At 38.6% G+C, this 228265-nt stretch overlaps 3 protein-coding genes across 51 annotated transcripts in view; all 3 read right to left on the bottom strand.

Annotated features, from left to right (window-relative positions):
- mef2aa (myocyte enhancer factor 2aa) overlaps positions 1-40519 on the bottom strand; it is a 91007-nt gene extending 50488 nt beyond the window's left edge. For 15 of the 44 annotated variants that reach the window (XM_084124437.1, XM_084124477.1, XM_084124438.1 and 12 more), the window contains exons 1-3: positions 36590-36767; positions 32868-33010; positions 10353-10573 (exon numbers count right to left, since the gene is read on the bottom strand). In XM_084124437.1, coding sequence (XP_083980563.1) covers positions 10353-10406 — 54 coding nt within the window. In that variant the 5' untranslated portion in view covers positions 10407-10573; positions 32868-33010; positions 36590-36767. Of the gene's footprint in view, positions 1-10352; positions 10574-32867; positions 33011-36589; positions 36772-40228 lie in introns of those variants that run through there. The other 29 variants (XM_084124458.1, XM_084124446.1, XM_084124454.1 and 26 more) reach the window with 8 other exon arrangements.
- A 43879-nt stretch (positions 40520-84398) lies between these two features.
- On the bottom strand, positions 84399-117849 carry cbfb (core-binding factor subunit beta). Of its 5 annotated transcripts, XM_084123966.1 has the most exons (8): positions 117341-117840; positions 116534-116620; positions 114483-114599; positions 92986-93102; positions 92769-92880; positions 90744-90785; positions 90396-90443; positions 84405-86752 (listed from the first exon to the last, which is right to left on the bottom strand). In XM_084123966.1, exons 1-8 carry the CDS (start codon positions 117416-117418, stop codon positions 86505-86507), a joined length of 849 nt encoding a protein of 282 aa, XP_083980092.1. In that variant the 5' UTR covers positions 117419-117840; the 3' UTR covers positions 84405-86504. The 5 variants fall into 5 exon arrangements, with proteins under 5 accessions (XP_083980090.1, XP_083980091.1, XP_083980088.1 ...); XM_084123964.1 differs by lacking the exon at positions 90744-90785 and having other exon boundaries at positions 84399-86757; positions 92785-92880; positions 117341-117849; XM_084123965.1 differs by lacking the exon at positions 90744-90785 and having other exon boundaries at positions 84399-86752; positions 92785-92880.
- Positions 117850-129516: 11667 nt separating this feature from the next.
- On the bottom strand, positions 129517-221329 carry gnao1a (guanine nucleotide binding protein (G protein), alpha activating activity polypeptide O, a). 2 transcript variants are annotated; one of them, XM_084123854.1, is made up of 8 exons: positions 220588-221329; positions 220407-220449; positions 202035-202176; positions 158846-159006; positions 151421-151549; positions 148898-149027; positions 133268-133421; positions 129517-131870 (listed from the first exon to the last, which is right to left on the bottom strand). In XM_084123854.1, exons 1-8 carry the CDS (start codon positions 220703-220705, stop codon positions 131683-131685), a joined length of 1065 nt encoding a protein of 354 aa, XP_083979980.1. In that variant the 5' UTR covers positions 220706-221329; the 3' UTR covers positions 129517-131682. The 2 variants fall into 2 exon arrangements, with proteins under 2 accessions (XP_083979980.1, XP_083979979.1); XM_084123853.1 differs by lacking the exons at positions 129517-131870; positions 133268-133421 and adding exons at positions 137181-138078; positions 139049-139202 and having other exon boundaries at positions 220588-221327.
- Positions 221330-228265: the final 6936 nt, after the last annotated feature.

The raw sequence follows: 228265 nt of genomic DNA, 5'->3' as shown, positions 1-228265 counted from the left end.
CAGCAGCCATTACTCAGCCCTCAGTGTCAAATGATCCTTCAGAAATCATTCTAATATACTGTATATATATATATATATATATATATATATATATATATCATATATATATATATATATATATATATATACAGTATATTAGAATGATATATATATTGATCTTCCACCACATGAAGGAGAAACTGCAATTGTTCTTCAGAGTGTGTGAGATAGCCATTGTATTCTTGAATCAGAGCCACTCCTCTCTCGGCGTGATCATTGACTACTTTCATTGCATGTATGGTTGCCTGTGCCTCCTGATAATCTGCTTGATTCGGCCAAAGTTCCGGGTCAATTTCAAGGAACGTAATGTAATTTTTTAAATAAAAAAATGTGCTCTACACCCAAACAATAACCAAGGTGATCATCAATAGAAATATGTATTGATTCCACCAGGAAAGGTAAATCTGCTAAACCGGGTCATGGATGGATTAATTTGGATTTAGTTTCTACAATAAGTAAACTGAGATATGTATCTAAAATATGTATCTAAAATACATATTTAGGAATATAATGGTGCATTAGATGCTTTTATGGAGATTTTTTGGGAATTTTACTACCAATTCAAATGATCTGTTTTTACGAAAATCATCAAAATCTCAGAAAGTTTAAAGCTATTGAGCTACCAGTAATTATTATGTTACTGCCATAAAAATTGGCATGCTGTATTTTCTTATATAAAGGAACAATTTGAAGGGTTAAGAGCATGACAATTGGAGACTTTAAAAATAAGGACCACCCTAATATATATATATATGCATGCATGCATGTATGTATGAACAAATTCCTTCAGATAATTATACAAGCATACCACACTTCACAACACTGCTTAAAATTCCATGTCAGCTACCCAAGTAACTTTTGAACCAAATCAAATCTGCACAGGCCATACATAACACATTAATCTAAATCCATTCAACCTCCAATGACATGAGGCAATGACACACAGCGGCTTTCATTATCAATAAACAGGAAGCGAATGGAGTGTGCTGAGGAGCAGGACTATATACTTGAGCAGTCTAGAGAGAGTAGTAAGCTGAGCTCAGGCAGACAGCAGTGTGAATTCCCAGAGCCACAAAGAGCAACTCCCTCCAGCTGTCATTAGACTCCTCTTGCCTCTCTTGCAGAGCAAACACAGGCAAAGCAGCCTCCAAAATCTCTCTGGACAAGCCTTTTCCAGGTATATATCATTATTAAATGCTCCCTCCTACCATAAATGGCAGATTTAATTGTACAACTTAATAGTGAAAAAAAGAGATGGAACTATAGCCAAAGTAGGTGGCATAGTTCAGGTTGGAGTTGACCTCTGAGGCAGCAGAAGAAAATGTCTCCTTTAGTATGGGACAGGCCCTGCTGTATGGTGTGTTCTGTGACATTGTTCCACTCCATTGCTGTTAAGGGCATTCAGAGTAGTTTCTTGCTGACCCAGAGTAACGATTTATTCCAGCTGCAGTGCAGGACACTGTCACACACACACTCGCATAGACATGCATAAAACCATCCGCATGCAAACAAGAGCTTTTAACTCATGTTTAACTTCTTATTATAAAAAGAGCAATTATACTTTTCTCAGCCTTGGGCAGCACAATGCACGCCTGTGATGGCAGTGATGACAAACGCAGTTGTCATCTTTACGGTAAGTACAGTCAACTAGCCACAGTTTAAGAACGCCACAAATAAGCGCTCTAGCTGCAGCAAGGCCTTTTGGGTGAGTCCCCAAAAAACAACCCCAGTCTCCCGGGTCACTCCGGTGGAAAGCCATTGAGAAATCTAGGGTCATGTGGGAGGTCATTGGTGCTTTTTTCCCCACCAGCTCACAGAGAAACACACTCACACAGTAGTTGACTGATTTCAGACTGTAATTTACTGATTTAAAGTCTGAAAGTCTGCGATTTAATTAAGTACATATACACAACAAGTTTCAGAGTGAAGTGCGGCACTGTGCTTTTTTACACATAGGCAGCTCATGATCCAGTGTTTTCAATGTCAAAGAGTAGCTCGGTTCACATCAAATGCTGCTCCACACAAACTCATCTATGCATCTGCTCTGAGTTTCGGTTGTTTATAACGTGCGTTTTGGGAATGCAACATGTGCCACCATCTTCCCATTGTTGTAATGAAAAGTGCTTATAAACCAGCTGTTGTCAACAAAAGAGAAGCTTTTTGCCAAAATAAAAGCTCAATAGTTTTGCATTCAAAAATGAAGAAATGAATACAGACATATTTTTAATAATAATTAACAGAAGTTATTTTTTATTATTATAATTAATTTTTTTCTTAACTACTCCACAATTTTGAGACACAATTTTGGGCCAAACTGTGCAGACCTACAAAGAAACGCAGCAAACCTTTTATTAGAAAAATTGCAGTTAGAATTTTTCCCCATATCGAGCAACCCTAATAGTAGTCATAAATATAAATACAATATAAAGAATGTCAACACAAAAATATATTGGTAAGAATAATCCCACAAACAGATATTTGGAGCACTTCAACACAGCACCCACAGTAACTAAAGTTTGAGGAAGTAATGTTATGAGTCATGTTTTGTGCTCCAAACTTCCCTTTGTTCCCTCCAACTTGTGGCAGTCTTTGATAAGGTCATTCTATCCCAGCCATCCAGTAATTATATTAGCATTTCTCATCTAATTGTACAGCAGGAATAAGAATGCTGACCTTTTCACAACTTTTTCAGCATATCAGGTAGTTACTGGGGTACTAATTCTGCTCTGCCATCATCTCTTCCATGTTGTATCTCTTACTTTTCAGTCTGTCCTCTTTCTGCTGGCAGCGCACTGGGCTGACTTGTATACCGCTGGGTATTGTGGCTTCTTAGAATTTCAAGATACCAGTGAATCAAAGCAAATGGGGATGTGTGTAAGTAAAAATAAATCCTTGCTCCCATAAAGAGGAAATGGGCAATATGTGTGGGTGAAAAGTGTTGAGTAATGCATTTACGTGACCAGAATCTTGAGGAATTCCTTGTTGTGGATTGTGGTGAGACAAAATAGATCATGAAGAAGTGTACCCACATATTTTAAGGGTATGTGAATACATGTAAATCTGTGTGTGTGTTTCACCTCAGAAAAATGACAATGTCTGGCCTGTCAGTCAAAGGCTCCATCAAATGCTGTCCTTAGGGAGGGGAGTCAACAGGAAAAACAAGCCATGTGGGCCTGTAATGTTCTCTGGCATTGAAGGTGATGCCTCTTATATCGAATAGAGAGCATAGTTAGGGACCAGTGGTGACATATCATTGAAAGCAGCATGTCAGCTTCAATGATCTCGATAACAAATAGCAGGGGGTTTGTGTCCAGAGAGAGTCTCTGCCATAGCACCAGCTGGCAGAATGACCCAAGCCCCCTGGCTCCTGCGCTCCTGCTTCCCAGCAAAGAGCACTCAGGCCTGGGAGACAGGCAGCGGTCCCTCCCTCCTGTCCGGCTGGATCAGCTTTCACAGGACACAGAGGAAGCCCCAGGTCCACAGTTCAATGCTGGGTTCTGAGCGTTCGAGTACCCAGAGGGCAGAATCAGCCAGCTGGGGCTGAGCCGGTGTGACCTTGTAATTAGACTTATCTCTATGCATTTATCTCTCACAATCATTCACAACATGAACCTCACCTGTGATAATTGGTCTCTTATATTCTGTTCAAAAACAGCAAAGCAATTAAGGCAAAACAAGGTGGGAAAAAAAAAACTGTTTATACTTTTAAAGGAATTATTCTGATAGAATGTGATTACATAACCTAGTGAGATGCCAATGGAGACACAATTTAAAGGTATCTAAGGCACACTAATGACATTAAAGCTGGTATAATAAGTAGGCAACGTAATTATGCTGCCACATAATATACAATTTGGCCAAATTTTAAAGCAGAATTGTATTCACAAAGAAGGCAGACACAGAATGCACTACCTTCCGTGAAATTACAAGCTTGGTGAAATATACATATAAGGTGTTTATTAAATGAAATAATAATGAAGGTAATAAATATATCTATTAATATATTTATTAAATATAATTAATGCTATTGTTTAATATACTGTATATCATTTGAATAAATAAATACTGTACAACTTAATTATAAATAATATATTTATTAACACACACACATATATATTTACAGTGAGGAAAATAAGTATTTGAACACCCTGCTATTTTGCAAGTTCTCCCACTTAGAAATCATGGAGGGGTCTGAAATTGTCATCGTAGGTGCATGTCCACTGTGAGAGACATAATCTAAAAAAAAAAATCCAGAAATCACAATGCATGATTTTTTAACTATTTATTTGTATGATACAGCTGCAAATAAGTATTTGAACACCTGAGAAAATCAATGTTAATATTTGGTACAGTAGCCTTTGTTTGCAATTACAGAGGTCAAACGTTTCCTGTAGTTTTTCACCAGGTTTGCACACACTGCAGGAGGGATTTTGGCCCACTCCTCCACACAGATCTTCTCTAGATCAGTCAGGTTTCTGGGCTGTCGCTGAGAAACACAGAGTTTGAGCTCCCTCCAAAGATTCTCTATTGGGTTTAGGTCTGGAGACTGGCTAGGCCACGCCAGAACCTTGATATGCCTCTTACAGAGCCACTCCTTGGTTATCCTGGCTGTGTGCTTCGGGTCATTGTCATGTTGGAAGACCCAGCCTCGACCCATCTTCAATGCTCTAACTGAGGGAAGGAGGTTGTTCCCCAAAATCTCGCAATACATGGCCCCGGTCATCCTCTCCTTAATACAGTGCAGTCGCCCTGTCCCATGTGCAGAAAAACACCCCCAAAGCATGATGCTACCACCCCCATGCTTCACAGTAGGGATGGTGTTCTTGGGATGGTACTCATCATTCTTCTTCCTCCAAACACGTTTAGTGGAATTATGACCAAAAAGTTCTATTTTGGTCTCATCTGACCACATGACTCTCTCCCATGACTCCTCTGGATCATCCAAATGGTCATTGGCAAACTTAAGACGGGCCTTGACATGTGCTGGTTTAAGCAGCGGAACCTTCCGTGCCATGCATGATTTCAAACCATGACGTCTTAGTGTATACCAACAGTAACCTTGGAAACGGTGGTCCCAGCTCTTTTCAGGTCATTGACCAGCTCCTCCCGTGTAGTTCTGGGCTGATTTCTCACCTTTCTTAGGATCATTGAGACCCCACGAGGTGAGATCTTGCATGGAGCCCCAGTCCGAGGGAGATTGACAGTCATGTTTAGCTTCTTCCATTTTCTAATGATTGCTCCAACAGTGGACCTTTTTTCACCAAGCTGCTTGGCAATTTCCCCGTAGCCCTTTCCAGCCTTGTGGAGGTGTACAATTTTGTCTCTAGTGTCTTTGGACAGCTCTTTGGTCTTGGCCATGTTAGTAGTTGGATTCTTACTGATTATATGGGGTGGACAGGTGTCTTTATGCAGCTAACGACCTCAAACAGGTGCATCTAATTTAGGATAATAAATGGAGTGGAGGTGGACATTTTAAAGGCAGACTAACAGGTCTTTGAGGGTCAGAATTCGAGCTGATAGACAGGTGTTCAAATACTTATTTGCAGCTGTATCATACAAATAAATAGTTAAAAAATCACACATTGTGATTTCTGGATTTTTTTTTTTTAGATTATGTCTCTCACAGTGGACATGCACCTACGATGACAATTTCAGACCCCTCCATGATTTCTAAGTGGGAGAACTTGCAAAATAGCAGGGTGTTCAAATACTTATTTTCCTCACTGTATAATAAGCAAATATATTTATTTATATAAATAAATGATTACCATATGGGCAATATGCAGGTGTTGTTATATGCTAGGTGTAGGCAATATGCTAGGTGGTGTTAGAACAGAGCACTTGTTTGGTTTATTGAATGAATAATGAGGCCAACAAGCTTGACATGAAGAGAAATCAATGAACACATTCTGTTGGATATAAAGATCATGTGCATTCCTATGACTTTTCATTCTGTGTTGTGATGTTCTGCCACCACGATGAATAACTGAAGGGAGGTGGGTGGAGTTTTCATTGTTCTGAGCATTTCATTGTTGTTGTCATCAAACATGAATTACAGACAGAAAACCTCCCACACTATTTCCCCTTACAAACCTAGAGCTATACTCTAATGCAGTTAAACTAAAAACAAAACTCCCTTTGCTTTAAATAATCCACCTTAGCTGCAATTACAATCATTTAAGGACGCCTAATATCAGAAAGGGCACTTTGAGAGAACGTTATCTTTTTTTTCGTTTTTTTTTTACTGAAACCTTCTTCTTTTTTCACTCCCTGGTTTCTAAACCATTTTTATCATTAAAGAATAATGGTTTTCTCTCAGAACCTTTTAGGAGAGAGTAGAAGAGGAGTCTAATCAAATGGAAGGATGCATGTCACTTTTTTCCTGCCTAAAAAAAAAAAAACGGAGAGCAAGAGGCTCGGCACTCCTGAACGAGCGACATGCGGAAGCAAAAGTAAGCCAAAGCAAGGGCGGGTGACACTCCACCCAGCAGTGAAATCATCAAACTTTTAATGACTTGGGTAATTACCCCTAGTGAGCCTGCTTAATGGCGTACAGCGGACGTCGTTAGGCACAGAGGTCCAAACGCACACACTCGCACACAAGCGCAGCTGCGAGAGAGCATGTCGACTGTATGGAAACAAAGCCAAAAGATACCTGATGAAATTGCGAGCGACAATTTTTCTCTCTCGGCTTAACAAGGAGTTTTTCCTGTGCGTGCTTTTGCAGAACTCTTCCCTTGAGTCTTTACTCTTGTGTTCACGATAATACTTTCCATCCTCTCTGAATCAAAGAGCTGTCACAACACAATCAGAGCTACAATGGAGTGATGCTGTTTTCACAGTGACAGGTAGCTCTCATTAGGGTCCTTTGAGACCATCAACGCAATTATAAGTTTTCTACTAGGGGAGTAATTCAAAAGCATGTTACTACCACTATCGCATGCGCTGCAAATGAGACAGGTGTACGACCTTATCAGGACATATAATTACAGGTTTGAAGAGCCTTAGAGGAAATCAGAGCTTGTAATGAGTGGACGATGGACAGGTGGAGAGCGAAAGGGAGGGGGGTTCAGGATCATTCTGTCCTCCTGCGCTATTATGGCAGTCGTCCCCCTTACACAGCTTTGCAATTAGTATGTCAGCCTGAGCTGTTCAGTGAGGCTCACCAAATCCTCTCCTCTTCTCCTTTCGCTGTCACTCCTTCCTCCTCCTACAGGCCGCACTTAAGGGGCTTTTGGTGGAAAGCCCCAGAAGGACAGGGATGCATGCATGACAGGACCTCCAGCTCCTCTATATTTCATAGAGTCTGAGCGTGCTGCCGAGTAAGAACAGAGATGCTCTGCCTTCATTCTCATAAAATAATGAATTCATACCTCTTTCTTCCACTGATGGGACTCAATCAATGGTTGAATCGACATCTGTTATGCCTTCGGTCTTTTTTCCTGGTAAATTTCATGGCGAATCGATCGAAGAGCAGGATCCGACACTCACTAAGATCTTACAAACCTCTTGGGGGTGAATAATATTGCAGGATACGTGCAGGAACGGCACAATGAACGTCCCGCGGCTTGCCTCTGAACCCATTGTTTTGACAGATACTGCAATTGTGGACATCACGACCCCCGCTAAGCTCTCCTAAATAAATCCTGATAGGTCAACAGGCTTTCAAGATCCCTTCACATAATGATTCGAGATGCCCCTGCCGAAGCCTGTGCTGCGTGCAGAACCGCCACTGTATTTAATTAGGCCACTTAAGGCATTCTCTCATTCTAATGCAATGAATAAAGATAGCTCCCGGCACAGCCGCGCAGATAAGGATTTTAATTGTCTTCTTTCAATGGGCCCAGTATGCTAATGGCCATCTCCCCAGGGTGAGGAGAGCACCCTAGAGCGAGCAGTAGACCGGGTTCATGCTAGTGGGGGGTGGGGGGTGGGGGTGGGGGGGGGGACTGTGTGTGCGAATGCACGCAAAAGCTGTAATAAAAGGACTTTACGTCTTACATCTTTCTCCATTTGTCTCCAAGAACTCTCTGCTGAGCAAGTCGACCACACTCATGGCTGAGCCTGTGTGCCACTGATAACCACTCTCTCCGATGAGCACCATGAAATTCGGATTCTGACGGACAAGAGCGCAATTAATTACTGTGTGGTGTATTGTCTCTCAGGCTCTGTAATAACAGCAGGGAAAAGAAAAAGCTGTATTGTGATACGTTTAAAGTTGCAAGTCAACGCGAGTGAATGAATTCTTAAAGGGATCATCCAAATGATTTACTCACCCTCATGTCCTTCCAAAAATATATGACTTTTTTTTCTTTTGTGGAACATAATAGAAGAATTTCTAAAGAATGTGAAACTGTTTTTGTCTTTATAATGAAAGTCAATGGGGTATAAAACAACATTAGATAAAAGTGACTTTCATTGTATGGACAAAACAACACCGAGACATTTTTCAAAATACCTTTTTTGTCTTGGACATGAGAGTGAATAAACGATGACAATTTAAATTGTTGGTAGGAGATGAGTGATCCGCTTTGAATGAATGAATGAGGCATTTATAGGCTTTGAGTGATCCGATATCGCGACCTTGCTCATAGACAAAGCCTTGGTTTTCCGATTCTGTCCTCTCTTGTCCCAATAAAGACAAAAATGTCAAAAATAAACAAAAACAAAAATTTGGAGGTGACCTATCCCATTGAGATTGGTAGAATTAAATACACTGAACTAAAAAAAGTGATTTTACAGTAACTTTCTCTTTGCCCTCTCTTTTTCTTTTTCTTTTTTCTTTTCTTTTTGCTGATGTTGTAGGCTGGGGCAGATAGTGCAGATGCTGATGTTTCTAGTAGACATCTTCTCTTTGCCTGCCTTCCTATTTGGATCCCACCCAGGACCTGGTGTTATGCTGATAATTGGCCTGTCCTGTAAATTCAAGTTTCTCACTTGGCTGAACTGCTACCTCCACAGTAACTGTCAGAGAGGTGGGAGGAGAGCTGGGGGCAAGGAGGGAGGGAGGAGGGCACGGGCTGTTATGTTATCACCCTCAGGAGAGTGAGCAAAACCTCAATTAGCTTTCCGTGAGCATGGCAAGAAAGTTATTTCACCGACGAGACAGTGCAAATGATATTTTGAGCGGGTGTGAATGGGTGCATCGAGTCTAGCTGGAGAGACGTGAACTGATGCATACTTTTTTCATTATCAAATCTATAAACATGACAAATGGAGTGACTTCCTCTTTCAAATGGATATTAGTCATGCCATGTATGTTTGAGCAGAACTATACGTACCTCACATCTGTTTTCTACGTGTATTTTCCCTTTTCTAAAACGACTGGGTCAGAGAAAGCGACCAGACGGGGCTGTGTTATGTTATTTATATTTAGCGTCAGTAGACAAGGGTGAATTCCAGTCTGTCTCTGGCCAGATCATTGGCACTTTTCTGGGGAAAGGACAGGAATATATAGAGAGAGACAGAAGCAGAAATAGAGAGACGGAGAGAGAGATGGGCACAGTGTATCCCACTGTCCCTCCTTGTAATGAGAGGGTGCCGAGGTGCAGTGGCTGCTCCTAATTACTACCAAGCAGCTGCAACCGCAAAGAGCAACGGGCCCTAGCACAAGCCCACCAGTGTAAAGAGAGAGAGAGAGAGAGAGAAGGAAGGAGAGAGGAAAAAGGGAGAGGCTATAGTCGCCCCAATTCACCCCAGTCACCCCTTGCTGCGTGCCGCTGCCACACCAACTGACATGCAACAGCTCTGTCTGCCTCATCAACTTCTCCGGACCGAAATTGCAGAGTGGTGTGTGGGAGCCGCGTCTGTAAATATGGCTGGAAATGTGTCCCAGTCCCTTTTTATAGCTGTGTGTCTATCCTGGAATGCTGGGACACCGTGTTTAGCCAATGAACAGATGGCCCAAACTAAGCAATAATCAAATGGGTCTTTCAGGCCTGTTGTGTTTGCTGTGTACAAAATCATGAAGGGATTCAGATTTTTCTTCCATAACATGTAGTCCAAAAGTTTGGGGTCGGTGAGATTTTTTTGCTTGGCAAGGCTTTATTTATTTGATCATAAGTACAGTAAAAACAGTAATAGTGTGAAATATTATTACAATTTAAAATAATTTTGATTCATTGTTGAATAGAAAGTTCAAAAGAACGGCATTTATTTGAAATATAAATCTTTGTAGCTTTATAAATATCTTTGTCAATTTTGAGCAATTTCATGAGTCCTTGCTGAATAAAAGCATTGATGTCTTTGTAAAATGTTAAAATAGAAGAAATGGAGCATGCACGATAAGGATGATGTGCATAACAACTACTGACCTGCCGGTTCCTCTCATCCATGATCCGTGTGATCTGTATCTTCTTCCGTCCCATCTTGACGTCCTGCTTGGTCTCTCTGACACCCCGAGAATATCAGAAAAACACGAGAGTTTGTCTGCCTTCACTCCCCTAGCACATGGTACTCCACTCTTTCTTCTCGAGTCTTTCTCTCTCACTCTCTTTCTGTCTATATCTTTTTCCTGAGGTGTCCACACCACTATCTGTGAAACAGAATTAGAGAAGGAAAGAGAAAAAGAAAGAAGGAAGATCAGAGACAGAAAGAGAGACAAAAAAAAAAAGAGAAAACACGTTATAATGTGAAAACTCAAAAGTGGAGGTCTGATGTAGATGAAAGCGGCTGAATGCACCGTGTTCCACTGCCTGATACATGCAGGAAGGATATAAAACTGAGACACACAATGATTTCTTATCTTAACACCTGCTTTTCTTCAACAGCTGGAGATCGGCCCACACACATGATATTTATTATTAGTTTAAAAAACTAAAACACTGGATAATGGATATGTATTTGTGATGCTCATTCCCCCTACTTTAACATTATATTACCTTTGTTGACATCTAACACTGACCTAATCTTTAACCATCCTAAGGATATATTATATTATATTATATTATAAAATAATATAATAATTGTATTATGTTATAATATAATGAACACAATGTAATCCTAAAACATTATAATGTTGTGATGCCTATATTCACTTGTAGCATAAAAAAAAAAAAAGTTTACAATTAGTTTTTTGGTTTTTTCAGACCAAATATTATAGAATTTTAATATATTTGTATCTGTTATCAGCCATAACAAGAAAATTGATTATTGATTATTGGTACTGGATAGAATTTGAATATTGGCTCGAACGCTTCTTTTTGCCTCCATAAAACATCTACGCAATCCTATCTGTCAAACGCTCCATCAGAGCTTTCTCTAGTGCGTAGACGCCCTAAAACAAGCTTTACTAAGTATCATCCCTGCAGACAGCTGTTTAACAATGATTGACAACTATGTGACAGACAGTTAACAGAATGAAAGTAAGCAGACTAACAAGTAAAGACGAAAAGCATGTGGATGCTTCCTGCTGACTTAAAGAGAAGCAAGCCTTAGCAGATAAGCCAATATGACACCAATAAGCGGGTCATAAAGTCATCCGTCTGGTTTCAGAATGCACACAGTGCATAATGTCTCTTCGGTCATCTCGTCCTGTTTTCTCTCCTCATTTCCCTCCTTCCCACGCATCTCTCTGTCTGCATCTCTTTCTGACACAACCTAGGACACAAGCACACACACCCTGCCCCTGCACAGCGTCTCAGGAGACAGCAAGCAGGCCTCATTCTCCCTCTCATAACCCCGGCTGCTGCCAGCTCTCACTTCTAAGATGATTAAGAGTGCACACAGTCTCAGGCTGACATAAGTTTAAATCCTCTGGGCCAGATGAGGCAATTCACACGTGAGAGAGAGCGTGGAAGCCAAGTCAAAAAGGTTCAGAGCACAGTTTGCCCCCGGGGAGCCCGCGAGTCGCCCCCGCTCCGTCTTCTGTCCCTGTCTCCCATTGCTAACCTGCCCACAAAGAGCCGGCTAGCTCTCAGAGGAAGCATTCATCATCTCCGTCCAGCATGGACACAGATGAACACGTAAATAGAAAATGCCTATGTAACCACATCTCACATCTGAGAGACGCTGAGGGAGGGCAGAAACTCTCTCCTCCAGGGAGGCAGAAAGACCACGGCGTGCTTTGTAGCCACACGATGCCAGCAAAAAGATGTGGAAGTTGATGACCAGGAGGCTGCGAGTGACCCGCAGGAAATAAACACTATAATTACTTGCTGAACAGAAACGGGTGTTTAGGTGTCTGCAGGTCTCTATTAGGAGTGAGATCACGCTGTCTGTCCACAGAAGGAAACTCTGACAACAGGCAGGCAAAATCAGACATTTCCCTATACCACATCACGCCAGGGCTGTGAGACCGACACTGTTCTTTCTCAGTCACCATGTCCCCCAGCAGGAAGGGAAAATGGTTGGCTCTTCCTTCGGCGCTCGCCCTCACGACATGTGCATATTGTCTGTTTCGAGTGCCATTTCCAAACCCTCATTATGGAAATGCGTTTAGAAAACCTACAACAATGAGAGTTTTGCGAGATGATCTGCGTTGGGCTGAAACTATGCGGAGTGCTCAAAAATCTGGATCGACAGAGGGATTATTAATTTACAATGCGCGCGCTCTAAAATCATGTTCTATTCGCTGCCGATGAACAATTTCAAACTCCGGAGATTAAAACCAAACAGTGTCTTATTTGTTTGCTTTTTAATCAGTCAAACTGAAATGAAAACATTTGGATTAACCATTCAAAGCTTACAAGCTTCATGATTGAAAATGTACATGGTTGAAGTTGAAGGCTTTATCTGTGTTTGTGTGCACATAACAATGCTGTTCTGCTTATTCAAACACATAAATACACGCATCCAGGCTTGTTGCTCTAAATCGTATTTGTGAGCTGTCATGCACGTCTCGGAGACTGTGGGTCCAAAAGCGTAATGCATCGTGTCATGACATTTCTGTCAACTTAACAGACACAGACAAGCTACGGCCCTGAAGTGCAGACAGGCAGGCTGGGTGAAGCTCTGAATGACTTGTATCGCGCAAGCCAGAACGGGACTCTATTACCGCATGAGAGTTGTTTTGTTGATCGTGAGTCTCTGTTTATTTCCCTGAGACGGTCTGGCACACTGGTGGAGTGGTAGTGTCTTGTACAGAGATACAGAAGAAAGGATGTCATTTGGCCCTGTATCACAATGCCTGGTTTAACTCAGCTCATCCATGAGCCAAGTCAAGTCAAGTCACCTTTATTTATATAGCGCTTTATACAGTACAGATTGTTTCAAAGCAGCTTTACAGAGTTAACAGGAAAATGATGCATTTCGGTTGTTGTTAAGCTGAAGTCAGTTCGGTGTTGAATCAGTTCCGTTTTAAAGATAATCAATTATTAAATTCGTTTTTATAAAGCAGTTCTGCAAAAAATTACGTTATCGTCCAGCTCAGTTCAGTTCTCATACAAAAGCATCAGTACAGTCAGATCATAAATATTGTTGAATATTAAGCCTAGAGACATGTTCAGAAAAATTCTAAGACACTTACAATTACAGAATTCATTACAATTTATAGAATTATAGACAGATTTTTCGCGATGCCGGCTCAACATCGTGATGTCTGTCAGCCATCGCAATGGACGATGGCATCGTCTATTGGCCCAACCCTAGGACTTGATTGGATCATTATCATGCAAAAATAATGATGTGCATGGATAAATCAACTATAACAAACAGGCTACTGCAATATTACATTGAAAAAAATAAGATGGCTGGTGACTTTATAGATACTACCATGCAAAAAAATACCGATGGAAATTGTCAGGAGGCTGAAAAATGCAAACAGTGATGAATGTCTGGTGCATTCTACTTCATTATAAACACTTGTTCTCAAATTATCTCGCTGTACTGACTGTGTTGATGATATATTGTACAAAGCTTATCTGCTACAGTCACATTTAACTGAAAGCAGCTATGTGAGCGTCTCCGATAGAAACAATGTTTGTTTTACACATTTACGGTGAACTGGCATAATGTGCACGTGTGAGTAATCTCACCTCCAAGCAGCTCTTTGTGACAGATACTAGCTTTCTTGACAAAAGGTCTTGTCTTTGTGGTCTTTAATGAGTGCCAAGAGCATGATGGTTTAATGTTGTCAATCACAACGCTAATGATAAATAAACGGCTGCTTGAACCTCATTCCACTGACAACACTTCAGGCATTCCTTCTCCTCCCTCACTTCACCTTTATTCCCTATCATTAATCAGGTCCAGGAGAGTGTATTACAGCTCGAGTTAAGTCTTGTGTTCAAGCCCCTTCTTTTTATCACTAAGGGTTATTTTACCCGAAAATGAAAAAACTTGTCAATTACTCACTCTCATCCTGTATGACTAACTTTGTTTTGAAGAACACACACACACACACACACACACACACACACAAAGAATAATGTTGGGGTTCAAACAACACTGGGCCCCACTGTATATAAAAGACATTTTTCCAAATATTGTTTGTGTTCCACAGAAAACACACAAATAATTTATTAAAGTTCAATGCAGATACATTTTTTAGCAAATCTCCAAATGAATATCCATTTTCCACACTGTACATTACAATTATGTGATGCCTGAAAAAATTCACTCGCAGTATATAGAAAAAATGATGTATTCAGATTTTTATATCAGCTTATCGGTACTGGCCAGAGATTTAATATCAATGCATTCTTTAATATCAACCCTATTAAATATTACATGAAACAAAACTTTTTTGCCTTTAACAATTTAAGATTAGGGTCAGTGTGGTTTACAAAAAAGAATCTATATAAGGATTGCACAAGACTTTAATGTTTAACCAGTTATTTCTTTCTTTTTTTCTAGTGTTTACAAGCTTTTTAATTCAAAACATTTATTTAAATTAAAAATGTATTAAAACTAAATTACTTCAAACTAAATCAATAAAACAATGCCATGTATATATATATATATATATATATATATATAATGAAGTACATGACAGAACCCTTTAAGGTTCTATAATAGAGCATATTCTTCTAAAAGTAAATAATTATGAGCAAATGTACCTCAGAGCAAGAGAAAAAAAAATACTGTTCGTACTGCCCTCATAGGTAAATTCAAAAGCAAATGTCACAGCAAAATTGCAATAAGAAAAAAAAAGAGATCTCTTTGAGCTGGGTTTATAGGAAAGTAGGGTGGATGCAGTGGGGCTTGCTGGCTGTGGGAGAGATCCACTAAGAGCCTGTTGGATCACTCCAGCGCTCCAGGACATGGGCAGAAGAGCCAGCAGTCCAAAGCCACTGCCGATTACATCAGCTCTCCTAAATATTACACACTCTTTCACTGCACGTTATCAAGCCAAAAATGAACGGCAGAGAATGTAAAACTAAGTGAACATTAAGATAACTGACGTGTGATGTAATTTGTGGCAACAATACAGTTCTTGAGTAAAACATGAAATAATGTATTCACCAAAAAAAACAAATTCCTTAATGCAATGCACCTGGTCAAAAGTTTATCTTTGATTTAAACCAGTCCAGCATTTTTGAAAGCTGCTTACTAAACATTTGCAGTCACTGTGATCGATAAGCGGGGAATATGTCTCTATAGGAGCAACTGCCGGGGCCTGACATGAAAATCAATAGGAGTACATGACCCACAGAATGTGCACAGCAAAGCCGATCTCTAGTGAGACATGTCCATGTGCTCACTGCGCTGACCCTGACCCCGCTGCACAGAGGTCGTTCACTCACACACGGTCGAACACAGGTGCATATATGGGGGGCAAAACACACTCACAAAGAGAGAGAGCGTGTGCGAGAGAGAGAGAGAGAGAGAGAGAGAGAGAGAGAGAGAGAGAGAAAAATCTTCTCGTGTAACGTAATATATATTTGGTTTCCATTTGAGATATGAAACATGCATTTATCGCACACACCTCAAAATGTGAGAGGAGAGGCCCCACCTGACATGCTGACACTCCCTTGTCTTATAAACAAGTAAACTCCCATGTCCTTCACACTGCCTGGGAGGATTGTGTATTGTAACTGAGATGATCCCATGATGAGCGGGTCTATATAAATGTAAATGATTGCGCTGTGCGTGCATGTGCGAGTGGGCGTGAGCACACAAGCAGTGTGTTAGTGATAGGCCTCTCGCTCTCTCTCCCTTCGGAACGTGCCAATGTGAGAGTGTGGGAGGGCTGGTACTGGGGTCAGGCCTTTTCACACTCAATAAAACATGCCCTACTCCCACTGTAATTACCGCACACATACACACATTCGCACACTACGTTCCCTCATCTGCCCGCCAAACCTTTAACTACCTCTCTTTTAAACAAACCTGTCATTTTGAAGAGTGTTCCTCTAATCCCTTAACTGTATAAACTGAGGTTTCCTCAGCTGTATTGAAAACATATTAAGAATATAAGCGACTCCATGGACTACAAAGAGACTGTATATTTACAGGGCTCAACAAGTGTGAAAGTGTTTTACTTTGCACATTCATTTAAAAAGAAAATCTGACAAAAATCATGCTTAAAATAACTGTTTCTTTCTCAATTACTGAAATTAAAATCATAGCAAGCATATCTGCAGCAGAATATACATAAATTGACTATTTCATAACGACTTCAAATGTGACTGATCCATATTTATCTTTTGGTTAAAATAATTAAATTAATAAAAGTCACTAGATCACCATGAAAAGACACATACACACACTATATACATTATATAGTAAATATATAGTACAGTAATCTAATTGCTCATATAAATACTATTATATTTCTTTTGAGTTAGTGGTGCACTGAATTAACAACACACCATCTGTCAATATAAATGCAATATCAATATAAACGGAGTCCTCCATTCCTTACTTCAAAGATGGTATTGAAGGTGTAAAGGGAAACCTAGTGGTAGCACTTGGAAATATAGAGAGGGTCACTACTTTTCCGACTTCAGGCAGTGTCCAGAATCTCGGGCACCACCACGACAGCGCTGTTTCCTGTGCACAGCCGCCCTGAAAGCTCAACGTCCCAGAACAAGCTGTGGGCAGAACACACTCCCTACATCCTGCTCCTCAACTTCCTGTTTTTCAAACCCCTTCAGATGACCAATAGCAGCCAGCCAGAGACATTAGAGAAAGAGCTAGACAGGGTGGGAAAGAGAAAGCCAGAGACACAGAGAGAGAGAGAGAGAGAGAGAGAGAGAGAGAGAGAGAGAGAGAGAGAGAGAGAGAGAGAGAGAGAGAGAGAGAGAGAGAGAGAGAGAAGAAAGGGGGAAAAAGGAGCCATTGGGACAAGCATCTGCTCTGATCCTTCCCCTTGTTATCTTCCTGTCCGTTGGAGACTAAACAACTACACAAGTCCATCTCCTGTGTATTCTCCCAGCATGTTTATTATGTTTACAACCAGGGCCATTTCGCAGGCGACTCAAGCACGCTCTTCCAAGCTCTCGTTCACTTTCTATTCTTTCCATTCGTTTTTTATTTGTTGTTGTTTTTTTTTAAACAAGCAGCACCAGGCTTCCCTTTTTTTGGCCTCCGCTGATAAGAAGCTCAAACCTTCCCAGCTTACATAACTATGAATCACCATTCGATAACACACCAAAGAAGGACGAGGCCATAAAACGGGACAAATCTGCAGCAGGCCGTGTAGAACTTTCAAATACAAATGACCAGACCGTCGACCACAAAAGCTCAGCGTATTACAAACACAAAGGAACTGATTTGCCTCCATTTAGTGTGGTGTTGCAGTTGTGGGTCTGGCGGGGAAACTTTAAGGTTCATTTGTAGCGACGCATTGACATGAGAACAGAAGGGGAGGGTGGAGAGCCTGGGCTTTTGTTCTCTGGCTTCTAAGAGGTGGATGTGTACCTGGCCTGGATGGGGAGGAGGCGTACTGGTGTCTGCCTTTGTGAGCGTGTGCTTATCTTCCTCTCCAGCAGCCCAGGGTAAAGAGTCCGGTCCCGGCAGTTTCGTCGTAGTTAATGTCTCCCGATGCTAATCTGACAATGCCATTTTCCCCTCTTCCTCCTCACACTTTTAATTTTCTGCTGTCTTGCTTCCTTTCTGCTTTTTGCTTCCTTTCTCTCTGGCTCTCATCCTCTCATTCTTTCCCTTGTTAAGTCTCTCAGTTTCCTCTCTCCACATTCCCTCACCTCTGTTTCCAAGGCAACTAATGAGATATAATTAATAAGATCCAGCAAAGGGGAGTGCGTGAAGAAATGAGTGAAAATGAGGCTTGGAGAAGGAGAGTGTGCGAGCGCAGATGGAATAATGCTGCACGCGCTCACTCATAACAAACTTTTCACACCATGTTAACTTCCTTTTTTAAAACATGGCTTTAGGTGATGTTACGCGACAGGACAAATGAGTTTCGAAATACATTCTTCACAAGTTGAGATGATCAGGATATGAGCTCTGTTTCAGGAAAATGGTACATATGTTCATGTCAACAAAAAAAAAAGAGGCCTGGAGGGGAGACTGAAATATGAGGAATCTTACGAAGGCGTGAGATTTTCTACATTTATATTTTAGCACTTCATTATGCAAAATATAATAAGAGAACAGAATAAAAGAATAGGGCAGGGCGTGTAGATAATGCTTGAGGAGTAAAACTAAATTCTATATAAAATCTCACACACCCTCAGAGAAATAGCACTAAATTAGGCGCTATGGTATCAATCTGACATATTTCGTGGTTTATATCGGCACAATAAAAATTAGAAGGCCTATATGTCAATGAAAACATGTTGTTAAACATGTGACTAATTCTGAACTGAATTTTGTCATTCAAAACTGATGTCATGCTTAAATCTGGAAACTTGCCACTTACATCACAAAAAAATAAGGATGGGATTAAAAATAAACAAGTTTAATTTCACACATAAAGAAAGACAGAGTAGGTAAATATTTCCTTAAAGGGGACTTTATACTATACTATTTGTGAAATATGATGTCCCTAGAGGTTACTACACATGTGACTGGAGCTTAGCTGACCCATTCAAAAAGCTTTATTTGGATACTGTCAAGCACAGTTCTGAAAAACAAAAGCATGTGTTACCCCCCAAAAAAGACATTCCCAAGAAAATGACGTATAACCTTACGCAATGGATATCAAAACCCTCATTTGAACCCTCTGCCGATGTTTACCAGGTCTAAATTTGCTTTGCTTCTCATCAGTCTGATCTCTCTCATTATCTATGCATTATACTCTGAGAGCTTGGATTTAAGAGTGTGATATAGATGTTTATATACTGTTTGTTTGATGGGTAGCTCTCTGGCACTGCTGAGCAGGCAGACATTGGGTGGTTAATCTCTGATAATGACTGCATGCTCCATTCAACGACTCTCCTCTGACCGTGCTTTATTCCCTTCCCGGATCAATGCCAGCTGAGACGATCTTCCGTACTGCTCGTGTAGAACTATAACAGGCGAGAACTTGGCACCAGAGGCGGGGAGGTGAGGAAAAGAAAGCCACTTCTCACCTCCAAAATGCCATCACCACATCCAAACTCTCTCAGGCTTGAACGAAAGTAATAACAGCAGGTACGGTCCCACGAGATAAAACTTCCCAAAATACATGATTAATAAGTTTTTTAAAATATATTCTTACAATTTTCATTCATATCTTAACATAGGTGTATATACGGTCACCATCATCCATGTAATTTCAAAGCGCAAATTATCATTAAATTAAATGATTTGCGGTCGCTCTGTCTGCTTTAAACTTTCTTAACTGTTTCAAACCAATTTTGTGGCTTTAATGCATCAAAATGTACTAGACTTTGCAATTAAAGCAACAAAATATAAATTAATACCATAACCACAGAAGTTATACCATTGTGGTTATTTTATTAAAATGTATTCAATTACTTAATTCATAGATCATAAAAAAATGTAATTAATAAATAAATAAAACAATTGATTAATTAAAAAATTAACTGCGACCCAATGATGGATGGATGGATGGAAAATAAAACATTTATCAACCTTTATATTTTGCCGCGAAATATAAACCGCGTGTTTCCAACATGATTTTTCCACCCCACTGATATCACAAAATACAAAATAATACACTATATTGAATCTAAAATTACACTTGAAACCATTCTATCGTCACGAATATAATGTCCATTGCTTCAGATTATAAAAGCAATAAAGATATGCTACATTCACAGTGAGAGAATGCCGAGCGCACACTAGACGTGCCCACAATCAATCAAGGATTTAAGCAAGGTCGAGAGCTGGGAGAGAGGCAAACTACACAAGGTGACTTTGACTGAGAAGATGCCTTAGGGGCCGTGCTGAAAAAGCCATAGAGAAAACTTCAATGTGGCTCTAGTTCCCACCACTGTCCCCTCCTTGATCATCAATTACATCATTTTCTTTCAGCTTTTGCTAAATGTTTTTTTTTTTTTTATGACAAAGACATCTGAAAAAGTAAAAAGTCATGAGCAGAAAAAAATCAAAAAGAAATAGTGCAACTAGCCTCACTTAAAACTTCCCTTTGATTGCACAGTCGTTAGGTGTGACGTGCTACTGTGAAGTTCACTCTTCAGCACATGGTAAATGTCATGACTGATTGTTGTGCTCTGTCTGTGTGTGTGTGAATATGACAGGCAATAAGAAAAGGACAAAAGAGGGGAAAAAACTTGTAATGAAACAAGAGAAGTATCACTATTCTCTTCACCACCTCTCCCCCCACCCCCCTACCCTCTGGTCGTGTGCGGTAGCAGCGTTGTAACATAATTACTGCTGGGACACTCATATTCCCAGTGATCCATTTGCGTCAGTCAGGTTTCCAAGCCGAGCCGATGAATGGATTCTCAGTTTCTCAAGGATAAAGCGATGACCCTCTCTGAACAGTTAGATCTATTTCATGTGGGAAGACCACTGTGCTGGGTGAACGTTTGCGACTAATTGTGACAGGAATCAGGGATTTTGGAGTCTATAATAAAAGTGATGGAACGCCAAGCCAGTCCAGATGTCTTTTATCAACTGAATCCTTGATCCAGATGGGTTAGGGTTAGGGTTAGGGTTAGGGTTAGATGTTCAACATTTATCCGTATCGGTCAACTTCTAGCAAATAAAACTGATATGATGGTTTATTTAACATATGATACAATAAACACAACACAAAATGACACTCGCTCGACATTTAGCTTCCATTATGTGACATTTTCGAATTAACCAGAATCAGTTCAGTGGGAAATTACCAAAAACATTTTTTTAATAGAATCTTTTTTTATGTATTTTTTCACCCAAATGACCTTTGTAACATCAGCAGACAATACAATTTCAAAGTTGAAAGTTCTTACATTTTGATAGAAAATTATAAAAAACAAGTATGTTTTTACAATATTATTTTAAGATTAAAAAGTGACTGCAAACTCACATCAGTTCTGGAAAGCCAAACATTTTCTGATGCATAAAACTGTGAATGAGTTGCGAATGCAGTTTCATGTTGTCTTTAGGTATGTAACTTAAAGCACAGTTTATCACCATAATATCAGGGTTTTTGACTGATGTGTGATCGTCTTTGACATCATATCTACACCAGCTCACTCAACATCTCCATCAAAAGTGAAATCGAAAAGAAAAAACTGTGAGCTTGTCTGAAAAATAATTTCATCACCGAAATTCATTATGACAGAATGTCAATGCGCAGAGAGAATGTCTTGACACAAAAGTCAGCATAGGATTTTTTCCCCACTTGGATGAGTTCCTCAAGAGTAGTTATTATTACACTTTACAAATGACTTTTTGACTTGTTTTTTTGTTTTTTTTAAATGGCAATAGGTTGTGAAATTGCAACAATTCACAAGATGAACTTTGGCACAAAAACGTTCATATTTCACAGATCTTTGATGCTTTTTTTTTAAATGAATCTTTTGATAAATGAAACAGTTAAATTGTATGATTTTTACAAACATTTACTCTTAATTTCCTCTCTTTCTCTCACCCACTCTCACATACACTAACAGCGCTAAAACACACACACGCGCACACAGTCTGTGTGATCTCTAGATGAGATGTTTGCATGAAAGCATTCTTCCGGACTGTATGATGGCATGTGTTCCTGGCTCTCATAGCATGACTGTCCATCAGCACAGAAAGAAAGAGAGTCATCACCAGATATAACTAATCCCCCACTGATGTACATAGAAGTGTCTGCCTACCCTCAGAACTACCCCCCGTTTTACCCACAGCCACCCTGCAAGTTGTGTTAACTGGCATGGCGGTCTTTTGATGTTGCGCAGATCTCAGCTCAGAAATGATAAACAGATTTTCCTCCTCAGGGAACAGTGGCTCATGAGTATTAAAGATGCCGTGCATTAATGCATAACATGAGCACACAACTCACAGTAACATCCTCTAGACAGCTAAATCATTGAAAATTCACAATACTGTGACTGTGTTTCAAAACCTTGTGAGCTGCATTCCTAGACGATATTTTAGGGCATCACAGCCACATTCAAACCTTCAATTGTTACTTCTATCCTCTCTAATGTGGATCTATTAGTTGGGAGACTGCCACAACAAGTACCTGTAGTCCTAAGAAAATCATATAATTATGCTGGTCCACATTCAGATGCGTTTCTTAGGAGGCATTAACATAAGATAAATTCTTGAATTCAAAAACAGCTGAATGGGGCACAAAGGAATTAAACAGAATGTAGAAGTCTCTATTGAACTTGACAAATTGCAGCGCTGTTTTACTTTGTCAATACAATCATATTAAAAATACATTTGAGTGTGTTGAAAGTTAGGCTATGTTAATAACGTTACTCTCGGTGGCTGGTATGAGACACTTGTTGCACATTGCAGATTGATATTAGAATTTCATATTAATAAAAGCTGATGACTTGTGTTGTTAAAGGTCCCGTATTATGCCCCTTTTCACAAGATGTAAAATAAGTCTCTGATGTCCCCAGAGTGTGTATGTGAAGTTTCAGCTCAAAATACCCAACAGATCATTTTTTACAGCATGTTTAAATTGTCATTTTTTGGGGCACAGAAAAACGCGCTGTTTTAGTGTGTGCCCTTTAAATGCAAATAAGCTGCTGCTGGACGACCCAGGGGGCGGAGCTTCATGAGCTCGCGCTCAGTCTCTCAGGACAATTTCATCTCACGGAATGATGATAATATCAGAAACTCTCAGTAACGGTGTTCATTTCGAGTCGGACAATAATGCCTACAGAGTCAGAGTGCTGTATAGAGATGGAACAGGTATAGTTTAGTAGTTTAATTACGGTTATTATAACGTATTTGTCATCTGCTTGTATGTATCCATTTTTTATTAATAGCCTACAAGTCTGCTGTCTGAATGATGATCAAACATATACTGATGAGTTTAATAAAGTTTATTGTACATCACACAAAAGATGAAGTGTCAGTTTTACTTCAGAAAATCACCGTAAGAGCTGAGTAAACACAGTAAGTTCTAAGAAGTGCGCAAGTACGAATTTCGGTAGAGTTGAGGGAGCATTCCTGTGGGCGGAGGTTAGTCAAAAAACGGTTCTACTGACGTCATTAAAGAAGGAAGTAGAGGGATGTAGTCCAAACGGGCCGTTCGATGTAGGCGACTTCTGTTAAATAAAATATCTCACTTGGCATTGAACTTTGAGCTTTATAATTTTACAGATATTATTTATACTCTAACAACAACATTACACACTAACTAAAGTTTGAAACATGGGATCACGAAGAACGGGACCTTTAAATGGCATGCAATTAATTAAAAAATGTATTGTATGGTGGAGAAAATGCTGTATTATTGTTACAACAAATAAAGCTCATTCTGATTATGCTATGTTAGCCACAAAATAGTGTTGTCTCTGAGGCACGGTACAAATATATTTTAGATTCAAACAACATGACTGTGTTGAGCTATATAACAATGATTCGTTTTCTGTCAATAAAGACACCCAAATAGTTGCTCATCTGTCTAATAAATCATAATACATTAAAGCGTACATTGGTGCTTCCATGGTTTTTAACGGAAGTATTAGCCTACTTGGAATGCGAGGGTAATGTAGATATGACATCATTAGACAACACTGGTTAAAATGGCTGATTTATCTGGATTTAAACATTGTTGGAAACATTTCGGATAATGTCAACAAAATATATAAGTCTATATTTATAATATTTTAATCCAAAAATCTTACATATTGTTCCTGTAAAGGGGATGAAGTAAAATACAAAACCAAGAGGTTTTTACCCTGCAAATTGGCAAACGACAAAGACACGGCATGCTGTCAGTATGCCAATTAAAGCACCAGTGCTAAAAATCTAAAAATATATTAAAAAATGTATTAAAAAAATCTAGAACTCTGTAATTGACTAACTATCTACGATGACTAAGGTAATCTCTGCACCCAAATACAACAAAAAATCCTATCTTTAGCACTCCAGCTGTCACGGCAGACACTAAATGCCTTCCTCTGCCTGACCTGTGAGATACTTCAGCTTTTTACAGGAAAACTTTAGCTTTCGGCTTACACTAAATATTTGATACTATGCTCTTTCCCTATGACATTTCAATCCTCTCCAGTCCCATTGTTCTACAATACTCCATTATGTAAAAGGTTTATGCAATCCAGGCAGCATGGATGCCAATGACTCATAAAATGGGAAAGGTTGTGAACTGATGAAATGTATATATTTATATATATATACACAATAATCTCTCACATTCCATGAAAGAAAGAAGGCAGCACCAAAAAAAACCTACATGTCATTTGTTTGAAATCTAAAGCAAAAAGCTGTTCGGGATAAAAATGCTTCCCCTTGTGTGATTTTTCAAAATGACATGATGGCAACCCGACCGATAAGCTGCATCTCTCTCTGGGGCCCTTGAAGAAAAATGAAATTGAAGAGTACCCTACAATTTTGAGAGCCTGTCACAAAAAAAAAAAAAAAAACATATTTGGCAAGTCAAACTATTCTCTTAATTTCAATATGGGCTGAAACTGTAGAATCAACTTCATGTTACTTAGCTGGACTGCTGGAGTCTGTTGTTAGGTTTTGCAGAAGGTTCAAACCACTAACTCTTTGTTTTGCAGTACAAGACCGCCTGATGAGAAACGGTTTGAGAAAAGAGATGAAAAGAGAGAAAAGAATGTTGCTGTAGTATACATGCTCCAGAGAGGCTGCCGTGATGATTTTTACTTCCTCCATTCAGCACAAAAAAAAAACAATTTTAAAATATAGATATGTTTTCACAGAAACGTCTGCTTGCAGCTGCACTAGTGTTTATGCAATGTACTGTACAACGGAGGCACTTCTTTAGAAAACGCTGCTCTTTAACTAATGGACTCTAAATGCAGTCTCTCTTAACTCTACACAATGAACTAATGTTTGAAGTGCACAGATATGCATTGTCTGTTTATGTTTGCTTTTTGGTTAGCGGGAATTCTCATCTGTGTAGCATAACAAATAATGATTTCTTGTAGCAAGGCAAATTTTGCTTTATTCTAATGAGTTCTCCAATATGCAAAGAAACAAAGTGCAAATATTGGGTCAGTGAGATGATACTGTTATTCCTAAGAGTGGCTGATAAACTAATTCATCATTGAATCTGACAGGATTTACATACTGCTACTCCACATGCTACAGTGAGTGAGAGAAGGGGCCAAAGATGTGGCATATCGGTTGATGGGAAATGCAGGTTCGAATCTGACCTGCGACGTGTCCCGTTTCCATCGCCAATGTCAATAAAACTAGCCTAAACACAAAGAGAGGGTTCTAAAAATAAAATACAGAGACAAAGGGGTCTAGTGTGACATTGTGCTAGTGAGAGTGAAGCCCTGCTGTTTGCCTTCCCAGGAATCTTTTTAGCACAACTGTTCTCTGATAGCCTGTGGCCTGACTGGGTGGTTAGTGACGGCCTAGCTCTCTTCCCATGTGTGCCCTGAAGCAGGCTAGCAGCTAAGCCACCGACAGACAGACGATTGGCGAAGAGGAGGAGGGGGGGGTGGCCGAGTGAGAGATAAGACCCCGGGTGTCAGAGATGCTGGCCAAGTATGGCCACAGAGCAGCTGAGATACCAGGCCCCGAGTACTATTTCACCTGGATCAGCAGAGAGAGAGAAAGCTGGCAACAAGCAGAACTTTATGCACTTACGGGTGTAGTACAACCAAAGAGTTTGAGAACACAGTGACATGACATAGTACACTTGGCGAAATCAATCAATGTATTGTGTGACCTCAATCTCGAGCCTCTCTGACTTAAATACTCCACTAAAATTAACATTAGAACCAGAAAAATTTACATTCAACCGGTTTCAACATTAACCAGAGACCGTATTTCTAGACTGACCCATATCCCTACATTCGTAAAACACTTTACAGAGACAAAGTGACATGTACATCTTATTGTCCTGTGTACTTTGCTGAGTTTTAACTGCTCAGACTTTTACTAAGGGAGTGGCGTCATGTTTTCCCTCACTGTAAAGTGCCAGCACCAGAGGGAGGGTGATGTCATGCCTGTAAAACTGATACCTCCCTGTCCTGGCTTCCACTTCTTTCTCCTTACATGGCAGAGGTCAACTACTTCATATCAGCTCCCAAACGAATGAGCCTTTCAGCCCGAATCCATCTCGCCATGTTTTCTCTGCTTTACTACGTTATTGTGGTATCGGCACGGCAAGCCGATTGATAAATAGACAGACGCTGCTGACCTGTGAACGTTCATCTAATCAATGTGCAAAATCAATGAAAGGGAAACCTAATAAAACATGCACAAGCTACAAAGATTTATTATGGTTAACTATTCACAATATTCGGTCCATTAAGACTATGGAGAGAAGATCTCAACTAAAGCAAAAGCACATGAAGCTCTCAGATACTGCTCTAAGTCAAGTCATGACATAGTGGTTTTAAATCATTAGGATCTCCAATGAAAAGTGCAGAATTCAACTTAACTGAATGGTCCTTATGGAGAGAAAGCAGGCTGATGTTTATCTGAAGCTTGAGATTGTTTCCATCCGGCAACAGAATAAAAATCAAGATGGAAGAGGACCCTGCTATAGTCGAATTCTTCAGCTGAACACCAGTAAAATAAAAGAACCATTGAAATAGCGTTGTGTTGAATATGGATCTAAAAGCATGGGCAATTTCCCTCTCAGCACAGTTAAGACAAAGAGCTCCATTTACATCCAGGATGGAGCTTTTTACATGGACATCCTGCTATCAGTGTGCTACAGACAGTGGAAAGATGGAAAATATTCCAGGTGGCCTTGACAAATCACTGGAGTCATATATTACTGGAATTACGTCTTTGCAAATTCAGGGGATTAGGGTAATTTAAAACTCCCTCAAAGATAGATGAGACAGTGTGCCAAAAGCATATCGGCAGGGTTCACAGACAGATCGGACATGTGTTTAGGGTTAGGGAGGAATCACGGCGTACAAAAAACAGCAATTTAGCATTTTATAATCTGAACAGATCTGCCTGTCATTACAATGATATAAATGCCTAATCACCAGCATGAGTCCCTCAATGTTTTTCTTTCTTCTCACAGTAGCTCGTGGTCAGAATATGTCAGTGCTAAACTTAAGTAAAAGAGTAAACTAAAGTAAAAAACCAAAGAAGGAAAGTCAATAACCAATAAAATTTACAGTATGGCCCTCTGATTGTCATGTATCATCTTTTACAACCTTTTGCAGCCACAAACTCACTGCATCTTTCCAACAACTGGGAAAAACACGGATGAGGGCCCCTCTTCTTCCTGTTTGTAGAGCACAGCTGCATTATTTCCTACTGTGCCACAGGTTCTGACTTGACTTGAACCGCAACAATGCACATTCATGATACGCTGATACAGTATGACAAATTAAAACAACATTCTTTTGGGATGATCTTTTTCCATCAGTAATTAATCGTAGTTTTATTTCCTTCACAAGTGAATGAATTACTCTAACTAGAATTATCTTTTTATCATTCTGTAAAGTTCAAGAGAGTTTAAAGAGAGAACTGCGGTTCTAGCAATAGGGAAAGTCTTGTTAAAAAAAGACACACCCAGGACAAAGAAGATGGTTTTGCTATTATGATTTACATGCCAAACATGCTTTCAGTTCACAGTGACATAGGGTTAGGCAATTTATCGAACTTTCACAATTTATTCACAATGCTTTTCCTGGCACTATAAAATTAAGCAACATTGTAAACATTGTGATGATTTTAATGAACCTTTTTTTTAGCCTCTGATGTCAAATGCATTCGATTCGATTCAAAATTAATGTGAAATAGTCTCTGTGACTTATTTTTTAGTTTTACCAAAAAAGTATGTTGATAATTATTGTTGTTTATGATTATGTATTGTTATATTGTTGCAAAAATAATTAAATTTTTCACAATTATTGAACATTTTGGTAAATATGCCTTGTCTATATTTATCTAAATTCTATTTTTAACTATTTGTAACTAAATGTACTGAATTTGACTTTGCATTAGACATTTCAAATCTAATTTGCGACAGACAGACAGACAGACAGACAGACAGACAGATAAACAGATACTTAAGAAGCACTTGTCTCTGAGCTGAAAGCATTACAGACATTCATTGCATACAACACTCATAAATGACAGATGATGTGTCATTATTCAAAAACAGTTCCTTAAAACTACAAACACAGAGATGATAGAAAGCAATAATGTGGCATGAAAACAACATCACATTCAAAAACATCTACTATGATATAAAGAAAAACAACAAGCCAGAAGGGATGTTGGCTCAAAACGATACAAGCGCGGCATTATGGTTCCACTGAGACATGTTTCTCTCTTAAGGTGCATCCACAATAACATCCAATGCTGATATTATAAGCACAGGGAGCAACACACGGCTGCAGTCTGAAGCACATATCAGTGCCCACAGAGCAGAGTTAATGAGAGAACACAGGTGCAGACTGCGTCACTCCTCCGAGCCATCAGCAGTGCCTGTGCCTACCACACGTTCACACGAGCCCACCTCAGAAGCCACACTTGCTTACGCGCACCCTCGGTGACATCGCGTGACGCATGGAGGGCTGAGAGAGACTTTCACAAGCTTTTCTTTCCCATATGCTCAGTCTCACTTTCAGAAAGTAATTTTGCTAGAGGACATTTTACCTTAACAAAATGAGTATTAATCACGCAAAAGTGTTTCCAATGAATAATTATAATTGTGAAATTTAAAATTATCTATTCAGAGACAACTGAGACAAGTGTGGAACTTTAACTTTCTGGCCCATGCAGCAAAGGAAAAAAAAGTTGTTGAAATTTGAAATTCCACTTAACATAATTGAAAAATGATGCATACACAGAAACACACAAACATATATTTACATACTTTTGGGGCAACTTGTTTAACAAAGAATATTGCAATCATAAAAGAGTATTAACAACCCATAAACAATTTATATACACCATTCAAAAGTTTGATTTTTATTGTTTATGAATGTCTTTTATGCTCATCAAGGCTGCATTTATTTGATCAAAATACAGCAAAACAGTAATATTGTGAAATATTATTCAGAAATCATCCCAAACTTTTGAACAGTAGTGTACAAGAAATAAATCAAATACAACTGACATTTCTACAAAAATAAAAATAATTATATAATAATAACCTATTGTTTATTTTTTATAAAATATTTTGAATTGTTATGTTAAACCAAGGAAAATAGTATGGCCAAAGCCTCAAACATTTGGTTTCTTTGAAAAACCCAGGATGTGATTTTTATACACCTCACATTTAAAATATGGGTTCTCTGCGATATTCATAAAAAAATGTCCCCAACAGAGGACAAAAATGATTTGCTGGGTCCCAGGAGGATAAAGAGGCACTCTGATGACAAGTGCAACAACAGATAAAAGACATAATCCTGATCACAGTGGCACTTCAAGATAAACCGGCACTCATAGGAGTTCATAATGAAGCTTGTGTCAAGGCTAATCGCTGACCCACAAAATGAGATAATCTACGGTAAGTTACCCTCCATGGACTACACGGATTAGTGTTCAGCACTTGAAGGGTTTTGTTTTGTTTTGGTTTGGTGTTGAGTAACATGGGACTTCTGCCTATGCTGCCCTTTAAACCCTGAGAGGGCGGCGTGGTGGCAGGGTGAGGAGGCAGAGAGGAAGAGGATCAGTAGGGAAAGAGGATTAGCAGCTTTGGGCTGCTCTGGCTTCAGTCTCACACCCGTGATGCCGAGGACCCAGCCACGGCCTAGAGCGAAGGGGACACCTGAAACCAGGTGCTCTTCGGGAAGGGCGAAGGAGACAGAAAAGAGGTTGACGATCCTTAAGCCGCTCTGCACTGTTCAGCAGCACATGTGCTGAGTGGACCGTATGGCGTGGCTTAACACCAGAGGTCACAGCCAAGGGCAGGCCAGTCGAAAGGTCAATGTTAGCTGTTTCTTTAGACAACGCAGGCGTAGCCTTCCGGTCGTGCAGCACTAAAGAAGTAGATCACTCACAACAGATGGCATTTGCTTTCAAAAATGCTGTTACATGAACATGTGTGGTCAGACAACACTGGGTTCCATGGGTAAAGTTGTGTCTTTATGCAGGGAATGTCCAAATTGTAAATTACAATTTCAACCTAACAATACAATGTTCCCTGGAAACTTTGACCACTTTTTCAAATGCTTACGGTATTAAAAATTGTATTGATATTGTTTAAATAGAAATTTGATACAGTGTGGCTATGGCACTCTGAGACTACAGAGTCTCCATTAAACTTCAGATGGACAGGCTTTAAAGTTTAATACCCTTTAATGAATGTTAGAAGTTAAATGGAGATTATTGACAAATTGAATAAAGTTCTTGTACATTTACAACAGATTTAAAACTACAAAGATGGAAGAATATCATTTGTGTTCACAAACATTTTGGTTGGGTAACACTGACGACGTATCACACCATTCTCGCCTAAATTCTGTTCTTGATGACCCAGACAGACCCGAAGGCTTTTCTAGGGAGTGATAAATAGAGAAACAGGAATACATTCAGCTGACGTTCGTCTAGCCAGATAATTCTCAGTTGTAAGTCCCTCTCACATGCTCTTATTTAATTATAATTTTGTGCATGTTTTTTTTGCCCCAGCCATTCTGCAACACTGGCTATACACTTTAAATACGATTTAACCAATATTAACTCTGAAATTTTATCCACATGTCAGAAAGTGAGCTGTATTTTCATGTGGTGAGGAGGCCTGTGCCAACTTGGATGCTAATCCTCAAGCCAATGATTTGGAAATCATCATCACTAAATATTAAGAAGCTGCCTAATAAAGCTAAAACTGAGGAGTCTAAGAACCTGATAGATGGTTTTATTTGGCAAGTGAAATGGAAACCTATTTACGGCTTGCAACAGACGCAGTTGTGTGTGCATGCAAGTTAAATGAGGAGCTAATATTTTGATACACGTCTTAAATGATGGTTTTTCTGTTTGCCTAACATGTTCCCCATATCCTCTGGTAACTTATTTAGAATCAAAAGTGTGGCAATGTGGAGTGGTGGTGGGGACAGGAGGCAGCCAGAGGTTTCTGGTTTTGGAGCTGCTACTTATGGGGTGACCCCGCTGGGACATCGTACATTCCACTGGGTTAGAGAGCCGATCCAAAAACCACAGATAATAGAGAGGGAAGTCAGCGCAGACTAAAATCAACTGAATATATGCATGCGGATGCATATTCATAACTCTGCCCTTTATGGTGATAAAAGCAGCCCATTTATACGCCTTTTATTGAACAAAAAAAAATCCTCCGAGATGTTCCCAGAGGAGGGAAAAAGGTCTGCATTGCCCACACAAGCAAACTATGGCTCAAACATTATCTGCTGGGCTCAAGATTCTGCATCCTGCCTCCAGGTCTCACGGGAGAATGCTGGAATCTCCAGCTCAATGATAGGGTTCCAATAAACAATGAATCACGCTGCTCTGAGCAAGCGTGAAAGAGAGCCGTTGCACAAAAAGAAAACCGAGCGTGATTTAATGGACATGGTGCAGAAGTATGGCACATTCCATAGGCCTGATCTGAAAAATATTTAGAACAGGACTGCTAAAGAGTCTTCACACTCTAGGAAAAAGAATGGGCCTGCGACAGGAGCGTTCGAACAAGTAATGAGCAAGACGCGTAAAATGCAATGACGTCCCCTGAAAACAAGCCTGTTTCCAGTAAGTATTGCACAAATGTGTCATTAAATATGTCATTGAGTGGTTTTTGCTGTTACTTCTTTTGGTTTATATTGCGAATGGATGACAGCAAAGATTAAACATTTCACTTAAGATCCTTAAGCTCAGTTAACAATATAGTTTAAAAAGCAGTATTTTCATTTTATAAAACATACATATTTGACAGAATTCCACAATCTTGGTCTCTAAATAATAAACTGCATCACATTTTTTACAGCAGCAATTAATGAATGAACAGGCTAAAATCTCTCTTCTTATTTTTTTCAAATGTACAGACTAACAAAATTACATACCAGTGCCCTTGTTCTGAAAAGTTCCAGCCTCCGCTTGTTAAATAACATTTGTGGCTAACTTTGAGACTGAACAATGCATCCTTTGCCAGCTGCAGCTGACTCAAATAAGACACATAAGAACAGGGTGTTTCACTTTAAATTCAGCTAACTTGAAATTAACCTTCAAATTAAACACTACAACTTCTCCAATGCCAATGCTCCTATTTGAAACAAGACCAACAACTTGTTTTCAACAGAGTTTCACCATATAAATCCTATTGTGCATGTAGAGTATATGGCAGGCACTCAACATTAGATGTCAACTGACCATATGGCACTGTATCATGTTTACTTCATTAGATTTAATACATAAAAAGTGAGGCTCTGTGTAATTAAAACAGATGCAGCATTGTTTGACAGGAAGAGAAGAAGAGCTGGGCTTACCCTAACAAACGAAGCAGCACAATCCTCAGTCCTGGACCCAAAATATCCAGCTCAAGTCTTATTTACGTTCTTTCTTCCTTTGCTTTCAATGCTTCTCTCTACTTGGAGCTTCCTGGTGCTTTCTCCTCCTGGGGTAAAATGCCCTGTTCGAGGGGGAAGGGAAGAGAGGAAAAGTGTTTCGCTCAGTGATTCAGAAGCATGGTGTAAACGCCAGCCTTCTCTTTCTGACAACCAGCGTTAATTGCAGATCAGACTCGCCCACACACTCCAGACTCTCTCTATTCACTCTCTCCTGGAAGGAGCTGAGAGCAGGCTGTGAGATTGGAGTGCTATGAACAGCACAGTGGGAGATGCTCTAACCCCCACCCTGGGCAACACCAATCACCACCTCTGGAGCTCGACTTCACCACGGCTGACTTTATTTCACAAGAACAGGACAGGCATGGACTGACGCCCATGGGACGATGCATACTGACAGAAGAGGTACAAGTGCACCATATAGCACACGCTATAAATCTGATGCATTAATCCAAATGAAGTGTAAACTACAGTCTACAGCAAGCCTATGGGAGAAACATTAAGAAGTGGCCCTGAGAAAACTTCTACAGCCCAAGTGCGCTCTGATCTCAAGCTGTAAGACACAAGAAGTCACATGTCGGAATGTATTTAACCGTGGTCCAGAGCTGTTGATTCTAACCTGGAAATCATATTAGATACTGATTGCATGGACTTTATTCAACTACATTAGCATTGACCGGGGTCGAAAAGAGGAGTGATTTAAATACAATTAATATGCAAAAGAAAACAACCCAAAAAAAATATCAGAAATAGAAGCTTCATATAAAAAAATACCCCTGGTGCATCAGTATCTAGTGATAAAAAACAAACAAAACATCATAAAACAAAAGACGCTTTATTACTAGAGCACAGCAGGACACCAATTTCAAGTGTGATGTTGTGCTTTATCGGATTTGTAGAGGGGCATGTCGGGTGAACAGCATTCAGAATATTAAAAGAATTCCTTCGCTGACTAATTCATTGTCAAGTGTGTAAACAGAAAGCTATTGAATTTCAGTGTGATGTTTTCAGAGCTGAATTTGCACCCATGTTTAGTTTGGGCTTATTAAACTATAATGAAGTCGCACAGAAGGCCAGATGGAAAAAGTGCGATGGTATATTATACATTTGACTGGGATATTAAATCTTTACTATGCACCTCAGATGAAAACGAGGGCAGCAAAACACATTTATTCAAACCATATTTTAACATGGTTTGCAACAAAACTTTTTCAATGCGTGTTATCCGTACTGTTAATGGGCTAATCAAACAATAATATAGAACCATTCTAACACCAAGGCTGAAAAATCTCTGTCCGTCACAAATACATACTTCATATATACTTATAGTATTATGTCAAGCTTCTGTATGACTTTATATTAGGTGTTTTAACTAATATGTACTTACATATACTGTATATATATATATATATATATATATATATACACACACACAATACTTATTGTGTTAATTTTGTATTGCAAAAACACGTTTTTCATTCAATTGATTACAGATGTGCATGCAGTATAATATGTGTCTGTGTACAATATAAAATCACAATAACTATACACAAAAATGTATACAATACATACATATCAAATGATTAATTTAAATGTTAGTACATAGTAGTTAAAGTGACACTACTTCTTATTTACTTATGTTATACCTGGACACATCAAATAAATGTGCTCCAGCCCAAATCCAAAACATGCACTCATGCACATGAAAGACACATGTTTTGTTTTTTTTGTTTTTTTTTTGCCTTTGTTCAATTTGGGACAAACACTATTTCCTATAAGGCTATACCATCTCTCTGAGCTGCTTGAAATATTGAACTCATCAATAAATCCATAGTGTGTTGGGCATTGACCACTGAGGCTTTAAGCCTCTTAAAAGCCAAACAATCAGAGGGACAGACAAACATTCTTCCTGAGGTCATTTTCATGATGATGTACCGTAATCTGATTGCCTGCCTCGTGTGGCTCGTAATTACAATGCTTGTCAGACACAAGCATTGAGCAACCCTAGGAACACAGCCTCATTTAGCCTTTGGCATTCAGACTACAGGTCAAGACAACGTGGCTTACTTTTGTATTAGTTTGGTCAATTTTATATCTTTATCAATGTGAAATATTTATAATTGATACACCTATAACATTTGTGAAGGTCAAAATGACATGTCATCTCGTAATGTTGCGTTTAAGGTAAGTCTAAGACACTTTACTGATAACTAAATGGCAGGCTACAGGGCATGTGTAATCTTACAGGCACAAGTACTACACTCTCTGCCGGTGGATGATTTGGCTGTTCCCGCACTGTGCATATGTCAAAGTCAGCAGCTCTTGCAGAAGACACAAAACAGGCCATTTTTTATAACTAATAAAAGGAAATGACCCAATTGTCGATTAGTGGCAATACAAGCTCAAAATAAAAGAAATAAAATTGAAATTATATTTAATTGAATAACTTTCCATCAGTATGGCCTTGCAGATGAGTCACAATCATGTACCACACAATAGCTAGACCTCTCACTAGTTTGTAACAAGACATTGTGACCTCATGAATAACATTAAATCACAAGTTAAATTAATATGCTATAATAAAATAATTGATGGCATCAATTTACACTTGTCTCAGTTTATTCACTAACATACAGTATGTACAGAGAGACTCCAATACACCCTGCGACGCTTCACCAATACGACACTTCGTGCTGTTCCTAGTTTCAACTATCCAAGGCTCTGCAAGAGACCAGCACCATCTACATTTCAGACAGAAAAGTATTTGCAACGACTTCCAAAGTTATGCATAAAGAAAGATCAATAACTTTCTATTATATACTTAAAGCTGTCGGGCGTGCTTTAGAGTGCAATACGGAGGTAATGTCCTACATTTAACCCTGTTGACTCTGCGTGTTAGAATGTCTTAAAATCTAAAACAATTTAACTATCACAAATTATATTGTCTTAAGTACGACAAATTGATAAATTTATTTGTCTGTGCTAGTTTGGGTGCTTTAAACAACTTTTCCTTTCAAAAAGCCAGCTAGAATGGAATACATTGGCTATTTGAATTTAACCACAGTTAGGAGACAAACACAAAGTCAAGAAACATTATGTCGCGCGAGTTCTGAAGTTGAACTTGCCCTGTTTTGAAGTTCTGAATCTCTGCAGGTGACCCTCTTCAACCAGTGATATTCAAAAACGAAAGCTTAACGGTTTTCAAACTACAATATCCACACAAACTCTACTCTTACAGTAAAAAAAAAAACCTTACTGTCCGCTGGCTTTCCTGACTAATATCTTTCATTTGTAATCGCCCCTCCAGAAATATTTAACACCGCCCGGAAAATGATGCGAGACTAGAGCGCAACTATGCCAAGTGTCAAAGTGGACTGAACCCAAAACCACGCACGAGCTCTTCACAGAGAATTACGAGCACAAAAAATATTGTTGTCCTTCAATCAGGTGCTCGCAACTCGGCATCAAATTCTTCCAGGCGTGTTGCCGACCCCTAAACACACACATGACAAACATGTTTAGCTTCCCAAACGAATTGTAACGCGTTTAATTTGCGCTCATCCATTCTCACTCCACGACTCCCTCCTCTTTCTCTCTCGCTCTCTGACTGCTGTCTAAACATTGTTGCTATTTTTGCGACTCACCTTTTTTTCTTCGCGGTCCCCCTCGCTGTATATAGATACTGTGTATCAGTGACTCCCGTGGATACACTGTGACATAAATGTATTTTCAGTCACATTGACACACGGCTTCTATTTTCGGGAGCTGAGCTGACAAACTCAGAAGAAGCAGCAGTCGCTCTTGTCACAACACAAGCTCCTCCCCCAATATGACGAACACTAGACGGAGGCAACCTCCTACGGCAAGCCGTTTTAACATAGCCTACATTCCTTACTAAATAAACTAAATAGGTTCAATCGCCGTATTACTGTAACTTATGTTTTATTACAAGTAAGAGATGAAATAGTGAGGTTCCTATCCTTTATAGGCCCAATAGTGCTTATCAATTCTTTCTACTTAACTATCAACTTAATTCTCTCTAGCTACTTAATTCTCTCTACTTATTTATTAACAATCTCAAGTTAGAACCGATCCCAGCTCTTAGGCCTACTTAATTAGATACTACCTATTTTTGAGACATTAGTAGGTCTATACATCCCAATTGTTACTAGTCCATTTCTCCCCTCATGATTTACAATAGTATTTTACTAAGGCTATGTTTTATGTAATGACTAGTTAAACAAACTACTTTATAGCTTGATTAAAAGTCTTAAATATATTATAAATCAATCACTATTATCAGAAAATCAGGCTATTAGTGTCTAATCCATAATACTAATGTTTATTTTACTGGTACTAAGAAAATACTAGTAGGCCTATTGAAGTCCTAACTAAAATATAAGTATTAGTTCCTAAAGAAGTTACAAGTAAAACTGGAAAAGGTACCACCAATAACTTGAATACAGGCTACTAGCAAAGACTAGGCTGTAGGCCTATAGAAAGAAGGTTCACTTATAGACCTTGTGTAGTAGCAACGCCCCTTTTCAGTGCTGCGCTCATTGTGTTCTGTCTTCCGGTTTGTATTTACACCACATGAAGGTAAAATCTTATTTGTGAATGAACTGCTCATTTTAAAATCTTCCTTGTATAATTGACATATGTTATGACATCCACTTCAAATATTAGGTTACAATGCTCATGATAACTTTCGTTAACTCTACAATAAGTAGGCTAAATCCACTTCTCCAGCTAATTACTCTTCAGCAGCCATGCCAAAAAATATACAGAGCTATGCAAAAAACAGAAGTTCAAACAATATTAGAGATGGCTGCGAGCATGTTTCTCTGGCATAAGGTCTATTAGCCTACTTATGAATGGGAGAAATTGCAAAAGAGTAAAAGAGCCACTAGTAAAACTAGTCACTATTCGATTATTTTGTAGTAATTAAATATACAAGTAGCCTACAATAGATTATTGTTATTCTAAAGGAATAATTGCTACAGGGGCTTGCCATAAAACGCCGCCTCCTCATCCTCCACCTCCTACTCTACTCGTGTCTCATCTCTAGTTTAAAAACAAATATGAAAAACTCAAGAACTCCGACTTAAGCAAAATGAAAACATCACGAAAAAAGTCATACATTGTGTTTTTGTCAAAAGGAAACGGGATAAACAAGTGAGCGCGCCAGTTAAGGAGAGAAGGAGACTGCTCCCGCCACACCATGACATCACCGTGCTTAACAGTTTGAGAAAGCGAGGAAACAACCCGAATAGTATGTTCATGTCATCGAATCGAGGAAGTGATAGTTAAAGCACTGTATAAATAAACAAAAAATAAATAAAAAGTTAAAAAGTCAAAAAAGACGTCACCATTGGACCACAGCAACCATTACTGTATGCTTTCTAAAAGCCCATTATGTGCAGAGCAATGTAATATTTATTATGGTCGTCACTGGCACTACCTTAGATACGATTGACGTAAGTTCTATAAAACAACAGTAACAATAGGGTCAGTACATTTGAAGTGACACACTTCTCATCCAATCCGATCCCTCAGCGGCTTGTCACTGACCAATCAGATAAAAGAGGCTGGCTGCGTTTTACGTTGCATGTGTCAGAGTCACGTGTAGTTGTAAGATCTGTGGAAGAGGTGTGGTGCTGAACATGAGTTGTTTTTGCTGGGACTTAAAGGCAATTTGTTTTACCACCGTTTTGCCACATGTAAAATGGGACAGGCAGGATATCAAATGAATTACAACATGTTAAAACAATGAAACAACAAAAAAAGACCAATAGATAAAAATGTACCAGAATAAGTTTGGGCCCTTAATAAATGATTTACATTTATAAAACTCAGTTTGTTTTCCTGTTGAGACTTTTATAACTTTCTAATCCACAGCACAGTTTGACTTTGAGCTTCAAATTGAACCTGACAAAAAATAATGGATGTTAATAATAAGCAATCATCGTGGATTCAGATAACAATCAAAACGGCAGCTAAGTCATTATATATTTTATTATATAAATCTCTATATACTTTTTTTGCAGCTACTTTGTGTAAACAGATGTTTGCAGCATGAATATAATTTTTTAAGATAAAAAAGTATTTTCCTCGCTGAACAGATCAACCTTCTATGCTTGTTTTTTTTAAACATTGGTTATAATGTCACCATTACCATAAGTTAACCTAAAGTATGTCAATATTAATTCATATCAAATTAATTAAATTAAATTATATTTTAAAAACTACAAATTGTGCAATTTGACTTTTGCCTTAATGTCGTCATCAATTACATGCACAATGACAAAAAAATTACACCCAGCATGACAAGTTCAACAGTCTCAAGTCAGACAAACACAGATGTCAGTGTAAAAGTACTTCATTATATCAATTTCGTAAGACAAATACTTATTCCAATGCCAGTGCCATCTGAAACAACTAAGCTACCATAGAAGATATAGCAACAGAATCCACAGCAAACTCGCACGGTAGTAAGTAATCCCTTGAAAATGGCTATGGATATTGATGAAATCCCTGATTATGTGGCCTCTGTGACTTCACATTTTTTCACATTCTATTTGAAGCCCTTTAAAGCTGGAGCTGTGCATACAAAAAGTCCCATCAGGGCTAGGCGCATATTCCGGATCCCCTGTGCAAACACCCATTGGCACCAGAACCCAAACCACAATGAACACCAGCCACCTGTGATCCCGAGATTAGCTAGAAAGAAACACATTTTGTTCTTCTTACATCTAATTTAGTGTTTAATCAGCTGTAACTGAACATTTTGTATAATAACCGGTAAGTAGTGAAAAGATTATTATGAAATGCAAAAATCAATTTTTGAGTTTAAAGCAATTTAAAAAATCAGAGTTAAAAAAAATCAGTGTGGTGCAGGCAAAGCAGTAGACATTGACAAAATTGAACCAAAAATCCTCCTAGAAAACCTGTTTCCTCTGTTTACAATTTCAACTCTCTAAAACAGACTGAAATATTATTCAAATAAAATGAAAGTGGTGCAATCCTGCAAAAAAAAAAAAAAAAGTCACAACCTGCAATGATAAAGTTTGTTGAGCTTTTTTGATGACGTTGAGTTTAATCATTATGATAAGACTGAGTAAAAATAACCGAAAATATTGCAACAAGTTTAAATATAGATATAGCAGCATGATTTCTCTGCTTGCACTATCTATTACTTACCGGTCACAAGCAGTCAGGTCATGTGTTAATATTTTGTATACAATACATCTGCCCCATTGCCCCTCCCCCTCTGTGTATCTCACCTGGTTTTTTTTTTTTTAGATGATCGATTACCTTCACAGAACCTGCTGCCAAGGCCTTCCTCAGGTATCTTTCTCAGGTGTGCCACTCTTACTTTCTTAATTTCCCTTCTATTATTTAATTTTCTCTGTCTCTCTTATCTCTCTCTCTTTCCTCTTTCTCTCTTGTGCTTTCTATTTCTCTTGCTTTCCTCAAAGCCAGACCAGCTGGCTTTGGACGGCTTTCTTCTTGCCCCTGTGAGGCCTGACTTCACACTCTTGTCCCTGGGTCTTTCTGCCGGAAAGGAGCTGGGCGACAGAAGTTTGAAGGGTAGGATCCCAGATGGACGCTGACATGCTGGGCATGCGTGTATGTGACAGGGCTTGGCTCAGGGGAGTGGTGGACCAGCCGCAGCTGTCACTCACCAATACTGAGGGTGTTAGATGTGTTTTGTGTTCTTATTATTCTTAATAAAAGCGACGAGAGGACAACAATGCCTGACTGTTCACAAGAGATGGAAGATGGTTCGCTTTCGCATAATAAAGCCTTGCCAGTGCCACCACCAATATTTCCAAGTATCATTTTAATTGCCAATAGAAGTCTAAATACCAAATAGCAAAATTTCAAATGGTCATGGGTTCAACAAAATAAGCCAGCTGAAGCACTTCATATGTGCCTGCCAGGCTGCCAGCTGAAGTTAAAGTTTTGTATTGATAGGTCATAAAGACCCAAAGAATTGCACTGGGGTTTATAAAACACTCAAATAGAAGACAGCTGACATTTTCAGCATTGTACCAGACCACAAATAGCTCCAGACTGCTTAGATACTATGCCACCAATTAAATAAAGGATATTATAATATCGCTCATATAACAGACTATTAGAGCACAATGGTTAGAGTTATAAGTTCTGAACTTTCTTAGAGTCTTTTTGAACAACACTCTTTGAACTCAAACACACTGAAGGTTTGTTTTGACGCCAGATTCTTGATTAACACATCATTACAGTTAGAACTAGCCAGAACTAGACAAGCCAAACCGCTTCAAATATCTCCATATTGTCCACAGTTCCCAACTTGTGCACAGAAATTGTTCCTCAAAGGTAGAGTCTGGTATAATCTGACCTTTCAAAAATATTGAAAACAGTAAGTTATTCATGTAGAGTAAACGATGATCTCAATACAGTAGGTCAGGTAATGGTACAACTATGAACTGAACCTTATGTTTTTTTTTTGTTTTTTTTAAAGGGTTTTTTTTTGAGCATCCACTGACTTGGCGAAAATATCTTTACCACAGCAGACAGAGCCTAAAGGTAGGATGACAAAATAGAGAGAGGAACTGGAATAGCGCAAAAAGTATGGTACAGATTGAGTCTGTGCATTGGATAACTTTGCAGAGGCTCTAAAAATACCCTGTGTCTCACAGTCTGGCTCTGTTCTCTCATTACCGCACGTAATTAACACTGAGCATGCCCTGCCAGTACAGAGCAGCGCACACAACTGTCACATGCTCATGCTTCTATGAAACATATCTAATCAAAACCTCAGAAGTTTTACTTTTTCAGAAGAACAATTTTTTTTTTTTCTAATGTAACTAATTCTTTAGCTTGTAATTATGCAGCTGACATTCTCACAACGTTTTATTTTCCATGTTTTCCCCTACACCTGATAAAATCAGTACGTTATTGTATCCTTCACATTGTCTCGGTTTCAAGACTTACAGACAGCTGCTTCCAGAGACAATAAAAGCTCTTTAATTTGCCCACCATTTATTGAAGTTACTGTTACAGCACCATTTATAAGACAGAGCCATTTTGTAAGAGCCGTAGCGAGTTCATTAAAAATTGAGCAAGGTCAGAAATGAAACCGTTCCTCCCATTTTTCATTCAGTCCTTAATATCAAGAATCATTTAATTAATCTTGGAAAATGGCCTCAAATTAATTCACTTTGACACGTAGCTGTCGGGTAATGTGACTAGAGATCTACTTGATAAACAAGATTGAAACTCAAATCAACAGAACTTATCTCTTGTTAAACTACAGTAAGGTTCCAGAGATTTTTATCCCCACAATGATCTATAAAGCTCTGAAGCAAATAGCAGAAATTAGCTTAATAATGCAAAAATGTTCACTTAGTGTAGTTAAATGTAATAAAACTAAATTATAAAACCTAATAATGATATTTCTGCATAAACATGCTTTCAGGTGTTCAAACTGCTTGTTATTTTTAGATCCAATCTAAACTCAAATATACAATACATAATAAATCATTCATGTTTGCCTTGATGCAGCCTTCATGATAATGCTTTGGTCGGATGGCCTCTGCTTGTTTTCAAGTGCCCTCTATCTAATCCAGTCTTATCAACCAAAATATTGAACAACTTGATTTAAAAAGAAAAACAAAAAGGGTAATAGGAACAATCAATATTCTTGTGCACTTTACAGGTCCTTAAGTCAGGATGGTAAGGTATAGACACAAAAAAGCATTTGATCAATACGGCCAAACACAGAACTAAAACGCAGAAGCTTTTACCACTTCACAAAGACCTTGTACTAAAATCATTAACACACGACCAGAAGAGATGTTCATTGAACACCTGACACAATACTGTACATCCCTTACCGCTCAAACTCACTGCAAAAGTGTTATGGCACTAAGAATAGATACTGCCATACGGGCGAGTTTAACCAAATTATTAACAAGGTAAAATTACAGTTAAATTACCAACACCCTGCTGAGGTAACTAATAGAAGTCTGTGTTAAATGTAAAGAATTTACAAGAACCATAATGTAGTAAAATAATAACATAATTTAAAATAACAGCTTTCCATTTCTATTTTAAAATGTAATTTATTACTGTTATAGCAAAGCTAAATTTTCGGCATCATTACTCCAGCCTTCAGTTTCACATGAGCCTAATGATAATGCATTACTTTATTTGCTGCTTGGAAAATCTAATCTGATTTTGTTACCAATGTAATTTGCAATGCGTTACCCCAAACACTGTATGAATGTGTGTGCATGTATACTGTATGTATTGGTCAAAAGTTTGGAAACATTACTATTTTAATGTTTTTGAAAGAAGTCTCTTATGCTCATCAAGCCTGCATTTATGCAATAAAAAAAGAAAACAGAAAAGAAAAACAGTAATTGTCAAGCTTTGGATGGATGTAGGAGGCGAACACGAAGATGAAGAAACAAAGGTTTTAATTCTCAAATATAGCAAATACAAACAACAGGGAGCGTGCGCTCAGAGCATTGACTAACATAAACATAAACTAACATAAACATTGACCGACAGTGAAGAGTGAAAACCAGGAACTTAAATACACGCACAGATGAACACAAGACAGGTGATGCAGATGATGATGAACAGGTGGGTAATGAAGGGAGTGAGTTCAGGTGTGGAAACAAGGAGGATTCTGGGAACTGTAGTAAAGACAAAGACAGAATGATGACAGACGGTGAATGTGACATTACTCCCCCCTCCCGCTAGGCGCGACCCGCGCCGTAGGCAGCAGAACACAGGAGGGGGGGGTGGGCATCCTGGAGTCCGTGACGGGGAGGTTGACCGGGTGCAGAAGGACGGACTCCAGGATGGTAGTAGAGCAGACTGAGGAGAGGACCATGGCGGTGCAGGCTGAGCAGGAGACCATGGTGGTGCAGGCTGAGCAGGGGACCATGGTGGTGCAGGCTGAGCAGGGGACCATGGTGGTGCAGGCTGAGCAGGGGACCATGGCGGAGAAGACCCTTCGGGTGGCCATGGCGGTGAGGACCCTTCGGGTGGCCACGGCGGTGAGGACCCTTCGGGTGGCCACGGCGGTGAGGACCCTTCGGGTGGCCATGGTGGAGAAGACCCTTCGGGTGGCCATGGCGGAGAAGACCCTTCGGGTGGCCATGGCGGAGACGACTGATAGCCCCCCCAAAAAAAATTCCTTGGGGAAATATCAGGCTCTGACACTGGACTGGATGAGACAGGGGGCGAAAGCGGCTCTGGACTGGACAGGGCCAGCGGTGAAGAGGACTCTGAGCTGGGCAGCGATGAGGGCTCGGTGCTGGGCAGCGATGAGGGCTCGGTGCTGGGCAGCGATGAGGGCTCGGTGCTGGGCAGCGATGAGGGCTCGGTGCTGGGCAGCGATGAGGGCTCGGTGCTGGGCAGCGATGAGGGCTCGGTGCTGGGCAGCGATGAGGGCTCGGTGCTGGGCAGCGATGAGGGCTCGGTGCTGGGCAGCGATGAGGGCTCGGTGCTGGGCAGGACCAGCGGTGAAGGCTTTGTGCTGGGCAGGGCAGATCCAGCGATGAGGGCTTTGTGCTGGGCAGGGCAGATCCAGCGATGAGGGCTTTGTGCTGGGCAGATCCAGCGATGAGGGCTTTGTGCTGGGCAGAACCAGCGATGAGGGCAGATCCAGCGATGAGGGCTTTGTGCTGGGCAGATCCAGCGATGAGGGCTTTGTGCTGGGCAGAACCAGCGATGAGGGCTTTGTGCTGGGCAGGACCAGCGATGAGGGCTTTGTGCTGGGCAGGACCAGCGATGAGGGCTCTGTGCTGGGCAGGACCAGCGATGAGGGCTCTGTGCTGGGCAGGACCAGCGATGAGGGCTCTGTGCTGGGCAGGACCAGCGATGAGGGCTCTGTGCTGGGCAGGACCAGCGATGAGGGCTCTGTGCTGGGCAGGACCAGCGATGAGGGCTCTGTGCTGGACGGGACCAGCGATGAGGGCTCTGTGCTGGGCAGGACCAGCGATGAGGGCTCTGTGCTGGGCAGGACCAGCGGTGAAGGCTCAGTGCTGGACGGGACCAGCGGTGAAGAGGGCTCTGTGCTGGACGGGACCAGCGGTGAAGAGGGCTCTGTGCTGGACGGGACCAGCGGTGAAGAGGGCTCTGTGCTGGACGGGACCAGCGGCAAAGGCTCTGTACTGGACGGGACCAGCGGCGAAGAGGGCTTTAAACTCGATGGGATCAGCGATGAAGGGAGTTCCAAGCAAGGCGGGACCGGCGTGAAGAACCACTCTGCGGATGCAATGCTGTCAGTTTCTCGCACGGCGGGCATGCCGCTGTCGACATTGGCTTCTGCGGAACTTGCGTTAGATGCGGGCTCGGCGTGACTGGCATGCTGTGCAGAGTTGATAATGCTGGTGCTCGGGATGAAGATGGGTGGCATAGCGAAGATGGCTGATGACTGCGGTTGAGTGGTGATGTCCTCTTCTGCTTCACCTACGGTGAAGGCTGAACCACTCAACCCCAGCACATGATCCAGGTAGGCGACAAAGGTTCCCGGGAAAGTGGCTGCTGGGGCTCGCTGGTGCAGATGATCATCAAGTCCATACCAAAAGACACTCTTAAGGACATCATCTGCCCAGCTTACCCCAGCAGAGAGCTCCAAGAATTCGGCGACGTAATCCTCAATAAGGCGTCCGTCTTGGAAGGTGGTGAGGAGTGAGTGAATTGGGGTGAGCGGAGTGAGGAGAATTCCCATCTTAAAAGCTTCCTCTTACTTTTTATGGTCGGTCAATCTGTCAGGCTTTGGATGGATGATGTAGGAGGCGAACACGAAGATGAAGAAACAAAGGTTTTAATTCTCAAATATAGCAAATACAAACAACAGAGAGCGTGCGCTCAGAGCATTGACTTAAAGCATAACATAAACATTGACCAACAGTGAAGAGTGAAAACCAGGAACTTAAATACACGCACAGATGAACACAAGACAGGTGATGCAGATGATGATGAACAGGTAGGTAATGAAGGGAGTGAGTTCAGGTGTGGAAACAAGGAGGATTCTGGGAACTGTAGTGAAGACGAAGACAGAACGATGACAGATGGTGAATGTGACAGTAATATTGTGAAATATTATTACAATTGTAAATAATGATAATCATTACTCCAGTCTTCAGTATCACATGATCCTTCAGGAATCATTCTAATATGCTGATTGCTAACATGCAGGCTTGATGAGCATAAGAGAGTTCTTTCAAAAACATTAAAAATAGTAATGTTTCCAAACTATGTACGTATATGTATATATAATATAGTATATACTGTATAACACATAGCACACAAAAATACAGTTACAATGTTTCTCCCAAACTAAATTCTGAGCGCAAACAAAACCAAAGTTTCTGATTCTTGCCTGAAAGTCGTGTAAAATGCAGGGGGGTCAGATCCTCAGGGGAAACTCCCATGTGACTTTCACTAGCTCTTATAACCTGACTGTAATCACTGTGGCTTTGTCTGCGGATGGAAAGATCTGTGGAATCACTTGTCTAGTCTCCAAATGTTAAACCCAGAAGTAATACATCAAATAATCATGCAGAAAAAGTATAGAGGTATTGTAACACTTTTCCAAAGACAATACGTCAGCAGATATAACATTTTGGAGTTGCAAAAAAAAAAAAAAAAAAATACACTGTATCATATTTGTAATGATGTAAAAATGATCATTCTTCTGAATCATGACACTAAAAAATTAAATAAAAATCTAAAACCAATGCTTTCCTGTCCATTTTTTCTAATCCTTGCCACTGAACGTGCAGAATATGAATTATGATAAGCTCATAAAGCAAGTTTATATTTGTTTCTTTCCTCGTTGAGGGATTAGAGAGGTAAGCTTTTGTTTCATTAACCTCCTACATTCAAAACAGCCAGTTGCAATCAGGCAATTTGACTCATACCACAGACCATTCATCTCATTGCCAACCTAATCCATGAAAAGGACTTATGTATTCATGTCTTACAAATGTGCTTGAGTAAAATCCTTTGGCAAGAGCGAGGCGGCAGAAGAAAGCGCTCTCTGTGCTGTAATAAGCCCTTGAAATCAACCAGCCTCGTAAATGCTTTGTCTCTCATACTCAACGAACAGAAGCGAGCATCACTGCACCAAGTGTGAAGTTTTTAACTAGCAATTGCCCTCCCTCCCCATTCCCGTCCGTATTATTTTTTCTTCTCCCAGACAGACAGAAGGTGCTAGGGACACGTTGTGCATCTCACACAGGTAATAAATTTGTGTGTCAGGCCTGCGTGTCACAGATTAAGCGTGTTTTGTTTGGGAATGATTTATGAGTGTGATGCCGGTGATGCACTTGGCAGTGAGGAGCTGAGCTTCTGATGATGGTGTTGCAGGAGCAGGTGGGGTGGGGTGGAGAAAGGGGAGGGGAGCCAATGTCGGATTTGTATTACAGGAAGACTGATCTGTAGCTTCTCGGAGGATGCCTGCTGTAGCGCATACCTGTGCCATTAATCATGCCAAAGCCTCCGGGCCCTGTGTACATGTGAGCCGCCTCGGCCCGTGGTGCACCTCCTCCACCTTTTCTCCACAGGCTCATTCTACGTGTTGCCTGGAAACTGCATCAAAGTCTTCGGTCTGGTCTCGCCCTCTTTAGGTGTTTGGGAGCCCTGTGCTGCTCCCTCAGGACAGGGAGGCTCACTTTGGTTAGTATGTTCTCTTCACACACCAGGTTTGAAAGAATAACAGACATGAGGTAAGGACGCTCTTCCCTCTAAGCATTCCCCCGACTCTTCATTCTGAAGATCTGCCAGTATCGTCACCCTGCGCAAATGAATGGGAGAGTAAATTAGGCCTGAAAAGTTAATCGGCCGTGATTCGATCCAATCTCTGCAGTCTCTTAAATTCATTTTTCAAGCTGGTCGAAGACAGAGACACGTCTTCCTCCAACCTCACCATGAAAGCATTGTGTTTTCTCATCTTATCAGAACTGGATATTTCATATTGTAAACTCAAGCCTAGTTGGTCAGTATCTGGTTCCACTTTTATTTCTGGCCCGCTAGAGTGTTTTGAGATGCCCTCTTGTGTTTTCTGAGATTGCAGAGCTGGAAGGGTGTCCTTGAGGCTGCAATGTTCATGGAACCACAAAAGAGGCCAACGTCATATGACTATAATATGATGAGCATGCTTTTTAGATAATGAATGGTTTGTGTTTTAAAACGCCCAACACTTCTCTCTCTGTCTTGCATATAACTTTAAATTATTAATGTGTAAAAACTGAATTAAGCACTCAAACACCCGGGACTTAATGCTGTGTCACATGAGGTAAAGTTAACTTTCTTTTTTTTTAACGATAAGTTGTGCTGTATATATTGTGCTGACAGTTGTTTATTTTGATTTCTGTTGTGCAGAATTCAGTTTCTGTTATTGAAATCAGATTTGACAAATCATGTTTAATGGCAAATTTCCTCAAAAGATTTCAGCTTTTAAGCCATTTAAGGGCATTAGGGCAAATTTCTTGGCAAACCACTGAAGCCAGCATTTCTTTGTATTTCTCCCAACTTAACCATACAATGCAAACTATAGGAGTAATGCTGTGAAGAGTGATGACTGTCACATGATTTTGAAAGTGATAATGTTTTCACATAATTTGAAAATGATGTTAGTTGTGGTACTAACCCCCGGTTTCACAGACAAGGTTTAAGCTTAGTTCCAGACTGAAATGCATGTTTGAGGTGTTTTTACTGAAAGCACAAAGCAACTTGCACTGACATATCTTCAAATACGGCAGTGCCATTGTTTTGTCTCAAGATGCACACCAGTAGTGTTTTTATTTTATTTTTTCACTCTGTTTGTGAAACCAGGCCTAAATGTACTCCTGGTAAATCTATTATATTATATTAATATATTTTATTATAATACAATAATTATATTATATTATATATTTACCAGTAGTACATTTATTTTTTGTTTCACCTTTAAGCCATGCATGAATCTAATTAAATAATATACAGTATAGGTCTTTATTCATCCAACATCTTACCAAAAACAGCAGTTTGAATGTAAACTGCTGTGTCAGTTCACATTTCATGCCCCTCTTGCATTTCAAAAGATCCCTGTAATATATTCAGATGAAACGTGTCAGCCTGTGGCACAATGCTAAAATGTTTGTAAATGGCATTTCTGGATTTTGCAGATCTCAACGCCTGACAGAATGCTTGTTATATTTCTCCCAAAATTACACACCTACAATCCTACATAAAAATCGACATATTATTCTTTCTTTAAAATTAAAAAGGATTCTCTGATTGCAATTATGATGTGAAAAAGTACCATAGCACAAAATACTCATAACAGAGATAAAAATTTCCGCAGAACCTTGAAACTTCTAAGGATACCAAGGTCTAGATGAATTGTACCTCCTTGCTCTTGTTCTTCTTTGTCCACCGGTGAGGACAGGAATTTCATGGACATTCTGATAGCAGACCTTTGAGCAGGAGATAAATTAATATAGATAGGTAAATATGAATATGAGCAGGAAGCAAGTCTTTGACAACAGTATAGGAAACTGATTTTCTATAGGTGAAAGACTGAAAAGCCTACTAAACGCTGCAGCAGAAGTTCAAAGTCGTCAAAACATTTCTGACAAATGTTTTAGCATGACACCGTGTAAATAATTCATTTAAGGCATCTAATGCAAGAAAAATTATCAAAACATCAAGACTGGAAGAATAACCATCTGTCCAAACAAGACCAGAGAACACAAAGACACTCTTTCACAGTGGAGAGTCAGATATATGTAGTGCATAATCGCATACACTGTTGAACATTTACTTCATTTAATGTACCATTGCGGTTTGTTTGTTGAAACATCCCGAGCAAACAGATTTAATGTGTGCACGGGCAAATATTTGCAGCGCTATATCAAACTCGGAAGCTAAATTAGGACTATCACAGAGGGCAAGTGGGGTCTTGAGTTTGCCACCAGGGCTGTTTGGCTGACCGCGTTTCTGCATTTAAGACGTCCCTATTAGTGAGACTTGCATACACAATAACAGCCTTATGAGCTGTTTTCTTAATTTCTGCAACATCTCTGTAGCTTTTGCATGCGGTTTAACGCTGTATGTGTGCCACTGGAAATTGTCCTCCCCATCCGCCCCCTGTTGATTTTGAAACTGTGCAAATGTGCTGTGGTAGATGAAAACAGGCTTACATTTCTGATCAGAAGTAGAAATGTTGAGTATAATGCTCAGTAAGCTTCTGACACAAGTGTTGAGAACCGATGCGCTCCCTCTGTCTCACTCGTGCTCTCTGTAGTGAGGAGAACAGATAAGGCAAACAGGCCGCACAGAGACAGCACTAAGAAACAAGGGCAGGATCTATACGGCAAAGAATGTCACGGCTTGATGCGATTCACTTCTGCAATATAAAAGGCCTGATACGCAGCTAAATATCTATAGTTATTTTTAACAAAGAATAAATTTCTAATCTCTCCATGGAAAATATCTTCTATTATTACAACTTTTCCTTTCAGACCTCCCAGGTAACCACATTAATAAAGTATGTTGTTGCTAAATAATCAAATGACCTGTGATTGTTAATCGTGAGGAATACGAATAAAGCAAAGGAGAGCACTGTCAACAAAACACCATCATACGTACATGTGAACCACTTCAAACTGCTGCAGTCTTCAGGTTATTCCTGTAAGCTGGGAATTCCCATAACAGCTCCTGCTCTTGACCTCAAATCTATTGTATATTTGTAAGCGTGTGTGACGTTTTGAGCAGGTCTGACGGGCTGGCCTGCCATTGTTTTGTAAGAACAATCTCAATGAGGTCACACTGTTGTGTATCACTGACATCTGTGATTACAAAAGCAGGGAAATATTTGAGTCGTGTATGTGTGAGTGCATGATACAAAATGCTTTGTCAGACAGAAGTGTCATGGTGAACATGGGATTTTTTAGTCAATTCTAAGTATTACAAAAAGTGCATCTCTGGTAATTTTGCCACATGATTATGGAAGTTAAAAAGTGTTTGTCTAAAATGCAGTGGATGATATTACACATGTGTAAATTGGTTAACACAGAACGTGGGCAGTGGAATGGGGAAAAACCTCAAGGTCATGAGACGCGCCTTTTAAAAGTTATTTTAACTTGACAGCATTCTAAAAACACGGCGCTCATGCGTGAGATGCTTCAAAAGATGCAGGACGCATCTTTAAACAGTTAAAGATGTCACATGTTTACATTCATAAAGTAGCGCAGTGGAATGGAAAAACACGTTCTGTGTGAACGACCCCTATGTCGTAGACTGTGTATAATGACGTCGCAACTTAGAATTGGTCTGTTGATATACCAGTTTCTGAGCATGCTATTTCAGCAATGTAAAACAAATCAATAATAACATGTCACCATATGTCACCAATTACCATAACACAGTCACTATTTACATCTCATATCGCAGCCCGTTCTCATCCCAAGGCGTCATATACTGACGCTTTTGAAATTTCTTCAATATCCGACGCAGAGGGCACCCTTAAGCGCCAATATGAGACGCAGATAAATATGAGTCTAGGAGGCGCCTCCTAGCGGTCTAACCCTAAACCTACCCCAGACCTAAACCTACCCATAACCGGCGTCTCATATTGACGCTAAAGGGTGCCCTTTGCGTTGGATATTGAAGAAATTTCAAAAGCGTCAGTATATGACGCCCTAGGATGAGAATGCGTTGCATATCGTCAGTAAACTCTTGCTTTACCAAGGCAACGACTGACGCATTTATACTATTACATTCCAAAGAAATCTGTCCCACAATGGAAAATGAAACCATATCCGTACTAGGACTATACTGGGCCAGATCGACATGGAATGGAACGGTTAAAGGATTAGTTCACTTCAAAATGAAAATTCTGTCATCATTTATTCACCCTCAAGTTGTTTCAAACCTGTATGAATTTCTTTCTTCTGCTGAACACAAAAGAAGATATTTTGAAGAATGTCGGTAACCAGACAGTACCCCATTGACTTCCATAGTATTTGTTTTCCTACTATGGAAGTCAATGGGGTACATCAACTGTCTGGTTACCGACATTCTTCAAAATATTTGAAGAAGAAAGAAATTCATACAAGTTTGAAACAACTTGAGGGTGTGTAAATGACATAATTTTCACTTTGAAGTGAAGCAAAGAAAACCGTTTTTCCTGACAGTGGAAAGGTGGCTTCAGAGCATCAAGTCTGTTCTAGTCTACTGAAAACAAACGAATTACACCCACAGAAGAATGTTTCTTTTAGGCAACAGTTGCACAATTTCATTTTTTTGCAGTGTGTGTTGCCGTGTATGGTTGGTCAGAAGGCCATATGAACAATTAAAAGACTGTTTCTAGGTCAGCTGTGCTATACCTTTTCCAATCCAAGGTGAAATGAGGGTGAACTGGAAAGGGTGCCGAGGTATCCAGTATCTGGGCAGAGGAGTTCAACAATCGCTGCCAGCTGTCCTTCTGCAGAAGCGCTGCCAATATCTATCTGTAGATAAATGACAGGAGAAAAACAGCACAGGGCTTTTGGCTGTACAGAGCATGAAGGAAAACTACAAGCCCACACAAGACCACCACTCACCTTTGGGAACACACCATTCTCAGCTGCAATTGTGTAATGTCTCAATTTGCAGATGTTGAATTCAGAGGAAGCAAGAAATATGTAGTTCAACCAGTCTGCACACTTCAAAGAAAAAAGCCAAAGTGGGAATGGCTGAACTTGAATTTTAAAGAGCAATATTCCCTCTTTTATCTCCCTCAAACACAGATGATTAAAGATTCAATACAGCAAGAAGACTAATGACTCCATAGGGTGTGAGGCAAACTTGGGAGAAAAGAAGAGAAGAGGCCTCTGGAGAATTCTTCAGCACAGAGGAATACGCTTTAAAATATACAAATTTATTCATCTGAAAGTCTGCCGAGGCTCTGTGGCTTCAGGTAGCACGTGGGAGAGAGAGAGGAAGCGCAGAGAGGGAGAACTAACAAGCTCTTCTCACACCTCTTGAGTCAATCATGCTTATAATGATTTGTTTCCTTGTATGACACACAGTCTGAGGTAAATTGAATGATCGAAATACAAAAATGACTCAGCACTGGTAAACAACTAGTGCAAAGGCAAATGACAACTACTTAAAGCTGAAGCTTGTAATTTTTTTCAGTGATAAAATATTTTCGGTTTCACTTTATTTTGATGGTCCCTTTCACACATTCTGTTGAATTTAAGTAACATTGCACCTACTTGTCTACTAACTCTCATTAGAGTGTAGTATTAGTAGACTGGTAGGATTAGGGTTAGAATAAGTTGACATTTAGTTGCAAAGTTACTAATAGTCCATAGAATATCTGTTGGAAGACCATCACAATAAAGTTAGTAGATATTAAGCGGACAGTCTACTAATATTCTAATGAGAGTTAGTTGACATGCAGTTGCAATGTTACTTATACAGGCAGAGACAACTAAGCCACTTAGGCCAATTTCCTTGAAAAGTAGCCTATATACGCTTTTCTGTCAAAGCATTGCTGTTGATATTGCACCATTGACACAACCATTAGTGTGCTGCAGGGATGATGCATTTTTGTAGGCCAACCCGTAAGTTAACATGACCCTGGTTCCCTTAGCAAAAACTCGATAGGATTTTTCCATTGGAATTGATTTTCCACTGTGACCAACAAAAGTTTGTGATTCTTACAGGTTTTGTAACACACATTCATCAGGATAATCTTCACAAATGAATGCACCTTATGAATTTTGAAGCTTAAATACAATTGCCAGAACTGAGGTGTAAAGAGTACCTGAAAACCATACTTGAGTAAAAGTACAGATACCTTACAGCGAAAATGACTCAATTACAGTTACCAATTCCAATACAACTTGAGTAAAAGTCTTAAGAGTATCAGATTTTAACAGTATTTTGGAATTTTACTCGTACTGAATGTAGGCTCAAAGACACACTCACCATGCCAGTAGAAAACAAGAAACAGCTGATTTGTGAGGAGAGCAATCACATGTTTATTTTCTAAAATCAAAATAAAACTGAACACCTTAATATTGCAATAAATCAAGGTCGACACAACAGCCTCTTAAATGTCTACAAACACTCAAGTCTCAGTTAAGCTCAAGTGGTCAAAAAGGGCATAAGTAAAAATACATCCTTCAAAAAGGACTCTTCAATATAAGTACAAGTCAAAGCCTACTTGCATTGGACGTGCTGGTTTCGTCCTCATCTCATATACTGTATGAAACACCTGTGATTCAGCAACAGCCTGCTAATGACCGCATATCCGCGTAAACTGTTGACAAGTTTGAGTGTAAGGGCAAAACGAATACATATAGTACCTTCAATGGCATGTAGATGGCGATATCACATATTTTGCAGCAGAAATAAATTGCTGCAGAAAAAGTTAAGTGCCATGCAAAATGTAAAAAGTAAATGCATTACTCATCACAAATGTATTGGAGTAAAGAGTACATAGACTACTTATTCAATGCTAATATCTTTGATACTCAGTAAAACTACAAAGTATCCAAAAAGATACTTAAGTAAAGCCACTAATTATCATCTACTCAAATACTTTACACCTCTGCTCTGCGCCAGAAGTAAAAAGATAAACAAACACCGTGATAGTATGACATCAACGTCACCACCATTAAGCTTCTGACAACTCTTTTAAGCCCCTTTCACACAGAGATTCCGTAAAATACACGGATAATGTTAATAATCGTTTGATTTTGGTTCATTCACACTTCCAGTGATTTTCCGGAATCTGTGAGTGCGTTCACACACATCCCGTAAAGACACGTGACGTCAGGATGTGTTGTAGAAAGGCCAGTCTAATCTTCCGCTACCAGTCTTTCCACTGTAGTCGTGCACTTACTTGGTGGATTTTTTTACGCGGCGTCTTTGCGCTTTCGATCTCGAGAAACCACGCTCAAGCATTTTTTTCCAGATTCGTGTGTACCGTTCCACAAAGCTGGCGAACGATCTCAGCTTCAGCACGGATAGCAAGGAGCTCCCTGGTCTCTGCTTCATTCTATTTTGCAGACATTTTTTCGTTCTTTCTTTGTTGATGACGAACAAAAACTTTCTTCTAAGAGCAACAAAATACCCCTTACGGCATTGGTCCCGGTAATGTTACTAGGTCCCCATCCCGGCATCAATCCCGGGACGTGTTTGCGTTCACACAGAAGGCACTCTAGCAATTTTATGGCCATTTCCCGGGATCAACGTGCTGTGTGAAAGGGGCTTTAGTCTTTATTTAAAAAAAATTTCCCTGAAAGTTTGAGTTTGAATACTTTGCAACAAAACGATTAGGCTGTGATAGCAGACTAGTGAGTGGAAGAGTTTTCCTGTTTTCCTTACATCACAATGGGTTATTACTGATGTACAGTATTTATAGGCTTAGAATAAAGCATGAAAATATCCTGAGCTACAAACCTTATTTCAGGCATTTAATCAAGAACCCATTCAAAAAACCCATTGACTTCAGAACGATGGGGCTGAAAGTGCTAAAATGACAACTCGTTTCCGGGTTTTGGCCTACAAAAATATGTCATCCCTGCAGCACTCTATCGATATAGTTGTCAAGGAGGCCCCATCCACTCTCAGGGGAAAAACAAACTCATTAGTTTTGCTATTCTGATGCTAGTGGCACAAAACTTGCTTCACCTTGAATATGCTGTATCAGACAAAAATACATTGATGACTGACATTATATTTAATGACAAAGACTTTGTACCCTCATTGCAAAAAAAGAGGAATCAAGCTTTTATCTTCGCTCCAAATCACCGTACAATCCTAAGGAAGGATGGATTTTTTTTTTAATTTGCCGTCCCTGCAGTTACTGCAGCACATTCCACAGATAAATGGTCCTTGTCCTCTCCCATGTGAGAGCCATTGGGTGACAGAGTGACAAATGGAGCTGGCTCTCCTGCCCAGTGAGCAGAGATTATTGTCACTCAGTGTAGGAGACGGGATTAATGACCTGGACCCAGTGGCAAAGGCTAATCATGGGATATTAGGTGACGGAAATCCTGCAGGTATTCAAGGAACAGAAGGGGGCTCCATCAGCAGGTCTACAAGGATGTGGTATTACCTGTGGTAATGGGAGGGAGCAAAAGTTCAAAATGACTTCCACTTAATTTACTATCCTTTTTTGCTAACTAGTTTAGTAAAAAATCTTCAGATAGCAGTGATTTTGCTTTATGCTGTTGATCACATGACCTGATTTCCACTGTGGTGGATAAAAGGGGACATTAATGTTTTTTTTTTTATATCGTACAAGCTTAATGCAATCCATTGTGTGCACAAAAAAGGGAGGGAGGGTGATATTGCCCCAAGCCACCAGAGAGTTTCACCATAAAGAGGGATTTGTACATGGACCATCTCTCATCCCTTGCCAACACCTTGGGAATAGGCCTTATGAATGACCCAATTACTTGCCATTTGTTTTCGTGAAAACTTTACAGGGCACCAATACTCTGAGCATGATAAAGAACTGCGCTGAAACTGCTATGTGGCTGTTTATATTGTATGTGGTGGAACTTAGTTCACTTTGTCATTCAGACCCACCTTGACCGTATTTGTGATGATAACTGTACTTGGAAAACAAAAGTGAATAAAAAATAAAAAAAACCGAGGCTCCAATACTGTAACACTACTTATAGTTGTAATACCGATTGCTATTGCTTTTTTTTTTTTTACTCAGAAAACCAACCGTTCAGCAATCGACTGCAAACTTGACTTTGATCTGCATCTATCCAAAAAACAGCCAAAGCATATAGAACCAACATTTCAAGAATCCGTTTCGTTTGGATGTATGTGACAATACGAAAGACAAGATATGTCGCTATTTCCGTTACAGTGTGACTTTATGGTTACTACAATGAGTAACCCACATGACTGTAGCTGATTTAGAATTAATTTCATCTTCATACTAATATCTTTCTACCAACTGATCTTTTTTTTTGTACTGCGGTGGCATGTGGTGCTTGGATGCAGACTTTCTCCCAGCAGCAGCAGCTGTGACACCATCTTTGTATCTTAAGGTGCTGCCTAATCACCCTTGCAACTCTAACTACATCTCTCATGTTTTCAATCAGCAAGGCCCATAAATTATTGTCAGCAGTAATCACAGTCGTCCACTCAGGGCCCACTGAGGGGTCCTTGCCTGTCTGCGTGCATCGATTCAGTCTTTTCTGGCACTAGACTAAAACATCTGAGGGGTCTGAGCGCTCGCCAAGCCAACGTACCACTGACAGCACTGAGAGGAAGAGGTCTCTCAGAGGAGGTGGTGTTAATGAAAATGATTAACCTATCTGCACAGCGCTGGATGACAAAATCAGAGCTCATTACATCAAACCTGACAGGCTCGGCATGTGAAATTATTTAGACTGTGTGCTGTGCTGTTCGCGCCGTCCCCGTGCCCCTGACTCATCGTCTTGATCTCTGATTTTAAGTCGCCAAGGGTCAGTCCTTCGCAAGCATGTTGCTGGAAACCTTCCTCTAATTCTTTGAGGGTGAAAACAAGAAAAAATGGAAATATATGCATCTCTCTTCTTGTTTCTAATAAACTCATCCGGCGGCTTTGGCAGGCAGCCCAAGCACTCACAGCACAGCCTGCCTTTTTCACCACCGCACACTTTTCTTTCACTGTGAAAACTGCCAGCATGGGGTGGCACAGTCACTTCTGGCGAGGGGGTGCTGTCAGTCTCCATCAGTGAGAAGCAGCCTTCTATTTCAATTAACTCTCATCTGCCCTAGACAGTCACCATGATGGCCACATTAAGTCAAGGACTGGCGTTATGAAGCAGGTGGGTGGAGAAGGGAGGAGAGATGGCGTAACACGGACTCAAATACCTGTCATCACAGAGTTCTTCTGCAACGGAGAGACCGTGTGGTTCAGTTGTGGTAAACACAGCACAACACCATGCATATGTAATCTTCTGGATGTAATAGAGGGAAGAGAGGAATTTTAGTGGATGTTGAAAAAAAGCCACTTCTAATGATGTGCTTGAAGCTTAAAAATAAAATATAAATAAATGTTATTCAACAAGCACATGAAATAAAATATTTTAAAATTATTAACATTGAACAAAAATGAAATTTATAAAATATTTAATCATTGTCTTTCATTTAGTAAAAAAGACTCTACTATTCAAAAGTTTGGGGTTGGTAAGATTTTTTTAATTCTCAATTTAATTTAAAAAATGCATAGTTTCATTATTTTCATGGAAACCGTGATACAGTTATTTCAGAATATAAAAGGTTCAAATAAGTTGAAACAATATAAAATAGTCTCTACTGTCACTTTTGATCATGTATCCTTGCTGAATTAAATAATTTAGTATAACAAATTATATGAGGCATATTTGCTAAATGGAAACTATAAATGGAAGGTTCTTTTTTTATATTTTCAGTTTTGACACACTTCTTTAAAGTCTTACCAACATCCTGTTTTATCTGAATTTCGATACAAATAATTCTATCACTGCACTAGACACATATACATCCCTGTATTTAGATGTGCCCACAAGTAATGCGAGTTACGTAATCAGATTACAGATAACTAGTAAAGTAATGCATTACTTTTAATTTTACAACAAAAAATTACTTTTCAAATAAAGTTACTTTGTTGTCCCATTTCTTGACTGACAGCTCTCCTGTCTCCATGTTGAGAGAAATCAGGAGTAAGCAAATCACATTTCCTTCAGCCTGAGGCCTTTTCATTTCACTTTGGTGTGAAAGGGCCTTTACGTTTGCCAAAAATATATTTAAAAAAAATATTAAAAAACAAACAAGCCCAGCCCAGGAGATAAAAAGCAACAAAGTAAGGGAATTACCGGTAGTTACTTTTTGGGGGAGTTACGCAATTTTGTAATGCATTACTTTTAAAAGTAACTTTCCTCAACACTGTTCATTGCACACCCCTAGTTTATAATAAAGGTAAAGGTCCAATGCATCTCAGCTGAGTGGACAGATGTTCCTCTAAAATAAATAAAAATGACTACTTGAGGTGACTTCTGGAGAAATCTGGAGATGTTCTTCAGGGGAGCAGTATGAGATCTTAGTAACAGGGGACAGTCTGGGGAGAGGAGGTGCTGCCCGCAGGTTGTTTACGTGAGCTCCTGAATCAGGGGGGATTCGGTGTGCTACACCCTTGTTGGGCATGAAGCTCTCAGTGGGGAAGAGCCTGAGGTGGAGGCTGGTAAACATGGCTATCCCAGCAGACACCACAGGAGCTTCAACAGACACCTGATGATGACAGTGGATAACAATGGTGTTATTGAAAGAATCTCAACATCTATAACAGACATAAAACATGATACAGCTCAAGTTTTTTTTTATTTTTTATTAAAGAATCACTGATATGCTCCATAAAATAAGGCAGAGGAAATATTAGGGGTGTGCAGTCATTGTCTGTTTCCAGTATATATCTGAATTATTCGGATAGAATCGAATGTGGGCTTAAACAGTATGTCACTACTAAAAATACACACTAAATCCATATTAGATGTAACAATACGATATATATATTTTCAAATATGGCTTCTATTTTCAAATATGGCTTCGAATTTCATAAAATGATTGTTTCTAATTAGCACAATCATTATAAATTGTACTAATAGCATATTAGTGTAAGGGTGTATTCCTGCATTTCTTGTCTGTTCCACCAACTGCAACTTATACCAACGACGGAAATAAGCGCAGTTACAATAGCTTAATATGTGGGAGAGCGTTGCTATAAAGAGCAACGATATTGTATTGCAATAGGTAGCACTTCAAAGTCAATACCAAATCAAAACTATTTAGCACATTACTTGTGATTGAAAAAGTTTAATGACAAAATATGGTTATGGTTACACTTAAAATAGTTACAAAATAGATGTATGAGATGATGATAACTTATACCATTAATCTTACCCAGCATGTAAATGTTACCTGAGAGATAGAAAGATAGAGAGAGAGAGAGAGAGAGAGAGAGAGAGAGAGAGAGAGAGAGAGAGAGAGAGAGGGAGGAAGGAGGAGGTAAAGAGAGAGAGCCCCAAGAAAGGTACTCAGAGAAGAAGAGAGCCAGCGCATCAAAAGACAGAGCAACAGTTTCAATCTTCTTTTATCCTTTCCCTGACCATGTGACTAAAACCCAAATGTGAGACATTCAAACTGACCAATCAGATAATTACACTTCCCCCACCGTACTAAAGGTGTGACAATTCATCAACCCCCAAAGTACACACATATTGGCCTACAGGCCTAGCTCACTATCAGAAACTATGCTATAGCTTTGCTATAGAAAGAGGCTCTCTCAATCCTACATTAGTACAATTATAGCACAATCTTTAACCCTTAAATGAATGAAAGTTTCACCAATCATTATTACATATTCTAGCACGGATGAATGTCTACCTGTCGCGATAATATAAAACTCTCCTGATATTGTAAGAATTACAGAAGAGTAAAATAAAACATATTTTGTTACCTTTTTGGAGCTTGGAATGGATCAGTTTGAGCAGATGTTTTAGGGGAGCGCGGGGCACAACCTAACGCGGGGTTAAATGTAACATGGACTAACATAGTTAGGGTCAAGCAGGTTGTGTTTCCGCTTATTTTCTCTCGCTGCCAGAAGTCTCCCGCGGATTTGTGGAAAGTTTTGATACGATTTCATGAAGATTCTGGACAAAGAGTGTTTTGACACCATGCAAGTAAATTTTTCATCATAAGATTTTTTTCAGTTTCTGAGTTGGGTGTGTACGTCACCAAATATAACTTTATATTACCTTAATCACTGTCTTGGCTAAAACATAGCACCATTTTGAAACATCAGCAACTCCTAGCAAATGTTAGCTAGGCTTAAAATATTTTTTACACAGCGGGTTAGTTGTAGCACAGTGTTAACAACTAAGCCGCCAAACGAAAATGAAATGAAAACAGGGAGCCACACAACTTTTCAGGTTTGATTATTTATTTATATATTTATTTTGCCACATTTAACTTTCTTGGACTTTCACAAACAATGTTGGAATTGGAATTTTCACATTTGTTTACTATGCATTGATCACTTGTTTATTTATTAAAAATATAGCCTGTTTTCCATGCAAAAAAACCTTTAAAATGTGATTTTGAGCTCGTTTTTATTATCATTACTATTTAATTTAATACTATTTAATTTTGCATGCAGCTGCCACACACAAATATAATTCAATTGAAATTACAATATTTGATGATTTTATTTATTTATTTATTTATTGCAAAACTGTGCAGCCCTTTCCTATATCTCTATCCATGATATTGATCCATAAAAGAAGGATGATTTGATGAGGGATGGATGTATGGATATCTATCTATACAGATGTACAAACAGTATCAAACTATACAGATAAAATAGTACTGAATCATGAGTGTTACACACAAGTGTTACAAATAACCCGTCTGTCTGTTACAATTAACCCCGCATATGGGGTAAGTTGTAACATTTGAACTTCTGTCACTTTCAGTGCAACTGTGCGAAAATGGTAGGTCTAACTTAATTATTTTTTTAATAATTGAGCAAAAACCAAAATGTGTTAGGTTGTGCCCCGCTCTCCCCTATACCATCATCACTGTCCTCATCAGAGCTCATTTCCCAGTACAGTACATTCAGAATCTGGCTCACATTCGTGATCTCAAACATATTCTTAAAACTATCATTTGCAACATCTTCAAAATCAACATTTTGATCGCTGACAGCTTCTACACCAGATCCACCATCAAGTGACAGTGACACTAATATTTGATTGCGTTCAGTACTTGCTCTGCAGTAAATCGCTAAGCCATTTCAAGTTTTGCTGATACTTCCTATTCTTTTGTTTTCTGCCTAGGGGTAACTATGAGTGAAATGTCACTTCATACTTGTGTTTTAGACATTGCCACCTTGTGGAATAAAGGGGAATTGCACTTATTCAGTCATCAGAGATTTAATTATTGTTGTGCAGAAAAAATATACTTACACTGTTACACACCTCGGTTGTTAGCGACTCTATACAATTTTTATTTCTTTTTTTTTTTTATAAAAAAATGAATGGTAAACAGGCATTCTTTTATAATTTTATTATTTTGTTCTTGTTATATTGTTTATAATGCACTGATTGAGGAATACTAAGATGGTTTATGACTAACTTTAAAAAATGAATGAGGAGAAGGGTAGTGAACGACGTCCCGGGTCACTAAAGACCCGAGTTATGCATTTAAGGGTTAGAAAAGTTTTGTTTGTTCTGAAAATATAATGTGCAGCCAGCAATGTGCAATGTATATTATTATTATTATTATTTTTATAAAAAAAAAATGTTGATGCATGTAAACCTGTTATAGGAGAGCTCGAAAGCAAAATTAGGAACCTTATAGTACAATATGGCAACTTTAAAACTTTTACCACAAAGACATTTTCCACAAAAGGTGGAAAATATATATGATATAGAATCTTTATTGTTACTCTCAAAAAGTTAGATCCACACAATAAAAGGAGATGCAATGTGCCCTCTGATTTGAATTTTGCACATTTTCAATCATGATGTTCACACTTTAGTCATATTGGCTTTAGAGACTCAAAATTGCCTTTTCAGAGACATTATTTTAAAAATATTTCTTTGTCCAAGTGCTTGTTGGATAATTAGTCATACTGTATATGTGCCATACTGTATAACACCCCTGGAGGGAAAAATGATTTTTTTTAAAGATAAACTACCAAAAGGTTTAGACGTTTATCGTACTTTGCATTTGATTACAACATTAGGGTTAATGTTGTAATCCAATGCAAAGTACGATAAACGTCTAAACAGTCAGATCTCGCCAAGCACTTTGCACAGAATCAGAGACTATAAAGAAAAGAAAGAAAGAAACAATCTGTTCCAGTTCCCAGACAACCTTTCTCCAACAGAACATGAGATGTTCCACTGTAACAAATTCCTTGTGGTTGGCTAGGCTACAGAAGACCATTGTACCAGCACTGTGGCCAAATATCTACTATCTGCCACCTGTAAAACCCATATTGAAGCAACATGTGGTCAAAAACTCAACTTTTCATTTCACGCCATGGTTGCCTGAAGGGATGATAAACATTACACAAAAAGCAGTATTCCCTTTGTGATTTAAGGCTCTTTCCTCAGTCCCTCGGTGTGATTATTCCCTGAAAACAGCCTTTGTGCTTGATTCCCACACATGATATAAATAATATATCTGTGCTTACTTTAGGTGACACAGTATGAACACGCTAATGGGGAACTTTCAGAGAAAACAAAAAGGAAGGTCATAGAGCAACACAAAACGGCAACTTAGCTACTATTATGGGTTCTGAGGCCAGCCTCAGTGGATTACATCATTCCATTGTTGTTATGAGCGGGACACATATGATCACCGTTCATTTCAAAAGGATGTGTGTCCGAGCCAAAACACAGTCTTGTTCCATATGCATCCTGTTGGATCCATGTGTCCTTCGTATCATCTCTCATTCACTTTGTTCCCCAGCCACTTAACGTCGATATAGCATTCAAGGTTCAATCCATTCACTATTACTATAGCTGTTAGCAGAGAGATGGTTCTCATATCCTGCTTGGACTCTGTTGAAGGAGCGAAAGGGTTAGGGGAATTATTTAGCATGGGTGAATTTAGAATGGTGAACAATGGCAAGTCTTTTGGCTTGTACTTAAAAGCAAAATCTATAGATCCATCACAAATAAAAATTACGAGAATCCACTTGGAATTAAAGGAATATTACGGGTGCAGTACAAGTTAAGTTCAATCAACAGAATTTGTGGCTTAATGTCGATTAACACAAATGTATTTCCATGTACACAGATATCCATGTTACAGTGAATGAAGCACTTACAATGGATAAATGGGGCCAATATGCACACATTAAAATACTAATTTTAAATAGTTTAGCCACAAGATGTTAAAGATATGCTTGTTAAGATGAACATTTTATGTAGAGTTGTGTAAATATAGAATTTTACCTTGTCACCATGACAATGCAACTAGAACTAAATCTGTAAAAATTATATTTTTTTATTATGTTTACAGCTCAAAAAAGTTCTTTTTAAAAAAATTTTTTTTAAATATTTGATCAATTATCCCACAAAATTGGCCTGATTTACTTCAATAGTAAGTGTCTCAATGTAACACTGAAATAAAATCAAGTATAAAAATTAGATGAAAAACTTAAACTTAAAAAGTTAACTCATTATATTTCAGTTAGTTGCCAGTGGTAAATGTAAACTTAAACTAAAACTAAATAAATCTAAATAGAAATATATATATTTTTAAACTGAAGATAAAAGCTAAAGATAAAATAACACTGAGCATACAGGGATAATTGATGAAAATGAAAATTCTGTCACTTATTCCTCTTTCAAACCTATGCTTTCTTTCTTCTGCGGAACACAAAAGAAGATCTTTTCAAAATATCTTTTCATTTATGAGTAATGTGGCTTTTGTGTGGTAGAAAAGTGGAGGAGGACAAGAAAGGACACAAATGAAGAGAGAATCCCAATCAGAAACATGAAGGCAGAAAAGAGGACGCACTAGAGGACAGCGGGGCAGACGTGGTAGAGGGCATCAGTCTCCTTTACGGCGCGATCACATTTCGGCATACACAGGATGAGTAGCCCTTCAGGTGAGCGCGGTTGTCAACAGAGACAAACTGCAGCTCTTGGGACTGCCCCAGATCTGACAAATTATCCCCCTACATCAGTCACCTCATTTGATTCTACGAAGCAGCCTGCGCCCTGCTCAGGGTCACACCAAGCAGCAACCACAAGCTGTTCATCTCCAGGTGTCCATTAATGATGTTCTCCTTGATGCCACTCTCAAGCACTGTACAGTGAAGTGTAATGCCTCACTCTGCTAATTACGAGCGAGAGGACAGGAAGTGTGAAATTCACTAATGCTCCGCTAAATGTCAAACAGTAAACTGCTGACTCTTTATTTGTTGTCGAGGCGTCTCATTTCGCTCGAGAACTGGTGTTGGCTTAATGCAAATGCTGCGGGAAAGTACGTGTAGGAGCGTCTTTGAAGTCCAGGGCTGTAGGGATAGTTGACAAGGACAGGAAGATGGAGGCGGAGTGAGGGGGAAACTGCTGAAAAGCTCCACCCCTATTAGCATATCAGACTCATTAGCATCCCACAGGCAAAGACCCCTGGGAGAAAATGAAGCCATCTTACTGTGAAATCTTATCCTCCCAATCTAAGCGCACTCTCCATATCCTTCCCTTCAGCTGCACAAAGTAGGGCGACCTGTAGCACGCTTCAGAGCAAAGCTCCCTGCGTTTTGCATGAGTAACTGCCCCCCTCTCCATTAAGCTGTTAAGCCGCACAGTCAATTATCCTGGCTCAGGGAGGCAGCGGTTCATCCAGAGCCGGAGAAAACGATATGCTTTGGTGGACGAGCAATGAGAGGGGAGGGTGCCGTGAAACTGCATGTGTACTCGGGCCAAGTGATTTCTCACAAGGAGAAGGTAAGGCAATTAGATGCTTCATTGCCTCTGGTGTTACATAAAATCTAAGGAGGATAAAAATGAAAGGCCATAATAGGGACATTTTTAACTATTATCACTTGGCTGTCAGATTTAGTGTCATGGCGAAGGAGCACCCTTCCCCTTATAGGTCTGCCCTTAAAAACCTGGGTATTGCCACCTGCAAAGTAAGACATTAAGGGAATAGTTCACACAAAATGACCCTCACGTCATTCCAAAATTTCCGTTATTCCGTGGAAAACAAAATAATGTTCATGTTGCTCATTTCCAAGCAAAAACAATAAAAAATAAACAAGGGTTGTCAAGCTCAAAAATGCACCAGAAATATCCCATGCAACCTTTGTGTTATTATTGTTAACAAAAACTAGAACAAAATTAAATGAAAACAATTTTGTTAACTGAAATATGATTAAAAACTAACTGGGAAAAACTGAAACTAAAATACATGACTCCAAGACTTAATAACTTAACTTAATAAAATTTGCCCACAAATTAATTTTAGTTTTTGATACTGTATATTATATTGCTTGAAACCTTACGACCCACCGGCATTAAAAACGAAAATGGCACTAAATTGCAGTGAGACATTTTACCTTTTTTTTTTTTACATTATAAAAGTTAGCATAATAACTTTGGCAGCCCTAAAATACAAAAACAAAAAAATCTAAACCTAACAGTGAAACCTTACAAAAGCTTCAGATACAATACTTTTGAAAGAGAAACATGCCATAATAATTATTCACAGAACATATTGTCGCTTTTGCATATTCAAACTTGGCATGGCATCTTTTGCAAGACATGTAAGAGCCAATGTAATTTGGCATCACTGCCATCAAATCTGAATTTATGCAAAACGAATTGGTATCTTATGGCTTTATGGCTTCAGATAGATATAAAGAAATAGGTTATAGCTTGCATGGAGTGCTTTTTTGAGCTGTGTGAACATGTGTGGTAAAAATAACAACAAAAACATTTTAATATGTAACACTCACTTTGTGTGGCATAGAGAAAACCAAAATCTACAAAGCTCCTATTCAACCCTTGCTCTATTAAACAACCTGTGATGCACATCTGGACAGGAAGAGGTATGATTATTTAACAACAGGCGGAAGCTGTCCATCTCTGTGGAGACGACTCGGAGCACAAACCACAAATGGCCTTTTTTTTTTTCATGTGGCGACTGTGAAAAACGCCACTCACGTCTGAAACATTTCCATTTTCCCTTTCTACTGCAGACATCTATGCCACTCAAAGCCGCCGTTTCCCTGGGCTATGACCAGCAGCTACTGGTCCCATTCTTACAAAACACTACTTCTTCACCCCATACCATTAGCATATGCCATCCACATGGCTGCCAGGAAACAAAAACTGCACTGTAGTCGACTCATGCTTTTGTTTGAAGCTGCTTCAAAAGGAATGAGTGTGGATTTAGAGTACAATGTGGAAGCAACCCAGTTAACAAGCTTCCCCTTGAGAATAGAATAGAAGGGGAAAACGTCATAGCCCGAAAATCTCCTAACCCCTGTACGCAGAATAGACCTTCAGAGTAAATAGATTTACTAGAGTGCGCCGGCTCACCATTATGCGAATGTGTATGCTTTGGAAGTGCTGGGTAGCATGCAAACACCATGTGAAAAAGTTATTTTACATTTCTCAAATAAATGTACCTCAGATTTTGCTGTAATTTCACAATCTGCAAACCCTATACTTAGCCTAATGCAAAAAGTGGTTGTGGGTTCTTAAAAGGCAGCAATGTTTTCCCAGGATGTCACATATAAGCCCAGCGCATAGATAATCAGCCTGGAGCAGTTACTGTAGAGAAATCAAGACAGATTTGAGAGATTAAACGTGAACCTAAAGAAGAAGAAAAAAAAATCGTAATCATGAGTGAAAGAAAGAGCCATTAAATGGTAACCTTTTGAGCACATAACTACAATGCTGATGTATAATAATGAGAGCGTCTAAAGGTGGGCGTTTAAATGAGTGAGCGCTGTCTAAATCAATAGGGTCTCATCTTAATCAATAGGTCTTCAGAAGCAGAAATGCTGTGAAGATGAGATCACAGCCACAAACAGTTGCGTCCCTGTGTGGAGAGAAAGCGCTTGAAGTCAAGATCTGGACATGACCCCGCAGAGGTCCGTACACTGGGGGCTTATGTCACATGTGTTAATGTCAGCTTAGCTTACGATAAGATCATCTCAGGCTACAAGCTCCTCGGCAGAACTAGAACTACATGTGACTCGCAGCTTCACGCCAAGCAAAGGGCAGCCATGCACATGTTTCGAAGGGGAAGAGAGTTGAATACATTTACACCTTGAGCAGACTGAGAGAGAAATAGTAAGTGAATTGGAAGGAGATTTGTTACGGTTTGCCAATTTTGAGCAAAGATCATTACAGGATAATTCTGAAAAGTCCCTTCAGGTTACTCTTTCCAACTGAGGAAATGACTTTCTATAATCATAAATACACAACTTTAGTACTTTAGAAGGATTGTTTTTTTAGTAGGGGAGAACGGGGGTGGTTGTAATATGGGTGAGTTTTAACACTTTCTTAATTTAGCCACTTAGAAATTAAATTAGTAGGGGTGTGACGAGATCTCTTGCCACGAGATCTCACGAGATTAAAATGTGATGAGATTTCTCGTCAAGGTGAAAATCTGTCTCGCGATATTGCCATGATGGAGTGTGACGGTGAAGTTAGGATAGAATATGTCACAGCTACATTTACATTACGCCTCCACTGTCGTTTTGCTTTTTATAGAAATAGAAACCCAGACAGCAACATAGTGTCGGCCCAGATCCGGACCACATCTGGTACATGTGGATTCAACGCGTGGGCCGGATCTGGGCCGACACTATGTTGCTGTCTGGGAACCATTTAATTCAGTTGGATAACAGTTGCTTCAATTCCATCCAGCTCATCCAACACGGGCTGCAGAGTCGAACATAGTGCAGCAGGAATCTGAGTTCACTGATCACGTGACGAGATGACTGACAAGACCATGGCGGAGGATTCGTTGTACAACAGAGCCTAAGCGTCTGACAAATGTCTTATCTTGTTAAATGAGCACTCAGCTCCGCAGCTCCCTATTCACAGAGTACGCGCGATCATTTTGAAAGCGGCTCCCTGATGCATGCGAATATCTCCCAATATGAAACCTATCTTAGGCTGGGCTGTGTAGTTGTAACCATCTCTTACTGTAGCTCTGTATCATGCTTGAAGAAAAAATGTGGTCTTTATTTGCTCTTTGAATATTGAGATTTTGAGTACTTTGATTATGGTTGCAATTATTGTTTGCACTTAGATAAAACTGTTATTTAGTTTTATTTATACTGTTTTTATTTCTATGATCAATTTGTGGAAACGAGTTCAGTTAGGAGGTCAAAAGTTGTACTGTAGAAGCTCATAAATCATGTACAGTTCTAAGGTCTGAAGAGACTCATGTGAAATCATACAGGAGAGAAGCCAGTCAGTTGGGTTTGTGGAAAAATCTTTTACAGTGCTTATATTGTTGTCTTTTACTGCATATGATAATTTATTCTCAGAAAGTAGAACTGAAATGACATTCATTACAAGATGATTTGTTAAAACATTTCAAATGCACCTGCAGACTATTTTTCTAGTCGTGTATTTCGTCATTGAGGATTTCTTAAAAAATACTGTCTAAAAATCTCGCCTCGTCTCATTCTCATGAACTCAATCTCGTGTCTCATCTCGTGAGCTAACTGTCTCATCACACCTCTAAAAATTAGTACAGGGATGAAATCGCTATTATGCTTGACCACAGATACGTAAGTATATGTACGTTTCTGTGTACAAATACAAATAATTCAGAGTAGAAAATCAAAATTTCACATCAGGGACATTAAATGGCAGAACTGATGTCATCTGAATAGGTTTTATCATTTGTATAATATATACTCATACTTTCACCTCCTATTTACTTCTGCAGGACAAAGATGAAAAATATTGAATACATTTTTTCAATAAAAAATAAAAATAAAAATCTAAAACAGCAAACTTGGAAAAGTTGGGGAAGGGATTAATGGTGGTTAGTAAAAAAATAAATAATAATAAATAAAAAAGGGAAGTTTCATTAACAAAATGAATGCATGTACAAAATGTTAACAATGGGACTCTTTGAACCACACATAAAGTCACACTATTTAGATATATATTGTAGAAGTGTTACAACCATCCCTTGGTCTCCACCATTGCAGTTATTATTTCATACCGAAAACTTCTCAAAAGCGCAAGTGAGCATTTGTAAGATGCCTCAGAAACGCTATTGGGTATCAGGCCTTTTTCAAGAGGCGCTCTAATCAATCAGACTGGGTTTGCCCTTCTGGAAAGACAAGCCCAGTTTCCCTGCACTCATCCGTCACAGACAGCCTCTGCTTGTCTACTTGGCTCTTTTCACACCATTTCTCTTTCTCCTCTGCTACATGATGACTTATTATGTTTTCCACCGGCTCGATTTCCCCCTTCTCGTTGTTTTCACTTTCCCTCTTCTTGATGGAGAGTAACGATAGCCTTCTCTCTGATTTTTCCATCTCAATAGCAGGAGAACGAGCTCCAAATGTCTGGCATAGACTCAACCGGCAAAGAAACCTCAAGAGCTCGGCACACAGAGGGCTTTTAATCCTAATTTCTCCCTCCAATAGGCCTCTTCCGTAATATTCATCCCGACAGAAAAACATCTGCCTCATCAAAACACCTCTAGAGATGGAGGAATCAGTTACATTCAAGGGTGTTTTTGTTGAAGCTAACAGTGGGTGAGGAAAGGCACTTCTCAGTGGTTTCACACACAATTATCCATCCAAAAACTGTGAGGCATGCTTGAGCGAAGACAGCGACTGCCTTTTAAGATGTGCAAAAGGAACAGAGGTAATATTACAATGACTGTGAGAAGATTCTTTACTACTGAGAGATAGTAGTAAGAGCATAACAAGACATTTTTCAAAAAGCAAACAGTAGAAACCACAGAGTTCACGTCGTTTCATGATGTATATTAATCTTATTCTGATGCCTACTGGGATATGCAGAGATACGGTTCAGTCATTTATCTGAACATTTTGCGTGGGAACAAAAGAACAAAACAGTGATGAGAAGGGACTAGTGAAAATACTAGTGAGTCATGTGTTAACAAAAAGTTACCTTATACTCAACAGGGCAAATGTCAAGCTCTGATCTGGATGGTAGAAGGACAAAAACAGAGAAAGGTGGAACGCGGAGGGTCCATAAGATCTTTTCGGCGATGCTCAATCTTGTTCCTGCAGATCTTCTGTTCTGTACATTTTTCACTCCCACCTTAATCAAACAATCATTTATTAAAACAAAATTGCAAGCAGGCATGTTATTGCAGGTTGAAGGAAGGTAGATCTCTGAGAACATCAATTGATGTGTAAGTTACTCTGCATAGTTACAATGTACACACAGCTAAATATTTGAGCGTTGCACCATTAAATAAACGTAACTCATATAAATACTTGTGGAATTCTACAACCAAATAGTTAACATAAATTGATTTATTATATCTAAAATTTTACATTTCATTATTAAATGATTAAATAAAAATAGTTCAACTAAGATGTCAAACTTTTAATTTATTGCCTTTAGAATATTCCTATGTATTTTTTTTTAAAATAGGTATTGCATATTATATACTGTATATTATAAAGCATATACATTAAATAATTTAAAATTCATTTATTTTATTTTATTTTTATTTTATTAAAAAATATATTTTAAAACATTTAGAAATTTATACATTAATACTTTCTATTTTGAATAAATTTTGAATTTTTTTTAAATTTCCAGTTTTTCAACATTTTCATGACCTTTAGATACCTTTCTTGAATCCTTCTTATTTAAATAATAATTAACATTAAATATGCTAACCATTTTATTTCAAGATTATGTACAATGCGCCAAAACATTACTGTAACATGCCTGGTGTTTTCATTGTGTTTTTAGTTCTGCCCTCTGTGACCTAGTTTCCCTGTTGTTGATTAGTTAAATTGTCGTGAGAGTTTCTATTATCTGTTACGTGACAGAAGAATGGACCTAAAACAGTTTCTTTGGGGAGTCTTTCCTTTCTGCTTTGTTTAGATTTTTGTTTTCCCATGGACCTTCCCGCAGTCCAGCTTCACTGCTTGGAGCAGGGAGACCGTTCACTGGAAGAACACTTCATCCATCTGGCGTGCCTTATGCACTACCCTGATCGCTCTGTGTTTTTTACCATGCCAGCTTGAGCGAGTAATCGAAGGCCACGATGGACTAGCTCGAACTGTGGAAGAGGTTGGAAGCCCTGGAGCCCATTCCACATCATGTGTCTGACCAGGTGACCTGGTTCCACCTCTAGCCTCTGGGTCCATTGCTCCACCTCGGCCTTTCGACACTTCGGCTTCGCCCTGGCTCCTCCATCCCTCGGCTACACCAGAAACCATCAGCCATACGGCTCCACCGGGCTCCCTCGTCCCTCTGGCTGCGCCTTGGTCGGACATTGTCCGGCTCCGCCTCTGTCCTCTGGTTATCCAGCCCCACCTGTTGTTGATTAGTTAATTCATTTCTATTCAAGTTTTTTTTATCTGTTACGTGACAATTATGACCTGTCTTAGGTGAAACGAATATCATTGATCACCTCCTTACAAGGCCACATATTAAGGTCTGGGTAGATTAGATGGTAAGTAAACAATTCTCATAATAAATATGTTGGATGCAGGAGAAATGGAAAGGAATAAAGATCTAAGCGACTTTGACAAGAGCCTAATTGATTTGGCAACGTGACTGGGTATCTCTGAAACGGCAAGGCTTGTGGATTGCTCCTGGTCAACAGTGATGAGAATTTACCAACAGTGGTCCAAGGAGGGACAAATCACAAACTGGCGACAGGGTGTTTGGGTGCCCAAGGCTCATCGATCCTCTCTGAGCCAACAGAAGGTCTGCTGTGGCACAAGTCACACAAAATTTTTATAATGGTTATGGGACGAATGTATCACAACAACAGTGCTTCGCAATCTGCTGCGTATGGGGCTGCATAACTGCAAACCAATCAGAGTGCCTATGATGACCCCTGTCCACCATTGAAAGTGCCTACAATGGGCATGCGAGCATTGGAACTGGACCTTGGAGCAGTGAAAGAAGGTTGCCTCTTCCAATGAGTCCCATTTTGTTTTACATCAGGTGGAAGGTCATGTATGTGTGCACCATTGACCTGGAGAAGTGATGGCAATGGGCGATGTTCTGGTGGCAAACCCTGGGTTAAGTCATTCATGAGGTAGTAAATTTGACACATTCCTCCTACCTAAACATTTTTGTAGACCAGGTACACCCCTTCATGACAATGGTGTTCCCTGGTGGAAGTGGCCTCTTTCGGCCTTCAGTGGTCTTCAGAGTCTATGCCTCTGCGGGTCAGCACTGTTTTGGCAGCACATTAGGTAGGTGTCCATGATGTTTTGGCTCATCTGTGTATGTATTGTCTTTGAATAGAAATTTATCTTTAGATGTTACCTCACTTATACAATGTGATGAAACCATATCAGATACAGACACATTTTCCATGGAAGTTTCATGGTTTGCCGCTGGCTGATCCCCAGTCAGTCCTGTATTAGACAATCAGATGGTTAACAAAGCCCACAGCAGAAAGCCAAATGCAAATCAAAATAGAGAATAGCACATATGAGGAAAAAGCAGCGCAAAGGAACCGACCAACAGAAGGATCAACAAGCGTCTCTCTAGGAAGGCCCTGCAGGTTTGTCATGCCCAGGAAAACAAGGGTAACATGAAGGTCGTTTAAAGAGCGCCAGGCTGTGTGGTGCTGGAGGGGAGCTGGGGGAGTGTGTGCGGGGAGCCTGGCTGTGAATGTGTGACGCTGGGTCTGGTGCTCGGGCGCTCTCCCTGGTGCTCCTCATCAATCTCTCCCCGTCCGTAGAGAGCCTCTCCTGACCCACATAGCAGCCCTACAGCAGGGATGCCCCTTTTTTCTATTATTGATACCTCTGCATCACACAACTCAAGCGTACCTCCAGCACCACAGCAGAGGAGTCTCAAAGGTCAGAGAACCCCATGCAGACTTTTAGCCTGAAAGTCTCGCCCATTGGCTATGTGACCTACGAGAATCAGACGGAAACATCACATCATATCTGCACATTGTCTACTCAAAGAGAAGTATCCCTTAAAAATGGAAATGCATTTGTGTACTTAAAAGGATGGATTGTTTAGTGATTGTTTAGGTCAATAAAGCATCAATTACATCACGACACACTTCGTTTTTCATACAATGGCAGTCAATGGTCACCAAAACTGTTTCGTTACCAATATTTTTCAAAATACCTGATAGCTACACCAACTTTTCTTGAAATAGTTTTTTTAAAAACCACATGAAACCAAAGTGAATACAAAGATTACATTGCTGTGAATGTGACACCTATGTTATACTAGTCTTAAAAGATTTTATTTTCTTTATCATGTACACTCTCTTTGATTCTAAGTCCTAAAGGTGTGCTCCACAAGTGATGCTACTTCAAAAATGGCTTAGAACAGCACATGCTTCTTTTTAAAAGATAGATAGTTGTATAGGTTTTCTCTCACCAGTCATTCAATCTGGCATATAGGTAAAAAAAAGCATGCAGTTTTCGCCAAGGTAACAAATTAACCCAGCCTCTCGAGAACGCTCAATTCCCTTGGTAACACCATGCAGTTGCGACTCTGCTCTGTTGCCACGCATAGGAGGTCCTAATCTCACCTTTCCCTCAGATCTTGTTAAACAAACTGACTGTAAAACTAAACCAGTTGCTGAATGTTTTCCAAAGAGAAATGAGGGGAGAAGAAAAAAGATATTTTTTTGCGTCTAAGAGAATTCCAGCACATTTCCATGGCCGAGGCAAAGCAAACAAAGTTCTATGAGCCAGCCTGATGGTGTGGCACAAGTACAATAAACTGCAAATTCCTGGTTCCTTCAGCATCAGTCACATTTGTCTGTGGCTAACACCACAATGACACAAGGCCATGAGGACACAAGGACACAGAACTCACCGGCCCGGTCCTGGACGTCTGCCTCGACGGAGATTCAGATAGAACAAACACTCAAAGACGAAGAGCTCCTTGCTCTGCTGATGTTGCTGTTAGACTTGCCTGAGGTGTAGAATCAGCTGGCTGGCTCTCTCAACAAAGCCCTGCTTCAGTAAACAAGCGTCTACTTGCTGACAAGATGTTCACATGTGCACTCCTCCAAGCATGTTAAAAGTATTTTTTTTTTACAAAAGCATTTACATACAGAGAGAGAACAAAACACAGTGACTGGTTTATTGCGCCATTGTTGCCGTACAGCAAGACAATGGCACCTTGAAAGCTTGCGCTAATCTTCCATTCTGACACGAACCAAGAGATGGAGTTAGGAGCTTTGGTTTGGAAACAATTGGGTATTTGTTCTCTGCTTATGTTTCAAAATTTAGGATATGGTTTTAGGAGATAAACAGAACTCTAAGATTCGGGAAACGCAAAAACAAATGGAGTTTGAATGTCGAACTATTGCAAAGCTTTAAAGCTGGAATGGAATTCTGGCTTTGTGTGGATAAAAACACAGCTTATCTCATTGTAACTATCACAACCATTACTGCGAGCAGCCTGGCAGGGTTGGTGATTTTGTTCCTCTTAACTACCTCTTCACTTGCACAAACACCTTGTTTAAAACATAGGGTAAAATGTTGCACGCTTGCTCTGTGAATAGCAGTCTTTATCAGAAGTGCAGCAGCTGTGAATGCATTAGCATTCGTGCTGTGAGTCAGAATAAGCCACCTTTGTTGAAGTGTTAAACCACTTATGCAATTTTACAGCCAACTAACTGTGTTCTCGTTCCAAAATTTGGTTGCAGTTCATTATGAATAATCATAAGATTGAGATCGAGGAATCGTGGAGTGATACGAGGTCAGTGCATTTCACAGAGCTGGAGTTTCCTGCCCTCGCTTTTGTTTCGCTTTAGGCCAGAAAATATTTTCTGTAGTGCGGATGGCTTTGCTTCTGTTGAAATTCTAAATTCTATACATTTTGAGGGCTAAATAAAATAACGTTACATTTCAATAAAATTAATTACAACACCATCTATGATGTTTACAATATGACTGAGTACACTAAAATCTTAGAAGCCTAGAAATTTCTTCTCATAAAAGAATACTGTTATACAGTACATATAAACCTAAATATTTCTTATTAATAATAACAACAACATATAGAACTGCAATAAAATAAATAAAAATAAAATTGTTCAATTTAAACAGACATAAAGCTTCACTATACAGTAAGCCTCTTTACAGTCTAGATGTACATAATACTAATAATATAGAAATATAATGCAAATAAATGAAATAAAATTCAGAAATAAAGTTTACGCCTCTTTACAGTCTTGCTGTTTATTGTACTAGGCTCTATATTTCACATTTCAGTATCAAATTCCTCGTTATTTATCTATTAAATGTTTGTGCCCTAGTGAAAATTAGAATAAACAGATCTGTGATTATTATTATATTACTAAGGTGAACTGTTGAAACACGAATAATCTTCAGCCACATAATATCGGGCCAATTACTTAAGAACATAAATGTGGAAAATTTACACAGAGTACTTCTGTTCAAACCAACTCGAGAATAGCCATCCACCAGTATCCCTACATTAGGCCCAATACATTTCTAGTATATATAATATGTCTAATATATATTAGTAATTAAACACAGCTAAGTCGTTACATCCATACATATGGTTTATGAACACCATCTAAAGTAGCATTTAATGTCTTTGTTAGGTAGGTTAGTTAGCCTTTGTCATGCTTTTTAGTAAAATACAGCACTTGAAGACTTTGAGACTTTGAAGCAAATTTGAGTCTGTGACCAGACTACTGTCTGGCATGTCAAACCACACGTTTATCACTATCTATGCCTCGATCAAAGTCATCATGTAAAGACTGGGTTTCAATTTGAATCTACAGATGTAGGTAAAATGTGTGTAACTTAGGCAGGCAGTGTGTCTAAGAGACTTAGACACACTGGGGGAGTCTGTAGAAATGTCCCCTTAACTCACTGCCACGTGAAGCTACATAAAGCATCAACACTTATCCACAGTTTCTGTAAAAAGCCAGAAATGCTTTTTTCCCCTTGGCCCTGTTGTCAAAGTGGCATTTGTTAAAGAAAAAAATCTGTCATTATTTACTCATCTTCATGTCTTTCTTTGTGGAAAATGTGAAAATGGTTTTGGAAGAATATCTTGGCGACTTACACCTGTTATTGAGGCCTCTTTTACACCTGTATTAAGATGAGTTTTGGTCAATCGGATCACAAGTGGACAATGATAAATACAGGTGTAAATGGGGTCTAAAACGTTTTGAGCTTGTCAAATCGGTAACACTAATCCACTTTATACTAACGGCCAATATCCTAATATGCAAGCTAATAGCAATTATTGGACCCTAAACTAAAGTGTTACCATTCATTTAAGGACAAACTATTTCTTAAAAGATAAACAACACAGAAGGCCATCTAGTTCAGTGAGATTACATCATGATCACCCACTCTTGAAGATGACCTCACCCTGCTCACACTAGCTGCCCAGGTCAATGAATCAATTACCAAATATCAAGGCAACAACACACGGACACAATGACAGAAGAGGCAGAAATCTCATGAATTAATGGAAGCATCTTCCAAACAAATAAGGTTGAAGGTCAAAGGTCAAGTCAAGATGATCGTATCCAGAAAAAAACACACAGAGAATAACTTAATTGTTGTCTGCTGCTCATAAGATGCATGATTCAAGTTGTCTGGATTCCAAGCGGTACACCTCTTGAGCGCAGTCAAGAGTCTTGAGGTATGAAGGGGGCTCCTGAGAGCCTGTGTCAGCTGCTGGTCTCCTCCATCGTCTCACGCCTGTGCAGGCACGAACAGATGACTCAGAGCCCCCAGACACAGCCAAGCCTGAGGTCTCAGACAGACCAACCAACACACATCCTTCCTGAGAAAGACCTGTACACACACACACATTTGTGCAAACAAGGCTGGGCAAATAGGCATGCACATGTACAGTATGCATGCACACGCTCTGGCACCCAACATCGCCCCTTGCTCTTTTTGTAGCCTTCGTATATCTGGTTCTGCCTTTAAAAACATGACGCACAGAAGCACCTCTATACATGTGGATTTCACAGTGTGCAAAGCTGCTGAATTTAAATGCATCTCTTCCATTCTCCTGACAATCTCCATTTTCGAACAGAAGCTATTGATCGACACTTAACCACACATCTGCACGAAAGATCAAGACTGATTTGTTCACTTTCATCTGAAGAACACATTTATGCAAAAAAGGCTTTGCAGTAAGAAGGTGAACTACATGCACATGTTTTGCTCCTCGTGTTGTCTTCATTAGTAAGGACAGGTTTGGGACTGGGACAGAGACAGACAGAGACCCCTAACATGTGACAGGAGTGTGAAATGAGACAAGAACTGTTAGGTGTGAGGAACACAAAGCTGTCGTGTCCATTAAGGAGGAAGTATTCTCCTGTTATAGTTCATATGTTTTGTTCGTTCTCTAAAGATATATACATATAAATTGTGGTCACTAAAATGTATTACAAAGATTTATAAAAAATACTTTTATTTAGCAAGGATGCATTAAATACTTTTAAATTGTTACAAAAAAATAATAAAAATACTTCAAATAAATGCTGTTCTTTTTAACTTTTTATTCCGTTAAAGGATCCTTAGCATCAAATTCTCCACAAAAATATTAAGCAGCAAAACTGTTTTCAACATTGATAATAAAAATAAATGTTCCTTGAGCACCATTAGCATATTAGAATGATTTCTGAAGGATCATCTGGGGTAATGATGCTGAAAATTCAGCTTTGCCATCACAGGAATACATGCATTTTAAAAATACATTACAAAAGAAAAAGGTTATTTTAAATTGTTATAATAATTCACAATATTTGTTTTTATTGTATTTTTATCAAATAAATGTAGCCTTGGTGAGCATAAGAGATTTTTTTTTTTTATTAAAAAATTTAAAAAAAATATTTCCAACCTCATACTTTTGAACGGTAGTGTATATAAAATATATTTTTTCATATTTTAAATTGTTGTGAATACATAATTCATTTCACAATACAATTCAAACTCTGGATTTGTCAGTATTTGTTTGGTGTGTCCCATTTTGCTTTAATGACACCAGCACTTTTCAATATTGATTTATTTCACATCATAATGTTTCTTTGTTTAATTTTTCAGACTCCTACAACTTTTACATTTTCAGACCTTTATAAATGAGTTCCATTAGTGTAAGCTAATAGTGTTGGGGGAAAGTTACTTTTAAAAGTAAAAGTACGGTATTGCGTTACTCCCTAAAAGTAACTAATTGTGCTACTTTCTTTTTACAGAAAGTAATGTGTTATGAATAAGCCTCAGGCTGAAGGAAATGCAAATTCACATCTGTACAGCAGAGGGTGCAGCTCAAAAAAACCTTTCAGCTGTGCTGCCTTTCTGGATTGCAGAAAAATAGGAGTTCAACACTCTTACATTAAGAGTTTGCGTTGCACTGTTTTGATTCATTTTGAGGAATTCTGAATCTTTTTCTGTGCAAGTGAGATTTTGTTCATGTTCACATTTACTCCTGATTTCTCTCAACATGGGGACAGGAGAGCTGTCAGTCAAATGGGAAAACAAAGTAAATTGCGTTACTTATTTGAATAATGCGCTACTAGTACTTTCTTTAATCTGATTACGTAACTCGCATCACTTGTAATGCACCAACACTGGTAGTGAGGTAGTTACATATTGTTGTTTAATAATTCGATTCAAACTGTTTTATGACTATAACAACAGTTGTGCTATAGAACGCCAGTGCTGTGCTGTGGTTTTGCTGTGCATTGCCATCTTCTGGAAAGCCACCCCCCCCCCTCTCTCTCTCTCACTCCCACTCGCCCCTTTTGGACGGCAGCCTGACATACCAGACCCTGTTCGTTAGCGCATATTTTTACCCGCCGTTACTAAATTAGGAAGCCAGTGAGCGAGAACTATGGGCGTCTGCCAAGAGGAGAATAAGCAGGGTCTGCTGAGGGCCTTGCCAGCCCAGCCACCAGCATCAAGAGCCACTTAGAGCTCTCCGAAACAAGAGCCCTGCAGGAACGAAGGCCAAGCAAAGCTCCAGGATATCCTGGCCAAAAGACCAACCAGAACAAACAAACAAGTATGCTGCACTTTAATGAACACCTTTTCCACTGTCAAGGATGGTCATTATAACAAGACAAAGAGCTAGAGTTGGTCACAGACTAGCCTGACATTTGAATATTAAAGTATTCATGATAAGCAGACAAACTAATTTCAATATTTTATTTCTAAGGACACTAATTTGAGTGCTTTCGTAAATATTTCTAAGCCAAACACACTGAAGTAAACACCATTCATTGACAGCAAAAATGCCCCCTCTTACGGAGGAGTGTAAACTTTGACACAGCCATACACACATCTACACGCCAACAAGTAACAAAGCGTTATAAGTGGACCTCATTAACATTCAGCCAAACAGTTCATGGTCATTATATAAGGTGGAGGTCTGGTTGAAAAATTAGGCCTTGACCCTTTTATTCCCAAAGAGCCGAAAACAAGTTCCCTCTCATCTCGTTCTTTCTCTGTATCTCTCTCGGTGTGTGTGGGCGGCTCTCTTCAGTGCAAATCAATACTTCTTCACTTCCCATAAAACACTCACTCCCTACAGGTAAGACAGCCTTGTCTTTAAGGCCTTTGGAGGCGGTATAGACGAGACTCGGTGCATGTACAGGAATGACCGGGATCGAGACCTCGCGACCTGAAATAATCATAAAATAAAATAAATAAAACATGATGGATGTAAAAGAATAGGTGATAAGATTTATGAAAATGTATGTCTTTGCACCGAATGTATGCTTGTTTTATCAATGAATGGTGGGTGGGGGAGGGGGACTAATGGTATATTACTTTGAATATAGTACACTGTAAAAAATTATCGTAATTTTAACGGTAAAAGACTGTAAAAATGCTACAGTGAAAAACTGTTAATTGGTTAACAGAAAGTTTCCGTACTATATACGGTAAATAACTGTGATAGATCTAATGGTACATTTAATGTAATTTTACTGTAAAATACCGTTAAATTTACAGTTTTTGAAAGTGAAAAAGAACAACTCATTGTATAATTTACAGTGAAAAACCGTAACCTGTGTACCGTAACCGAAAAACCTGTGTGACACTTCACATTTGATGTATTTTTGTTGAAATAACTATGTTTCTTCATAGTTTTTTTCGTTTTTTCTAATCAGTTATGTACATTAGGGTTTTATGTTACATTTAATGTTGTTAAATTAATGTTTATTGCATTTTTAAAATGTCATGTGTGTTACCGTGATGGTGTGAATGACACTGTGCAGCTTCTATAGTATTAACTTTCTTGTGGAAGAGCTGCTTGTGATGAGCTTTGATTGATCATGTGACTATCATCACTGCTGTGATTGGTGGTTATCAGTGTATTACAATGGTACAAAACAGATATTAATACTTCAATAGGACGGTAAATTCACATTATATCAGATAATAAAATACGGTTTATTACTGTAAATTTAAATTTAAGTCTGTAAAACCAATAACGGGTTGCTACTGTATTTTTGACGGTAAAGTTCTGGCAACCACAGCTGCCGGTTTTTTACCGTAAAAATCACGGTTAAATTTTTTACAGTGTATGAATATATACAGATAAAATGATTATTCATAGAGAAAAGGAGAAAGAATCAGATGGACAGATGGAGAGTGAGAGAGCAGTTCTCTTCTCCTGTCCTAGGACTATGTCACTTTGCTGTTGGGTAACAAAATGCTATTGTGAATCAAGGAGGACAGGACAAAATAGACTCCACTGGGATCTATAAATATCCAAAGAGCCAAGTCTAGTCCATGGATCTGCTTAATGGATCAATCAGGAGTATTGTACACTATATAAATAACAGCCACTCGTACTTGCTGGGCTGATCAATTCTTCATCGCTGCTAATACACTGACATCTAGTGGTGTATAGAGTTATGCAACTCATTTCATGCCTGAATGTTACACTGAAAAAATGGTAACAGATGATGCATAAACATTTAAACCAACAAAATTCATTTTTATTGGTTAAATCAGGTAGAAGTAGTTATTTATGGTTTTGTAGGATTTTCTTTTAATGTTAAGATACAGAGAAGACACCTACCAATAATATAATATACACACACAGTATAATATAAAAACATATATTTGGGTTGGGTTTTCATGTTTTATGGGGACATTTCATCGACAATGATTTTTATACTGTACAAACTGTATCCCTAACCCTAAACCTAAACCTACCCATCACAGAAAACTTTAGCATTTTTAGATTTAAAAAAATAAAAAAATGTCCCCAGAAGGATAAGGATTTCGGTTACTACTATCTTTGTGGGGACATTTTGTCCCCTTAACGTAAAGCACACACAATCTCTGTTATGCTGCTTTATTATTTTTATTTACAAATATCATCCATCTCAAAAGACTTTTTTTTTTGGTTGATGTTTGTTTTTCTGTATGAATACACTGTGATGGCAGTATACTGTCTTTTAGAGAAGAGGTCAGGATGACTGCAGGCAATGAAGTGGCTGGAAAAAAAATGAGTCCTGTCCATAACAATTATGACTGTTTTTGTAAGAGCCAAAGATCAAAGAATCAAAAGCTTCTGTCCCCTTTTGCAATATTTACTGCCTAAAAGCTTTGTCAGATGAAGAGTGCAAAAATCACATTGGTTCAAAGAGACTAAAGATCAAGCAAGTTTGTTGACAAAGACTATTAACAAGATGAAGAGACTCTCCTCAGATCAAAAACATGGAACATACTTTAAGATAGTATCCATATGAAAAATACCATCTATTGATAAATAAAGCGTTCATCTTTTAAAATCTATATGTATCGCAAACTTATAACTTGTGATACAGAGAGTGTTTTGATGCCGTGCCTGTTTGGATGCTTGACTGAACAGAGTCGGATTCCTTCAGGCAGGTTATGCATACAGACTTCATTTGAAAAGAGTTTTTTCTATATTGAAAAATCGAGACTTTATAACATCAAAGTTATGCGTTCATTGAAGTTAATAAAGAAAGTTGTAGTATTTGACCTCATAACTGAGGCTGACAAGAAATGTTACGTTAGAATAAAAGAGTTTTCTCACATCAGAGTCTCCTCTATTTTTTGCAAAGGCACAGGGGCATCTAATGGGAGTCTTAGACTTTTAAGATATAGGCAAGGCAAATCCCAAATGGTGTTTTGTGCTCTTGAAAGGCATTTCGAGAATGGGACGCAATTTATAGGGGCGTTTCAAACGTGTGTAGCCTATATTAAACTACAATAAGTGAACTATAACTGAATCCCTTCACAAAGGGTCCTACAAATCTGTGAGCGAAGGATACATGCGATGGTCACTTCAAGGAAGTAATTGGGCCAGAGAAACAAATGCACAGCGCTTCTTTATATTGTGTTTGAACTTCCGTTTTTGCGGTAGCTCTGTATATTTCTATGGCATCGCTGTCGAAGAGTACCTGTAATTTGCTGGTGAAGTGGATTTACTTATTTTAGAGTTAACGAAAGTTATTCTAATGTTTGAAGTGGATGTCATAACAAATGTCAGTTAGATCGGGAAGATTTTAAAACGAGCGGATCATTCATAAATCCGTAAGATCTTACCTTCATGCTGTGGAAATACAAACTGGAAGACAGAATAAAACACGCACTATGGATAAGTTCTATGAACAGAATAATTTAAGTTTGAGATATATTTTTGACATACATTTCATATGAAGTTTAATGAAGTTTCATAAGTAAGAAAGTGTTCAATAGTAGATATGTTAGGTAAATGTGACGTTTTGTCACATGTGAAGTTTTAAAGTTGAGAGCAGATCGAGGAATACACACACACACACACACACACACACACACACACATATATATATATATATATATATATATATATACATACACATATTTAAAATACTTCATTATAAAGTGTATATTTATTTGAAACAATTATTTAACAGCAATAAGAAATTCCTGTTGTAAGTACAGCTAATAGACCTTATTCAGAGCAGCGCCATGACAGGTATGAAAGCGAGGCAGTGAGGGATAGACCTAATGTGTTTTCAGTGGCATCTGCTGTAAAAAGCTCCTAGATCACTTATAATTTTCCACAGCTCATTTTTTTGTCTACTGAAATTACTTCGAAAGATAGTGTTTCCAGTGTTTTGCAGCAGAACAATCCAATAACACATTAAATAACAGTACAACCCACTGAAGAGATGTAGGTCTATCCCTCACAGCCCTTACAAATCAAAGATGACGCTGCTGTGAATTAGGTCTATGGGGTGATGGGCGCCATTGTCATGGTAACATTCCAGGTGAAGATAATTAGGAAATTATGTTGTCTTTAATTGCTCCCTTCACCAAGTACGTATGTTCCAAACGGCTTCACAGGGTGCTTCTCGATACTCAAACGCTGCATCCGAGGCAATTTGAATTGCACATCATTATTTACAGCAGATTCTCATGATTAAAATTAGTCAAAAATATAGACTTTTTTTTTTCTAAAAATGTTTCTATCAAACGATACCTACCTTTTGACTCTCCTTGCTTTAGTTTTGGAGTTATGAGTCTTTACTTTTGTGTATGTCACTCAGAAAAAACAACTCTAAAAATGCCTTCAGGACTTTAGGGGTTAATGAATAATACTAAATAACTGTATTTGAAATTGTATTTTTAAAATGTAGTTAATAATAATAATAAATACAAAATTTTGCCATTGGACTGCATGAAAAAATAAACGTGCACACACACACACACACACACACACACACACACACTACAATGAGCGAGAATGCGGTTTGTAACAAGTTTATTAAGAAACAAATCAAACATAACACTTCAGTTAACAGTCCTCCTCGCTTAAAATTAAAAACAGAAAAAGAGCTAAAACCAAAGACCATATAAAAGCATTCCCAGTTCCTTAAGGGGCCAAGGGGAAAATGAAAGCAATATCAATACAGAAATACACATTTCATCATAGCGGAACCTGATAATGAAACAAAGGTATACCTGCATCAATAACTTAAAACAATTATGAAAATAAACATTTTATTTATTAATTCATTACAAAAAAAAAGAGCCATCCACTACCTGGTGTGTATTTTGCCTTAATGCCAGCATTAAGTAAAGGGATGAGAGAGAAACTAATAGAAGGCCAGCAAAGGGTATTTCTCTGATAGCATAAGACACACCTAGAAAGCAGAGAGTTGATCTGCAGGATTAAATTAAAGCAGGATTCTGTTTTGTGGACTCTGGTTTGGCATCTTCAAAATATATCCAGACCTCAATAACCTCCTGGTGCCCAGTCTCTGACCATTGTGTGGTATAAAAGCCCACTCCAACTATATAAAGCTTTAACGTTCTACTAAACCAGCATCAGCTTTCCCTCAACACTCAGACAACATGAACTTGCTCTTTATAAATAAGCTCTCATTTGTGTATATTTGGTTTAAGCTAGAGGTAGGCCGTACCGTCTGACTTCAGCATCCCTCCCAAATAATAATTCTTGACCCATAAATGCTTACCCCACTGACTGCGGTAAATAAAACAAAAAACATACACATGAAATGACGAAATTATGTTAAACATTGATTATACAAAATCAATGGTCAAAAGAGGTCAATTTACGATTGCTTCCATTTGTTGTACATTTATGATAAAGAGTACCTTTAGCAATTGGTTTCTAACCTGTCTTTCCTTTCCTACTTACTTTTCAGTTCATCAGAAACTTTCCCTTAAGAAATAACATCTAGTCAACCCACACTGACTGTCCCAAAACACTACTTCACCTCAAACAGGGCTTTCGTCAGGGAGGGGGCAAAACCGGGACCTTTCAACGAGGGGACGCACTATTTGACCTGGTGGAAAATAACATTCTATCACAGGGTCTGTGAATTCATGATTATATTTACTTGCTTATACAGTACAACAGAGTCAGACAATAAATGTTCAGGAGCTTTAGATCTGTCTGGAAGTGACTGATATATGATTTACAAAATATCACTGTCATTTATTCTTTGGGTCTCCTTGGGTCATATCTGGCATATATTGCAAATGCATTGTTTATAATGACAAACAACTGCCTAAATTCCCCTGGTGGTTTTATATTAATGAAAGGAGTTTTCATGTCAAAATATCACTAAAATCCAATGAAAAAAGAAATTTAAATAATGTAGGTAGCAAAAAAAAAAAAAAAAAAAGAAAGAAGAAGAAGTGAAATTTGGTGAAGTGAAACTTTCTCCATTTTGGAGAAAAATGTTCATTAATTTTAAGGAGTCCAGAGTAATATGTAGGAAAACACTATGAAAAGCCTGCTTAAAACGAACTAAATGTGTAGAATATTGACATTAATGACAGAACAAGCAGATGTAGGGTGAAAAACTCTCATTTTGTGTAGAGCGCACTAACACTGACCTCAATATTCACTTCCTGCTGTTTGAAGCATGTTTAAACCGACTGTCACAGGAAGAGAGTGGAAGACAGAGCACATGGAGAAGAAAAGACCTCCTCATCCACAACATCAGCAGCCTCTTTCTAGAATTTTCTTTTTAGACATCAAAAAAGTTCTATTCTACTGCACAAATCTACCTAGCAACATTTACTAGCTTCTCCTACGTACAGTAGCACAAAGACGGACATGTTTATATAGAGAGGAAATGAAAATACAAAAAGTAAACATCCTGACTTTCACACACAATACGAATAAAATAATTGAAAAATGCCATTTCATTACAATAGGACAAAATAAGATGCCTTGCATAGGGGGGGAGGGGGGGGGGGGGGGGGGGGACAAGAGCAAACATAGGTAGGAAAACCATGCATACTGAAAGGCGATATGGGGGACTTAAACTGAACGTATCACATAGTGCAAAAATCCCAAGAAGAAACGAGGGACTGAATCAAATGCGAATGAATCTCTGAGCCCAGCCCAACCCACCCAGCCCCTTCACCAGGCCGTTTCCCCAAACATCCCCACCGGTGTGGACTTTGGTCTGTCCTGTGATAAACAAGGCATCAGGAGATGAGATTGCTGTGGTGATGGAGGTCTTGTGACCCCATCCCTGCCCACTTTGGTGAATGCCGCTAGCGCATCTTGTGATCATCAGTGTTGCCCATGTTGGAGCCAGGGCTGGGGTCCTGCTGTCGCCTGGGCTGGGTCACACACACAATCACACATGCAAATACGTGCACAAACACCCACGCACCCCAACAAACAAACCGAGACAGAGACAGAAATATAGTTAAAATGGTTGTGCTGTGATTGACCGGCTGACATGTTGGTTCTCAAACTAGAAACAAGATCAGAGTAAATGGTTGCAGCCCAGAGTCAGATATTAAAAGTTCAGGATCTTTAGATCTGTCTGGAAATTATAGATATATGAATATTGCCATTTATTTTTCAGGTTGAAAAACTTTTATTAGTTATATGGTATAAATGACTTTGTTTAAAATGACTAACTGTATACATTCAATGTGATTTTATATTGAAAATAGGGAGTTTTATGTCAAAATCTAATCAAAAACCAAAGAAAACAAAAAGGGAAATAATGTAGGTGGCAATCATTTTTATATTTGGCCGTTTGAAACTTTAAATGATCGAAAAATGTAGGCTATTAATTTGAAGAATCCCAGAGTAAATTAGAATATGTAGCAAACCACTGTGAAAAGCCTGCTTAACACACACACACACACCAGGACAGAGACAGAGTACAGTTATTTTCTGACAAACACAGGATGAGTAGAAAAGTTTGCAGCCCACATGCAATTGCTTTCCGTGTCCAGCAGAGGACGGCAGAGATCAACTTCAGTCTGGACACTAAAAATTGAGCTGCTTTTTTTGGTTGAAGTGGCAGACATTAGTCATTAGTCAGGGGGAAGTCTTCAAATCACTAGCTTTAAAAATAAAGATATGACTGATGGCCTTGTCACAGATACATATGTTTATGTGCCTATGTCTAAATCTCTCCCTGACATAGATGTCTGAGCACAGACAGAGCAGACGGACAGACAGACAGGCAGACGGTGAGAGAAAGATAGACGAAGAGGCAGACATAGTGTATCTCACATAGTGTGAGGTCATCATCCATGGAAGCGGCGATTATAGCACGCTCTAACCCTTGAGCTACGCAATGCTGTTTTTACTCGACCCGACGCCTGGGAATCCCATCTTTAAGCGTATCCATTAACAGATCAAGCTGTTATAGCTGTCATACGCACCGCACAAAGCAGTCTGGTGCACTGACGCACTGTAAATAATAAGCATTATCTAGCTGTTGACAATTTTGGTGAACTGCAGAATTAAACGTATTTGTCTAGCAATGCACTGCTTATTATTTATCCTCTAAGTTTGCGGTCAATTAGATATATTTTTTAAAGAAATTAATACTTTTATTCAACAAGGACATTCAATTGAGCAAGTGTGACAGTAAATACATTTATAATGTTACAAAAGATTTCTATTTCAAATAAATGCTGTTCTTTTGAACATTTTTATTCATCAAAGAATCCTGAAATAAAAATTATCACAATTTTCATTAAAAAAAAAAAAATAAATTAAGCAGCACAACTGTTTTCAACATTGATGTTTTAATTGTTATTTTAAATTGTAACAATAATAATTCACATTATTATAGTTTTTACTGTAGCTTTGATCCCAAAACAATCACACCGCTCCCATACTTATATAAATATAAATAATATAAAAAGAATGTAATTTTTTATAATACTATTTATAACATTGTATTATTTTTAGTGCTGTCAAATCGATTAATCATAATTAATCGAATCTATAATATATATATGTATATATATATATATATATATATACGGTATATATATATATGTATAAATATGTGTCTATACAGTATATACACACATAGACATTTACGTATATAAAATATATATAAAATAATATATATACACACACATATATTATGTAAACACAAACTTTTATGTTATATGCGATTAAGTAAAAATGTACCTATTTGACAGCACTAATTATTTGACATGGTTTTTTATATTTTTAAACGAATGTGAAAGGTGACACGACAATGCTTCACAAATCTTAAACCAACATAAGCTGGTTTGTTGGTCTTAGCTGATTTCAACTGGTCTCTTAAGTTGTTTAGCTGGGTGGCCAGATGGTCTACCACCTTAACCAGCTGAAAAATACCAGTCAACACACCAGGCTGACCAGACCAGGTTGGACCAACAAACCAGTTTAGGTCTGAGTTTAAGATGTTGTTTTCAGCAGGGCAATAAATAATCTAAAAAATGCTGGGCAACAATAAGAGCACAAATCAAACTGTAGAAGATGTCATATATATCTTTAGGGCTTTATAAAGCACAAAAAGCATTTTTATGTTTACAGCTTAGTATTTAAGCTTTGAAAAAGCACGTTTGTGTGGATGAGAGGACGAAGCATCGATCATACGGAGCCCAGCTGAAGCACTCTCCTGTACCACAAGTCAATAGTGCTTAGATTCTGCTGGGCAGACAGCGCTGCTAATGAAAAAGATCAATACTAATGATATATTAATACTTTCACTGGCCCAACATCACTCATCCTCTAATCCCACCTGCAGTAAAGGCCTGGGTTTCATGAAAAATGGCCTATCTATTTTTCATCCATCTCTTTGCCATCTATCACGCAGAAGGCCATTACCCTCTTCGATATCTTTCAGCTTTGATTCGCCCCCTTGGACTCGCTGCGTACACAAACAGTGACGGAACCGCATTAAGACAGAGGACAAATAAGTGCGTACGCAGAGCGAATGTTCCCCTTTGTCTCTTTTCCAGTGAGGTCGTAAGTGATTTTGAAGTCTCTAAATGCATTGTTCGCCTTTTAAAACAAACCTGGCCCACTTTCCCAGAAAACACTGTCATTCCGCAGATCCAGACTGCTATTTTTCTGGTTTTTATCCAATTACAGATGATGGAGTTTGACCACAGCTATGCGAGCGTCGTATGTAGCGCGAAGGCTCGAGGTTCGATCCACGCAAGGATTATCCGCTTTCCGAAAAAAAAAAGCCGACCGAGCCGTGCAGTTGAAAAACAAGCTCCGAACGAGGATCAGACTCCACACTGCTGGGATGAGAAAGCATGAATTATAGAATAATTACAGGGTTTCATTTTCCACCGCTCACAGTGACTTTGAGCTTTGAGGGAAAAATATTTGGCCCGTGAGTCACAGATCGCCTGACTGCAATGAGTAAGAAATTTGATTTTCATAAGCAGCCAGATCTATTTAAAAAAGAGACCTTGGCGTGATTGATTTTGGAAGAGAGGATGAAGAGTGTGTAAAGGAACGCCTGAGGGTGTAGATTAGGAGGGAGGAATATAAAGGCGGCGGTTCATAAGGGGAATCTTTCTGGTCATGTGCTGCCAAGCTGTGCCTGAGAGCTCCCAGAGGGCTTTGCAGCAGGGGAGTGGGTGGGCGGGGCAGTGAGGAATCTTGGGATGGAAGTCTGGTCTCCATTACAGAGGTCTGAGAAGAGCGAGCTGGGGGTCTCTCACGCCGGTAGTGTTTTTTGCACTTACAGTATAAGACCAACTTTGGTTGCTTATAGAAGCCTAAATTTCCCACTTACACACACCTACATGTAGGCTACCTACTAACACATATAAACACAGTAAATACACACACACACACACAGAAGAATGCATAAAGACACAGAGGTGCTCTTTCATGCACATGCTCTTGTGAAATACACACTCATGTTCACACACTTACAGACACAGACACGGTTTAGTGCATGACACAAGGATAGAGAGAAGCAGAGGAGACAGACCCTGGTCCTTGAAGGCCATCAGTCCCAGATTTTTGATGCCACAGGGTCCTAAAAAACACAATTTGGTTTTCATCTTAAGAGCGCAGTTTGATTGATTGTAGAATGATTATATTTGAAGACTTACAATGCAAAGACACTTCATGCACTAAGCCATGAGCAAACAAGTAAAGGACTTCAATAGCTTACACGTACACAAACTCACATGGAGTACATTTATGCATGCATACATACAAAATACTAAGAAACACACATGCCCTCCTTTCATTATGCTTTTGTTCTGAAAAATGTATAGTAAACAGAAAATCAAGGCAGCAGTTCACTTCATAAAATCCTAAATTGTTGTCTTACCTCCTGAGTTATTAAATGACTGAGCTGTGCCATCGGCATCTGCTAAATGACAAGTGATCAAATCAGTATTACCCCAGACAAGCTGTTTAGCTACGTCAAGAGCACTCAAAACATGCAGGGAACAGGGAACAGACAGAAATGATGTGAGGTGGCACTTATTTACCTGTTCCTGCAGTGCAATTTTGAAAGGAAACAGAATTTACAACTACCTTTTTTGAAGTACAAATGCCAAAGTAAAATAATTTTAGAGACAGTAACTTTCATGATAAAATTACTTTTAGAATTAAATTCTTTAGGTTTAATAAAAAAATAAAAAATAAAGGTCAAAAACAAGATCAGGAACAAAAAAAATAAAAACAAATTCATGAAAATTAAAGCTACAATATGTAATTTGGGTCGCTAACCTCTTACAATAACAAAGGCGTAGGTTGATGACGCAGTGATAAGCGGAATGATTATAAAACGTTCATGTTTTTTAACATGAAGCAGGTCGCGATTGCTAATAAGAGACCGATATCAGCGCCACACGCGAGTCCAGCGGATATAAAGGAATGAGGACATTTAATTCTACCGATCTACATGCAAGTGCTGAATAATACTCACACAGGTCAGTTTAATTGACGAATTAAACTTGTGAGGTAACGCAGCGCTGTTTCACTTGGTCTAACGTTACACTATCATACTAACACAGCATTTGAGAGTGTTGAAAGTTATAATGTTATTCTATGTGTTAGTTTGTTGCCTATATGAGACTAGCAGTAAGCTAGATCAACATTAGAATAACATACTGATCATATTCTAACATTTCATCAAGTTGAGCTATATAACATTGATTTGTTTTATGTACATTTGCTCACCTGTCTAATAAAGTACATGTAAGAGCGGCGTGAAGCCGTGACTCGTGAAGCTCGTCACGACTCGTCGCGGACATGGAGCTCTCGGCATCTTGAAAAACGCCACGCTGATATTAATCCTCGTTTTAGTTCTCCTTTTGTCCCAAAGTCTGCTTGCAATGATCCAGAATGTTTGAACGAAACATCAACAGCGTGCCGCTGGACGTTACGCACTACGCAGTTGTCCATGTCTGTCGCCATAGTTACTATGGCGGAAACCAGGGATAACGCGGATATTACTTAAATGACAGGCGACAAGTGAACAGAGACGGGCACTTTTTAAAATTGTGAATTTTTCTGAGTTACACATTTTTGGAAACTTTTAGGATAATGGAAGTATGCAATTGAAAGAAATATATAACACTGTTCAAGTGGTTTTTGGATACAAGTTCTTACATATTGTACCTTTAAGTACATAATAATATAAAATTATATATATTTCCATTACTGTAATGTGGAAAAATGCATACTAAATAAAGTTTAATTAATAAAAATGCATTATATGTTTCTTTGCTCTGCCTTTATGATTTTTATTTTATTAAAAACACTGCCCTACAATAGTTCATAAAAATATTACTTACTGGAATCATCATCGAGAATAATAAGAATTACAACAAAAAACAACAACAACAACCTCAAAAGTAAAATGTCCAGATACATTACAATAATGACATATTTTGGGGAAAATGTGCTCAGTTGTCATGAATAAATGATGTAGCAATGCAGAAATGTCCTAATAATAGGCCTCATTTTCAAGTTTTTCTATGGGATGAAATCTGATCTAGACATGATTTTGTGAGATTCACTCTACCACTGGCTTGACCCATAAGAAAAGATGCCGGTGGCACCACTTTATCATCTCTCGGCTCAGGAGATACTAAAACATTTTTTAGTGAACTGCTCCTTAAAGCATCATATATTTTGGTAGTGGCTGTCAATCAAAATATTAGCAAGAGGAATTAGGTAAAGATTATGCAAAAAAGCACATCCAGAAGTGGAAAACATGTACACATTCACGCGCAGACACACACAAACTAGGCCCTACTGAGCTCCGTTACAACAACAACAAAAAAACGATTTTAAGCATGCACTAACTGATCGAAACTTCACACACTCATACACACATCCTCACTCACTCCAGCTCTCACCTCCAAGTCCTCGCGGTGCGAGCGATCCCTGTCCTCAAAATCACGAGTCCTTCTGCGGGCTTCCTCAAAGGCTGCTTGGGCTAGAGCATCCTCCTGCTGTATAAACACACAAAAAGACAGGAAGCCAGGCGGCGGTCAGTCATTTCTGATGCACATAAGGAACAAGAGGCAGTTTGACAACACAAGGTGGTTTATCTGTACCTGTGCTCTCTCATCATCATATTCCAGACAACCCATCCCATCCAGACGCTGAAGATCAATCCATCCTTTCCAGATCACACACACTCCATTCAGGATCATAGGAGCCTTCAGGTACACCTGCACACACGCACACACACTTAGTTATTATGGGTATTATGACATACACACACCAGCACAACAATGATAAAAAGAAAAATGAGATGGAATCTCATTTTCTGAGCAGATTTAGAAGAGAAATTGGAAGAATTTTGGAAAAATGCCGAGAGACATCTCATTTGTTTAGTCTGGATCTATTAACTTGAAGTATTTAATTTACGATTAAAAATGTTTCATTCTTATATTAAAATAATGAAATTCTTGAGGGGGAAAAACATATTGAGTAGTATGGCACAATGTTTTATTATTTATTATTTCAATAATAATATATATTATTATTATTATCATTAAATGTGATGAACTTGGCGCATGTATTTTAAACTTGCTTTTTAAAAGGTCTTTTCTTTTCTCTTTTTGTGTCACTGATTCATCTAACAACTACAAGACACTACAGATATAATTAACTCTCCAGTAAATCCATCTTCTCCACCTACACAGACACAACAAGCGCTTGGAACAGGTGAAATGCTATAACCACCTACTCCACAGTTGTATCCGCTTATGAAAACCCCCTCTCAACGTCACACCTGGCTGTGCAGTGGTTCATTTGAATTGTAAAACACTTTGTGAGCTTTTCAGTGGAAGTCACTGCTGGAAACGGCCTCAAAACTGGACATACATATATAAACATTTAACCATTACAATTTTTTCTGTCCTATCTCAGTCTCGGCCCAGCCAATGTCTGTAGGGCAGCCTCCAATGTTTGCTTCCTGCGATGAGAGTGTTTATTTATAGAGGCCAGCGTAGTAGAGAGTAAGGGTACACCGATGCAGAGACAGGCAAAGCCTGTCTGAATTTATTTATACTGAGCATGGCCAACGAGTGCACACGGCAGCGCAGGCGAGCACATGATTGCATCCGTGTGTGAGACTCAGATGATGGGTGGGACTATGAATAAGACAAGGTGGACAAAGAGTGAGAGAGATGTTGAGAATGTGGAGACAGGGGTATATGACTGTCTGTCTGGCTCAGAGCCACAGGAATATCACATCTCTGCCACTGAGGAATCCAGGCTGAGACAAAAGTGTGCAGTCTGTCGGTCTGTGGGTGCTGTTTATTTCTGTAACTGCAGTGAAAGAGGCCAGCTATAAATGCATACGCATATGCACGTATCCTCAGCGTTACCCGCCAAAACCAATGAGCCGCCCGAGTCACCAAATAAGAGCGAAGTTCCACCGTGCTGCTCCAAAAAAGTCGAGAAACACAGGAACACTGCGGTGTGTTGTTGGATACTCAAAGTCCCCCACTGGGCGCTGGTGACTGCTGGAGCGACCTGCCAGACAAACACACTCCGCCAAAGCAGACACAACATGAGCTTTGTCTGACTTTACTGCCGTCCTTTAAGCGTCTGTGTGTATCTGTGTGTGTGGAGGAACTGCTTTTGGAGTCAGTTCAGAGGGTAAACTGCTGTCTGCCCTGGTTTCGTACCCACTAAATTCACCACATCGATGTGAACGTCGTCTGGCATAAATATAGCTCACCAATTCATTTATCAAACACTAACTTTCCTATTCGAGAAAAAAGGTACATGGTTTAATAAATACACACCACACAAAGAAGTCTCTTATGATCACCAATGCTGAATTTATATGATCAAAACTAAAATAAAAACAATAATACTGTGAATTATTATTACGATTTAAAATAACCGTGTTGTATTTCCTCTGTCAAATCGATTAATCGTGATTAATCGCATAACATAAAAGTTGTTGTTTACATAATATGTGTATGTTTATATATTATTATTTTTATGTATATATAATATATAATATATATGTGTGTGTGTGTGCGTGGCTGTGTATATATACGTATATACACACAGACATATATGTATGTAATATATAAAAATACAATAATATACACACACATACATATGATATCTGAATGATCCATGTTTCCAGATTAGTTTCCATAAATGATCTAGGTCTGCTCATGTTATTTCTATCCTGAATCCCATGTTAGTGACGAGAGAAGATTATTAAGAATATTAAGGCATCATTAAAGCTGTTACTCATGTTAACTAAATTGTATTTATGACTAAAACAACTACATTTTGTCAAATATCCAAGTCCAGTCACCACAGATGTAAAAAAAAAAATGCCAGTGAAGCTCTTGCCTGAAGATGTTTGCTGTTGTACAACCACTAAAAGGCCACTATTATGAATTACACCACCACTACTACGTGGTGTAGCTACAGGGTACATGTTCACGGCACATTAAAACCCTTCTTGTGCCCCAGCCCCTAATACAAAATCCAGCTTATTATTTATTTATTTTTTATTATTATTATGGCTGCTTAGATTAAGCAAGGATTAGGTCTTAGTTAAATTAGCTTTTCTAAAAGTGCCTTGAGACAAAACAACAGTGCCATATTTTAAGATATATGCATTTTAGTCTGGGACTAGGCTTAAGGCCCGTTCACACCAAGGACGATAACTATAAAGATAACGATAAAGATATAATTCTAAAAATCGTTCTCCATATTAAAGAATAACAGAGTTCACACCACAACTATAATGATAAAGATATGAGGAACGATATCGTTGGGATCACTTTCAGAACGATTTTTTTCCAGCTGTCGAACGATAAAACACTGACAGCCAATCAGAATCCATTCTAATTTAAAGGTCTCGCGCATTTAAAATGGATCTGGATCATCCGCGCGCGCGCGTGCTTAGAATAAAAAGACCGTTATCGGTCGCTGGTGTGGACACATATATAGTTATCTTTATCGTTATCTTTATAGTTATCGTGCTTGGTGTGAACGGGCCTTTAAGCCTTGTCTGTGAAACCGGGCATCAATCTTTTTTAAAGTATTTCCATGTGTATATCCACCTCAGATGTAAAAACATCAGTCCAAAAAAAGTGATATGAAAAAACATGTGAGTATTTTCACACCTGAGGAAACGGCTGCTTTCCTGTCAGCAGTGAAGGGCTTTTCTGACTACGTTCCCTTTCTAAAAACCTCTCTGGAACCATTTCCCAAGCACAGCTCTGTGTGCCTCTTCCACCCCCACCTGCCCTCCTGAAACTCCTTCCCCATGTTTCCTTACAGGATGTGCCATCGGCTGTGATCTGTGTCCCCCTCAGCAGTAAAACACAGGTAGGAAAAATAAAGCCTGCTCAGTTCTGCAGCAGTTTATCTAAACATCAGTGAAGCCCACGAGTCAACGGTCTGACTGAAATCATATCCTGTGATTTTAACTTAAAAGATGCAGGGTCATGAATACTCATGTAGAGATAATGCTAGGAAATGTTTACAGTGTAATTAAAGAGCAAATTTAAAACAAAGTGCTGAGGAATCAAAAAAGCATACTATTCCAAACATAGCTGAAATATAATATCTCAGAGGGACGAAAGAAAAATCATCCATTTCTGAGAAGCGCGGTACAATGGGCCATACATCTGAAATAAATGCTGAATATGAATCTGAACCTACATGTATTTTTATCATTTCGGATTCTTTTTTCTCTCGTATGTCCAACTCAAACAGTTTCTTCCCCAACAAATACAGGCCTTATAGCCATTAAAAACATATTTAAAAAGCCTTCCTGGGCTTCATCCAGAAAGAACATTCATAACTCCATCAGCCTAAACACACAGTTTTCATTGGAGCCAAACCAACAATGCAGACATATGAGAAAAGCAGTTCTCTTGCTCTCTTCCTCTGCTGTTTTTCATTGGGTATTTCTAGGAGGTGATGAGTTGTCAAGCCACCCCCAGAGGATCAGTGAAGACCCAGGTAAAAGAGCTGGGATGGATGGGTAGTTACACTCAGGTCATGGTTCACTTGTGTGTGTGTGAACTGTTTATGCGTTAGGGATGTTTCGGTCCTAAAGTAGTTCCCCTAGGAAGACTGCTCTTTCATTCATAGTTAAAGTCAACATGAATTGCCATTTGCAACCTATTTTACTTGTGTAATGTTATGTATTTTCAATGTGTGTTGGGTGGGACTTGATTTTTATCCATCGGGAATTGATTAGATTGGGAAAAGTGGGAGATACATACCAGATTGGAGCCAGATCGAAAGAAAAATTGCAGCAGAAAGATCCATACAGAAGAAGAGCAAGGTCTTTTTTTTAAAAAAAAAAAACCATATGTAAATGTTCATACAATACCTTTCAAAAGTTTGGGGTTGGAAAGATTTATAATGTTCTTGAAAGAAGACTCTTATGCTCACCAAGGCTGCAATTGTTTGATAAAAAGTACAGTAAAAACAGTAATATTGTGAAATGACATTTGTTATATACATTACATTACATATTACGTTATTACAACAAATGTTGTTTTCTTTTGTAATATATTTTAAATGTAATTTATTCCTGTGATGCCAAAGCTGAATTTTCAGGAGCCATTACTCTGGTCTTTAGTGCTGGTTAATATTTTTGTATAAACCGTGATAAAAAAAATAATGTAAGCTTAAAAGAATGGCACTTATTCACAAATACATCATTTTTTAACTATGTAAAAGTCTTCACTGTCACTTTTTTCATTTTAAAATCTTATTAACCCCAAACTTTAGTGTAAAGTCTTTCAAAGCTTCATATTGTGCATTATCACCAACTAACATTTTATTTTCATCTACTAAAACATCCCATTATAGTAAAATTTCATCAAATCTATGAATATAAAGAGTCGCAACATATAATTAAACAAAGCTATTTTTTTCTGTGGAATAACATGCACTGAATTATTTACACTAAGACCAGGAATATGTATTAGCAAAGTAAATGGGGTAAATTTTTAGTTCAGGAATCACTACAACCACCTTCTAAAGTCTGCAATCTGTGCTCTCTGAAGACCATGGGCCATATTTAACAAATAAACGTGTGAGAGATATCAAATGGGAAAGACTGGAGGTACGGTAGACGACGGTGCTGGGTGGGGCAGCTGTAAGGATAAGACACAGAGGATCTGTGTGTGTTTGTGGAGCTGAGCAGAGGCGGGAGGGGGTGCGAGAGAGCGAGTAAACACTGGGATTGAATTTAGCCACGGAGGCTTTTGATTCAGACAGCCAAAACAATCCCGGGACCTGCAAACAGCCTATAGGCCCCAGACAAGACAGACGGGTTTACATGCATCTGTTCATCAACCTCTTTCTCTCCTGCCCTCTATATCGCTCTCTTTTCCTCTGTGTCTGCCTCTCTTTGCAATTCTTAGATTAAGTAAACAGTCCTCATACCTGTAGCGCTTTAAAAATGTGGGTCTCACTGATGTCTTTTGTCTGTGTCACTGTGCCATGACTGAGTCAGAGCGACATCAAAGTCTTTCTCTTTCTTACAAACACAATAGCGCAGTCAGAGAGAGCGGTCTGAACATGTCCTTCCCCCTGAGTTTACATGTGCGGATCAGTGTGTTCAGACATGAGAGAGATATGCACAATGCACAGCAAATTAAGTTTACTAACTACAAATACACACACTTCTCACTGTGCTAGAGCAAAATCTTTAAGTAGCGAGTGTCTGTGTGAACTGATTTCTCCAATGTGTTTATCATACCTATGATACAAATGTTAGTTAGTCAATTGTTCAGTCACTCCCAGCAGATGAGCGTGGCATCATCCAGCATTCAAATATAATGTATTTGCATATTTATCCACTCAAGTGACCAAGACCAGGAATAGGAATTAAACAAAGATTAAGGTGAAAGCAATTCAGGAAGTTTATACAAAATTATACACCCGTGTTTGGTGTAGGTAAGATTTTATATGTTTTTGTAGGATGTCTCATATGCTCAGTGAGACTTCATTTACAGTATTTGCTTAAAATACAGTAGAAACAGTAATATTGTGAAAAATTTCAAATGTACTTTATTCCTGTGATGTCAAATGGCATTTACTGTATTCCTGTGCGGCGCCACGCATACCAATTGGTCTATGACATCAAAGTACTGTGCGAGCGTTTAGAGAGCAGACGGCTCGGTATGGTTTTGAATCGCTCTCGTGGTACTTTGATTTCATAGACCAATCGGTCTGCGCAGCACCGCTTCAATCAAACATATCTTAATTCAGGAACAAAACCAACAAACGAATCACTGAATTATTTATTCAACTGATTAGTTAAAAACGCTGATTCAAAAGTTTTTGCTCAGAGACGTTCAAAATAACCAGCAATATTGTGCCTAGAATGTGAGTTATTCAATATTAACTTCTTGTTGACTCTTCCTTACTGAACTGTTGTATCACAACCATGCGGAAATACAGCACTTTTGTTGTATGATGAGATATTGCTTAATTATTCTGAAATGACTATTTTTGTAAAATTGAGTAAAACTAATGAATATGACATGACAAAATTGCCACTGATATTAAGTGCTCTAGTCTGTTTATTTATTTTAAAAAAATGTATTGCTGTCAGAAATATACAAACATTTGTTTAGTAGACCTACTGCAAACAAAATAGCTTCAACATATGGAGTTTAAACCAAAAAGTTCGGAAGGAGATGTCAATCAACACAAAAATATAGAAGCGGCTCTGTTCTTAATCGCGTGACTGTTTCTTTGCCATCTCACAACCATTCCATCTCCACCTTTATTTTTAATTTTGACTAAATATTAACCAACTTTAAGTATCCTGGGGGTTATGTAGAGGCATGCAGCAAATTCATTTGTGATTTCACAGCCAAATATCTGCATGCTGACTCATATAAAACCTGTCAGCAGGGAACAACTGACAGACAAGGCTTGTAATGTGGGTCTAAAATTATATAGAGAGTGTGTCCTGGTTATCAGGAGCCACCCCACTGACTGCTTTTGCCGAATGTGACATCAACCCAGCAGGGATAGCTCTACCTGGAGGTTTAATCACTGTGGGAGTCTGCATTAAACAGGTTATTAAAAGACCAAATTAGACTATCAATGATAAGACAAAAACAGAGATATAGAGACTGAGAAAACAGGAAGTGCAAAGTCGAGACATGCCACCTAGTGGGTGACATCCTGTTTCCCACCATGCACCTCTCCAGGGAGCAAGGGCTTATGAGGAGGAGGACAAAGACGCAGGGGGGAAGGGACACATCAGTGGCAGATGTGCAGCCAACAACCATGTGGAAATGATCAATGCGACCAATTAGAGGCACACACAGCACTCCGCAATCTAGTGTGCATGCGAGTGCGTACGCTTGTGCACTACTAAGGCAACACCTCATGTGCGTTTCCAGCCAGTAGAGTTCTGTCTTTACCACTCGAAAGTATTTTTGCAGAGGTAAACAAATAATCCGGAATAAATTAGAAAATGAAAACAGGAGCTGAAAGGCGTTGTCAGATGTGGGGCGAGTTTGTTTTTCTGCTAGATACATAAGCGGTCCCACGTTCTTGCAGTTTTGCAGGGCTATTTCTAGCCTGACTAGCACAGGGGTTTCATTTACGAGCAGGCCAAACCCAAGGCCTTCCCAGGGTGCTTTGGGGCAAGGGGAGGCTTATGCACGCTCTCATATGGACCTGAATCCCACGCTTCACAAACGAAGCCCTGCCTCCCACACACACACTCTCCTCTAAAATGATTTCCACATCTGTAGAGACGGCCAGAGTTTTTTTAAGTGCAGCTACATGGAGAAGGAAAAAAAGTGGAGGGGAGCGTAGAAAACGGTTTGACCACAGACTTCCTCCTCAAAAATGAAACGTCAGCTCCCACATCCCCTACACCCTGGTGTATGACACTCAAAAACGCACGCACTGCCAGCCCCCTGTATGCATACATGCGTCCCTAGATTTACGAATAACATATCGGAATATAGCATAGCAAGCTAAAACGAGATTTTGAAGTGAATAAACGAACTCGCTAACTCCTAGCATAACATTTTAATGTTATTATACTAAAGTCACATAGTGCTACTGATTCAGGCTACTTCATTGTCCTCACATCTATGCAGGAAATGAGATGAAACCAGCAGAACGTTACTTGCGCAGCAGCCAATAGTGGCAGCCAAGAACCTTCAGAGAGAAAAAGAAAGTGAAATGGATAGAGAGAAGTGTGGCCTACACTTCTTCATTAGAAGTGTAGGCCACACACAGCACACCATCAGATCTACTGGGACTATTTAAGCACGCACACACACACACACACACACACATTGCTGGTAGGCCTAAACAAATCCCTTTAATTGGAAGGCACTAATTGAAAGGAGAGTTTAAAAGAACTTTGAAGAGAAAACCCCTGATTGGGAATTTGTTTACCACAACTACAGTACTTCTGCTGTAGACTAAAAAGAAATGTATTGAGAGTTATAGTACAGACAGGGATCTGCCAACACACACAAACAAGACCGACTCTCTTCTATTAGTTCCACTTTTATATTTTTCATAGAAAAATTAGGTCTAGACAGTGTTTTATTGTCATTTTATTAGAATTTAGACTTGAGAATAAAAAGTCAATTTTTGCTAATTGCAAATTATACCCTAAAACTTTTGAACAGTAGTGTAGCTCACTAGTTTGGTCTTGGAAAAATCTTGAGAAATATTTGGGTTCATATACATATTTCTGAGTGAAAACCCTGAAATGAAGGGGGCAAATGAAAGTGCTCTGCATTTAATCTCCTTGCCGCAGAAACAACTGGGATATTAAAGTCTCACTTCAATTCTAAAGACAGATCACAGATTCAGTTGTGACTCATATGCATCTAAACTAAAATGGATTTGAAATTAACTGAATTAAAATGGATCTGAAAGTGAGAGTTCTGATGAATTAAAATAATATGAACTGTAATGAATTGGGCAAAAGTGAACTGAATTAAATAACTCAGTGCTGTGGTAAGGTGTGTGACTGGCGCACTGGCAGGCTGTCCCTCGTTCAGACACGTGCCAGGCCATCATCAGCAGATTTGCAACATGCGAGGGAAAAGAAAACCAGCAGAGGAGCGTTTGAAGCCAAGAGAGGAGGAAGCCGGTTCTGTATGAGGGGGGCAGAACACACACACACACACAAACTTACACAAACGCTGACAGAGGGGCATTGTGTCCCCACACCTCATGAGTGAAGCTTTTTGTGAGGAAGAGAGTGTGTGTTTGTGTGTGATCCCACATGAGTGCTAATTATGCAGCAGTTGCTGATCACTGGATTATTCACACATACTGACATAATGTGTCTGACAAAACTGCGTCTGTGTGTGTGTGTGTGCGCGCATTTCTCAGACATCTCTATCTGTGAGTCAGTGCCCTCAAAAGGCCTTTCCTGGACTTTCCCTCTTTTTGTTCAGTAAAAGAGAAAGACGACCCACGAGATCTTTATTTCACATGTCACAGTAAGTGCTGTATCAGCTCTGTGACTCAAATATGATTTGTCACAGAACAGTGGTAAAACAACAAAAACAAGTTGTCACTGTGACCCACTGCCCATATCTTATCTATCTAATGTTCTAAATGTATTTGTCCTACCATCTCAGCTTACCCTGTGACAGTAAGACACATTGCCCATGTCTTAGAACTAAGCTACTGAGGAAAAGGAAGTGACAGAACATCCCATTGCCCAGTTCCATGTCAAATGGCCCAAACATGATCAAAATGTCATCATTTCTGTCACCAAGCTACACATTTCGAGACAAGCATGAATGTCTATAGTGGTCCAGGCTTGTTTGTGCTGGTTGGTACCTGTCTAGATGGTGGAAGAGCATAGCCATGCTGTTAAGTTGGTTGACCAGTATGGTCTTTCTGTGTGAAGGTGGTTCACCAAAGTAATATTTGGTTAACATAATTAAGGTGTTTGGCACACCAGCACGAGCGTGAATGCGCGTGCGACAAAAAAAACGTCATTAGGTGGTCGTGCGCGAAACCCTATTTCGCATGCCGGTATGCACTGCATTTTTTTGTAACTTTGCGCATGACTCCACTTCCAAAGATACACGACTTCGATTAATTGTCTAAATTGATTGCTTAAATTGATACAAAACAAAATATTTAAGAGATTGTTGTTTTAGTTTTATGCATATGTCCTCATATCCATATATTTTGTTCCAATGTCACAAGTAAAAATCTCAAGGATTACTGGATTACATGATTCTTTAGTTCTTTTGTAGCGTGGGTTTGGTGAAGTGTAATAAAAACAAACATAGTCACGTGTGTACCTTACTTCTTCTCACCGCTGCTTCCTGATGGTTTAGAGGACAAATACTCCAAGTCGCCCCCTGTCGTTTCAAAGAACAACAGCAAGCGCATCAAGTATAAACGCTTAGTTCATTTGGGGAGGAGCGTGCGCAGTTAGCGGAGGCTCACGGTGCAGAGCCAGGCGAAAGTACAAACAAGGCTTAAGAGCCCTCCTGCCGTCCATCCTAGTTGTCATACACTTGCTTGACTCATGGCCCTGAAATCAGGATCCTCCTCCTCAACAAAGACATGACATACGACTCTCCATGCACTCAGAGAGACAGTCATATCTGTGTGTGTATGAGTAAGAGCAAAAGGCAGCTGTCCTTTCAATAAAGAGATACTAACAGGCCCCAAGGACACACACACACAAACACAGCAGAGCTACAACATGTAGAAAAGAGAGGGAGTGAAGGTTAACATTTAAGTGGGAGGTATAATTACAATCCTGATATTTTACAAAACTGACACACAAATCCATCTCACCCTATTCTTCACTCAATACATGTAGGTATATCTATCCATCCACATATCCATCTGTTAGCCACTGTGTTCACTTTAAAGTCTTCCAGACTAGGTGACACAAGCAGACACAGACAGACACAAACAGCAGCAGACACAAACATGCTGAAAGTGTGAAGTTGCAGTTGAGCTCCTACACACACACACACACACAAAACAGGTGCGGCCCGGTGCAGGTGTTGAGCACGCCTAGGCAAAGCAGTCAGAGAGATAAAGCATGCTTCTCTGTGTAATCAGAGAAGGGCAGAAACTAAACGTTTGCAGTATTGTTTCAGCGACACACGCTCCAGACACTCCCACACGCACATATCCAAATTAACCGACAAAAGCCCTCTTTTGTTAATGCACTCGCACAGAGGAAGGCAGAAGCCCCACAGGCCTGAAGTTCTCTGCCCACGCCACCTGCCACAAACACAAAGACAGAGGGGTGTCCGTCCATTAGGGTCGTTCTGGCTCTCGGTCTCCACCCACAAATCCCTACAACCTACAATTAGGCTACACCTTTCTTCATCTGGATAACCCCCCTTTGGCTAGCTCTGATACATACTGTACCACACACAAACACAATTGTTTTAGCAAACATAAGCATAAAAAACAAACTACTTAGGCTCATTTAAGAGAGTAATGTTTATTGGAACATACTTTTTCAGCAGCCATAAGTCATAGTCTTTAGTGTCACATGAATCATTTACTGATCAAGAAACATTTATAATTGATGTTGAAAATAGTTGTGCTTAATACTTTTTTGGATACCTTATCAAGATTCTTTGATGAATAGAAAGTTCAAATAAACTAAAGAAATATATTTTAACAATGTAAAATAAAAGTATTATTTAAAAAAAAAAAGATCTTGTATATCAGATCAAATAAAAATATATAGAATAAAATCATAAAAAAATGAAAAATGAAAAAAAAAAGTTTGAGGGACATTGTCCACGTAACTGCTTTAAAATGACACTTGGGAATCAAATGGTGGCTGGCTTTGTCTGTTCAAGTCTCCAAACAATACAGTTTCTGCTGACACTGATGGTCGTGATTGTAAAAGTGAATCTTGGAAAGAAAAGGCCAGACCTTGGCAACGTGTCCCAGCCACACTGTCTCTGTCTGTGCTTTCTTTTCTGTCCTCTCAAAATAAGAGTTTTGAGATTGAATTTAACTTTAGAAACTTATTTACAGATTGGACAGATGCATTGGAAAAATACACTGCAATTTTAACGTAATTCAATTACACTCGTACTACAGTAAAGGCATTTGTTTCCAATTATCTATATGATCTATGTGAATCTTAATGCTGTATGATAGATGTAGATATTGAATGGAACACAAATTGGACTTCAGATGCAGGACAATTTATTCTAATCATATGCTGCCATGGCCTATGTTTAAAAGCTATTTAAGCACCAAAACCAATTTTCAAAATCATTTCATTGTTGATGGAAAAAAAAAAACTGCATAAAGTGTGTGTCTGCTTGGGTGAAACATGCAAACTCACAAATGCAACCAGAAATAAGTATGCACGTCACAACATGAGTGCAGAGAGATGTGAGTGGACACTGACCGCGCCGGTCGCCCACCTGTGTCCTGAGAGGAGGCTCTTTCCTGGAATCAGCCAACAGGAATGAAAAACCACACAGAGCTGCTGTATTTCTCACCTGGACCCTTCTACAAGTGAAGAATAAAATAACCTCAACCCCAAAAAAAGATCTGGCCCAGTCAACACGACTGTCAAAGACAGAGACAAAGACTCAAGGTACCACCAACACTTAGGCTACAGCCCTGGACCTGCCATACACTCTAACATCACATCTGCTAATATTACAAGAACTATGAATCCGTCTTTGGTTGTTCATCTATCTTTTCTCAATTCTTGTTGCTGCATGCCTTAAAATCTATATATGTAATGGATAATCCACGGCTAGGTGTGCATTACACGATTTTAATGCATGATGTAGAGGCAAAGAACCACCTGATGCAAAGCATAGTGCGTTAAAATCGTGTAATACACACCTAGCTGTGGATTATCCCACTTATACCATAGTTACTTTCCAACAGTGACACTTTAATGACAGCAGTGCATTAATATAGAATGGTGATTAAACTGACTGGAACTAGCTGTGCATTACACAATTTGAACGCACACCTTCTAGCCAATCAGAATGAAGTATTCCAACAGACCATATATAAATATATATAATAGGCTATATTTTGCTCTAGAGAATCTCTAGATAATTACTGCAATTCATCTCAATGGGGCACATTGTGGATAACTTTTTGCTTTTTCCAATTTTGCTTTACATCCAGAAATTGGAAAATCTTTTTTTTTCTCTCTCTCTCTCTCTCTCTCTCTCTCTCTCCTTCTCACTTTCCTACAATGATCCAACCCAAACAGCAAAACTGGGTTTCTGAGCAGACCTCCATGTTTCCGAAGGAAAAGAGATGGACCGTGTTCAAAGAATAACAAAACAGACGAGTTCTACCGCACACACCTCAGTAGTAACAAATTATCTATATAGCAGTTGAAAAGGTCACTCAGAAATGTAGCAAGCCTGTAAAAACCTCTGTACCATACACTTCCAAGATGACAAAAGCTGTGATAGATCACACAGTTCAGAGCTGTCAGACAGTTATGAGCTGTGACGGAACTCTGGATGCTGTAGATTTTATGCGAACATATATGCAATGCGAAGCAAATATTGTGATGTAACGTGTTAGGGGTAATTAGACATTTAGTCGCTTGCTATCAGCGTGTTACTACTGCTTTTAACTGTCTTGTGTCATAAATTCATCAAAAACCTTGCTGTTTTAAGCAATTACTCAAAAAAGATACACACAAAGATGGTGCAAATGTTTGGAGTTAAATTGCCTGTCTGCTTGGTTGAAGACTGAACATATTTAGTTGTGCATCTCTAGTTGTGACACTGTGCTACAATCACTGTCATCTTGAAAAAACAGTGAGTGCGATACGTGAGCAGAACAGAGGGAACCTGGCCATACTAAATGGGTTCAGAGAGAACAACGTGATGATGATGATGTGCGGTCTTCCTGCAGAGCTTACTGATCAGAGGGGTGTGACTGGAAGGCCGAGAGACGGGCCTGAGAAATCCGAGCTGGGCAATATAATTGAATCCCTATGGGGAAAGGCAAGAATATGATGGACAAAGCCTCCACCCTCTGATTGCATCCCTCTCTGCATCTCCTCTCAATCTGTTCAGAGTTTTGCTACTGGCTTTTCGTGAAGATCTTGCTTAAGAGAATGTTGCATGGCCAAACACAAAGGGGCCATTTTTCCCTCCAACTTCAAACAAATTGGGATCAGATCAGAGGCACGTGAGATGGAAGCAGCAGGAATCAATTAGTGCACACGCTTTGATGATGTCATTGACAAGCAATCGGTGAACAGACCAGCTTCCGTTTGAGATCGCAGGAAACATGAGCCTCCACCGCAACCCTCCGCATTTTTACGGAAACCATAGTTTATCATCCTGCATGTGTCTACAAACTCAGGTCAGATCTCACAAAAGCCTCATTAGATTTAACTAGCAAGATAGTTCCTGAGTCCTGACATAGTTGAACTGAAAAGCATCAAATTGGAAACCAACAATGAAACAGCTGAAACAGTATACATTGAATAATTGAATTGAGGAGTCTGAATCATCTAGTGAATTTATTCATTTTAAAGAATCACTTAAAAAATTATTCACTGATTCATTTGGGTCATCACTCAAGACATGGTCCCAGAAATCCCCATCTTTACATTTACATTCTCAGTTAAATAACTGTTAATCAATGATTTAATTTAGACTGTGTAGATATCGTTTTGTTTATGGTTCCAAAATGTCGTCCATCTCATTAACAAAAACTGAATTATTACTAAAAAATGATTCAAATAAAGCGACAAGCCACAAGAGGCAAGAAAATGTTTGGTACAATGAAAACACTTTTGAGGTGCGGTTAGGTTTGGTATGGTTAGGTTTAAAGGGTGGGTAAAGGCGTAAGAGAAGGGTCAACAGTGTAAATATAGATGTAATTACAGAAATTAATTACAGCTGTAATTACATGCAGGTATTTTTTTACATACAAGTACAATGTAAAAACATGTATGTGCGCAATAAATGCATTGTATCAAACTTAAATGTTAGTACACAGTATTAAAGACACTGGGACCGAGTGAAATCTGAGCATAATCACTGTAACACACAAACTCGACTGGTAATTGCTTTTATAGATCAGCAGCAAAAGCACTATGATAAAAGCACCAATATTCACTGTATGTATGTAGTGTAATATGTAATGTAAGCGGTTTGTGGTGGCTAAGCATTGTAGCTTGCCACATTAATATGTGCCAATATCAAAGCAGCTTTACAGTGATCACAGGAAAATGATGCATTGATACATTTTGTATTTGCATTTATAAGATGAATTTAGAACTATCCGTTTTAAACTATTTGTTTAGTTTAGACTACATGTATGATTTAAGATTGGAAAAGTACTAAGTAATAAGGAACGTTCCACCTCAGCTGATGGAATAAGGAGAGATGAAGATGAGAGACCTTCGTCAGCTCCTCGCTTGATTCCTTCAGTGAGCATCGGCAGCTGTGTGTGGCTCCATGAGTGTGAACCCCCCACCACCACCCCCGTGTGTTCTGCCTTGGAGTTAACTGTCAAACTGGCGCCATGCAGCTCCACAACATGTTCTGTGGTACATGACTAGTCATGAATATGGAGATGCGCTTGCTAAGCGTAGCATGTAAACATGCACACATATAGGAAAATGTATGAAAACAGATTATACAGATTAATGAATAGTCACCAAACCCACATAAACACACACAATAATACAAATAGGGCTGCAGAATGAAGCATACACCCACACTGAATGTGAGTCAGAGTCGGCATCTCGATACACACACTCACATCAGACTTGGAAACATGCTTAATAGTTTTGGAAACGCAAAACTATTAAAACACCAATTCCTGTGGTGAGGCCTCAGACTGCAGCCCCTTTCATAATGGAGTCATTTACTTCGATTCTTCCTCGTGCTATCTGCCCCCGAGCGAACATTTTTACACACACAGACATGCAGAAGATTTATAATGTCTGAGAGAGAAAAACAGCACGCCTCAGTGTGGCTCCGACACAGGGGCCTGCACACTGGCACCGAATCAGAGACACACTCGTACTGTTGCATTTTTCATCACAGTTCTTCCTTTGTGCTTTTCAAATAAACTCACAAGCATACAATCACAGATTCCTTCAAAAGGCACAGCTCTTTATTTCACTGATTGAGTAATTGTTCTGCACCAGATATTTTGACCAGTAAAAACACTATAAAAAAAAAAAAAAAAGGATTTTAGTATTAATTACTATTTTTAAGGTTTTGTTTTCAAAATAAAAGCAAAGGTTGTTTGAAATTTTTGAACTGATGTAACGTCCGTAAATTTTACAAAATACATTTCAAATATGTCACAATGTTTTTTTTATGTGTTAGTGTTATCAAATCTAACACATACAAGTGACCCATAGGATTTGGGAGAGAAAATATATAAAATATACCATATTATAAAATATGTTACAGTACTCTACAAAATGCATTGAAATGCCATATCCGTCTGTCACCCTCAGAGTTCCGATAGCCCACCAACCAGTGCTCTGCGGAGGGTCTTGGGCAAAAGCTGGCTGCTATTGGAATCTTTTTGGCCAATCAGTTTACTACTCTCTTGCTGCTCTCCCTCTCGAAGTGGAATGACAAACCAAAGCCTCTTGGCATGGCCCGAGCAGACGGACCCAATTTCTGCTTTGCATAAAAAAGTCAAAACCACACACGAGCACTACGAATGAACAGAGGAAAGAAGGAGGAGAGGAGGAAGCAGCGCCAAGCATCAGATCTCCTTAAAGCCTTACAGCTGAAGCCTCCATCTCAGAGGAGATCACATTTCAACAAGATTGAGTTTAAGTGGTGGAGACAGAAGCTGCATGAAAGGGAGGGAGGGAGAGAGTTCCTTGCTCTAGTAATAGTAGAGCAGGAAAAATGGCACAATATAGTTTACAGAGAGCCAAAAGCTACTAGACTAAACTCTAGTGTTGAGAACTGCTCATATGAACCATTTGCATCAAATAAAAAAAGCTAATACTCAAAGGCTTAATCAAGTTTCCTTCAATGAAGCATGGTTAATGATCCACTAAGATAAAATGGAATTCCCTTTACTTCCCATTTGCCTTCTGATGGACCGTGCATCATATTTTATCTTGTCATATGGTCAATAAAGTACTTATTTGGGCTATTTTGGGCTGATGGAATACCTGATTTGGTCTAAAGGTTGATGCACAGGGAATGCGGCTGTCGGAGCTTCTGAGGAGCTCTGGCTGGGACAGGGTTAAGGTCTCCTCCCTGGGGCTGTGCTTGCTACCGCTAAAATTAAACCTCCCCCACAGCTGGTTCCCATTAGCCTGCAGTGACACTAGGAGCCTGTACTTAAGCTGTGCTGCGGGGCCTCCGCCGCCCCACTCAGATAATACTGTCCCCTACCACAGGCCAAGTTTAAACTGGCCCTGCACAGCTTCTGCTGGCAACCAATGTGTGTTCAAACCAGGAGAAAAGAAGAGGAGATAAAGGTGAGAGTTATGGAGGGAGAACACAGTATCGGTATCATATCAGTTAGAAATATATATTAGAGTTTTTTATTTATTTATTGTTATGAGTGGATATTTCATTTTACACGCTAATTTCATCATCTAATGCTCACTTAAAGCTAATCTTTAAAAACATTATTAATTTAATAACACTGATGCAATTTTTAGTCAATCTCAAAATGAATGTTCATTTTTCATTCCGTATATTATGCCCAAATTCACTTGTAGCATTTAAGACAATTAATTGTAGTGTTTTGTTTTTAATTGAAATATGCACAATGGTATAGAAGTTTACTATCACACATATATTGGTTATTGGTCATAACATGAAAATAATTATCATCTTTTCAATATCTGCCAGAATTTAGAAATCTAGAAATAAAAGGTATGTGGAAATAAAAGGTATGTGGTCCTCTAAAAAAATACCTGTCAGCTAAAAAAGCTGAGTTAATAACTAAATCTCAACTACAAAATGCCTAGTGGCACATTTAAAAGTGTAGTTAATGATTTGTTTTTCTTTTTATCAGGCATATCATCAGGTGGCTGCTTGTAAAGACATATATTTAAGGTGCTCTTGCCTCGCTGTTTTCCACATATTCTTTACAACTCTGCTTTTACAGTTTGGGAATCTGGCAGCAAAACACGGCGTGCGGCATTGTGAGTAACAAATGAGATGTTGATGACTGATTTATGGCGTGAGAAATAAACCAATCGGCAGTCTTGTAAGGACACCTCAGCCAATAGGCAGACAGCGATCGCACATTCCTGATGACAGGCAGCACATATCTCACATGGTTTTGCATGTTAGGATCAACTGTGAGTCTGAGCGCTTTCCGGTTAGGGTAATATTTTAGCTGTAGTCTATTAAAACCATAGCTCTTTAGAGGGATCTGTTTGTAGAAGAGGTTAACAATCAGTTTAATTAGGAGCAGAGGCTGGGGCGCACGCATGAACTCTCCCGGTCTGACACGCACCGCTCTACAGGGAATTCTCCATGACAGACATTCACCGTGTGTGTGTGTGTGTGTGTAGATGAGAAAAAGAGAGATAAAATTAAAGGATAAAAGAAAAACAGAGGGCATGTAAGTGAAGAGGAGGAACAAAGTAAGAAATTAAGGGAGGACAGACCTTATCAGCTAAGTTTGTCCATTCAGGATTTCCTTCCAAACAAAAGAGAAAGGAAACTCCAACTCTCAAATGTGTTACATGGATATAAATCTGTCAAGAGCACTAGTTAAGATCATTGTTTTTTCAAGCTTTTTCCAACAATTTCTTAAGGTGATTTTAAACAATGACTAGGATGCACAAGACATAAATTGCACAGTTTGTTGCAACAACAAAAGGAGAATATTTGTTACCTTAAAGACAATTTCTACCCGATTGGTCCCTTAAAATGACTTTCACTCATGCAACCAAATGAAGGTAGGTAGACTAATTCACTCAGTTTTTAAAATGTGACATTATAACACACACACAAAAAAAATTCATGGTATTACTGTGGTTTTTGGACATGCACAAGGGTAATACCATGTTTTTGGACATGCCCCTTAAATTTAGACTGATTTCTTTGATAGATAGATAGATAGATAGATAGATAGATAGATAGATAGATAGATAGATAGATAGATAGATAGATAGATAGATAGATAGATAGATAGATAGATAGATAGATAGATAGATAGAATCATATGCTAATACTATGGTATTTCAAAATATACCATAATGCTAAAATTCATGTACAATAGCAGTTATACTCCAGGTTACTTTCTAAGAGTACCATAGTACATGGCCAAAAGCCAAAGTAGTAACATTGTTGTAAGTTGTAAGTGGTAATATGTACTGGAAAAAAATAAATAAAAAAATAAATGTGGTCACGTCTAAATTGATTTAAGCATAAAATATATAAAAAATTATTATTTAACATTACTGAATCAACATGAATATATTAGGGTACACAAACAAAGCTAAATTTAAGAGTTAAATCTAAAAACAAAAGATTAGCCTACCATTTTTTTACAGTGCGGTTTTACAACATTATTCTAAAAAAAAAGAACTCCCTTAGCATTCCACATAAATACAATAATATATGAATTTGGTAATCCCCATCTGATACCATCAAAGTACCATGGTACCAGCACGGTACTTTATTGTAAACAAAACCAAATGACCAATGCATTAAAATTACCCAACTTACAAGCCTTCCAACTCAAACAGAGTAAGTACAAATTGCAAAATTGCCTTCGAAAACATGTAAATAGTACAAAACAGGTAGTCACGACAATCGAACATGCAGCGCTATGAGTTTGTGTGTCAGGTAGGTAACTAGAAAGTGTAGGGGTATGTATCGCGTGGGCTGTATTTTGAAGGCAGACGGTGTGAGGCTCATTAAAGCTGCATGGATCTGAGTTCTGGCAGAGGTGACAGACAGGTGGATAGGATTACCAGTGAGCCCAGGCTCAGAAACACGCATGCTCAGCTGCCCGTCAGCACGGGGGATCGACGCACACACCCTTCACGCCTTTTTAAATAATTAACAGCCAAAGATTAGTCCGTCAGCCTCGGGGCCAAAAGGTCCATTGATTTCTTACGGATGCATTTTTAATGAGTGCATCTCAGTGAGGCAGTGTCCGTGAAGAGAGGCTTCCTTGTCCAACACGGCACAAGAAACACCAGCAGCTTTGCGAGCGGCTTGTGGTAAAAACACAAACAAAGCCAGTAAGTGCCTCTCTAATGTCTCGCACTAACGTTCTTCTATGCAGAGGCTTGAAGGGAAAGGCCTCAGGGGTGACCTTAAAAGAACCTATGGCAAAATGCTATTTAATCCGGCCCAAGCTTTTCCTTTAATTGGTCTTGTGCGACCATCCATAAAGCTGTTGTGCCGACGGCATAATCAGCCTTTATGAACTGTAAACATCTCGGCACCAGACTCTTTAAAGTGTTAGATGACTTGAATTAAATTTGTATCGCATTTGGTAAGTGTGACAGACACACTAAGAAAGTGATCGCTGCATCTGCGGACAACGCGGCTGTCAGAGTGACTGACGGTGTCAATTACGTATTTCCCTTTCTTCACAGTCTAAAGTATCACATGAGATACAATGAGGGACAAATCAACCTGAGAATCTGATTTACTGTACGCAGAGCAAGATTAAATGAAAATGGAGCAGCCTGAATGAAAACTGTCATCATTCACTCACCCTTAAGTCTCTTTATTTCTTATTTCTTTGTGTTTCATAAAAGAAAGTAAGTCATACAGGTTTAGAACAACATGAGGATGAGTACATTTCATTTTTGGGTGAACTATCCCTTTAATGTCACAGCATTTCAGACAAAGTGTGCTGAATGAATGCCCTTTTTAAAAGTGACCTTATAGTGGTGACATGGGGTAGAACTTATGGTTATAGGCCTCTGACAGGCACGGACAGCCTTGACTAGAATAACAGAAATAAATACGGAGTTTAATAGTGGTTATAAATGGAACGAAGACAGTGCAGTGGAGTATGGTTTTATTTTACGTTCTTATGGGTTTAGGGAGGCTATGCATTCCTTAAATCCAGAGAAACAAGAGGGAGTTGTTGAAAGACCAATTCTAAAACCGATGAGCGTGTCTGAAATAATACTGCTACAGAAATAAAATTGAAAGTTTAAACATAAAATGGAAACCCGTGCCATGTTTCATTCAAGAGGGATTGTTTTTCTTGCTGTCTGCAGTGTAATATTTCAAGGGTTCATTTTTCCTTGAGATGTGTGAGAGGGAAACATATCATTATGGAAAATCAAGGCTTTTGCCCATCTAACCCATGGATGCGTCTGGTTTGAAAAAGCGACACACTTCCTCTGCTGTGTGTAAAGGAAGGAAAAGACGAAAGAGAAACAGAAATGACTTCTTCAATCATTCCTCAGATTTCATGAATCATGCATGTGGCTTTTCATGAAAGTGTTGCATGTTACTATTATCACAACACACCTTTACACATTTGTATATGTTTATGATCTGATTTGTTTTTGAAGGGGGAGATGAGCAGAGCAAGTGAGAGTTTAAATAGGGTGGGTGGGTGGGTGGGTGGGGTGGGGGGGCAAATTGCAAATACAGAGAAAGAGTGTCAGGACTACCTTTCCTGTCTCCCGGTCGAAGTCCACATACTCTCGGGTGGGCGCCTGCCGCTGGTCCCCATGAAGGTTGGCTGGGAAGAACTGCAGCGAGAGGTTGGTGCCGGTCGCCACAAAAGCCTTTTAGAGGGAAATCAATACAAACAGGATAAGAAAGCCAGGCCCGAGCATAAATTATGCAGCCCGTCATTTCTGTTTTCACATCAGAGAGGAGAGGAGAATGCCTGGAGCCAAGGCCAGCGCTCAAAACATCAGGAAAAAAAAAGGGAGGAGGGGATGAAGGGTGAAAGAAAAAAGAAAAAAAACCAAGTCATCATTTTCTCTATTTGAGGTATTGAGTTACACACATCTGATTCTATTTTACCAACGCTCATTGCTGGCAAACTGGTCTGCACCAAACTGAGTTTGAGAGAAGACAGAATGCAGGAGTGAAAGAGTGACAGAGAGATAACAGAGAAAGGGAGGAGTACAAAATCAATAATTGTTTTAAATGCAGCCCCTCACTTACATTAATAGCAGCAGGACTGCTGTAACGGTTTTGAATTATGGTGCAATAATTCAATGACGTTCTCAAGGAACATAAGCAAAAACAAACAAAAAACGGGATTGTATATTAAACTGTCTCGCAGAATTGTCTTGCGTTTTAATTATGTTTCTAAAAATATATATTAAAATCAAACATCTGATTCACTCTCACTCATATGCTCAAACATACATCAACAATAATATTATAAATTATATTAATCAATACTCAGCATCATTGCCATGGAATACAAAGACATAAAGAGATGAGGAAAGTTGCTCTCTGCTTTGTAATAGATCTGTGTGCCTTTGAACCTCAGCATTTAATCTACTGTTGAAGTTAGGGGCAAATAAGGCCAAACATGACCACATCTTACTGATTAAAGAACTAAAGTGCACATCATGCACGTCACAACACGACACAGCAAAACTGCATAAGACAGCATGGTGAGAAAACAAAACACGTTGAAATGATACAAACACAGTAAAATAATTTCATTTCAGATACCACTTTATTTTACAGTGTCCTTGTGTTACACGTATAATAACAGTAAATTAAGCATAATTACATGCAACTAACCCTCGACCAAATCCTAATCCTACCCTAAACCTATAGTAAGTACATGTTGTTAATTAATATTCCTCTACTTATATATAATTACACTGTAACAATAACACCTTAAAATAAAGTGTAACCTAATTTTCATTTTATATAAGAAATGCTTAAGTAATGTTTTTCATTGTTACTTCTCAGTAAACTATCAACTATGTATAAGGTTTTGTAAATTTATGTTTATGATTACATTTTGCCAGTAAAATCTAATCAAATAGAAAAAAGTGATATCAAACTGAAAATCTATATCTGGTCTGTAATTTTATAATAAACAGAATTAAAAAAATCTGAATTATCGTAACAGTCGTCTCATCTATTCTTAGAAATATTATGGGTAGCTAAATCTATCTCAAACAGCCCTGCAGACATGAGATACAAATAAAGAGATAAACAAGCCTGTCTATGTTATCAAACCAGTCCAAAAAAAAAAAAAAAGTAGCCTATGACACAAAGCCAAGTCTAGTGCAAAACATCTTTAAATAGGCCAATATATATTAATGAAATAAAATAAAATTGTAAAATAAATAAAAATAATACAGGAGATGGTCTCTAAATAATTACATGCAGTCTCGAGGTATTTTTAAAGAGACTGCAAATTAGACACGTCCGGGTTCATCTGCATCCGTGAGACGCGCTTCTGATGGTAATTAAACGAAGCGGAGAGGCACTCTGTTTCAGCATTGTTTAATTATTTTAGTTCTAATAATTAAGTGAATTACATACAGCGACCTTACCGATAGGTCAGTATAACAGGATATGGTTCATAAATGTTCTCTGCAGTGTTTGGCGCTCATTAAGAGGAAGTAGGCTATTTTGAATAGTTTTTGGTGATGTCGTGACAGTTCACGTTATGTGTTTAAATACTGAGTTGCCAGCAATGATGCGAGGGTCAGTGTAAGTGACCGGTGCGTGTACTCACTATCTCTGAGCGGCCGTCACGGCACGCGTTCTGGAAGCGCGCCTGCCTCTCCTCGTGCGGCCGGTCGCGGAACCCGGTGTATTTAATCTGTGGACAGGGATGAAAGAATAACAAAAGAAAGAGTCTTATTATTAAAGATCTTCATCAGAGTGCACTGTAAAATATTTTCACCATTATAATAACATCTTTATCTTCCTCCATTTAACTTGTCACAATAATGTCTGTCCTTTATGCTCAGTTTTACGATTTTTCAAAGCGATTTTTCCTTATATGAATTGTATTCTTTCTTGCAGGATTTGACTTTGATTCCAATTTGAAGCGGCATTTACTTTTAGTGGGTTGGATTTTATAGGGTACATGTGGCCTGGGGTGATTTTTTTTAAATTTAGATTATACCCAAATTATGAACTTTGCAGACTATAAGAAAAAGTTGGGAAAAAAAGAACAAATTTTGCACATTTGCAATGCAAATTGCCTGGTGGTATTCTTCAATTTGCATTAGAAGTAAACAAACCTATAATTATTATGCCAGAGTTAAAAGGTGAGGTGCAAAGGTGCGTCTTTCTTTCAGGTATTACGCTACATCTTTCTTTTTCTTGATAGGTAGGCTTGCAATGTCCTATATAAAACGTAATTTTGTAACTACCGTGAACAGAAGGTTAAAACTTTCCTCAGCAGTGAGCATTAGTGGTCTCTACACAGAGGCTGTTAAAGAAAGCTACGATGACACGCTTGTTTTTATGTCACACGAGAGGTGCAACTTTGTTTCCGCCACTTTATCGAATGTCTCGGATGAATCGCGCTCACCTCGCACTCGCGGCTGAGTTTCCTGAAGAACTCCTCGTTCTCGAACTTGCTCCTCTGATCCGGGACCACCCGAGGCATCTTGAACGCGTTTTGATCAATTTTGTTAATTGTATTTGCCTAAACTTGCAAAGAGAGTGAAGCGTTGCCTTGAAACTCGCCAGTCCCGCTCTTATTTCCTTCCGTCTTTTTTCTTCTTCTAATGATGGAGTGTGTTGCAGTGAGCTTCGTGTTCTTTTAAAAAATAAAACCTTCTTCGGATTTCGCCTCTTGTGAGGTGTGTGATCTGTACTGCACTGGATTTGGCAGTTATTTGCCGTTGGCTTCTTGTTGTTCTTCCTCACTCTCGCGCGTGTGATCTCCGACTGCTGACAACAGACGCTCGCTCGCGCTACTTTACCCGTCGCATGAGCTGCATGGCTCACAGTTACTTCCTGGCTCCTCTGAGTCCGACTTATGACTGTACACCCAAAATACTCCCCCCATTCACAATTCTCTCCACTACGGACCGTGTGTGCGCAGGCGTTAAATACACCACAACTTCATTGCGCGAGATGCTCGGTCGTTTTCTTTCTCGTTTTCTTAATAGGCACAGAGAGGTTGAAGTTGTTACCTGTGAGAGAGATGGTGCAGCGTGGTATTTATAAACACATCATGTTAAGTGATTTTCTCAGAAACAAAACGACATGTGCTCTCACTAGACAGGATGTCCACACTGTTATACAGATGTAAAATATTACAGGCCTATATTATTTTACAGCCTATAAATCCATTTAGAGACATCCACATCTGTCCGTACTCCAAGATGAACAAATATGCACAGAAAGACAAAGATACTATTCAAATAAATGATCTTCTCACTTTATAGATAGAAAGACAGACAGATACATGATAGACAGACAGACGAGTAGACAGATAGACTTATAGATAGATAGACAGATAGATAGATAGATAGACAGACAGACAGATACATTAGTAGATAGACAGACAGCAGACATACACATACAGACATACAGATAGATAGATAGATAGACATACAGATAGATAGATAGATAGATAGATAGATAGATAGATAGATAGATAGATAGATAGATAGATAGATAGATAGATAGATAGATAGATTAGTAGATAGACAGACAGCAGACATACACGGTATACAGACATACAGATAGATAGATAGATAGATAGATAGATAGATAGATAGATAGATAGATAGATAGATAGATAGATAGATAGATAGATAGATAGATAGACAGCAGGCAGACAGATTTCTATTAGGATTTTATGATCTTGCAAAGATGAGTGTATTACAACATCTGTGGTAAATATTTGTGTGTTGAGACATATCTTTCTTTATTGAGCATGTTTTGAAGCTGCAACTTCCCTCAGGACAGAGGGGGAGGTAGAGAAAAGAGACTGAGAATGGGGAAGTGAACAGTATCAGAAACATCCAAAGGCCTCCAAGCCCTGTCAGATCTCGCAGACAGATTGCATCACTTTTGTGCGGCTTACCACAGCTATAGTGTGCGACTTTTTAAAAAATGTTTTAAGAGCTTCAACTGTCAGAATATCACGGCATGTATGACATTACAGTTAACTATAGGATGTTGAGCAGAGAATCTTCTATCTTCACAGGGCAAAGGATTTGTTGCTTGTTCATTTTGAACTCAGCCTGGATTCTATACTTCCTACGTTGTTTATTTCTTTGTCATTAAACACACCCATCTGTTCTGGGTAACCACATTAAAGATGATCGTTATGTGTTCTCAGTAATTGTGGAAAATCTGTCTATGGAAATATATTGGTATAATCCCCACCTAATTTAACTCAAATTTAATTGTATTGACAGTGTATACTTTTTAAAAAAAACACCCCCAAAAATGTATTTGAACTAAATTATAATTGTAAAGTAATGTACTTAGTAGTAGTAAGTAATGCACAGAGTGTGTGTATGTGTGTAAAGGCCAATTAAAAAGCTTACATTACCTAAAGCCTCAGACTACACAAGTTTTTAAATTCCTCTCATTCACTAGGCTATACCGTTCAACTAAAACAAAATTGTCAGCAAATTTAACAACTATTACTGTTAACTAGCTAAAAAACTAAAATATTGACTCAGGGCTCAACACCAAGGATTTTATAGATCAGATATTCACTTGCCCTGCCAAAACATTCACTGGCCCTGCCTAAATAAATAAATAAAGTTACTGCTTTTGTTATTTTTGACCTAAGTTACCAGTGAAATTTCACAATTCTCTATTCGAATTTACGACCGCAGCAAAAACAAATACCAGCCAAATTCAAGATTTAAAAATGAAAGGCAGGTAGGTGATTTGTTCCAGAATGTTATACTGGTTCCCTTCACATCCTGATAGAAATCACTAAGGTAAGCAGTCTAAATGTATTTTTATATATATATATATATATATATATATATATATATATATATATATATATATATATTATATACATATAAATACATCTAGACTGCTTACCTTAGTGATTTCTAAATATATATATATATGTATATCATCTGTGGAAGGCGTAGGGCCATACTTTAAGACCTAATGCACAGATCCATTGTATTGACACACAGAAATACACTGAAATATAATTTTCTGTATAAAGAAAATACACTGAAAAAAAATTATTCGTTTAATTTAATCAATTTTTTATGGTAAGTGGTTGCACACAATTGATTTAAGCTACATTTAAACAAATGCATTAAGTTGAACTAAATTTGAATAAGTTCAACTTTATGCATTTGTTTAAATGCAGCTAAAATCAATTGTGTGCAACCACTTACCATAAAAAAATTGATTAAATTCAACGAATCATTTTTTCCAGTATTTTCTTAACTGTTTACGACTGTGTTTATGTGGATACTCGTCAAGATGAGCATTTTGACATAATTTTGTGTGTATTTTCTCAAGAAGACGTGAAAGGGAACTCAACTCGGTACTCGCGTGCTGTCTGAGAGGCGGCTTTCTGTGTGCACACGCTCAGAAACAATCTATCATAGCGCGCGAGTACCAAATTGAGTTCTCTTTCACGGCGTCTTGCACTTGATTAGCTTAAAATCATATGAATGTTTAACTGGCAAGACTTAAAAACATGAAAATGATCAACTTTCTTGAGGAAGCAGCGCTGGCCCAATCGTTCAGACAGGTGATTATAGTTTTAGGGGGGCTGAGAGGACAGACAAAGGGTCTAGAAATGTCCCGCTAAACGCCTCACATTAACAGAAAATCTGAGCTGAACATCTGAACCGTCCAAGGCGCTCGACAAGATTTTTTTTCTCTGATTGTCGGGAGTGGTAAATCTGCAGTCTGAGCCCAGCTTAAGAAATGATTAGTTTAGCAACCATTAGCGGCAACTGGGTGCACATATTCCCATGGCACAATCTCATATTAACACTCCTGCTGTGTTGCATTAGTGCCATTAGTGTTGAACAACATTATGTAATCTAATCTCACTCTAAAAATGTTTTGCAAATTTTGACAAGGACCATATAATAGAGTATTTGATGGGATTTTGTGCTCCGTGACTCCTTGTATGCATGTGAGTTTTAGCTTGTCTCTGTTTTTCTCTCGTTCTCTTCCTCATGCATCAGATTGAGATCTGCGGTGAGTTAATGTGTTAAAAGGCTGTGCTTTGGGCCAAATGGGGCGTGTGAGTGCTTTAATAGCACCACATAACGCTCATTAATTAATGAAATATTCTGTGGTTACCGTCTGAGACCCATTTTGACAGAGTGCTCGCAGTCTAGAGGCTAGGTGTCTGTTCCAATAGGTTTCAACTGAATGGACACAGAAGGTTTTACCACTAAAGATCCACGTAGGGGTCACTCTAAAACTTAGAAACATTGTTTTTTGTTGCAATGTCTTTGTAAACTATAAGAGCAAAAGTTTTGTTTGTGTAGTTCTCAGCAGTTTTGCACCTCATTGTTTGCCGCTCACTGCGCTGAAAGAATGCATAAACAACAGATCAAGAAATCCCCCAGATTTTATACGTCTTCAACCCATGCAGTATTGCAAGTGATGTGTTGATTTGAGAATGTAAGTAGGGTAATCTTTTGTTCAGGTATGATATTAAATATTAAATTGCATCAGGCAAACAAGTCAGACACGTAATAGCTCTGCTGACTATACAACTTTGGCTTTGTTGGTGTGTGTGTCTGCACTCTGAATGAAGCTCAGGTGCTGTCGAGATAATGATGTGATTTAAAAGCCTACCAGCCATTTAGTGAAGAAGCTAAACATAGCTCTGGAAGTCTGACACACACGTTCTGCAACTGGAAAAAAATAACAATAAATAAAAACATGACCTTATAAACCATCTAAGAGGTCTGGGATGTAGCTGACATTTAGCTGATTGTTGTTGTGAAAAGAAGCTCTATGGACAGAGAAAAACAGTGGCTCAACATCTATCTGTCTATCTGTCTATTTTTTAAAAAAATATGGCTCTTTTGTTTCACGCTGTGTCCCTACTTTTTTTGTAAACACTAATTAGATCATATCCAAGTCAGTCGCCGAAGATTCTTTTTCCATATTTCATCTGCTTGAAGTTTAACGATAAGGTAACTCTTTACAGAATGTTTCATTTGTTAACATTGGTTAACTATTTTAGTTTTAATGAACTAACAATGAAAAACATTTCTAAAGCATTAATGTTAATTTCAACATTTAGTAATACATTTGTAAAAATCAAAAGTTGCATGTTAACATAATTTAATGGACCTGCGGTGAGATGAGCTAAAAATGAACAGTTGTTTTTATTAACTATAGAATTTACAAAGATGAATAAATACTGTAACAAATGTATTGCTCATTGTTAATGGATTAACTAACATTAGGCAATGAGACGATATTGTAAAATGTTACCAATAATAATATAAATAGGCTAACAGGCCTATTTTCTGTCAAAACAATGACAGCTCCAGTTCACCACAAAACAATTTTGATAATGTGACTTCCACATATAAATTAATAAATAATATAATAATAATATATAATATAAGCTATATATTTATAAGATGGTGTTGGTCCATAGGTCTATTGAGTGATAGGTAAGGAAAACGTGCTCCAAAAACCTCTGAACATGATTAATCTAAAATAATTTCTTGATAGAAACAGAACTTGTATTTATTGGCCTGTTTTGTCCTAGAAGTCTATTTAAGAATCAGTGTTGTCTATCTGTGGGAGTTCACGTATGTGTGCTGTATTTACACACTAGTTATTAGGCTGCTCTCAGAAGGCGACGTCAGTGACTGTGAATCAACAGCAGTTTGAGCGCGAGATGATTAACGCTGTTACCGAATCTCCACGGCTCTCCCGGTTCTCACGCGCAGGGCGCGCAAACGGCGGGTGACAGTTGTCGCTGCTGGACTCTTGCCCCGAGGAAACCGAAGGGGTGCCGCAATGTCAGACGGCGAGACTTCCCGGGTTTGGCACTGGTGTCCGTCAGTCAGTCTGCCCGACTGAGGCGACTCGCTCATTGAGACTAAGCAAAATAACTACAGTTGAAGTCACTCTCAGATTTCAGGCGGGACCGTTTCTCCCGCCTGAAATATGAGCGTCTGTTCTTCAGTGTTGTTATTCGCGAGTCGCCATCAGTTTGAAGAGGTGTGGTACGTGAGGCTGGCTCAGTTTATTTCAGAGTGGCATACAATCTTACTTCACGTCACGTTTGTTGTCTAAAGAGGCCACATGATTATGTCATCTGACATTTACAGAAGACTAACCCCATCGGCAAGCATTTTAACGTGCTTTTTATAGTGACTTGTGACTTCTGCAGACTGCAGTTCACACGTAGGTCTTCTTTTTATAACCAGGTATATTTGGGAGAGAAAATGTATTAGAAAATAAAATGTCACCGTGACCGTCTGTCGGCGAGGTCGAGCAGCCTTACATGGCCTGTTTCAGTTCCGATTCTGTCCACCGGAGGGCGGGCTTGATCGCGTGTTTGCTTCTATTGATCGACCTTATTCAGAGCAGCGCCATGACAGGTATGAAAGCGAGGCTGTGAGGGATAGATACCGTGTTTTCAATTGCATCCGTGGTAAAAAGCTGTATAAAGCTCCTAGATCACTTATAACTTTCCACAGCTAATGTTATCTGGAGTTTTTTTGTCTAACTGAAATGTCTTGGAAAGTGTTTCTTCAAGAGAACAAAAAACAAACAAAAAAAAAACAGGGTTGAACATTAAATAACAGTTCAACCCACTGTCTATCCCTCAGAGTCTCGCTTTCATTCCCGTTAAAAAGCAAACAAGGCGCTGCTGTGAATAAGGTTTATTGTGTTGTCTATTACTATAATTGTATTACCAAAAACTAAACGAATTAAATAAAAAATTATATTATGGAGCTAAAATCAGTTTTCGCATCGCTCTTGGTTAGTTGACAAATAGTAGGGAGAACGGGGCACAGCATAACGCGGGGCTAGTTGTGTAACACACTTGTTTTAAATACTTCCACACACGACGCTAGCATAACTAACTTAGTGTATTTACTAGTTGCCATATCAACACTAGGCTATAGAGAAAAAATTACGCTAAAATTCAGAAATCTTTGAAAGATATCACTGAACAACACCAGTTGTGGAAACATTGGTAGGCTACTCTTGTATTTTTGTAACGCATTGATGTTCTGTTTTTTATATATTTTTATTTTTATCGTTGTTGTGTTATAAGTTGGGTGTGTTTTAAAAATTGGACCCTGAGTCTGTAATAAAGTTTGTTTGATTGACTGAACCTTTATTTAACCATAGCAAAAGTAAATTTTTTAACTTATATTAATTTTTTATCTCTATTTTTTGTGTTTATTTAAAATTAGACACATCTGGTATTATTTTAATCTCCAATATGTTATTTAACAGTTGATATAGTTATTTAATGCTTTGCTAACTAGCAGAAGAATCCCAGTTGTGCAGGTGATGCATGTTGTAACACTGCCTTACAATGTGCCCCTGTTAGAAATGCTATTATATTCTATACTTTTATTAATTCTATTGAGAAAACATGAGAAAAGGGTGAATAAAGACTGAGAGTCAATGTTCAGAAATTATTTATTATTATTATGTTTTGAACTATTGTATAGCTGTGTTTTCCGGTGTGTTCGTTGTCAAACTCAAAAAATTGTTTATTTTTAATTATTAAAAAATGCCATTATTTTATATAAAAAAGTTAATAATTGTATTTCATTGAGAAAATATTTTAGTTTGTCTTGTATACTTTTTTGATTAGATCAGATATTTTAAGCTGCCATATGGTTATGTTACAATGTACCCCAACTATGGGGCATGTTGTCACATTTCACTTCAAAACAAAACAAAACAAAACCACACAATTGTACTAGACGTGTGAAATTAATGTGGGGAAAAAAATACTCTGAACCCTAAGTAGATTTATACAAACTGAGAAAGTCAAAAAGCATTACGTTGTGCCCCGCTCTCCCCCTATGTCCAACTTGAATTTCTATGTAAGCCTATAAAGCTTTTAGTAGTCACACTTAAAGACCCAGAGAGCGAGTTGTCACATATTTCATGGTACATGTTGCAGACACACTATGTGAAGTAAGATGTCAAAATGGAGCCTGCCATTTTCGACTAAATTTAAACAGTAAAACAATTAGGAAACAAAAAATTTGGACTTTTGACTTATGGAACCTTATAATAATCACTGAGATAAAACTTACTGTTTGTGACGACTTTGCAACTTTGCATTTATCAATGTCCTCTTTTTAAGGACGTACTTCAAGGATTATGGCGTTTGTCCAGGTGTCAGTTTTCGGAGTGATTGCGAGAGGAACAGGTATATTGCACTGAACAGAACAGACGGCATCATTCCAGCAGTGTGAGGACACAGGAGTAAACGATGCAGTTTCCATGGCAACAGCGACTTTGGGGCCTTGACCTTTAATTATGACATAAATTTAAACTGCATTTTCGGTTGGCCTTCTCATTGCTCACCATCACCACACACACACACACACCACTTCCTTGCTCTTGCGCTCTCTTTAGCACAATGTCCATTATTATCCTGCAGGCTGTCAGCTTGATGCATAATGTGTTTAGAACAGAAGAACACAATTACTGTATTGTGGCAATACAGAGACTGAATGATTTTATGCAGTGTGAAATAACAAATTCACACTATACAATTTGTGACAAAATACATAGCAGTGATGAAAGCATTAGGTATCGCATGCTGAGGAAATCTGCACCAGGCTGTCTCCTAGCAACAGACAGACCATGGTGCTGCACTATAAATATCTTTGTGTGTGTGTGTGTGTGTTTATGGAAAAATAGCTGACAGGGACAAGGTCCTGGGATTGAATTTTAGGACATACCAAGACACTACACTGACTCGTCATTGTGTGGTTACAAGAATGAAATACTTCAGCATCAGAGCAGACAATATTGGCTACTATAGCGATGATCAGATAAGTGATCAAACAGAATCCAGTAATTTTATCTTACAGTTGCTCACAGTGTTCATGTAATCATATTAAAGAATTAGTGGCAGTTAGTATGAATGATCGTGTGCAGCAGCTTAGGTTTAGTTTAAATGTTGGTGGAGACATAATATATGCTATATTTATTTAAACATAATTATCCTATCATTTAGCAGTTCTGCAGTAGACCTGTTGGTGGCACCCATGAGCCTGGCACAATCTAAGCCTGTGGACTTGATTTTGAGATTGTGCTTATAGGTGTAAAAGAGACTGCAGATCACCACCAGAAGAGGGGGAAGGACAATTTCCCTATAGCTATATAAAGCCTCTGTGTTGATTTGGGTGGACAGAGTCGATGCCAATTACCTCTGCAGTTTCCCATCATGGTCTGTATTTCATCCTCTTATCTAAATGCACACAAACATCTTCCTCTCATTTTCTCTCTCTATCCATATGTGAATCTCTCATTGCAATTACCATCCAATCAGACTGGCACAAAGTGGTGCTTCTCAAGTCCAGTGAAGCTGTGGTATAGAGTGAATGAGCATCTCCTTCTTTCTCCAGGACGGTCTGGCTGAAGACACACTTAAAGAGGCACAGAATCATAATTATGTCCCTTGGGATTCAACCACACTTCCTCCATGTTCCCTATATTGCATACTATGATGTCGACAGTTTTGTTTATAGTACATATATTAGCATATACAGTGAGGAAAATAAGTATTTGAACACCCTGCTATTTTGCAAGTTCTCCCACTTAGAAATCATGGAGGGGTCTGAAATTGTCATCGTAGGTGCATGTCCACTGTGAGAGACAATCTAAAAAAAAAAAAAATCCAGAAATCACAATGTATGATTTTTTAACTATTTATTTGTATGATACAGCTGCAAATAAGTATTTGAACACCTGAGAAAATCAATGTTAATATTTGGTACAGTAGCCTTTGTTTGCAATTACAGAGGTCAAACGTTTCCTGTAGTTTTTCACCAGGTTTGCACACACTGCAGGAGGGATTTTGGCCCACTCCTCCACACAGATCTTCTCTAGATCAGTCAGGTTTCTGGGCTGTCGCTGAGAAACACGGAGTTTGAGCTCCCTCCAAAGATTCTCTATTGGGTTTAGGTCTGGAGACTGGCTAGGCCACGCCAGAACCTTGATATGCTTCTTACAGAGCCACTCCTTGGTTATCCTGGCTGTGTGCTTCGGGTCATTGTCATGTTGGAAGACCCAGCCTCGACCCATCTTCAATGCTCTAACTGAGGGAAGGAGGTTGTTCCCCAAAATCTCGCAATACATGGCCCCGGTCATCCTCTCCTTAATACAGTACAGTCGCCCTGTCCCATGTGCAGAAAAACACCCCCAAAGCATGATGCTACCACCCCCATGCTTCACAGTAGGGATGGTGTTCTTGGGATGGTACTCATCATTCTTCTTCCTCCAAACACGTTTAGTGGAATTATGACCAAAAAGTTCTATTTTGGTCTCATCTGACCACATGACTTTCTCCCATGGCTCCTCTGGATCATCCAAAAGGTCATTGGCAAACTTAAGACGGGCCTTGACATGTGCTGGTTTAAGCAGGGGAACCTTCCGTGCCATGCATGATTTCAAACCATGACGTCTTAGTGTATTACCAACAGTAACCTTGGAAACGGTGGTCCCAGTTCTTTTCAGGTCATTGACCAGCTCCTCCCGTGTAGTTCTGGGCTGATTTCTCACCTTTCTTAGGATCATTGAGACCCCACGAGGTGAGATCTTGCATGGAGCCCCAGTCCGATGACAGTCATGTTTAGCTTCTTCCATTTTCTAATGATTGCTCCAACAGTGGACCTTTTTTCACCAAGCTGCTTGGCAATTTCCCCGTAGCCCTTTCCAGCCTTGTGGAGGTGTACAATTTTGTCTCTAGTGTCTTTGGACAGCTCTTTGGTCTTGGCCATGTTAGTAGTTGGATTCTTACTGATTGTATGGGGTGGACAGGTGTCTTTATGCAGCTAACGACCTCAAACAGGTGCATCTAATTTAGGATAATAAATGGAGTGGAGGTGGACATTTTAAAGGCAGACTAACAGGTCTTTGAGGGTCAGAATTCTAGCTGATAGACAGGTGTTCAAATACTTATTTGCAGCTGTATCATACAAAGAAATAGTTAAAAAATCATTTATTGTGATTTCTGGATTTTTTTTTTTAGATTATGTCTCTCACAGTGGACATGCACCTACGATGACAATTTCAGACCCCTCCATGATTTCCAAGTGGGAGAACTTGCAGAATAGCAGGGTGTTCAAATACTTATTTTCCTCACTGTATATATAGTACTTTATATTGATCTAAGGAAACATTTGCACAACAATGATGTACTAAAAACTGAAAAGTTTTTATTTTGCGTTTTTCAGGTAAAGACGACAAGGTTGTCAAAATGACCTCTTTCACACTGATCTGTGAAAACGACTAAAACACTGTATTATGCTGCCAGGCCAGTAGTTGGTGATGTAACTTTGTACACGCCTATAGACTGAACACGTATTATGCGTGCGCATGACGTCACCGTTTTCACAAATTCGCATTTTTGTAGTTTACACGGAGACAATAACGGGATTGTTTTCAAAAACTTGCACTTTGAAACCCATTTTCAAAAGTTTGCGTTTTCAGGCATAATATTTTCATGTAAATGAAAGGCCAAAACGCATAAAGTTGTATGATTTAGTTGAAAACGGTGTTGTGTAAACAGCCCCTTAAACAGATCACCTTAATCATGAATACTGTCTGTCCTTTTAGGGTACGTTTACACGACAACGATGTACAAAAAACGGAAAGGTTTTTTCTTTGTACAGATGACAACATTGTCAAAATGATCCCTATTCACACAGATCCGTAAAAACGACTAAAAACGCTGTATTATTCATGCCAGGCCAGTAGGTGGCGATGTCACTTTGTAAAGAAACACTATGTGCCTATAGACTGAACACGTAATATGCATGTGCATGCCGTCACCGTTTTCACAGATTCACGTTTTTGTAGTTTTGCGGTAACAGTATCGTTTTCAAAAACTTGCACTTTGAAACCCATTTTCAAAAGTTTGCGTTTTCAGGTGTAATATTTTCATGTAAATGAAAGGCCAAAACGCATAAAGTTGTACGATTTAGTTGAAAACGGTGTTGTGTAAACAGCCCCTTAAACAGATCACCTTAATCATGAATACTGTCTGTCCTTTTAGGGTACGTTTACACGACAACGATGTACAAAAAACGGAAAGGTTTTTTTCCCCATTCACACGGATCCATAAAAACGACTAAAAACACTGTATTATTCATGCCAGGCCAGTAGGTGGCGATGTCACTTTGTAAAGAAACACTATGTGCCTATAGCCTGAACACGTAATACGCATGTGCATGCCGTCACCATTTTCACAGATTCACGTTTTTGTAGTTTTGCGGTAACAGTATCGTTTTCAAAAACGTGCACTTTGAAACACGTTTTTAAAAGTTTGCAGAAAAAGCTTTCAGTTTTTAATTGAAATGGCCCCTTTGCATTGGATTAATGGCGGATAAGTTTACCTTAGCTCAAGACATTCTCGCATCCTTTCATTCCTACGCTAACTGATCTCTGCTGGTATCTGTATCACCTCATTAGAGTCATCTTGGAGCCCTCATTCATTTGAGCGATCATGGTGGCAGTGCAATATATAAACGACAAAGCAGAAATGAATAACAATCAAAAGCAAAAAGCTCCAGGTTGTAGTCATGAAAACTGTGGCTTTTAATGTAAACACTACATTCGATTGGTTTTCCAGCACGAACATCCCACATGAAAGAACAACCATTCACTAAAGAAGAGGGAGAAAAAGCAGCACAAAAGCATTCACTTGGAGAGGAAAAAGAAAGGATTTAAAAAAGAAGGGAAGGAGAATCAAAATTAACAGTAGTGTAGGTAATTGTACAGGTTTTTTTTCTATTTTTCATTGATTTCAAACTGAGAAGGCAGAGAGGGAGGATAGATACATCTTTCCAAATCTACGTGTGATAGGTGAGAGCTGTGCTTTTCTATGCAGACCTGGAAGGTGTTTGAGTACAATTCTCAAAAAACCAAGAGAAAGCGCATGAATCTGTACAGCCGTGCACAGCCCCGCCCTCTCCAGCACCGGGGACGGGGCCGTGCCACCAAAAAGTGGTTCGTTCGAAAACAAAAGAAAGAAATGTTTTAAAAAAAAATAAAAAAATCAATACATATACTGTAATTCAGGCTAAGTAAAGACATTGCAATGCAGGGCGAACAGGCAAAAAGAATCAGTACAGTTCATCAACATCAACATGGGTAAGTCAGTAAGAACGGTTCAAGAGTGGATCACAGGAACCCTTGCAAAATTCTTTTCTTTTTTTTTTTAAAAAAAGGGGGAGAGAGGGAAAAAAAAGTTCTGTAGCTACAAAGCACAAGAAATATACCTTTAATAATATTACAGAATAATCATTGATATTGGTATTGTAATCATCGTCATCGTTGTCGTCATCATCATCATCATCGTTTGTTGTTATTATTGTCATCCATGTTTTTCTTTTTTTTTCTCAATTATTTCTACTTGTAAAGATTCTAGAACTGGAGGATCTACAGCTTTCTACAAAGACAGAGAGCCCAATGACCTTCGTCTGTAAGCCTCCACATCATTTCTCTGAGCCCCACATCTACCCCCCCTCCCCCTTACCACCCCCCTCCCCCTTACCACCCCCCTAACCCCGCCCACATGATGCCCTTTCTTTTTGCTGCGTCTGTCTTTTCGGTTTTCTTTTTTTCCTCTTTTTTTGTTCTTTTTATTTCATGTTTTATTCTTTATTTTCGCACCATTAGCTATGTGAAGCAGTTAGCTGTTTCTTTATACAAAGGCTGAGGGGTCATGCTATCAGTGACGGGGACTCCATTACCCAGCCAACTAAAACAGGAAGAAACCTAGGAAAGAGAAGGAATGAAGAGGGAAGGGTGACGATGGACGAGAGGTAGAAGAATGGACGAGGTGTAATAAGTACAAAGGAAGTGTGTGGGACAGATGATCAATAAATAAATTAATAAATTAATCAACAACAATACAAAAGTAAAAGTTCCTTACAAGACAAATGTTAATAAGTTGTCATAACAGTGACCTAGTGTTTCTAGTACTATTCCCAGACACGTCATTCTCAGAAGGTTGGCACTGATATGATACTTGCAATCATCGGACTGGTTCGACAGGCGCCAAGCCGCGCCGGGACCTTCCCCAGAAAGCTGACCTACAGAAGTGACGGGGACGGGCAGACGAAACGCAAGAAAAGCCTGGTGGGTGCGATCCTGGGTGTTTCCATTCTCTACGATATCGAACGGTACTACAGTGATTACAAATCGGGAGCGGGAACACGCTACGACTGACTTGAACCATAGTGCTTGAGACTAGCATAACTGTGGATTTAGCTAATGTCACATTATCGTCAAAGTAAATTCATATAGCCAGGCAAACATGTACATCCCCCCCTGACTGATATTCATGTAATAAATATACACACAATGACATAAAACATAAAAAATAGTAAAAGAAAGACATTTATCAAAAAAGAAAATGAGGGTTGTTTAGTTCAAACGATAAAGACACAATGGAAAACGGGGGGAGAACGAAACGTACGACAGCAAAGGAAAACAAAAACACAAAAAAGGTCCCAACTTTGTTCTAAAACCATAAAGGCTGGGTTTCTATAAGAAATCAGTTCTGTTGGCAGCTCTTTGAAAGACAAACTAAAAACATTTCATATATATATAATATATTTATATATTTGTATATGCCTATTTTAAAATTATCATTATCATTATTTACCAACTTGCATTTTCAATAGTAATCATTTCCAAAGAAGTGGCTCGAGAGGGAGGGGGCGGGCCTCAGTACAAGCCGCAGCCTCGCAGGTTGTTGGCGATGATGATGTCGGTCACGGCGTCGAACACCACCTGGATGTTTCCTGTATCCGTGGCACAGGTCAAATGACAGTAGATCTCCTTATTGGGCGAGCGGTTCTTGCTTTCAAATTGTGCTTGAATGTAAGCAGCTGCATCGTCGTAAGTGTTTGGACCTACGGAGGCAGAAAGAGATCGAATGAATATGTGAGAGAAAGATGTTCTGATATTAAAAATTAATGATCTTTGTCACTCCAGACCAGGGGTTTCCAATCTCAGTCCTAGTTCAGGACAATTTAAGTTCAGCTCCAGCTTGCCTCAAACCACCTGCCTGGAAGTTTCTAGTATGCCCGGTTCAGGTGAGTTTAATTGGGGTTGGAGCTAAACTCTGCAGGACAGAGATTGGACACCCCTGGTCCAGACGCTCGTTAACCCAATATTTCAAATGACCTCTGTGACTTCTGACATTCACAAATGTCTCTTCTCCTCTGTTCTCGTACACATCCTTATGAAGCACGTGCCCCATGTAAAAGCTGCTGAATCTATGTACTATGTATGAGACCTTTAGGACCAAAAATGCCAAAATGACCACTTAATGTCTGAATCCTATTGCATTAGAAAGAAAATATCAAAACAAGCAACATCTACATACAAGTAATACTAGACGATCCTTTTCTCAGTGAGTCCTAGTAAAATAACCACAGATGGACTTTATTGTAAAGACGTGATCCACAAACGTTTAACAACCACAAAGTGTCCAAAATCTTCATTTTGATCAATATATCAAGATGATATATTGTATATTGTTTAATAATGTACTTATTAATTTATAATTATTTGTATTAACTGATTTAATAATTAAAGTAATTATAATTAGCACATTTAATTGCCTATACTTCTTAATTTTGAACAATATATCAAGATGTTGAGATGTATATTGTTTATTAATTTACTTAATTTTAATAATTGAATGAATTATTAAATATAAATAATCATAAAATAATGTACTATTTTTGTCCAAATACTCATCTTATTTTTAAACAATATATTAAGATTTAATGTATTTAATCATGAATTAATTTATAATTGATTTATTAAAGTTAATCATAATTTAAACATTTAATTTAATTACATATACTGTCATTGTCCAAATGATTTTGTCTTAATTTTAAACAATATATAAAGATGTTGTGTACTATTTAATCATACATTATTAGAATATTGAAAACATAGTGCAACTAATTCATTCTGTAAAATGTTCTGTCAAAAGTGTGCTTTAAAAAACACTTGTAAATAACGAAAATACATTTTCATTGTGACTTCAGTGACCGAATGCTTTTCACATTGAAATCAACACGGAGGGTGGAATGGGTCTAACGGATGCAGTGACTTGTGTTCTGTCAGAAGACAATCTGACAGACCCTTCTGCGCCCACCTTTTACCCATGACTGCACATGCAAGATTCAACGATCCTACTCTACATCCTTTGCCTCCCACGTTACAGCGACTTCAGGATGTAGGGTGGTCCGAGTCTAGTGTTAAACCTGACCATAACATCAGAGGGCATTCTTACCTGTGTATTCAGGGAAACAGATGCTCAGGGGGGATTTCTTGATCTTTTCAGCGAACAGGTCTTTCTTGTTGAGGAAGAGAATGATGGAAGTGTCAATGAAGAATTTGTTGTTACAGATGGAATCGAACAGCATAAGAGACTCGTGCATGCGATTCTGCAAGAGGAAAAGAAACCAGAATGGAGGATAGACAGAGAAAAAGAGGCAGAGAGAAAAACCCGAAAAAAAAGTTTAGTGGAAATATATACACAGCAAGAGTCAAGATAAGCAACTAGCGGAAGCCCACAAAAAGCCAAACATCACCTGACCACAAAGACACATCTTCTTAAGAGTCAAAATATTTCCATTAGCCACATCATGTGATCACAGATAAGTTCAGATTATGAATACAAGTCTTAGTAACAGTTTGGTAAAATGATAATTACCAGCTCACTCCAATAATGATGATTCACCACTCTATATCCTCGATTATGCAGAGGAAATAAGCAGTGCTCAAAAACACAAGATGCAAGATTAAAAAATGAGCGCCACGCTTCGGATTTCATGACTATTTTATTAATTCATGTCATATAAATAGACATCCATTGTTCAATAAATAATCACAGCAGTGAGACACATCCAAACAATAATTACAGCAATTTGACAAAAACAGACATACAAAAAGTGATGGGTGGTAAGAGTACAGTAAGATGTTTGATGGGAGAATATGGCTCCTGTCTGCCTTGTCCTCCTGTTTGTAATCCGAATCAAATATGAATTAAATACTACAAAAGAACACACTATTTTATATGTAAGTGCCATTTCAAGTGAATTATGCTACATTAGCATAACGTACCACTTGAACTTATTAAATTTGTCAGTCTGATGAAAGGATTCTGGATACATCACCAACAGCTATTTCTACTATGGCTAAAGGCCAGGGAACAAATTGGCCTTTGTCCCTCAGCAACGGACAGACTCAATTACCCTTGAGTTTCTTTATCTTGGCCACTGAACTAATTATGTGTCTGATCTGGTAACTGATGTACATTATCCATCCGTCTTGCTACTTTACATTTTTTTTAAATAATAATCTAAATGTTATGGCCGATCAATTTGGGATTAAGGTCAAAGGCGTTTACTAAGTGCTTTCCCTTTAGGATCATTGTTTGGCTTCTAGAATGAAAGTAACTATACGCCAACACATATGTACTGACCAATAATGGACCTAAACAATGACTGAATTGTGCTCAGTACTGACACTGGCCTTAACAGTACACACAACTGCTTATAGCTGGCACAATTCAGCATGTTTTACAGTACATCAAGGAAACCCTCAATTATGACCTAATTAAATCAAATGGTTACTGTTTTGGCCTTTCTGTGTGAAAGGAACCACTGTCCCTTTTGCTGTCTGAAGCATTTGATTGAATTCAATCACATTTTCCACAGATTAACAGTAGCTAATAACGGACTGAGGTTTAAATTATTACGCTTGAACCCTCCAAAGACAGTCAAAGCAAAAGGCTATAGGCTAGGTCTTTTACTTTGGTCATGCTGTGCTACAGGTGCCAAATTCCAATTCTGGTAGCATTTCATTTCTTTGGTCCACTTTGGTCATTCTACTAACTATAAGTAACTTTGCAACTACAGTACATGTCAACTAACTCTCATTAAAGTATTAGTAGACTGTCTGCTTAATATCTGCTAACACTTTATTTTAACGCTCTCCCAACAGACATTCTACTGACTATCAGTAACTTTGCAACTACATGTCAACTTATTCTACTAACCCAAATTCGAATATCTAACCCTAACCGTCTACTACTAAGTCTACAGTCAACTTATACTCTGAGAGTTAGCTGACATGTTGTTGCAAAGTTGCTCATAGTTAGTAGACTGTCTAAAGTGGACCATCAAAATAAAGTGTTACCCCAATTTGTGTTACACAAGATTTAAAAAAAAAATAATAATAATAATTTGAAATTGTCATCCTCCCTGAAAGTTGATGTATAATTCATACACACTGACTAAAGTGATTGTGTAGAGAGATGAAGATTAAAAGTGCTGTTCACATACATTCATAGCAGCAAACGTCCAAAGCATATATGGCACTGTGAATTATTGTCAATTACAGATCTGGTTTTTTGCTGAAAAGCAGGCCTAATGGTCAAGGCCTCAGTTCAATGCAATGCACGTGTCTGCCTATTCTAGAGCAAGCAACAGTTTATCAGCTCATCAGTCTTTTCAGCTCCGGTTCATTCAGTTCCTGTTGCAGTCATATTCCTGCAATGAATAATATCACAGCTTGCTCTATAGTTAAAACTGTGTCGCATCTAGATATGACTAACCCTACTGCGTACTGTGACCAGTTAATCAAGCAAGATAGAATAAAACAGACTGCATTACACACAAAACAGCAACGTGTGGTGAGACAGCTCAGTGATTCTAGCACTTCAGTCATACTGATATGAAACATACTTCTCCAGTTGTTGCAGGTGTGTGATTCTGGTGTTATTTGTATGTGTGTGTATACTGTTCAAAAGTTTGTGGTCAGTAAGATGAAAAAGGAATTAATACTATTGTTCAGCAAGAATGGATTAAATTGATCAAAAGTAACAGTAAAGAGTTATACATTGTTACATGAAGTAAAAAAAAAGCAACAACAAAAAAAAAGCATTCAAATAGAAAAAAAAATCTAAATTGTAGTAATATTTCACAATATTACTGCTTTTACTTTTTATCAAATAAATGCAGAAGCGGTAAGCATAAGAGACTTCCACCAAGCATTCATTTTTTTTTTATATATATATATATATATATATATAGAGAGAGAGAGAGAGAGAGAGAGAGAGAGAGAGAGAGAGAGAGACAGAGAGAGAGAGAGAGAGAGAGAGAGAGAGAGAGAGAGAGAGAGAGAGAGAGAGAGACGTTTAATGGGTTTATGTGAGGATTATTTTTTTATAGCCTATTAATGTTAAATAAATATTGATTTCAATTATACTGTAATATTGAACGGCTATCATTACTTATTTAATCTCCAGAAATTAAGAAAAAATCAATTTAATAGAGACATCAGTAGCAGTACTGATACTGGCCTTAATTAATTCATGGTACTCAGTAAAAAGATGAAAATAAACAAATATACCGTCTTTGTTGTTCCTACATTTATTTGGAGATTCAACGTGAAAATGTGTATTATAATATAAAAATATATTACAAATCTTAGTTGGGTGCTATAAATTGTGATTAATTACAGAAATATATACAGAAATATATACATATATATATATATATGTGATGTTCAGTGGGATTGGCTTGCTTGGGTGGGTGTGGGGGGGGGTTGTTTTTAATGATCCTACAAGTTCAATTAAACCATCAAAATGTGATGAAAATATTTTATATTAAATACAGTATGAGGGAAGAATAAAACACTAAACTTGGTTATGGTATGTATCTGACATTTGGCAAAAAATGGGGTAGCTACAGGCTTTATTTTACAATGTAAAAAAAAAATGCATAGAAAAAAGCTTGCAGAAAAAAGCATACTGACTATAACATAACCAGTTTTGTTGGTTCTCTCTTGATTTTGCATGTGTTCATAATTTCTTTCTATGACTGGTCAAAAATCACGTCCACACAATGTGCCATGTTTCATTGCATTATCACAAATAAAACTATTGACTCAAAGCACAACTAAGCAATACGCTTACAAAACCTATAACACATTTTTAATAGGTTAAATAAAGTGTGAAGATGCCAATTTCCTAGGCAGGACAACACTTTTGGCCACTACTGTATATATTATAGTATGTTTTTATGTGATCTTGTGATATCATGTAGTTCTTCTCTCCTTATAAATCAGCTTTATCTTTTCTCAATACAATACAAAAAGCTAATAAAACGACTTCCAATTTTGAAGAGTAACACGTCCTGTTGGTTTTTTTTAGGATGCTAAGAGGCTAACATGTTTGTGGTTTGGCTCAGGGCACAGGACATTTGCACTCTCTTCTAAATGCCAAGTAAATGTCAAGCCTAGTGTTTCATCAACACTCTGAGATGCCAATTCAGAACACATGTAAAATGAGCCAGCTTGTGAATATTTGTGGAATTCATATCCAAAATGCATTAATCTGAAAAATGTGTGTATAGAACATCATAATAGTGGCACCTACATAATCACTAGAATTTAAAATATTGCCATATAACCTAATTGAAACTGGTCTCATTAATCTGCATACCGTGCAACAAGGACAAAAGGATAGGTCTGAATTTACAAGCTCAGTTACAATAGGATAAAATTAGCAAGTAGTGGAAGTTTGGCACCAATTTTCCTCAAAATATCTCCTGACCTCTCTCTTACACACCAGGAAGGACATTCAAATCACATTCCTATATTTGTAACAATGTACCTAAATCAATAGTTGAGTTCAGACCTTCGGTTAAAATTTAGCACATAAATTAAAAAAACAGCTCTGTGAGAACTATAACCAGATTTGACTCAGTTCCCACCTTATAAAATAACATCAAAAGGCCTGATGGACACCAATAGAGACAACTGTATAAAACAAGGACAAAAAGTCACATATCCAACAACAGTGTCCACTGTATTGTGGGGCTGTAAAAGAGCTGGACATCACTGTGAGTCAGTAAAGACCACAGAAGCGCAGGTTGTTAGCGATGACGACGTCAGTGACCGCGTCGAAGACAAACTGAATGTTGTCTGTGTCTGTAGCACAGGTGATGTGCGAGTAGATCTCCTTTTCAACTGACTTGTTCTTACTCTCGTACTCGGACTGAATGTAGTTCACAGCTTCCGTGAATGTGTCCAAACCTGCAGAACAGGATGAGTCAGGTAAGGATGGAAAAGCAGCAGATGAATAAAGGAAGGAGTGAATAAAAGAAAACAGTGGGAGATACAGAAATGGTGATAACAAAAAAAATAAAAACATTTAAAAAAAAAAAAATAAAGGACCATTTGGAAAGACAGCAAAAGAGAGCAGAAAGAATTGTGGTAAATATAAACTGGAAACTGAACACTTATTATATGTGCATATTATATTTTACAAAGTAATTGCTATAATGCTTTATAAAGCTTTATAATAACATATATTATACAAATTATTTTAGCTGTCTGAAAGTATGTTTACAGTAAAGGTCGGCAAAGTAAGACTTACATTATAACTGAATCATTTTTCAGTTAGACACATATTACATAACTAGTGTTACAATTGCCCTCGATCTCACAGGCAAGGATACAATCTTGTAGGATTTTGTTTTATCATTATTTAAAAAATAAAAAACTTCCTCAGGCAGAGAAAATGATTTATTACATATATATCCTCAGCACATGCTCAAAAAAATTATTTCTGTTTCTCAAACTTATTTGTGACTGTCTGCGCAGCTTGTCTCCCATATATCATTCAGCATAATGAGAATGAGGAAGTGTTTAAGGGCAGCTATGGAGGAAGCTGAAGAGCTCAGATCTAAAATGAACAGGAAATAACAGATGACTGTTTCTCCTCAGTGTGGAGAATAAAGAATTAATGCAGGCTGTCCAGATTATGGGTGAGAATCCATCCAAAATGAATAAAATAACAGGACGGTTCTGAAGATTTTTTGTGCTAATTGGCTTCTGGAGATTGTTTCTCCAATCCTCTCCTCATCAATTATTTTGTATTTTCATCCTATCTCAAGGTCAAGGAATCTTTATTTCTTACCCGCAGGTAAAACTGTTTTGCAGATAAAAAGAAGAATTCTGTCCTTTCTTTCTATTGCTTACCACCGGTGTATAATGAGTTTACCTGTGTACTCTGGGAAGCAGATACTTAAGGGAGATTTCTTAATTTTCTCCTCAAATATGTCCTTCTTGTTGAGAAAGAGAATGATGGAGGTGTTTGTGAACCATTTGTTGTTGCAGATGCTGTCAAACAGCTTCATTGACTCGTGCATGCGGTTCTGCAGAAAGAAAAATAAGACATCAACATCATTTACAGACATGCATCCACAAACATGCACATATTTACTTAGCTATATAGTAAGGTTTCGTCAGATTTAACTCAAAATTGTCTATATAGCTAAGTAAACCCACATACACACTCTCTCAGGCGCTCTTATCCAAACACACACACACACACAAACAAACTCAGGTGTAATCACACTCTAAGTGCAAAATTAGAATATGACGTGAGACATGACCAGAAAAAAAGAAAGGAAATTTAAAGAAAAGAAAGGAACAGCATAAAAGCCAGAAAAGGAAACAAAACATATTCCGCTAAATGGAGAATGAATTACTCATCTCATCATGATCAGATGATATACAGTGATTCTCATGTTATTTATAAAGGGAAAAGGGTAAAGATATACACTGTCCTTATTTCCATACGTGATTAATAAATGATTATTCTGCTCATTATTTGTTTGTCATCTGAATGGTAATGAATTCAGAGTTGGAAGCAGTGACTATCTCTTTGATGTGTCCGGTCATTTCAGGAGGAAACGAGGTCAGACGATCACTTTTACCAGTAACAGCCTATTAAAAGTTGTGGTTTTGGAAAGAATCAGCAATGCATCTAAATTTAATGACTGAAACTGGCAATCACAAAAGCACAGAATTGTGAAGATATAAACTCATTACTCTGTCTTTTTTCCACAGAATTGCGAGTTTATATCCCACAATTCTGACTTTTCCCCCTCAGAATTGTCATATAAACTCGCAATTGCAAGTTGTAAATTCCAAATTGGGAGATATAATCTCGCAGAAAAAAGTGACATAAAAATCTATGTAAAATGTTATAGGCTTAAATATAATTTCATGCTGTAACTGTAGGGCTAATAAATTATGTCCCCTATGAAAAGCACATGTTAATAATATGTAGTCCTATTGTTTACATCAAATTCATGCTTTAATAGTAGACCGCAAACATAAGCGTTTAAGTCCGAAGGGTCTTTGAACACGGTATTCAATAAAAATGAAGACTATCTTTTCTGCATCTGCTCATTAAGACATTTTTATCTTATTCCATGGATTTTGCCCCGTTTCCTCCACTTGTTACCACCGTTTTTATGCCATCACAATGCGCACGCAGTTGCAAGCAACAAAACTGTGACATCTGCTCCCAAATGGTCTATTCTTTATTCTGTGAACTACAAAAAATTATCTTTTAATTGTTTTCATCCATACAATGAAAGTCAATGATGACCAAAACAATATTTGACCCCACTGATTTTCATTGTAAAGATGTAGAATATTTGTTGAGATGATTTTTCAATATTAGGTGAACTACCCCTTTAAGTTACCGCAAGGCACAACATAAAGCCTACTGCTTCCAACTCTTTTTAGTATGTACTTCAACTGAGGTTGCTGACGATAATTTCATACCTGTGGAAGGGCCGTCTGTAGAGCTGGGCTGGATTGTTTAGCGATTGCTTAGAGAAGAAAGCCGATGGCGAGAGATGACAGGAGAGCAGCTGAGATGTTTTGAAGGAGAGACGCAGATGCAGAGGTGGCCACTGGAGGCCACAGGAGCAGCTGAGCGGAACCGGACATGCACCAGAACCCAACACTTCACCACTTCACTCACATTTCCCACCCCCAGATACCACTGCTGTTCAGACTCACACGTACATTTACACACACACACACACACTGAAATGCTAAACGATAGTCTAGCAATGCAGAATCGCTCCATGCTTTGTCACACATGAAGAAAGGAACAGCTCTAAACAGATGAAAAAAGTCTCACACAGGTCAAACTTGAAAAGAACGCACAGTGTTTGAAGGAAATAAACATGTTTTTTGTTGAAATGGAGGAGGAAAGGGCACAGGGTGCACAGGAGGGAATGTTGGGACAGAATGTCAGACGACAAATGCGTAAACACTGATAGAGCGCTGAATGGACGAGCACTGACAGGAGACACGTTCTGAGAGTGTGTATTCATAGCATCTGTATGTGTGTTTATCTCTGTCCGTTTGTTTCGCCAGGACTTTCTTACAGAATAATAGAATCTGTCTTCTCTTTTTATAACTTCCATAGATCAGGTGAATATGGGTGCGTGAGAGTTGCTGTATTTATGGGCGTCCTCTTTTCTAGCCATAAAAGCCCCTTCTATATCCAAAACACATCACCGTAAATCTCTCTAATGTTGTAAAAATTCTCTTATCGGAGTTTGTCGAGAGAGTGTGTCTAGGCAGATCTGAGGCCTGTGCCACACAGACGTCCAAACATGACTCATCACACCTGCCATGATTCAACTGGCACGGTCACAAAAATCAATCAGTTGTGTGGGGATACAAATAATTATTTGTTTCTTCTTTTAAAGGACACTGTAAAAGTGTTCATAGACCTTAAAAATAAGTTTGTATGGCTTTTCGTGTTGAATTTGTCTACTTAATTTTTTTATGTAAACATATTGCCATTTACAAGTTGTCATAATTTATAATTTGCCTATATATATTAAAAAACTTGATTACTTAAATTACCTTCATTTAGTTATTTCTGCTTATTATATAATTTAATATTTCATATGTATTCCGATAAAGGTCCATTTGAGAACATTAGTTAACATTAACGAACAATTAAAAATAATTGTAAAGCATTTGTTAATCTTAGTTAATGTTATTTGAAATACATTATTAAAAACAAAACTTGTGTCTTTTAACATTATTTAATGGACCTGAGATAACATGAACTAACAATAAACTAACATTAACAAAGATTGATTACAATAGGGTTTCAGCATTACATGCTTGAACCCCTAATAAACATTGTTAAAAAAAAATTTGTTGATGCATTAAACAATGTTAACTAATAGGAACTTTTACCATTTTATCTCATGTTGTCTATAAGAAACGGACATGGTGAGGAAAGTGCTTGTTGTCTTAAACTAATGACAACATCACATGAACACAGGAGACAAAACACTCAACTCAACCTACGCTGAGCCCAACACTTGACTAGGTTAACAATCAACAACATTACCATTTTAAGATGTGGGACAAATGCATCCTGACATCACAAGTTACAAAATGTGTTAGCAAAAAAAAAAAAAAACACTAAAAAATGTTGAACCTTTGTGACCTCATGGGGACTCCAGCACTCTGAGAACTCATTATATGCACAGTTAGTTAGCACGGGATAAGCATTTGCAACACAGACACGATACTCAAAGCTATGCCGTTATTAGACTTGTCCAAGTAATTGGTCCAATAATGATGGTACAGTGTGTGGGGAATCAAAACATGACCCATTATTGAAACCTAGATGTGACAAGCAGAGCCCAGTGGCGTAGGTAAGCCCTGTGTCAGATTGCGCCCATAGACGATGATATTGTGTATTGACGATAGCAGAGATATGTTAGATGTCAAAAGCTTGGTCAGTTTTTACTTTCACTTTCTGTAGTGGATGGTAAACTGGGGTTTGAGACTTCTTCACCACCATAAATCTAGAGCAAAGTTTGCACTTTGGCTTTGCGCTATGCCATTACAAGAGCTGTACATGCTTTGTCCATCATTCCGTTCTAATGAAGGACAAAGCACAGCTCTCGCATCTGAGACAGTAAGTGCATAGCATTTCGTTTTCATCACCATACAGGTTATAAAGCTTACTGTAGCTGTGTGGGCATTCAGTTATATATATAGTGTTTCTTGAGTTGAGAAAATACTGTACTTATTCAGAAAAACAGTTCTTTATTTACCTTTGCATTGCAAACAAGTTCAAACTGTCCAAACTGAGTGAAGCACTTCATTCATGATAGAGGCGGAGTGGAGTTGTGAGGTTTTACCAACCATTTGCGGATCCAATGGAGTTACGAGGTTTAGTCACTAGCTCTTTTTAATACTTTTCATTGTTTAAATATTAGCAAAACCCACAGACAGATGTAAAGGTTGACCAATAGTAATTATTTATGGGAAAAAAATGATTTTTATCCAGTATAAACCTAGTGTATTTGAACCTATAGTGAAATTTATAGTATTTTGTAACAGTAAGTTTGTTAGAACTTTGGAATAGAACGTCTCGGGTTACTAATGTAACCCTCGTTCCCTGAGTAGGGAACGAGACGCTGCATCGATACTCGATACTTTGGGGAATGCCTTCGGCATGAAGCGTCTGAAGTCAACTATGGAACTATTCCAATCTTGATTGGTGCAACGTCACCCGTGACGTCGCATGTGACGGTGATCCGGAAGCTTTAAAACGGTCACAGGAACCAGGAAATGTTAGCTTCTAATTGGTCAAAGCAAGTCGTTCTCAGGGGCGCGAAAAGTGTGGCCGAGGGATGCAGCGTCTCGTTCCCTACTCAGGGAACGAGGGTTACATTAGTAACCCGAGACGTTCCCTTTCGTAAAGGGAACTCCCGCTGCATCGATACTCGATACTTTGGGGAACGAATACCCACGCCGCCACACTGAGAGAAAAAACGCCCTGGTATAAAGCATCTGGTACACTCACGGACGATAGAATGAGTAGAGGGCAGATCCAAACTAGCTTGTCATAAGATTTGGTGCAAGAAGGGGAGGTCTGGAGCCGGAGGCTCAACTGACCTCATGGATGGGAGCCCCAGACAGTAGAAAATATTAGATGAGAGGTGAAGGCAAAAGCGCACCTTGTACTTCAGATATGAGTGGTTTTAGATAACCAACTGTGCTCTTAATAAAGGGAATAGCTCCTAACCCTTGATGCATAACTAGATGGACTGACTTCTCAGCCTGAGGCCTAATGTAGGAACCTCAAAGGCTACGACCTTGACCATCCGACACATGCGATGGAGGATGGAATACCCGAAGAATCTTAACATTGCCTACAGGTACTTCAGTACCGGGCAAAAATAACGTTGAGTGGCTCCCACGCTAGCAAGTAAGAGGGGGCAGCACCACCACTCTTCCAGGGAGTAAGACGAGCAGGAAGCAGACTCAAAAGATTCTTCTATATATTCATATATACTCCTATATTCATATATGTCATCCACAGGACATGATGGGTGCCAGGGATAGCCCATCAACCTGATGCCAAAAGGCTGGATGAAAGGATTCATCCTCCAATCTACAGGAACATGGAGTTTCAGTGGGAATGTCCCTACGTGCACACCCTTAGAAGCTTGTGGAGGGCACTAAGGCCGCCACAGAGGCCCTAAGCATGAACGGGAGATCCCGTTAGAGAGTAGGATGGAACACCAGTACTGAAGCCAGTGGGCAGTAATAACACTGGGTTCAATGCCCTCCCTAACTTAATTGTTTAGTTCCTAGTAGAGTGGGGTTCTAGTATGGATGTCCTGACCACCTTGGTGGAAAGGGCAACCTAATTATGGGTGGGACCCCCTCAGGGGCCAGACCCATAGTCTCCATAACTCTGGTCGGGGATGAAATAATGTACCATCAGCCTGAGACAGAAGATCTCTCCTAATAGGAATTTCCCATGGAGGACTCTCCAAGAGACTAATAAGGTCCGAAAACCAAATTCGGGCCGGCCAGTACGGAGCTACAAGGAGTAGTCTCACTCCGTACCTCCTGACCCTTTCTAGAACCCCAGGGAGCAGAGCGATCGGGGGAAAAGCGTACAGATGTGACCTCGGCCATATCTGTACCATGGCATCCAAGCCCAAAGGAGCTGGATGTGAGAGAGAGTACCAGAGCGGGCAATGAGAGTTCTCATGAGAAGCGAACAGGTCAACCTCCGCCCGGCCAAACTCTCTCCATATAAGCTCAACCACTTCAGGGTGGAGCCGCCATTCCCCGGGCCTCAGCCCCTGCCTCGACAGGATGTCTGCTCCCATATTTTCAACCCCAGGAATATAAATAGATCTGACAGAGAGAAATTTGTCCTGGGACCAAAGAAGAATTTGATGCGCCAGTCTACAAAGAGGGCGAGATCTCAAACCTCCTTGGCGGTTGATATAAGAGACCACCGACATATTGTCTGTCCTAACCAGAACATGATGGCCTCTGAGGTCTACAAGGAAGTGCCTCAGGGCAAAAAATACGGCCAACATCTCCAAGCGATTAATATGCAATGTGAGATGATGGTCTTTCCAAGTACCTCGGGTGTAACGGCCCTCCATAACCGCACCCCAGCCCGTGAGGGACGCATCCGTGGTCAGAGTTTTTCTCTCACATGGTGCTCCCAAAACCGGGCACTGAGACAGGAACCATGGTTTCTTCCATACGACAAGAGAACGAAGGCATCTGCGCGTAACTCTGATCGTACGAAAAGGGTTTTCCTAGAGGAGAAAATCCCTTGTTCCTGAGCCACCACTGCAAGGCCCTCATATGGAGCAGACCAAAGGGTACTACCATGGAAGCTGCAGCCATAAGACCCAAAGCTCTTTGAAAGTGTTTGACAGTGATAGCCTGGCCAAACCTAATACTCTTCATTGTGTTTAAGATAGTATTTATACGAGCAGGAGACAATTGTGCCCGCATCGTGACTGAGTCCCACTCTACTCCCAGGAACGTAATCCTCTGAAGAGGAGTTAAGGAACTTTTCTTCACATTGAGTCTCAACCCCACGCACCTCAGATGACGCAAAACAACATCTCGATGTTGAATTGCTAGTTCTTTTCGACTGAGCCAAAATGAGCCAGTCCTCTCTAAGATGCGGACCCCCTGAAGTCTCAATGGAGCAAGGGCCATGTCCATACATTTAGTGAAGGTGCGAGGGGATAAGGCTAGGCCGACTGGAAAAGTCCAGAACTGATGTGCTTTTCCCCCCAAAAGCCGATCTTGGAAACTTCCTGTGATGGGGTTAGAAGGGAAAGAGGAGTTAAGGAGCTTGTGGATCTATCAAGACAGACCAGTCCTCGGAGCTGGTCTGACTGACAGTCGGTAACTTGAATCTGAACCCCCTCGGAGGTTGATCCAGTACCGTGAGATCCAAAATAAGGCCTAACTCCCCCCCTCATAGGAACTATGAAGTGCCAGCTGTAGAACCCGGGCTCCCGTAACCAAGGAAAAGCCCACTTTGAGGTTTCCTGTGTTAAGAGGGACTAGACTTCCTGTTCCAAAAACCGACCCTGCTCGGGGCTGGCCGACATGTGAACCACCATTAGTAGATAATATTTGTATATTAGCTCCACTGTAAGCAGGACCCCCTAGGCTATATTTTGAAGACCCCTCGGGGTGTCTAAATATGCCATTATGGGGACCAGTCCCTCGAGACTGGCCTCGGCTATAAATTTCCAAATGGCTTCGGTGACCTGAAGCAGCTAACTGGCAGGAACTAACCGAAATATGCTCTCTACAGACCTCCTGAGAGGCGGCGAACTCGACAGGGCCGCAACGTCTTCGGGCAGATACTACGATTTGTGTTCGCTGGAAGCCGATGTGTCCCGAAGCGCCATCGGCGGCGGGAAGCGAACATCGATTTCCTAAGGGCTGCATAAGGGGGCGAGACTCCTGTACTCGCTCTCCTGGGGGAACGCCCATAAGGGTCTGCGTGTTACGACAAGACCTCTTAGTTGAAGCCATCTTAACCCGAGAGACAGTCCTCAGACCTGTCTTCGGTATGGAGGGCTTCGTGCGAGAATGTTTCTTCTGGCCCCAAGCCTTATAAGGGGGGGCACGAGAGGAAACCTTCTCAAAAAATGAGGAGCTGGCGGCTGTCCCATGAGGCTGCCCCCTGGCAGCAACCCCATGAGACCTGGACTGACAACTGGGGATAGCTGATTGTCGCTCTGCCTCCTGAAGCCTCTCGACAACGGTTCTTGCCGCGTCGCCAAAGAGGCCAGAAGGCGAAAGGGGGGCATCGGGAAGGAAAGCCCTGTCTTTCTCCCCGATGCCCAAGCGATTAAGCCATAAATGTCTCTCTGAGACGACTAGTGCTGCCATAGAATGGCCAATAGCACGGGCCGTCTCTTTAATAATACGGAGAGATAAGTCAGCTACTCTACGAAATTCAGTAATATCCATTGAGTGAGACCTCCCAGTTATCATCCACCTGCTTGAGGAGGTCAGCCAGGTATGCCTGTAATAACCCCATCATGTGTGGGCATGCACCGGCTCGACCCACCGCCATATATGCTTTCCCTAACAAATTCGATGTACGAGATTTGGAGGGAAGTGTCTGAGCTATCAGGGGTGACGCAATGTCGGGGAGAAAATATTTCGCAAAATATTCCTCAACCCGAGCCATCACCTCCTAACCATTTTCATTAGATTCCCTAATGGATGAGTAAATATATACATGCGGGGAAAATAATGGATTTTTCCACGATCTTGATACCTCAGTATGGAGATCAGTGAAAAAGGGAAGGCTCTGACACGAAGATTGTGACTGGGTCTGCAGGAAGCGCTCATTCATTTTATTTTTCTTAGTCGCTTCCTGCTTATTATATGGCCATTTAACATATAATTTAACCACTGCCCTGATTACAACCTCCAGCAACTCCTCACTAACGGGAATATGGGGTGGCGAATCCCCATATCCACGTGATTCAGTGTTGATAGATAATATCTAACTCCTCGGAGCCAAATAAATCAAACGCTGTGTCTTTAACACGGTCGGAAGAAGCCGCAGCGCGGGCTTCCAAACCGTGCGCGAGACAAGTGGGGCTGGTTGATAAACGCTGAGAAAGGGTCGCAACCGTCTCAGTATTATATGCCAGCCCCACGTGCGAATCCCATGCATACAAGCGGCGCGCTGCCTCAACAGCCGCGGGACCTATTGCACTGGAAACGCGAGCCTGATCTAATTGATCGAACAAGCTCTAACGGGAGCGGAGCTTTTTCATTGAAAACAGTTTGCACAGACAGCGCCCTCGAGCCCCGCCCGTGCATGCTCCACTCCCAGACAAACTACACAAAGCGAGTGTGTGTCACCCTCGCTTAAATAACGTGGGCAAGGGGACGCACACTGCCTGAATAGCTTCTCTTTATTCGCCATAAATAATACTCTTTTCACGGGACAAACAACACCAAATAGAACAGACAAGATGACATAGAGCGCTTGCTGAAGACCAGAAGCTAACATTTCCTGGTTCCTGTGACCGTTTTATAGCTTCCGGATCACCGTCACATGCGACGTCACGGGTGACGTTGCACCAATCAAGATTGGAATAGTTCCATAGTTGACTTCAGACGCTTCATGCCGAAGGCATTCCCCAAAGTATCGAGTATCGATGCAGCGGGAGTTCCCTTTACGAAAGGGAACTACAATTATCAAGAATTCTTATTTTTTCATTATTATTTACTATTTCTAAGAATTTTACAGTATGCACAAGATGACACATACACAGTGTGGGAGTTCATAATGGAGGCTGATTTATAAATGCCACTGACCTTTAAATTTCTAAAATCCAGCTATTTAAAGGTCCCGCGGCCCTTATTTAATTATAAGGCTGTGGATGATCACACAGCACACTATGATCATGGTCACATGATTGGCAACATGATTGTGATTACAGTGCTCTGATCAACTTGAAGATCATTATGTTTGCACCGAGACGTCATGACCATCAGGATTTGTGTTAAACATCTCATCTGAGGCAACTTCCAAATGACAAAACGTTCAAATACCCATGAATCATTTTTGTTAGTTTGTACAGTGTATTTGAAACACAGTGCACATGCAATTATTTATGAGCCTGTGTGTGTCAGAGCATAAGCACAGAAGTGTGTTTGTGTATGGATGCATGTCTGTGCGTGTGTATTTAGTGCTCACCGTGGTCTCATCTTCATGGAGCACCTGGTCGTATCCACTCAGAGCCACACAGAAGATAATGGCAGTCACATCCTCAAAACAGTGGATCCATTTCTTCCTCTCCGACCTCTGACCTCCCACATCAAACAGCCTTAGAAGACACAACTCAACATGAGTTCACCACAATCACAATAATGCACTGCATAACACGAGCAACATACACTACCATATAAAAGCTTGGGGTTAGTAAGATTTGTTTTTGTTTTTTGAAGAAAGTAAAGGAGTCATATAATACTTTTTACTGTTTTTCTTTTCCTTTAGTGTGTAATGTATTTGTTTGTGCATGTATACAATCTGCAAAGTTACAGTCTCCCAACACAGTGGTTTATTTTATCTAACGGAGAACAATGATCCAGATCTGCCTAAAACACCTCGGTCGAAGTCCAGATATTACTTCCTCAAACGGCCAAGTCACAATGTGAAATATTAGCATAATGCCTGTCTAAAGGCTTACGCAAAGAAAGAAGGCGAGGTTTCAGTGAACTGAAGTGTGTGTTTGGCGTTGTGTGTTTGGATGTGAAAGCAAAACCGAGGTTAAGATTTGTTTATAAAGCTGTTCCTGAGCAGAACAACTCAATGTTTGCTTGTGGACAGCACATTTTACAGAGGACAGCTTCCTGAACCTGGGAGAACACAACGCAGACTGCTTACCACTGTCAAACGTTCTGCTCATGTCGTGATTGCAAAGTTATTTCCAATCAAACGGCTTGAACATCCGCATTTTCACAATCCGACTCAGACTCAAACTGATATGGTAACCAACGACATTATTATTAACTGTGTGTTTACAAACCCTATAGAAGCCTTGGAAGCTGAAGCTTACCATTATGGTAAGGGCTTGATGTGTTTGACCAATCACAATGCACTAGGTCAGCTGGCCAATCAGAGCAATCTGAGCTTTCAGGAAGGATGGGCTCTGTAGAAACCAGTACGTTTCTCACAGGGAATAGAGGAGACTTAATAATGTACAGTATGTGAAAAATTATGTGGGTTTTTTTGAACATCAAAGCATGTTACCTATTCTATTACACCCAATCAAAATAATGAACTTTTAAAATAGTATCATATGACCCATTTAATACTTTTATTCAGCAATAATTCACATTAAATTGATCAAAAGTGACAGTAAAGTTAAACATTTATAAATGTTAAAAATTCACATAAATGCAGTTGTTTTTTTATTCATCATAGAATATAGAAAATATAACATATTAGAATGACTTCTGAAGGATCATGTGACACTGAAGACACTGAAGAGTAATGGCTACTGAAAATTCAGCTTTGCCACAACAGAAATAAAATATATTCAAAAACAGTTATTTAAACTAATAACATTTCATAATATTACAGTTTTCCCTGTATTTTTGATTAAAAAAAATAAATGCAGCCTTTCTGAGACTTATTTCCGCTCCCAAACTTTTGAACAGTAGTGTGTCCTGTTCCACAGCTAACATTTGAAACTTTCCTAAAGCGACATTATTATCCATTAAACCAAAATCTTTAAACAGTAGTGGCCAAAAGAGCTGTCGGAAGGGGATTGGTTTGGGGATTTGTTTTTAATGACTCAACACGTTTGTTTAAACCATTTAAATATGAGGAAAGAACAAAACACTAAACTTGGTTAAGGTATTTATCTGACAAAATTATTCTGCAAAAAAGGGGTAAACTACAACTACAGGTTTTATTACATTTTATTACATACATTGACTACAACATAATCAGTTTTGTTGTTTCTCTTTTATTCTTGCACGTGTTCATAATTTCTTTGTATGACAGCCTGGCCAAAAATTATGTCCACACAATTTGGCATGTTTTTTAACGTTATCACAAATAAAACGATTGACTCAAAGCACAACTACACAATATGATTACAAAATCTTTAAAAAAAAATAAAATAAAAAATCTCTTTTGGCCACTACTGTATTTTATTATATAACTATATGCTTTAAAAAGCCCTAAATCTTAAATCTGTAATGATTTTCACCCAATATCATGAGTGGATCTGCCATTCAGATGCTAGTATCAGCTTCAGAACATGTATTTCTGCTGTGCACTGAGGTACTGCCCCTTTTCTGTGAAAACGCTAGTTTCTGCCGTAACAGTATGACGTGTTGCTAAATCTGTCTTCAGAATAATGTGGCAGCTCTGTCTGTCCAACCCCCATCAACACTTTTTATTTTAGTCTTCTATTTGCACGTGCTATCAGACGAGAAAACCTGTGAATGAGGAGCTGATATGAAGTGAGAATGGCAGTGTTTGGAGATAATCATTTGCGTTCTTGGGTTAAAAACACTTTTTACTGAAAAGAGTCTGAGTATACTGTACACATATTAAATCAGACTTTTTTTTCATCTAGCCATGGCCTGATTATGATTCATGAATGAGTGAAAATGATAATAACTGTAGTACTCTAACAGCCAGAGAAAGGCTCTGAATTACACGCTGTACCTTCAGATGCATAAATAACACACCAATCAGTCTCACCTGAAGTGCAGGTTCTTGAAGGTGAAGTGGGTTTCTACAATCCCGGTGGTCTTCACTCGAGTTCGCAGAATGTCCTGCTCTGTGGGCTGGTAGTCTGGAGCACCGATCCGATCTAAACTGTCTAAGTAGCTGGAGGAAGAATGAAAGACAGTATGTTAGGACCCACAGTTTTCCACATAATCTGAGCGACTGTCATTCACATTAAGTATAAAAGTCTCTTGAGATACTAGTTACTTCTCAACCAAGAAGATCCAACAGTAGCTGTTGTTTTTCTCAAATCATAAAAGCATCATGAATCAGTCTCTTAAGAGATTGTGGGGTGAATTCACTAAACAGTGCAGCATTTCAGTGCAAAAACGTATCTTTTATTCACTAATCAGCCACAAAATAGCTTAATCAAGTGTTAAATGCACTGGAATAGTGTTATGCTGTATTTAAAATCAGTAACTGTCATTTTATTTTTACAAAAAAAAAACAAAACTTATTTTCCATGTACATTAGTCTTATTATAGTTTGCGCCTTTTTTTTTTTTTTTTTTTTTTAACTGTTATTTACCTAGCACAACTAACACACTGTTTATTGTGTTTACCATGACATCTGTAATTCATCAGTAATGATGATATTATAATCAGGTATATGCTATACCATTCAAAAGACAAGGGTCAGTAAGTTTTTGCACCAAATCAGCATATTAGAATGATTTCTGAGGGATCGTGTAACACCGAAGACTGGAACTTTGCCATCACAGGAATAATTACATTTAAAAACATATATATAAAAAAGGTAAATCATAATATTATTTCACAATATTACTGTTTCACTGTATTGCTGAGCATAGGAGACTTTAAATTCTTAGGGTACGTTTACACGACAACAATGTACTAAAACCGATTCAATCCCCGTTCACACGGATCCGGAAAATGTTTCATAAGTTTTATGCTGCCAGGCCAGTAGTTGGCGATGTCACTTTGTAAAGAAACACTACAAGCCTATAGACTGAACATGTGTGCACATGATGTCACCGTTTTCACAGATTCACAATTTTGTAGTTTACAGGGAGTAACATGCACATTGAAAGCCGTTTCCAAAACACGTTCTCATGTAAACGAATGGCCAAAACACGTTTTTGGTTAAAAATAGTGAATTCCCTTGAGTTCATATTTTGTTGACAGATTCTCATTTATGTTACACTGTAGCTCTGACAGAAAAATTATTGCTTTTCATATAATAGAGAGTGTCAACAAATCAGATGAGAGTCCATCCCTACTAAAGACAAAATCTTAAACACAGGACAGCCAATGACTATGAGTCAAAATAAAACATGAAACATCCCTCTTGTGCCACTCACAGCTGACACATTTATACACAAGCTACCTCTTCAAAACACAACACTGATGCAAGCAGACAGGAAGGACCGAGCCTGATTTTCATCAAAGTGTGATGTATATTCTCTAAGGCTGTGGATGTCATTTATATTCCAGATGAATATGTGTGCTTCCAAATTGGATGCCAGTTGAACTGAAGGTTGAGTACCACGAGACGCCGAAACATCCATCAAAGCATCTGGCTGGTAATACTGGTATACACTAGACATCTAATGGATGATTACATCAAAAATGCAATTTCCAAAACAATTTTGACACATTTAGAGGAAAATTACTGCAAGTATTCCTGCTTGGAATTTCAAAGATCAGCTCGATTTTTCATTTTGAGTCTTGTGTAATTATATCTTGTATGCTTCGATGTACATTCTGCTCTTGCTTTTTATTTTGTTTGCCTCTCTTTCTTTCTGGTCTCCCTTCTTTTCCTGTCCATCTGTGGCATTGAGATGTTGCAGTCGAAGGTTTCCTTGGATGCAACAGAATTCTGCAGTGAAATGTGAACATTCCACTGTCACTACTGTCTTCAGTGCTCAACTACAACAAAGTCCCTTTAAGACAAGTCAGTTCACTCAACGGGCATCTTGGATATTTCCCCTATCCAACTTATTTTTAACATAAAAGCGAGCACGGCCACTCATAAATTGAATGTTTTTAGCTGTACAAAACAGCAAGTTAATGCTTATTGATATTGCAAACTGGTATTTCTTATATTATTTTAATGTATTGTTTTAATTGTAAACACACTGAGTTTGTAGTGCAAATAGTTTTACCATTGAATGCACTTTGTTATTCTTCTAGTTATTTCACTAAAGCGGCTAATGAATCGAAAGTTTCACTTTCAAAGGACATATAGTTTGCGTTGAACAATAAGGTGGATAGCAACATAGATATTTTTTCTATGTACACTACCATTTGGAGTTAGTACATTTATTTATTTATTTTTACTGTAGGTATCTAGTATAGGTATCAGCTTAAGTCTACCTAATTGGGACCAAAATATCCAAAACTGTTTGTCAAGATTATCTGGCAATGATATATTAGATTTAAATCTGACAACAATATCTTCATACTGTAAATCTTTCTTCTCTAGCTCAAATCACGCTTTAAAAAACCCTATATTCTTCAGGTTTGTACAGCTGATATGCAAAATAAGTCTATCACAATGGCAAATGGCACTAAAAGGCGAGACGCCCCCAGATATTAAGCGTTACAGTTTCTCACATTAATTTTTCTACTACAAGTTATCTATATTTCCCCCTGGCTACACGTACAGCCTTCTGACCTCATAACCTCCCTTCCACCAAATAATTCAACAGACTTACAACATCATGCAGCATCACTAAACACTAAATCATGATCAACATCAGTTAAATCTTTGATAATAATGTGAAATTCCCTGTGCCAAGTCTCCACAGATGTAGTGACATGGAGCCAGATTCAGACACAGGCTGAAATGGATGCCTGAAATAGATGTAGGGAGTATAGAAAGAGGACTGAAAAAAAAAAAAATAACAACGAATAACACAGCACATGAGGGCAAGGTCTATGTCATGTGGTCCAAAAGTCTCAGACCACTGGGAAGATCTGGGAAACAAAATCTATTTTAAACCTGGAAACAAACAGAAAGTTTTAGCATTTTAAAAAGGGCAAATGGTCAGAAGTTCTTGCTTCCATTAAAACACAATGCTCCTTTGACCATTCTTAAATGCTGGAGGTGAACGTGAAACATGTTCCTGGATCAACAACATTCAACAGTATTCTAATCAACCAATCAGATCTGAGGGACGAGTTTACAGTTTGTCAACTTTAGGCTTACAACCAGGGTTAGGTGTACCTACATCAGTGTTATTCACATATGCTTTCCCTCTGATTTTAGGGATAAGTTATTGGTAGGGTTAGGTTTAGGGGTAGGGTTAGGACTACATTTTCGGACAAAATATGTTGATCCATGAACATGTCTTGCTTGGCAAAGTCACGGTGACACAGGTTTTACACAAACCTGCTGTAATAAAAAAATAATTATAATAAAAAAATATGTCTGGACCCACTTTATATTGTCAGCCATATATGGAAACAATATAAAGAGCTTTTGAAAGAAACCTCATTGTGTATTTTGCATATTTCTCTTCTTATGGTTCACTACACTGACTCTAGGGGGTGCTGTTGCTGTGACTGACTAAGTTGTATCAATGTTTATGAGTGGCACGCTTAGTCAGTGGCACTTATAATCTCAGGTTCTTTCAAGTCTACTTGACACAGTATGTACATAAGTATGAACTGCTCTCATAGTACACAGTCTCAAATGGGACATAAGTTGAACAGCACTAATAAGGCTGACTGTATACTAACACATTCTCTTCTCTTTGATAGTGTCAGTGCTGTCTCTATCTCTAGGGCACGTTCCTTTGTGACCTGTATCTGCTGGCTGTACACGCGTCCCTCTCAGCATATTTTGTCCATTAACAAATAGCAGATTTAGGGCAGCTATGTTAACTGAAGATTTCCATAAGCTTTTTTTTAGAAAGCAACTGTCCGCACTGGCCAGATAAAACCACAATAAGTGTCGGTAATCTTTCATTACATTTGACTAAAGGCAAATTTCACTAGAGTCATGGCTCAGAGACAGGTGCGAGTGTTGCCTTTGGGTGCGAGTACAAAATTGAAGAAAATTGTCTGAAATAGTTCTTGAAATACAGTATTTACTTAGCCATTATATATATATATATATATATATATAGATAGATAGATAGATAGATAGATAGATAGATAGATAGATAGATAGATAGATAGATAGATAGATAGATATACATTATTATGATTTTGAAATATCAAAAAATATAATATATTTCAACATCTGCTAGATACAGAGAATATATTCAGTAAGGAAGAATTGTTGGATTTTATGTACAAGTACGTGTGCGCAAGTGCATTTTGTCATTTGCAGCAGGACTACTGGTTTTATCTCATATGCACTCAATGCCCTGATGGTGTTCTGCAGAGTAGCTGTATGTACTATTGTAAATCTTTTATAAATATGACGTCACTATGTGGACTTTACTCTGTCGTTTTAGGCCTAATGGACATGCGGGCAGGGTTGTGCTGGAGGGTTTCTTCACTTCTCTCTTTTTTTAGTATGGAAAACTCGTATCTCTCTACCACTCAGGCGGCTTGCCAGCTCTGCCCTTCCCCCGTCTCCCTCTCTCTCTCTCTCTCTCTCTCTCTCTCTCTCTCTCTCTCTCTCTGTCATACACCATCTTTCTTTCTTTCTCCCTCCACCCTCCCTCTGTTTCCTGCTGCTGCTTGAGTGCTCTGCCTGGCAACACCTCTCAGCGGCCAGCCTGCTGTCTGCTGCTCCCCATCACGGAGAGAGAGAGATAGAGAGAGAGAGGCTGCTGCTTACCACATGTACTGTGGTAACAAAAAGGGTTGGAAATTCAGGGTGCTGCAAGAATGATACAATGAGCCATTATTACTAATATCATGTAAAGTCTGATATTACCTCTGACCTCTGGAATTACTGTACTGCTGCTTAAAGGGATAGTTCACCCCAAAATGTTGTAATTTTTTACTCACTGGTCTCTCAAGTTTCTTGACAATGACAAATGACCTAGGATACAAGTTATTTTGATTTTGACAGTAATTCAGTGAAGATACACTATCACACCCACAAAAAAAATTTGAATAAGTGAAACTTGCTACATCTTCTAAAGGCAAAGCCAATGAAAGTTCATCTGAAAGATGACACTGTCCAAGACTTAAATAAGAACATAGAGATTTACTATATTTGCTCAGGAAACGTCAAAAATGAAGGTGCTGAACTTAAAAACACAAAATCTATCAAGTTTCAGTTCAGGCCAGTGCACCTCCACAAGCAATTATGACAGTCAGATTGCAGCACATCTCTTTTAACCAGAAGTAGAACATGCTTCTCTTTAACTCTATTATCAGAAAAAAAATACTGAAGAAATTAAATTAGCAGACCTAAAATTGAAAAGAAGAAGTCAAAAACAAAAATAAAACTGATCAGGAACAAAACTGAGAGGACAAGAGGAACACAACTGGGGTGTTTTGCGGTGTAAAAAGGGAGGAGCTTTTAATACATCCGTCAGTTAGGCCGGACAAGAGTGGATGAACTCATCCATAACACCATAAAGTGGATGTTATCAGAGTAATATAGAAGAAGCTGGTGAGTATGAAAGAATGAGAGGAAGGACAGAAATAGTGGAAGAAGTTCAGAATAATATGAGGGCTGATCTATTCCTGTTACAGCATCTCACTCTGGAAAAGACCACTGCGCCTCAATCGGAAATGTTCAGAAATGTCTCCTGATATATTCAGCAGTTCAATGGACCTTTGGGAGGAGAAAGACAAGACTACAGCCTAAAGACAAGAGGAAGCCGGTGTGGATAAACAGCCCAAAAGAAATTATCTTCAATCTCTGTTGAACTCATTTTCTTACAGTCAATGATTGATGTGAAAGAATGGTTTAGACATACAAGTTGTACCTGTCAAGCTAGCCGTGTCTTTAGTGTAAATACACACACACACACACACTCGCAAGCTAAGAAACATAAACACTGGTGTGCAGAAGTGTTTCCTGTGCACTGCGTAGCTGCTAAATCTAGAGCACAACCACAGGAAATATATTTTGCTTTCATTTGTAGTGAGTTAACAGTCTGAATTAAAAGTGACGAGATAAAAAGACTAGGTAGTGCAAAATAAAACAAAGACACTAAAAAGAGACATGACTTCTTGACCAATATTAAAACAATATAATAAAATATTATAAAATAAAAAGATAAAACATAATAAATATCTAAATAAAATAAATAGAATAGAAAATAGAAATAAAATGATGTTAAATGATATATGTAAGAAGAAAATAGTATTGTTTTAAACAGAATTAATTAGGAAACACTGCTGCACAGTAGAAAGTGTTGCAGACATTGTGACTAAATGGGTCATCCGAAAAAAGACTGTGCGAACAAATGCAGGTTATGAATGGAAAAAGTGTGTGTGTGTCTGTGTGTGTGTGTGGGTGCATTCACAGCGTCTACTGAAATTAAATACTTCCTACAGAATCAGAGGTTTTTAAATATTAGCAAGGTCACTGAATATGAACAAATTCTCAACTGAATATGGTAATATAAAAAAAAAGCCTGTTAACAGTAAATGTTGTATAGTCATACAGCTCCTAACAGCAATCTATAACAAAACATACATAAATCCTAAAATTAAATGTATTGTCCTTCCACCATTTGGTATTTCTGTTTTCATACACCTGCACTTGAAACACTACTGGAAACTTTGTTTGTCTTACTTATCATTCATGTGACGTACTGGCTTGAACAAAAGACAGAACATTTATGCAAAACTTGGTGATATTTATGCAAATAGTAAGGAAGAACGTCTCTCCCAGGCTTGTCTAGCAAACTTATTTTTTGGCACCCTTAACATTAAAGGTAGGGTAGGCAATTTCCCAGAGGCAAGCAATAGCAAGCTAGCTTTGAAAGCACACGATCCAACCCTCCCTTCAGAGCCTTTCTGCTTCACTACAACATAATCTAAGTTGTCAATCTGTGAGCAAGTCATTTGTCTTCATCTAAACACCACTTTCCACAAGGACCAGCTTCCCAAACAATTACAGTAACCCACAAAATCTGAAATGTAATGCTGACTAAACTCTTTCAATGTTATTACACACACATACTATATAGCACAAATGCACACACAAACTCAAGACCTTTCATCAGCAGATACTGTAATTGCATCTGTGAATGTATCTCTCTCACTTCAGAGTGACATTTTGCTGAGCTCATGTAATACCGGTACTCTAAAAGCATTGAAAATAAAGACTATAAATATTATAATGTAGACGCTACCTAATTTACAGTCCATAAAATAAATGCCCTGTGCCTCTAAAATGAATAGGACTGCAGTGTGATAGTCAATGATATAATAACAGATGCGTATATTTAAGCAGAAAGCTCTTAATGAAGCTTAAAAGCACTAATGGCTCTTCCCAGCAGAGAGCCATACTCACTATTGGGCGGAGTCATTGAGCTGGTACTCGCGGGCACGGCTGAAGCACTCCTGGATGCCTGAGTCAGACCACAGGCGGATCATGGCGGACAGCAGCTCTGGAGAGTAGGGCTCGGTATCCTCCATACGGCTCACAACATCACAGACCATCTTAGCATCAGCCTGTCAGAAAAAACACACAGAAGAGACTTACAAACACAAGAACACTGAGTCACAAACTGCTCTAAATTGCAATAATTCCAAAGCTTGCGATTACAAGTCTGAGATTTAAATATGAACTCAAACATTTCTCATCACAATTTCAAAGCCCTCTTCAGGGTTGTTTACAATGACTGTTTTTGGCAACGAAGGACATTCATTTTGCAATTTTCCAGTGACATGAGCAACCACGACCGTTGGTGATGAGACAAAGTCAAGCAGAGTTCAGCTTTATGCAGACAAGCAGTGATGCGATGTGGGAACGCCTACTAGCAACCGACAGCACTGAGAATCATTACCTGCAGCTATATTCACTGCCATTGTGATTGTGGCTTTACTGTGTCAACAATTGACTCATTTGTGCCTATTTTTATTCCTTCCAAAGAAGTTTAGCAGAAACATGTGGGGCAAAGTTGATGCTAGAGAGAAACTTTTTTGTCTTGCTTTCCAATAAACATGCTTGTTTGCTCACAAAATGGAGGTTTATATTTAAAACATCCTGGAAACTTCAGAAAACAAGTAGGATCTATAATGCACATTTTTGCTGCTTAAAAAATGTATCCTGTTTTAAATGTTTTCTTTGTTTTTGTTTTTTACTGGCAAATTCTTTTTGCTGGCACTAAATGTTTTATAAAGCCCTGTCCATAAGCTGGCTCTTGCAAAAAAAAAAGACCTCTTTGGTCAGTTATTTTTGCATAACAACTTTGGGTTATACAAACTTGTGCAATGGCACAATGAGAGAGCATAACGGAAGGAAACAGATAACAGAATCAGCGAATATTCTAGTACTATCAACGGAAAGTAACATTATTATAATCATTGGATGTGCTGTTCCTCATTTACATACAGCTGTTCTGTTTGAAAGAAGAACCTTAAGGGCACACTCAAATGTGTTGGATTTTTAGAAGGAGCAACTCAAAGCAGATCTTTAATGATGCCGACAGTGCTGAGAATATACTGCATGCAAACCCACCAACCTGAGCCAAAAGCACAACAAACTGCGACTCATAAATCGGGCCTTGATCCCACCCTTTCTGCAATGATTAGTCTTTATTATACAGCAAAATCTGATGCAGAGATACTGTCTGACACACACACAATATATATATATATATATATATATATATATATATATATATATATATATATATATATATATATATTGTATATACACACATACATACACATACATACCAAGTTCTGTCATGAAACTCTAGATGGAGCAGGCTGATGGGTCGCAACTTTAACACAACATGCTTACAGTTCCACTGTAGACTACACGACACAAGCTGATTGGTTGCTGTTGCATCTGCAGCCAATGAGCTTGCTGCTCAAAATTTAAATAGTTGGTAAGTGTTTGCTGTAGCAGTTTGCAGCGTGCTTTCAAAGTTCCTCTGAAACCTTCCACCATCCCCAGCTCCACCTGTATAGATCTGCTATGGGTTAGCCTGGTTAAAACCAGACCATTCTCAGTAGTAACTGAGTTATGGTCTGGCAAAGCTTCATTAATAACTCATTTCCAAAGGGGCGTCACCAACGGACTTCGCTCAAATGCCTCTGGGCGCAGTTGGATAGACCTAAAACCAATCAGAGCGATCGTCATCGTGTAAAGCCATATGCTGCGTCCCAATTCGCCTAAGTTACACTACGCCATAAAAGTATGTACTCTTTTTGTGAAGAAAAGGTATTTACTTTTGAATGTGTAGCAAAAAAGTAGGCAAGCTTTGGGACATACTACTTCGTCATCTTTATCGGACGGATCTGTCGCGTGCATCCTGTCACTTAAACTGCCCTGTCAATCATCTTGTCACAGTTAAAATCCTCTATTAAATCTAATTTAATTTCCTACCGTTTCGGAAAGAAATGTAGTAGCACGTTCATCTGCCAGTGGGTCTTTCATGGAGACTGTCCTCATGTGTTTGCAATTTGAATATAATAATGTGCGCTTCACCAATGGACATCACTCAAATGCCTCTGGGCGCAATTGGATAGACCTAAAACCAATCAGAGCAATCGTCATTGTGTAAAGCCCGCCCCAAAGTTTTTGATTGGTGCCGCGATTTCGACGGATTAGAAATGGGCTTGAATGAGCTCTTTGCCAGACTACTTGCAGAGCGAATCTAAATTTGTCGGAAGTTGCCTGGGTTTTCCCAGGCTAGCTATGGGTACTTTCATATATGCAATTTGTGCAACAGCAGTATGTCTTACAGTACATGCTCACAGTAGTGTGTCGTGTATGTATTCTGAAGCAGCAGCAATAACAGCAGCAGCAGCGTAGCAGATCTATTCTGCCAAGAACAAATACATTAACATCGTCATATCCATTATTATCATGCTAAACTCTTCAGAGAGTTGTTTATACACTATTATATTTTATATACACATTGCATGACTTCCTTTTTCTCTTTCATTCCTCTCACTTATGAAATCACTCCCTTTTACAAACACATTTAAAAAGCTTGACCGCAGTAACAACTTCTGAAAGGAGCGTTTAGTTTCTTTTAAAGACATCACAATCGAGCTTACTACTCGAAGGGGTTGGGTTCCGCCATCCTGCGCAACTACGGAAGCCAAAAGAGGAGAGCGTGAGAAATGGACTGGATGAGTGGAGTGAAAAGAAAAGACCCATGTTAAATAGAGAGTGGAAGAGAAGATGGGGGTCAGTTCAAAAAGGCTGGTCTTGCACCCTCTCCATTATTTGCGGTGAGAAAGAGTAAAGCGTTCACACACTAAAAGGAGTGAGATGGGGGGCCTGGGAATGAATACGAGGGGAAAAACAAAGCATGGATGTCGCTAATTAATCCACAATTAATGCAAATGCTATTTTTTGAGGTTTTTCTACTGTGATGATGCAGACATATTCATCTGGATGATGAAAATTGATGCATCTTCCGTATGACTTGTCAATAGGGACAGATATTGCATCTCCATGGTGATTCAGCGGGGGCAGCATCAGCAGCAGGAGGCCGTATGATTGGCTGAGGGAGCCTCCCTTTCCTTCTCCCCCAGTGAGTGTGACCTTTGAGAGCAAGTCCTCTGAACTCAGCATGACTAAACCTTCTTGAGCCCTTATAACTCACACACATCATACTCTAACTGCAATAAATCATAATAAATGCTTCTATCAGATACATTTTTTTACAAATTAAAAATAAATGTAATAATATTAGCAGAAGACAATGTACTATTAATGGTTAAAATTAGTCTAATAATCTATAAGAATAATGAATTATTTGAGCTTTACAACACAACATGAACCAGAGGATTACCTCAACATTACCCCTTCCGGGGAATTATGGGACATCAAACTGGCGTCCAGAAGCTCTTTGAGCCTTTATAGTGACAGATGCCTTGGTCCAAGGGCTAGAGGTTTGTGACGGGAACATTTTTGTCATGCATTTTTCTTTTGATTGAAACCAACTGCAAGAATAAACCCATAAACCTGACAAGATTCAACAGGCATGCACCTGTTTCCGGTCTCTCTGTGCATCTATCCTGCAGGTGGGTCTGTCTCTAATGTCACGACATTGGTCACGCCTCTCATTCTTCATTCTCTCTTTCTACCTCTGTTTTAGTTTTTTTTGGGGAAGGTACACGGTACCGAAGGACCATGTGATTCCTGAGTGATTGCCTATTGAATTTAGATCAGGCTCATAGAGACACATAATAGCTATTCATTATGGCCCTTGCACAGACTAAAGAGAATGCATTCATTTATTAGAGGAAACAGCGCGAGGAGAGAACTCAACACGCTGTAGATTTGAATCGCAGATCAGTCAGTAGCCCGGCGTGACGGACAGTATCCTTACAGACACCCTGACCCTGCACCTGGTGAAAATGCAATTATTGTAAGAGTGACGCAAGTGGCCACAGTGAACACACACATACAATAGAACTGTCATTTTACAGAAAATTCCTCAGAGTATCATTAGGCTTTTTCACTTCTCATGTTGAGTGCTAGGTCGTCACTGGTTGACACAACATGATGGTGTCTGTGTCTGGTATTGTTATAGCAACTACCTCATGATATGTTACACATCGCAATACATGTCATGATTAATTATGTGACATTGTATATGGATCACAGCTGAGACGGACACAGCGTGTCCACAAGACAGGATATGCGGGATCAGTTTCAATGCCTCCCATGTGCTTCATAAACGTGGCTCAGACCAGACTGAGAAATGCGTCAGTTTTTCCACTTATTTAGATGACGGGCGGACGGACGGACGGACGGAACTGTATGAAGTACAATGAAGTTGTAGGTGTAGGTGTTCTAGTTATAGTTGTAGTTTGCTTCTAATCTTGCAATGAACAGGAGAGTAACACACAGTCCCTTATCAGCCCAAGGGCTGTGGTCTAATCATCTATCACTGACAATGAAACTTTCCCTTTCAAACTAGTACAGAGGAAAGAGAGATGCTCCGCTTTGCTGAAGATGACCCTGCTCAAGTACTTTATCAAAGTCCATGACATAACTCCCTAGACATGAATTTAAACTACAAATTGTCTTTTCAAGGTTACAACCACTGGCATGGGGTGGACTTCTAAAAGGCTGAGAGGTCATGAAAAAAAGCTTTTTAGTGTATTTCAATATAGACATGACCGAATGAGGTGCTGTGAGTGGGTGAGTTGCTAATTAATCCATTAGTTTCCAGCATGTCTGTGAATATGGACCTTCAAAGTCGTGCCAAAATGTATCTATGAGAACTAAATAAATTCAAGAGAGCCAAAAGAGACATGTGATACTTCGTTATTCACTAGTGTCAGCTGTTAAGACACTAGTTTTTGTTTTGGATTCTCTGAGAACCTCTCGGTTTCCTAATCCTCATAATTTGAGTGTTAACATATGTCCTCATAAGAAGTTTCAAATAAATGATGACTTTTTCTAAATTAATTTCAATGGCATTTCTTGTAAGAAATAAGGGAAAAGCTACTAGCTGCACGTCCTTTAGTAACCATTGCTGATGTTAATAGCACAGAGGTGTGAAAGCCAGAGAAAATCAAGCATGGAGGCAAAGTGAGAACAAGCCTTGTTTTAGTTTTCCAAAGCATCATTTTGGCCTTCATGTTGTGTACAGTATGGCTCCTAGAGATTACACAAACTTGAAATAAAATGTACACAAAACTTGAATGCAATGTAAGTCGCTTTAGATAAGCGAGTCTGCCAAATGCATAAATATAAAGAAATGTGAATTGAAACAATATGATCATAATCAGCCAGTATTTAAAACAGAGTGAGAAAAAACACAAGCCCAAAAAGAAGGCTAAAATTTCAGACGTAAATCAATTATTTTATTCAATTGTTGTTGAGCTGTGTCTCTATGGAAGAGAGGGAATGCCCATGACAGGAAATTTGATGATGTAGATGAATGATGCTGTATGTTCCACAGAATGGCACTCTATGCAGTGATGACCATTCATCTCCTGCCTTTATCATCTTAAGACAGTCAGATATTGTGTTATCAACAAGACAGACATACAGACACACGCAGACCTGCATTATTAAAGGAGAACTCCGGTCAATTTTAACATTGAGCTCATTTTTTTTGTAAATTTGGAGTGCTGTCAGTACAGAGAACAACGACAAAAATCGCTACACCGTGTTATCCTCTTTTTGAAATTTGCACCCTGTTGACTTCAATGGGGCAAGTTTTAAACCTGCTTTTAGAAGTCCATAGTAATCGATTGTCGAGTTCACGCGCGTGATCATAGGTAACTAAACCTATGCGCGTGAACTCGACAATCGATTACTATGGACTTCGACCGAAAACAGGATGTAAATACAGGTATGTGCGCTGGCTGAAATAACATCATTTTTATTCATATCTTTCACATCTACTGCAGTCAGATTGACCCGTGTTCACTCTGAAGGAATCACTCACATTGGCTGTGCACTTGTAATGACACATCAAGGATGTTAAGAGGCTAAAAGCAGGTTTAAAACTTGCCCCATTGAAGTCAACAGGGTGCAAATTTTAAAAAGAGGATAACACGGTGTAGGCAACACCGATTTTTGTCGTTGTCCTCTGTATTGACAGCACTCCAAATTTACAAAAAAATTAGCTCAATGTTAAAATTGACCGGAGTTCTCCTTTAAGAAGCTGTTGGGTTCGTCTGGTTCACACACAATGAGAGAGTCGCATCAGGAGAGACTGTCGTACCGCATTTTGGCATAAAAAAACACGGGACAGGACCATGTTTCTCACATGGGTCAGTCATGCTGAGGCCTGCACTGACTAATACTATAGTCCTCTAGGTCTAGGAGACTGAATACGACACCAGAAGGATGACAAATCACTGACTCATTAAGATTATATGATTTGATCTGATATACAAGAGGCACGCTGTTACTAACAAGCATTCTACTGCAGATCTACAACAGTCAGTTGAATTCGGAAAAAAATGTAATCTGTCGACCCTTGTGAAAAAGAATGACATTTTAGCATATTTCTAAAATGTAATGTTTTTGGACACTTAATTGGATGTTACCAGTATTCAAACGAATTATTGTTTAAATTTACATTAAATGCAATTAGCTCAATTTTAGAGTATTTGTTTCACCCACTAAAGTAGGACTTAAAGGGATAGTTCACCCAAAAATGTTAATTCTGTCATCTTTTGCCCACCCTCGTGTTGTTCCAAACCTGCATGAATTTATTTCTTCTGCTGAACACAAAAGAAGATATACTGAAGAATTTGGGTAACCAAACAGTTGATGGACCGCATTGACTTCCATATTATGGGGGCGAAAAAAATACCACAAAAGTCAATGGGGCCCAGCCGTTTGGTTACAGACATTCTTCAAAATATCTTTAATTTTTGGTTGAACTATCCCTTTAAATAGGACACAATTACTTCTGTTGTCTTCGAAATATACAAGCATTTATGGTAAACTTTAATGTCATTTCTATTGAAACTTGTATTATTTTAAATGTAATATCAAATAACACTACAGTTAAAATTACAATCAGGCACTTTACATGTGCTTTAGTATAATAGCCACATCAAAATAAGTGTACTTGTTTAAAGCATGACATATAAGCAACTTAAGCTTTTTGAAGGATGCAATTCCAGAATGTACTGCAACAAATACTATGAAAAGGTAAATCGAAGTAGGCAGATGAGATGACAGAAATGATTGTGAAAATATATTTCATTCAATAGATCTATTGATAAAAAAAAAGTGTTCAGTCAAAGTAAACGTAATATTTTACCTAATATTTGTCTGTGCTTTTCATTTTTTGCGTATTAGGGTACCTAGCTGTTAGCTTAGCAGCATGCTAACATCAAATTCTACTGAAATCAATTGTGTAGCGCACAGTCGCTGCCTACATAGAAAACTTCAAATCAGTGATTTATGAGGTCAGTACGGTGCCTTAGAAGGCACCTATGTAGGTGATAGGCAGCTCACTAGGTTTTGGAATAGAGCTCCAGATTATAAGCATACTATATATATTATATATTGTGAATTATGTAATATGCTTGCACTGAACATGATGTGTGTGGGAACTTGGATCAAAAACATCTAAATCTTGCTAATTAAGTGTGCAGGATATTTCCCACAAATCCAGAGCAGCCTCGTCAATACAGAGCTGCCAAGAAAAAAAGAAAAATTGCAACATAAACTGCATCCTTTTGATGCTCATCTACATTACAAGGATTTAGCCATCAAAGAGCACCACTATGAAAGGTGTTTCATAAAGCTAAATACAATTTGAGCAGAGCAAGGCCAGTATTAGCTAACAGAAAATGGTCTTTCTTTGGTCAAGCTTAGCACTTGAGATAATAGACGCAGGAAAAACAGCAAAAGAAAATTCACATCTTTGGTTTTCATATCATTATCATCCCCTGCCGCCTCCCATCTCAGTTCATCAGTCTTAACATCTTTTAGCTCTCTTTCTCTTCACAATTGTTATGACACACTCATAAGTAAGCAATCTGGGTGATGGGAAGGCTTTTGGCTTCCGCTGACATGAAGCAGAATTGAGGCAACACAGAACTCGACTCAATCTGTTCTCGACTCACTCCGTCCCGTGATTATCATCTCTCCTCTTCTTTTCATAGGTCCCCTCCCTCTTGCTCCACTCCTCCGCATCATGTGACAGTCATCTCCTGTTACTATGGTTACTGGGCCTTTCTTGGGGAATGTGATTGCAGATTTGCTGTTCTCTCTTTCGTTTTCTCTGTATCTCACCCTTCCCTCCCACTTTCTCACTTTATCTCCTCCCCTCTTTTTCCTTATTTGCCTCCCATGGCAGCTGTTAAATTATTGATTTGATGAAATATGTATCTGTTATTCTGCTCTCCTGCTGAAGGCTCCAGTTGTGGCCTAAACACAGGAGGTCCTCAAAGCCCAGAGTGGAGAGACCACACCTCTGTCGATCTACTCACCAACACGGATGCCCGTCACTGGAGAGGCCACACCCACCTGGCACTGTGACCAATTGAAAGCTTTCTCTCTTACTGCTTCAAACATCATTCACATCTGTCATTCTCATAACATATAATTACTGAAGAAGGAAATCAATGCTCCTTAAGCAATAAGTCCATTTTAAGATCAATTTTCTCTTTTCTAGCATCCACAAACCCCTAATTCATCTCTGTGACTGGCTAATGTCTGTCTGCTGAGAATGAAAGGCTATTCTACTTTTTTGTACAATGTCGATACTGAAAAAAATGTAACAATATCTTTCTACTATATCAGTAATACTGAGTATCAATTGCTGTCACTGCTCTCTCACCAAAAAATATGCTAATTATAACTTGTACTGTAATTTCACACAATAATTTTAACTTTTAGTTTTATATTTGTTTAATTTCTGAATGTTTATTTGAATATTTGATTCAGAAAAATGTCAAGCATTGTTACTGTTACTGGTTTACTTAATTGCTCTATTGCTAAATAGTTTCTCTGCTTTTTTATTTTGGTAGTGACCATTTACTCGAATAATTGCTTATTATTATTGGATTTTGATGGTTGTAAAATGATGGTGTTCATATAAACTGCTGAAATTTTGCTTTCATGACACCCCAGAGTAAAGAGACGTTAAACCTCCTGCATGTCAGTCTGACCTGGCAATGTTCTCCCAGAAAATAAAGCTATTGAAAGGAAAGGTGTGCTGTTCCATTACTGACACATCAACATTCAAATATCTCAGTTTCTTTCCCTGTGTCACTCTTTCCCCTTTGCGTCATCAGGGTTCTTCAGAGGCAAAAAAGAGAAATTGACAGACAAAAAAACAAAAAACATTCCGGGTCAGACTGGCCCTCCCTCTGCTCTATGACCTACCCTTACTAAACTCTTCCTGAAGTGGAGCACACCAACACTCTCATCCCACACTGCACTGGGGAATTCTCTGTTGGGATTTATGGAGGAATAATTACATTCGCATTAATAATTACATTCTAAACCCTACCCCCCAACTACCATCAGAAGCACTTATTTGATTAATGTCAGGTTGGAGAAAAATGGATTAGTTATGAAAGGAAAAAAAATGTCTGGTTAAAGGAATAGTCCCCACAAAAATTATTATTTTCTCATAAAGAGTCCAAAAAATGACAATAAGCCCCCAAAATAACATCAAAGTGGTTCATATGACTCATGTGCTCTATTTAAGTGCTGTAATTTAAGTCATCGTTGACTGATAGTCTTCCTCTCTCATGAGCTTGAGAACCAGAGCGACTGGATCATTGAGTTGAGAACCAAATGATTATTATTATTATTTTTTTGGGATGGTTCTTTTCAATGAACCAGTTGATACTGTTTGCAATGAATGATCCATTCTGGAATCAGACTAAAACATGAGTTTAGGATTCGTACCGAATGATTTGCTCATAAATCAGATCGAACAATTTGTTCACGAATAAGAGCTCCACTGACAGACTCAATGATCAGGTTACAACAGTTCTAGGGGAATCAGACTGAAAATTCCTTTAGGAATCATACTCAAATATTCGTTTAGAAATCAGACTGTTGCTCATGAGTTCACATACTCAACGATCGAGTCACAATGGTTCTGGAGTTCAGAACAGCTTGCTAAAAGGGGAAAACACCACTTGTACAATGACTTGTAGTTTTGTCAGGGTCTCACACAGAGCTATCATATGGCTTGAGGAGATTTACTGTATGGCACACCATTGTATTAGCCACTTTTATAGTGTTCTTTTATTTATTTTTTATTTGTATGGAAAACAGCTACATAGAGGTTCATTGTTCCAGTTGAAAGTAACATTGATTAATTTTTGGTTGAACAATCCCTTTAACATGCTTATGTTTTCATGTGCTTCCTCTGCTGATTTTCACACTCTCTCTCATCCACAGAGATCCCGACACAAACAAGACTGAACTGTCTCTTTCCACACCCTCTCTCTCTCTCTCCACAGGCCTGCAGATTTGTGTGGAGTCTGCTGAGGCCTGGCATTTATTAAAGTGTGCTGTTCGCTCCTCTCTGCTGCATACCTGATCTGCCACCACTGCAGGCCTCTTTCAACTATATTTATTTTTAGCCGCAGGCCAAAAAAAAGCTATCATGCTTCCAAAAACCATGCTTTTAACACTATAAAGTTTCCTTTACACTTCAGGCCCCATAAGTGCCCTGATCAACACACAGAGTTGTCCCCATCAGTGACCCAATTAACACAGTGCCCACTGGTACTAAAAACCTATTTTTTTTTAAAAGGCTTTCACATATATATTATGTGTGTGTGTGTGTGTGTGTGTGTGTGTGTGTGTGTTACCTATATATATATATACGTATTCTTCAGCAGATAATCAGACCATGTCTATAATGCATTGAGTTGCTGCAATGTGATTGGCTGTCTAGATATCTGCATGAACGAGCAGTTGAACCGGTGTACCTAATAAAGCGGCCGGTATTTGTGAGTTAATATGTCAGATTTAGGAGCCATTTACACACCAGTATTTTCAAATAAAAATAGATAACTTTATGTGTTTTGGCCGTTCATTTACACAACAGTGCTGTTTTGGGGGCCTGAAATTGCAAACTTTCGAAAACAAGTTTCAAAGTGCAAGTTTTTGAAAACAATACAGTTATCGTCTCTGTGTAAATGAGAAATTGTGAAAACAGTGATGTCATGCGTATGCGTATGCGTATTACGTATTCAGTCTATAGTTGGGTATAGTGTTTCTACTGGCATGGCAGCATGATACTATAATTTTTAGTCGTTATTGCAGATCCGTGTGAACAGGGATACTTTTGACAACGTTGACATCTGTACGTGGAAAATGGTTTCTGTTTTTAGTACATTGCTGCCGTGCAAACATACCCTCAGTTTTAAAATTTGACAGGTCTGGCCACAACATCTCATCTATACGGTCCAAGATCAGGCTTCAAGTTCAGGTCCCAGAAGTGAGGTTGACAAATATACATAGCATATCGCCGCCCTAAAGAATCCCTGAGGGCAGGCATGAGACAAGGGAGCAATGCCACTGTGTGCCTCATTAGCTACTGCCTCACTGGGTCATTACAGTGGGTTGTGCTAATTTTGGGTGGAATGTCTAGGCTGTCATCAGCTTTGTAAAGGACACTTGGGTGTGTTTTGAGAATTTGGAGGTGTAATTCAAATTACACAGATGTACTGAAGGATCTTTAGGCTTTTGCATCAAGTTTTTTTCATCTTCTTAACATGGCTTAGATTACCATCCTTCAACAAAAACAAGTAAATTAGCAGCATTATTCATCACAAACATGATGAAAGATTATATTTCTTTATCAGTATCATTAAAATAAATGTACAAGAGATAAAAAGAGTGTAAAAAAGAAAAAGAGAGGCGCAAGAAAGAGAGAAAGAAAATTAGTGGCATAAACGAAGCTCATAAATGGAGGCTAATATGGCACATATGCAAACCTAGTCTTCCACTCCAAGTGGTCGATGAGCTACGTCTCTACGGCAACCGGCAGTTTCCAAGCAGCGCAACACAGCTTATGGAAAAATGAATGAAAATCTGCCCACTGAGATAGAAAGTCCATGATAGAAAAAAAAAGAATGGAAGTACAGAAAACACAGAAAGACGATATGTTCCTGCCCATATTTAAAGAGGCAAACAGTATAAATTACAAATGAAATACAAAAAAATATGAAAATGACAGACAATAATAAAATCACATTCACACCCACAACAGTGTGCACAAACAGACACGCTATCATCAGTTGAACAAGAGCGCCTTGTTTGACGGGAGGCCTAAATATAAATGTAGCCCGACTGATTGCATTAGTTTGATAATGATAAGACTCATTAAGATAAGGCTTGTTGAATTAGATTATCGTACTGTCACACATTGTGGTGCTACTGTAAGGATGCTAACACTGCTAGCTATAAATAACCAAGCAAAGTGCAGCACTCCATGAAACACTTTACTGACGAGTATGTGTTGGGCAGACAAAAACACAAATATACACAATAGCATATGCCTTTTATATTAACGTCAGGTTTAAAAGGTTTATATTTGCATTTATTTGGCATATGCATGCTGCAAAGAAATTTATCTTTGCTTATTAATCTTTGATTTATAGTACACTTGTACAGTACACTGCATTCTAATTCATATGCCGTTAAAATCTGCATTTCCTTCTGGAGAAGCTGAGAAGTGATTAGAGTGGTTTATTTTTTACATTTACTGTGTGGTCACTGGCTAATCTGTAAATTATTACACAAAATTACTGCAAATTCAGATTATCTGTGGCCTTATTGTTTTCCATTCAATCAGCATGGTGACTAGATTAAGATATTTAGGATTAAGTCTTTTTTTTTTCACTCTTTGGGTGTGACCGTTATTAATCTGTCTGACGTGGTTAAATGGGTGATTTTAAATTCCCTTGACTGCATTAGGGATTACACTGTGTCTACACCAGATGTGAGCGGCACGGCGTGACAAAAGCTAATAGAACCCATTATAATCAGTGATGCTGTCTACACTGGATGTGGAACAACTTCCCGACAGTAAACTGATGACCTGTTTTATTTCTGACATAATCCTAGCACTCGTGGAACTTTTGACACAGAGAGCAAACGGATTTGCAAAGGTCGCCTTGTCGCGTCCAGTGTGGACAGCTTCAAGGTCCCATCCAATGTAGACTGTTATTTTCACCTCATTTTCTATGCTAAAATTTTAACATTTAAGATATTATCCAGTTGCAATTTTTGTCTATCTTATTTTTAATTTCAATAAAGTGCACTTCTATCACTATGTAATGTTATGTATATCTTAAAGTAGATTAAATGTAGGTAAAAAATTATGGGAAAAAAAGTATTTATGAAATCAAAATGAAGCAAAATGAATTTCTGCACAAATAATTTATATTTGTAAGCATATTGCGTAGTAATGCTTGGAGTCAATTGTTTTATTTGTGATAACGCAATGAAATATGCTAAATTGTGTGGGCATAATTTTAGCCAGACTGTCATTCAAAGAAATTATGAACACGTGCAAACACAAGAGAGAGCCAACAAAATACTACTAACTGATTATGTAGTATAATGTATGCTTTTTCCTGTGAGCTTTTTGTTTTTCTATGCATTTTCTATGCATTTTCTATTTTCTATAGCTGTAGTTTGCCTTTTTTGGATGGGATCAGGAAAGGTCCATGAGCTGGGATTCGAACTCCGGTCACCCGAAGCGCAACAGCACTACCCACGAGCAGCTCTGCCTAGAGTCCTGCACGGGTGCGGGTACCCGACGGGTGACCCGCAAATTTTGCTCAAACGGGTGAAAAATATCCAACCGTGTCGGATACGGGTGCGGGTCGGGTCGGACACGGGGGAAACACGGGTCTAAACACGGGTTTAAAACAATCACATGCAAACGTAAAAATATATGCATATTTTTAGGAACACATCTACAACAATATGCCTGTATTTCAAGTTGATAAAATAATTTAAAATCCACATCAGTTTATTTGTGCCCACGCCCTCCCAGGATCTATAACGTTACCTAGGCTACTTTCAGTTTTAAAAATTCATCATAACCGCGCGCGCGATCTGCTTGCAGTCGTCGAGATGGATGCTGAGGAGTTAAAGAAAAGAATAGCTAGTGGAGATTGTAAAGTTGTCGACAGTACGTCATCAAAAATCAAGTCCAGTGTGTGGGAGAAATTTGGAGTTATCTGAAGAAATTATTGTGAAAGGCTTTGCTGCAATTTCGTGTTGGATAGCTGTAGATGTGGAACTTCATCGCTGAGGAAGCACGCAGATAACTGTGGTAACAAAGCAGTTCTATCGAACAGTATTTTTCAAATTTAACACTGTTAAGTATGTGTGGTGTGCAGGGCGTGTTTGAACCCAAAATTGTCTGATGTAGGCTAGACGAAATTGCGTGGCATATAGTGTTGTAGCCGCGTCTGTTCGATTGGTAAAATGTTATAAGGCTACTCAGTTTTGTGGTCATGTACCGGGCTTTTGACAGCGTCGGCAGTTGTCCTTGTGTTAATTGTCGTGTAATAACTTCTGTATGACCTGGCGACAAACATTTTTGTAAGTGTGTCTAATGTGATTGGCTAAACTGATTTTATTTCGGGTGCTGGTCGGGTGTCGGTTCTATTTTAAGCAGGTCGGGTCGGGTACGGATTTTAATTAGTGCTGCTGTCGGAAAACGGGTCGGATGCGGTTTTAAGCACAGCGGGTACGGGCAGGTGCGGATTTACAAAATCGGACCCGTGCAGGACGCTGGCTCTGCCCACGAGGCTATCGGCGCGGACGGCAAATCTATTTTTACCTTATAAATGTCTTCATTGTCATTTTGGATCAAGTATTATTAATATTATTATTTAATCTTACTGACCCCAAACTTTTGAAAGGTAGTTAAATATTTTCCTCCTTTAGTCTTTTCTCACCAAGGGCCCCTAGAAAGCCAAGACTGTCCATGGTGGCTCCTTTAGACAAAACAGGTGCATATCATCCCTGGATAGCGCCCTTAATGAAACTCAGATGCAGAGCAGATGATGCAAGATATAGAGAAATAATGAAAGGAAAATAGATGAACAGATAGGTCGATCTTGCAGATACCTGACTAAGAAAGAGAGAAAGAGAGAGAACTGCACCCTTGGAAGAAAGGCTGCAGGCTCAGCTTGGCTCACTTCTGCTCTCTGTGTGCTAAATGGTTGGAAAGCAGCGGCTCTGCACCAGCCATCTCACTGACTGGGCAGTTTCAATGCACATATCCCCCCTTTATCTTCCATCCTTTTTCTTTTCTCCCCCTCTCTTCCATACCCTCCCCCTCCAGCCGTTACTGGTATTCAGTGCAGCTCCATTGAGGACCATGGCCCTCTCGCCCTCGCCTTCTCTCTCTCTCTGCTCAATGCATACAGCACTGCTGATGGCCACATACACACATAAATGATGAAGTACATCAACCCAAGGAAACCAACACACACAAAAATACATACATGCAGGGGAAGACCCTGAAGCATGAAACATGAAGTGATACACAGCAGAGCACATTGTTAGTTGCACACTAAACAAATCAGCCAATGACTTCTATTGATTTTAAACAGAGCTACTTATTTTATATCCCCTATTCCTTAAACTAACCTCACAGAAACAATATGTTTTCTACTACGCAGTTTGCCTCACAGGGACATTTGGCTGGTCTGTTAAATGTAGGTGAATTCAGTTTTTACTATCCTTGTGGAGATATCTGGTCCTCAAAATATAAGTAAAACCTCTCTCTCACACACACACACACACACAAAACAACTGAGCCATGAATGCTTATGAATTCTTCATACTTCAAATGGAAAATTATGAAGGTCTGCCTTGAAAACACACACACACACACAAATTAATTATGAACACATGCAGAGAGGCTGATTACTGTGTGCATGAGAGCACACATACATGACTGTCTACAAGAAAGAAAACAAACACACACTCGCATTCAATTCGCAGGGGTCTGTGGGTTCAACAGCACATGCTGACAGAGGCGTTCCAGCAATGATGACGTGTGTTCAGTCAGTCTTGAAAAGTCTTGAAAAATTCTATTCAAATCAGCTCAAATCGTCTGGGGGGATTTGTCAACTGAAATTTCTTGGGAAAATATTTTTGCAGTGTTTCGTCAGCAGAACAATCCAAAGACACATTAAATAACAGTAAAACCCACTGAAGAGTTGCATGTCTATCCCTCACAGCCTCACTTTCATTCCCATTAAAAATCAAAAATGAAACTACTGTGAATAAGGTCTATAATGTGCTGATGTCTTGACTACCTAAATACCACAGCCTTTCTTTTGTCCTCTAACTGTGTTCCTATAAGGAGAACCATCTTCCTCTACATTCAATCAGAATGCCTTCACTCTATGGCAGCTTCCATGAACTGTGATTTTTTTTTTTTATCTCTCCCCACTATGTCTGCTTGTAAATAATTCAGCATACAGTATGTGAAGAAGACAACAGAGCGGCTATAGTGGAGCTCACACAGATGGAGGTGTAGATATAGGTAGAGATGGATATGTTTGCAGTATGCGGGCCGTTAACAGCGATGTAAACAGTTTGCGGCCTGGAGACTGTCAGAAAACAATGGGAGTGAAAACAGTGAAATGGAGAAGAGAAGGGAGACGGAGCGAGAGTGCATCGGATCAGTCCATTAGGAGCCCAGACACATTGGGGCCTTCCTCTTGTATCATCTCACAGTATCTCCCACCTCTCTGTTTCTCATCCTCTCCCATCTAATCAATAGATGTGCACTTATAGTCGGGCACAAAGGGAAGCCGGGGCTTCATTATGGGCCTAGCTTCACAACAACACACACCTTCAGGATTTGCATACTGTTCTTAAGAAACAAAAGAAACAGCTCACTTATCAATTCTACTGGTATTCTCCACCTCAAATCCATATTCAATTTCATAATTAGTTCCAGAGGGAACTTCGAGCTCTAACTCCTGTACCCGTTTGCCCTCATTGCTTACTTAGATAATATGAATGTTAATTCATGCATTAAGTCCATTAAAAGCTCAAATCCAACTAGATTTAGATGGAAGGGGGTTTTGAGGGGTAACTAATTATCTTCATTCACAATATCAAGTAGAGCAGTGGGTCATAAACCAACAAATGGATCACAAGTATGATAGGGTTGTGAACAGCATGTTAAAATAATGTAAATGAAAATAATAAAATATAACCAAACTTTAAGAAGATGCATGGTTATGACAGCAAAATAAAAAGGATCATAAACGTTTAAAAGGGAGGGGAAATGTTTTGTGTATGATTTGTTTCTGATGTCTGCATCTAATAAAACTTTATTGCATTTTGGCACTATTTAATATACAAATGAATTTTCTTTTGCTTTTATTTTTAATGAGTGAAGCTGAAATCTCACGTCTGCTGTTGCTCATGCTTTTACAAGATTTAAAGGATATTTTGTTTTACAAATGTAATATATATATCGTATATACTGTCTATACACATATGTATCAATCATCAGTTTTTCTCAGATGGTGACCCAACACATTTAATAAAACTAGTTAAAACTATATATATGTGTGTGTGTGTGTGTGTGTGTGTGTGTGTGTGTGTGTGTGTGTGTGTGTGTGTGTGTGTGTGTGTGTGTGTGTGTGTGTGTGTGTGTGTGTGTGTGTGTGTGTGGTGTGTATAAATTATTATACTGTAAATGTAAAAAAACAAAAAAAACATTTATAATATATTTTTGAAATAATTGCACATTTTGGGAAAATATAATTGTATACATAACATTTATATTTAAATAGAATCTAATTTAAATTTCAATTAGGAAAATTTGCGATATACTAACAAGTACAATAAAAACACCTGCCATCTGTGTTCATAGCGAACTGATAAACATGTGGAGCTGATCCCACCTCTCACTCGAACACCCCCTCCCCATCTCCCTCGACAGGGGGACCCATTTTAACCGTAAATAATTCATCCACAGACAGATGCAGCTTTTTATTTGGAGTGAATAATTCAAAATGTGGTCTCTGCATTTCAGAGAGGAGGCCCGCTCGACCAGTGGAACATTGTAGAAAGCAGGAAAAGAACCGGCGCTTCTTTTTGTTCCTCTATGCTCGTAAAAGCTAGAGACCGATGCCACACCTTGCTTCTCAAGCATTGTCTATCTTGATTGGAGCACCATGGGCAGATTTGTGGAGGGAAAGTAAAGTGTACATTCTTGAGCTGAAAAGATTTTCAGTGACTGATTGAGAGAGGAGTGCATGTGCTTCACACACAGCATCTCCCAACTGGGCTTTGAACTATTCATACCGAGCTTATGCAAATGAAAATGCTTTAGGCTTTATTCTGGGAGCCTCACAAATGCACAGACACACATTACCTAGGACACACACAAGCACTAATGCTCATAAACACACATACATTTATGTCCACATAAATTAAAATATACGTGCACAAATACTTTCCCTTGTAGAGCTTCAACCCATGATGCAACACTGCACAATGCCTTGACTGCTTGCAAAATATAATAGAGCCTGTCTCTCCATAACAAATGGATTCCATTAAATGAAGGCCTACATTTCCAATCAGAGGACACTTGGTTGTATTTACACAAGCTTGGGGGTGTGATTACACAGAAACACACACAAGCACACACAAACACCCTGTTCATTACCTGCTAGCTATCTCATTTTCACCTGCACCTTTATTGTAAGAGAGAATTTGTATTTTATGCAAAGAAACGAAAAAGAAATACTCCGAAACATGAAAAAGCCTTTTCATTGATCTTTGACAAAGCAACAGTAAATGATCTACTTACTCACTTCAAGGTCTGGGTTTCTCAGAATGAAAAATTAATGACTTGGCATTTTAATCTTATTTCCAGAAGAAAAAAGAAAGAAAAAAAAAGTAGGAATTATTCAAAAGAACTTATTACAGCTTTGACATTTTCAAAAAGAGGAAACATGGGGAAAAGAATCTAGATAATCTAATCCAATCCAAACTAATGAAGGAATTATTAAACATTAAACATAACTTTCACCTCTAGAATCACAAAATATGTTCACTGGGATTTTGGCAGAAGCAATATCTACCAGTTTTTTTGCATAAAAGCTCTGTTGGAAAATCCATCTTATTTTGGTAGCTTGGTTTTTAAACATATTAGCTAGTTTCTAGCTGGTTTAAACTGGTCATTAGCTGACTGACTTAAGATGAAATGATCAACTGGTCTACAAGTATTTTTTTTTTTAAACCAGAAAACCACTTCATTCTAGTATAACTGCCCAGCAGGTGCACTATAGTTTAGGGTAACTTAGCAACAAGTCACGTAATGTAAATGTATTCTGTAATTGCCTATGTTTGTATTCTATGATGTAAAGCTTGTGCTGTTTGGTAAATAATGTGTTCAGGTACAGTACAGTAGGTGTGGGTATATTGATTGAGAGGGGGATTTTTAAAGGGCAGAGAAAGAGAGAGGAATGGAGCCTCTCTTCTGCATCAGCGCCATCTCAGGCACACAGGTCTCTCATCTCTTAACCTTCAATTAGTGGCCACAGGCAGCGCAAGGCATTGATTAAGCGCTAAATGCCAGTGCGACACACACAGGCATACAAACACACACACACACACACACACACACACACTGTACTGACTCTTCCTCAGTCTCTGCATTATTGAAGAGCAGCCTTGCTAATTACAGCACGGAGGACACACACACACACGGCAGGAGGGAAACGCCTACACACACCTGTGCTACACACAAACACACATCTAAATGCGCACAGATACAAGTGATAAGGATAGATTGTGCTTTTTACTGACAAAACCACAGACATGAATAATTTGAAAACTGACCAATAGACAGACAGTATTTCCTTTAGTGAAACTGATTCATCATTACACACACAGATACAACACAAATGCACAAACACACTCAAGATTAGGCACATTGTGGCTCTGTTTTAAAGCGAGCTGTTTACTGAGACAGTATTTTAAGGCATCATAGCCAATTCGTATACAGTTTTTTTTTCAACTGCTTAAACACGTTTTCAAATGTTGCCTTTTTTTCCCCAAAACTTTACACAAATCCAAATATTGCACACACAAAATGCTAAATGCCTCACATCTCTTGCAAAATGAAGCATTCCAAATATCACAAACACATCTCAAAAGCAAAAATTTGTCTTACGTTTGCCATAATATTATATTTTGGATATATCATATACACACACAGTTATTCAAAACTCTTCTTTCATGAGCTTCTACATTTATGTACAAGGCTGAAAGTAATTGGCAGAGCGATGTTGAAAAAAAGCGTTTGTGGTTGTTACACAGTCCGAAAAACCTATAACTTGTCCTTTGGCCCATTTATAGGCCTATTCTAAAGCCATGATTGGTTGGTGTTAAGTAAAGCAATGAGTGTTTGCACATGTGAGGAGTTGCTGATGAATAAGTGTGGCATTTTGATAGGTTGATACTTCCTGTTAAATATGTGTGTGTTACATAGAGAATTGTGTGTTGTGGTTTGCAAAAAGTGTTTTATGAAATTGAAAACTGATTCGAAGGCCAAGACAGGGTTCCTGCAGGTTTCAGTTAGTCAAATTTAAGACCTTTTTAAGACATTTTAAGACCATAAAGATTGAAATTTAAGGCCTACACGACGCATTGCCAAAAAATATTCAAATCAAAGAATTCATTTTATTTCAATGAATTCAGTAATTGAAAAAGCATTAACTTAATTTACAGATAAAGCAATCACATTAGTAACCTTCCAGACCCAACAACGCATGTCAGAGAAAAGAACAGAATCAGATATCATTTTTTTTATAGAAAATTGTACTTTGCATATTATAGGCCTACTGTAAAAAACACATAATTAGTTGATTTTAGTTGATCATAGTTGATCATAACTAGAGATGAAATGGCATGAACATTTCATTTAATTATTATAGTGCCAAAAATTATCACTTATCACAGAATCCTGTTCAAAAAGTACTAATACTACACAATGAAATCAATTCACCAAGTTTTATGTCGAAAAACAGCAAATAACAAATAAAATTAGCATCAATACGCACTAACATAAACATTAAAGGGATACTCCACCGTTTTTTCATATTAAACTATGTTATTATGTTATTACTATGTTACTGCGCCGAAGTCGAAGTGCTTCCAAGCACTTGCTATGGTATTCCGCCATACAATATAGTTATCCATTTTACACGCTTAGAAAAGCGCAATGTTTTGTTTTGTGTCACCGTCCTAGGTCGAGTTACACTACGCGAGTAACTGTATTTAATTAGGGAAAACGTGGAGGTGTTTGGTAGCTTCTCTGCTTGCCACATATTGAATGAACTGGGCTAACAAAGTTTCGCCGCAAGACAGAGCGATTTAGTGCACGCACTGAGACGAGAGAGGTATGTATCAACTCGTCTTAGTTAAGGGAATAACATAGTTTAATATGAAAAAACGGTGGAGTATCCCTTTAAAATAATACGATTAAAAATGATAGCCAGATTTTAAAAGTGTCTTGCAACATGTTATATACTAACATGTACAAGTTCAAATAAAGTTGACAAAAAAGGTTTTTATAAAAAGATAAACCTCACATATTTCAGACTTTAATTTATCTTTTTTGACTCATTCTTTTTATAAAAAATGATTTAGTGACATTTACAATACACTTTAGCTTATCTTTTATTATTAATAGTAAAATTCGGTCCGATTTTCCCGTGGCGTCTGTCGTTGCTATGCAACTCCACAATGACAAAAAATGTTTAGTGGCTAATGGATTTCCACCGCCGGAAAACGCTTGCTGTAGCTCTGTTACAAGATTTATTTACGGAGAAGAGAAAAACACCCGTAGTGTTTGGGTGCACCCGCATCCTTCATGTCTTTTTTCATGTTGCTGCGCCTGGAAAAAAAACGAGCGCGTCGCTTCAATTATAAGTGCGCTTACCGCGCGCCTACATTTGAATGAACTTGAGCGCGAAAAGACGCGATATGTGAACTGCCTCTTGGCGAGCGACTTCGATACTTTTTTGCTACTTTGTAATAACTTAATGCGGCCAGCGTTTCTGGAAATGAACGAGGGTAAAATCTTTTTTAAGACCTGACTAAATGAAATTTAAGACCGCGGATGAAAATCTGGCTGTTTTTTAAGACGTTTTAAGGCCTTAAATTTAAAGTTCAGAATTTAAGACATTTTAAGACTTTTTAAGACCCCGCGGGAACCCTGCAAGAATTGGTGTATGATTTTGCAGATTTGGAGTGTGGTTATGGTGTTTGAGTGTCCGGTTTCAGAAATTGTGTGAAAATAACTACAATCCCATGAAGTATTGCAAATGATATATTCAAATTAAAAACATATACATCTTTTTATGCTTATAGAAGAATATTTTTATGTTTATTTCAAAATAAGCATATATATAATTAAGTAGTTTGAGAGAGTAGGGAGTGGGCGGGTGCAAAATAGTTATTTTGGTGTTTTTTTAATTGTTTATAAATTTACATTAAAAAATCAATTCCTCTATGAAAATACACGGTTAGCTTTGCCACATGCTAACTCCAAACTCTGTTGAAATGAGTCATGTCTCCAGTAGAAGAGCTATTATTGTAGTGCGTGGAGTTGCTACCTGTGCAAAGTATTCCAAATCAATCACTCATGAGGGTCCAGTAGGATTACTGTAGGTTACATTGGAAGGCAGCACTCTAAGTTATGGAACAGAGCTTCTGTGTATCGGATTCGGGAGTCATTTGACTCATCGATGCGGTGCAAATAACAGCGGATTTAATGAAATATGCTTTGCCTCCTTCCATGCTAGCTGTGCTATACTTTACATGAGGCTCTGTAAATCTGAGCTGCCTGCAAACTACAAGAGATTTAGGGGATGCTCTAGGTAGTATCTCACTGTTTACCAGAGCAATAAAGAAAGTAAGCGAGCTAGAGAGAGAGAGAGAGAGAGAGAGGGAGTGAGGGAAAGAGAGCATATTGGACAAAGCACTGACTCAGGTTTTTTTTTTTGTTTGTTTTTTTTCTTCATTTCTTGCAACAGCAAAAGGCCAAGGACCATTAAACTTTGCTGAATCAACCACACAGACCCAAATGCCTTAAAGGTAAAGGGGTCATTTCTATACTAGTATCACTAATAGAAATTACAAACAATAATGACAGGCTTTTAAAACTGGTTTCTGTGAATATTGTTTGCTGTTGGTCGGACAAATGGATCATTCTGACCCACTGTTTAAAGCAGTGTTGTAATATTTGGCACAACTGGGATGCTCAAACAGACTGTAATTCTGTTTGTTGCCACTAATGGTGAACAAATTACACACTGCACCTTTAAAGTCGGCAATCACATTTTGTTCTCTATTGTGATGTATATCTGAGTGAAACTGCTTCACAAATGAGAAAAAATGTAGAGTGGGGCTTGATTTTGTCCAGCGGGATTTGATTGTATTATTGGATCATGGTCATTTGCCACTTACTGTGATCTCATGTGTGTGATAAGTTGGAAGGAAAGGATTATTGTCCCGCCTTCGGGGAGGGGATATTAATGATTTTGATTAAAGATTATGAGGGCACATTTTAAAAATAAAATAATGGTGTGCACTCAAATAATTTATAATGAACATTGCAATATACAAAAAAAATTGTCAATTTTGATTTCATGATAACTTTGAGATAAACACACACGTGTTCACTCTCACATGAAAACTTCCCTTTTAGTTGAACCTGCTCATTACACACAGTTCTGTAGTAATATCTTGCTGATTCTGATTTATCATTAAATGTGAGAATATTTCCAAATGTCTGCAAAAAGCATAAAAAAACAGATGAATAAAAAATATTTTTAGTGTTTGACCTAAAATGGCTAGAGGCCGACAACTCATCCTTAAAATAAACAGAGGTCGAGCATTACATGAGTAAACACTGAACACATCACATTGATACAAACACACAGGCAGAGAGTGCTAACCCCTGACCAACAAGCCAAAGAAACAAGGAAATATCCTTACTGAAATAAAGCCAGCAAATGTTGAACAGTACATAAAAGCCATTTGATTACCGTATTCAATTTCTGCAAATTAGGCTATTATTAGTAGGTTAAATTGTTCATTTCATTCATATATTTTTTCTGTTGTATTTGTCCTATTGTTTGAACAGTACATAAAAGCCATTTCTATTTAAACAATACAAAAAAGATGGATTCCCTAAATATGATAGCCATCTATTAAAGATAAGGGGAAATAGATTACGGAACACAGAGTAACTGAATGAGAGAGAAGGACGTGAGATCAAGCAAGTCATTGCTGATCATTTCTGATTCTGTTTTGAAAGGCTAATGTTAACTGTCACTAAATGTTTTATGCAGTGAGAGGGATCAAAGTCACCACCTCTCAGGTGAAATGAACCTCAAATCATCCAGAGCTTCCTGGACAGTGATTTTCTTGGGAGCCACATTTTTTAAAACCCTAGGTCTTTGATCCTAAATGACTTGAAATTAGAATGAAAAATCCACAGAGACAAAAACCTTCATCAGAAGGAATCAGAAGGAGAGTGTTGTTATATTAACCACAGCAGTGCTCAGTGCATTAAATCACTAAGAGCAATCAGTCAGACGGAAAGAGTACTTATGTCTTGCATTGCAATGGCCTAATATTAGGATAGGAACCATTCTGCTATACAAATACTGTAAATGCAAACATTTCTAGCTATGTAAACTCAAAATTGTGCATTGTAACATACTGAAATGTGTCAGACCTCAATCCATAATGCAAGACAAGTACATGAATCATTCTCAGAGTTGCCACAAGGGGTGCTATAGCAAACCTTAGAATAAACTGCATAGACAGATTAGCATAAGCATATACTTCTATGGCCAGTTTTATCTTTCTAGTGAACTACACTCATAACGGAGCATCTCTTTCAATGAGATCTAGTTAAACAATATGATGGCACAAAGACTTGAAGTTACCCCTTTGTACTGAAAGTTTTGAGATTTATTATTGTAAAAGCAGACGCTAACAGTCTACCAGTGCGGGTCCTCCCTATATGCAAAGTACGCAAGTTGCGTATGGCCCCCGAACCACCACGAGGCCCCCTTGCTTTTAAGAATGATTTAGGGGTGTGTTTTAGTTGCTATTTTGATTTGATCTTAAAGTGACAGCAGCCTATTTAACCTGCTGCTCTCTCTGTCATTTCATGTTAATTAAACAAATCTTTACTAAATAACATTAGTAACTTTAATAAGAATCAATGTATATTTAATTCATACAGTGGGAGAAGACTATACAATGTTTGTTTTTTTTACATTTGATTACCTTATTTAATTTCTGCAAAGTAGGCTATTATTAGTAGTAGGTTAAATTGTTAATTTCATTCATATATTTTTTCTGTTGTATTTGTCCTATTGTTTTTATTTTTTATTGTATTACTGAATGTTTCAACTCACTGGTGTTTGTTGACAGTGAAACTGCTCTGAAAGTCAGGTCATTTTAGGGTTTGAACGCACTGACAGGGGCCCCCGAACAAAGTTTAGCTTAGGGCCCCCAGAAGTCTAGACTGGCACTGCTGTCTACACTGGACGCGAGTGGTGTAACACGTCCAGTCAAAAGCAAACAGATTCCATTATAATTAGTGATGTTGTCTTCACTGGATGTGGCATGACATGACAAGGAGCCAACAGTAAATTTGTGGCCAGTTCTATTTTCTGACATACTCCATACACTTGCGCTAAAAAATAAATCCGTAAAATAACAGAAAAAGTACTGGCAGCTTATTACCCGGACATTATCCAGTAATTTTACGGACATTTCCATTAACCCTAAAACACACCGCAATGAATTTCAAAATTCAAAATACAGGTAAAACACCTTTAAAAAATAAAACGAAAAATTCCGCCAAATTAATACATACATTGTGGACTATTTTTATGGATTTTCTTTAGAGTGTACTTCCGACAACAAGACAAATAGATTTGGATTATTCACTTTGAAGCATCCAGTGTAGACAGTCTCAAGCTGTTGTGATGCAGAGCAAAGCCACAATGATCACACCTGGTGTAGAAACAGTGCAGTTATATACAAGAAAATGCACATGTGATGCATTTGCAAAACACTACGTGTGTTTCTGACTGAGTACGTCACTTACTATCATTAGCTACATTCTTTCTTGATTGTCACTCACAAAATGCATATGCATGACATTGAAACTCACTATATTGTCTCAGTCTATTGTGTTCCCTGAACCCCAAGCCCTCTCAGTGCACTCTTCCCATCATAAAGCCATGCACAGTTCGGTCAAGTCCTATTCCTGCCTAAATCATAAATTATAAATTCAAACATTCTGTATTATTCAGAGCTAACAGCAAAATTGTCGTTCTCAGGCAGTTCTGGTGGGACATGCACTGAGGGAAAAGAGGGGGAAAAGAGGGGGTAAAGTGGGGGTTGGGGATGCACACATCACAAAACAAAAACTGGGACATGCTAGAGATTGTAAGCAAAAAAAGCTCCTGTGTTAAGAGATGCCCCAAATGCTGCCAGTCCCATCACGGTCCAGCTCCATCCCCCTCTGGACACGCAGACTGGAGGAGCATCCTGCTCTTAAACTCGTCTTATCCATCCATCAATCAATGGGTTGAGCTGCTCTTCACTCTTTTATCTGCAGTCTCCACTACATCTCCATCCATCTTACTTCTTCATTGCTTAATTTTCTTTCCATTCCAATCCTGACTTCCAAAGTTTTCTTAAAGCCAGGGCATTTTTGTTTTTTAATGTTTCGTCTGTCTCCAGCTTTAAATCCCAACATAGCTCCTTTGAGCACACACAAAGACATGCACACCTAAAAACTGTTTTAGAGTTATCTTTGGGGTTCTTTGATAAAGGATGTTGGGTAGACAAATTAAAAGGCACACTCGTTTTATTTTTACCACATACAAACTAGTGTTAGACAGCTTCAATATATATGCTTGTGCACACACATAAAGAGTCCTCCATTTTGATTTAACACAAACTTTGCTCGCTCACTCGGTCTAACTCCCTTATGGCTGTCAGATATGAAGAAAATAACAAGAAGAGAAATCACAATCCCCCACCTCTACAAATATAAGTACACATTTGTTAATGAACTTATATAGACAATGAACACATTTTAAAGACGATGTAATACTTTATGGCTAAAATACCTTCTGTAATCCCAGTATAATATGCAAAGACAACTATAAGTAATTCTTTTGAAGGTTGATTCACCAGAAAAGTATTAAGAATGTGGCTGTGTGGTTTGTGGTGTTATCAAAACATTACTCTGTTTGTTGGCAGGTGAAGTGTCCAGAGACCTGCAAGATGGCTCTTATTTTCACTAAGACTGCATTTTTTAATCAAAAATACAGATTTTTTTATATTGTCTAATATTATTACAATTTAAAATGCCAATTTTAATATATGTTTTTATAATATATATATATATATATATATATATATATATATATATATATATTTTGTCTGTTATTGCAAAGCTGAATTTTCAGCATCATTACTTCAGTCTTCAATGTCACATGATCCTTCAGAAATCATTATAATACGCTGATTCGGTACTCAAGAAACATTATTAATATCAATGTTGAAAACAGTTGGCCTGCTTAACATTTTTTGTGGAAATTGTGATAAATTTTTTCAGGATTCAGAGCTTCATTTATTTGAATGAAATCTTTTGTAACATTATAAATTTATTTACTGTGACATTTGATCTATTTAATGCGTCCTTGGTGGAAAAAATTGTTAATTTCATTGAATACAATCTTACTGACCTCAAACTAGTGTATTCCTGTCATGACAACTCTCTGAGTGTTTTGCATGGTAATGGATATGACAATGTTGATTGTTTGGACTTGGCAGAATAGATCTGCTGCTGTAAGTTATTGCTGCTGCTGCAGAGTACAGAGAATTGCTACTGCCAGTACAAACAGGACATGCTGCTGTGAACAAGTAAGACATGCTGCTGCTGTATAATATAGCATACGTGAATTGCCCGTAGCAGATCTATGAAGATGGAGCTGGGGAAGATGAGAGGGTTTCTGAAAGCGCGCTGCAAACTGCTATAGCAAATCCTGACTAAGTATTTGAAAGCTGAGCAGCGAGCTCATTGGCTACTGATAAAGCAGGAACCCTATAGAGAATGATGTGATTACAAGCAGATTGAGTTAAAGCTACACTGTGTAATTAAAGTTGATTCTTAGCAAAAAACACTTTTTTCAAAATTATATGTGCTCATTAATGTGTAATTACTTCTACCAACTAATCAAGTATTCTCGTAAGCGTAGAATCTGCCATTTAGAATACATACGAGCGAGTCGCTTGAATGGCGGAAGCCATGTTGCGCCTCCATCTTGAAAATACATTAGCCAAAGAGGGACATACCTGGAAATTCAAGCTTCGCCTTTCGCGTTTTTACACTCAGTGGCACCGTGACGAATGCGAGGGGGACATTACTCGCAATTGCCGACAGATTTGAAATAATACGGCCACCGTAGGAGTTAAAACGCCCTCGGAATGGGAGGGGCTAGAAAGTAATATTCAGTTGGTAGTCATATACAATTTCACTGCTAGATGGGAGAAAATCCTACACAGTGTAGCTTTAAGGACCTCAATCATCCTGTGCCATCTAGAGTTTCACGACAGAACAGACTGCAACAATGCGTTGCCTTAAATGCAATGCTTACAAAAAAGTTATTGCATTTGTTTTAAAAAAAAACAGATGCAACACAATGGCTAAAGACATTCCTCTGCATACCTACATAGATCAAAAGAACTGATCTATTACATCAATGATCTATGGATCATGTTTTGAAGTTTAACCGTAATCTTGAAATTTATTGTTGAATACTATGAATTTATTACACAAATGCTACTGCTTTAAGGGGGATCAATATAGAGGCATGACATTTTTCACCATAAAACCCCTCTCAGAGACGTTGCATCTCTTAATTCATCAACATTTTAGCACTGTTGCTAAAAATATATTTTTTAAATTTACACTAGCCAGCCTCACTGTCAGGCAACTAGTTGACTCCTCCCTACCCCTTTTACCCCCCTTCCTCACCCCTCTCATCTCTTCAACCCCTTGTTACTCTGTCTGAAGCCCAGCCAGTGCCTTGGTATCCGTGTATGTGTGTGTGTGAAGCAAGCAGCTTCATTGAAAGAGCACTGTGGCCCCTTGTCTTGTCAGCTCTGGTTAAGAGCCGGACTGGTGGAGGCTCAGCTGTTTTCTGGCGGGATTAGTCCAGTTCAGCACACAGCGCTGTTTCCCAATGCCTTGCCAGCCCTGGCGCAAGGACAAGATGGGAGTGGGGGCGGGGGTGGGTGGGTGTGCACTGCTCTTCCAGGCACGCAAAATGCCTCGACTCCACAGAGACACACAGGTCGAGGAGCTTTCATGGCATGGACATTACTGTGAGATGTTAACAGAATGGAGTGACTGACACAATGTGCTCAGGAGGCCCAGGGGAGGAAAGGGAATCTGCTCCTGAAGGCATTTGACAATCCAGAAGAATCTGTATATGCTCTTGCAAAATGCAAAAGCACTTATTCAGATGATCTTCATTGAACAAAATAAAATAAAACTATCACAAAAACAAAATTACATCATGTCAGTAAAATCAAGGCCCATAAGGAAAGACTTAGTTAGGGAAGAAAAACACTTTTCCTTTGCAAAGGTGACCCATGATCACCCCCCCAAAGAACCTCCATCTAATTATAGCTGAAATTACACAACAAGAGGGTTGATTAGATGATTAAATCAGCCTAAAAAAAACTGTGAGTAAAAAGTAAATGAAAAAAGGAGTGTGCATGAAATAAAAATTCACCCTATCGATTTTCGAAATGCTTGTTTTTTTTAATCTTATTGTGAACGATTCATCCATGTATATGTTTATTTTTGGAACAGTTTGTTTTGAACAGTCTTGTAATGTTAATTCGCTACTTCAGTTTAATTGTGACATTAAGCGACGCTAATAGGCTAGCTTGGGCTTTCTGACATCATCAGTTATATACTGTAGCTCAAGAGCCCATTATCTCAATACAGTATGACAGAGTCAAGATGACATAGTCATCATCAGATAGAGTAAGTGACATTACTTTGTATTTTTACAGCATCAAACCTATCGAGGACACTGTCCAACTGATTCTCATGTCCGCCATTTTGATGTCTTTCTTTCAGTCACAAGAGCCATCAAAGGACAAGGACGTCAACTGAAAATCTGGAGCATTCTCACTTCTACCTGGAGCCTCCCAGTGTGAGCTGATACAATAACACAAGTATGCGTGCATGCACAACTTCAGTCGCTCCGAAACATAATTAATCTTTTTATAATTTCATGTAAATGCTTTAGTGCGACTGAATCGTCTGTGAGAAAACACATAAAAACTGTCCTGATTCGCAGTGATTTTGTTCCTGGTAAGGACATTGTATAATAAGATGTATATAAAAAAAAAAAACATATTTCTTTGAAGTTTATACTCCCTTTGTAGGGTTTAGGACAGCTTGTACAGTGATGCAGTGCAGAAATCTCCTCTGAGCTCCTAACTCACCAAAGACATTTTTTTCTTCCTGTTGATCACGCCAGGACTCTAACTGTGTTTGAGGTGAAGCCAGCTGATATATCGCGAGCAAATGGTGAAGACAGTTTATATTTACCCTTAATAGGAAAAGCCTCACCTAACTATCGTAATTCTTCTGAAAGACACAAATATATACACTATATTACTTCCATAAACAGCCAGACTGAGACTCAGCAGAACAGCACTAGGGCCAATCACTATCTGTAAAACTGTAAGCTGAGTTGCCCGCTAATGTCTTGTTTATCCCTGATGCACGGACTATGAACCAATGCAGACGCTGCGTGCTCCTCACGAAGCTCTAGGGCTTATACTTTAGACATTCTCCGTTGCACTATTCTCTGACATGATAGGCGGCAGCAAAGAGAAAATATCAACTTAACCAGCATGAAAGAGAGGCCAAAACCCTACTGAGGTAAAAAAAATTATATATATATAATTAGTAAAATGTTAACAATTTATATTAATCTATAACATTAAAAAACCATTAAGACATTTTTTACACTGTATAAAATAAACCAAAGCTGTTCAAGAACAGTAAATAATCAAAGTATAAAAATCAGTGTTCTGTGTTCTTGATAATGATCTTTCTAAACAAGAAATTTTAAGCAGTCTGTATATCAAAGTGTTATGTAGCTTTTTAATTTTTTGGTAGTTTTCCTCAAGCAGTAATTGATATCCAGATGCAGCCAAGCTTGCACACAAAAATTCAAATCTGGCATCAGTGCAAAAACAGCTTCGAAATAAATAATACTAAAAGAAAAGATTCAATAAAGTCAAACTCATATTATAAAATGGACTGTTTTGACTCTAAAATTAGGATTGGATGAAAAGATCTTGGAAAGATCTACAGTACAGTCAAATACACTATGGCTTTTTTTGGAAAGTAGATCAAGAGTGTAAAGCATCATCACAAATCTCTCGACCAAACAAGGTGAGCTTAAGTGTAAATGATGTTCCACACTGTGACCACAGGTAACTAGGCAATCACAGTGGCCTCGCTGCAATATAATGTGCTATTTCTCTTCAAATTTTCCGCTGGGTCATTTCTCAGCATCTACAGTAATCTCACCCCAAGGGCCATCAAGATCTGGCAAAATCTGTCCATTTTTAGGGTAAGTGCAAGAAATCATTTCTTCATTTGTAATTGCGGAGGCTTAGTGCTGTTCTAAACATCATCGCTGCAGGTGCTGGCGCTATTACATCCCCAGAAGCGTCAAATCCCATTTTATTAATGGTGCTGGTAGTTCTACCAGTCACCGATTACATCTAAATCCAGAGCACTACAGAACCTCATTGCTCTCCAGCTTCAGCACTGTGCTTGTTTAATCTGGCTGGGGTTGAGAAGGCTTTAACAAATGGGGAGGTACTGAAGGAAGGGGTGATGAACCTGTTTTCAGCCTGAATGTCCATTTTGGACACGCCGTTCATGGGACGGGTCATATGATGCGAAGGAGTCATTCTTGGTAACAAAGGCAAAGATGTCTCTGAGGGTGCTACGAGGAGAAATTCTGAAAAACAAGTCAAAGCGGATTCAGATCAAAACCAAAAGCCCCAAAGCCCTGGTTGTTATGGGATGAATGCACAGGCATTTCTGAATGAGGCCAGAACTAAAAAAATACTGCCATGTCAATTAGGCTGAAATCCACACATGCATGTAGAGACTGGGCAGAGTGTGTCCAGGTTTTCTACTGTACATCTGAAACCCCTTCTGTTGCCTTGAACATGGAGTAGCTGTATTTAAAAGCCATTTTTTGTGGCCTTAAATAAGGCTCATATAAGAATCCAAAGCTATATTCTTTTTAAGCAATGATGATGGACAAATTGCTTCCCTATTCGGTTCTTGGCTATTTTATTGATTAGGATAATTGATTGGCTTGAAGATGTGTTGTAGTAATGCCATTCTCAGGGTGCCAATCAACTGCTGATTGTTAGCCTGCGAATAAAGCCAGTACATAATGGCATTTATGATTAAATCAGCAATAAAATATAAAAAATAAAATAAATAAAACAAAATAAACACCTCAAGCCAGATTTGTGCCTCCATTGAACAAAATAGACATCCCTGTTACCCTTGGGGAGCTTTGTGGGTTGGGTTCAAGTCCACCAATCGATTTTATACTTCGATTTTATGCTCTCATTCTTCCATTTTTGTCGGTTTTAAAGAGCACTTTCCAGGGTCATTTACTTTAATACAGTGTTGCTAAAGAGGTTAACAGTGGTGGAGAGTAAAAAGTAACTGTAAAAAAACAGTAGGAGGTCTTCATCTCTCTTGTGCGAACACAAATTGGTTGTCATCACTGTATTCCAGAGGCGTATACAATGTGGGTGTCATGTAAATATTCATGTGTTGGTCATACTTTCAACAAAACCATTATTCCTTTTAGTCTGCCCAGAGGCAACAAACAACAGGAAACATGAGGAAAACCATCAGTGGTATGGAAATAACAACAAATAGGAAAATAATGTCATTTTACATTGAGGGTGATCCTGTAACTGTACTGGCCATAAATATTTCATGCAAGCCAGGACTGCAACAAAATTGATACATTTTGCAAACTTTTTTCCTGCCGGACCGGTGTGACTTAACTTTGTTTAGGTCGCATTTGCATCCACATCCCAACTTAAGCTACTGCTACTGTCAGCACAAGTTACTGTAAAATATCCATTTCAATGAGACAAAACATTAAATATTATTTTTTTAAAAATATATTATTTTTTACTAAATCAGGTACTGGTGTCACCTTCCATAGAACTTGGCAGCACCGGTGTCACTGCTCTGAAATATTAGTCTGGAGCCCTAATACTGCAATATTTTTACAAAAAAATATATTTTGTCTCAATAATAATGGAATTATTTATCTATTTTTTCTTGAATATTTGATTAACAGTGCAAGTCATCGTATCATTCAATATAGAAGTTGAATTGTGATTTTTTTTTTTTCACAAAATGAAAAAAAATGTCATCAATACTTACCCTCACATCATTCCAAACCCTTAAGACTTATATTCATCTTCAAAACACAAATAAAGATATTTTTGATGAAATCTGAGATTTCTGTCCCTCCATTGACATCCATACAACTACCACTTTGTTGTTACAAAAAGTTGATAAAAAGATGATAAAAAAAGAGTTTTACGATAAAAAGATCGTAAAACTAATCCTAACTAAAAACAAAACAAAAATTGAAGATACTCGGGTTTGGAACGACATATAGGAGAGTAAATGATGACAGAATTTTTCTTTTTGAGTGAAATAACCCTTTAATGTTTGACACTTTCTTTTAACTTGGCAGGAAAAATACTCTTTTTAATATCTCATATCATGGCAGAGAAGATTTAAAAATGACGACTAATGCCAATATTAAAGACGTGTTAGGACTCCATACATCCGCCACTCTATGAAGCTTTAATGAATTGAGTGTAACCTTTGCAACTGCTGAGAGACATTATTCCTTCATGACTCTGCATTAACCATTTTACACTCTGATCTCTGGCTGACTAGACTCTCTATGAGGGAATATACCAGCGACCCAATAAAGAAACATTTGTAGAGATTCAGATCAGATATTCTAAGGAGCAACAATAAACTCATTCATTCTCTTTCTCTGTCTTTTCCCATGCTGTCAAACAGCTTGTCAGTAAAGCTCTAATGTTATTACAGTACTCAAGAGCAAAAATACAGCCTGTCACAATCACACTCTCACATGTGCACTCATGTTTAAACACACACATACACAAAGACTGATGTGTCTGTCGTAATAAGAGCTGGCCATATGCCGAAGACGTGGCCAGCTCACTAGCCCACTAACGTGGACCATCTGGCTGAGGTGATATTTGTTCCTGATCGCTTTAATTTTGGCTCTCCAATTAAGATCACAGATCTGCTAGAGAGTGACAGCAGCACAGTTTGGGCAAGGGCAGCACTGGGAGACACATTCATCATACCCAACTTCATTGATTGGCTGTTAGAACTTTGCCAACACACTTTGCTAGAGAAAGTAAAACTCAAAACCACTCATGCTGAGCTGATTGCACAAATAACCTTGCTGAAGCATGAACCAGCTAAAACATGGAGCTAATATTCAGCTCAGAAGCATCACACCCTTTCAAACACGTACCTCCTCAGATTTTTGAGCTGTGTGTTTTGAATGTGACTTCCAAAAAAAGAATTGTAAAAGTATAAGATTTTGGATTTTAATTCATTTTAAATAATCCAAAACAGTAGATGCTATTTTCTATAAAAGGAAATGCTCATTATTATAGCATGCTCATCGGCTATCAGGTTCAGTTGCAATTTTGCTTAGTTTACTAAAGCCTACTAAAAAATATTAAGTCTGGATTACAGTCTCCTACATTCTAAACGAAAACTGTAGACTTACATATTTTACCCATATATGTAAAAAACTGAAGATAAAGATACACTATAAAACTACTGACATTAAGCAAAATAAAATAAAAAATATATATATAAAAGATTTAAAAAAGTGGTTCGGTACAGTTGAGATTGTGGGGAGAGTGATTCAGTGATTTATTAGAAGTGCTCTATCAAAGTGTGCAAAATACCCATTTACCTATTATTATTTTATTTTATTATTATTATTATTTTTTATTAAAGTTAAGCTCAAATTTACTGTAGGGTCTGTAAACAGTTGGATTGTGAAAGGGGTCCTTGGTTCGGAAATGATTGTGATACCAAGTGTACCAGGACCACAAACAAATAGGTGCTACCCCTGACATACAACTTGTAATAAAAAAAAACCAACAGCCCGGGAAACACAAGTAGGTTCTCCTGAGTAAAGATTCACTGAGGTAAACTGATTAACCCAATATATAATTAAAATGCATCAGAAATAATTATATTTGGGATATGTGTAGATGAGCTGTAAGGCTGGGGAGAAGGGACCCAGTCATCCGTTTACTAAATCCAAGCACCAGAGACATGACATAAATTCTCAATTAAAGTCTCAATTAAAATGGAGGCTGCGGTGTAATCTGCTGGGATAGATATCTGTTAATAATTCTGGAGGGCTCTCGTTCTGCCTCACGCAAAATTAATTTACACATCCTATAAATACGCCAACCTTCCCCTCTGATTTTTAGCAATGGTACAGGCTGTCTACAACAACTTCACAAAGAACATACCAAAATGCAGGGTGACCTGGACCAAAAAGAGCACGCAATATGCAAATATTTTCACATTCAGGATCTTTAAATGTGAATTTATGACTATATAATGGCGGGAGCAGGCTCGGAGTGGGTAATCGGGAGAATCGGGAGAATTCCCGGTGGGCCGCTTCACTTTTGGGCCGGTCGAGGATTTTTTTTCTTTCACATTTCAATGTCACATTAGTTACATTATAGGCTACACACGTTCCGCATTCTGACACCGCAGCGCGCAGCCTCTGCATGGGTTGTACCCTGTGAGGGAGTTCTCCCCTACCCTCCCATAGAGTTGGTTGGGTCCATAGCCCGTCTATTCCAAAACATTTTCTCAGGTAGGCTACCTTTATTGTGTGAAATAAAGTCGCAAATGCTTCTTATAAAGTCTAAGTGAATTATTATTTAACCTTTACATTATTTGTTAACCCATGGTATTAATATAAACTACACAATAGTACGAGCTGAACTGTTGCTTCATTTATCCAATTTAGAAAAAGTGCTAATTTGGAATTCCACCATGGAAAAAGTGGGCCGGTCTTGGGCCTGAAACTCCCGGGCTGAAAAGTGGCCCCACTCCGGCCCTGGGCGGGAGAACTCCCAACTCATACTACTTACTACTTCCATGGCCACTGTTAGTCTATAAAATCTATACTAATGTTTTTACCTAAAGTCACAAAATGAAACTGCACAACATTTTAGAAAGAAATGAATGGAGAACAGGATGTGGGTTTCTCAAGCAGTATACTAAAATATTGTGTATGTCAAACTGGAGTTTATTTTCTCCTTAAACTGCTTATCTTAAAGTCACCATGAAATCAAAATGGACAATTCTTGTTTTTATGTATTATTACAGTATTTATTATAAATTATTTATCTGTGGGCATCATTATTTTTTAATTAATTCCAAATCAGCCTTACATTAAGACTATTAGCTGATGATGAGGCTGTTCAGATGAGTTTTCTCTGGATAATGAGTGGGACCGTGAGCACCACTGGGGCGTTGCCGGGACTGCAGGGAATATTCTGGTGCCAGCACCCTCTCTTCCTTATTTCTCAACTGTTTTCCCTCAGTGACACACGCAGAGAAGCCCGTAGACTCATACAAAATAAACTACCAAATACCCCAGTGACGGTTTGCATAGAGAGCAATGAAGGATCTAAACCAAAACTTAGGACAGCACGATAATGGTTAAACTGATAATCACTATTGTTTGCTCAAAAATGATAATCACGATTATTAATCATAATTGTTCTCATTTGAAACATTTCTTTTTACATTTTACATCAGAATTATTGCACTTTCACAAAAGCACAAATCAAGAGTACGTCAACTCATATGCAGGGTTTATTTAACCTCATCTACTGTAGTTTCCTGATTTATTACATTTATCATATAAATGCAACACTTTCTACATTATGAAAATTCCTAATTATGTTAATGTTTTCCTATTAAAACAACAAAAATACTCTGTATTATAGCACAGAGGTTACGTAAGTGCATTTATTCAGCAACCACACCCGTAAACAATATAGTCGAGATTAATGTTTGGAATTACTGTTTGTCACTGCTCACAGATTTACTTGCAGTAAATAATATAAGCAGCCTCATAGAGGAACACAGTGGCTGTATTACACTTTCATTTGAGCAGAATAAACGGAGATCGCTAAACTCCAACATACATGTTTGACTGTGATTATCAGAGCTTTTGTTGCAGTGCAGAGAGAGCACATGTGCAAGTTCGCCAGGTTGGGAAGATAGGTAAAACACTAGGTGGAAAAATGCACCCATTTAAGTGAAAAGCTCTGACTAAGAGATTTAAACTCGTGGCATCTGACAACTCAAAGCATGAAAGCTTGTGGAGGCTTGTTATTAACAATACAAGATAACAAATGTCAAATAAATTAAAAAATCGAAATAAATAAACAGCAGGCCAATTATGCTTAATTAATCAAGAGAGGCAGGAATCGTGATCATTATTAAAATACAATAAATCGTGCAGCCCTACTCAGACTAAACACAAAGGATGCCAGTTTGCCTCAAGTCATGAACTACTTTAAAAGCCACCTATGGGATTTCCATTACGTTTAAAGGAAAAACAAAGCATCATTAATGTGTCTCGATACTTTAAAAGCCGGTTTGTCGACATATTCCAAGTGGCCACAAACAGCAATTCATATGAGTGACTGCCCGCATCCAATCAGTTTTGCCTGAAAGAACAGATTTTTCACACACTGCAGCACCCGATCCATAAACTAACTCTTTGTATAACCCAAAAAACACTTAATATGCATTAAATTGATTCTGCATGCACATATTTATTGTTATTAAAGAATAAGTAATAGAAATGTCCAGAGAGGAGAGCTGTCGCCAGAATGTCAGCACTAATGCGAGATAAATCACTTTAAGTTTAGAGCTTTTCACTTCCGTCTCTCACTCAAAGTCATTCCATGAGCAAACACTCCTAATTCTGACTGCAATCCTAGTGCTCAGTTCTATTTTGGGGCATTTTTGAATATAAATTTGCATGCATTTAGCACGTAGACTAGTGACACCCAATTGGGTTTGTAGAGTTTTTCACTCGCTTCGTCATGATGCTGCAGTCAAAGCAGAGGGCTTGAATGGCAAAGCCCATCTGTGTCCATCTGGGTGCCAGGCACTGGGCTCACGGCCCTTGCCCACCACAGACTGCCATTTATATTATCAGTCGTAGTGTGGCTCAGGATGTGTGGAACCCTGGCAAGGTCACACCAACATGTTGGAACTCCTTATGGAACCCATTCCGCTCAGAACGGCAGCCATTTTGCTGTAATGTAGAGGACCATAAGCATGGCAGCAATGAGATGAGCTGTATGAGTGAGCTGTGGTGAGCTCTGAATCAAACTAGGATGAATGGACTTTCTGCCACAGGCCATAGCATCATCCACTATTACACTACAAAGAAAAAGGATCCTGGGTGATTACCAGGACAGCTGCATGTATAGAGACGTGACAAGAATGTACATGGAATATGTCTGTCATGTGTACATGGCATATACAGAACATATAAAAATAGGCAGCTCCTGAAAATTGACTCCTGTAACAAATTATCACAGAGCGTAGCATAACACATCCAGATACCGCCATCATTCGATGACGCTGGCCTGCCAGAACTGATGCTACGCTTGACATGTCTATGTATAACTATAAATTAGGCCTAATATTAAAATCATGGCCTTAATATTTTGAAATGATAACATTTCGCTCTGTTTTGTGTGACATCTGCTGCAAACTCATTTCGAAGAACTACATAATAAACTACTAAATTTCTGTAATCGTTTAACTATTATTAGTAATATTTATTTTGTTTGCTGTGGAACATAAACGTTTAAATGCTTCAAACGCTCATTGGCTCTCGCCTGCTTCATCAGTATTTTCACAGATTGTCACATGCCGTGTTTCCGTTGCTGTGCGTTTAAATGAGAAATGTGCGCCTTCAAAAAGTGGATCGGGATAAGATTTTCAGAGATAACTTAGATTCGGCTTTTAACCATACAAAACTGTTATATAACTGTTATATACTGCGACTGCAACACATCATCATTTGAACTACGTTTGGAACCGCTTTTGACATTTTTGCAATAAATAAATTAGTATTATTATACTTATCTGTTATGCTTTTCTTTATAAATACATATATTTAAGAATGGGTAGGTTTAGAGGTAGGAGTGGGATTAGCGGCTAAAATTGTCGTTTTCCTAAACATTTCTGTCCATTATGTTTTATTCTTTTTATATCCTCTATAAAATTGTCATGTTTAGGTTTGGGGTAGGGTTAAGGGATCTAAAATGTATCCATAAAATGATAAAAAGGTATATAAACAAATATCTAAGATATAAAAGATTCGTAAACATTTTACATTTTCTTAAATACGTCATAATGTTTATGATTAAATGTTGCCCCAATACGTCCATATTGCAAGTTTCAGCATCTATTCAAACGTACAACAATTGTACAACCTGTAAATGTACAAATGTACCTACGTATTAACAATGAGACCAGGCTTTTTTATTTCAGCTTCATTTCAATAAACAAAAAAGATTTTTAATAGCTTTTAGTTAACAATAACAACACTGGAGCAGGGTGTAAATATAAACCCAAGATGGCAGATTATAAAATGGTTACAAAAATGTCAACTTATGTTTCACTCAATATTAAAATTATTGCTAAACATAGATTGGTATAATATTGATTATTTTATTATAACAAAATGATCGAACAAATAATATTAATAATACAATACATTTAATAATAAAATAATACATCATATAATAAAATATTTTATAATCAACAATTACATAACAATTTTTCCCAATATTTCTGTCTTTTTATTTTAGGCTTCACACAGTAACACGATAGTGTCAAACTCAAATTAAATTAATTGCAACTCAAGTCTCTCTATATAGAGCTTTTGAGTGTGTGTTTGGACACTTCTCATTCTGGTCACACACACTGCGTGTATGGTCACATGAGATTGTTGCCTCTTTGGTGCTGGGCAGAGTGCAATGCAAGTGACATTGCCCATGGACACAGACTTGTGGAATGCATTGAGAGAGAGAGACGAAACATGAGGTTGTCATGGCAACAGGGCCAGATTGGTGAGAGAGAAGAGGAGATATGAGAAGGGAGATATGAAGGAGAGAGGGTTGTGCCTGTGCATACACAGACCGACAGATCAGTGAGATAGAGAGAGTGAAAGAGGGAAGCTAAGAAGGTATAAAAGCAAGAAACACACAGAAAGAAAGAAAGAAAGAAAGAAAGAAAGAAAGAAAGAAAGAAAGAAAGAAAGAAAGAAAGAAAGAAAGAAAGAAAGAAAGAAAGGCTAGGTTGTTCCAATAAAAGCTTCACACTTCAGATTTAAAATGTGTGAGCCAGCTGGCCTGAGTTCATGAGTCCATGTGGATGCGTGTAAGTGATCTGTTCTCAGGAATAACGTATACATACTGTATGCACTTACATTTAGTCATTTAGCGATTTACAATGAGGAAAGTGTCATATAGGATCCTCTCTCTATAGCTTTGGAACACATCACATACTGTATACCATTCTGATCAATCCCACCATTGGCAATAGACAGAACTCAGCCCACATGGAATTGGTGCACAAAGAACTCTGAAGGATCTATGCAGAATTCGCTCAGGGCTGTATAAGAGGAATGTTCCGGGTTCAGTACAAGTTAAGCACTGTTGACAACATTCGATTGCCAAAAGAATGAAGGAGGTCATTTCTTTTCTTTAAAAAAGGCAAAAATCTGGTTTATCATGAAGCACTTATGATGGAAGTGAACAGGGCCAATCCATAAACGGTTTCAACCGTTTATAGCCAAAAAACATAAACAATATGTGTGTGTGACAACATGATTCTAGTGTGAAAAAAATATCTATTAAAATTTTCATTCAAAAAATGTAATTGCTTAATAACATTTTTTGTAAAGGTTATCCAAGTTTACTTGGATATAACTTTACTTTGGGTTTTGCTTTTCTTTTTTTTTAGATAATCAACAAAAGCTGTCACAAATGCTGTGGAATGAGCTTAACTTGTACTGAACCCAGAATAGTCCCTTAACTGTAATATTCCTTTATCTGTTTAAGTCATAATTGTGCCAAATTGTGCTTCTCCCCAACAAAAAACAGCAGAAAATGCAGAAAAGTCAAGTTCCATGTGGGCCCAGTAGTCACATTCCAACAAACTTACACATCATGCCACATCGCTATCTGTAACCTCTCTTATTAGGTACATAGATCTGATGCCCTTCAAGGCCGGCTTCCTGAGGTGTAACTCAACCTGGAAATGAAGACGTGCTCTGTTTCTCACAAGAGAAAATATCTCAAATCAATGGATATTTCAGATGACTGTTCCCTCCATACTGATAGCTTTGGTTTGATTAAAGTGAAACATTTCTTCCTGCTAAAGGTCAATGAGTTCACTGAAACTGACATTATAGTGAGAAAGCTTTTGGGAAAGGGCACAATGGGATTATGAGTCTTATATTGTCACTGATAGAATGCATTAGCAGAGGAATCTTAAGATGAAGCTTCCCATCAGCACCAAACCATTTTACTTAGAGGGAAACGATATCTGCTGTGGCTGGAGTCTATCGATGTTTACCACATCTGTTTTCCTTTAGATTAGATTACTGGTTGTGTCTTTAATGCATAGAGTCTTTAGTAGAACGATTTTTCTTATTATTAAAGGAACATTCCAGGTTCAGTATAAGTTAATATCCATTGACAATAAGTAATTGTGGCATAATGTAATCAAAATGCTCAATTTTTCAACAGTATAGCCAACGATGTAAACAATATGTGTGTTAAAGGAATGGTTCAAAATTCAGTCATTTACTCACCCTCCAGTTGTTCTAAACCTGTATGAGGTTCTGTCTTCTGTTGAATACAAAATAAGGTATTTTAAAGAATTTTGGTAACCAAACAGTTGACGGTAGCCATTGACTTCCATAGTAAGAAAATATATATACAATGGAAGTCAATGGCAACCGTCAACTGTTTGATTACAGACATTCTTCGAAATATCTTCTTTTATGTTCAGCAGAAGAAAAAAATCATACAGGTTTGGAACAACTTGAGTGTGAGTAAATGATAAAAATGTTATCCCTTGAATCATGATTGGAGTTTGGAAGAAAAAAAAACGTACAAACCTGTATAAAACTAGATCAAATTTTACAACTTTGTTGCCACGATAACGCAATACCATAAACCGTAAAACAACTGTAAAAATGATTTAAACACCTCTACAGCTCAGTTATTACAATAGGTTTTAACAATAATACAAAAAGTTTTAATAATTACTATATTATATTATTTATTCACTATTGTATATAAATTAATATTATTATAAACTATCTTCACATTGCATGGCCCCATTTAATCTCATTGCAAGTGCCTCACCTCTATTTTTTTTAAGAAAATGAAATAAACTGAACCTGGAATATTCCTATAAAAACCAAATGTAAAAAGGTTTAAAGGTCTCTTTAAAACCATTATCTTACTGAGTTCAATTCATTATAGCTCATAGTTACAAGGCTAAGGCTACAAGCCACTGTCATTTACCCATGTCATCTGATTTTCCTGAATCACCTTACACAGAACAGTATATATTTGTCTTGCGTAAATGTTCTTTGGTCTTGCAGGCCAGTAAAGTGAAATTACAGCTGATCATAAGTGTTATTAATTATAATCACAATGGGAATGCCACTCTTTAATGAGTGTTTCAGCTTATCAGGGTTTGTGTTGTACTCACTTTACGCTCCTTGTCTCCGTACTCCAGCCCCAGTGTGTCCATGGCACGCACGATAGCGGCCAGAGACTGGATGGTGTTGCTGAAGACCACAGGCTTGTACTGCTTCACATCATCACCAGAGAAACCGTCCTCATGGATAATCCTACACACATAACAGAAGCCATGTTAGAGAGCATGTAGTTTGTGTTTGTGTGTTTGTTTCTTGACCTAGCTATGGTGATAATACTAAGGCAGAGGAAGGTTGGAAATGGAGATAGAAAGCAAACATAGTGATGTTCAAAATGTACAGATAGTGATGCAATATGTCTTGTTATCTGTGTGTCACGGCTGCGGCTGTCCTACCCTGCTCTCAGTATTGATCAATTTAAAAAAAAAAGTTTACTTTTACGCCATTACAGTTCATTTATGCATAATTCATGAAGTCAGTGAGTGACAATTAGATGTAACATGATCTAAATCAGAGGCACTCAACTTCATGAGACCAAGAGGACCAAAAACAAATGATAAGATAATCTTTTTAATGTAAGACTGAATGCTATTCAGACTAGATTCGTTTACACAAACATATTTTGTTATTTTAATCTCGTTCAAATCAAGCAATGTGTCACACAACCTCTGTAAAATATTAACAGAGCAAATTAATCCTGAAATCTATAATTTTTTTCCACACAATGTTTCTCCTCATTTACTTTTGCTTCCATTCATTGTATATCTTGTTGTGACTACCATAACTAACTTTCTGGGTAAAATAGGTAGTGGTTCAAGTATTGTAGGCGTTTCATATATACTGTACACACACATTATCCAATAGTTTCTACAACCTATTGGCAACACTCACTTAAAAAAAAAAAAAAAAAAAAAAAAAACACTCCCATCTTAGTAGTTACAGAGATACCAATCCCATCCAGATCAGTATATTTGACAGGAGCTAATTTCACCTAATGTGTCAGTCAATCAGTCAGTCAAAAAAAAAAAAAAAAGTTGCAATATTTTGTTAATGCTGCCAGTACATTATGTAATGCACAACATTTCGAAAAAGCAATCAAGTACCTGTAAAGTCTGGATGACGCATTCACACAGGCATTCTAGTGATAAATAGTGTATCTTTTTAATTAGTATCATAACTACGCATGTCAAAAGCCATATGTCGAGTGCCTTCTAAATGATAAATACAATTGATGAATGATTAATGATTTTATTAGTTGACTACTACTATAGCCACAGTATAACCAAATAGCTATTGTCTCTTCATTTTGTGCTACTGAAAAACCAGTGGAAGATGGAGTTTTGTGATGAGGAGGGGGTATTAATCATCATGTTCAGTGGATTACAAATTAGTTGTGTCTTTATCATCCAACACTGTGTTGGAGTGCAGCGTGTCCAATGTAGACATCCTCCTGATTCCTAAGTTATTTTGTACATTGTCGTGGGTTTTACCGTCTCTTATTAAATGCCTTTTCCCTCACTCACTCTCACATTTAATATTTGAACCTCATTAGCTACAATAAAATGGTGTTATTTCTGCGATAGACGGCATGCCTGACTTTGATCTGGGGAAAGTAGAGCATTCGGAACAGCAGGGACGGGTTTCTCACAGAGAATATGACCCCACTGGAGCCAAACCACAAAGGGGGGCCCCAATGGCACTAGGTTACTGTGGCTAAAACCCTTAATTCAATTGATTTAGCTGAAATTAGGTTTGGACATCTGTCAGTTCTGCAATACTGAAAGATGGCAAGTCATGTTTAGATCATGAGGCTTTGACCCCCCTTTTCAAATAATATTATATGCATTTCTTTGATGGATAATGGCATTGTCTGGCCTGAAAGCGAAAGCCAATGAATTATCACATCAGTGCTCGGCTGGTCTTAGTAAATGGTGTTAGTGCGGCATGAGAAAAGCCAGACAGACTGGCAAAGCCTGGCATTATGCAGACCCAGACATCACACTGGTTTTATTAGACTGGTGCCAGAGAGAGGTGTGATGAAGCATGTGTTTGGGGATGATATTTTTGACCACTTGTATGCGTGCGCGCATGCACACACGCACACACACACACACACATATAATCCCAGGTGACCTGAAGGCTGCTACCTGTCTATCATTAGCTCAGCACTGCACTTAGTTCAACCAAAACCACTCTTACTGTGAAATTATAGTTCTAAACCAGTTTACAATTCATTTTATAGAAGCACCAGTAACGTTGTTTAATATTTTATTATCTTATATACAATTTTGTAAAGTAATTAATCATAATAAACTTTTGTAGTTTACATAATTGATCTTAAATGCTTAATTTGGTAACTCAATTTGGTGTACAAAGTGTAAAATACAAAGTAAATCGCATTCAGTTTTAAACCATTCGGTGTCTTTGTTAAGGAATAAAAAATAAAAAATGTACGATAGATGATGTTTTATTAATGCCACTGGTGATAAACTACAAAAATAAAAAAGAGATTAAATCATGATTACTTGCTTAGCCCTTAAAAAAGTTCTAGAATATACTGAAATATACATTTTTTGGTGTTTTTATTAAAATGATTTTAAATCACAATAACACAAAAAAAGCTAAAAATAAAATATGAATTTTCTTCTAGAATGATCATTTTTATCAAGCTTGTATATTTAAGTTCAGTAATTTCACTTAAATGCCAATGAAAATTACCTATTAATTGTCATTTAAGTAAAATTACTGAACTTAAATATATGAGCTTGATAAAAATGATCATTCTAGAAGAAAATTTCAGATGGCACTTAGAGGCTTTTGCATCTGAACTCTTCATATATATATAAAATACATTTCCATTATGAGCAATTAACAGCTGGTGCTAGCAAACCAATAAAAACCAGTGAAATGTCTGTCTGTCACTCTCACTCTCTCACTTTTCTCAGATGACCACTAAATAATTCAGGTGATAAAAATAACAAATGTTTAGGGTCTTTTGAAAGTCGCAATATAAATAAGGACATCGGTTTTTGATTCCCACGGGAGGATGGAAACATTGATCTGTTTCAAATGTGAGAAACTGAAAGTAGACACTCACTCAGATGGCTCCTATTACAGTCGACCTGGCAAAGACCAAGGGCCTGACACACACACACTCATTTTGGGTTTTCATGTTCTATGGGGACTAATTTTCTAATGTTCTAATTTTTTTTCTACTGTACAAAAACTGTTTATTATAATCACCTAACACTAAGGCCCAATCTCAATTCTCTGTCTTACCCCTTCCCCTTAGTTTTGCACGTTCACGTGAGACGTGCAAAACTAAGGGGAAGGGGTAAGACAGAGAATTGGGATTGGGCCTAAACCTTAGATTTTTAAACCTTTAAAAAACTAAAGCATTTTTACATTTTCAAAAAACATCCCTTAGTATGATTTAGAAGTTGTTTTCCTCATGGGGGCCAAAAAAATGTCCCCACAAGGACAAGGATTTTGGATATTGCCATCTTTGTTGGGACATTTTGTCCCCATAACGTGGGGTAGACCTGAACCACACACACTGTTTTAGGCCTTGTTTAGACCTGGTATTAAGATGCACTATGGTCGATCGGATCACAAGTGGATGACGCTAATTAAAGGTGTAAATGGGGTCTAAAATGTTTTGAGCTTGTCCAGTTTTGACCACTTCCAGAAGTAGTTGATAACGCATTTGATCGGTTTGAGTTCGTAGTGTAGACACGCATGTGGTCGAATGCTTCCGAACAGCCACAAAAGACCACCTACCCTCGCCTACTGATTTAGAGCGTAAACGTTATGGGAAGTGCGCTAGCCACACGGGATTTAAACGTTGTCAGCTGAAGACCCAAGTTTAGTTTGAAGACGAAAAAGATAGCAAGCACAATGTTCTCTTAACATTCCTGATCTAACATGCACTCACTTCGTTCAGCATGATCTTGCAGCTTTAAACAATCTGATATGGAGTTCACATACAAAATTGTTGCAATCCGCCCTGAAACCGAGACACAAGCGAATGGGGGCAAGATGGGGTTTTTGCACCAACATGACAATGCAGCCAGCATGAATGAGCGCTGGACTTGCCAAAAACAACAAAGACCTCTAATGCGGCATGTCAACTAGCTGACTACTTTTCTGGAAAGCTAGTCGACTAGTAAAAATCTGACGTTGTGCAAGCCCTAGTATGTTTACATCTCTGTCCTCAGCTCTACATTTATAGTCAGACAAAGACACTTGAGTATAATGTAAACAGAACAATGAGTACTTCCTGATCAGAATATATGCATGTATAGATAGATAGTCACTTCCTCATGGGTGTCTTCAAAAATGTATGTAATACATAAAAAGGAACATATAAAAGTGGTTCAGTCTAGGATTGTTATAATCTTATAAAACAGAGAACTTAAACGTTTACAGATCCAGACCCCCTGCAGGGACCGTTATAGAGAAAAGCCGGATTTTCTTGATAACGCTTTCAATAACACCTTTAACAAATATTATTACATTACAAAATGCTTACCTGATTTAAATGTAACAAATGTAGACATACATGTTTGAAATACACAACTGTTCAAAAGTTTGGGATAAAAGTTTATAGCTCAGATATAAACACTGATGTCGGTATAGCAATCAAAGTAGAGGAAATAAGTTTAACATGTAACTTAATGCTTCAAATAAAGATTGTATCAATTCCATCGTTACACCAGTAGGTGGCGACAAGTGACTTAAATGTATTCGTCATTGAAACATTAATTCAAGAGATTTATTTAAAATGTTGATGCATCCAGTAATAAAACAAAAGATGTCTATATGATTGAGTCATTGAATCATTCATTCAACTCAATCTTTTAAAATAATTGATTCAAATTAAAGGTAGGGTATGGGATTTGCAAAATGGCCGGCAGATTTTGAAAATACACAACTCAAATGGTTCTACCTTCTTTCCTCCAATGCTGGCCCTGACTCCACCCATTACTCTCTCTCTCCGTCTCTCGCGGTCACGCACGCGAGGGGGATGGGGGAGGGGGGAGGGGGGTATGGTACGACCGTTTGATTGACGAACTTACTGTCCAATGATTCTAGGTGGTCTTGGAAAGTTTTTCGAGTCCTGCCCGTTCCACAGATGATTAAATTGCTTAATTTTCATTTCAGTGCTTCTAACTCAGTGGCTGTAAGTGGGTTAGGAATAGGATTTCAAGTGATTTTGAAAAAATGGACAAAAAAGAGAATCACATACCCCACCTTTAATTAAATATGTTTAAATAGACTGCAGCAATTAAAATTTTGGCAGAACCTGTAGTAAATTACATGTTGTTTCATTTAGTTATATGTCCAGAATCATGGGAGAACCATACCAAAAAAATTGTGATTCTTAATTTATCCAGAATCATGCAGCTCTAGTGTTGGGTCTTTTTTTTAAAGAAATTAATACTTTTATTCAGTGAGAATGCATTAAATTGAGCAAAAGTGACAGTAAAGAAAATACGGTTTCAAATAAATACTGTTCTTTTGAACTTTCTATTCATCAAATATGGGTAACAATTTGTTTTTCCTTTGTTAAAGGGTCGACTCAACACATAGCCTACATAAATGCAAGTTTTATGAAAGTCTTAATGCAAGCGAAGAACAGTGAGTGTATTTTGTTTGTCCAAATATTGAGCTAATATCATAATCCAAGCCCAGCCACTTAAATTATGGTAGAAAGTTCACCCTATTGTCTAATGAGCAGCAAAAACCACCAGAGAACCAAACATTCCCACACAGGCATAAGAGCCCCGTCAAAATAAGTTCTAACAGCTTCGGGGATCAAGTTTTAGGACCCACATGAAAAAGAGGATAATGAAGAGTTGTTACAAGAAGAGAGAAGACGAGGGAGTTTCTTGGAAAGTTTGTGTGAGGTTAACAGTCATTTTCATCTTCTCCTCTCCACTGATAAGGGCTGATCTCTGAAAGCCAGCATGTGGGCGGAGGACAGACATCATTACAGCAACCTTCCCTTCAGATGAACTTATTATAGAACAGCTCATTAAAGAAGAGAGAGAACAGAGTGAGAGAAAGGATCATCTCAGATTGGAAAACTTATGGCATTCATGCATGAAGACTAATTTCCCACATCTCGCGGCTCTCTGTAAGGTATGTGTTTGTGTATGTGTCCTGAGAGGTGGAGGATCTGGCCAGCATGAGCTCCTGCTGAGGTTATTACATAATCGTGCCAACTGCGCTCTGTGACCTGTAACTTGGTTTGAGTACACTCAATCTTATTCGCACAAAGGGACAAATCATCACGGCATTCATCAACGTGAAGGGCATGTGCAGTACTACGGATAGCTGAGTGATTTAAAGGATTAATTCAAAATCATTTCAAACCTGCATAACTTTTTCTTCATGTTGTTCCAACCCCATATGAATTTCTTACTTCCATACAACACAAAAATAATGGTTTAGAAGAATTTCCCTTTTCCATATAATGAGAGTAAATGAGGACTGGGACTGTAAAGCTTTAAAAAGAAAAAAAGAGAACATAGTCCACATAGCTTTTGCACTATATTTCAATACTTCTGAAGCCATTTAATAGCTTCTCTGTGAGAAACAGACCTTAATGTTTGTTGAGTGTTTGTTTAGTTTTTTGTTAACTAAAATCAAAACTAAGACGTTTAAAAATCATTTTCGGTAAAAAATTGTTTTCAGAAACAAGCGAAAAAATAAAATGAAAATATATTCTATGAAAAACTTTATTGAAGATTTTAAACAGCAATAAATAATGTAGAGTAAGTAGAAGTACTAAAATTACTAAAACTAAAACTGAAATAAAAACATTTAAATACATTTAAACTACAAAGAAATATTTTTAAAAGACTGTGTGAAGTTTTAGTTCCAAATAACCCACAGATATTTTTATATAGCATGTTAAAATTATCAATTTTTGAGGGTGAGCAAAAACGCACCGTTTTGTGTCTGTTCCTTTAAATGCAAATGAGCTGCTGCTCCCGGCACAGAGGGCGGAGCTTCAAGAGCTTGCACATAATCATAATCAACCACCCCTTTAATAAAAAATATATAAGTATGTAAATAATACTAAAATTACACTGAAAGTGAAGAACTTTTATTTTATTTTTTTCATGGTGTTGTCATTTTTTTGGGACCACCATCCAGTTTCACTGTATGAAAAAGCGCAGCATGAACATTCTGCTATGTAATTTCTATAACATGAAAGAAAGTAATATGAGTCTGATATGGTAAACTAATACTTTAAGGTAAATGTTTTTGGCTGGCCTAATGAATTTAGAATGGTCGAGTGATGCCACAAAAAGTCATATGAATGAAGTACACATACATTGTGATGGACAGGATTAAATAAACATGATCCTCCTGACCTTTGGTTAAGATGGAACTCCATTTATCAGATCAGAGAGGTTAAGCGAAGACGATCTATAGAGCAAGTCACCGATGTGAATGTCTACAAGGTTTTATTTTAAAGTAGTGAGGTGGAATATGATTTAAAGGATCTCAAGAGTGCACACCGGTAGCCAAAATAGAAAAAACTTTCACGCACACACACACACACTCAACGGCCCACACTACCTCTTGCTCCTATCTCCCATTGCTGGCTCATGTCATCTGTAAGAGAATCCTTTGTCCTGATGGTGTTTTTGAGTGCTGTTTCTGTCATCACCCTCCGGACATGGCCACTTATCCCACTAAACACTGTGAGGGACATCTATTTATAACAATAATAATCAAGGCTTCGCTTTCTCAATCACACAGAGAGTTCGCAGGTCAACCCTTCCCTGTTAAAGCCTAACATCTGCCCAACATGTAGGCTGCCCGTCCCTTCTGCTGTCCCCAGATGTATGTGAGTCATTTTCTATTGGATCAATTCAAAGAAATGCTTGTCAAAAGAAAAGGGAAACTACAGGGCGTAATTACGAAACAACAAGCTGAGTATGATGGGTCTGTATATCCCTTCCTCTTTCTCTTCATTCCTTATCATCTCATTTTCTCTCTCAGCCTTTCTCGCAGAGTTATGTCAAAAGCAAGCTTTAAGAATAATGAAGAAGGGGTAGGTTTTTGAAAAGCAATTACACAAGGCTCAATATATATGTATATATATATGTGTGTGTGTGTGTGTGTGTGTGTGTGTGTGTGTGTGTGTAATATTTGTGTTGCACAGTGAGTTGTTGCCCATGTAGAGCATTCTATATGATTTGATTGATTAGCCTGAAAATGTGTCCCTTTATACCTACATGATGTGACATTTAGCCTAATATTACTTTCTCCGCACCCACTCAGCCTTGGTTATATAAGCAGAAATTAAAGGTAATTTCGAAAGTGGAGAAATTTACATTAACATTTTGATGTAAGCTTTTGAATACTACGCACTGATGAATCATACCAGTCATTTATTAAGAAAGTAAACTGGGTCGATTTTAATTTCATGTTGCTTAAAAGCAGGATGATGTTAATACTACCAGACTAGCAGATTATTATGGACTGGTTGTGAATACATAATATTACTCACACCCAGATATGTTTAGCCATCATCCTGTACGCTCCCCACGGCCAACCCCCTGATTCACTCCCACTTTTCTTCTGATTCACGGATCGCATTAACTCCCCCTCCCCCTTATCTACTCTGGGTCATTTGTCATCCTTCAATTGTGGCAGCCATTGTCATCTCCATGGCAACAGAGTGAAGAAAAGAGGGAGGGAATGCATACGGGTAAATGAAATGAGGCAGCACATTCTGAACATTCGCCAGAGGAACAGCAGCTGAAAGCACCGACCGTTACTTATGGACAACAATTTCACACATCGTTCACTGTAAGAGTTAAACCATCAGCTGTTCCTGACAAATGATGTTACGTGTGCTTACCGTAAAATGATGGGGCAACATCTGTACTTTTCAGTCAGTAAAAAGGAAGCGAACACTGCAAAAGCAGAAATGCTCCACTCGGTGTGTGAACAAAAGGCCACAGGCGGAGTCCCTACTGAATCTACAATTATACCTTAATTAAAAGTTGCTTGTGTAATACCCAAGCTCCATTTGCGTTTCTGTGTGTGTGTGTGTGTGTGTGTGTGCGTGTGTGTGTGTGTGCGTGTGCGTGTGCGTGTGTGTGTGTGTGTGTGTGTGTGTGTGTGCGTGTGTGTGCGTGTGTGTACACGTGTCGGCTCCCCAGGGCCGAAGGTTGCTGGAAACAACCAGCAGACAGACCAATTTATACCTATTTGCAGTCACCAGGTAAAGGTTACAATGATACACAAATGGCAAAACACAGTCACAGCAGGATGCAATTAACACTCTTCACTCACATCACCCCACAACACACTTTTCACCAGTATCCCACTAACGCTTGCAAATAAGAAAATTATTTGCACACAGCTAGGTGTGAAAGATAAAAGCATGTGACATTCTAACATTTAAAGAGACACTTCACTTGAAAATTTTAATTCTGTTACCCACCCTCATGTCATTCCAAACCTGTATGCTTTTATTTAACGGTAGAATACAAACAAAACAATTGAAGAATCTTCACATAGATCTTCTCCATACAGTATAAGTACATTGGCTCTTTTTCCTCACACAAAATCCAAAAAAAATAATCGTATGGCGTCTCAAGGTTTGGAATACATCACACAAGTTATACAGACTTTTATGGTATTTTTATAGTACTTCACAGCTTGTGGACAGTATGAGCATTATATAGAATCATTGTATGGAAAATATATGTAAAAATATTAATAAATTATACAAGTAGTAAGATTTCTATTTCAAATAAATGCTGTTCTTTTAAACTTTTCATTCATCAAAGAATCCTGAAAAAAAAAAAAAAAAATCTATCAAGGTTTCAGCAAAAAATATTAAGTTTCTGCAAAAATATTAAGCGGCACTGTTTTTAACATTGATAATAACAATTTAAAAAAAACTTTCTTTAGCACCAAATCAGCATAACAGACTAATTTAATATAACACTGAAGACTGGAGTAATGGCTGCTGAAAATATAGCTTTGCCATCACAGGAATAAATTACATATTAATATGCATCCTATAAAAGTATATAATATTTTGTTGCATCCCTTCTTATTTAGTATTTTTTTAATTAACTCTTTTCCCACCATTGACGGAATTTCCGGCTTTCAGTGTTTTCACTGTTATACGGTAGGGGCACTATTACACATCTCCTGAAAGAGTACTGGATCTCCAGATAAAAACACAGACAAGAAGGAAGCAGAAACAAGTGATAAAAGCATTGTTTATGCACGTTGTAGTCTTTGAAAAAAAAAATTGATTTTCTCAGCTTTTTGTTTAAAATGTTGCTTTTACTTACCCACACAAGTGTTAATAAAAAAAAGAATGCATGAAGCTAGAAAAATCACTTTTTTTGTTTGTCCGTTTTATTTTTGTTTTTAAATGCAAAGGCTCGGTTTTTTGTTTTGATATCTTGCATGTTCAGATATTCATACAACAAATTATCCTGGGGGCCATGAAAAGTTTTGTAAAAAATCAGCAAAAATGCTGACTGTGGCTTGTTGCAACTTTTATTTTTTAACGCTGGCAGGGAAAGAGTTAAGGACTATGCCACAATCTGATCCAGATACACATTATGTAATTGGACCATAAGTGGAGTTCACATTGCACCGCCATGCTGTAAATCAGCTGACCTCAGATCAGATGAGCAGAACCACCCTGACTGCCTCCCCAATAAAGCTCTTTTGTGTTGGTGTTGAAGGGGCTGGCCTAGGACCTGCATTATGGCCAAACACAAACACCTCACTAAGACAAAGGCCCTTTGTTTGATCACCAGTACATGGGTCAGCCAGAACTCCCTACACGGCAAGTACATATGGACCCACCACAGAGAGACCAAAAGAGATGGAGAGGGTCGAAAAAAAAGATCCGGTGGGAGAACAAGGGGTCACTGAGGGGTTCAGGGAAGCACTTGACATTCCAGCCCCACTGTTTCCCACTCTCCGGCCCAACTCGGGCATCGACTCTCACTGCCGTAAAGAGAAATCTGCTTGAGTGTGTGACTGAGTAAGAAAAATAGACACTTTTTATTTGCCTGAGCTGAACACTTCCTCTCTACCTGTGTTTTTTACTCACAAGAAGTGAGAATAAAATTACTGCGCAGTATCTTAAGTAGAAACCCAGATACATGGCTCTATAAGCCAGGACGTAACAAAAAGTGGGGTTTTATTCCCAAATATTGTGCTATTTTAGATCTCAATACAGCATCAATACTCTCAAATATTCTCAAACCAAATTAGCAGTTACATTAAAGAATACAAAAATTGACCAGTTTACAATAAAAACCATGGTAGAGAAGATCTGAATGCTGCATGTAGGTTTGATACCTTTGCATGATACTACCCAGTAGCGTTCACAAATCAGATGCAAAATACATGCTGCCATGGTACAGTATATAAACAAATATACACTCATTTAAAATCATACTCCACCTCAAAGAATTGAGGTGTGCATTGTTCAGTCACACTGAGTCTGCGGGCCGAGCCAGAGGGGATCATGCCAGAGTATTACAGTCAAAGCTCTGGGAAATCAACACATGAGAACCGTTTGTTCTCCCTGTGCTCAGTCAACTCCAATCACATCAGCTAGAAACATAAAAACCCCTCTATTACAGAGGGACAGAGTGTCAGACAGACAGTCAAAAGATCATCGACAGAGAGAGAAGCAAAAATGGACGGGGAAACTCTCATTTGTACTGTTCATTTCACCAGTCTGTGTGTTTCATCAGAGCTCCTTCCCTTTTTTATAGTGACTCAGAGTGACTTTTTTTTATAGTGACTTCCCCAAACACACACACACACACACACACACACTATGGTTCCACTCACAGCCCCACCCAAACCCACTGCACTTGATACATTAAAATATATAATCTTCCTATAGGAAGACCTCCCAATGGACAATCAGACGTAAATCTGTAGTTTAAATGGCCCTGCAATCTGCATACTGCTATTGCAGTTGCTAATAACAGGGCCAGCAGTGCTGCAGTCACAAGCAAGGGTGCTTTGTGTCAATGCTAATTTCCTTTCTTTGCATTAAAATGGCTTTTACCCACCCAAACAGCCCTCTTCAACTTACATCTGCTATGAAGCTTTGAACAATACAAAATGTGCAGTGAGGTCAGAGCATACACCTACTACACTTAAAAGGCTAAAAAAGGAAGCAAAATGCAGAATTTGTATGATTTTGTATATTTTCATTTGTAAAATAAAATGAGCAAAACACTAAAAAGACAATAAAAAGAAAACACTACATTCAGTTCTTTTAAATGTTACAGGCAAATTTAGGCATCACAATATTATATAAAGTTCACTATGAAAACCATACATTTTGAGATCTACCTAAGATTAAAGGTGCTCTAAGCAATGTCACGTTTTTTAGGCCAAACCATTTTTTGACACATACAGCAAACATCTCCTCACTATCAGCTAGCTGCCTGCCAGTTAGCTAGAGGAGAGATGTCCTAGACAACGACAACGACTAACATTAAAAAATTTAATTCTTGAGAATTTTGATATGGCCGACACACGACCAAAGAGACGACATTCTGATGAACAAATAACAAAGAAGAGGGAAAAGGAGAAGGAACGCACATTTACATCGGAAATCCCGGTACATCGGAGGATTTCATCGGAATTTACATCGGAAAAGCGTTCAAAATGTGGCGAGAACTCCGCCGGCAGAAAACCTTCCAATCCGAAATTTAGGTGGCTCTGTTTTTGCTGGACAAGTGGGTAAATCCAGTTTGGTTTTTCTAAATGGTTCATGACTGTTTCAGGAAGCACAGAATGGAGGGGGAGGGGACGGGATGAGGAGGAGGGAGGGTCGAGCTAGCCTCCGTTTTGTTTGACAATACTTTGAACGTCAACAAGAAGTGACTTCACCCAACATCGCTTAGAGCACCTTTAAATTAATTAAATTACGAGTGTAAGTAAGGTAATCCAGGTCATCAGAATCATCAGCCAAAAACAGCACCAGTATACTGAGTATCCAATCCATATTCCATACTTGTATTTATATATATCAACGTCGCCAAGATTTAGTAAAATGAGGAAACTAATATTGTGCACACGATTTACTTAAAACAAGGGAACGAATTAGTCAAACGTGCTGACGTACTAAGCTGTGGGAACGAATTGTTAATTAGTGGCCACGATATAAATATTTTTACATAAAAGGTATTTTACTTTATTAAAAAATAAATAATAATTCTTAGCTCTAGAATGTCGCAATTCAAATTTACAATGCTGTAGAGTTGAAGTCTTTCTTCTAGGGGAAGTGAAACACACTCTAATTTAAGCTTGCAGTATCTTACAGACTTCTTCATCTAAACCTTCATCAGACACCAATCACTCAACACATGTCAACCTCTAGAGACTAGATACATAATGTTTCGTGCTCTGCTACTCGAGTGCATGGCCACAGTTTAGCTTCATGGATGTACAGATGGAGTAAAACTGAACAGCTGGGTCCTCTGCTTCAACCCTTCAATTAGCCAGCTACAGGACAGCCTGGCATATTGCATGCTGTAGAGATCACTTTAGAAAAAAAACAAACATTTTTAATCCTATCCAGCAGCAGAAGTCCGCTTTTAAAGGATAATATGACGAGTGGCCTTGGATTACAGTTCACAGATTAGACAATAAACCACTTGATGATCAGATGGTAAAATAGTCTAAATAAGGATTTCATTTTTACTACACGGCTAGTTGTCCAGAAAAGTAGTAATCCAGTAAATGTTTATCTTATCTGACTTAGAATATTACAGCATCAGCGGGTTTTGGCAAATCCAACATTATTCACATAGAGTTTGTTATTGAGAGTCCTTCTTATCGCCCATTATTAGATTCAGAGTGCATTGTCATGTCCCATTCGCTTTCAGTTTCTCTCAACTCTATGGATGACACTTGATTAGTATCAGGGCAGTTTGCAAGAATTTTGACTTGTATTTTCACTCCAAATTCACTTTATAGTCACTTCTTAATACTATAGTTTGACAGTTTCCTACACACCACTACCATTCAAAAGTTTGGGGACGGTAAGTTCTTATGTTTTTGAACATATTTACTAGTTAAAAAACAGTAAGACTGTGAAATATTATTAAATATCTGTTTTATATTTTTATATATTTTAAAATGTAATTTTTTCCTGTGATGGCAGAGCTGCAATTGACAGAAATTGACTTTTTCTTTAGAAGGCAGGACTTATTTCGCCAAACTTCGCGCTGCACTTTCTCCCATTCATAAGTAATATGAGTTCCCCGTCTTTCTATATTTAAAATCTTTGGCGTTATTCAGTAGTCTTCAGTGTAACATGATACTTCAGAAATCTTCTGATTTGGTGTTCAAGAAAGATTTCCTATTATTATCTATGTTGAAAATAGTTGTGCTGATTAATATTTTTGTGAAAACTGTGATACATTTTTAAGGATACTTTAATGAATAGATAATTCAAAAAGAACAGCATATATTTGAAATAAATTTGTCAAATTTAATCATATTACAAATGTCTTTACTGTCACTTTTGATCAATTTAATGCATCCTAGTTAATCTTAATCTTACTGACCCCAAACTTTTAAATGGCAGTGTACAAAATTAGTATTAATATAAATATTCAACTATAGTGAGTGCAACACCTAGTCTATGTTTAACAGCCTTATGAACAAGAATCAGATCCGGGACCTGACGACATACAAACTGCTTTAATATGCCACAATCGTGCGCACATCATACCATATAACTTTTCGTACATACATTTTATCTGCTTTCTGAAGGCTTTTGATCATCCATGCATGACACGCGTGGGTGAAGAAGTGACATGCACGATGATGACACACACAGCTCCGTCTCCAGGGTCTATAAAACTGTTCTCCATCACCATATACTCAGATTTTTTTCTCTCCCCCGAACACACAAAATACATCTTCAATTGCTTATATTTCATTCCCATAGGACTAGGTGCCAGGAAGATGACCGCAGAAACAGAGAAAAAGAGAGAGAGTGCCGTGTATGTGTGGTGTGATGTGATCAGATACTGAGAGCAGCCTGCACACACTTAAACACTCCCCTCTCACACTGAACTAATAAAGCAGATGGAAGCACTGTTGCCTGCCTACAGGACTACACCATAATCACAGGGTTTACCAACATCTCCCCTCCTCATGCTGCGCCCTCTCTCTCTCACCATCTTTCACACATCACCCAGTTCCCTGGTTTACTCTGACATGTTAAGTGCACACCTCCTTGTCTCATCTGCACTTTTCAAGCCATGCATTACAGAATACTGTTTAACTAAAGGCTAGAAACCATCTAACACACAGTGGAAGTGTTCCGATTAGCTTGCTGCAATGTAAATGTTGTGGTTCGGTTTTGTCTTATATATGCCTTGACAATAAGGCCAGACCAAAACCACTGATCTAGATTCAACATAGCTCTGATTTTATCGCATACACATAACATTTCCTGAAACATGTCATGACATATTTAGGCTTATATGCATACTTAACCGTTATCTCTGGGGAAGCTTGAAGACATAATAAATTCAGCTCCGCCAACCATATAGAGATCGGCTCTTTCACATTAGAGCAAAAAATGTATATCTTAAGAGACTGCCACTGGAGTGCCACTGGAATTTTATTTGGTTTGTTCTGGATTTTAATAACATATAACAGATTGTAAAATTGCTTTTTATTGTACGCACTTAGCAATGCGACATAATTACAAGTACATTAAATGCAATACATTATATTAAAGCTGCAATATCCTAAAAAGCATTTCAAGTAAGTGACAGTGGCGGAACATTTAATGATCTAGTTAAGCTCATAAAAAGCCCTAGAAAAACAACTAATTCACGGCGTATTACAGTAAGAAGCCCAGAGCTGCATATTCCACTCCTTCAGGAGCCAAACAGTTTAACCAGCTCCATCATGAGACACTCTTATTACCCAATTAAGCACATAAGAGCAACAATGAATCCTTAGAGAGGAAAGATTCATCACTCTTTGGATGACTTAGAAATATGCCTGAGGCATTAGCTACAATGGCTTAAAAGCACAGTGGTGAATACTGTCATTAATTTGTTCAGCTGACCAAGCAATTTGAAATGTTGGTTTCATATCCTCAAACTCAACTTGCAATATACACCCCGTTGTTGATTTGCATCTTTCTCCCTTTTGGGAGAAATTGTACAGTCAGATTTATTAGAAATTCTCCATCTGAATATATCATAACACAAACACTACGCTAGACTAGGCTATATTGAAAAATATCAAATCCTACATAAGAGGAATTCACTCACTGTGGGGACATTTTATGCACCTACAAATTTAAATATCTGGGGTATTTGCATTTGCACCCCGCAAATTTCTTCCTCAGCTCGTCAGCTGATTTAGCTTATTTTGCCATTGTCCCAAGTTAAGCATTGTATTTATTGAGTAAAACATTCACACACACAATATAATACAAAAGAATCGAAGTAGATGGGTGCATCTCTCCCTGAGCACAAGACGCACAAATCCATCCCCTGTTTTCCCTCTCGCCGCAGGTTCAAGGCTCTTAACGACGGAGAAAACCGAAACTAGCCGAAGAAAGCCGATCACAGAAAAAGACTCTGCTGGGCGCTGTCCACCACTGAACCCGCCTGAAATCCTCCGATGTACAATTTCAAACATTTCCGAGCTAATTACGTTCATTTTCCATAACAATTGCTTTGCATCGCATTACAAAAACACCGTGATATAATAACATAGTCAGACCAGATAGCCCATACAATGCCATTTTCCAAGGGCTACAGATTTCGATTCGACAAAGGCAGGGCTCGTGCACACCTTTGAGAATGGATGCGTTTCTTCATCGAAAGCTTTGCACTGAGCAATAAACTGCGCGTGCTACAGCTCGACGTTTAAAAATCTCCCTTGCATCACTTACATTATAACCTCTATTTATCAGTAAGCATTCATCATAAGCCTATATGAATTCTATAACACACACCATGTCCAGATGGAGACAGTAACTATAAAAAAATAGATTATTCCAAAACGAGTCAAATGTAGTCTAATTACAGGAGCTGCATTTAAGATTCAATGCAAATGAGCATGTGACATCCAAACCACAAGGTAGATGAACAGATCGTTTTAAGTGAAGCGTAAAGAGGACGTCAGTGCATAAAAATGGCCGTGAGGAAGTTGAGCTGGTTGGGTGTCAAACCTTCTTCCCTCAATATGAGCATCAACCCAACACAGACTACAAAAAGCATGAAGGCCTGTTCATGTTGCACCAACGCCATGCACACACAGCCAACAGCATTATCTCCAGGCACCATTTGCCATATAAGCTCTGCCTTCACCATTCTCAACCAACAGAAGGCTCTTAACACCCTATTAACTGAATAGTATAAACCGACTGATAGTGTGTGTGGGGGGGGGGGGGGGGGGGGGGGTATACATTTACTTTTACAAGAGCTAAATAAAACCTTTTTTAATTGTTGTATTCCTTCTTTTTGACACAATACTATAAACACTGGACTATAATAAAATACAACACAACCTGCATTATGAATGAATGAATTAGCTTATGTTTTATTATGTAGGCTAGTTATTTATGTGAATGTAAATGGCTTCAAATTTATTTTAGAGCAACTAAGCTTATAATGCTATAAAATCTTAATTGGAAATGAATGGTTGATATGTAAAAGCTTGCAAACATTATTTTAAGGGGACGCCATTTAATACTGAAGAAACCAATACTGAAGAACCTATAACTAGTTAAGCAGAAAAGTGTGAATATGGTTAAAAAAGTAAAATATGGGTCAAATCAGTAAGGCTATCGGTAAAAGAATATCAATCTCTAAAGTGATGCTGCAAATCTGAAACACAACCATTTAAGTGTAGCATATATATATATATATATATATATATATATATATATATATATATATATATATATCCTATAAACGTTAATGCCTATATTGATTGATTTATGACGTTTGTCATATCAACAAATGCACAGGAAGACATCCGTAAATGCCCACAGGATGAAGTGAAATCGGGGTGGAGTGTGTCAGTGGACGCCAATAGAGCATTAACTAGGAAACACGGTCCCCCAGTTGACTTTCAGCACCATTTTCGTGAACAGCACATCGACTCCGCCTCGTCTTCCCGAACCCACTAATATACATACTGCGGATCTGCTACACCAGATCATCATCATGTCATTGCTACAATGTATGTAACACGCTAGTGGAGAATGAACTCCTTGAAAATATGGCGGACCTAAGAATTCGCCATCAAGCAATAGAGGGTGTGTGTGTGTGTGTGTGTGGGTGGGTGGTTTCGTGTGTCTCACACAGCGCACACTGACTGATGGATGTCATTTAAAACATGCCACTTACTTCATCTGTTTCACGATGGTACTTTTCCCAGATTCCCCGGCCCCTGTGGAGAAGAGACAGACACAAGGGAATAAGATCGCCTGTCACAATGAAGAGATCCCATACATGTGCAATGATCATCGGATGAGACACTGCGATGTGTAGGATACAGCTAGATTTGAAGGGCTCCACTCCGCATTACCTAGCAGGAGCAATTTCACATCTTTAGCAGCAGTGATTCCGTCTTCTTTAAGGTTTTTCTCGATGGCTTTGCTCCTGTCCAGAGCCGCTCTTTCCTCTGCGCTCAGTGTACATCCCATGACTAGATGAACCTCGGCTCTTTTTATCTCCAAAATGGTCCGGGTGAGAAATATCCTCGGTGTTTCTTCCTTATTCCTCTCTATGGCTGTCCCTATCCCTCTCTCTCTCTCACACACACACTCTCTCTCTCTCTCTCTCCCTGTCGGCGACTAGCTAGAGCATTAAATCCCGCAAAAGACAACGTTGGGCTGGAACATAAGTCTCTGGCGCGCGCTCTCGGTCTGTGTAACGGGGTCGTGGTGCTCGGTCCTCGGGCTGGGAGGTCTCTACTGGGCGGCGGCGGCGACTGCTGCGAGCGCTGGCATCGTTAGCGTGCTCACAATGGAGGGTCAGTATGGAGAGAGAACGCGCTGGGCTCGACGTTCTCAGACAATCTCGCTGACGTCAGGAGCACAGAAGGAGAGAGACAGAGCGAGCGCGCGCGCACGAGCGAGCATTCGAATCGCGCACCGCTAACTACAGCTAGATTTATACTGTTATCTGCAGGCGGAATAAATGCGCTTTGCTTGGTATTTCACGCAACGCGACCGCTGTTAAACGGTGTGTGAGCACGACTAAGGGATCAATGTCGTGTTTCTGTGGGGAGCTGATGATTTAAAGCCGATGAGCGGGCCCTGGCCATAGGAAGAATCACAGAAAGGTGTGGCCATTAGCCTAGTGTTCAGAACCTGTAACAGCAACGCCAGATGACTAGAAATTTGATGAGAATGGGAAATTATTATATTGACAGACACGAAATTATAAACAAAATTGCAATTGAAAATCTCAAAAGGGTCTTAATCTTTTGCAAAGTAGCCTACTTTATTGACAAGGTTGTTTAACAAAGGCAGTATGCAAATTGTACAATCAATGACTTTCAGGAGAGTCGAATAGTTACAATAATTAAACTTTAAATGTAGGCCGAAGGTATTTTTACACACACACATAGGCCTACTGTAGCCTATATATACTGTAGCCTATTGGATAACTGACATTTAGCTAAGTGATGTGTATATATATGTGTGTATATGTATGTGTATATGTATGTGTATATGTATGTGTATATGTATGTGTATATGTATGTGTATGTGTATATGTATGTGTATATGTATGTGTATATGTAGGCTATGTGTATATATGTATATGTATATATATATATATATATATATATATATATATATATATATATATACACATATACATATATATATATATATATATATATATATATATATATATATATATATATATATATATATAGGCTACATATATATACACATTATATATATATATATATATATATATATATATATATATACACACATGTTGTGTTGTGATGCATAGAACCGTTGGGCGAAGTGGTCATTGCAGTGTTTTATCGTGAATAAAACACAGCTATTGACTAATCAGAATCAAGGACTGGAACTAACCGTTTTATAAATATATACACACACACACAAATATATATAATTTTTTTTAGACCTATTATAAATTATTTTTTGTGCACATACTTGTTTTAATTAATGTGCCCTCGTAATCTCTAATGAAAAAAATACATCTCTTCTCTGATGACGTGTGCACAGCCGCAAGGGCCCATTCGGCAACTTGTCACACATGAGATCTCAGCAGTTAGCAAACAATAACGATTATCCAATCAATTCCCAATAGAGAGAAATCAAGTCTTATTCAAGAAGCTGTTTCACTTGGACATGTGCGTCAAAATATGTCTTTTATCGTGACTATTGTTTTACGGGACATATCTGGAGATAGCCTACGTCAGAAAATCCATAGGCTACATATGGAGCTGGTTATATAATGCAAACTGCTAAATATTTAGTTTACAAATCATGCACTATGGTATAATGTTTTGAGGTTATAACAAAGTATTGTGCAAGGAACCCCGCGATAATAAGAATAAGTTATTTGTGTTTTACTGCCTCTAGTGTTCATTTTAGCTAGAAAATGTAGTTAATGGCATCTATAAATATGTTTTTTGAGTTTTGGAAAAATTTAGTTTGAGGCACATTTTCCAATGAGCCTATGTTGTTTTTTTAGCCTTTATTTGGCCTACTGGCCTACTGCTAATTTTACATTTGTCGTCACTAAAACATTTGAAAACCTTTTTGAAACCTAATAACCTATATTTAGTGCCCTGTTTACACCAAATATTAAGATACATTTCGCTGCATCAGATAGTGGAGAATGCTAAATACAGGTGTCAACGGGTCCATAATGTTTTAAGACTGCCCAATTTAAACCACATTTAGAGAACGGTAAAATGCTTTTAAATAGCTTTGAAGGACCGTTGTGAGACATAATAACCTTTGTGGGACATGTTGTGAGAAAGCACGTTAAGACATGGGATTTAAACTTTACCAGGTGAAAAAAGAAGACAGGAAAGATTAAATAAAGAAACTGGATCTCTGAGTCAGCCCAACCAGGTGTGCGTCAGCCTTTTGGATCCCTCTGCTAGAATATCAATACACAATAATGAAATAAACATTCGTTAAAGGCATTAATGAATATTTTCACAGATGCACACAGATAACTATGGTGTGCAGCTTAAATATGCCGATGCATGGCTGGAAAACCTGCATTTGGTCTTTTTCTGACAATTTGGGGAAATGTGAAAAGGTTAGAAAGATTAATTTTGAAAATCAAATGCATTAAAAATTCAAGTGGCACAGTATTCTCCTGTTCCAAAACTCCTATCCTACACTAAAACTACACTGCTCAAAAAAATTAAAGGAACACTTTGAAAACACATCAGATCTCAATGGGGAAAAATATCATGCTGGATATCTATACTAATATGAACTGGGTAATGTGTTATGAACAAAAGGATGCCACATCGTTTGATAGAAATGAAAATAATCAACCTACAGAGGATTGAATTCAAAGACACCCCGGAAATCTAAGTGAAAAAATGATGCAGCAGGCTTGTCAATTTTGCTGAAATTTTATTGCAGCAACTCAAAATGGTTCTCAGTAGTTTGTATGGCCCCCACGTGCTTGTATGCATGCCTGACAACGTCGGGACATGCTCCTACTGAGACGACGGATGGTGTCCTGGGGTATTTCCTCCCAGATCTGGACCAGCGCATCACTGAGCTCCTGGACAGTCTGAGGTGCAACCAGGTGATGTCAGATGGACCGAAACACAATGTCCCAGAGGTGTTCTATTGGATGTAGGTCAGGTGAGCGTGGTGGCCCTTCAATGGTATCATTCCTTCATCCTCCAGGAACTGCCTGCATGCTCTCGCCACATGAGGCCGGGCATTGTTGTGCACCAGGAGGAACCCAGGACCCACTGCACCAGCATAGGGTCTGACAATGGATCCAAGGATTTCATCCCAATACCTAATGGCAGTCAGGGTGCCATTGTCTAGCCTGCAGAGGTCTGTGCGTCCCTCCATGGATATGCCTCCCCAGACCCTCACTGACCCACCACAAAACCGGTCATGCTGAACGATGTTACAGGCAGCATAACATTCTCCACGGCTTCTCCAGACCCTTTCCTGTCTGTCACGTGCTCAGGGTGAACCTGCTCTCATTTGTGAAAACCACAGGGCACCAGTGGCGGACCTGCCAATTCTGGTGTTCAATGGGAAATGCCAATCGAGCTCCCTGGTGCTGGGCAGTGAGCACAGGGCCCACTAGAAGACGTCGGGCCCTCAGGCCACCCTCATGAAGTCTGTTTCTGATTGTTTGGTCAGAGACATTCACACCAGTGGCCTGCTGGAGGTCATTTTGTAGGGTTCTGGCAGTGCTCATCATGTTCCTCCTCGCACAAAGGAGCAGATACCGGTCCTGCTGATGGGTTAAGGACCTTCTACGGCCCTGTCCAGCTCTCCTAGAGTAGCTGTCTGTCTTCCTGGAATCTCCTCCATGCTCTTGAGACTGTGCTGGGAGACACAGCAAACCTTCTGGCAATGGCACGTATTGATGAGCCATCCTGAAGGAGCTGGACTGCCTGCGCAACCTCTGTAGGGTCCAGGTATCGCCTCATGCTACCAGTAGTGACACTGACCCTAGCCAAATGCAAAACTGGTGAAAAACAGTCTGAAAAGATGAGTAGGGAAAAAATGTCAGTGGCCTCCACCTGTAAAACCATTCCTGTTTTGGGGGTTGTCTCACTGTTGCCCATCTAGTGCACCTGCTGTTAATTTCATTAACACTAAAGCAGCTGAAACTGATTACCAACCCCCTCTGTTACTTAACTGACCAGATCAATATCCCAGGAGTTTAACTTGACTTGATGCTATTCTCTGATTAAAAAGTGTTCCCTTTATTTTTTTGAGCAGTGTATGATATAAACCCATGAGCGCGAGTATGGTCTAGAAATGGTCTGTATAATCTAATGAGCATGGAATTGAGAATGGAAGTCCTATTCCAATTTGATTGCCTGCGTATTTCAATTTAACTGCCTCTGTCAACACTTTCCAGTCCCCTGTTTATAGACATGAGCTGATTTAATTGTCTGGGTCGATCAATGCTAAATAAAGAATTTTCATTACAGGTCAAATATTCTATTACAGTCAATTATTATTATTAAACTGAGGAATTTAAAAAGCAAAATATAAACACACCAGTTTCAATTATAAGCATTTCATTTGTCTTGAGTCGACCCATTGAACTGTAGAGAGGTGTCTATTCACACATTACATACAAACTCAGTGGTGTGATATTGTCAGTATTGACAGTAATTTGCTATTATGACTTGGTGATATCACACTGCTAAAAAAAAAAAAGAGGATCATCTTAAAAATAAATGTATCTGCCATATGGCTATAGCAACCATTCAGATGCTTTGCAATAATATTCTATTATTGACAATTAGGCCAGTAAAGCTTTGTTGATTTGATTTGACTTGATTTGAAAAGGAAAGGAAGGAAGGGAGGAGAGAGAGACCAAAAAGGATAAGACTGAGGGGGTCGATTTACAATCCCTCTTCTTAATGAATTGGAAACCAGTGTATCTATTCTGGCATTTATGCTATAGGCAATGCCTGAATCTGAGAGGTGATTGAGGGTCTGACCCATGTCAGGAATACAGTAACAGTGTTTACTCATTTAGCCCGGCTTCCAGAGAATAAATATGTGCCTGTTTTGTAATTAATTCATTTGCTTATACAACCAAATTAATCAAGAGTTATTTTTTGCAGAAAGAGAATTGTCCATTCTGCTTTTCTAATGATAGCTGTATGAGAAATGAAAGACAACTGTGTTTAAGGTCATGAAGGTCAAAAATGTATCCACTAACACATTATGCATACTTAGCATGTGTAATTCTTTTTAAGATTTATAGCACAGTTTGGCACTATATGTTAAACTATGCCAGTGAATCATGTGTTGAAGTTTGTATCATTGCTCTGTGGGGATGTAGTTTTCATATTCTGGTCCTGTGAATGTCTTGACGAAACAAAGCCTTGAAGGGAAAATATATCACCAATGTTTTATCTAATTGTGCTTGCAAGTGTTTATTATTAGTAGAAGCATGTGACCATGCCAAAGGTGTCAGGGTTCTAGAGAGGACCCAAACGCAGAGATGAGCAATGACAAGATTTATTGACAGGACGGTTGACAAGGCACAAGAACTGAGGAGGGAAACAGTCCAAACCGTAATGGCAGGACACAATGGAGAAACAGGCTGGTTGGGGGTGAGACCGCACCAGACACTGATGGAGACTAGCCAGCGGCTGTGGGAACCAGAGGCTTGACATTTGGTGGTGAGACTTGACGTAGCATCAGACTAGCTGCCAGGCTGGGAGAGTCAACAACCAGGAACAGGAAGCAAGGCAGGGACCAACAAGACGAGATAAATAAAAACATAAGCACACTAGAGAAAAAAAATAAAGAACCTAAATATAACTGAGTTTGCAGAAGAGAATAAAAGTAATAAACACAAGAAATCAATTTTTTTTTGAAGAAGAAGAAAAATGGAAACTAGAAAGGGGGAAAACAGACAACAATAAATCAAGAGAGAACCAACAAATAAGGCTTGGGAGAACTAGAGAAAAAATAAAGATCCTGACTAGACTAAAGCAATCAAACAGGGACGAAGAAACCCTAGAAAAGCCAAAAGGAAATAATACAAGACTAAACTTGTGTGTCTAACAAGACCCATAGACACAGGTAAGCTAAAATGCATGCAATGCATGCATGCAACAAACCAGAAAAGATATGAGGGAAAGGAGCAAAATATAAAGGGAGGAGTCCATATCCATCCTAAACAGTATGTGAGATTAAAATAAGTGTGTCCCAAAGCATAGTATGTTGAAAAGAGCATGCCAGAAGTCCCCGGATGGCCTACTATTTCCTATTTAAGTGTGGATCCGTGCTCACTATAACAGCTAATATTCAGTGATCCAGTTCAGAACTACAAACACAAGTAAAAAGTGTTCAGAAAACTACAAAACATGGCGGATGTGCACAACCGATGGTTAAGAAGAGAGATTTAGATAAAGGGGTTTGACTGACTAATAATCAACATTTAAGCTGATAAAAATATTTATGTAATGTTATGCGTGTTATATTTCATCTGCAACAACAATGTGAACTTTTATGAAGATCCTTTTGGCCATTAACTTTTAAATGCATCGTTATGCATAAATATGAGGAGAGTCTCCGCATGAAAGACCCGTGACAAGCAGATCAATGTGCTATTGCGTTTCTCTCCGATACAGTAGGAAATTAAATTAAATGTGGAGGATTTTATCTTTGACAAGATGATTGACAGGTCAGTTTAGTCAGCATGTGTCTTCAGTAAACTCTGTCAACTGATTGAACTTCAACTTTGACTCCTGGTCTTCATTGAGCATACTGGTGTCTTGATATGGTCTAACAGTTATTCCCCTACAAGACAGAGAAGAGGTGAGAGAGACAGTGGTAGGAGTGATTGAATCTGTGAATCTGGCAGTGGATATCCTCCCACGCACCTGTGCAAAGCAGTTTGCCCAGGCTTGTTTTCAGCGTTCGTAAGCCAACTGCTGACATGCTCAACTTCACTACACATACATGTCATGCGAATGCTTTTCCTTTGTTTATCTGTTTAGAATAGAGATCAAGAAGGGTTGAAAATTTGAACACTAAGATGATTTTTAGTCTGAGATGGATGTCAATGTGCCAGACACTGACCTGTTATATTGTTTTTGTATCTAAACAAGTCATGAGAAAATATGTTGAGACGGAAGTGAGACAGCAGACTAGAATCACTTCTTCTAATTTCCTATAATCCGTTACCTGAAAGTGAAATCTGTACACAGCCTGAAATGAACCTACATGTAGGACTGTAGTAACAAATGTTCAATATTATGATATATTAACACTCCAGCTCTAAATTTAAAAAGAAAAAAGCTTCTTCGGGTGCATTTCACACTCCATGAGTTACTTTATTACTCTGTGAAAACAGGACATATATTGAGTTTTATAGCAGCCATATACTTTTTTACATTAACGATAAACTGAAAAATACAAAATATGACATCTTTTTGCAGCAAACATGCATCCACCACACTGCCATTCGTTTCCTGACAACATTTGAATTATCTTACAGTGGAGATCAACCACCAAATACCGCCA

The sequence above is a fragment of the Abramis brama genome, assembly GCF_963993115.1.
Source record: "Abramis brama genome assembly, chromosome: 9".
In the NCBI taxonomy this organism is placed as follows: Eukaryota; Metazoa; Chordata; class Actinopteri; order Cypriniformes; family Leuciscidae; genus Abramis; species Abramis brama.
The sequence above is the reverse complement of the archived record's forward strand: the minus strand, read 5'-3'. Positions and strand labels throughout refer to the sequence as shown.

Excerpts from the sequence above, each read along its gene's own strand:
- cbfb (XM_084123966.1), bottom strand. The coding sequence starts at position 117,418 with ATGCCTCGGGTGGTCCCGGATCAGAGGAGCAAGTTCGAGAACGAGGAG. Across the intron at positions 93,103-114,482 it reads TCGACCGGGAGACAGGAAAG|GTGTACCTGAAGGCTCCTAT; the intron begins GTAGTCCTGACA and ends GCGTGTGTGCAG. Across the intron at positions 90,786-92,768 it reads GGAGGTGAGAGCTGGAGTGA|CAGATGCCGATGGCACAGCT; the intron begins GTGAGGATGTGT and ends CTTGTCATTTAG.
- gnao1a (XM_084123854.1), bottom strand. The coding sequence starts at position 220,705 with ATGGGATGTACACTGAGCGCAGAGGAAAGAGCGGCTCTGGACAGGAGC. Across the intron at positions 151,550-158,845 it reads CTCAATGACTCCGCCCAATA|CTACTTAGACAGTTTAGATC; the intron begins GTGAGTATGGCT and ends TTCTTCCTCCAG. Across the intron at positions 149,028-151,420 it reads TTCAAGAACCTGCACTTCAG|GCTGTTTGATGTGGGAGGTC; the intron begins GTGAGACTGATT and ends GTGTCTTCTAAG.